This window comes from Notamacropus eugenii, chromosome 2 (assembly GCF_028372415.1).
Source record: "Notamacropus eugenii isolate mMacEug1 chromosome 2, mMacEug1.pri_v2, whole genome shotgun sequence".
NCBI lineage: Eukaryota > Metazoa > Chordata > Mammalia > Diprotodontia > Macropodidae > Notamacropus > Notamacropus eugenii.
The window spans coordinates 224,005,925-224,294,282 of record NC_092873.1 but is presented as its reverse complement, the minus strand read 5'-3'; the positions used below and the strand labels follow the sequence as shown (position 1 = coordinate 224,294,282).

The 288,358-nt window shown below is 38.4% G+C and overlaps 1 long non-coding RNA gene across 1 annotated transcript; it reads left to right on the top strand.

Annotated features, from left to right (window-relative positions):
• The first annotated feature begins 62,577 nt into the window (after positions 1-62,577).
• On the top strand, positions 62,578-188,639 carry LOC140526851 (uncharacterized). The gene is made up of 5 exons (XR_011974559.1): positions 62,578-62,692; positions 92,406-92,441; positions 94,804-94,834; positions 184,233-184,369; positions 185,002-188,639. It is a non-coding gene; the product is annotated as an uncharacterized lncRNA (long non-coding RNA).
• The last annotated feature ends 99,719 nt before the right edge of the window (positions 188,640-288,358 follow it).

The following is a 288,358-nucleotide window of genomic DNA, read 5'->3' as shown; positions in this document are numbered from 1 at the left end:
TTCTTATCATTTTGGTTGTACTGGTTTTGTCTGTACAAAAACTTTTAAATTTCACATAATCAAAATTGTCTATTTTATATTTGGTAAGGATATTTTTTATCTTCTTTGGTACTAAATTCTTCCCTTATCCATAAATCTGACAGAAAAACTATTCTATGCTCTCTTAATTTGCTTATGGTGTCATCCTTTATATGTAAATTATGTACCCATTTGGACTTTATCTTGGTTTATGGCATGAGATGTTGATCTATACCTAATTTCTGCCATACTGTTTTCCTGTTTTCCCAGTAATTTTTGTTAAATGATTTTTCGTTCCAAAAGTTTGGGTCTTTGGGTTTATCATATACTAGATTACTATGGTCATTTGCTATAATTTAATTTGTAGTTAATCTATTCCACCGATCTACTGCTCTATTTCTTAGTCAGTACTAGATTGTTTTGATAATTACCACTTTATAATACAGTTTGAGATCTGGTGGGGCTAGATCACCTTCTTTCACATTTTTTCAGTGATTTCATTGAGCTTTTGTTCTTCATGAATTTTATTATTTTTTCCTAGTTCAATAAAATAATTTTTTGATAGTTTGATTTGCAGTGCACTGAATAAATAAAGATAGGTAGAATTGTCATTTTTATTATATTGGCTCGGCATACGTGTGAGCAATTAATTTTTCCAATTGCTTTGATCGGACTTTATTTGTGTGAAAAGTGCTTTATAGTTGCATTCATACGGTTCTTGGGTTTTTCTTAGCAGGTAGACTCCCAAGTATTTTATATTGCCTACAGTCATTTTAAATAGAATTGCTCTTCCTAGCTCTTGCTGCTGGCTATTATTAGTAATATATAGAAATGCTGATGATTTGCATTTATTTTGTATCTTGTAACTTTGCTAAAGTTGTTAATAATTTCATGTAATTTTTTAATTGATTCTTTAGAATTTTCTCTGTATAATATCGTATTATATGCAAAGAATGATAGTTTTGTTTCTTCATTATCTTTTTTAATTCCTTTAATTTCTTTTTCTTCTCTTATTGCTATAGCTAACATTTCTAGTACAGTATTACATAATAAAGATGATAATGGGCATTCTTGCTTCACCCCTGATTGTATTGGGAAGGTTTCTAGCTTATTCCCATTACAGCTAATGCTTCCTGATGGTTTTAGATAAACATTACTTATTATTTTAAGGTAAGCTCCATTTACTCCTATACTCTCTAGTGTTTTTAATAGGAATGGGTTCTGTATTTTGTTAAAGGCCTTTTCTGCATCTATTAGGATAATCATATGATCTCTGTTAGATAGGATGATGGGACCTGGACCCCCATGCATGCCTGATTCTATAATTCTCTTATCAGAACAGAAAAAGAGGGGTCTGGCCCAAGGATTTTTGTCCCTGACTAGCCCAAAGACTCTTCTTCCTGCCAGATCCTAAGGTCAATGCCTCGGACAACTCCCTCAATGTCTGGTATACTACCTACATTTTCCCATCCATAGCTCCCAAAGACATCAGGACCCTTATATTACCTAATTAGTATCCCTGGCATTCCTTTCCCATGTCCCTTTTCTATATTAGATTCACCCCCATTGGAATGCAGGTTCCCCAAAGGGACTTTGCTCACTTCTATTGGCATTATAATAAACTGTCTCTTGACTGAAAGATGACTTGAGTGTGTGAATTCGTTCCAGGTGATTCTGCTTTGGCATTCTCAGGATCCCAGTACCCCTCAGCAACTCCAAACCTCTTTGTGTAGATTTTGTTATTGATATGTCCAAATATTCTGATAGTTTTCCTATTATTGTACCAGCCTTGCATTCCTTGTGTATGATCCTTGTGATATGTTGCTGTAATCTCTTTGCTAGGATTTTACTTAATTTTTTTTTGCACCAATATTCATTAGGAAAATCATTCTATAATTTTCTTTCTCTGTTTTGGCTCTTCCTGGTTTAAGTATCAGTACCATATTTGTCTCTTGAAAGGAATTTGGGGGCACTCCACCTATTTTTCCAAATAGTTTATATAGCATTGGGATGAATTGTTCTTTAATGTTTGGTCAAATTTGCTTGTGAATTCATCTGACCCTGGGGATTTTTTTCTTAGACATTCATTGATGAGTTGTTTAATTGCTTTTTCTAAGATTGGGTTCTTTAAGTATTCTATTTCTTCTTTTGTTAATCTGGGTAATTTATATTTTTGTAGATATTCATCCATTTCATTTAGATTGCTAAATTGATGGGCATATATTTGGGTAAAATAGCCTCTAACAATTGTCTTAATTTCATCTCTATTGGTGGGGAATTCATCCCTTTCATTTTTGATATTAGAAATTTCATTTTCTTTCCTTTTTTATATCAAATTAACTAATGGTTTGTCTATCTTACTGGTTTTTTTCATAAAACCACCTCTTGTATAATTTATTCATTCAATAGTCTTCTTATTTTCTCTTATTAATCTCTCCTTTGATTTTCAGGATTTCTAATTAGTTGTTTAATTGAGGATTTTTATTTGTTATTTTTCTAATTTTTTTTAGTTGCATGCCTAATTTATTGATTTGCCTTTTCTCCATTTTATTGATATAAATAATTAGAAATAAAATTTCCCCTAAGTACTACTTTGGCTGCATCTCATAAATTTTGGTAAGTTGTCTCATGATTGTCATATTCTTAATTATTGACTTTTTCTATGATTTGTTCTTTGACTTATTTATTTTTTAGGATTAGATTATTTAATTCCTGATTAATTTTTAATATCTCTATTCATTGTCTGTTATTGAATGTAATTTTTATTGCATTGTGATCTGAAAAAGATGCATTTACTATTTCTGCTTTTTTAATTTAGTTGTGAGAAATTTAATGGCCTAACACAATTTTTGTATAGGTGCCATGTACTCCTGTGAAAAAGGTATGTTCCTTTCTATTTCCATTATTTTTTCCAAAGAGCTATCATATCTAACTTTTCAAGAATTTTATTCACTTTCTTCTTTCTTATTTATTTTTTTATTAGACTTATCTAGTTCTGAGAGGAGAACTCTGAGGTCTCCCACTAGTATAGTTTTATTACCTGTTTTTTCCTGTAACTCATTCAATTTTTCCTTCAAAAATTTAGATGCTATGCCATATATAATATTTATTATTCTTATGACTTCCTTGTCTATGGCACCTTTCAGCAAGATATAGTTTCCTTCCTTATCTCTTTTAATTAGATCTATTTTTGCTTTTGCTTTGTCTGTGACCATGATTTCTGCCCCTGCCTTCTTTGTTTCAGCTGAAGCATAATTTACTTTACTCCAACTCTTTACCTTTACCTTGTGTCTCTCTGCTTCAAATATATTTCTTGTAAACCATATATTGTAGGATTCTGGATTTTTATCCATTCTGCTGTCCACGCCTGTTTTTTGGGTGAGTTCATCCCATTCACATTTATAGTTCCGATAACTAATTATGTACATCCCTCCATGTTATTTTCCCTTGTTTATTGCCCTCTCCCTCTTATTCCTACCTTTTCCCTCCTCACAAGTGTTTTACTTCTGATCACCACCTTCCCCAATGCACCCTCCTGCTTCTATTATCTCTGTTCCTTTTTACTTCTTTATAGGGTAAGATAGGTTTTTGTGTCCAGTTGAGTGTGGATATTATTCCCTCTTTGAGCCAATTATGATGAAAGTGAGGTTTAGGCTTTACTCACTGCCCCCTGATCTTCCCCTCCATTATATTAGCTCTTTCATGCCTCTTTTTATGTGGGATAATTTACCCCTTTTCTATCTCCCCCCTCCTTCTTCCAGAGCAATTTCCTTTCTGAACCCTTTTTTGTGTTTTGGGGTATCATCCTATCAAAGTCACTTTTTATCCCCACTCTGTCTATATATACTCCTTTAAACTGCTCTAATAGTAAAAAAGTTTGTCAGAGTTACAAATATTATCTTGCCGTATCTTATGGTTTCTCTTCCCTGTTTCTTTTTTATCTTTTTATATTTCCCTTGAGTTTTGGATTTGGAGTTCAAATTTCTTATTCATTTTGAGTCTTTTAATTAGCAATGATTGAAAGTGCTCTATTTTTTTAAATGTCCATTTTTCCCGCTGAAAAAGTTTGATTGCATGGAGGACAAAGTTAAGATTTGATTTGAGTGATCCAGTTAATGTTGAGAGAATTATTAGTTAATAAAATTGCGTAGAAGCTGAGAGAATGTTAAGTTTTTGTAAGCCAATGCCTAAGTTTGTGGGGTTGTTTAGATGCAAATCTCAGGGTAATTTGAAGAGCTGAATCTTTGGCAGATTGTGAGTGGCTTCTTTTTACAGCTTTCTTGGCTTCCTTCAAGTCTTAGCTTCTACAGGAAAATTTCTCCAGTTCATCTTAATTCTAGTCTCTCTATTGATCATTTTCTATTTATCCTGGATATAGCTGGTTTGTACAATGTTGCTTACATGTTATCTTCATTAATCTAGTAGTATGGATTATCTTTTGCCTCTTTTTGTATCTTTAGTGCTTAGCACAATGACTGGCCCATAGTAGATACTAGTTGAGTGATGGAGTTATTTTTTTGGTCATTTTCTTTTCCATGGGATCCTTTGTATTTCTGGTAAACAGATGAATATGTTCTTTGAGCCTCTGAGCATGAGATAGGATCAGGTGAGACAAGAAAGGAGGAGTTAGGCAGATATATGGAATGGGGCAATGTAAATTCTGTGGGCCATGTAATATCTTTGTGGTTAATGATTTTGGAATCTATTTGCAAGTCCATCTGCTCTTGACAGATATGCATACTGAAGATAAGACATTGTGACAAGTTCTTTAAACTTCATGATCTACCCTAGTAGAGAACAATATTTTGAGTAAAGAAGTTTGATAAGGTTTTTTTTTGCATTTTATTTTTTAAACTCAAAGCTAGTGTCTTAGTGCCTTAGCCAATACACAAACTATACCCACAGGCATTGAGTTATTCAGTGTAGGAATAGCAGTAATGTTCTACTTGGAACAAAGATCTTCAAAATATCTATCCCTACCTCATTGCACTGGGGGCACTGGATATCTCTGCCTCTCCCTTTCCCCGAAACCCTTACTGTGAGCCAGGCAGCTGACAGCCACCAAAGCTGCATTTGGGAGTGAAGAACTTGAATTCTCCTGATTTACTATATAAAGGGTCACTGGCAGCTGTTGCATCTCTCATAAGAAAGAAGGAATGTATATTTTCAAGTCTTCTGGGTCCAGGGTAGCCATATTGCCTGAGTGAGGAACTGGTGCTAGATTTCTTGAGGCATTAGTGGTTTCCCTGCTACACTGTCTTAAACTTCACACATGCAGGGCATCCCACCTTCTAGCCAGTCACCAACCAAGCAAGCAGGCAGGTAGGTAAGCAGGTAGACAAGTCTCTTGTCCCTTTCCACTTTGATTCGGACCTTTTACATGGATCTTTCTTCTCTGGTTTGGCTGCATTTCATTGCCAGCCTAAGGCAGACACAGTTCTGTTTATCATCCTGCCCCCTATCGCCAAAGTGACTTAATTCAACCTAGCTCCTCTACTTCATGCTTGGCCATTTTATTTGATTCCCTGCCCCCATTGGGACTTTTGCTGTTGTCATCTCCACTCTAATCCTACACTATGCTATACCATCTTCTTTAAGCTATATTAATTTGCAACTCTCTGATTACATAATAGAGTCTGAACACTTTTTCACATCCAAATCATTTACAATGTTTATTTCTTCTTTTGAAACTTATCCATGCAAATCCTTTGACCATTTATTCATTAGAATAGCTTACAGTTATATATTTGTATGAGTTCTTTAAATAGTTTGAATTTCAAATTTTTATGTTTTCCTTAAAGGTTTTTCCTAATAGCACCATGCTGGGCACATAAGAGACATGTAATAAAAACTTACCAAATGAAATCTTTATTTCTGTTTTATTTTGATTATGATTTTACCTATGCAAACTTTTAAAAAATTATGAATTTCATCAAGTTTATCTTCAATTATTTCTTCTGTTTGTTAAAGGGATAAATATTTTTCTTTTCTATAACAGATAAACATATTTTTCTTTAAGTTTAAACATTTTTCTGTTTAAATAATGATTCTAATTAGAACTTATTATAGCATGTGAAATTATATATGAATGTTTAATATAATTTGTTTCTCTTTCTGAATTCTCTATACTGTTGTACTGAACTATTTTATAAATTTTTATCTAGTACCAGATAGCTCTGACAATTATTGTTTGATAGTATATTTTGAAGAGTATGTTCTGGAGAAGGAAATGGCAAACCACTCCAGTATGTTTGCCAAGAAAACCCCACGGACAGTATGATCCACATGGTCATGAAGAGTCGGACACAACTGAATGACAGAATGCTAACAACAAAAATGTTTTGAAATCTGTCAACATAAGTTTCCCTTCTTTCCCCTCACCCTTATTTTCCTTGATATTCTTGCCTCCATTTTTTTCTTATGTATTTTCATTATTTATTTGTTTCTTCCCTTATCTAAGGTAAACAGAACTTCCTGAACAGCAGGCCATCTGTTTGACATTCTCTCCCCTCTCCCCTTCCCACCCCTCTTTCCCACAACACATAGGTCAGCTATCTTATGAACCTCCTTCGTAAGGACTAATTTAACTGTGAAAGCAAGAGGATGGTAATATACCATTATTCAAAATAATTTTAAAAAATATTTATTTGTATTTTTTCTCTTTTGTTAATGACATTTTGTTTCTAACTTTGTGACTTAGTGTTCCCACTAATTTGACTGCTAGTTTTGCCATGATATAATTTTCTACTATTTTTACAATGCAAATGTAGAGTATTAGAGCTACTCCTGAGTTTAATTACTTTTTGTGACCTAGGTAGGGTTTTTTTTAATGGGAGGATACGTTCTGATTTCCAAACAACAGATTACCAAACATGTTTTGTTCTCAAATCTCATTTGTAGATCTGGGAACTTCTTATATTACCAAAGAATATGTGAAATAAATGTTTTAATGGGGGGGAGATATTTTATAAATTAAAGATTGTAGTTCAATATAACTTTCCATTTCTAAAGCCAATTGCTTTAATACAGACCTCTGCCCTGACCCAAGTTGTTAGACTATGATATTTACTGAATATCTTTGCTTGATGTGAAATACAAGACTTTTAAAATACAATGGTAGTGTATAAAATATATTGGATTGCTTACCATCTCAGGGACAGTGAGAGAAGGAGGGAGGAAAAAGATTTGGAACTCAAAAGTTTCTAAAACATGCTTAAAAATTGTTTTAACATGTAATTGGGGAAAAATAAAATATTATATAAAAATACAAATCTAGTCATAGAATACATAAATAGTTTAATTTAAAGTTGTAAGCAATGCAACTATTTTTCCCTTTAAAATTTAACCTTGGCAAAAAACCTATCAGCAACACAATTAATTTATTATTCTCATATTGTCACAAATGTAATAACATGTATACATGCTTACATATGTATATTTATTATGATCAAAGTGAGAAATTAGTTGCCATAACCAATACTTGACATCTCTTTAATAAAAGTATTCTAATGGCGATACTATATGGCTTCAGATCATGGAACATTATGATTTGAGAGGAAAAAAAATTACACCCAATCCAATGAGGGGAAAAAAACTCTTGGTGAGTGTAAGTAGGTTGCAATATATTATCAATAATATGTGTTGAGAAATCAATCAAACAATCAATCAAAAAACATTAAGTGTTTATTATGTGCCAAGCACTGAATTTACCACCGGGGATACAAAGTCCCTGCCCTCAAAAAGGAAGATAACAAATATATACAAAGCAAGCTATATACCAATGCATAGAAAATAATTACCATATGAAGTCAATGGAGAAGGCTTCCTGTAGAAGGAAGGATTTTAGTTGAGACTTAAAGGAAGCCAGGGAGGTCAGTGGTTGGAGCTGGGAACAGAGAGCATTCCAGGCATGGGTAATGGCCAGAGAAAATACCCAGAGATGAGAGATAGAAAGAACCAGGAGGCCATTGTGACTGGATCAAAAAGAATATGTCAGAGAATAAGGCATAAGAAGATTGGGAAGGTAGGAGGGGGCCAGGTTATAAAGAGCTTTGAAAGCCAAACAGATCATTTTGTATTTGCTTCTGAAAGCAATAGGAAGCCACTGGATTTTATTGAGTAGGAATGTGATAAAAATCAGATCTATGTTTTAGGAAAATCATGAGTGGTGGAAATGAGGATGAACTGGAGTGGAGAGTTGAAGTAGACAGACCCACCAATCAGCTATTGCAATAGTCCAGGTATAAGGTGATTAAAGCCTTCACTAGGGTAGTGGGTGTGTCAGAGGAGAAAAGGGGGAATGTAAAAGATATGTTGCAAAGATGAATTCTACAAGCTTTGGAAACAGATTGGATATGGGGGACAGAGATACCAAAAAGTCCAGGATGACTGCTAAGTTGGAAGCCTGAGGGATTGGGAGGGTGGTGTTGCTTTCAAGATGTCCACATCTAATTTGAGACATCTGAAAGGTAGTTGGAGATGGCAGATCAACAAGAAAGATTGTGGCATAAAAGGTAGATTTGAGAATCGTCAGCTTAGAGATAGCAATTAAATCCACTGGAGCTGATGAGATCACCAAGTGAAATAGTGTAGAGGGAGAAGAGAAGAGGACCCAGGATAGAACCCTGAAGGATATCTACTGTTACAGGGAACGTTCTAGAGAGGGATTCAGTAAAGGAGAGTGATCAAATAGGTAGGAGGAGAACAAAGTGAGAGTGGTGTCCTGATAACCTAGAGAGAAAAGAGTATCAAGGAGGAGAGGGTGATCAACAGTGTTAAAAGTTCAGAGAGGTCAAGGAGAATGAGGAAGCACCATAAAAGGCATCATCATTGCTGTAGATGACTGGCAAAGAGGGTTGGCTGAATAAGAATTCAAGTAGAATAAAAGACCTTGATGGCAGGGACTGTTTCATTCTTTGAACTTGTACAACTTATATATTGGCACATATATAGTAAATGATTAATAAGTCAAACAGAAGGAGATGAATGATTTATTGGAAGTAGGAACATTGGAGGTGGTTTGTTTTAGACATACTTCCCATCTGTCATTTAAGAAAGGGAATCTGGGGACTGTTATTTGGTATATGGTCCCTGGCTTTGGCATGTAGATATTTTCAATTCCTCAAATAACTCTTCCTACTTTTACTAGAGAATATGAATATGTTAATGGTATTTCCCCTCACCAAGTTCTTAATAACTGTCTGTGAAGTGACCTCATATCATAGCTCAAACTTAGAGGAATGTAGAAGACTACTTAAGATTTCGAACACTATCACCACACAAAATAGCAAAAAATAATGGTAAGCAAAATGACTCTGTAGCATGCCTGGCATGAAACCCAATTCAGTCAGATCATCTCAAGAGCACTTATATAGATAAAACTTTAAAGACAATCAATAAGTGAAAAAAGGAACAAACGTTTCATCCACACTTACATAGCAATCTCTTCTTCAGTTCTGATGAAAGGCAGTGGAACACATTCGGATTCAACACTTCAGTATCCTCTCTGCTAGTTGACATGGAAGGAATCTGATGGAGGTCACATAATTTTGAAAGTATTGAGGGATTTATTTCCAAGTTATCTCAAGGAGAGGAAGACACCAAATGGCTAAGAAAAGATGATAGGCAGTATTCTTGTCAAAGAAGCTCATTGATAGGATACCTGGAACTACCAATCCAAATGCCTACTTTCTCATCTTAATAAAATACTTATGAGAATGATCTATCCAAATACTGAGGATATCTCTCATGAAAAGATAAAAAGGGAATGATCTTCTTATTGGTTGACTGATAAGTTTTATTTTGATGCGACTTATAGGCAACAACAAACATACAAGTAACCACTTCAGAAAATAAGCAAAAAAGATTGATCATGACTTGAGAGTATATGAGAACTTCTGCTTTATTAGTTTACCCTTTATTAAAATAATAATTATAGCTGACATGTACATATAGCTTACTCTGAGCCAGGTACTGTACTAAGTGCTTTTACAAATATTATTATAATTGATCCTTGCAGGTAGGTGCTATTATTATCTCCATTTTATAGGTAAGGCAACTGAGGCAAACAGTTTAAGTGACTTGTCCAGGATTACACACCTAGTATGTTTTTGAGGTCAGATTTTGGACTTAGGCTTCATCACTCCTGCACTCTATTTGCTGAAAGAATGAAAACGAGCATTTTAATTTTAACATATGGTGATACTTGAATCTTATTTGAATTAAATAGACTTTTACAGACAGACAGATACACACTGACACACAGAAACATCTATCAGTCACCCAGTAGAATATATACTGTCGTTGGAAGACAAGGCTAACATCTATGACCTGTTCTAAACATCTCCAAGTCTTTTACTCTAATTACTTATATTTCTGAGGACATGATTTAACCTGTGGTAAATTAGTATAAAATATAAACCATATATAAATATAAATTTTCATGTCATTATAAAATTTGTATGTCATGGCTAGGAGAAGAACTTTTATCCAAAGTGGGGTTAGAGGTGATCATAAAAGATAAAACAGACAATTTTGATCACATAAAATTGAAAAACTTTTCCAAGAATAAAATCTATGTAGAAGAGAGAACCAATTGACCTCAGAAAAGATGAGCAAATTTGCCTCTCTCCCCTTTTTCCATTGAAGAGGTGGAGGTCTGTGGGTATAGAATGTTATATATGTTCTTAGAACTGCTGTTATATCATTTGGTTTTCCTTAAATGTTTTTTTTCCTCTGTAATAATGGGAGGTTTATAGTTGGGACTGGGTAGGGAATTTTGTAAAATTTTGTAAAAACAAAAAGCATTGATGAAATTCAAAACATAAAACAAAGTATATGAAGATAGATTTCCACTGTTAATACATATGTATTTGAAAGATAATTAATCTCTAAAACCAGAAAAAAATGGGCATATTCATGAACTATTTATACATCAGCTCTCTAACTTAATTGATAAAATAACCTTTTTTCAGAATTGTTTATGAACATTAGAAAATGAAAGTATGCTTTCATTTTCAGAACTGTTATTTGAATTTCAATGTTTGTAACCTTTTCAATATTTTTAATTAATTTTTTTCACTTTCTCCCCTTCTCATTCTCCCCTCCCCATTAATGAAGTTCTTGTAACAAATATTGATAATCAAACAAAACAAATTCACGAATTGTCTATATTAAGAAACAAACAGGTTTTGTTCTACATCCTGGCTCCGTCATCTCTCCATGAGGAAGTGGATAGCAGACTGCATCATAGATCTCTTAGAATGGAGGTTGATCATTACATTGAGTAACATTCAAAGTTTTTTGTCAGAACATTTGTACTCTAATAGGGGAGATGTCATAAAACCCAAATCACTACAATTCACCATTGGTGTTGATAAGTATATGTGGATGACATAAACAAAACACCAGGAGAGTTTTTAAGAATGACAAGAGAAGAAAATCATTATCTGGGTTTACTGGGATTGAATTTGAGAGGAAAGGGTAATAGAGTGAAGGGAACTTCTGTGTGAGCAAGTTTTCTGAAGCAATAAGAGGCAAGGTGTTTTTGAGAGATGGTGAACAGATCAATTTGGCTAGAATCCAGGGCTCATATCAGGGAAAAATCGGACAAAAAGATGGGAGATGTAGATTTGGGCCAAATTGTAGAGGGTCTTAAATGATTGATCAAAGAATCTGGAATACATTTTCTTAAACTGTGGGTTGTGACCTCATATGAGGTCATGAAAAATTTGGCAACAGTAAAAGGTTTCTGAACAAGCAATGACAAAGAATTAATTAAAAATCAAATGTGTAATGATTCCAAGGTGTTTCTGGCAGTACTTGTTCGTTTTGTATTGTGCAACTTCACAGCAGCCTTAGATCTGAAAGCAATGCATGTGCATTTTTGAGTCTCAACTAATATGAGTCCACTGAAACAGAAAGGAAAAGGGACAAAGTGTATAAGGAGTAGGGGCAGGTGGGTAAGGTCAATGGTGATCCAGTCCATGGAGCATGTTTAGTATTTCCTGTCTTCTGCATATCTACATGGAGGCTGATAAGCCCACTTCTGGACCTGTACAATGGAGGGACTCTGCTTTCCACTTCCTAGAATATGAAGATATCTCTTTCTCTATCTCTTTCATCTTTTCCTTCTCTGTCTCTCTGTCTCTGTCTCTCTCTGTCTCTGTCTTGCTCTCTCTTTCTCCCCTCTTTCTCATCTAAATGAGGAGGAAGAACCTGAATTGATTCAATCTTGAAAAAGGTCTAGCATGTTACTCCTCAAGGTTGGTATCTCTCCAAGCCTAGTTGCTATAGCTATTGGTTGACTGCTGTGGCCTCCTGCCATTGGACTGCAGATGGCTTTTCCTAGTTTACAAGGTTATAGTTTGGTTTGTTCTGTCTCTGATATTTATTCAACTAAGGTCAGGAAAGAAACATGTTAGGGACAGAAAAAGCAATAGTGAAATGCATTCCCACGTGGTAGAGAAGAGGAGATTTGGCAGCTCATGGCAGCAGGCCCCTTCTGCCACTATTGCCTCTGTCCCCTTGGAGACTATCAACATTTCTTATTTCTCCTTACTTGGAAGTCACTGGGGGAGAAAGCTTTTGTCTTGTTCATACCTTGACTCACTTCTTAAAGAGTCTTATTCACTGAATGGGTGTTGTCTCACTCAAAATGAGAACCCGAAAAGGCCTTAGCCTAAAAGGGCCAGGGTCTCCCATTGCATCCCGGGCCATCTCTGGTTATCCTGATGAATATCTGGCCACTGGACCCAGATGGCTCTGGAGGAGAAAGTGAGGTTGATAACCTTGCACAATCCTCCCTCACTCAAATCAAAGTCAACTGCAAGTCATGTCATCATTTCCCTGACATCATGGTCCTCTTCGAGAAAAAAGAACAAATACAACCACCACCACAACAACCTTTTTCATGCGCACTCAGTTCTAGCTCAGCAGACAATTGAATGTCTTTTCACCATGATGCGGTGGGCTATCAGCCTACAGTTGTAGAATGAATATTTGCATATGCTTTAAAATGACAATGTACATGATGAGAAGCAGCCTCAGGCATTCTCATGTGACTACGTGGCAGGTAGAAAACACATTGAGTATGCTCTATGGATCTCCCCCCTTATAGACACAAAAGAAATTGCGAGAGAAGAATTCAGAAGACTTAGCAAGTACATGTAGAGGGGGAGAGAGAAGTTTGAATTTCTCCAAGGATTTCAAGCCTAGGTTATTGGCAGAGTGGTGCTGCTATTAATATAAACAGGGCAGAGATGGAAGACAAAGATTGTGAGCTCAGTTTGAACACTTGGAGTCTAAAGGTCCAGGACACTCCAGTGAAGACGTATAATGGGCAACTGAGGCCAGAAATGTGGAACTGAAGTATTAGGGCAAAATCACAGCCAGAGATTTGGGAATTATCTCCATAGAAATTACAGTTAATTAGATTTCTAAGGAAGAGAGTAGAAATAGATGAGACCTTTTGGGGGAAATGCCAACATCAGACAGAAGACCTTAATTAAGTACATATATATTTAACCTTTGGTACTGAGAGACAGTGCTACATAGTGAATAGAAAACAGGCTTCAGAGTGAGGAAGGCAGGTTCAAGTATTGCTTGCTACGTGACCTTGGATAAGTCACTTAAGGTCTCAGTGTACCAGGCAATTTACTAAGAGTGAGAATTAAAGAGCAGGCATTAATTTTCATTGGTCAGTGAAGTTACCAACAGGAATGAAATCAGTTATAATTTTCACCCCCTCCCCCCAAAGCTAGCCTTTATTATAAATATATAAATAGAAGCAAAATAAATGACTTTAATTATATTTTTCTTAAAAGTAGTTGTCTTCGGCCAAAACATAAATACACTTAGACCTAATCCATATGGAGTACTGCTACTACTAATCTAATACAATGTAGCCCAAATTGCTATAACATTCTGAAATGCCACAGTAATGCCATCAGGACCCCTGTAACATTATTTTACATAACTTTGTGTTTCTGTTTAATGATGCTAGGTAGGATTTTTCTGTACCCACACATATGAAGATATTTCTCAGTTTTTTCTTTCAAATGATATCTGTTCAGTGTCTATGGTATGTTTACTGCTAACCAAGGCACTGTGGGAAATAAAAAAAAAAAAACCTTATAGGAAACAGGTTCTCTACTTTCAGTTAGCAATTAATTATGTGCCTCCTTTTCTTAAAATTTGTAAATTTACCTAGGGAATATGAGTCTGGTCCATATAGGCAAATTGAATCTGATGTTTAGGCTATCATAGTATGAACTGAGACCGTAGAGTCAATCTGAATAAAATCCCTTGGATGTTAATTCAATTCTAATTTGGAGTTCCAGGAAGATATAGTTAAAACATTTTATAATAACAACCAATCAGTCAACAAGCATTTATTAAGTGCCTACTATTTGCCAGTTATGTGGTGCAGTAGATAGCGTGCTGGGCCTGGAGTCAGGAAGACTCATTTTCATGAGTTCAAATCCAGCTTCAGACGCTTCCTAGCTGTGTGACTCTGGGCAAGTCAATCCTGTTTGCCTCAGTTTCCTCATCTGTAAAATGAACTGGAGAAGACAATGACAAACCACTCCAGTATCTTGGCCAAAAAAACTCCAAATGGGGTCATGAAGAGTTGGACATGACTTAAGAATGGCTGAACAGCAACACATTTGCTGGGCCCTGGGGATACATACATTCTCTCTCTCTCTGTATATATATATATATGCATACATATATACATACACATATACAAATATATAATATAATATACACAAAAATACATATATGCAATGTACACATAGGTATATGTTATATATTACATATGTATGCATGAACATTTATTATATATAGTGCATATATATGTAACAGTAGTAATATCAGTGTGCATTTATACTTATAAAACACCTCCCTCTTATTTTTTGTTTTACTTTTAAAAATGAATTTGTTTTTATATCGCTTTCATTTTTAAACATATCCCTCCCCAGAGAGTCATCCCATTGTAACAGAATGAAAAAGGGAAAAAAACAAAGCAAGTGGCAAAAGCAAACCAACAAACACATCAACCAATTCTTATCAAGTACCCAGTGCTCCTCACCCATAATCTCCTACCCCTGCAAAGAAGGGAAGCAGGTGCATTGTCTCCTTTCTTCACCGAGTGTTTTCCTATTAGTATTTTAACTCAACTGATAATTGCTCAAGTCAAAATTCACTCTGACTTCATGAAATTCAGTGGACTGATTAGGCAATGATGACTTACATGTCTGACTCAAATGAGCTACTCAACTTCTCACTCCCTGCACTTTTAGCTGAGGAACCATTACTTTTGAGGCTGGAACCTCAATCCACAATCAGTTTTCCTTTATGAAAGTCAAGGGTTTACAGTGATCCTGAGAAGCAACATGGTGTAGTAAAACAGTACTACACTTAGAACTGAAAGCCTTGGTGTTGATTACCTGTCTTGTGCTTACTAGCAGCATGATGTTAGGCAAGACTCTTAATTCCCCTGAGTCTCAGTCTCCTCTTTGGTAAAATAGAAATCACAGGATTTGTACTGTCTCACAGGGTTATGAGCAACAAAAGAGATAATATATGTGAAAGCAGAGCAGACTGACTATATTTCCCCTTACCAAAGGTTCTAGGGATACCCTTGAGAGATTCAGGTGATTTTTCTCCAATGCTATTAGCTCAAGCTCCCATTCTGCTGTGTTTACTCAACTGGAAACTGCCAGTAGCTAGCACTCCAGTTCCATTTAATCTATTAACACCACTTATTATCACTATTAACAAAGGGATGTTCACTTGCAAATGAAATACAAATATGTCCCTCTAGCATCTCAGGGGTCACACTCTTTCCAATACCACCTCAATCTCTGGACAAATTGGTTTCAACTTAATGATATTTCTACATAGCATTGATCTCATCAAGGTTATATCCAAATGGGCATTGCTGCTGGACAAATCCTTGTAACATCTACTCCTGGGTTGAATCCTAAAAGCTGATTATCATTCCTTGGGACCTCATTGCTGGACTTGCTAACTGAGAAACCCACCATAGACTCAATTCCAGGACCTCTGTCTCCAATTTCTTTTACCAGAACTCTCAGGAAGATGATAAAAAGAAGGGACAGGTTCTGGTTCACTAGTCCTTTTTGAATGTATCTCAGTTCTGGCTACACAGCCGGTTAAAGAGGTTCCACACAGCATGCGGCTGGCAAACTAGAACCAGTTACAGAAAGTCTACTCACATTCAAAAGTCTACTCAGGGATTATATCAGTCAAGAACTCAGTGCAAGCACTTAAAGACTAGGATATTGCTTGTTCCTCACCACTTATACATAAATGTAATATATTATGTAGTGGCAGCTAGGTGGCACAGTGGATAGAGTGCCAGGTCTGAAATCAGGAAGATTTGTCTTCCTGAGTTCAAATCTGGCCTTGAACACTTACTAGCTGTGTGACCTTAAGCAAGTCCCTTAACCCCATTTGCCTCAGTTTCCTCAACTATGAAATGATCTGGAGAAGGAAATGGCAAACCACTCCAATATCTTTACCAAGAAAATCCAAAATGGGGTCACAAAGAATCAGACATGACTGGAAAATGACTAAACAAAATATATTGTTACATAGTATTGAGTCTATGGGGGGATATCAAAGGAACATAATGAACATAGATTTAGAGCTGGAAGCAACTTTAGAGGTGATTGAGTCCAATGTTCTCATTTTATAGATGGGCCTAAAGATAAGGTTGTAAGTAAATGAAAATACAACTTGAAACTGAAAGTAAAGAAATATGAAGACATAAAGGAAACTTCACAGATGCCTAATTTATACAGGACATAGTGGCGCATGTGGAGGTTCATTTATTTGTCCATTCATATTGCATACAATGCATAAATACCTTATAGGTGATTAGCAGATGCTTATTGCCCTTGATGACTAACCAATCAAACTGATCACCAAGTACTTATTAAGAATTAGTTATATGTCAGGAATCATGCAAAGTGCTGAGGATACAAATGCAAAAGTGAGAGAGCCCTTGATAGAAGACGGACTGGGAAACTATGGTGAGGGAAATTGCAAAGATGTTGAGTAGAGCCATAGAATAGTAGATTGTCATGATCTTTCTCATAGCAGTGAGAGTATTGGGTTTGGTCACTGTTCTCAGAACATGAACAACAGGTGGAAATCCCTGAGTAGTGTGTGTGTGTGTGCATGTGCGTGTGCGTGTGCGTGTGCGTGTGCGTGTGTGTGTGTGTGTGTGTGTGTGTGTGTGTGTAAGGCAAGGGGACTTTGGGAGTGGCATATACAGGCCCGAGTCTCAGGGTAGATGATAAGATACCCATAGAGGTAGATGATTAAATAGGATATGAAGTATGGTCTAGGGCTGGTTAGATCTAGCAAATTATGTACATTTTCACTCATCTACTCTTGTGTTGGTCCTTCGTTGCTGAAGAAGACCCTAGCTTCAGAGTGATTATCAGTGGTAACTATTGCTGTTTCCTATCCAGCCTGATGTCTTTCTTTTTCTTGGTCTCATTAAAGGGGCCATGCCCTGGCTACTTCTTAAACAGGCCTATTCGATGAAAGGGCGTTGCCTCACCCTAAGTGAGTACCTGCAAAGACCTTGGCCTAAAGGTCCCAAAGTCTCCCAGCGCATCCTGGGTCATCTCCAGTCATCCTGCGGAATATCAGGTCTCTGGATTCAGATGGCTCTGGAGGAGAAGTGAGGCTGGTGACCAACCTGCACAGCTCTCCCTCACTCAAAGCAAAGTCAAGTGCAAGTCATGTCATCTTTCTTTGATGGCATGGTCTTCTTCAGCAACGAAGGGATGAACACAATGCTGGAAGTAGATGCAGCTAGCTGAATGCTAGCTGAGTAACTCACCTCCTCCTCTCTTGTCTGCCTCCCCCTCATCTATCCTTAATCTTTATTCAAAGAGCCATTGTGTGAAAGGGAAAGAATACCAAGTTTGTAGTCAGAAGACTTTCATTTGAATTCTGCTTCTGTTACTTACTAACTGTGTGATGCTCAATATTTTCTCAACTCCCTCAGTTATCTCTCTCCTCTCATTGGAGGGCTGGAGGGTAGAGCAACAAATACCCAAAGGCTTCCTTTATAGAGGGCTCAGGATTTTCAAGGTAACTCTCCATTTCCCATTCACAGCTCTACTGGGTTTGAACTACATGGAACACCATCGTACTCAGGATAAGCTGATCACCTGAAATCTTATCACCATCCTGATTCACTCAGTTTTTGATACTCTACACCTTGCCAATTCCCTCAATCACTTCTCGCCTCTGACTGGAGGGCTGGAGCAACAAACTTCAAAAGCCTCTCTTAATAGAGGACTCAGAACATTTAGAACCTTCCAGGTAAACTCTTCAACAATTTATCAACAGCTCTACTTGGTTTCAACTCAATGGAGCATTGATCTCTGGTGTCTCTCTCCTCCCTTCCTTCACCCCCCTCCGCCTTTCAACTGCCTTTCCTTATCTTCCCCTATTGGATTGCAAGCTCCTTGAGAGCAGGATCTGTCTTTCTTATTTGTATCCTAGCATATAAGTACACTGACTGGTACATGGTAGGTGCTTAATAGGTGTTTATTGAATTGGACTGAATTGAAAATGGGATTAACCATTGGCAAGTCATTTCACCTTTGTAGGCCTCAATTGCCTCATCTCTATATGTGGCATTTTGATTAGTCTCTAAGTTCTTGTCCAACCTTAAATGTCTGTAGTGCATCCTTGTCTATAGAAGAAAGAAAAAAAAGAATCATTGTGTCTCATACACTATTTTGAGATTTAAGCCTTTAATTCAGTAGTGTCTGGGAAATGGTTGTTTCCTTTCTATACGATGTCAAAGGTGAGTACAAATAGCTTTACACAAATAGCTTAAAACTAGAGACTGTCTTCCTTTGCTTCATTGACATCTTCAATGATTAAAAAACAACAAAAAACAAAATCTCACCAATAACACACATATCTGTTAGTGGAACTTTAGCAAAATGAAGAAAACTTATTTATGTTTCAGACTGCCCATCATCCCCTTGTCTTTCCTAATACAGTTAAGTAATGATTTTCAAGAGAAGCTTTTCTGACCCAATTCATTGAAGTTTTTCTTGTATCTCATTTTCACTGTCAGAAAAATACAGAGGCCCTTTTAGGTAGAGTGGGTTATTTAGGAAAGGGGAGTTCCTTTTAACCTAGTAATGGTGTGTGGAATCCCCAGGGATGGCTAATGACAAAAGCGATTATAATACTAAAGTGACACCCTTGAAACCACAGCTAGTCTATCATCTGAGTCATAATCATCAACCCAGTCAGACTACAGTTTAGAACAAAAAGCAGAGGAAAAATTTTCACAAAAGTACTAGCTAAGTAATTTAGTTCCACTTCAGTATCTTGGGATTCAACCTGTCAGACTGCTCTGAAATACAAAAATCCCAAAGAGATCATCTGGCTGACATGCCTGTGGTATTCTGTCACTCACTGATTAATTTGGAAATGCTCATAATATACACACAACAATCGTTCTTTAAAGTGATTTACATTATAACTTTTTTTAGAGTGATTTTAGGGTATCTAACTTTAGGTTATGCTGCTTATTTAAGAATTTTCTATACTATATACCCAAAGTGGACAAGGGAGAAGATCCAGATAACTAGCTTCTCCTTGTGAATTTTATACATCTTATATAGTCTTTTATAAAGATTTTTCTTTATAAATCTTATATAGATAAGAAGATATCTTTTATGCAACCAGATCATTGCTGTTTATCTTAGTTATTGGAGTTTCCAGCATGTGACTGCCTTGTATTTTTATGACCCGAAAATTAAAACTGTCCAATCAAATGAAAGCATCCCTTCCTCCCTTTATGTTTATTCTAATAAAGTACTTATTAAGACAGTTGTATAATTTTGTCTTTTTACTCAAATGGACCCGCATTCTACTGCATCTTGCAAAATTGAGTGTATCTTAGCTGGTGTAGGCTGTTGGTACAAAGTTGTCTTTTCTCTCCTTTCACCCTACTCTGCCCTCCCCTGCCCTCTTATGTCTGCTCCGTTCTTTGTCATCTTTAACTTTCCTTTCAAGACCAATACTTGTCTTCCCACAATCTTGTAATCTCTGAGATGTAAGCAATTGCAAGAATTTGCAAGGTTTTCTCCATGGTGAAAACCAGGACCTTTTTCTCTTTTCCTTTCACTGTATATTGGTGCCCTTCTGCTAAATTCCTGTAGCATTTCATAGAATTACAGAATTGCAGAACTGGAAGGTACCTCAGAGGCCCTGCTACCCAAGCTATTATAATGATAAAACTCATCTTTCTGAAAAATTCTTACAAGTCATCCAGCTTTCACTTAAGTGCTGAGAGTTTCTGCTTCTTGAAGCAGCTAATCTGACTTTTGGGTAGCTCTGAGTGTTAGGAAATTTTCCCTGGTGCCAGGGCTACAATTACCACACTGCAACATCTACCTGTTATTCCTGGGGCAGCCGTAGAGGGTCAAGCAAAGAAGAATTTAATAGAACTATCACCTCATTTGTCCTTAACACTATAGTCCTAATATAGCCTTAGATTTCGTGAGATTTTTGGCTTCCTTGCTTCATTGTCAATTCATTTTGAGATTGTAGTTTGCTAAAAAACATGCAATATTTTTTTCCCCACTAGAATTTCTATCTATCCATATTTCTGTCTTGTACTAGGGAAGGGTGAGAGGGAGGTGGAATAGTTAACCTGCTATTTAATTGGTATCAAAATTACCATTTTGTACCATTTGGTACCATTTAATTGGTACCAAAACTGTTGATTTTGGGATTGCCAGTATAGCTTGGAAACTATTCTTCACCTTTGTCAAATTCTGAAGAGAAATGACCAAAGACCCACAGATGTTATTCTACCAACTGTTAACTCTGAAAAAACCAAAGAGGTCATGGAGGTTATCACAACTGTTAACTCTGACAAATAAAGCGAAAATAAAACAAAAGAACTAGCAGTGATTATAAGAAGGAAAAAAGAAACTTTCTTTATTCCATTGGAAGAGGGAAGCTAGACATGTCATGGTTTGCTTTGGTACCAAAGAGACCTATAGCACCAAAGCCAAGCCTTGGTATCCATATAGTAGTGGTTAAACAAAGAAACATGCAGTGAGTTGTAGTCATAGAAATTAGAGGGTAAGAGCAACAATGAGGCGATTTTGATTCATAGCAGGGTTTCTGCGCCAAAACATGGTTCTTGCAGGTGCTTGTCCAAGTTCAGGAACCACCTGAGCCTGGTGTGAAATAATTCTATGTTTTTACTGCAGCAGACTTCATCCAGGGGGTGAATGGAAAGAGTTGCTGTTATGCCAAGCTCAGGGCACAGCTTGCTTTCTGGGCCTTAGCTCTAGAAAACAGGGTATCTCCTAATAGTAAAAAGAGAGGAGTAAATAGAGTAAAAAGAGAGGAGTGGCCATGGCATGGGGAAACCTTATAAATTTATAGAGTTGCCTGCAGATGTTTCAAGGTAAAATTAATGTTCAAGGGCACACTACCAGTATGTATCAAAGGCAAGATTTTAGCCAGGGTCCTCCTGACTGAAAGGCTTTTAAATACTTTTCAAAGATCCAGGTAAATGTCCACAGCATTCCTTTGGTCTACTCATTTAATAACCCTGTTCAAAAATGAAATGAGGTTAGTCTGGCATGATCTGCTCTTGATGAAGCCACGGTGGCTCTTAATAAGTACTGCTTCCCTTTATAAATACTTACCACTTCTTCTTCTAAGAAAACATTCTAGAATTTTACCAGAAATCAAAGTCAAGATCACTGATCAATAGTTTACATGTTCCCTGTTTTTTTAATTAAGATAATTCTCTAATTCTTTTTGTATCTTCTCATTCTTTTTGTATCTTCATCTTTCAGAGATCATTGGCAGTGATTCAGCAATAGCACCCACCATCCATAAGATCATGGTTCTAGAACTGGAGAGGACCCAGAGGTCATCTGTTTATTTTCCTTTGTTTTTTAAGGTCTAGTTACCAAGGTTTTTCAATTTTTTTTTCTAGTAACAAGTTTTGTTTTTTTTTTTAAATTAATTTGTTCCAGAGGCTATCTGGTTTAAGTCTTTATTTTAAAAGTGAGGAAACAGAGTTCCAGGGAAGGTAAATGCTTTGGTCATCATCACACAGATAGTAAGCATCGGAAGTGGAATCTGAACCTAGATCACCCTACCCAAGAGCCAGTGGTCTTTCCATTATTCAGTCATGGGGTGGTTGGGAAATAATTGTTCTCTCTCTAAAGATGGTCAAAGGCAAAGTAGTGATTGCAGAAATAGTTGATAACATCTCATCCATCTCTGTCATTTGGCATATAGCATATCCAACTTTATTATTATTTATTCTTTTATGCCTATGTCTCCTAAATGATACTATATAATTTCCTAAAGGCAGAAATCATTAGCTTATACATTTTGTACATCCACAGCCATGCACAGCTTTTTATACAAAGTCATTACAATTAGTACGGATAGGCTTAATAAATATTCGTATTAATGATGAATTGGTAGGAAAAATGCACAAAAAAGGTAACATAAAACATTGTAAGATTTTTATTGCTGAGCCTAGGATTCCAGATTAGAGTTATAATAGTCTTACTATACTCAGCTTTGATCTGATCACATCCAGTGTATTACGTGTTCAGATTTGGGAACAGGAAAGACATTGATGAGATGTAGCATTTTCAAAGGAAGGCAGTCAAGATAGTGCAAGGCCACAGGATCATGTTTTAGGAAGTCTTCCCCACATCTTAGTGTCTTTGTCTGTAGAAATAAAGGGGTTAAACTAGGGGACCTCTGAAATAAATTAATTTTAAAAATGTTGTTGTAGGTTGTTTTTTTTTTTTTTTAGCTGTGTTCAGTTCTTTGTGAAATCAGTTGGAGTTTTTTTGGCAAAAATACTGGAGTGGTTTGCCATTTCCTTCTCCAGCTCACTTTACAGATGAGGAAACTGAGGCAAACAAGGTTATGTGACTTGCCCAGGGTCACACAGTTAGTGTCTAAGGTTAGATTTGAACTCATGAAGATGAACCTTTCTGATTCCAAGTCCAGTGCCACCTCACTGCCCTAAAGATTATTATTGTTCAGTTGCGTCCAACTCTTTGTAATCTTGTGGACCCATAGCATGCCAGTAATGTTTGTAGGATTTTCTTGGCAAAGTTACTGGAGTGGTTTGCCATTTCCTTCTCCAATGGATTAAGGTAAAAAGAGGTTAAATGACTTACCCAGAGTCACATACCTAGTAAGTAATTAAGGCTAGATTTGAACTCGTGTTCCTGATTACACACCCCAGCACTTTACTCACTGAACCACCTAGCTGCTCTAACACATACATACATATATATATATATATATATATGTATGTATATGTATATGTATATGTATATGTATATGTATATGTATATGTATATATTACTTAGAAAGGACTGGAAGAACTGAAGATCTTTAGCTTTGGAAAAAATAAAATGTATGTGTTTGGAAGGGAAGTTATGGTAGCTGTACTCATGTGTTTTAGGGGAAGACTGAAGAGGTTTTACACTTGTTCTCCTTGGTCCGCAGTGCAGAACTAGATTCAAGGGGAAAAGATACAAAGAAGCAGATGTAGGACTGATGTAAGGAAAAACAAAGGAACTTCCTACTATTTGATCCATCCCAAAATAGAAAAAAAATGCAGAATTTTATGTTATTGTATGTTTGTCTGTATCAATATGCTTTTCATGTCCATAAGCTCTGTAAACTTCGTGAAAATACAGACTACTTTTTATCCAAACTCTGTACCTCTCCTAGCTTCAAAAAAGGGTTCTTTACATAGTAGGCACTTAATAAATGTTGCTTTGAATTGAATTGAATAATTTCGTTCTGGAAATACTGGTTGTAAGCTGGTCAGGGAGGGGTTACCAGGAGGCTGGTTAACTTGACGATCCGTGTTGCCAGAACTTTGTACAGTCAGGTTACCAACCCTGAGTGTATGACTAATGAGGGTATCAGGTAGAGGATAGAGGAGGAATCCCCTTGCAAAAAAAACAACTGGGTAGTCCCCAGTTGAGTTTGCTCAGGTGGTAGTCATCAAAATTGATCCCTCTTCCTCGGAAAAATATGCCTCTATCTTCCCCACCACCAAGGTGGAGTAGAAGAATTCATTGCAGAAGCAACAGTGACCCTTGATAACACAACAGTGTTTGCATAAGGGATTGTACAGTCTTTGCATCACAATGGGGGAGTATGAATCTGTTGAAATATAATATAGTGCATACCTTTCAACTTAATCACCTTGGGAAATGAAGAGTTTCCTATAAAGTAATAATAAGTGATTAATATTGGCCAGGACTGAAACTTTGCGTATCTAGTTAAAATTCCCATTTTGTTAAACAATTCTAATTATTAAATTTTTGGAGAAGTTTTCCAAGAAATCAAGCTGCTGACCTTTCCTATGCCATTATCGGGCACTATGGGAGGAAGACAGGGAAGGTGTAAGACAAAAAGGAGGACCTCTTCAAGTATAGGATGGCATGATGGGTAGGTGATGGTAGGCATTGTTCCTGTTCCTCATTAGACAAGATGAATGTGGAGTTACTAAGCTACAGTAAGAGGTATTTAAGTTAGGTATGAGAAGGAACTTCTCAAACGTTGTTCTAGAATATATTACCAATGGAAGTTTTGGAATTTTATAGAATCTTAAAACTGGATAGGACCTCAGAGGTTTTCTAATTCAACCCCCTCTTTTTACAGCTGAGGAAACTGGGACTCAGGAAAGTTAAGTGACTTGCCCAAGATTACACACTGGAGCAATTTAAACTTGGCTCTCTGACTGTGGCCCTCAGCTCCTTTGTGGTTTAGCACTTTACCTTCTTAGAATGTCCTTTTACAAACAATCAAGTAGTTATTTCTCTGGGATGTCTTGAAAATTGTCTTATCCAAGGTGATGGCGTGAGTAGCTGACCTGTCCAAACACCCTCCACATACTTTAATTCTTATTTTCCCCCCAAATTTATTAATTTATTTGTTTTTCAGTTTTCTTTTTTTCTTTCCAAATTTATTCTTTGTTTTCAGTTTTCAACATTCACTTCCATAAGTTCTAAATTTTCTCTCCCTCCCTCTCCCCCTCCTTCCCCAAGACAACATGTAATCTGATATGGGCTCTACACATACATTCCTATTAAATACATTTTCACATTAGTCATGCTGCATAGAAGAATTCAAATGAATGGGAGAAACCATGAGAAAAACAAAGCATAACAAAACAAAAGAGAAAATAGTCTGCTTCATTCTGCCTTCTGACTCCTTAGTTCCTTCTCTGGACATGGCTGGCATTTTGCATCATGAGTCCTTTGGAAATGTTTTAGGTCCTTGCAATGCTGAGAAGGGCTAAGTCTATCAAAATCAGTCCTTGCACACTGTGGCTGTTCATATACTGTAATTCTAAAACAATGTTTTGCTTGGTATGTGTGTACCTACTGTGCAAACATTCAATACATCAGTTACTACAGAGTGGCATATTTATAGCTGTTGTTAAAAACAAGGTGGGAGTTTATCTTCATCTGCTTCATTATGCAATGACAGTAGAGCCTGGGCACACTCCTAGCTAAAGAGAATATCTGGTGCAAGTCTGAAAAATTCTTTGAGATCACAGAGCTCTGTGCGCTTGACTGACTTAGCTTTTTGTGAATTCTATTTGTGTTAGTCTGGCTTCAATATAGTCAAATTCAATAATTTGCTTGGTTAGATGGATTACCTTATTTTAGAAGCCTTAAAAATGAATTTTTATAAATGACCTATGTACTTATTTGAACTTAATTAAGGGATCATTTGAAAATGGCAAGAAGCAAGGGAATTGTGGGAAAACAGTTCTTCATATAGATATATATCAATTAGTCAACATTTCTGTCATTTTGCTGAGTGTACTTTAATAAGAACAGCTCACATTTTTATAGTGCATTAGATTTGCATGAGAGGTGTCATGAAGGTGTCATATAGAGCTGGATTTGGAGTCAGGAAGACCTGAGTTTAAATTCTGCCTCTAACTCTTAATGACTTTGTGACACTGGTCATATAATTTGACCTCTATGTGCCTCAGTTAATATTTTTTTCATTAAAAAAATTTTTTTCAGCATTCACTTTTATAAGATTTTGAGTTCCACTTTTTTCCTCCCCCTCTTCCTTCTCTCCCCCTTCCCCAAGACAGTAAGTAATCTGATATAGGCTATACATGTACAATCCTAGTAAACACATTTCCACATTAGCCATGCCTCAGTTACTTTGTTAGGACTTATTTACTAACCCATAGGCTTACTGAGAGGCAATATGAAATGGTGGATAATGAGTGTACTGCAAAGAAAGGTTTGGGTTCAAGTCCAGTCATTGGCATGTACTAGCTGTGTGTCCCTGGACAAGTCACTTAATCTTTCCATGCCTTATTCAACTCTTTTGTTCTGTGAGTGGCTGAGGTCCTAACCTACATTGGTGGAGGGGGCTTCCCTATACCAAAGAAATCAAAGATCCAAGTCTTACCACTATGGACTGGTTATGATCTTCTGGAGGACTAAATGCCAGATAGCTAAGTTTCTACTTTGGGAATGGTGGAAGGTTTAGTATTGTCAATATACATTTCTAGAAAGTAAAATTGGAAGGTAATGCTCAGAGAGAACTGCTGAAACCAGAAGTCAAGTCGGTCTGAACTCAAACTTAGGGAAAGGCGTTGGGCGTCTAATGATCCCTTATCTAGAAAAGTGGTTGTCTGTATAGGAAACAGCAAAGGACAACTGTGCAGGAAAAATTGTAGGTTTTACAGGGAAATGCCTGTAAATATCACATGATCTGTCTTTCATTCTGGAATTCATTGCAGTAGCCCTGGAGATAACATCCAGAATAACTTCTTAAACCTCCTATTCTTTGTGCTTCCTTATGATACAATGGGAAATCAAATAAATCATAATTAAACAAAACACTAGTTGTGGAGTTTGAATCTTGGATCTGCTCAAACCTTCATTCTTTCGCTAGGAGACTCACTTCACACAAAATTTTTGATCTCTCTAGATTGGTGGTGTCAAACTCCATTAGAGATGGATTCCTGAGGGCCTGACATTGACTTAGGAAACCATAAATTGATATCATTTATGTTGTTTTATATCTATATAAACACACACACACGCACATATATGTTTGGTTTTTTTAGGGTAGTTGGGTAGCAGTGGATAGAGTACAGCCAGGAAGACTCTTTTTGCTGAGTTCAAATCTGGCCTCTTACTACTTACTAGTAGTAAGACACTTACTAGCTGTGTGACCCTGGGCAAGTCATTTCACTCTGTTTCCCTCAGTTTCCTAATCTGTCAGATGAGCTGGAGAAAGAAATGGCAAACCAGATACTCCAGTCAGTATCTGTGCCAAGAAAACCACGAATGGGGTCACAAAGAATTGGACATGACTGAACACTGTATTTTTACTTATTTTGTGAAGAATTTTCCTATTATAATTTTAATCTGGTTCTGCAGCCCTCAGGAGTTTTGCAGGAAGATTTGCAGGAAGGTTCTGCTCTTGATCTCCCTTTCTTCCTCTGTAAAATGACAGTTGACCTAGATGTCCTCCAGGGTCCCTTTCTCCCTAGACCTATAATCCTGACCCATGATCTCCTCCACTATTCGCTGGATATGTAGTTGTCTTCATTTTCTATTTATTTCCCTTCTCTTTGTTTCTGTGTGTGTGTGTGTGAAAGTTTTTTTTTTTCATTTAATCCAGAGATTTTTTTCCTTTCACTGTCCCCACTCTGTCACCCTCACACGTTGAAAAAAGAAAATGGTTAAAGTTTAAAGTTCCCTATAAGGAGCCGTCTGATTCTTAGAGAAAATGCAATTCTGTGCACTGTGAACCACACTAGTACCAAAGCTGGGAGCAAACAGGGCTTTGGCATGAGACCTACTTCTTCCTCATGCTTCATTCCTGCTGCAGCTGCAGTCCCAGCCTCTCACTTCACAGCCCTCTGAAGGCTTGGGGAACAACTATCCCTCCTCTTTCCCCCAGGAAATGGTTCTCATGGGATTAAAGCATTAGAACTGGATTGAGTTCAATCTCATTTTCCAGATGGGGAAACTGAGACACAGAATGGTTAAGTGATTTGCTCCAAGTCCCATAGCTAGTAGGTATAGGAGGCAATACTTGAATTCCAGTCTTCTGGACTCTAAACTCAGCACTCTATCCACTGTGTCACCTAGCTACATGGGTCACTCCTACTGCTTTGGATACGGGGTCAATCCTTGGTACTGCTACCCTCGCCTTTGGGCACTGATTCAGCTAGGATTCAGCTAAATAAAAAAGAATTGCAGGTGGAAAGGATTTAATCTGGTCCCCCAGGTTGTTTCCCTAATTTGCTTCCTTCTTTAAGAGGATATCAGAATGTTTATATCTATTCTTTTCCTCCTCCCAGGAGATGAATCTTCTGTTCCAGATGCAGGGCATTTCAGCAGCCTTGCCCTCTTTCTGTATCCTTGTCTACAACCATAACAAACAGCTGTTGTTTAGGAGTTGCTGTTGACGTGTTACCCTTTATTCCTCCCTCTAGTCAGGGGATAGGCATCTTCCAGATGATGGATTATCATTATCTGGTTCACTGAGTGGTGCAGTTACCATAGAGGCCTGATTGGATCAGGTGTATTTCTTGATCTGCATCAGCTCCAGCAACAAAGTGCCTGCCTGAGGTCTCACAGGGGCTGTTCTGTGCGTCACGTTGTTCTGTGCTGTGGCATAAAGAAGCCACTCTTTTCCTGTGGGTAAAACCTAATCAGATGATTGGTCTTAGATCTTAACAACATGTGTGTTTGATACGTTAATAGTGACAAAATATACTTCCACAATTGTCAATAAATTGCTGTTTGACATTAAAGTTGTTTTGGGAGGAGGACAACTCATTCAAAAGAGGAGAAAGAAAAACAAGATGTTTTTGTATACAAAAAAAGAAGTTCATATCACTGCTTATTGATTCACACTGTTGTATTACTGGAGACCCTGTGTACCCCAGTGCTTTGATCTTAATATCATACCCGTCTCAGAAAATGTCTGCTGCCTAGTGAGGCGCACTCATGATTTCTTCTTGCTTCTAACCTAGTAGAAACCATCCATATATCTCACTGAAGATATGTTTAGCCAGAATAATAATATATTTTTCTTTGCTGTTGCTTGTTTTGCATTTTAAGAGAAGAGGTTTCTGGGACTCTATCTGTTACTTTACTTTGGCAAATGTTCTGAACTAATGCTACTCAGTTAACTAAGGAGAATGAAATAACCTCATTACAGACCGAGGCCTAAAAAAGCTAAACACAGAGACATAGAAAAAAATATTTAGACCTGGAATCACATGCCAACCTTGATGCTTACTTTCTGAGTGGCCTTGCATGAATCACTTAAAACTTTCTGGATCTCCCTTCCTTCACTGATAAAATGATGTCCTTGGGGTGGAGTAGCCCTTAGAATTCCAGATCTATGTAGATTTAGAGTTGCAAGTAACCTCAGAGACCATCTAATCTAACTTCCTCATTTTGTAGATGTAGAATCTGAGTTCCCAAGAGGCTAAACATTTGTCTAATGTCTTGTAGATGATAAATGGCAGAATCTAGATTTGAACTCAGGTCTTCTGACACCAAAGCTAGTATCTTTTCTTCTGCACCTCTAAATAGAATTTAGAGAAAATGGCAAGCAACCCCTTTTCCCAATGAATATTGTTTGCCCTTTCTTTGTACTTTCCTATGACTTGTCAGTTACCATGATCATCTGTTGGAGGTGGATGGATAGTACTCTGAATATATATATGAAATAGTGCTTGGTCGCCTAGACTGTTGGCATGGAAGCAGCATAAATTGTGGGTTAGTTTTTAATTGATGATTTTCTTCAATGGAAAAGCATATGAATTATTATTATTGAGTCATTTCAGTGGTGTCCAACTCTTCGTGGCTGCATTTGGGGTTTTCTTGGCAAAGATGACCAAAGATGAGTGTTAGCCATTTCTTTCTCCAGCTCATTTGACAGATGAGGCAGTCAGGGTTAAATGATATACCCAGGGTCACATGACTAGTATGTATCTGAGGCAGTCTTCCTGATTTCAGGCCCAGCAATCTATCCACTGCGCTACCTATCTGCCGATATGAACGGTGATGTCTAGCGTATTTAATACTTTATTCTTGTAGATTTGTGTAATAGAAAGAACACTGGATTGGAGACAAAGCCTTAAATTTGAATCTTACTTAGAACCTGTGTGCAGGATCTCAGTTTCTTCATAGGCAAAATGATGGGCTTGAACTAAATCAAGAGTTCATAACTTTTTTGTACATCATGGACCCCTTTGGCAGCATGATGAAGCCAATTGACCTTCTTTCAGAATAATATTTTTAAATACATAAATGAAAATATATAAGATTATGAAGGAAATCAATTATATGGAAATGTAATTCATAAATTTTTTTAATAGTTTACAGACCCCAGGTTAAGAATCTTGAGGCATTAAATGATCTTTAAATCTTTTCACATTCTACATATTAAAAGGATAGGAAATACAGATGGAACCTTGGTCAATATGGGTGGAGTCAATGCTAATTTTTCTGGTCTAACAATTTTTTTTAAGTATTCCAAAATTTGGTTTAATCTTTTTCAAATTAACCAAAATTTGCTTAATGCTTTTTCAACTCCAGCAAAAGTGGGCCTTCTTGAATAGGTCAATAACATTTTCATAATTCCAGGGCACAGGGTGAAGTAAAATCTTCCTAGCTACTTTTTCTTTTTTCCTCTCTCTTTCTATAATCCCAGGCTTCTCCTTTACCCATAGGTAGCTAATCTGTAACTATGGCAAAGCTGAAACAAAATTGGATATGGAGTTCATTGTCAAGAAATTGGAAAGATTGTAGAATCATAGATATAGAGTTGCAGGAGACCTTAGAGATCATTTAATCCAACTCCTTCCTTTTATAATTAAGGAAATGGAAGCCTAGTGAGTCAGAATCAGACTTAGAACTTAGTAGGCCATTTGACATTTGTATGAAAACCCACTGAGCTAATCAAATCCTGCTTAGTTCTGGCTAAATAGATCTTTTTTTGTGTGTTAATTGATAGCAAGACTACATCTTTGGTTTATCTGGTATCTTGGTTACAGCCATGTACCTTAGAAAGAGATGACCATTAGAAGCGGTAAGCACCAGGGTGATTTACCGAGACACCTGTGGTTATCTCTAATGTTCAAGAGATAAAGATTTCTATGGTGATGCTATCTCCTTTTACACAACATCTGGACTTGTACTAAGTGGGGAATGCCAGTCTTAACTAACAAAGGCAAAAGTTGACAAAATATTTCCTTTACAGGAAGTTACTAGCCACAGACTCAGAAAGGTGGGTGGGAGCAGACATCTCTATATTAAGTGCAAGTAGTGCTTATTTTAAGAAGCTTTGCTGCACATCACTGTAGCTTTTGGAAGCTGATCCCTGGGAAAGTTTAGAGTCATAGAAGTTAACCTTTTTAGCTTTCTGAAATTTTGCCATAACCTAAACTGTGTTACTTAAGACAAGATTTGAACCAAAAATAAGAGCATTGGCTGACTTCTCATGTTCATCAAGAGGTAGAAATAATTGAAGTAGAGCAACATTGCTAATCTAGGACAGCATATGAGTCCTATATGAGTTCTAAGGTCCCTATCAGCTCTAATTCTACTATCTTATGATCTCAAAATGGGGCTGCTGGAGGGTGCAATGGATAGAGTGTTGGGCTTAGAGTCAGGAAGACCTGAGTTCAGATACTTACTAGCTGTGTGACCCTGGGCAAGTCACTTAACCTTGTTTATCTCAGCTTTCTCATCTGTCAAATGAGTTAGAGAAGGAAATAGCAAAGCATTCAGTATCTTTGCCAAGAAAACCCCAAATGGGGTTACAAAGAGTCATACGTGACTGAAATGACAGAACAACAATCTTACTGATCTAGGACAGCAAAAGGGCCTCAGTTTCCTACATGACTTATAAGATCCCCTTCTAGGTCTAATTCTATGATCCTATGATCCCAAAATGCTACTGGCTTTGAATGAACAAGTTTAAATAGATTTTTAAGAATGCTTTTTTAGAGTTCTGGATAAAAATAAAAGCTGAGCTGAAATTTATCCAAAAATATAGTTCTCTTTCTACCCTCTCACATCTTAGAATAATTAATTGATCATCTATTGCATTTCCCATCCACTTTTTTGCACTTGAAAAAACAAAACATAGTATCTGGTGGGCCCAAGGGTCCTTAAAAAACAGTGTAGCTCAAGGCAGTTAGGTGGCACAGTGAACAGAGCACTGGCCCTGCAGTCAGGAGAACCTGAGTTCAAGTCTGACACTTACTACCTGTGTGACCTTAGGCAAGTCACTTAACCCCAGTTGCCTTGCCTTTCCCTACTTAAAAATATTTTTAAAAATAGTATATATCAAGAAAACTGTATTTGAGTAGGTTTATGTGACTGAAAAACTGGAGAACAGAATAGATTGAGGAGTATCTTTTTTTTCCTCTTTCTTTACCTCTTTCTTCCCACTATCCCACTTTAGGTGAATTCAAGAGACCCAGATGGTACAAGTGACTCACAAGGAGTCAGAAGAACAGCTTACTGAAAGGAAGGGAAAGGTGCTCTCCCAAACTCTGGATAACCTTTTGAGTACAGTATTTTTCCCATTTCTTTGATCAGTTCTTAGGATCCTGGATCTAGAACTAGAATGTAAGGTCCTTGAGGGCAGGCACTATCTTTTTACTTTGTATTCTCAAAATATTTTATCTCTCTGGGCCTCAGTTTCATCATCTGTAAAATGAGCACAGTGCCTGGCACGCAGTAAGTGCTTAATAAAAGCTTGTTGACTGCATTCTTAAGACGTCATATCATTTTGTAAGCTTTCTACGTCTTCAGAAATGGCCAGCAGCTTCGTCAGCCCCTGGAAAACGTGGACTCTTTCAACAGATGACTCAGTACCAGTTGTACCATGGGTAACCATTCTACAGTTTGGAAAGTATTGGAATCATGTATGCAGCTGGCCCTTCTAGAAGCCTCACCTTTGGCTGATTTCAGGATTCTTTGTGCACAATACAAAGCCGTGAAAAGCTATTAACGGATTGGGAAAATTGAAGCAAAACTCATCCAAGTGAATAGTTGTGCTAGAAATTGAAACTCAGTCCTATTCCTGCACTCTTTCCACCATTTCTCTATATGTACCATGCATATTTTCCCAGTACTTCCAAAGGAAAAAGAAATAAGCTTATAGCCATTAGAGCTGAAAGGAACTTGGGAGATCATGCAGGATGGTGAACTTATTATTGTCACCATTTTATAGAGGATGAAACTGAGGCCCTTGTCTGAAATCAAACAGCTAGTAAGTAGCAGAACCAGGAACTGAACCTGGACTCCTTTAACTTAAGTTACTAAGAACTAGCTTGGCGCAAACGCTGGCTTTAATTAAGGTTGGAGGACCTGGGCTGGAAGCAGGATGCAGGTACTTGTCTATTTGAGTTTAGGCAAGTCCCTTCTTCTGTCTGGGACTCAGTTTCCTTATCAGTAAAGTGAAGGCATGGGACTACATGACCTTTGGAGTCCCTTTCAGTTTTAAATCTATGATCCTGTGACCTCAAACCCGGGAGTCATTCCACCATAGCATGTGTTGTTCTTCAGTGTTTCAGTACTGACTCTTTCTGATCACCTTTGGGGTTTTCTTGGCAAAGATAGTGGAGTGGTTTGCCATTTCCTTCTCCAGTTCTTTGTAGATAAGGAAAGTGAAGTATTTGAACCCAGGTCTTCCTGACTTCAGGCCCAGTTCTCTATACACATTGTACAGCCTAATTTCCACTTTACTTATCTGCACAAATGAGCTTTATGTACTTTTTTTTTTCTTCTGGAGGACTGGTTGCTAAACATTTAACCAGCATGCTACTAGCCTCTGTCTCAAGTCTTCCCTTCTCCAGGCTTATTACTGAATTACAGGATTATTACTGAATCCCTCTTAAGACCCTCATATTATGTGCATACACATATATATATGTATATACATACATACATACATATATACACACACAAGTGTGTATACATATATATGTACACACATGCACACACATGTATGTTTGTATGTATGTACATTTATATATGCATGTATACAAGTATGTGCATATATTAATTGTGTATATGTGTGTATATATATATGTATAAGTATTCTCAACATATTCATCTTCTCTGAATACTTTTTGGTTTATTAATTCCCTTACTAAAATGTGATTCCTGCAGTTGACCACAAAACTCCAGAGTCAGTTGGATCAGGTCAGAATACAGTGGGACTATCACCTCCTTTATTCTGGACATGTCATAAATCCAGAGACAATAATAGTTTGGGAGGAGCCAATAGCAATAGCCAATAGCAATACCAGAATGGGAGAGGATGAGGTGGAAAGCACTACTTTTTTTTCAACCAACTGAAATTATCTTATCACTTTTTTATCAGGACCCAGTAGACTGGATAGCTTTTTCAGTATCCCCAGTCTATAACTGGGCCACTGATAGTTAGAATGTTTAACCACTTGAGAGGAGGGAAATTTTTTGAGAACATCTTCAGCAGTGGGGAATGATCAACATTTTTTTGGTAGTTATGGAGGTAAAGGATGGGACTGTGAAAACATGTGTTCGGCTTACAAATTGAGAGACTATTAGAATGAAATAAAATCATCTTATCACACACACACACACACACACACACACACACACACACACACACAATCCCATTTTTGGAATTTACCACTGGTAAAGAGTACTGACCTTAGACAGGGAGAGTAATCAGCTCTGGTTGGATTTCATTTTAGTCCATAAAATGTTGGAAATCAGCATTCAGTTTGTTCTGAATAATCAATAATGATAGATAAGTCACTTATACCAAAGCTAACCAAATATAGTTAGTATGCTTATTAGGTACTTTCTTTCTAGGCTGGTCTGTATAATGTGTACTTCAGGATGCTGAATTTCACATCATAAAATTTTAAGCTGATTTATCAATGTAGCAGCAAGTCCAAGAGGCATATTGCCTGTTAGCATCTGAAAATACCCTTGCTTTCTGTGAATGTCAGTAAAGGTTAGCTGAGGGCTCGGTATGACTTTGTCCAGGTAGGTCAGATGCCCTTAGCTATCAGGAAGAGAAGCGAAATAGACCCAAGAGGTGTGGCTGCCATGTGCAAAAGACAACATGGACGTTTACTCTAGAAAGTTTTCTAGAAGTTAGAAGTTAAACTCCCCTACTATAAGCACAGAACTCATTTCTGGGGATAGCCCTTGCCCAGCCCATAACCTTTTAGCCATAATCCCTGTGACTGTATTGGCAGTGTATTTCATAAGAGGAACATGGTTAGACCTGTTCAAGACTTGGCTGGGAAACCTTGGAGGAAAACCCAGGGTACTGTTGAGGTAGCGTGGGTGACTCAGGTAATGGAATGTTGCCCTCTGAGTCAAGACAGAACTTCAACCTGAGCCTGATTTGGAGGAGGGGGGCTTACCCAGGAGCTAGATATTTTGATTGATATTGAAAACACAGAGGTCTTGACTAAGTGCAGGTATGACATGTTTCCATGGGGATCTGAGGGCATGAGATGCTTTATCCATGTTTCAATTTGAGTAATCATGAGCTAACTCCTTGAAATTCCCCACAAAGTTTCAAATGGAGAAGGTATTATTCACTTCCCCTCTTGGTCATACCAGGGTTATCTAGTAGGTACTGTCATATTTGTCCCCCTTGAAAATGGATATAGATCAAAGGAAACTGATTTGTAGCAATCCTATACACCTTCTAGCAAATATTGCAGGCTCTTCTTGGATTAAGATCAATGCATAATGAAGAACTTGGGTCTCAGTTTCATCATATGTAAAATGAAAGATTCAGACTAGATCCAGCTATAGAAGTTTCACCTAGATCCTATGACCCTCCACTTAGGGATAAATCACTATTTCCTAAGGCAGCTGATTCTCTTTAGCCAATTCTTTCTAAATAATATGTAACAACTCCACCTTTAAGAATTACAGTATTTTCCTTTTTTTCTGTATTCCCACAGGAATCTACTGATACTACAGAAATATTAAATGACTTAAAGAAAGAAAATCTGATTAAGAAAGTATTTTTTCTTGGCTTCCTATCATAGTTCCCATTTAATATTTCTGGAGCTTCTGTAAATTACTGTTGGAATATAGAAAAAAAAAAGTTCTCATTCTGTTTGAATAAAACAGACAACTATAGACATATTGGGTAGACCAAACATTCTCAAACTAAATGTCATGGTATCCTGGGGTGCCAAATATATCTTTGAGGGAACCTATACAGTTCCGGCCTAGAAGTATCAGAGATCTCATTCATTAGGGTCACTACCCTTTACTCCTTGAGATTAAAAAGAGAGCAATTTAAAAGGTCTAAGGCCATCTCTATTCTCATGCCATAAGATGACTGGGAAATGGAATTCCACTGTCTTAAAATGACTGTGATTTTCCTGGAGGTATAAATATATAGAGAGAGCTATAAAAGACAATATATAGACCTGTACACCACAAAGCTGCTTATTTTATTTGAATCAGAGGATTGATTATATGAACACTTCTATTCTCACCTAATTGTTGCTTTAAGTGCTACTAGACTCAATAGTGCGTCCAAAGGATGTTAGTAGAATGTGGTAAAGTGTCTCCTTTTTATTTCCTACGGCTTATTAAAATTTCTAATCACTGGTTGTGAGAATGAGTCCTTAATAAAGATAATAACCCTGAGCCTGAAAAACAAAGCCTTAGTTAAATTAGGATTATTAGGTTGAGAAAAGAAGGGTCAACAGAGGCATAATCTATTAATTTGGTCTATTAATAATCTATTAATTTTGGATAAGTATTTACCTGACTTTATGTTATATCCATATATATTCACTATATATGTATGGTTATATACACAGATCTGACATATGTATAACATGTGGAAGAGCTGAGTTAGACTCTTTTGGCCATCACTCTTTGAGGTTGAAGATGATGTTCATGTTGAGCAAGTTAGAGATAGTCCTATGAGGTGGAGAAGGGCAGCAAGATACTGAAAAATATTCATGTTGTCTTTGTCAGTTCCTTCTCCATCAAAGCCCTTACCCAAGACTTTTGATGGGCATATGCAAATGAAACTATGTGATTAAAATAAGTTCAGGAAAACCAAGCTGTAGGATGCAAAACAAATGAAACATGAGAAAATGATGGTTCTAAAACTGGTAAGTTTCATGGGAACTTGGTCTTTATAACTTTGAAGCACTCTGCACTCCCACCCCAAGATACAGGCATTGCCATCATGTCTTCAGCTGGAGGAACAGAAAAGAAGCAGAAAGGGGTGTGCCACAGGCTGCCTCCATGGCCAAGGTCACACTGGATTATCAGGGACTGGACCATAGCTGTTGCTGCATTGATGCCACAGTCAGGATGCAAGGAACCCAGACTGCCTTTAGTCCATGTCTATTCTTGACATGTGGGCTGAAGCAGCACCTTTTTTAAGCATCATGGCCCCCTGTCCTAAAATTAGGATTCCCATGAGATCCCTAATAGGGATACTTCCCAGACAAGGTGCACCAATAGCATACCCCTTCTCCAATAAAAAATGATAGATCCCCCTCTCTCATGAATGTGCCTGTCCAGACCCTAGGATCCCATTGTTCTCCTCAGCTGCTACATCATTCCCTCACACCACTGGGGTTGTACATAATTTGTGTGCTTTTTGTGCATTATTTTTCATGTGTTTTTTTTGGTGTGTATAAGCTTTCTGCTTTGAAATTAGTCTATCATAAACTCTGAGAGAAACAATGTGACTTAGTGGATAAAGGGGAAGACCTTAGAGTCAGGAATATTTGGAATGAGTTCCTGTCTTTGACATGTATTAGCAGGGAGGCTGTAGCAAGTTAGTCTCTCAGTGCCTCAGACAACTCTTTTTACGTTTATATGGAACATCCATCCAGTCCAAACTGCCACATTATCTCTTAAAATGTCATCCAGGCTTTTCCAAGACAACCTCAGGCACCCATTCTGTCTTGAAATGTCCTTAGTAGGTTTGTCAGTGATCAGACGAAGGATAAAACTCCCAGAGTCCGTTCCCTGGCAGGGGAAAAGAGAAGGGGGGAAGTTATTCAAACTTTGTCTTCTTTTCTTACGGCTTGTTGTTGCCTCCTCCTTGGCCTCCTTGGAAACCTCCCAAACCTCCAAAGTTTCCTTGGCTTCTCTGCTCAGGCAGCTCTCTTAATAAGTGACAGATGAGCTGATCTGCATCAGGGGAAGGGAGTTTCCATACTGGGTCTTTCCCCACACTGATGAAATCACAGCTCTGGACTAAATATATGACATGGAAGGGGAAATCCTTTATTCATGTTGGATAGACATCCTTTATCCATTATTATTGACACAAATCTAAGCTGACCTCTTATGAGAGATCCCAGACTGAGGGACCTTAATCCTTTTAGCTATTAAAAAGTTGTATCAGCATACCAAAATCATAGAGCTGGAAGAGGCATCAGAGGTCATCCAATCCAACCCTCACTTCGACAATGAACACCGTCTGTACTTTCCTTGACCAGTGGTCCTTCAGCCTTTGCTTGGAGACTTCTCTGCTGAAGTAGAAGCTTCTACCTCCCCAGGCAGCTGCTTCTATGTTTGGATCGCTCTAATGGTCAGGAAGTTTTTATTGACCTTATTCCTGTTTGTCCCTCTGCATTTTCTTTCCCTTGCTCATTCTTCTGCCCTTCAGGATCAAGTCAAATATATCTAACAGCTCACATGACAGCCTTCAGATACTTGAAGAAGGTTATCATGTGCCCTAATTCTTCTCTTCTACAGGCTCAACATCCTCAGATCCTTGAACTGATTCCCATACAGCAATAAGTTTCTTTACTATGTATGTTATTCACCCTCCTCTGGATACTCTCTAGCTTAGTATTTTGCCTAAGATTTATCAACTGCCCTCTGCGTCTTAGATTCAGAAGGCTGTTGGAAGTAAATTGTATTTCATCAATACCAAACTATGGATTTCAGTGGAGATTTTTTTGATATAAGTGACATCTCCTATCCTGCTCCACCCCATACACCTCCTCCTCATTTCTTCTGCTTCCTCCAAATTCTTTTTTTTGGGTTGCTCGCTTCCTCTTTATTAGAATCACTACCTTTGCAACTAGAAACAGTTCTATTCTCCAGAAAAATTGCAGGTGATGACAGTGCAACATGATTTTATTTCTGCCCCAGATTCTGATTTATTTCTGTACTACTAAATGTGGATCCTTATATCTGCAAAAAGTTTTATTGTAATCTTCATTTGGCCTTTTTCTTATAAGAAGCAAATGAAATAACTTAGCTGCCTTGTCCCCATTTTATAGATGAGGAAGCTGAGTCACTAAGTGGTTAAAATATTTGCCCAGACTCTCATACAACCACTCAAGGAAGGAACTAGGACTGGCATCCCGAGCTGAATGGTTGTAACCTCCACAGCCAGATACCTCCTCATGATTTTTGTATTAATGGCTTTCCCTAACAGGGAGTCCTACAGTTTACCTGTCCAATCCTTCCTCGTTAACATCTAAGGTCCATCTTTGGGATTTAGAAATGATGGGGTTTCCCCCCCTTTTCTTGCATCACTACATCATGGCATTAATGCCATATTATCGTCATTATTTGTCTTAACAGAAAACAAGTCTTAGAATTTTCTTTCAAAGGAATGATCTCTCTCCAGGGAAATGGATTACCCAGATGAATGACTCATTAGGATTTTTTTTTCTTTCTGGAAATTGGTAAATTGATTTTCCTTTCTTTTAAGGAGTGATTGCATTGCTAGAGTCCGGAAAGCAAAACATTGCAATTCATTGAGAGTTATGAGTGAAAGACTGGGGAGTTGAGAAGGTATCAAGGAGACAGGCTTTCTCTCAAGCATTCAGACCTGAGATGGGTAAGCTTCCCTGTGATACTGATATTGCCTTGCTAAAGTGCAGTAAAAGTGACTCATGGTCAGCTGACTTTGCAGGAAGTAACCTAGAGCTGCACTGACAGCTGGGAAAGTACAGAGTGAATTGACCGTACTTTTTAGAAAAGAAAAGGAAAAAAAAATGTCTTGAAGCTGATGGGCAGTGTGTCACAAGGTCAGAAAGCCCATGTACACTCAATGCTTCAATGCCAACCTTTCTCATGGGAAAAAGAAGGCACAAAAATGAAATGGCTTTTAATATGAGAAGCTATGCTACTTTAATGATTAGAGTCTGCAGAGAAAAAAACGGCACCTTTGGCAAGAAGGAAGAAATTTCTTTTGTGAAAGAACTAGATTAAACACTTTTGTAATAAAATGCTAGGATCTTGGTAACATGAGCCCTAGGCAAAAATCCCAAAATTAATGGGAATTTGCCTTTAGAACTGGCCTCCTTCCCCAGGACTCCATCACCATACTCTGCCACTAACAAGCTCTGTGATCCTTAGGCAATTCACTTAACTTCTTGGAACCTCAGTTTCCCCATATGTAAAGTGAAATTGTAGCCCTCTTCCTTCCAGTTCTAACATTCTGGGAATTCCAGAAAATCACTCCCCTGGGGGCACTTGAGTGATGATGAATCATCGAAGAGTTCCTAGGGGAAATGGGTGGAGGCTGGTAATCTGAGGAGGGGCAGTCAGGGTGGTCCTTGATGATCCATAGATATCCGAGTACATCACTCATATATACGCTGTCAAGAATAGAGAGCTGGAGGCGTTTCTTCCAACAGGAAACAGGAGCTTTATGTGTGGGTTTCAAAGGTAACTCAGAGGTTGAAAGTGGAGAGTTAGCTTTACGGCAGCAATGGCTATTTAGTCTAAAACCCTCATTTTTCAGATTAAAAAAACAAACAAAATAAAACTCAGGCCTGTCAAGGTTAACTGACTTGCAAGTAAGAGACTGCACTAGGATTCAAATTCAAGTCCTTTGACTCCAAATTCAGCACTCTTTCCAATGCACTTGTGGACCCTAGTGAGTTACAATGAAGATTTGTAAAGGGCGGGGATTAGATTCTCAAACATCCTTTCAAGCTATGAAAATTCTACTATTTCAGGGCTAGCTGTAGAAAAGAACTCTACTTTTCCCCAAGGGTAGAACCCCAGCCTTAACTACTGGCTAGTGAACATGCCTCCAACAAAGGAAAAGGGAATAAACATTATTAGGCACCTGTTATGTGCCAGGTATTGTCCTAAACAGTGGAGCTCCAAAAAGAGAATCTCAGGTGATCCTCCCAATTCTGTGAGGTAGTTGCTATTCTGGTCTCTTCAACTGAGGCAGACAGAAGTGAAGTGACTCATGGTCATATAGCTAAGAAATGTTTGTCTGGATTGGAACTCAGATCTTCTGACTCCAGGCCCAGCAGTCTAGCACCACCTAGCTGCCTCTTAAACAAAGTTAATGCTGTGCTAATCATTTTACAAGTATTATCTTATTTGATCCTTGCAACAACCCTGGGAGGTTAGTGTTATTATTACCCCCATTTTATAGTTGAGAAAACTGTGACAAAACATAAGGGAAGTGACTTGCCCAAGGTCATACAGCAAGTAAATGTCTGAGGCTGGATTTCAACTCAGGTCTTCTTGAGTCCAAATCCAGCATTCCATCCACTACACCACCTACTTTCCAAAGGGATTGGCAGAATCTGGAATATGTACATGTAAAGGGTGAGATGTTGGGGTACATGCTAGGGCAGCTAAGTGGCACAGTGGCTAAAGCACTGAGCTCAGTTCTGAGTTCAAATCTGGACTCAGACACTAGCTGTATGATCCTGGGCAAGTCATCTAACTCTGTTTCTTCAGTTTTCTCATTTATAAAATGAGATGGAGAAGGAAATAGCAAACCAGTATTTTTGCCAAGAAAACCCCAAAGGGGTCACAAAGAGTTGGATTCTATTGAAAAGACTCAAAGAATGAGAACAGTTAGGGGAGGGGGACTTTCAAAGATGTTTCCAAATTAGCTAAACCAGGGAAGGGATTTGGGGGACCTACCTTTGAAAAAGGGCTTCCTTTGCTCTCCAGTGTATGAAGGATCAGGACAGTACCCATGGAGATCAAGAATTGCTATAGGTCAGAAGTGTAAGATAATCTAGAAGCAAAGAAAATGTGTTAAGGACTCAAACTGGTAGATAAAAATGGGAAGCAGGTGTTAGGATACGAGTGTGACCCCATTTGATTTTGGAGTATATATTAGTGTGTTTAGTGGCCAGACCAGTTAAGAAACATATGCTGTCAGACACAACCAGAAATTTTTTCACTCGGGCCAATAACAGTAGAGGTGGGGCTGGGCAGCAGGCTCAAATGGGGGTTTTTGTGTCAGGAGGGGAGCAGGCTTTCTGTGAGAACCCAACCTTCCCCAAAGCCAGGGATCCTGACACTATAGCAAGCAAGCCAGCAAAGGATTTTGAAGTGAGGTGTGAGGATGATGGTTGTGTTGGGGAAGCCCCAGGAGGAAGTATTTCTTCACTAATCAACCTCTCCCTGCCCTCCCCCCCCCCCCCATGTGGACCCCTGGAGGCAAAGCCCCATTTGTTCCAGCCAAGTTACAGCTCCGCCTGCGCTCCAAATAACTTCCATTTCATAAATCTACTTGTTTTCTTTGTCTTTGCCCCTTAGGAAATTGTCCCCTTAAGTCTTCTAACTGCTTGTGAATTTGTCAAAAGAAGATGAAGTGTTTCTAGATCTTGCTCAGTATTGATAAGTAATTGATATTACCTTTGTGGACAATTGCATTGTCCTTCAGGGCTAGTCTTAGACCTGGGTCTCCTCAGGCCTATCCCAGGGATCGAATTGGGACCTGGTGTCAGTGCTATAGTCTCTTCCCACCCAGACGGTGCATTCCAAGCAAACTAGTAGCAGCTCTGGTGTTGATTATAAACACTAAACATGGGATCACTTGGTAATAAAGATAAAAATATTTATGTTTCTGCCTGCAAAAAAAAAATCAAGTATTTACTATGTGACAATGAGACTTTACTGCTAGCAAAATGAAATGATGTTAAAGTTAAATGACTTTCCCTCAGTCATATAATCTCTCTTGGCCTTAGCTTCTTCAGTTGAAAACGGTATTAAAATGCTTATGCTACCTACTTCATTGAATTGACATGAGGAAAATGTGTCATTTGTAAAATGTAATAGAAAAGGGAATAATGAGTATCTTTCTCACTTTTTTATTTGTTATTGTTTTCTGCTTCATTTATTTTATTTTTATTTAGTATTTTAATTTTTTCCAGTTACCTGTAAAAATAGTTTTTAACTTTTTTTTCCATCTTTTTAGATAGAAATGGCTCTGGAATATGAGTTGCTATCCTATAATTATTCTTTTATGTTTAATGCTCTGCTGATTGGATAAAATATTGGTTTTTTGTAACTGAATAAAAGTATTGGAAGATATTGAAAGCATCCTGGTACAACTCCAGTAGCAGACAGATTACCGTGATGATGTATATGTCCCTAGTCTTGTTTCCCCATGATTTTTATTTCTTCTGCTAGATGTCAATAGTTTGAGAGCTTTTCATTCTGTGTAGTTTTGAGTTTATATTTATTATATCATTTTTCTTATCTTTTTTATGAAGTTCAGATAGAAACAGTCCTGGGACAATTTGCTATCTTGCTATTTAAAAAGAATATATTTAATGTTCTAAGGACTATTGTACAAGTGGGTAAAATAACTATTTCATGTAGTTGAGTAGAAGCATTATGGTGTAAGCTCATATTCTATAGGTTTACTGAAAATATCCTCGGAACCACTGCAATAGCAGATGAGACAACATGAATGATATGAACCTCACCCCGTTCCCAAATGGTTTTGATTTTCTCTGCTAAGTCTCTATAATTTGAATGTTTTTAATTTCCTATAACTTGGAGATTGAGTGCTTAGAAGAACAACATTTATTAAAAATGTTGCCTTTAAGTTTTAATGGATCAATATCATTCTTTCTGGGTGTTTGTGGAAAACAACTTGGCTTGTGATAAATATTGCAATTTCATTTCAACTCTGTTTACTGAATTCTCTGAGACACTTGGAACAAATGAAAAAGCACTTACTATTTATCAGGTCTAGCAAAGTCTGTATTTGTAGAAATTGCCATGTGCCAGTCTATACAAGGTAACAAGGGGAGAAAGAGAACAAGCATTTGTTAAATGCCTGCTCTGTGCCAGGAATTATGATAAGCATTTTATAAGTGTTATCTCACCTGATCCTTGCAACATCCCTGTGAAGTAGGTGCTGTTATTATCCCCATTTTACATTTGAGGAAACTGAGACAGACAGAGATTAAGTGACTTGCCTTCAGTATCTGAATTCAGTCTTCCTGACTCCAGACCCAATGCTTTATCTGCTGACCTATCTACCTGCTTCTCAAATAAGCTTCTGATAATGTAATTCTAGGGGGCAGCTAGGTGGCATTGTGGATGGATTGTCTAGCTTGGACTCAGAAATATTCATCTTCCTGACTTCATATCTGACCTCAGACACTTAGTAGCTATATGAGCATGGGTAAGTCATTTAACCATGCTTCCTCAATTTCCTCATCTGTAAAATGAGCTGGAGAAGGAAATGGCAAACCACTCCAATACCTTCGCAAAGAAAATTCCAAATCGGGTCATCAAGAGTCAAACACAGCTGCACAACAACAACAACATGTAATTCTAACAAGGTCACATCTTTCTAGGTATTCAGTAGGTAGAAATTTTTTCCAGCCTACAATGATGTGTTGCTCAGTCTTTGCCATTTTGTTGCATAATCTATGTTGTTCATTAATTCTAGGCTCTTTAAGGTAACCCTTTCTTTAAGGGTTATCTTGAAGATAATCTTTCTATACTTTCTTGTAACAATGACCTGCTCCTAGATAGCCATTATGAACATCTGTATTTCCATAAACAAATTCACATGGCTCAGCCATTTGTTCACTGACATATTATTGGCTAAGTTCATGAGGAAACCATCTACAGTCAGCCTTTGATTCTGTTTTACTTAGCATGTTCTGATTGGTTTATGCTGTCTCCTCCATTAGGATATTAGCTCTTTGTGGACAGAGACTTTTTTGTGTGTTTTCTTTGTGTTTTTAGCATTTAGCACAGTTCCTAACAGAGAGGAAGTTTAATAAATGTTTATAGATTGATTGATTGATTCCTGGATATTAGCTCTCCCCATAAAAGAATACAACATTTTGCAATTGAATAAGAGTATTGGGATGTAAGCTCATCTATAAATTCATTGAAATTATCTCTGCAACAATTTTAGCAGCAGAAACAGGATATAGAGATGATAGGGATTTTGTCCTGTTCCCACTTGGTTTAAACTTCTATTGTTACTTAAGCCTCGACTTTTACTTACCACTGCTAGGTCTAGTAGTACTACCACTACTACTTTACTACCACTATGGCCACTACTACTCCTACTCCTACTCTTATTACTACTACTACTACTACTACTACTACTATTATTACTACTACTACTACTACTACCACTACTACTACTATTACCACCATTACTACTCCTCAGCACCTTGCTAGATACTGGTCTAATCACTCAGAATAGCTCACAACCTTCTAAGAGAATAAATCAGACACACCACTTGTCTTTTATTTTGCTCCATGATGTACTTCCTTGGGAGGGTATAATTGTGCTAGATATATTTTTATGTATATTTATCTCTCCCATTAGAATGTAAGGTTCTCGCAAATGAGGATTGTTTCTCTCTTTGTACTTGAATCTTTAGTGTCTAGTACACAGTAGGCACATAGTAAATGCATGGTGATTGATTGGTTATGTAATCAATGAATTCTCACATACAATATATGTTGTATTCTCATACAAAAATAAATCCTTGTTGACTGACACAATAGCAATTGCTTTGCTAGCTACTTACGGGATTTAAAGGTAGTAGATACTTTAGAGGTCATCCAATCCAACCCTTTCATTCTGAAGATGAGAAAACTATGGTCCAAAAAGGTTGGGATCTTTACAAGGTGATATATTTTTTTAGTGATAGAACAGGAACCAATATGCAGCTCTCTAGACTCCCAGTCTAGTGAAGGGTACAGTAGAAAAAGCACTGAATTTGGAGTCAGAGGATCTGAGTTCAAATGTTACCACTTGCTGTCCATCTAATTTGGTTAGTTGCTAACATTGGGATTACTATTCCTTAGTTGGGATCCTAGGTCCTAAGTCCCAAAGCCCTTGGTATGGGATTCTTTCCTCATTAGTAGAGATCAATGCTAGTGCCTACATGAGGAGAAGGGTGAACTTAGTGAGAGTAGGAGAGGGGGAGCTCTGATCTGTTCAAGGACTTTGGTCTCTGCAGTCACTTTGGGTGCTTCTGGCTTCCTGCTTTGAGAGAGAAGATGGTTAATGCCAACCCCACTTCAGGTTCTGGGAAGAAGCTAAGTTGAGAAGAACAGTCTCTATTATGTCCCTGTCCCTAACTTGCTGTACTAGAGATTTGGGGGAATTTGCCTTTCGGGTGAGATCTTTGACTCTCTTACTTGAATTGTTACTTTGCTTCCAATGGAAGAACTACTTCATTGTCTTACCTGGTACATATTCTCATATATGTGGTTTTCTGATTTCTATTTTGCTATCAATTTGAATAAATGGGTTTCTTTGCTATTTGTTATGTGTATTTTCATTGTGAAAAATGGTTATTCAATAGTAAGGAAATCAAGCTTTGATTATAAAGCTTAGTGGATCTTCTTTTTTTTCCATTAATGGTCATCAGAAGTTTAAGTTGAATCTTAAAATCATACCTCTAAGACTGATTATATTTAAGGGAGCATAGATGAATATAATCTTAGTTCACTATTCCTCTTTCTGAGGACAGTACAGTGGTAGCATATGGTCCCAACTTCCTGTTTCACTTCCTGACAGGAATTAAAGTCCCACTTGAAGAAAGGTTGTAGGAGAAGAGGCTACAGATGTCCATTCTGCCTCCCTTTGGGCCATAAAATAATCTCCCCTTCCTCATGCTATATGCAGAGGGATAGCTTGATTACATATCAGAGAGCAGAGATATGGAAGAAAGAAAAGAATTGTTCTTAACTTCCCACTTGGCTGTTCACCTGGACTTCACCATGGTCTCCTGAAACTCATATGTCTGAAATATGTCAGCTCTGAAGCTCCTACCTCCTCATTACCCCTGCCCCTTGGCCTCTTCCTCCCTCTGATTGGAGAAGGTGGAGGGTGGACATCAGAGAGCTCCTCCTAGATACTTTACTTACGGGAGGAGGTGCCCCAGGGCACCTGATCATTTCCCACAGATTGAATGACTTCATTATGCCCCTACCCACTCTCTCTCTCTCTCTTTTCAGCTTTTTAAAAATTTGTTGTGTTCTCCCATTAGATTGTGAGCTCCTTGAGAGCAGGGATTGTCTTTTATCTTTTCTTAATAAATGCTTATTGAATGACTGGTTCTAATTCTGATCCAACCACTAATTTTGTAACTTCAGGCAAGTCACTGGTTGGGTCTCAGCTTGCTTATCTATAAAATTAGGAGGGTAGGCTAAATCCCTCAGGAGATCAAGAATGCCTCCATTGTCTATTTCTGTAAAGGAAAAGGAATCACTGGAGAATCTCTTTTTTAGTCATTTATGACAAGATTCTTGCCAGAGTTCTCCCTAATTGGCTGAACCTTCACCTGGAAGATGGTCATCAACTGAGAGCCATTGTCTTCAGAAGTGGAGATGAACAGTCAATATGGTGTTTGCTGCCTGATAATTCCAGGAGCAATATCAGGAGCAGAACAAAGGATTATATTCAACGTTCATCAACTTGACCAAAGCTGTTTGATACTACCAATCATGAGGGCTTGTGGAAGGTCATGATGAAATTAGGTTGTCTAGAGAAATTCATCAGTTTTGTATGCCAGTTTCATGATGGCATGCTTACATAGACTCTGAATGAAGGATGATGCTCTCATGCTTTCCCAGTTACCAATGGAGTGAAACAGGGTTGTGTGCTTTCTACCATGCTTTTTAGCATGATGTTTTCGGACATCTTCAACAAGAATGAAAACAGCATCAAGGCTATCACATTGATGGTACGTTATTTAACTTAAAAAGGCTATATAAGCCAAGACCAAAGCTGAGGGAGAGTTGATGTGTGATTTTTTGTTGACAGATGATTATACACTCTTGTTCTTGTATGCCCGGTATCACATATAAGGCACATTTTTGTTTGGGGGAAGAGGAAGACTAGGGTTGCATCCATGAGTTCATCAGGATGGGGGACTCCCAGTGAGGTAACACCCTACATGGACTTGCTCTGAAATTTCTGTTCTTAGAGATTGCCTGAAGCAGTGAGGCCATAAGTGACTTCTTCAGGGTTACATAGCCAATATATTCCAGAATTAGGACTTGAACCAAGAACTTTGAGGTCCACAAGCAAACCATTCCACCATGGCTGTCCTTAATACATACTTGTCAAATCTGACATGACAAAAATCTACTAATAGACCTAGAACTGGAAGAAACTAGATCATTTATCCTAACCCAGTCATTTTCCAGAGGAAGAAATTGAGATTCAGAGGGATTTTGTCTTGTATCAGATCACATAGATTTTAATTTTCAGAGCTGGGGTCCAAATTTAGGCCCCTTGACTCTGAATCCATTAATCTATAACTCTTTTTATTATACTACACTGTTTGGTGCTTGTTGTTCAGTTGTGTCTGACCCTTCATGATCCCATGGACAGTCCACGGAGTCTTCTAAGAAAAGAAACTGGAGTGGTTTGCCATTTTCTTGTCCAGTAGATTAAGATAAACAGAGGTTAAGTGACTTGCCCAGAGTCACCCAGCTAGTAAGTGTCTGAGGCCAGATTTGAACTTAGATCTTTCAGGCCAAGTATTCTACCTCCTGAGCCATCTAGTGGGCTCTTAATTGCTTGGTAGTTAATAGTATTTCACAGAATTCCAGATTTGGAAGGAAACTCAAACAGAGCTTAAACAGTCCAAACTCTATGCAAACTATGAATCTGTTTACAACATCAGCAAATAGTCATCCAGACCCTGTCTGAAATCTTCTAGTGACTCACTATCTCCTAATGTAACCTAATTTATTTTGAGACAGCTTATATTGTTAGGAATTTTTTATTTCTTCATTCAACTGTTTCTTTTCCTACTGAGCCTTATGATAAATCCTTTGTTTGGAAGCTTTTAATCCCCTCCCAAGGGGCAGCTAGGTGGTGCAATGGATAGAGCACCAGCCTGCAGTCAGGAAGACTCATCTTCTTGAGTTCAAATCGAGCCTCACTTACTAGCTGCATAACCCTAGGCAAATCAGTTTTTACCCCTCTCTTTGCTCCAGTTTCCTCATCTGGAAAATGAGCTGGAGAAGGAAATAGCAAATGACTCTAGTATCTGTGCCAAGAAAACTCCAAATGAGGTTATAAAGAATCAGATATGGCTAAGAACAACTGTACAACAACAGTCCCCTTACAACATACACTAGTGGCTTACTCGTTTCAGTTGTATCTACCTCTTTGTGACCCCATTTGGGATTTTTTAGTAAAGATGCTGGAGTAGTTTGCTATTTCTCTTCTCTGGCTTATTTGACATATGAGGAAACTGAGGCAAACAGGGTTTAAGTAACTTGCCCAGGGTCATACTGCTTGTAAGTGTCTGAGGCCAGAATTGAACTCAGGAAGAAGAGTCTTCCTGATTTCAGATCCAGTGCTCTATCCCTTATACTAAAAAGCTGTCCTCCCCCCCCCAAAAAAAAAACAAAACCAAAGCCCTATCTTATATTTGGGGGAGTATATTTAGTATGTACTTACGTATGTATATGTCTGTATTGATAGAATGCAAACTCCTTTTCTGTTTTCTGTTTTGTCTTTATATCTCCATTACTTGTCCCTATGCCTGGCACAAAATAGGTGCTTAATAAGTGGTTATTTATTGATTTGTGGCTGGAACAAAAACATTCTGATAGGGAAATATTTTCCATTATTTATGTAGTGTGAGCTCTGAGTTCCTTTTCCTGGTCTGTACTCAGACTAACTTAAGAATTATTGGATGGTTGAAAGCCACGATCAAAAAAAGAGCCTAGACATCATTTTCAAGAAAGTATTGAGGAAAGATACACTGATATCTTATAACAGAGGGTAAAGTAGAAATTGGAAGAATCCACCAATGACCTCCTGAAAGAGATCCCAAAATGAAAATTCCCAGGAATATTAATAGCCAAATTTCAGAGCTGGCAAGTCAAAGAGCCTTCAGGAAGGCAGAAAGAAACCATTTAAATATTATGGAAACATAGGATGACAAAGATTTAGCAGCTTCCACATTAAAGGGGTTGAGATATTTTCCAGAAGGCAAATGAGCTAGGATTACAATCAAGAAAAACCTATCCTGCAAAACTGAATGTAATCTTTCATAGGGGAAAAAAAATGGACATTTAATGAAAGGAAGGACTTTCAAGCATTCCTGATAAAAAAGACCAGAGCTGAAAAGAAATTTTGACTATTCAAATATAAGACTTAAGAGAACCATAAAAAGGTAAAGAGGAAAAATAAAACATAAAGGATTCAATAAAGTTAAGCTGTTTGCATTCCTTTATATAAAGATGATACATGTAACTTCTAAGAACTTCATTCAGTTAAAAGAATTTTACATGGAGAGTATGGGAGTGAGTCTATTATATTGGAATGATTTTTTTAATGAAATAGGAAGGGAAAGGGTTAAAAGAAAGGGGATAGTGGTAGTAGTGACAAAAGGGAGGGTAGATTAAAGAAGACAATGGTCAGAAGCAAAAAACAGACTTCTAAGAATAAACAGCGAAAAAGACAGAAAATGATAGACAGAAGAAAACAGGATGGAGGGAAATACAAAGTTAGCAATCATAATTGTGAATGTGAATGGGATGAATTCACCCATAAAATGGAAGCAGATAGCAGAATTCAATAATTCTTAAATATCCCCCTATGATCAGTTTTCCGTGTCAGTTGTTTTTCCAATGAAATATTTCATATTTTCTTCTATTTATTCTTTTGACTTTGTTTTATTGTTTCTTGGTATCTCATGGAGTCATTAGCTCCACTTACCCAGTCCTAATTTTTAAGGAGTTGCTTTCTTGAGTGACCTTTTATGCCTCTTTTTTTCATTTAGCCAATGCTTTTTAAGGAGTTCTTTTCTTCCTCTTTCCAATAGGTCAGTTCTGTTTTTTAAGGTGTTTTTTTCCTTTTGTATTCCTAGTGCCTCTTTTACCAAACCATTAATTCTCTTTTCATAATTCATAACTCCACCCACCTAGCACAGAGTGATTGCAATTACTAAATATTAATTGTTTCTCTTTTACCCAGGAACCCTGAGGGTCTTCCCCTCCCAGTTTGATTTTTTTCTTTTTTTTGATTAAAAGGGCCATCCCTTGAGTAACTACTCAAAGAAACCTATTCATTGAATGGGGTGTCTCTCACTCAAAGTGAGAATGTGATAAGACCTTAGCTTGAAAGGGCCAGGGTCTCCCATTGCATTCTGGACCATCTCCAGCCATCTTGATGAACATCAGACCACTGGACCCAGATCGTTCAGGAGAAGAAAGTGAGGTTGGTGACCTTGCACAGCCCTCCCTCACTCAAATCAAAGTCAACTGTAAGTCATGTCATCATCTGGATTTTGTGGTCCTCTTCAAGAACGAAGGACAAACACAACAACTCAGACTAACAAGCTGAATCCCCAGAGAGTGGCTAATATTTCTCCTTTCAGAGCTCCAAGGGTAATTGAGCATTTAGATTTTTTTCTATGCTATTGGACACAAACCTCAACCTCTCCAACCTCATTGATTGTCAGCTGATATCAATTAGCCAGCAATACTTAATTAGCTTTTTAAAATGGATATTTACAATAATGGTGTGACAATAACAGTTAGTACAGAATATCTTCCCAACCTGAGGCATGATCTCCCATAAGTCTATAGAGAGATCAGGGCAAAATTTAATCTCTAGAGCACATTAGACAAAGGGCAAGTCACAGCTCTTAGTTGCTATCACTTCTGTAGTATACTCATGAAATTCCCTCAGGTAGCTTAAACTTGCTGGGCTTCCTATAAGTATCCTGAAGCTGTCTTTCACTGATTGTTTTGTTTTCCTCAGCTCTGCAGATAGACATTGCTATTAGCTGCTGCTGTTCTGCAGACATTGGGAGGATGTTAATGGGAGGTCTGAAATCTTTGAACCTTTTGAAGTTGATAAGATCATCCTCTGATCCTGGGGTTCTCTTACTGAAATTTTCTCTCCTCTTTCTTAAGCAATTATCTCTCAGAAGCTGCTCCTAGCACTGAGATGGCCTCACACTGGATTTCTAGAATACAAGTAGGCTTGCTACTGTATTCACGGTCCACAGGCATGACTGAGCTTCTTCAGCCAATCTCAATACATTTGCTGTGTACCATTATTTCATTTCATCCAATGGCTTTCATTCCTTCCAAACTGATCAAGGACTTTTCAAACCTGGTTTAAAGCCTTGGTGTCTACCGATAAAGATATCAGGACCAGAGCATCTTTTTAATTACTTTAAGCAGGGTAGGATGATTGATTGAATTGACTCCCACTCTTATGTAATGCAAGCATAATATATCTATAATATACATTTTAATGGAAATAATAAATTATGATGAACAAAAGGCCTGTTAAGTCACCTCATCTTTTGGAAACTACCTGCTTGTTTTTGTCTGTGTTTCATAGAAGTCTTATTCTGTTCAGACACATGAGAAATTGATGCTTATTATGACCAAGGCTACAAATATATAATCACCATCTTCTAACAGTTGTTCCATAGCTAAGCTTCTGCTAGGGCAAAGATTAGGTCTTTAACTGGGTTGAACAATCAATAGACTTTTTAATAAATACCTGGTGACATAAGGAGTTTGCACAATACTAGGCAGTTATGGTGGCAATATCCCCAAATCTATACAGCTTACCTGTGTAATCAGTTCTGAGGATAACATTGCAATCCCTCCTAGCTTTATGCCAGCTACAAATTTGACAAGCATGGTGCTTCTGCCTTTATCCAAGCTACCACACCATAGTTAACTAATCAAAGTAGTTGAACAATTCTGGCAGTCGTTAAAATACAACTAGTTTCCAACTTATGTCGAATGCTCTCTCTCTCTCTCTCTCTCTCTCCATTTGTCTCTGTCTTTTCATCTCTGTCTGTCTCCATTTCTCCTTTACTTTCTTTCTGTCTCTCCCTCTCTCTTTCTCCGTTTTTCAATTAGGAAAGAATTAAGACCTTTCTTCTCTTTATTTCAACTCATCTGTTTGTTCCTAAACTTTACACTGGGAAATTTCCAGGGCAGACACATCTTCCTGTTGTGGTTTATAGACCTGGGAATTTTAACTGAAGCAACTGGCCTTTGGCCACACTCATTAACATTCTTTCAAACATCCTTTAGGGAACTTAACTGAACTTTCAATAAAGATTTCATTTATGATAGGGAATACAATAGTGTATATAACAGTCCAGATCCTTGGCTTTTTTCACTTGAGTCTTCTTTTCTCATAAATAATATACATGAGTTCTAACTTGCAAGGAGTGATATGAACCTCTCATTGACCATTGCCAGCCCTCTCCTGGCCCTCTTCACAATTAGTGATTTGGGGAGGAGCAGGATGTAACAGGTCACCATCTTGACCATTGGAACCAATCCATCCACAGTTGACACTATTAACCTCATCTCCTCTTCAGCACTCATAAGCTTTACCCTATCTTTACTCCCCTCAAAGCCCAGCCCTTCCCCCACTTCCTACCTTTTGTTTATAGGGCATATGACATTATTGAGAAATAAAGATGGGGGTAGGGGAGATTGTAGTATCAAACTGCTTCCATCTGCTGCTCCACTTCTAGAGGCCCTAAACCATTCCAGCTCCTTCAATGAATGACCTGTCAGAATTGCGAAAAGTCTGGTTCAGGGAGCAGCTAGGTGGTACAGTGGATAGAGCACTGGCCCTGGAGTCAGGAGAATCTGAGTTCAAATCCAGTCTCAATCACTTATTAGCTGTACACCTTGGCAAGTCACTTAACCCTAATTCCCCTCCCCCCCCAAAAAAATCTGGTTTATTCATCCACTCAAAAATCACTTATTAATAACTACTATGTGCAAAGCACTATGCAAGAAACTGGAGGAGACAGGGAGTAAAGATAATCAAGATGTGATTCCTGTCCTATTTGGAGAACAGGTCTTGCCAGACTCACATTGTGTTGACATTTTCTTTGGACAGGTTACTAAAATAACAGTGATAGTAATCAGACCCATGATTTCATTAGTATAGGGAACTCCCAAGTAAGGACACTTTCTTTAGCAATACAGGGCAGCACCGTCTCCACCTAGAGCACCAACAGGTTAAGTGGTTTTTTCGGAACTTGAACCCAGGATCTCTTGGCATTGAGACTGGCTCTCTGTCTGCCACACCCATTGAATTTCTGGCAGTCACAATAGATTTGGTTTGCGTAGATTTTGGCAAAGCATTTGACAAAGTCTCTCATTATTTTTATGGGGAAGATGGAGAAACATGGACTATACAGTTAGGAAGATTTGAAACAAATTGAGTGGTGGGACCTAAAGAGAAGTCATATTCATGGATTGATGTCAACTTAGAAAGATGTTTCTAATATAGTATTTAGGGATGTGATTGGTTTTCTGCTACTTGACATTATTGCTTAATTACTTGGATGAAGGCATAGATGTCATATTTTCAAGCCAACAGATGACACAAAACAAGGAGACATAGCTAATATGATGAATGACAAGCAGGTCTCAAACAAATCTTGATAGACTAAACATTGACCTGAGTGGGGGAGAAAGAGAAGGAACAAGAATTTATTAAGCACCTAGTGTATGCTAGGCACTGTGCTAAGCACTTTACAAATGTTACTTCATTTGTTCCTCACAACAGTTCTGGAAAATGTTATTACTATCCCCATTTTACAGTTGAAGGAACTGAGGCAGACAGAGGTTAAGTGACTTGCCCAGAATAACCCTGCTAGTAAAGTGTCTGAGGACAGATTTGAGCTTAGGTTTTCTTGTCTCTAGGCTCAGTGCTTGAGTCACCGTGCCACCTAGCTATCTAATTAAATGAAATTTAATTGGTAAAAACAGCTCACATGTGGGTTCATGAATCAACTTTGCAAATACAAATGAGGGAGTATGACTAGGCATCAAGTAACCTGCAAAAGATCTTGGGTATTTATTATTGGATTACAAACTTACGAAAAGTCAACAATGTGCTACAGGGATGAAAAAAACCAATCGTAACTTGAGGCTGCATTCAGGGAAGCAAACAGGAAAGGCTTAGTGAGATAACAGCTCTGATCAAGGTTCCCTTGGCATATTGTGTTCATTTCTAAGAGTCTCATTTTGGGAAGAACATGGGTAAGCTGGGCACTATCTAGAGAGCATGTAATGTAAAGACAAATTGAAGGAAGTGAGAAAATTTAACCTGGAGATGAAAAGATTTAGAGGGAAGAGGACAGGTGCGATCAATCGTAATCTCATAAGGGTCATATATAACTAGTTTCATCCTAGTCAACCTCAGTTAGACTGTTTAGGACATAGGCCTGGTGGCAGAAAAATTCTCAGTGTCTACATCTAGAGCCAACTAAATTTCTTAGTATAAAGATAGTTGAACTTGGATCCAGAAGTCCTTGATTCTAGGGCCAGTCAACTATGACACCAACTAGTTGTGTGACCTTGGTCTTGTCATTGAACTTCTCTGGGGCTCGGTTTCTTCAACTGTATAACTATTTGCTTAAGGTGGGGGTAGGTGGGGTGTCTAACTAGATGTTCTCCAAGGCCCTTTCTGCATAAAAAATCTATAATGATACCATGATGTTTATTGAAAGAACAGATTTATGAATGTCAAATAATGATAGCTGAGAGAATTAGAGTGAATTTTTCAATAGGTTTCATTTCAAGCTTATACAAAGGCCCAGATCAGAGAAGAGAACGGGTCATTTATTTCACTTTGATTTACCATCTTGGGTGTTCTAGCAGCTGTTGACAGGAATTAGTGTTAGGCACACCTCCAAACAGTCGGTGGTTTGGCTCAAAAGTGTCTTATTTCTAAAATACTTTCTTCTTAGAAGTTCAGAACACTTCAAACACATGTAATAGATCCTTGTCTCATACTTACAAGATAAAGAGAGGTCAGTAGGATTCCCTTTTTTGTTTTTTTGCTTTTTTCTTCGAGGGTATGGATCAGTTAATGATTTATTCTGGAATCTGAGAGAAATGAAACTAGAAAGAAGACACCGGAATAGGTCGCTAAGAAGAGAACTGACCACATGAGGAATAGTTAAACAGTTGAAATAACTAGGAGGAAAGGAAATAACAGAATTTCTACCGAAGCAATAACCTAATGGTCTTCCCTGCAAGCAATGAGATGAAGTAAAGGAGAATGGACCACATTTAAAGACCCAAAGACCAAACACTCCCAGTAGTAATTCTGTACCCCTCAAAATAAGTCAAGTTCTAATAGTACAACACTGTCAGACTTCCTGACGTTAGTTCTTTGATCTTAGTGTGAGTATTATTAGCCTGGAATCTCTGAACTTCAGTGTAAAAGAATCTTGATAACAGTATTGCAACATAATTGGTTTTCGCTGTAGTCCTATAAACTTTACTTTATGTATTTGAAAACGTTATTCGGAGAAAAAGGGGTCCATGGGTTTCTTCACAGTCCTAAAGGTGTGTATGACAGACAAAAATGGCTAAGAACCCCTGTCCTAGTATTTCTTCTTGGAGCCTCTTTCTCTGCTCTGTCATGAGTCAAATCCTACGATGCACATATCCTGAAAAATCTCCATCACAAAAAATTTCTCCCAAGCTTTACCTACTCAATGGTCCATTTATTTAAAATAATATTGGAAACAAGTAGGGCATGGAAGAGGCAAGGAGTTTGAAAAGTCCTTTAGAAGTGTCATGCTTAGTTTGAAGACATTTTAAAATTAGTTTTTACCCAGAAGTGGGTGGTTCATGTATAACGAAGGAATTCAAAATCCATTTACAAGGAATGATTAAAGGAATAAAGTCACTTATCCTAGAGAAGAGATGAGGAGATGAGAGGAAGGGAAACTTGATAGCCTTTTTTTTCTTTTTAGTCAATGGGAGTTAAGTGACTTACCTAGGGTCGTGCAACTCTTAAGTGTATGAGGCCAGATTTGGACTCAGGTCTTCTCAACTACCAGGTCCAGTGTTCCGTCCACTATACTACCTTGCTCTCCCTTGGAAGCTTTTTTCTAATAGCAAAAAGACCAGTGTATTGAAAAGGAATTGGATTTATCCTATAAAATTCCAGAGGGAAGAATTAGGACTATACTACAACTAGGGTTGAGGTTATAGGAAGGCATTTTCCATCTTGATATCATTTAGTGCTTTTTGAAAAATGAAATGTGCAGCTTCATATGGGAGGTAATTCTTTGTTGCTGGATGTCTTTGAATGGGAGTATATTCCATTCGTTGGTGTCTTTCCTGCCTTTCCCCCCCTCCATTTTTTGGAATCAATGTTTTATATATGTCATAGGTGTTACTACATATGTTATATATTTATATATGTGTATTTTAATATATATATATATATATATATATATATATATATATATATATACATACTCACATTCAGATTCAAGTAAGTGGTGGGGAGGGGGAAGAGTGGCAGAGAAGCATATATATTTATATATATCTATGTATGTACACACATACATGCATACACACATATATATGTGTGCATATGTGTATATATGTACATGCTGTCTCTTCCTATCCCTTTATTGAAGACTGTAAATTCTTGGGAAGCAGGAACTATTTCAGGTTTATGAAAATCCCAGTTCCTAGCATAATGCATGCATGGCACATAGTAGGTGCTTAGTAAATGCTTATTGACTAACTGATTGATGTTATAAGGGGATTCCTGAGTTGGGATGAATTAGATTACTCCTAAAGCCCCTTCTGATTCCTGGATTTTGTGATTCAAATGGGATCAGTTCTTGAGGCAGGAAGAAAGGAACAGGAATAGTTTCCCTTTCATCCTAAACCATGGACACTTTTTTTCCATTCATTTTCCCATCTGTTCTAACTGTATTTACCCCACCTGATTCAACTTCAGGCTTTGATAAGACAGCAGAGAGAGATAGAAAAGGGGAAAAGATGGAGTGATTGAGAAGGATGACTAGAAAGGTTTTCCATTTAGGTTTATTTGCAGCTTAGAAATGGATACTGAAATTAGCATTGCCAAAATTCCTGAGCACTGCCCCATAAATTGGTGAATTCTCCATCATTGAAGGTCTTCAAGTAGAGCCTGGATGACCACATGGCAGAGATATTGTAGAGGGGATTCCTGCTTGGATTTGAATTGAATGAGAGGATGGCTGAGGTCTCTTCTGACTATAAAGGTCAGTGATTCTGTCAACCAAGATCTGGACTGCTATAGACTTGTGCCTTTTTTTCTCTCCTTCCTTCCTCTCAGTGTCAAGTATCACTAAATGAAAATGCAAACAGAAAATGAAACCCAGTTTGCACTGTTGTGTTGTTCTTCAGTCATGTCCCATTCGTCATGATCCCATGGGCTCTAGCATGCTAGTACTGTCCATGGGTTTTTCTTGGCCAAGAGGCTGGAGTGATTTGCTGTTTCCTTCTCCAGCTCATTTTCCACATGAGAAAGCTGAGAGCAAAGAGGGTTAAGTGACTTGCCCAGTGAATAAGTGTCTAATGCTGGACTTGAACTCAGATCTTCCTGTGCTCTATTCACTGTGCCATGTGGCTGCCTCTGTTTGTATTGTTAACACTCCCGTGCAATTTCCCCAAATACAACAGTGGAGTAACAAAGCTCCCTACTCTGCCTGAAGCCTTCTCACCTCTTGTTATTTGAAAAACAACAGGGTTTTCATTTGCTGTCTTCTTTCCTTTGACGTCCTTTCTCTCCAGTCCTACACAGTCTCTGCCTCTGGCCCGCTGACTCATACCACATTTGTGCAGTGGAAAGATCTTTGGGTTTTGAGTGGACAGTTGGGTTCAAGTCATGGTTGAAGTACAGAGTTCTACCTTGAAAGGAAGGGAATTTATTTAATCTTCCTGAAGCTCAAATTCTTCATCTATAAAATGAGGATTTTCATATTTGTCCTATCTACCTTATGGATTTGCTGAAATGAAATTCTTCATAAATTGCAGGGTCCCATATTGAAATGGGAGCTATTACTGGACCACTGAGAGCTGGGAGTTCAACTTGGGAGTGAGAGGGCAAATTAGCAGCATTGATTTGTTCAGATAGCAAATGTACGCACCCTCTAGGGACAGAGGGCATGTCTTGATGGTTGCTATGAAGTTGTGAATTCTGTACCAAGGCTGAGTTAATAAAAATAAATAATAAAATCACCTCATATTTACATAGTGCAATAAGGGTGGTCAAGCATTGTTGGCCTTCCTTGTTTCTAACTGACTAATGTTTATATACTCAGTCATGACCTGTCCAGCCTACCTTTCCATTCTCATTACCATTGTTCCCCATCATCTACTGTAGGGTCAAGCTAAACTGGTGTTGGTCTTTTTTTTCTCCTACCTCCAAACTTTTGCAAAGGCTGTCCCTAATATCTAGAATGCACCTTCTCTTTGCCTCTCCCTATTTTACAGAGAGTGCTATGTACATCATTCCATTTCAGAGACCACAGGACCATAAATTTAGAGGTAGAAAAAGCATAGAGACTCATAAGTCCAACCCCCTCACTTTACCAATGAGGAAACTGAGGCACAGAGTTTAAATGACTTGCCCAAGACTACAGGGTCAATAAGTGACTGAGGCAGGATTTGAATTCAAATGTCCCTGATTCCAAGAACAGAACTCTATATACACTAGCACCTACCCTCAGGAAACTTGGGCTCAGAGAGAAGAAAACTGTCCAGGGTCACAGAGGTAATGGCAGAATCTTCTAATTCTTAAGCAAATTTGCTTTTTCATTTCTACTATAATCTTTTTCCAAGGCACTAGATGCCAGATAATAGCTGCTAGCATTTCTATAGCCCTTCAAGGTTTGCAAAGTGTTTTACATAAATTATCTCATTTGATCTTCATAACAACCCTGGGAGGTAGGTGTGATTATCCCCATTTTACAGATGTGGAAAAACTGAAGAGTCACATGATGAGTAAAGATCTGAGGCAGGACTCAGATCCAGGTCTTCTGACTTCTGTGTACTGACCCACCTTGCTGCTCAGATCTAATGAAGCCTCACTCTCTTTTCTTTCTGTCACACCAGCTTGTACCCTGAGAGTTCCAATACTTTTCTAAAGCTTTTTGCAGATTCTTGAAACCTGTTGGGGCAGAAAAACAGGTCTGTGGATTGCATGAGACCAGACTTCCTAGATCTATGTTTGTTGCTTCTTGCTGCCAGGCCAATGGGAAATACCCTGGGAATGCTGTTTTCCCACAATAGCTGGTACTTCTGTTTTTGGTCCAGATTGGACTCCTGAGAACCAATGTAGTGAAAACACAAAGTAGACACACACACATACACACACACACACATACACACACATAAACATACATACACACATACACACACACACAGACTTTTGCATCTTGAGTGGGGAAAAGTCAGTTTATGGGGCGTTTGTTTCAAGGACAAAATGTTCCCCCTCTCTTACTAGTTTTCTTATCTAGATTATAGAATTTGCTTTACTAGATCTAGAAACCCATGGGGTTTTCTTTTCAAAGCTGGTCATGTGGCTGCATGATAAAAAGGACTTTTGGTGGGGGCTGGGAGTAAACTGGGGAGGGTAAAGAGCACTGTGGTGTTGCTGGTAACTGACCTGGACATTCTCAATAGAGCCAGAGAAAAGCTGAGATGAGTTCCTATCCTGCAATCCTATGAAAGTGACTGACTGGGTCATTTGTGACCTGTTTCTCTTCCCTTCTGGACAGGTGCAAGTCCCATTCCCCCCCTGCAGGCAAAGCACCTGCGGAGCCATGCATAGAGAACTTGCTGTATGGCAAGGTGGAGGAGAGTTTCATTTCTGGAGAGCAAAGAGTGTCAATGGACCTTACTTCCCTCTGTACCAGAAGAAGGGTTGGACTCAGTGATCTCTAGGGTTCTTTCCAACTTTCACACTTTCTGCTTTGGTGATTCAAAGCCACAAGTGCTACTCTCCATATCCCTCAAACAGGATTTATTTCAGGATGTGATTCTGATATAGTGACTGTATTCCTGTCAAAATCTTCATTTAGAGAAAGAAAGTAAAAACTGAAAGTCAATTTGAATTTTACCAAGGTGACTCCAGATGTGACATCTGACCAATCTCCCCTGAGACTCTGGTAGACTTGTTTCCTTTTAATATACCAAGACTTAGGATCCCTTCTTTGTACTTCCAGTCATGAGAAGGAGTAATAAAGGTAGAAAAGTGCTTTATCTCTGAGGTCAAGGAACCTGGGCTCACATGCTAATTCTGCTGCTTGCTGTGTACCATGGGGAAGTCACTTAATTTCTCTGGGCCTCAGTCAAATTCCTCTTCTATAAAAATGAACGTGTTGGACTAGGTAGTCTCTGAGGCTCTTTTCAACTCTAGTTCTATCATCCTATGAATCCCCCTCCAAAAAAAAAAAAACCAACTCAGAAAAGAATAATAACAAAAAGGGAGATCTACTTGTTAATGTTTTCTTAGGCAATGGAGAACAATCATGAGCCCCCTCTCCCATTTTATAACCTGGAACATAAAATACTTAAATTCTTCCTCCTCCCCTTTCAACAGTAATAAACTAACACCAAGAAAATTAAAAGCAGTTCTTGAATCAGGAAAACACACACACACACACACACACACACACACAACTAGGAGATTCCTGTATTTAAAAGTAAGCACAGTAATAATAGCTCATTTCTAGAGTGCTTTAAGGTCTACTAAATGCTTTCTTCACAATAATCATGTGAGATAGGGTTAAGTGACATCAGCTAGCAAACATGGTATCCTAGAACTGATCCAAAGTCTTCTGTTTCCAAGCTGAATTTCTCTGGACACTCACTCTCACTACCAAGGTGTGTTCTCTTATTAGAAAAACCCTGGTTTCTGATGGAACAGATGAAGTGACAATAACTCCTCCCTGTCAGGAACACAGGTGCTGACATACCTAGTAGGTGTTATTTATTGTTGAATTAAGTCTGATACACTTCCTAGGTCAATGGTCAGTGCCTTGGGTTTCACAGAAAACCCCCTTGTAATGTACCTAATGTACTATGCTGAGGGGGGAGGGGGAATCCTTCCTGGCTTGTGAAACTGGAGAGTCAATTATCCTTATCTTATTTCACTGAATTATGAAGATTATTTCTGTAACATAGTCACAGCAAATGTCTGTCTGTCTGTCTGTCTGTCTCTCTCTCTGAGTGGTGGGGACTGCTGCTCTAAATTGAAATCCATTCTTTTGGCTGGTTCCAAATAGAAGGTTGTCTCCAGCGCCACAGAACTAGAATATATTTGGAGTGGGGGTGGGGAAAAGAGTAAGTGTTTGCAGAGTATGGTTGATTAGGATCACTCCATAGCTTGCCAGAAAGGCTTCCATACAACTTCCTGTCCAGAGTAACACAGGTGTAAATACTTAAAGTTATAATGAAAAAATGGCAACCTGAATGGAAATCGCTGTTAGAATGTGTGTTAATGACGACAACTGGTATGTATTTAACACTTTTTACTCTTAGTACAGAATCTCATTTTTTACATGAAAATATTTAGGCTTAACTATCCAAGATAGTCTCAGCAAAGGCGGAAATGCATTTTAAGAACATATACTTCTTTTAACTTGTGAATAGTTCTTTCTGGGAGATGACACAGTCAACTTTTGCCAAAAAACATTTGTACAGTTAGCTGACATCATGACTAAGCAGAAAGGTATAGGATGCTTTCAATTACAGTAAAGCTCTGGAATTCTGGTGGTGATTTTTGGTTTGGTTAAGAAAAACTTACTCCCACTTTGTCCTCCCCCTCTCTTCTTTTTAGGAATGGAGGTGTGAAGGGTTGGGCTGGGGACTTATGTGTCAGTTTGGGCAAACTGTTCTTTCCTCTTTGTCCTTGTTATTCACAGATACTTCTCTAAGATGGGTTAGGGAGGAAGGTATGTCTTTGGAAATGAAAGTGTTATAAAGAACAAAAGATAATGATAGAACAACAAAATTCATATCCTCAGGGTTAGCTTTTCTATGAGCAAAATGTCTGTCATAGTAGTAAAGAAAAGAAAAATATAGTTCTCGTGGTAAGCATCCTAGACCTGGGCACCTGCTCCGAGTATCCTTGTCACCCTTCCCATGGATAAGATCAACCCCTATCTGAGTCCAGCAGTCCTCATGGGAGAAGTGGGAGGTCACTGGAAATGATTAGAATGTCTTGGTAGGATTGGAGCTGGTCTAATGAGTCAGAAGAATCAAAAGAAAGTTCAGTTCAATATTCTCATTAAGAGTTTCAGACAGACTGCTAAGTAAAGTCCTTATCTCTATCCAGATGTGTTATGCTCTGTGTGTGGGATAACACAATGCTACTGAGTAACATGTTTGGTATTTACTTATCTATTTACACGTTGTTTTCCTCAAGTAAAATCTAACCTTCTTGAGGGCTGGGACTCTTGTTTTTGTCTTTATATGCCCAACATGTAGCACATTGTCTGGCACATAGTAGGCATTCAACTGAATGAGCATTGTTGAATGGGATAACACTAAATATAATCTTAAAAGGAAGGGTGTGTGTGTGTGTGTGTGTGTGTGTGTGTGTGTGAGTGTGTGTGCATACGTGCGTGTGAGTTTAAACTAATATATTTTATATTTATAAAATCAAGTCACCAGTGACTAGAAACTTGAGGGAAAAATCAGCTCATGTTATTAATCAGCCTCTGGTGGTTTTACTACGCTTTCTTATTTTTGCCAAATATATCCAACAAGACGTAGGATTGGCTGAGAACCTTTCTGAACATAGTGATTCATCTCTAGCCAAGTGGCAAGGCTCACGTATACATAAAAAGATGGACAGTACATCCTAGTTTAGTTCTCTGACCACTGAGCTTTGCAGTATTCAACAGCAAAAAAGCCATGAGGAACAGAAACTGGAGGCAGAAGGAGGTCCACAATATATTATGTAAGAGACCTAAGTAAGGGGCTGATTGGACAGGGAAACAAGCCAGCATTGGAGAATGTAGATGTTAAATAGAAAGGACATAGTTGGGGAGTGGGGGAGGTGGCGGTTCATACTACATAGAAAAACAACATTGCTGGTAACCTACACTTCCTCATAATAGTTCAAAGCATAGAGCAAATTATGTACAACAGTAGCTTGGGTATTACAGCACTATAGGATTTATTAAATACTTGCCCATAACAACCTGGCTGTGGTCCTGATAGCTCCATTTTATAAATAAGGAGAGTTGAAGTCCATAAAGGTTAAATGTCCAAGGTCTCCTGGGTAGTAAGGAGCACTGCTTTAGAACCTGAACCCACATTTTCTGGCCTTGTTTCCCATTCCTCTGTACTACCCTGACCCTCAGATTAAGAAATGGGGGTTTCATAGTGGGAGCTGGCTGTCAAAGGAGGAAAGGCATATTTTTAGTACGTTTTATGCTACATAGCACAGAGTCAAGGCTTCTTGGGAAAGTGGTGGCCAAAGGGGCAGCACTAGCCTGCCCCCTTCAGCTTTCCTCTTTATTTTCAATAAGGCCAGACGAAATGAAGAAGGAAGAACGGAGTTTGGTGAAGCTTTGCACCATATTTAGCTGGTGAACAGTCTGTTGGGTGACACTGACCTTGGGTGGCAGATGAATCTCCCCAATCTGTCAGACATGAGCTTGTCCACAGCACCACATCCTCTCCAGGTGCTGGTGGCTGAGGATACACCCTGTCAACAATAACTAGTTTAAACTAGGTCTGAATTCCCCCAGGAAGTACATGTCCCTCCTTCTTGGTCTACTTTGTGGGGTGGGAGGGAGGAGGGACAGGGAAGGGATGGCTAACCACCCCCAATCAGCATCCTGTAACGGCACTTTTCATTTAAAAGAACAATGCTACTTGAAAGAGAGGAAAGAGAAATCATTGATTTACTGAAGCCTAAACTATAAATTCCTTCCTATAGGGCACTGGCCTTGTAGCCCTTCCTTATCAGGGCTGACCACCCAAATGTCTTGCAAGTTCTTGGGGTATTGAGGATTTGGATGTGTAACTCTGGGAAAGTGAGGTGGCACAGTGGATAGAGTGCCAGGCCTGGAGTCAGAAAAGTTTATCTTCCTGAGTTCAAATCTGGCCGTAGACACTTACTAGCAGTGTGACCCTGGGCAAGTCACTTAACCCTGTTTGTCTCAGTTTCCTCTTCTGTAAAAAGTGAGCAGGAGAAGGAAATGGAAAACCATTCTACTATGTTTGCCAAGAAAATCCAAAATGGGGTCACAAAGTCACATGACTGAAAATGACTGAACAACAACAAATGTGCAATTACAATACTTCCCTCACCTAAGATTTAGAGCTGAAGGCAACCTCAAAAGCCTAGTCCCCACTCATCTCCATGGAAGAATGGAAGGAATCTCTATCCTTTTACAGATGAGGAAACAGAATTAGGAAAGAAAAGTGGTTTGTATGAAGTCACAGAGCTAATAAGTGACATAGATAAGATTTGAAACCAACCCCTTTGATTTCCAAAGCTCATGTCCTTTCTATTGTGCCAGGCTTTCTTAAGAACTTAGTTCTCACAGGAGTAATGAAAATAAAACTCATTGAGGGCAATGGATGTTGGTTTTCCTATGTATGGGGAAGAGAAGGAAAGTAAAACAATCCCTCTAAACCATCCACCTCCCTGTCTCAACTTTTAAATGTCTAAAGGTCATTCAGTCACATGGATCCCAGCTTGTGATCAAAAGATTTTGAGTCTGCTTTAAAGACCGTCATCTAGTCTGAACAGGAGTTCTTAACCTAGGGTCCATGAAAAAAGACATTTTCATATATTTGTATTTCAGAATAATTGGTTTACTTTCTAATACTATGCATTTTATTTTATACAGCTAAAAATATGATACTGAAAAACTAAGAACTCCTGAGTCTATGCAATCTTGTCATTTTACAAGTGAGGGCACTATGGCCAAGAGAAATGAAAATTTACTTCTCTAAACTCACCCAGCTAGTTAAGGTAAGAAGTAGTGTGACGCAGAAGATTGTTTATGTTGTTCAGTAGCTTCAGTCATGTCTGAGTCTTCATAGCCCCATCTGGAGTTTTCTTGGCAAAGATACTGGAGTGGTTTGCCATTTCCTTTCCCAGATCATTTGACAGCTGAGGAAACTGAGACAAATAGGGTTAAGTAACTTGCCTAGGGTCACACAGCTAGCAAGTGTTTGAGGCCAGATTTGAACTCAGGAAGAATGAGTTTTCCTGACTCCAGGCCTGGTACTCCATGCACTGTACCATGACCAATGGCATCATGGGGTGAAGTCATAAGAGTTGCACAAAGGCCTTACTCTCTCTTCCAGAGTCACCCAAGTTCAGTGGCAACCCAAAAGTCAAGACAATTGGCGGTGGCCCAGGATGCCCTGGATAACCTTGGTGTCTTTAATGCCTGACCAAGTTGTAAGCTTTCCACAGCACTTGCTGCAGCTACCTTTGTGGCCATTAGAACAAATTGTTCTCATTCACCCATTCCATTGGAGGAAGTCTTCACATGTTTGGAGTAGACATTTCCCTAACTTACCAATGGGTTTGAGGTCTATCAGTTACCCTCAACCTGGTTTAGCCCGTTGACCGAGAGTGTGTTCACTGCACTTGCCATAGCTTCTAAGATCCACAGGTGAGAGTTGGCTAAGAGGTGCACACCAATGGTGGATGAGCAGTTCTGAAAAGGGCTCAGCAAGCCCCTGGACCAGAGGTGCTAGTTCCCCCTGAGCACCTCACATTCCCTCAAGCTCCTGTTAAAATCTGTAGAAAGCAAGTTTGCTCTTTATGTACTACTTCTGAACACAAATAAGCATATTTATTAAGTCCCCTCATCCATTGACCCTAAAGCACATGGATGTCACTCTGCCTCTATCCTCAGAATATCCCATTCCCCTCTTTAGACCTAAGTTCTCATATACTTGGTAGAACAACACACCAGGGGCCTATAGCATCTTCTCCAGCAACTGGCCATTCTTCAGTGAGGATGAAATCAGAAATCTTTAAATTGCTTTTATAAGCCTTAATTACAAGGCCAAGTGCCCTTTCAGACTTTGGCCACATCTGCATATAAGGGTATGAAGGAGCTGGGAACATGACTGAGTTGGTAGCAGAGATCGTGATCTTGACCCTTGGATTAGACATTTATATTTCTGCCTGTGCTTGCCTTCCCAGCTGCTCATCTACAAGAATGGGCAGACCTCCATCAAGTATTTCCTTGTTTTGATTGATTCATGACATGGTTGCCAAGGTGATTTTCCTAGAGTGTAGCTCTGACTCTTTTATCAATAAATTCCAGGGGCTCCCTATTAACTCTTGGCATTTATACCATGACCACAACCTACCTTCAAGCTTTGGTACACATTACTCCACTTCAAACACTCTAAAGTCAAGCTAAATTGGTTCATATATGACAATCCATATTCTATCTTCATCCCTTTGCACCCACTGTGCCTCCTGCCTGGAATGGACTTCCTGATAACTTGTGCTTCTTAGAATCCCTAATTTCGTTCAAGACTATTGAAGTGCCTTTCACATAAAGCCTTTTTTGATTCCCATCCCAACTCCAGCTTCCCTCCCCCCACGCACTTAGCTTATATTTTATATATGTTTATGTATGCATAAGTTTTTTCTCTGAATAGAATTTTTCTTGAGGACAGGGGCTGTTTTACTTTTGTCTTTGTCTGCTCAATGTCCAGCCTGGCACACAGTAAGCACTTAATAAATGCTTACTGATGGCTTGATTCAAAGGAACCCAGAATTCCAAAGCTGTTGGGTACTAAGTAGGAAAATAATAGGTACCTTCAGAGATTGAAATTTGCTAAGTATATGGAGTCCTTACCATTAACCATGTTGAGGCCTCTAACTGAAAGGCTCACACTCAGAAATAGGAAGGGTACAAAGAAACTAATTAAACCCAAAGACATTTAGCTACTTGTCAGGGTCCATCTTTCAGGTACCAAAAAGCTCAGGCATTGGGCCTGAGAATCTCCTGCTAGGGAGAGGAGGCTCTGAAAGAAAAAAGACAAGGGAGATTTTTTGTTGATTATTCTTAGCAGGGAGTTTTCTGCCTTATTATTATTATTTCTAACAAGAAGTAAAAAAAAAAAAAAAAGCCAAAAAAACCCAAAGCCCATAGGCTTAAGCTAAAAGTGAGTAGTGCCAGTCATCACTCTCCTCTGAGGAAGGATGCCCAAGATTAGCAAGTGAACCAGAAGCTGGAGGCAGTAAAGCCCAGTGAGCAGAATATGGTAGCAAAGGTTATGAGGCCAAGGATGAAAGATTGCAGAGCAAAGCTCTAAAACAGGCCAGGAGAGTTTGCGGACATCTCCAGAAGACAGCAGCAGCTGCCCATGAATTGGCCCTCCATGTATATGTCTTGGTCAGGTAAGTCTACCTGGTTCTCAGTTTCTTCATATGTAGAATGGAAGGATACTTCTACTGCATGAAACATAGGGCTATTATGAGAACATGTTTTGTAACCTTCAAATATCATATAAATGTCTTATTATTATGGCACAAAGTTTTTATTTTCTGAAAAAATTTTGTATTTCCTGAGGTTAATTTAACCTCAGAAACACTGATCTAAATAAATGTATATGTGATCTACATGTAATTTTTTAGAAATTTTAGAGAATGGGAGGTATAGGAGACTGCAGATAAGTAAATGATCTTTTTCAAAAAGAGGAGGAAGGTAGATCTCTGGAATTCCTAGTAGGTCAGCCAGATGCTCATCTTCACCAAAACTCCAAAGCATGTTAATTAAACACATGATTTATGAACATTTTAGAAAAGAAGCAGATTACATTTAGGAGTCAACATAGGTTTGCTGAGACCAAACTGCACTAAACTAATCTCATATTTAGTCTAATCCTATACACCAATTAGGAGATTGGACTAGCCCAGTGATTCTCAAAGTGTGTTTTACAGATCCTTTGGGATTCCCAAGACTCTTTCAGGGGATCTGTAAGGTAAAAAAATTTTCATAGTAATACTAAATTATTATTTACCTATTAAAATAGTCCTCCCTTTTCCATCTACATATGTTTGAAGCCAGGTTTTCTTAAAAACTCTAACCAAACCAAAATATATGACAGATTGGATAAAGAAGCAGTAAGAAAATTCAAATGTTAAAGATACCTGCAAAACTGTGTAAAACAACACCACTTTTCTCACTAATTTTCTTTTGTTTTGGAAAAATGTTATTTTTTAACAAAATACATTATGTTAACAAGTAAAGGATTTATTACTGGTGTTTTAAAATGAATTAAATATATAAAACATTTTTAGTTTAAATGTTTAATATGGTACATATGGCCTATGTAAACAAGAACTCTTTGGAGAGTCCTCAGTAATTTTTAAGAGTGTAAAAGGGTCCCAAGACCAGAAAATTTCAGAAACATTACTCTAGATAACTATTTCAGTCCTAAGATTGTGTGATTCTAATTTCTCACAATGCTCAGTCTATGGGGAGAAAGCAGAAAAGTCTTGAAAAGGAAGCTTGAATTAATGGCAAGGAAGGCAAATCTAGCCAGCGGTCTCTTTTCTCCCTCATTAAGATTAATATTCTCAAGTGTCCTTGAATTTGAATGCAAGGAGTAGCATGGGGTAAGGGAGGGGGAGAAGAAAGGTGATCAAAGGAAGATCTTTTTCTGTCCATGATCTTTATTTTGTAAATAAAGATTTAAAAAGATCCTTTGCAAAACTTTTGCTTTGGAAGAACAGAATTTAAATTTATGCCACTATATAGAAGTCATGCTAGACTAGAGTTTGAGGATTAACAAATCCTTGTCTCTGTGCTGTTCTTCCAAATTAAAATTAAGACCTCCCTTGATCTTTAAGACATGGTGGGCGTAGTCAGATAGATACCTATAATGTCATGGTTGTACTTCTGTATTTCCCAGTGCTAGTTGTTCTTCATTTTTTCGCATTTGTGTGCATCTCACATGCATTCACATGCCTCCCCTAGATATAGCATTACTTCCTTGAGGGCAGGGATTATCTCTGGATTTACCCTGGTTTAGCAAAGAACCAGATAAACTGAATGCTAATAATGATGTTCACAAAAATGACAGAGAGGGGCTTTCCTTCATTTAATTGTTGCCATTTTTCAGCTTTATTCCAGTAATGGATGAAAAACAAATTATTGAAATTGAACTCTCTTCTCTTTTTGTGTAATAAGGGGGAAAAAAGAAAGCGAAAGATCTTCTGGACTTCATTTTTTAATTGTTTAAAAACTATGGCAATGCAATTGTAAACCACAAGTCCAAAACCTGCATCACTAACCATCTCCTGCCAGAGGGGTGATGGACTTTAAATCCAGAGGAGACATGCACTTTCATATAAATATACATATACATGTACATTTACATAAAGGTGTATATGTGTGTGTATACACGTATGTGTGTGTGTATATATATATATATATACATACATATAAACAATATGGGAATTGGATTTGCTGGGCTGTGTACATTCTTGTGAAGGTTTTGGAGTTTTTATTTGTTTTTATTGTTTATTTGGGCAGTAACTGGGAGGGAGAGATAAATTCTTGAAAAATAAATAAATGAAAATAATAAAAAAAGAATTGCAATGATGATAATGCTACATTTATGAAAGGACTACTTTAGATAATGGAAACAATTCATGTTGTGACGAAATGCTCACTTGAGAGATTATATTGTCAATTCTTGCTTATCATGATTTGTTTTTGGACACTTGTGTCTGAGTTTTGTTCTTAACATGTAAGATCAGTGCCCTAACGAGGGTAGAGCATTTAGGGTCTTTCTTCAAGCCACTGAAATTAGAGGTGTGCTGATAGCATTTGCAGTATTTCAGCTGCGTAGGAAAAACAGAACTTAGCACCAAGTAGTGTTTCCAGATTCCTGATGGATTTTAATCTTCAGAATTTGGGAACAATAAATCAGAATTCCTGGGGAATCACGGGAATTCCCAAAATCATCTTATTCTTTATTTTCATTTTTTTGGGTTGTTTTTTTTTTTTTTTGGTAAGTGACCTTCATAATAAACAGTGAATCATTTTTCTGTAGGAGAGTTATACTAAAAGTTTTAGAGGTCTTCTATTTAAAAAAGATGTTATTATTTATTAGTTATTATTAGTTCATAATTAGTTATTATTATGATGAACCAATATAATATGACAATGATTTGAAACATCTGGCAACAAGCTTACTGATTTCTTTTATTTTTCTTAAAATACTTTTAACATCCTCTTTACTGTCTTGTGGATATCAAAACATTTTAAAAAATGAATAAGGACATATTGAGTTTTGTAATATTTACAATGAACTGTGGCTTATATCAAATATTCATACTGGAAAAAGTCATTGTGTGTATGTTCATCCTTCGTTGCCGAAGAAGACCATGCTATCAGAGAAATGATGACATGACTTGCACTGGACTTTGTTTTGAGTGAGAGAGGGCTGTGCAGGTCACCAATCTCACTTCTCCTCCAAAGCCATCTGAATCCAGTGACCAGATATTCATCAGGGTGTCTGGAGATGACCCAGGATGAGGCAATTGGGGTTAAGTGACTTACCCAAGATCACACAACTAGTGAGTGTCCAGTGTCTGAGGTGAGATTTGAACTCAGGTCCTCCTGACTCCTACCCTGGTGCTCTATCCACTGCACCACTTAGCTGCCCCCATGGAAAAAGTCATTAGTTAGCTTTTGAATAACATAATATTCAGCTCTCCTAGCAAGATTAACAATACTACTTCAAAACAAATGACTAATTTAAGAACTTATTTTGCTTCTAAAACTTGCTATTTCTTGGAAAAGTACTCAGGATTTCCACAAAGTATACCACATGTATAAATTTATAACTGTTTATTTTATTTGTAAGAATGCCCCACCATTAGTAGCATACAGGGCCATGAATACATGGTAGCAGTTATAAGCAAGACTGATTACATCTTTCCAGTGGTCTTCTATCCTGATTCCTGGCATTGTCAACTTTTAGCCTTAGACTCTGTCAGCATCTCTTACTTGTGCATTTGACTTGACAGCATTGGGTTCCTCAAAACCAGTAATGTCTTTATGTTGATCTTAACCCTTAATTCTTGCAGGAGAATTATAATACTTTTTCCCAATTTGTTGACTGAATTTTCTTGGGATTCAGGATATGGAAAAATATATACATTTCCTGAGAAATGCCAGAAATGAATTCTTGTATGGAAGCACAAGCTTTAAGGTGTTCTAAATAATTTGTTAAGCTGGGAAGCTACCTGAGAGCCTGCAGGGCTGAACATTCCAGTGGGGAAAGATGATATATGTAAAGGAACTGGAAAAGGGGATGACCATATGGAGAAAGGGAGTACCCTTGTAGGGATCAAATTGAAAAGTCCAGAGAGTCAGGGGTAGAGCATGGAGAATAGCAAGCATGCCTGACCTGAGCTCTTTATGAAATAACAATCCTGCGTAGTAATTCATCGATCTAGGAAGGGCCCTAGGAGCAGAGGCATCTTCAGGGAAAAAAAGGCTATTGGCACAGGAGTAGAAGAGGCTGCAGTTGCAGAAGCAGAGTCAGGATAGAAGTGAACATGTATGGCTTGGGCTCTTCATGAAATAATGGTCCTGGGCCGGAAATCACTAATCAGACAAGGTACTGCAGAGAGAAATAGTTCTGGGATAAGTGGCTATTCTATGTTGAGTGTTTACTGACCAATAGGGCAGGTGGATAAAATGATTGACTTTACAATTGAATACAAATGCCAAAAGACAGGTCCATCTTTTGTAGCCTCATCAAAAAAATCCTTGGGGAAAGCCCAGTACTAGAACAGATAATGTGATACTACATACTTCTTCCTGGTCCTACATGATTTTGATTTCTGATAGCTTTCTTTCTGTGCTTATTTCTTGCTTCCTTCCTGCTCCCTACATACCTTCCTTCCTCCCTCCCTTCTTTCCTTCCTTTTCCCTCCCTCCCTTTCTTCTTTCCTTATTTCATTCTTTTCCTCGATCCTCTCTTCTCCTCTCCCCTCCTCTCCTCTCCTCTCCTCTCCTCTATCTTCTCCTCCCTTCTTCCCTCCTCTATCCTCTCTTATCCTCTCCTTTCCTTTCCTTCTACATGGTTTAGATGTTATGAACGTTTAGAACTATTTGAGCCAAGAATGCTTGGGGAACAAGTTGGGGGTGGGGGACATGCATTCCATAGTAAGTGACTGAGTCAGATTGAACTCAGGTCTTCTGCCTCCAACTTCAGTGCCCTTTCAATGTCTCTGACTTCTGTTATAACGGGTCTCAAACATCAATATGGTACTTTTTGGAGTCTAGTAAATCTCTGATAGCTCTCCATACCTTTTCAAAACTTCAGGTATACTTGAAACTCTCATAGCATTAGATCATAACACTGTGATCTACTGGAGAACAAAATCTTTTTATTTTCTTTGTATCCTTAGCACAGTCTGGCACATAGTAGGTGCTTTATTGACGGACTGATTCAAAGCTACTCTATCTTTTAGAGTGGTCTCATGGAACTCTTAGGTCACACCATCTTATTGTGGCTACAATTTTACATCTATAGAAGATATCTCTCTGATGAGGAAGAATATGCCTCATGAGATATCAAATGCTGAATTTAATGATACGTACTGAGTTCCACACCTACAATATCAAATATTAACTATAGCTTTATCTGCATTAACATGGACATCATTTCCTAACAGTGACACGTCTTTTTGAAAGAAACTTTTACTAACATCCATATGTTTACTCATTGTGGAAATAACTGCTTGGTCTTCCTTCTACTGGAATATGTGTGCTGGGAATACCATTTTCAAAGGAAGTGAGTAGATAATGGATCTTACTGGCAGTAGTAAAACTGAAAGAGCAAAGAACTGTGGGATTTGGGTGATAGAAGAAAACCTATATCCTCTGGTCCAGCCCCTTCATTTTGTAGATAATGAAACCCTGAGACTCAGAGATATCAAAAGACTTCTCTAAGACACCACAATTGGTAAGGATCGGAGGAACCTGGGATTCAAATTTAGGTTTTCTGTCTCCCTAGTGTATTTTCCACCTTATCCTACAGCCTCCCTTGGGTTTACCTTTCTTCATAAGCCCAGGTTTTGTTTCTCTGAGCTTTTCTAACTCAAGCCCACATCTGGGTTTTTATGGAAAAATACTGGATTCATAATTCAAAGACCTAGGTTCAATTTCTGTTTTTAACAAGCACTATGCGACTATGGGGAAATCATTTAATCTTTCTGAGTCTGTTTCTTTAACTTTAAAATGACAATAACAGTATTTGTATTTATGATTTTGGGGAAGACATAGCTCTGTAAACTTTGAAGGGGAGTGTAGATATGTGCTGTTGTGCTTATTTCTTTGAGGGGAGCTGTTTTGAAAGACAATGATTCTGAGGTCCTGTTTTATTCAAAACTTGAGATTTCTATCATTGTTATTCTGGAGGGGGATTGGTCAGCCCTGATCCATTAATTCCCTGCCCCAGTCCAGTTGATAAAACCACGGAAGGGTCAGATCACAGAGAAAACAAGATATTGATATATTAAATGAAGAATACTAGTCAACACTTTGCAAAGTGTGAAGAAGTTATCTTTGATGGAATTCAAGGACAGCTAATTACTGGTTAGCCAAGAATAGGACACATTTCTGGTGATCTTTAGAAAATAAGAATAGGGAGCAGCTAGGGGGCATTGGAGAGAGCACTAGGGTAGAACTACGATAGAGCACTAGCCCTGAAGTTAGGAGAATCAAGTTCAAATTTGGCCTCAGACACTTACTAGTTGTGTGACCCTGAACAAGTCACTTAACACTGATTTCCTAAAAAAAAAAAAGGAATTTCAAAAAGATATGCTCCTTAGAGAGACAGTGAAAGCAGGAAGCAAACTCAGGGATGTGACACTTACTTACCTATGGTAGAGCCTGCTGTAAAGGAAGACCCCAACTCTTGAAATGAAGTGTATTGACTTTTCCAGAAGATAGTGTGTGTGTGTTGGGGGGCAGGGGGAGTGGACTCTTCCTCTCCTTTCCCTACCCCATGGGAAATGACATCTGATATTCGAGCCTACCTACATGTACCCAGAGGGAAGCACCCAAAAAAAAAAAAAAAGAGAGAGAGAGAGATGATCAGTTGAGCCTTTCTTTTTTCAGAGGAAAGTGGTCCTTAACAGCAGAAAAAAAAAAGATAGTTTTAGGTGTAAAGGAGAATTAACACTGGCAGTCAGAAGATGAGCTACAGAGAAGAAAAGAGTGGATCCAGGTAGCAGAGCTGAGTGACCTGCCAAAAAGACATATTGTACTCAGGGGGAGCAGCATAAGGACAAAAATGAAAAACAAAAACTATTAATGTCCTGCAGTACTAGAAGTGTAAGCTACATTAGGCAATATGTTCCTTAGCATCACACCTCACTACCAGTAACTGCAATATACATATATATGCACATACATATAATCCCACTCCTCCCACTGACACTGTGTGCATTTGTGGAAAAGCATATCCTAGGTTTATGGGTTTATAGTTACTTTTCTTCATATGTCATTTTAGTAAATGCTTTTGCTTTGAGCTAGTTGTGCCTACTGGCTCACTGTTACAGGCAAGTGCACCAGTGGGGGCTCATGAATTGTAGTTTTCAAAGACTATGTTGAATAAGAAGTGACTATGCCTTGGGGGATCCAATTTATAAGTATGAATGGAAAGTGAGGCAACCCAGAGTAGGCTACATCATGGTCAAGAATAAGTATCAACCATGTATAACATGTATTACGTATGTATTAGTATTGTACAAAGTGTCAAGTGTTGGCCCTGTAAGGAGCACAAGAGAGCATAGTATTGTGTAAACATCCCTGTCCTGAGAGTCAGGAGAATGGGGTTCAAGTATTGACTACCAGTTACTATTCATGTGAATTTTGCCAAGTGATTTATTCTCTGAGCCTCAGTTTCCTCATCTATTAAATGAAGGGGCTGCACTAAATGATCTCTAAAGTTTTTTTGCTTGTTTGTTTTCTCCAGCTCTAATATTTAATGATGCTATAATACGAGGCTGCCTGAGTATCAATCAATCAATAAACATTTTGAACCTCAAAGGGTTCATCAACAATAAACAATAACATTAATAATAATAGCATCTAGAGTGCTTACTATGTCTGAGGCTCTGTGCTAAGCACTCTACAAGTATTATCTCATTTGTATTTACAAATTAATGTTAAGTTCTGACAAAAGCCAGTGATAAAATCCATCATACTCATAGGTGGAGCATGCAGGCAGCTCCATAGGGTATGACTCAGAAGAGCCTTCCTAAGGATCCAGGAATCTTTAGAAGGACCTCAAAAGGTGTTCTGCTACACCCTTTCCGTCTTTCACCCAACTAACTCCAGAACTATTTCCAGTTTTATTTCCTACAGCACCTCATCTTCCCTCCCCTTTTTCCTTTGTTCTCTTGGGGGTTTGGACGATGACTCATTCAGTGATGTTAGAGCCAAGTTTCTAATTCTCTATACCACTGCCCTGGAAAATCATCTCCAGTCACAGCTCTACCCTTTATGGGCTTCACCTAACCAGAGTTTTTCATCTTTGGGAACAGGGGTAGTATCAAATCATAGTTGGCTCTTATCCAAAATCAACAACTCCACTCATTTATACACGTATGCATACGCGATCAAATGAGATAATGCTGGTAAAGTGATTATCACAGTGCCTGGCACACAGTAGGTGCTACGTAAATGTTAGAATTGTTGTTGCTTGTTGTCACTGTTACCTTTTTAGTTCATTTACATAGTTATGTGCTCTTAACTTCAATTCAACAAGTATTTATCATCCTCTAGGTATAAGACTGTGCTAGCTGGTGGGAGAACACAATTATGATTAATAAGGAAAAGGGGATGGATTATGGTAATTCCTGTTCAATTGGACGAGTTGTCTGACTAATTTAATAAACTCATAGAATGGTAGGATGATGTGAATATTTTTATAAGATATTTCTTCCTATAAAATATGAATATTTTAAAGAGACAACTTTTGTCTCCTCAATGAATGAGGCTGCCTGAATATCATTCAATCAATAAACATTTATTAAGAGCTTATTATATGCCAGACATGGTGCTAAATGTGGGGATACCCTCTCCCCCAAAGGAAACAAGACCTACCCTCAAGGAGTATCATTTTCTCTATTGCATCAATAGAGAAACAGGAGGGTATATCAAATGATAGGAGTAGGATTTGAACTTGTGATTGTACTGGTATAAAGAACTCCCAAATGAGGGAATTCTCTCTACCAATAAAGATTAGTACTTTTTCTACAACTTCTTGACTTACAGAGCTTCATAGGGCACTGAGAGATTAAGTGATTTACCCAAGGTAACACAAGCAGAAGCTATCAGAGCACATGTCACCTGTAGTACATGGATAAGTATACATAAAATACATACAAATTAAGAAAAGTTCATTGTGGTGGTTAGACAGTCAACATACACTAAGTGCTTACTGTGTGTCAGGCATTGGACTAAAACAGTGGGAATACAAAGAAAGGCAAAAATAGTCCTTACTCTCAAGAAGATCACATCCTAAATGAGTAGATAGACATGAAACTAACTAGGCAGATGCAAGATATATATATACATATATATTGCATATATGTATGTGTGCATGTGTGTATATGTATACACATACATACATATACACATAGAGAGAATCTATCTATATATACGTACATGTATATATAGATTATATTCATAGATATCTACATGTAGGCATTTAGATTATATCTAATATATATATATACACCATACATAGTATATGTGTGTATACATATATACACACACATAAATACACATACATATGATACTCCACCTTCTGGAGAGACTTAAGGGGAAATAATTAGAAAGTTATTGCACTAATTTATACATTGTGAGGTGGGGCTAAACAAGGATGGTGACTGTAAGTGGAGAGAAAGGGATATATATAAGGCTCTTACAAAGGTAGAAATGCTAAGAGTTGGCAATGAATTGAGTGTATGAGTTGGGTGAGGGTGAAGAGTAAAGCATAGCCCATAGTTGCGAGAACGTGTGTCTGGGAGAAAGAACCCAGTTACCATGAGAGCCTGAGCCTAGCTGTGAAGGGCAAGCAGGAGGTATGTGTGTGTCTGAGGTCTCTTAGGAGCTGCTTGACTGTGCAGTGTATATTTCATATAGAATACAATGATCAACAACACATTGAACAGAATTGTTTGTACTTTGAAATCTCTGCTTCAAATGAAGTTTTTATCCATGAATCCAGTCTCACCAAGTTAATTTGTGTTTACTGACCTTTGAAATACATCAGGAAATTCCATGCTAGTCCTGAAATTCAGGTTGTCAGGGTTTGGACGAACGTGCAGCTGGTACGTGCATGCGTGCGTGCGTGTGTGCGTGCGTGTGTGTGGGTACCCATTGCATATGTGGAGAAGAGAGTGAAGTTTGGGGGTTAGGAAAAAAGCAGACAATTGTATCCTTGGGAATTGAGACTCAATAGGCTTTGTTCTGCCTGTCTAAGTCCTCCGTGGGTCCTGAGGACATGTCAGTTCAAAAGCACACACAGAAGAGTATTAGATTGAGCAAGTTACAACTGCTGACACTGGAGAAATAGGGCACCCTCCAATGGAATGGAATGGAATCTTTGATATATGTATGGTCCACTGTAAGAGAGAAGCTTCAAGCTGCCCCTAGTAAGAGGCTGGCTTTAGCATATGTCACACAGTCCTCTTCTGCCTCTCTAGTCCCAATCTGGGCCCTGGTCTTGCCAATGTCACTTTCTTTGAACTACCCATGCCATTGGTCTGAGGCTCTGCTCTTGCAGGGAGTCTCTGTCCAAGTTTCTGCTTCAAACTCTTTTGCTCCTCTCTTCCAGTATCTCCCAAATGCTCTGCTCCCAGCTGATGATTGCTTAGTTCTGACCTTGCCTGTCCAACAAAGCCTTAATCTGACCCCTCTGAGAAATACTCAGCCCTGCCCAGGTCATGTGCTAGATATGAACCCTGCTACTTCTATAACCAGGCAAGATAAAGGGGAGTTTTATTAAGTCTGCAATTTTGGAGGGAGAGTTGTTGAAGATTTTTCTTGGCATGGCCTTCTCTCTCCCTCTGTCTGGTCTCCTTTCGGGGCTTTCCACTCCTTCCTGATCTGGATGAAGAATATAAGGGATCTATTTCCCCTATGGTGTGTCTTAAGGCCAGTAAGTAAAACCACATCCTCCTTATCTTTGTTCTAAGAAGGTGGTCTGGCTATAGATTCTATGAGTAGGGAACAATTTGGTTCCTTTTCTGGCTCATGGTAACTGAGATTCTTGAATTGCTAAACCCCCACTGTGTTGAGAAGATTGTATCAAGTGTGACACAGGGTCCGGAGGGGCCGCTGCTTCCCTGCAACACTGAGAAATGGACTAAGCAACAGCTTTATAATAAAGAAAGGAAAAATGGGTTGGAAGATAGCTGAGGAGGTGACTAGGAAGCCTGACTCAGAGTTGTTCCTATTTGGAAAACCAGAGGAAAAAGGAGAGAGGAGAGCGAAGACTGGTGGAAGGGAGGGAACGTCATCCCAATAAGACAATTTTGCAATGTTCCATAGTCGCCCACGTCTACAAAGAAAAGAAGGGGTTCATTTTCACGTCTCTTTTTTTGGAATCGGGTGTGGTCATTATAATGATACTACATTTGGTTTCTCTCTCTTTTCTTGCACAAACATTACAGGAATAGGATAATTGATTTTAAATTGAAAGAGATCTTAGAGGTCATGAACTCCATGGTTTAGATCATTGTTTTTATTATATCCCAGTTTTGAGGGGTGAGTTTGGTTCAGGACAATCCCTTGTTACTTTAGGTTTCATATTGGAATGAAATAAGTTTTTCTCTTTTTAGAAAAAACTCAACTAACCTTGGTGGCCAGGAGAAGGAGGAACCCTCATAGACAGTGGTCTTTTCCTATTAGTTCCGTTTATTTCACTATATGTCAGTTCATATGTCTTCTCATGAATTGATGAATTCTTTGCATTCATGGCTTCTTTGGTGCAATAATACTTCTACCCCACACATTTTTTAGCCTTTTCTCCATTGAAGGTCATGACATCGACTTATACCTATCTCCCCATCTTGGTAGGTCCCTTCCTGGTCTTCAGGATATTTTCCCCCCTTCCTAAACAATTTCAGTATCTATTTTAGTCTTTCTCTTTCCCCATCTCCTATCATCAGAAATTTCAGTGGGTCTGCAGAAGATGGGTTTATATCCCAATAACTTTTATTCAATTATGTTAAAAAATAGTCATTTTATCCAACTCTCCTAGGAACATTAAATATAAAAGAATAACAGTGAGATAGTGAGATAACAGCTCTGGGCCTAGAGTTTTGACTGAGTTCAAATTTTGCTTCAGGCACTTACCAGCTGTGCAACCTTGGACAAGTCACTTAAACTCTGCCTCAGTTTCCTCAACTGCAAAATGGGGATCATAATATTTACCTCCCAGGGTTGGTGTGAAAGATCAAATAAATGAGATAATATTTGTAAAGTTCACCAGAGTGCCTGGTATATAATAGATACTTACTATATGTTTATTTCTGCCTTGCCTTGCCTTGCCTTCCCTTGCCTTGCTTTGCCTTCCCTTACCTTCTCTTCCCTTGCCTTTTGTTTCCTTTTGTTTCCTTTCCTTTCTTTTGTTGGAACCCTTCCTTCCTTCCTTCCTTCCTTCCTTCCTTCCTTCCTTCCTTCCTTCCTTCCTTCCTTCCTGCTTTCCTTCCTTGACATGCCTGGAGATCCTAAACTCTGAAATTTCCTTTACTGATCACAGCTATCTGTCTTTCTACCTTACCCTTGCCTCTCACTTTGACTCTGTCTTTCACTTTCATGGAGATCTCATGGAGTCCCTTACCCTTTCCCTATTCTCCCAGTCCATAAACTTGGTTATGTCTTTTCTCATCTCCCTGTTAAGCCTAAACTGTAATCATTTTAACATGATGTCTTGGAATCCCTTGTCCCCTTGACCTTTTAGCCATTTCCCTTAATAATAGTCAAATTTGGATAAGCTCTATTGTCCAGTTTCTTAACTCCATTTCCTAGACTGCTGTGAATTGTTAGAAAAAAAGTAAAAAATTAAGAAAAACAAAACCCAAACTCTGGTGGTTGGATCCACTAGAAATGACTGCCCTTCAAATTCAGCTGGACTTTTATTGGTGCCCCACAATGCTTTCAGTCACCTCCAGTTGATAGTCAGAGTCTCAGAGTTGATTGTCTTTGACATCTGCTCCAAACCTTTTCCATTCTTCTCTGATTACTATGTCTAGCCCCAAACCCAATTCAGAGATCAGTTAGTTCAGTCCCTTTAACTTACAGAAAAGTAAAGTAATGCTCACATGGTTAAGGGATATGTCTAAGACACATATGTCATATGTGGTAAATTCAGGACTAGAATCCAGGTCTTCAAACTCCCAGGTCAGTGCTCTTTTCTCCCTAGCATGGTTTTGGTGATACTACCCTTTCCTGATTCTCCTTCTACCTCTTTGACTATAGCTTCTAAGTTTCCTTGAACCAATCTTCTTCCTTCCTCTCCTTAAAGGAAGGATTTCCCTTAGGTTGTGACTTGGACACAGTTCTCTCTCTACACTCCACCTCTCTAATTGTCATGATGGAGTGAGAAAAGCACTAAATTTTCATCTTGGGCAACTGAACACTTACTTCAAATGTGACCTGATCAGGGCAGAGTGCAATGGTGTAATGCCTGTTCTCTTTATGTAGATCAAGATTGCGTTAGCTGCCTTATCTCACTGTTGACTAATGTTGAGATTGCCATCTATTAATTCCCCATATCTTTTCAGACAAACTGCTGACTAGAATCTACTCCCCTATCTTGTGAAGGTTTTTTTCTAAGTTTTTATCAATGGCATAATCACTTTACTAATCATCCAGGCTCAAAAACTCAGTCATGTTGGATGCTTACCTCTCCATAACCTCCCACATTGATTTGGTCACCAAATTTTGTTGATTCTGCCCCATGAATATCTCTTGCATACATCCACTCTTTTTCATACCAACTGCCTTATCAGTTCAGACCCTTAGAAGTCCTTCAGGCATCTCATGTGAACCATTACAAGACTGGTCTTCCTCTTCTCCATTTTACCCATCCTTCCCATGATGGCCAGGTCAATCTGGGGAAGATTAGGAAGTATCAATTCAGTACCATCACTCTCCAAACCAGGAAGTTTTAATGGTTCCCCATTGACTATAAAGTTAAGTCCAAATCCATCATGATGATATTTAAGAATATCCACAATATTATGTACTTTAGAGCAAAAAATTACTGCAAAAAGCAGACTTCAGAAAAATCTGGAACAACTTACATGAACTGATGCTGAGTGAAATGAGCGGAACCAGGAGAATATTATACACAGTGGGAGCAACATTGTGTGATGACCAACTTTGATAGACTTAACAGTTCTCAGCAATATGAGGATCTAAGACAATTCCAAAAGACTCATGATGGAAAATACTGTCCACATCCAGAGAAAGAACTATGCAGTCTGAATGTAGGTCAAAGCATTCTCTCTCTCTGTCTTTGTCTCTGTCTGTCTCTCTGTCTCTCCTCTCTGTCTCTCTGTCTCTCTGTCTCTGTCTGTTTCTTCTTTCTCATGGTTTTTCCCTCTGGTTCTAATTCTGCTTTACAACATGAAAAATGCAGAAATAGGTTGAATGTGATTTTACATGTATAGCCTACATCTGATCGCATACTCTTTTGGGGAGGGGAGAGCAGAGGGAGAGGGAGAAAATTTAGAACTTAATGTCTTATAGAAGTGAATGTAGAAATCTAAAAACAAATAAATAAAATTTAAAAGTTACTGCAAAAAATTGGACCGAGAGCTTTCTGTGTAAATTTGAGTAGTTTTTAAATGAGGAGACAGTCAATTTTTCAAGACCTTGACAATATTATCTAAATTAGGGACATTTATTGCAACAATTAGAATGAGAGTTCGCTGTAGGTTTGAGGAGTTTTAAAATGAGGAAATGATCAATTTTTCTCATCCATTTAAATTCTTATATTGTTGGCAGATGCCTTTCTAAATAAAAAATTATGTGGTAATCCAATGTTGGCACTGAAAAGGGATGAAGAAAGAAGCCCATCATAAGAGTTATTCACCCAAAAGAGATGTATTAAGGGATAGTTTTTATAGCTGGGTGGGGATGAGAGGAAGGTGATGCAGCTCTCCTCTAAATCTATATCCAGATAGGGATGATGTGATGGTACGGGAGTACTTCCAAGGTAGCTTCCCAATTTTCCCTTTCGTATGAGAAAAATCCCATCTCTGAAGTTTGCTGGAGATGTTCCCCACTTATAAATACTAAGTTCTTGTAAACACTAAGTGCTCTGCATCCAGAAGTTTGCTTTGAGAACTTTGAATGCAGTAATTGGTTGAGGGGGATGAAAGTATAGGACTAGATAGAATATTTCCCAAACAAATCAAAGTTGTCTGTCTATCACTTCAGGCACTTTGGGGTTGTTTGGGCCCAGATGGACTCTTACATATGAAGTTTTAATTGGGAATTCAGGGGGAGACTTTCTCAGCTTGTTTCAGGGGTTAAAACAAAAGAAAGACAGAAGCAAGCATTTAAAACTACATAAGTAGACAGAATAGTAGACAAGTAAGATGGGCATGGGAATTAATCATTTAAAGTTGTTTGGTCAGTGCCAGGAAGATGACCTTGGTTATTCTCTCAGAGTATCAATGGCTTTGAGAAGAAATGCTTATGCCTTTTTCCCCTTCATATTCTACAAATGAATACTAACTTGGAGTCTTGGGTGGGTGGGGGAGGGGAGAGGGAAGATAACTTTCAATAAGTTATTGTTCAGTAACAACAAAGATCCTAACAGGGGAGAAAGACCTTTAATTATTAACGTAGCTGTACATAAATATGTATATGCATGTATATGGAGGCAGTTAAGTGACACAGTGGGTAGAGTATCCTCCCTGAAGTTCAAATCTGACCTCAGATACTTTACTAGCTATATGATCCTGGACAAGTCACTTAACCCAGTTTACCTTAGTTTTCTCATCTATAAAAGATGAAAAGGAAATGGCATTCCACTCCAGGAACTTTGCCAAGAGAAACCCAAATGGGGTCACAAAGACTCAGACATGACTGAAAAATTACTAAATAAGACTATATATATGCACATATATATGTATACATACACACACACACACACACATATATATATATTTATATTATAGCAAGCTATACCAACTCATTTTCATCTCCCAGAGTGAAGAATGATAGAATTTGTAGGTACAGAATTATAATCAAACATATATCCTTATATACATCATAGAAAACATTATGGGATCCTCACATCAATTGCTGTAAAATAAATTGTAGTCCTGGCTGAAAGGGTCCTTGTATTTTTAATGTATTTTTGCATAATGGGCAGAGCTTTCTCATCCATTAACAGGCCCATATGACTTGCTTCAGTCACATAGAAGCCTGAGTCATATAAGTCTGTGGTGCAAGGAACTTGCCTAATGGAAGGGGCAGGAAGGGGTGGAGCAGAGCTGAGAGGAAGTTGGTCATAGCAGTTAGAACTGAGGGAGAGAGAGAGAGGAGGCAGGCAGTGAGCTGTAGTGTTTGTTTTTGGGAAGGCCCTAGCAGGGGGAAGGCTTGGGGATGGTGATGCCCCCTGCTTTATTACTGTGTGTAGATTTTTTTGTTGCTATGATGGATTTAGCTTTCTGATGTTGGGATTTGGCTTTCTGGTGTTTAAATAAATGTTTTGGGTCTGTCTTCTGTGTGGAGAGTCTATTATATTTTGCCATTCAGAATTACACCAGCATATTCATAGCCACAGTAGGTGCTATGAATATTGTGTTGGTGTTACAGTCCTACCACATGGTCACCATCTATGTTCAAAGTCTTAACCTCATAAAATTCCCCTACAATTATCCTAGATTCTAGGCAAATCAAATTATCTCTGAAATGTTTTCCCAGATGTGTCTTTTCTGTTGTGCTGTTCCCCTCTGCTGAAATGCCTTCTCTTTTCCCCTCTCTCTGTTGGTTGAATTCTGACATCTTTCCAAACATTTCAAATGTCAGTTTATAAGCAGAATTAGAGAATCTTCAAGTCAGAAGGGATTTCTAGTCTCATTATTACCAAACTGATTAGACATTTCATCTTTTTATGTATTCTGCCTACTTACTGTTGCCCTACATGACCTATCTCTCACCTCCTTGTCTTTACACAGATTATCTCCCACGTATGGAAGGTCCTCCTTCTTACCCCAGCTTTATTGAACCTTCAGCTCCCTTCAAGGCTCAGCTCACAAACTGCCTCCCTACAAGAAGCTTTTCCTAATGCGCCACCCCCATCTTATTTTTATTTTGTTTAAATCCTAGATGCATTCATCTGTTGAATCCATGCAATAGAACTCTTAAAGCAATAGTTATTTCACTGTTTGTAAACTTCTAGCATGTATCAATGTGCTTGATGCATAGTTGTTCAGTTATTTCAGTTGTGTCTGACTCTTTGTGACCTCATTTGGGATTTTCTTGGCAGTGATAAGGTTAAGTGACTTGCCCAAGGTCACACAGTTAGTAAGTATCTGAGTCTGGATTTGAACTCACAAAGATGAATCTTCCTGACATCAGCCCCCGTACTCTAACCACTGCCCTTGCTGCCCTTGATGCATAGTAGCTTCTTGATACATACTTTTTGACTGATTAGTAAGAAGTGCTTAAATGAAAACTTCTTTATCTTCATATCACCTTATAAAACCAAACTATAACAAAAGCTTCTTCCCTATAGAGTGGTATTTTCCTCACAGCAGCTTTGGAAGTAAGTACATAATAGAGCTAGAGCTTAAGCCCAAATATTGATACTCTAAATCTAGTATTTGGCATGGCATCATGTCTGCTGTCAATACCATGTGTATGGATTGTGGTGGATACAGAGAATAGCTATAGAGACTCCCAGTTAACAATTGTATATTAAGCATTTCATGTTTAGATTGCAGGGCTTTATTAGATGAAAAGATGTATGACAGATTTTCTATCTCTAAGTTTCTAATGTCTGGGTGAAAGAACTCTTCAGGGGATGATGAATAGAAAAATCTAAATGGACTGAAAGTTTGACTAAGGGAATTGTGGGAGATAAGGTTAGAAAGGAAATCTGAGAAAGATTGTGTGCTTTGTGCCAAGCTAAGGAGTTTGAACTGCAAAAATATTTGACAGGGGATATGAGGCTAGACAGTAGTTAATGTGAAAAAGACCTGGTGGTTATTAGTTGGCTGCAAGCACAATATGAGTCAATAGTATGACGTGGATATCAAAAAAGATAATGTGATCTTAGGGTGCATTCATAAAGGCATAGAGTCCAGAATTTCCATTGCCCAAAGGGTAATGGAAAGATATATGGTGGGTGTAGGTAGACTATCATATTAGCAACAATGATGTGTGTGTAAGAAATGATGTAAAAGTTATCATTAAGGACATTGATAATTCAAAAAAGTGGGTGAGCCAGTAATATCTCAAGAATGAGAGCTACCACAAAGCTAGACCAAGTATTGTTAGTATCTATGAAATATTAGAAGAACAGAAGGAAGACTTCCAGTCATTGGGTGAATTCCATATGAAGGTATTATGGAAGGATATGGACAAAGATTTTATAGGATGAGTAAGCAGAGATGGAGTGCCATGTATATTGGTGGAGAGATTGTCTGCATTGATGAGATTATGGATCTATCAGAGCACCAAAGTAAGGAGTGTTCATAATGGGGGGAGGGGTTAACTTTATTGACCAGTGCTTTGGTCAGACCCTACTGGGAGTATTTGGTCATTTCTGGGTACCACCTTTTATTGACTAACTATGAAGAGATAGTGGATAGAGAGCTGACCTTGGAATTAGGAAGACTTGGGTTCAAGTCCTGCTTCTAACATAGACTGACTTTGTGACCCTAGGCACAGCACATAACCTCTCAGTGCTCCTAGGCAGTTCTATAAGACTATAAAACACAGATTGCTTGAAGATTTATATTGGTGGAGAGGGTTTCCCACACCCGTGAACTCAGGTGGGGGGGGGGGTCCTCAACACTGAACTCTCAAGTACTCCCCATTTTGGAGCATGTTCAGAGGAGGGGACAGTGATAAGTTGGGGGTTATTGGAGAGACAATTTAAAAACACTTCCTAAGTGGAATATTTGAAGACATTGAGAATTTCAGTAGGGAGAAAAGAATTAGGAAAGATATGACAGCTGTCTCCAATTATTTATTTGAAGGACTATAATATGGAAGAGGGACTAGACTTTTTCTGCATGACTCCAGAGGGAGAATTTAACCAATAAGGGAAAGTTACAATTGAGTAGACTTCACCTCAACATAAGAATGACCTTTGTGATTGAAATTGTTAAAAAATGGAAGGTGCTTAGAATCAAATCTACCAAAGGATAGATTTTATATATGTGTGTGTATATATATACCTGTATGTACGTATGTATATATATATAATATATATGTGTGTGTGTGTGCATGTGTATGTGTGTGTATGTGTGTATGTGTGTGTATATATGCCTGAAATCTTTTACTTGAACTCAAGAGTCCGGAAGACCTGAATTCAAATCCACTCTCAGATACTTACTAGTCTTGTGACCCATGGCAAGTCCCTTAAACCTTGCTTGCCTTAGTTTTCTCACCTGTTAAATGATCTGGAGAAGGAAATGGCAAACCACTACAGTATCTTTGCCAAGAAAACCCCAAAAGGGAACACGAAGAGTTGGACAGGACTAAAAATGACTCAACATTTTAGACATTGACTAAAAGTGTTTTAAGCATAGACAAAGAAAACATATAAAAGTAAAAAGCTGTTGGAGTTATACAACGAATGGCTAGCAATGCAGAGTAACTGTACTACAGAGTATGTGAATGGGAGCAGTATGTCATGGAGAAAGGAGAGTGGGGAAAAGAAGGAAATAAGTATTTATTAAGCACAAACTATGTGCCAGGTACCGTGCTAGTGTGTTACAAATATCTCATTTGATAATGAGAGGCATGGTAGAATGGAAATAATGGACTTGGGATAAGGAAACTTATCTGTCTCTGCCACTCCAAAGTTCTGTGACTGTGAGGAAGTCATTTAATCTCTCAGTTTCCTCATTTGTTTATTAAGGATAATAACCCTTCTACAACCTTCCTCACAGGATTGTTGTGAAAAAATGCTTTGTAAATTATAAAACACTATATAAATATGAGCTATTATTATTACAAGATAAAGTTGAAAAAATAGGGTGTATTTAATCATTTAGACCCTTGAATCACAGACAAAAGGAGTATGTAGAGCACAATAAGTAGGAAAAAAATCCTTTGGAATTAAGGCCAATAGACTTGAGGTTCTAGTTGGTCTCTGCCATTAATTAATTTGCTATGTGATCTTGGTCAAATAGCTCAGTATTTTTTTTTTTGGAGGTGGAGGAGACGGAGTGCTCAGTTGCTCTATCAATGCAAAGAGGTGGTCGCCTTAAATAATTTCTTTTTATTTTCCTTTTTTGTTAAAGGAGTTTTCTATCAGAGACACACTGTGTGTGTCTCGGTATAATATATACAAAATAAATACATGGAGTTAAATACAAAAGAGTTAAGGAGGGAAGGCATCACTACCATTTGGTTAAAACTACTCTTTCTGAGATCAGACTTCTTTATGGGTAAATTTAATGGCTTTATTCAATCTTCATCCTCCTTGACCTCTCTTTTTTTTTAAATTTAATTTTAATTTATGGAACAAAACAAACATTTTCATAACATAATACAATAAAAAAGATGATTTCATATAAAACTATAAATCAACTATGCACAACTTGCTATTCTTTCAAATATACAGCAAAATTATCATGTAAATTTCGTTTTTTCTTCTCTCCATCCCTCACTCTAGAGATCACTACCATTAGGTGCAAATAGGTATATAGGTCACCAATATTATTCAGTATTATGTTGGAATTCTAGCAATTGCAATAAGAGAAGAAAAAGAAATAAAGGAGTCAGAATAGGGAAAGGAGATAATAAAACTATCTCTTCTTGCAGATGATATGACAATATACTTGGAAAAATTTCAAAGAGTCAACCAAAAATTAGTTGAAACAATAATTTTAGCATAGTAGCAGAATATAAAGTATGTAGATAACCAGCATTACTATATGTCACAAAACTCTGCAAGAAGAGAGAGTACAAGAAAAATATTCGATTTAAAATAACTCTAGTCTGTACAAAATACCTGGGAGTACACCTGACAAAACAAACCCAGAAACTGTATAAATAAAATATTAAAAAAACCCTTTTCATACATATAGAATCAGAATTAAATATTTAGAGAAATAGTAACTCTACATGGGTAGGCAGGGCCAATATAATAAAAATGACAATTTTACCTAAACCAGTTTATATATTCAATGCCATCCCAATTAAATTACTATTTTTTTTTACTAAATTAGAAAAAATAATAACAATTCATTTTGAAAAACAAAAAGTCAAAAAAAATCAAAGAAAATAATGAAAAAAATATAAAGGAAAGAGTTTAGCAGTACCAGATCTTAAATTATAAGGCAGTAATTATTAAAATATCTGGTACTGGCTGATTTAAATTATTTTTAATTCCCCTTCCAGTGCTAAGGTTAATTTAGTATCTTCAATGAAGGTGACTTTATTTGATAGGTAATAAGCTATTGATGTTTTTTGAGAAGTTAAGCTATGTGATCAAAGATGAACAGTGAAAAAATTCAACTCAAAAGCAATAGGGAACATCTGATTCTAAGATCATGTGTCTTGTTCGCAGAATTTGAAATTTCTCTCCTAGGAATGACTGTTAGGTTTCCAAAGGGAGAAGGTTGAGAATAAGTTGTGTATGCTTGTGTCCATGTATGTGTTATGGGAATCAATCAATGAATCAATTAATAAATATTCATTAAACTCCTACTATATGCTAGGCCTTGTGCTACGGAGGCAGAGAAGGGCATGGTAGATAACAGTGAGAAATGGGAGGAGGATTGAGTGGGGCTCAGCTTTACAAGAATTTACCACTTCCCCCCACCCAACAGACTAGAGAGGTTATAGGATAGGAAGGAAAATAGTAATCCTGACAAAAACCTCCACCCCTTTCCTGTTTGAAATTTATTTTTATTAAATGGAAAAGACATCCTTGGAGGCATGTGCAGAACATTATTATAGAATATCAGAAGAAACCTTGGAGATCATCTAATCCATGAACTGGCAAACTACTGCCCCTGGGCCAAATCTGTCCTCCGTCCTGCTCTTTGTACAGCTCATAAAACTTGATTTTAAAACATTAAAAAAGCCATTCTTAGTTGCTGGAATGTACAAAAACAGGTGATGACCAGATTTGGCTCTTGGGCTGTAGTTTGCCAATGCCCGATTTTGGTCCAATCACTCATCTGATAAATCAGAGAGACGGATTGACGTTCATTATCAGAGAGTTACCAAGAACCAGGTTTGAACTCTGATCTTTTGACCCCAAAATCAGGACATCAGCTGCCTCATGTGTACTTTTGTTTTACTTGAATACGTTGAAGATTTGTTAATTCATTGATGTAGGCGCTTGCTGTACCAATGCACATGCCAACCCTGTAGTCGGCAGACTTAGTGAGTTCCTGTCGTGAAAAGTTTCACTACTAGCAGCTTGCCTTCTGGTAACAGGACAGATGTACACATTACTGCTGAAGGATGCAGGATCGTAGGTGTCAAATTGGAAGGGGCATTAAAGTTTAATAGTCATTTTACAGATGAGAGAAAGCAGAGCTCAGAAGAAATGAAATGATTTCCCCAAAGTCCCACAACTAGTATGCGGCAGATCTTTGTGACTCCGAGTTCAGTGTTCTATGCACTACAGTGAGCTGCTTATCTATACCGGATACTTTTTAGCCTTCAATTAATCCATCAGTCAGTTAACAAACATTTATTAAGCCCCTGCTACGTGCCAGACACTGTGTTAGTAATACAGAAAGCAGTAAATGGTGGCCTCTGCCTTCAAGAAACTCACAATCTAATGGAGGTAAAAAACAAGCAATTAAATGTATACAAACAAGGAATATATACAGGATAATATATACAGATATTCCTTCTTTTTTTTTTTTGATGAGGCAACAGGGGTTAAGTTACTTGCCCAAGGTCACACAGCTAGCAAGTGTTTGAAGTCACATTTGAACTCAGGTCCTCCTGACTCTAGGGCCAGTGCTCTATCACTCTTCCACCTATTTGCCCCTTGTTCTTCATTCTTGAAGAGGACCTGTGACATTAGGAGGGTGATGTCCTGACTTTCAAATAAACTGGATTTAAGTGAGGCAGAGCAGTGCAAGTCACTCTCTCCTCCAGAATCATTGAAGTCCAGTGGCAAGACGTAGGTCAGGACAACTGGTGGCCCTGGACACAGAGAGAATCTTGGCCTCTCTAAACTAAGGTCTTTTCCAGTTCTCAGTTTGTCTGAGGCAACACCCATTCAGTATTTAAAGGCTAGGTAAGAACTGAAGCAAAAGATGGCCTAACTTGCTTTCACAAAAGGATCAGTCTGGAATGGGAAGACCTTCTGAGAAATAATAAAGAGAAAGTACTAGAATTAAGAGGGGTTGGGAAAGTCTTCCTGGAATAAAAGATGGAATTTTAGATGGGACTTGAAGGAAGTCAGGGAAGCCAGAAGAGGTAGATGAGGAGGGAGAGCATTCCAGGCATGGGAGGCAGATAGAATGAATATCTAGAGCAGAGCAATAGCGTATCTGAGCTTTTACTGTTTACAGGCACTATGCTAAATGCTAGGCATGTAAACAAAGATTAACAGAAAGAAGCCATCCCTGCCTTTAAATCCCTGCCTCCCTTACAGACTGTTAAGAACCCAAATTCATTTCTACTTCCTGAAGAGGGACTGCAGTAGATTTTTAACAGAGGGCTTCTGTTTTGTTAGCGCTCAACATTTTATTTAAAAATGCAATTGGCTGGTTAATCACCCTGAATATTATTCCCAGGTAGGTACTTTTAGCTCAAAATAAAGGAAAATCATTTTTTTTCAGATATTTACTCCTGGAAGGAAATTTCAAAAGGCTGGATAACTCTGTCATCAAGCTTTCCCCTTCTCCATCAATATTCTTCTTCCCTCCACTCACAATAATGATTACGTGTTTATTGGACCCAGGGGCTCAGTTCCTTAAATGTTAAGCGACATCTATTTTTGTCTCTACAGATTTGGAATCTTCCTGTGGCTCCCTCAAAGAATGAGGTAAGGGTAATCCTTGCTCTTTGCCTTTGCTGTTTGGTATTTAGTGCACACAACCATCACCTAAAGATTGCAAAATCCCAAAAAAATAAGTCCTTTCAGTCAAACTTGGATAAAAGTAAGCCGTAAGCTTTCATGAGTACCATTCAAATAGGAACTTGAAACTCTGTAAATTTCCCCCTCTATTCTAAGCTGTCAGATGTGTGTTTCCCCTTTCACTGAGAAGCTGGAAGACCTAATATTAGAACTGAAGAGTATATTAGGAAATAAGAGTTCTAATTAGATTTCCATTTCGAATTTTCTTTTAATTTACCGCTCTCCCCTCTCTATTTCCTTTAGACTTTATCTTTGGAGATCTTACAAGACTTTCACTGTGATAATGAATGTTTCCAGGGACAACAGAGGCCTGGTTATGGGTCTCTTACGAGCTCGTTCAGATCTCAAAAGCTTGGGTTAGGACTGGTTTGTACTTGAATGGAAGGTTTCCAAGGAAATTCTCAGGGTACCATAGTAAGTAGTGTTTCACTGACTCAAAAGTTATCATTTATAGTTATTTAATTGGTCCTGCTTTGGAGCAATATGTGTTTATTCAGTCATTCCAAATGAGTATTCTTCACCTCGGACATTTCAGGTCTATTTATGGGTCCGGGGTAAGTTATTTATCTTCAATTTCCTCATTCGTAAAAGGGTGACAGACACACCTAACAACTTCAGAGATGGAAGAGGGGAATGGGTTCATATTTATAGTGCCTGGAAGAACAGACACCCCATGTGTTCAGCCTATTTAGGAATATTGTGTGGTGCGTTGTGATGCCCCAGAGGTAACGAATGAATTACTTCTATTCCTGCATGGTATATAGTCATCATTCTAGGCAAAGCACTGGTTCCAGCCCTGTCTAATCTCTCTACCAAGCCCCACCTCTGCATAGGTAATGTGTTTGAAATTAAAATAAAGTAGACATTAGGATAATATTCAGTATTTGATAAGAATTTCTTAAATGCCTGCTGTATTCCAGGCACTGTACTAGGCCCTGGAGATACAAAGTCAGAAAGAAATTAGCCTCACCCTCAAGAAGCTTATATTCTATGATGGTGGTAGTGGGGGCAGTGTTGGAGAAGGGAGAAGAGAATATGCATTTATATAGCACCTACTCTGTCCCAGGGACTACATTAAGTGCTTTCTACAAATATTTTCTCATTTGATCCCGTGCCAGGTAGAACACCAGAAACAAATTCAAATTATGTATGAAGTAATTTCTTGTGGGGAATAACAGGGGTTTCAGAGAACACGATGGGATGGTAGGAAAGAGTGAGATAGAGACACCAGATGAATGGGGCTGATGTGGATGAATATAAGGAAATAAGGGCTGGTGGTCAGCATGGGGACTTTGGCGTATGTAGCCTACAACTCAGGATCCCAGGAATGGAGTGGGGACAAAGAACAATATGCAGATGTTCATTAGTGCTAATAGAAATGAAGATCCTGCTAAACTAAAAATTCAGATATAGCTGTAACTTCTTAAATGCCAAACTAAGGATCTCCTCTGTTGATGATCAACTTAGCTGCTCTCCTGGAGATCCCCAAATCATGCAATTTATGAAAATCACCCAATCAGTAAGGCAGGACTGATCTGCTCAGACACGCACAAGTGATGTCTGCAGTACTTAGTGAGGTAAGGCTGGAAACTCTTCCTAAGAGGAAAAGAAATATCAGTGACCAGGACATAATATGACTGATCTGGTATAGAAATGGAACTGAATTTGCCTGGAATATGGAAGACATACCTCAGAGCGCAAACTATTTCCCAAATAAACTCATTTATTGTCAATTAGATTGATATAATGGAAAGTGCATTTGCCGTCATAGAACCACAAACCTAAAGCTATATAAGACCTCAGAGGAAATTTAGTTTAACCTCTTTCATTTTAAAGATGAGGAAACTAAGGCCCAAAGAACTTAAGTGACTTGCCCAAGGTCACACAAGTAGCAAATACAAGAGGTAGGATTTGAACCCAGAATCCGGACTCCAGACCTCTTTTCAAGGTACCATACTGTCTCTTCTAGAATTGCATCCTGGGTACAATACTATCTGAGTGACCTTGTGCAAGTCACTTACTATCCAACTGATGCCTCTTTGGGACTCATTTTCCTCATCTATAAAATAAAGTTGTTAAATGAACGAGGTTTCAGAAGTCTCTCCCAGTTCTAATTTTGTTCTCTGTCCTCCTATTATAGAAGTGCATTTGAAAATGCACTTGGTGAAAAGGGAGTATTCAAGTTGTTAGTAGAATTAGCAAAGTAGGGAGAAAAACCCAAACAACTAACATATAGACAGTCATATGACATGTTTTTTTTTTTTTAAAGGAACCAAGAACCATGAGCACAAGACTTGAAAGTGAGTATGAGAAAAATAGCAGCTAATTGCTAAGCAATTTTTCTGAATTCTGGACAAACTGTCCCATAAAGCTGATGTCTGCACCATTACCCATGAAAGCAAATAATTCAGGAGCCCTAGCTGTCATGAATTGGCAGCTAGTTAGTTGTTCCGGCTTCTTCAATCCCTTAGAAAAAGAATTGACTCAGATACAAACAAACCTAAAGATTTATTGAGGAGGACATACAGGCAAAATATTGCTTTTTTTTTAACAGAGAAAGAAATTTTTTAAAAAATTGTTCAGGCAATCAATCAATTAACTACAGACATTGAGCTAGGTGATGGTAATGCAAGGATAAAAATTGAATAGTTCTTACCCTTCAGGGACTTACATTAAACATATCTGGTTTTAAAATTAAGGAGTGTAAAATTTAATTCAATAAATGTGTTAGTAATTTCTATGTGCAAGGTGCTGGGGATACAAAACTTAGTAAGATGCTTAACCTTGCCTTGTAGCTTATGATCCATTGAAGAAGATGACAGAGACACAGTTACTCTAATGGAAACTTGATTGTGATTAATGTATTAAAGAGACACAAAGAAAATGCTCTGAAATACTGGAGTGAAAGAAGGAGGGAAAGGGGTAGGAAAAGAGAGAAAGAAATAGAGAATGGCAGAAATAGAGACAGAGATGGAGAAAGACAGAGACAGAAGTAGGTACAGCTAAAGAGATAGAGAGAAAAAAAGAGAAATTCTGATGAGAGAGAGAGAGGGAGAGAGAGAGAAAGAGAGAGAAAGAAGATGGCACACTAGTGGGCCTTGAAGGATGGGAAAGAGGAATAGGATGAGTAAAAGTATGGAGTTGGGAAAGAAAAGAAGCAGTACTGTAGAGGACAGGGACTACACTAAGGGATATGCAAACAAATGGGACTTTTTAATAGGATATTTTCTTCAAGTACATCCTTCCCTGAAGTCCTCCAGTACCCCACTGTAAGGTGGAGATAACCAGAGCTCTCAAAGAATTAGACCAGCAGAACATCAACTCTTACCAGCCTCACTGAACTGGTGGTGGATGGTATTTTCTACGGTTTAAGCCCAACCTAACTAATCTCGGAGGAGCTCATCACTAGGTTGACTTCAGTGATTCTTCTTCTTCTTATTGGTCATGGCAACTCTTGAAAAAGACCATTGTGGGGGCTTGCTATATGTGTTACACCAAAGGAATTTCAGATCTTTGAAGTGTGTACATATATTTCATTCTAGAAAACTCAACTTGCCTGCAGCACATGGCTTTGTCCTATGTAATAACTCACATATCTTATCGCACTAAAAGCTCAAAACCTCCAGGGGACAGTAGGGTACAGGGGGGAGGAATTTCCAAAGCACATTATCCTTGTTTAAGGAAATAGCACCAGAACAGAGAATTATCTGGCTTTGTTGGGACTTAATGCTCATGAAAACTACAAGAGCAAGTTAAGATTGGAAAGGAAGGTTAGCATTGAATTGAGAAGGTCTTGAATGCCAGGCTAAGAAATTTGGGCTGTATTTGGTAGACAATGGGAACCATTGAAGGTTTAAGTACACATGATAGCAAGAACAAAGCAAAACAAAACACATATGCAATTTGTTGCTTTATTAGGACCCATTGTTTTGAGAAATAAAAGGAAAAAGGAAGTGTGTTGTGGTGGATAGAGAACCACTGTTTGAATAAGGAGGAACTAGGTTTAAGTCCTGTCTATGAAACTTGTGTGTGCCCATGGGCAAGTCATTTAGAGTCCAAAAGAACTATCTAAAACTGTAAATTATGGGTGAATTGCCAATGTGTATTGGTGATTGGAGACAGGTAGATGGCACAATGGATAGAGTACAGGGTCTACAGTCAGAAAGACTCATCTTCCTGGGTTCAGATATGACTTCAGACATGTACTAGCTGTGTGACCTTGGGTAAGTCCTTTAACTCTAGCCCTAACCCTAAATGTACCCATTCCTCATCTATAAAATGAGCTAGAGAAAGAAATGGCAAACCACTCCAGTATCTGTGTCAAGAAAACTCTAAATGGGGCCACCAGGAGTCAGACACAACTGAACAAAAATTGGTGAAAAGAACTTTCAAAGCAGAAGCTCCCTCTCCTGAAGAAGCCACAGATCCAAGAGAGATAAACAGAGACAGAGATAGAGATACCAAGGCAGAGAGAGAAAGAGAAGAGACATACAAAGAGAAGAAGGGAGGAGAGAGAAAGGGAAGGAGATAGAGAGGGAGTGAAAGGAAGGAGAAACAGACAGCCAGAAACAAAAAAGAGTTAGAAAGAAAAAGAGAGAGAAAAAGAGGGAGGGAGAAAATAGGCTGAAATAGAGACAAAAGAAAGAGAGAGACAGAGAAAGAAAGGAAAAGAGAAAAAGACAGAAAGAGAGAAATACAACGAGAGAAAATAAAAAAAGAAAAGAGGAGGAAGAAAGAAAAGAAAGGAAGACAGGAAAGAAGGAAGGAAAGAAGAAAGAAGGAAGGAAGGAAGGAAGGAAGGAAGGAAGGAAGGAAGGAAAGAAGGAAAGAGAAAGAAAAAGAAAGAGCAATGGTTCTGTAGTCAGAAGACCTAGATTTGAATCCTACCTCTGAAATTTACTTTGTGATCTTTGGCAAGTCACTTAACTATTTAAGTCTTAGTTTTCTCATCTGTCAAAAGCAAGGTTTGGATTAGATGGCCCCTTAAGTCCTTTCCATCTCTACATCTATGACCTTTTGATGCCTTCTACCTTAGGCAAGCCCTAGATCTGTCTCTAATCCTAAGGAAGAAAGAGAGGAAGAAAGGAAGAAAAAAGAGAAAGGAAAGCAACTGAGAGAAGAAAAGGGAAAAAATTCTCTCTGTAAAATGAGTATGAAGGACTAAATTATTCCTGATAACTAAATTACTTCTAATATTTCAATAACTCCCAACTGTAATCGCATCTCTCCTACTAGATATTTTTCTCTTGAATTCTCCCCATTTACCTCAGATCTGCATTGTCCCAATAACTCACAAGGCCCAGACCTTCTGGCTATCCAGACATGGCCTCTCCATCCCTGAGGGTCATCTTCTTCTACCAGGAGTATTATAGTGGTAAACAAAATTTCTTGTTGGGAAACTGTCACTGACTCAGGAACCTTGGAACTCTAGAACTCATGAGGAAGAGACCAAGTCTAAAAACATCCATCCTTTAGGATTAATATTCACTTCCCATGAGAGACAAAGCAGAAGAGATGAGGGACATGGGGGTATTGTGTTATGCTCACTAGGTGAAGACATGTGATTGTTCAAGCCACAGGTTACCATGACTTCTAGGAGAAGATAGGAGTATGAAATGCTTTTCTTTCTTTTATATATCCCTGTAAGTCCAAGGGAGAGACAGCACTGGATCTGTCCTTAATGAGAACTGTCCTAAAGAGAACAGTACAAGTTTTTAATCATTCTTCTTATAGCCTACTCATTATAGTGGAAAGGAGGCACTGTATTTGGAATTAGAGAACCTGGGTTCATATTCTAGTTCTATTACTTACTACTTGTGTGACTTTTAGTAAGTTACTCAATCTCTCTAGGCATATCTATAAAATAAGTTAATTAAACCAGTTGACCCCTAAGGTAATTTTCAGCTTTAAATCTGTGACCTATAGTCTATTCCCTATGACTGTGGCCAGTCCTGTCCTCTATGATGGAACTTCAACTTGTGGGGTTTATTGTGACATCTCCAAGAAATTTGTATCTTTCAGTAAGAGCACAATATGTAAATCCAACTCCATGGACAAGTGCATGCCACGCACCGTGAGATGGGTCCCAGTTCAGCGGATCAAGTGTTTCCCCCAATTACTCCTTATTCAATATACATGCATTCAACATACGTATATCTACTATTGTAGGTGTTACACCTACATTAGTTGGTTAGATTTTTCTGAAGATTCATCAGGTGACTGTCCAGTTCTTCACTAATGTAAGGAGATATAACTTATGATTTGCTGAGTCATAAAATTGTGTACTAGAGCGAACATTTTAGAGAAGGAGTTTGAAAGAGATTGATTAAGGAGGGCAAAATATGAATTTTTGAAGGGCTACAAGGAACCTTCAGAGCTGAAGACATGTAGAGGAAGTCCCCTACCCCTCACCCTCTGCTCCCCATCCCTTAATGCCCCTTGACTTCCACTGTCTGGGACACTAGAGAATGCTGAGAGTAGACTTACCTTTGGTGAACTCTTTCTCTCTTGGTTTGAACTCATATCTTATTTCAGTCAAAGATTCTATTTACTTTTCCATAGTCTTTGGCCTATTGTAATCTATACAATAGATTTCTGATTTCTGCTTATTGTTTGTTTGGATAAATGGTTTTGTTCATTATTTGATATTTGTGATTTTTTTTTGTTTAACCAGCATTTGAAGAAAGAGAGCTAAGCTGATGATAGTAAGCTAAGTATGATCCTCACCATGAGACTGATAGGGGAAATGGCATTGATCTTGACCCTCTCCCAAGTGTTATATTCCTAGCCTACCAATATTTGAAGTTTGGTAGATAGATAAAATTCTAATGCAATACCCCTCTTGGCAGATAGTTGAGGGAAAGGACAGGAGCCCAGCCATAGCCTTCCTTCTCTTCCTCAACAAAGGAGGAAATCAAAGTCTCCCTTGGAGAGGGATGGTCCAGATCTCAGATCAGGCATCTCTCTATGATACCAAATATCTTACATAGGTATTGGGATAAAACTGCCCCTGGACCCAATAAATTTTTTGAGAGTGCCCATATCACAAAAAAAAAAAAATTGCAGAATCACAAAATTTTGGAATTGAGAAGGGTTTCAGTGGCAAAATAGTCCAACCCATACTAAAAAAAATTACTGTAATGTTATTAAAATAAATATTGATATTTGTGTTTTTACATCCCACCTGTTTTTACTATCTCTCCCATCCTCAGAGAGTTATCTCATGTAACATAGAATATTTTTTTAGAGAAAAAAAGAGGAAGAGGAAAAAATTGCAAAATTGATCAATATATTGAAAAAGTCTGAAAATATATGTAATGTTCCACATCCATGTACTTCTCACTTCTGTGAAGGAGTGAGAAGGGGGTGTCTTCTCACTTCTCTTCTTTGGGGCCACACTTGTTCTTTGTAATTCTGCAACATTTATTTTAAATTATTTTGTGGTAACTTTTTTTCCCATTTACTATAGGTGTTTATTGTCTTTATGGTAAATTTCCTTTATATGAAAAAGACAATTTTTTTTGCCATATTATACCTTCTTTTGCAATTACAACCAAAACTGTAAAATTGCTGAAGTTTTTCCATTATATACATGTGGAGAATATCATAGACGAGAATAGACATGTCATAGTCTATGGGAGTTAGCAGTTTTCTCTTCTTCCATTAATTTCTTTATGAATTCTAAGCCAGTTTACCAAAATCATCCTTTGGGTAGATGATGAGCTTTTGTTCAATAACTAGGATGAAAAAATGTATTAAAGAGACCTAATGTAGGTGAAGGCAATCACTGGGGACATATGTAGGGAGCTCTTTTTCATCTTTGTTGGGGTGAAATCTTGAAATAAGTGGAAACACTTAGGTAGAATTAAGGGTACTGGAAGCTCAGTTATGTCACTCCTCTCTGATTCAGAAGTCTTCAGGGAGGAAGACAGAGAAGACTTGCCCTCCTCCCATCACCTCCTCTTCCCCTTCCTCCCTGGTCATGACAAAGATTTGAATCAGAATCTCAGTCTCCAAGCCCTCCCCACTGATGGTGTTGGGCTGTGAAAGAGGAGAGGAGAAAAGAAGGAAGAAGATATTGGGATTTCCTCTTTGAAGTTTTGGGGAAAACCATGCAAAAATTTACTCAGAGCTATCTACAACATTTCCTCCATTCCCCTGTCTGGGGGCCCCCCTTTTGCCTAAGTCTTTGCTCCAACCTTAACCAGATGTATTATTGGTTTCCATGGCACAGAGAGCAAATTCATTCTGTGTTCTCCATTTTTTTCATTCTCTCCATTGGTTTTGCTATCTCCTCTCTCCCAGGGATGTCCCTACTTTTACCCTAATTCAATTCTGAAGGGCTGACTCTTTTCAGGAAGCACTCTCCCCATAGTAGCCGAATCCATGACCCTAGTTGGTATCATCTTCTTGGAAGAGAGGTATTTAGAGAGGCTTGGGAATAGATGGGAACAAATGATGTCTGGTGAATTAAAAGGGGAGTGGCAGCAGTCAACTAGTACATCATTGTAACTTTATGCAAGTTATAGGAATATAAGATCATAAATTTAGATCAAGAGGTAGAAGGGTCCTTAGAGAACATCTCCTCCAACCTTTTCATTTCATAATTGAAGGCCAGAGTGGATAAGTAACTTGAAATCACATATGTAATTTTCTCCTTTGCAAAATGAGGAGTTAGCAACCTTCATTTTTACGATCCTTTTCAGCCCTCTCTTATAGGTTCTATAAAATAAGGAAATTGGGTTAGAGTGCTTCTAACACTAAATCCAGTAATCCTATGAAGAGACCTGGACCTCTTTGATGTATCCCTTAACAACTATTAACAGTGGTATCAAACTCAAATAGATATGGAGATCACTAATTCATACATAATTATTTCTATAGGCCAAATAGTAAACTTGGTTTTAAAATATAGTTATTATCTCTGTTTTATTGCATTTTTAATTATTTTTTTAAAATATGAAGCAATCACTTTTTAACTTGATTTGGCCACATTTGGGCGTGTTGTGTTCCTCATGTGACCTGTGTGCTACGTGTCTGATACCTTTAAACTGTTGTTGTCATTCAGTTGTTTCAGTTGTGTCTGACTCTTTGTGATTGCATTTAGAGTTTTTTGGGCAAAGATGCTAGAGCAGTTTGCCATTTCCTTCTCCAGTTCATTTGACAGATGAGGAAACTGAGGCAAACAAGGTTAAATGACTTGCCCGGAGTCACACAGCTAGTAAGTGCTTGAGGCTAGATTTAAATTCAGGAAGATGAATCTATCCACTGTACTACCTAGTTGTCCCCTTGGAGTTATAGAACAAAGTCAATATATGTTATTTCCTTTTTGAATAACTTCCATTTCATAGTATATTCTGAAAAGGTCATAGCTTCATTGTCTCATCCCCACCCCCCCACCCACATCTTTACAACTTGTCCCACAAATACCCTTTCCCCTCCACTTCCCCCACAACTGACCTGTCAAGGTCTCAAGATTTTAAAGTAAAATAAAATCTAGCTCCCTATCCAGAAACATTTGGGGCCCCCTCTGCTGGCACATGACAGCTATGAACTGAGCAATATGCCCTCCTCCATAGGTTACTTGTCTAGGACCTCAGAAAATCAATCCAAGTACACTTCTCCTTCTTGAAGGACAGTTTCAAACAGGCTTCAGCAGAAATATTGGAACTGTATTAATTTTATCTATATTAATCATCTGTAAAAAGTTTAGGACAAACAAAAATGAATTATTTTCCCCAAAGAATTTGGGTTTTACAAGTAACCAGATTATAAAAATTAGAATCATAAATCTAGAAGAGCCCTTTAAGTTCAGTTTCTTTATTCTACAGATGATGAAACCAAGTTTCAAAGATGTGAAGTGACTTGTTCAAGGTCATAAGCATCTGAGATGAGATTTGAACTCACTGATTCTAAAGTCAGGGAGCTTTTCCTTGTGCCATACTGCCTCCTGTTCTTTGCACTCTTAAACAAATTGTATGAAAATTCAAGTCTAATAATCTACTCTGCATAGCAGAAAAACTTGGGTCAAGAATTTCAGGTTCTACAAGACAGTGTCAATAGTAAGACTCTTTTGTGTATGGTTGGGAAAAAAAAAAGAAGAAAAAGAAGCTATTGTAGTAAGGGGGTAAATGAAAGCAAAGGATCAAATTAAGTTCTTTAAATTTTTTTTGAACTAATTGTAAGAGATCCTTTGATAAGCATAATTTTGGAAGCTCTACTGTTCCTACAGGATATCCTTTCAGGACGCTGTTACTATGACATGAAAAGAGTCAGAATTTATCACTGTGATATCATGATCAGTCATAAAAGCCCTCCTATCCCAGGCACTTCCTATAGCATAGAAATAAATGGAAAATGAAAATGGCTCACTAGGCTGATGTTTGAAATTAGATCATGACTCTTTTTATGGAATGAGTTTAACTTCAGTATGTGTGTGTTACAGGATGCGAACCTGTGTGTTTCAAGTTCATCCATTCACTGGTTGTCATAGCCAAGTTTTTAAGTTATAAATTGGCTTCAAATTGGGACAGAGTATGAGTATCAATGGTTCCATGCCATTTAAGTGTGAAGCCTGTGGGCTTGAAGTAAGTGCTGTTTCTTACGCTTTCCTTCCTAGCTGTCAAATTTTACATTTGCATGTTACATTTTTACATCTTACACTACATTTTACATTACATTTATACTTACATCACAAGTACACTAGAAGTAAAAACCAAACCAAATCAAAAAAACCCTTTAAACTGGCACAGAACCTATCTAAGTTTGCAATGTATTCCACAATTTTGTCTGATCTTCACAACGATCCCATGAGGTCACGGAGCTGGCATAATCCTCAACTTATGCAGAGGCCAAGCGTGGAGGGAAAAAGAGCTGGGTTCCTTTGACATTCGCCAGCTATGTGACCCAGGGCAAATCACCGAGCCCCTCTCTTCCTCAGCTTCGTTGTCTGTAAAATGAGGATAATAAACAGCACCTACCTCCCATTTATGGGTTGTTATGAAGATCAAATGAGACAATGTTTCTGAAATGCTTTGCAAACCTTAAAGCACCAAAGAAGGGAGAGTTAGGTGGCACAATGGACAGAGCACCAGCCCTGGAGTAAAGAAGACCAGAGTCCAGATTCAGCCTCAGACACTTACTTAATAGCCCTGTGACCCTGGGTAAGTCACTTAACCCCAATTGCCTCAAAAAAGATAAAAAGACCTATGGAAATGCTAGCTAGTAGAAAACTTCAGGATTTCGCGAGTAAGTCATGTGAAGGCAGTAATCTATTTTGGTAGAGGAAGTTCCCACATTGATGATACGAGAAATCCTTCCTGGCTGTTGTTTTCAATTGTGTCTGACTCTTCATGACCCCTTTAGGTGTTTTTTTTGACAAAGGTATTCAAGTGATTTGCCATTTCTTTCTCCAGCTCATTTGACAGATGAAGAAACTAAGGCAAATAGGGTTAAGTGATTTGCCCAAGCTCACACAGCTAGTAAGTCTCTGAGGCCTGATTTGAACTCAGGTCTTCCTAACTCCAGGCCAGACACTACATCCATTGTGCCACTTAGCTGTCAAATGTCTTCTGGAGAATCCTTCCTGGAGTTTTGTACAAATGACTTGTTCAAGGTCACAGAGCTTACTTAGTAAGTATCAGAGCTGAGATTTCTGATTTTTTATATTTAAAAATGTTATCAAAATTGTCTTCTTGTCCAAATGTTTCCTTCCCAAGAGAGATATCCCTTGTTACAAAGATTTTCAAAGAGCTAGGGACACACTTTAGTAAAACTTTTAGCAACACACCATCTAATCATGGCAGGCTATTATTTATCATTCTACACTAGCGGTCTCTCACCTCTACAGGAAGAGTCATGTTTTCCCCTCTGGGGCCAGGCTTGATCATTTTCAGGAGACAGCACTTATTTTAATTTTTGTTGTTCTTCTTTCCATTTGCATTATTATAATCATCATGTATATTGTTTTCCTGATTCTCCTTATCTCATTTTGCAGTAGTTTATATTAATTTCTCCATACTTCCCAATATCTTTCATATTTATTCTATCTTAAGGTACAGTAATATGACATTACATTCATGTACCACAATTCGTTTCTCTAGTCTCCAATCAATGGATACTAACTTTATTTCTAGTCATTTGCTAATATTAAAAAAAACCTTTGGTATATATGGAAACTTTCCTCCTATTTTTGCCCTTCTTGGAATTATATATGGATCTCTGGATAAATAGTCTCTTTCTTAGTATAATTCCAAATTGTATAGATTTTTTTTGTCATTTTCTTAGTATAAATATAAATTGTATAGACATACCAGTTATTTTCTTAATGTCATTACAAATTGCTTTCCAGAATGGTTGGACCAAATCACAGATCCACCAGCTGAGAAACAGTATGCTTGACTTCAGCTCCAACACTGATCATTTCCATCTTTTATAATCTTTGCCAACTTGCTGAGTGTGAGTTGAAAACTCAGAGTGTTTTTAAATTTTATATTTTCACTTCTCTTATTTATTAGTGGTTTGGGACAATATTTCACTAGATTGTTTACAGTTTTAATTCTTCTTTTGAGAACAGTTTGTCCAAATCCTTTGACCATTTTTTTTTTTAAATCGAGCACTGATTTTTTTATTACAGCCAGCTGCCTCTGAGAAAGGTCCTGGGTCTCAGTTTTTAGAATCACAAATCAGCTAGAAAAGTTGCTTCAACATTTAAGGAAGTGGTAGCTTTGGAACTCGATGCTTCATTTGACAAGGTACATAGGACAGTGACGCAGGATAATAATAGCAGTTGACATCTATATAGAGTGCGAAGGTTAACAAAAAAAACAAACTTCATATACATATTATCTTATTTGATTCTCACCAAAACCTTGAAAGGTCAGAACTGTTATTATTTTCATCTTATTAATGAAGAAGTTGAAACTTCAGTTGGAACAGCTTGCTCATAGTCACACAACTAATGTGTCAGAGACAAGATAAATTTTTAATTCAATTCATTACACATTTATTAAGAGCCTACTAAGCATCAGATGTGGCACTAAGATACAAATAAGTGAAAAAAAATGGTACCTGCCCTCAAGGAATTTGTAATCTAATGAGAGGAGGCCACACACAAAAGGAAGTTGACAAGGAGGGGCAGTGGTGGGTACCTAACTTAAGGACATGAAGGCTGTGGAGTTGAAATGGAGCAGAGCTGCTGCTGGCAAATGCAAAATTTACTACAAAGTTCCAAGTCTTTTAGAAAGGCAGGTTTTGGAGAGGAGTTTATTTCTCTGTCCCGCAGTCCTCCAATCAGAGAGAAGTAACTGAGGGAGTTGAGAAGGTATTGAATCAGTCAGCAAAGTGAGAAGATTTCAGTTGATGAGCTTGCTCTGGGATACTCAGTGGAGTAATAACCAAGCAGAGAATAGATGGAAAATGGAGATCTCCATTCTGGGTCCAGCTCTTTCACCATTACACTGTGCTGTCTCTCTAAGGACTCTCTCTAAGGACTACAGAAGTCTTCCAAGTCCACTATCAGAGCATGATGCTCCATGGTCTGAAATTTCATGCCCAAGTAATCTCATTTTTTATTTTTTGGGTCAAATCCAGCTATATGAGTTATTTGATTGTGTTGTAGAGATCCACTTTCCTTTGGAGTTCCACTTCATTGGAACTTGACTTAGTGGAGAGTTGAAGTCTTAGAGTCTTGAAGGTCTGGTCTTGAAGGTCCTTGACTTTGACACAGATTATCAGCTATGTGATAACCTGTATTATACTCTTCTATATTCCTTCTTATGCCTTCCCTCTGTATATCTTGTTTGTACATATCTGTTTGCATGTTGCCTCCCTCATAGTAACTCACTTAATCTCTTTGTGCCTCAAGCAACCATTTTATGTTCATCTATATCACAGATGAGATTAATAGATTTACAGTGGTGGAGGGAGTTCCCACACTAGGAATTACCCAAGACAGTGTCATCTTATGTCCAGAACAAGGAGGAAAAAAATCATCATTACACTAAGGAAGTGGTCTGTACTCCACACATGTCAACACTCAAAGATATTTGTTGAATTGAATTGAAAGATCTAATGACCTGCTGCTACTGCTCTAACAGAGAAGCATAGAAATATCCTCTCTGTTCTTGCACCATAGTTAGCATACTTCCATTTCTAATTGCAAGGTGGGGTGGGAAAATAATTATATTTAGCTTCAGAGAACTTGGGTTCTAGAGAAAAAAGAGGGCTAAGGAAAAAAAAAAACCTGATCTGAACTGTGCCCCGGGAACAGAGGGGCATGGATCATAACCTGACCTGTCCAAAAGGAGGTTTGTCCTTATGAATCTTTTATACTTCGTTGGCCCGCAAACTCTAAGACTATCAAGTCTTTGCCAGCCTCTTACTCTCTATTGCCAGGCACCTGGACCTATATATTGCCACTGGATTCTGATGATTCTGGAGGAAAGAATGAGGCTGGTGCCTTTGCACAGTTCTGCCTCACTTAAATCCAATTAACTTGCAAGTCAAAACACCACTTTCCTGATGTCACTGGTCCTCTTTTAGAATAGCAAACTCTCCATTATTCCTTCTCATGCCTCTTAATTCTAGTATCTTCCTTCTATTGATTATTTGTGACTTTTCATGTATACGTCCTGTTTGCAGACAGATGTTTTCACGTTGCCTCCTCCAGAGGATCATGAGCCTCTTAAAGACAGGGCCCATCTTTTACCTTACTTTTTAACCCCAGTGATTAACACAGTGCCTGGAACATAGTAAATGCTTAATAAATGAATATGGACTGACTGATCTGTTGTCTTTAATTTTTGCCACACACAAACCATATTGAAAGTTTAAGGAACATATGAAAATTTAATAGGAAAGAGAATGTTATGAAGTTAGGAAAGGCAGTAGAGTTGATAGTCCCACGTGGGACCTCTAGCAATGCCAAGTCAATGGAAGATGACTGGGACTAACCTTGGTGACTAAGCTGATCTATCACGTCTCCTCCTTGCAAATGTTGGAGGAGCAGCCAACCCTGGATTAGGGAGGAAACAGCATCAGTCACCTGACAGTCCCAAGCCCGAGGAGCAGTCATTAACCCAGGTTATTTAAGAAAAGACGTAAGCAGCAGCAAGCTACTGGTGTTCTTTCTAAGTGGCTAACATCATTCTGCGGCCCCAGAGGGAAATAGGATGGCATTGGAATAGGGCTGTTAGAGGAGATTTTCTTCACTAGGGAGCTGATAATGGGTCCTGCTTCTTTTTCTTTTATGGAATCTCTTTGTGCTTTGCAAAGGCACCTCTCATCTGGAGATGACCTCCAGGGATTGTATTTTGTTTTTCCATCCGTGGTCCTGGGAGTGTGATCAGGAAAGGATTACTTGTTTTGGTCATCTGGGGTGGTGGAAGAAAGAATAGGTATTCAAAATGAGCAGAAATCAAGGGAATTGGCCAGTGTTTGGATGGATTTCCACAGACCTAGCTGCCCACTACTTATGTGAAGCTTTCTGCTGGTGTCATCCCCTTTTTCTATGAAGTTACAGTGACAGGCCTGGAGTCAGGAAGATTCATCTTACCTGAATTCAAATCTGGTCTCAAATACTTACTAGCTGTCTGGTCCTGGGTAAATCATTTAACCCTGAATGTCTCAGTTTCCTCTTTTGTCAAATGAGCTGGGAAAAGAAATGACAAACCACTCTAGTATCTTTGCCAAGAAAACCCCAAATGGGTTTGCAGAAAGTCAGACTTGACTGAAAAATGACTGAACAACAACCACAACAACACATGGTTTGGAGGGTTTGCCCTCTAATACTCCTAAACCCTGGATTGGGAATGAGCCCCGCACTTATCTTTGGTAAGGAGAGAGGAGTCAACAGGGCTTCACTTTTCAGACCACCTACTAATCTGCTCAAGATTCCCTGTTCAGGCCTCAGTTCTACTTCTTACACAATCCATTGCCATCCTATTCCTTTGTCATTAGCTATGTGATCCTGTCCCTTTCTTACCATATAGGTAGGCCCTGGTACAGTAGAAAGATATTGGCTCTGGAGTCAGAGGACCTAAGTTCAAATTATTCCTTAGATGTTTATTACTTGAGACTTTGAGCACACTATTTAACCTCCTTAGGTCTTTGTTTCTTTATCTATATTCCTATCTTGGAGCAATTAATGGATTCGATGACCTCTAGTATGCCTTCTAATTCTCTGCCTAGGACCCATATCTCTACCTAGTATGCCTATGGTCCAACCTGCCCATGACTGTCTTTTGCACATGTCCCCAGAAAATAAAAATTATGCCTGCTTTTATCAATGGTGGAGGGGCAGTTATGGTATATGCCAACCTTGGAGTCAGGAAGGCCTGAATTCAAGCCCTGTCCCTGGCAGATAAAGAGGCATGTGATCTTGGGAAAGTCATTTGACATCTCAACGTCCCCAAGCAATTTATTAAGATGATGTCACATTTGATTTGCTGTTTGGTGTCAGTTGAGAGACTAGCAGTCATATATCACAGGTACAGGCTCACAGTAGAACAACAGCATCATGGATCTGCAGATTATGGGACCCCAACAGGCCATTTAGTCCATCTTCCTCAATACAGAGGAGGAAACAGGCCAAGGGAGATGCATTGACTTGCCTAAAGTCAAACACTCAGTACATATGAGAGACGGGATTTAAACTCAAATGCTTACTATCAATCTAAGGATCTTTACACCATGTTCCTATCCTTCTATACATTCCCCAGCCACCAAAGAAACAAACAAATAAAAAAACTTCATTCAATTTGTTGTTAATTTCATACCTCATTTACCAGGATATTGCCTTTCTTCACAAGCATGAGGGAAAGCACATATTACAATAAGAAAAGACACACAGATATTTGCAAAGAATTTGCTTTGGGCAGGCTCTCTCTTAGTCTCAAATTTTGGTCCTATGTTAAGTGGACAGTGAAGACCTGAGATCAAATCCTGTCTCAGATACTTGTTATAGGAACCTAGAAAAGTCGCTTGACTTCTGGGACCTCAGTTTTCTCACCTGTGAAAGGGTTGGTAACAAACATCTCTCTCACAGGGAAGCTATGAAAACCAAATGAGATGCAAAGTGCTTTGTAAACTTTAGAGCATTATATACATGGTAATAATAGTTATAACATGGTAATATATATATGCATATATATATAAATATATTATATATAAATATATAAAACATGTATAATAATTATATACATGGTAACAGTTACAACAGCAATAATAATAAATACAGGGAAAATTTAACCTATACTGTAATAGGCCGCAGAATTAATAATAATAGAAACAACAACATGAAATACATCCTATGCTCAGGATGGGTAGGAAAGAGGTCTTTAGCAACACATCAAAGCACTGCTTAAGATATGATTGGGCAAAAGGCTAGGGCCTGAAGGCTTGGAACAATGCAACTGGGATAACTAATCAGTCTGGGCACACTCCCAGTGGCTCCACTGTGCTAAGCACGAGAAGGAGACAAAAATAGCTACAGATCCTGGAAGTAGTGTCTAAGACTTTGAGTCAAGGGGTAAACTATGGGTACACCATGGAAGTCAAGAGGAAACAGACCTGATAGTAGGTCACGCATTCCTCCTTCCACTTGTCCACGTAGGAAGAACGTCACAAGGTCAACAGTATCATTGGGGGAGTCAAATCAACATGCTAGGAAGAGGGTCACAAAACCCAGCTTCTCATAGGAAGTTCTCCAAATGATGTCACGGAGCCATAAATCTGGATGGATCCAAATATCTCAAAGCATAGTTGCCCTGGTTACTTCCCCATTTACTTCCTGGGAACATGACGTGTTTTTTCTTCCCATGGGGATCCAGAGATCTGTTTAGGAGGAGAGAATTGATTCCTCCTCTGAATGAACCCTGGCATATAACAGAGCTCAATTAAAAAAAATTTTTTTGGACTAGAACAAGCTTGGGTTAAGACCAGAATTGAGGAGGGGTCTAGTGGAAAAATTTTCTCTTCTTAATAAAAGAAAAACATAGATTCCCTGGGGCAAAAGGCACATATTAATGTTTCCCTGAATTGCCTCAGATGCTGCACTGCCAGAAGGCTAATACATAGGTCTAATGAGCTCTTGAACTCCCTGACAGTTTTATACACAACAAAGCTGGCATTGAATTGCGAAATTAAAGAATGTAGACCTGGAAGGGATTTGACCCATCATCGAATTCCATCATAGATAAGGTTGTATCCACATTTTCAAGAGTTTTTTTTTAATGTACCAGGGTCATGTAAATTCCCAGCTTGAAATTAGGAGCACACTCATTGATATGAAATTTTCCAGTTGGTAAAAGGGATTCATTCTATTGGTGAAGGGTTGAAAAGAATGACTTTGGGTAGGGGTCCAATGACACAGCCAAAACATGTATGACACCATTATAAATGAGTTGAAGGGGAGTTACAGTTGATCAGGATTGTATCAGGACACTCATGATTAAATGATCTTGTCCCAGCTATCTGTCAATTGATAGAATTACAGAAGTTAAAGGACAAATAACAAGAAATGCAAAGAATTACCTACATGTAAGATAAATATGTGCTGTGAATGATGTAAGATGTCTATAGCCACATTGTTGTTCAGTCATTTTTCAGTCATGTCCAACTCTTGCTGGATTGGTTTGTCATTTTCTTGTCCATCTCATTTTACAGATGAGGAAACTGAGGCAAATGGGGCTAAGTGACTTGTCTAGGGTCACACAGTTTTTAAGTGTCTCAGACCAGATTGGAATTCAGGAAGATGAGTCTTCTTGATTCCGGGTCTGGTATCCACTGTGCCACCTAGCTCCCCCTTCTATATTCACATGAGATCTCTAAGTGTATAGATAGGAGTCCAGAGGGGAAACACTGGTGGATATCTCTGAAATCTAGCTTACCCTACTAAGAGTATAAGATTATGATTTCTGCCTTGAGGAGAATAGGATAGGAGGGCATGTGGCTGACTGCTCTATTTTCTACTAAGTAAAGGGTATCAAACTTGAATCCAACTACTTTTCTTGTCTCCTATTGTTGGTGTTAGAGGCATGATTTCTAGGTTTAAAAGACAAAAAGCCCCTAACTTCCCTTATTTCTGTCTCTTACAGGGAGAGGGTACCCTAGTTTACACACTCCTACTGGGCCTCTTTCCACCAAATGCTAGTTACGCAAAGAATACCACAAATTGTGAATAAGCAAACCTGTTTATTGAAGCAAATCACGAGTTGAAATAGAAGATTAGAATATACCAGAAAATACATAAGAATAACTGGCACGTAGTAGGTACTTAGTGAATACTAGCCTACTCAATGACTGAGTTCTTTATTGGGAGCAAGATAAGATCTTGCCTCAAGCAAGAGAGGCACCCTGATTTCATTCCAAGGGGAAATTCCCCAAAGTCCCTAGGGTTGCAAGCTGGAAATCAGAAACATGTTGAAATGCTGGCTTCTCCTACATGTCTGCTTTCCAAAGTCTGACTGTCTGTGTCTGCAGCCAGTACTCAAGAGAATCTGGAACCAGGTCTGTCCTCTCTCAAATAAGGAATAAAAAATGTCTCCCCTTTCCAAAGCTCTTATACCAACACTGCCCTTCACACAATCAATCACACACATTTCCCCCAATCTGGAATCACATTCTGCAGGGCTCCCCCACCCACCCCCAGTTTGGTTAGAAGTTGGATCATACACTTAACAAAGCCCTTTATAAGCTATGGCAAAATTTTGCAGTTTACCTCAACAGAATTGTAGGGAAACTAGCCACTGGCTAGCTGAAGGAACCACTATGCCAGTGGAGACCCTTTTAAAAGCAAGACATATTCTCTAGGGTGTAGTTGAGGCAGAAGATAGCTCTAAGGAGTATGAGCTCTGGGATAAAAGAAGGTTACCTAGCTCTGGTTGTCAGGAGTTGAGGTTCACAGAAGAAAAGACCCAGGGACTCTGGATGACCAAATTACCCCACAGAGGCTCTTTACACATCCATGTTCCCTTTCTTTCCACAGCCAATGAAAACTTGCATTTTCTCAGTGTCTTTCAAGGCAACTAAATGCTAGGAGAAAAGTGGCTAATTAAAATGGTTCCTGTTAATGTGCGAATGACTGGTACTTAATTTTCTTAAGAAGTATTTACATTTTTAAAAGGAGAAGTAGTCTCAATCCAAATAAATCTTTACTTGTAGAATTTAGGCAATATAGCCAAATTAAGCAAAAAAAAAAAATCTAAGGAAAGTGTTTTGGGGAATGTTATATCATGGAGACAGGCTTTTCCTGCTTGGAAGTTTGCTCTGAATATCAGCTCCCATAAGTTATTCTAGATTTGTATAATATGTACAACCCCTACCACACATAGATGTGTATATACACATATACACATACATACATTTAAGTTACAGAATACATTCCATTCTATATTTTTAGAGCGAATTTCTTATTCTAATGAAATAATATATATATAGTCTAAATATATGCGACTTTATGTGTGTGTATATAGATACATGTATTTCATACGGGTATATGCTTGCAAGTTTATATTTCTATAATCATTTTTTTTCCAAGAGCAGAGGTGTTTTTTTGATAGTGCTAGGTGGCATAGTGGATAGAATGATGGACTCCAGGTCAGGAAGACCTGAATTCAAATCCAGCCTTAAACACTAATTAACTATGTGACATGGAGCAAGTGATGTAACCTCTTTCCCCCTCTATTTTCTCATTTGGAAAAAAGATAATAATAGCACTCTCCACCAAAGATCGTTGAGAAAATCAAATGAGATAATATTTATAACCTTTGAAAATCTTAAAGTGTTATATAAATGCCAGCTCTTATTATGATGATGATCAGTTTATTTTAAGTCTGTATTGCTTCATCAACTTATATTTCTGCTTTCAAAGAAAGAACTATGATAATGTGAGTTGTTTGTTTTTTGTTGTCATTCAGTCATTTCAGTTGTATCTGACTTTTTGTGACCTCACTTTAGGTTTTCTTGGCAGAGATACTGTAGTGGTTTGCCATTTCCTTCTCCATTTCATTTTACAGATGAAGAAACTGAGATAAACAGGGTTAAGTGACTTGCCCAGGGTCACACAGCTAATAAGTCTCTGAGGCTAGATGTGAACTCAGGTCTTTCTGACTCCACGCCCAGTGCTATACCCATTTGGCCACTTAGCTGATCCAAGTTGCTTGGTACAATCTGACAAAACATACTATTGCCCAAGAATAGAGATTACAAGTTCATGACTTTCTTGGGATATGTATAAAAGAAGCACGTGCTCATGGTAGATATCTTGCTAAAATATTTAGCACTCAGGCAATTCCTGTTTCAGGTGACAAATGGGTAAATCTTATATCTATTTAGTAGGTATAAGAGGTGTGTTCCCACATAAGATGTGCATGATGACCACATGTGTTGTCTAAATACATACACATGGCTCGTGGAAGGTATATGCATGTATTTTTGGAATCCAACTCATTCCTCTCTGAAGAAGACTGATATTTCCTGCCTTGAGGAAAATGGAAGGTCTGTGATAGGTACTTATTTTTCCCTTGACTATCTCCAAAAGTGGCATTAGGTTAGATTTATATTTTTTTGCCCCTTCAAATATACTGGTCTATGAGTATTATTTTTAGGAGTTCAAAACAAAAGCTATTTCCCTGGTTAATATTTTTTAGCTTAGATGGGAAGCATGACCCCTTCATACCAATCAATATCTCTCCCCAAATCCATCACAAATAGTGAATAGTTACTGAATCCATTCATTCTAGCAAAAAGAAATAGGAGAAGGAGTACAGATTAGAACATAACAATGAAATACACAAGATTGAATAAACTCTTCTGATGGGAGTGAGATATCTCAGCTCAAGTCAAGAGAGAGAGAGATGCCCTGGTCTTAGCAAAGGTCAACTTCTCTTTCCAAAGTCTCTAAGGGAGCACCCTAGACCCCAGGGACATGCCAGGGAGCCAGTTTCCTCTACATATCTGCAGCATCCAAAGCATGTCTTTCTTTCCCTAAGAATGTCTAGAACCATGCATGTCTCTCCTAAGAGCTCTGGTACCAACTCTGCCCCTTTTGCAGGTCTAAAGTGTTGTCTAGGAATTCTCTTCACTAATTGAGTCACAGTTTTCACTGAAAAACAACAGTACATAAACTTTCCAGGCATGAGTGAAAGTACAATTACATTCACAAAGTCCCTGTTTTACTCAGCTTTGGATTTCTATGTGGTACCTGAGCAGCCTTTACTCATATATGGGTCTCTCCTTCCAGGTGCTGTAGGTTCAATATAATCTCTATGTCCCTTTCTGTCCCCACTGATGTGTTTACTTTTAATAGTAAGTCAGAGTATGCAACTAGATAAATTAAAGGCATTTAATGGAATAGTATAAAAAGAAAATTAGTCATAGGACATGTCTACCTTTGTGACAGTTCAATACCCATCTCTGAGTATGCTCAGTTCTCATGACACATGCAACATGCTCTCCTCTTAATTTCTCTTTTTCCAAATAATGACCAGTTGCTGTTTGACCCTAATTTTCTACACCAGTCATCTTCCTTATTCAAGTGTCTCATAATGCCTCTGAAGATAGCATTCCTTGACTATCCTCCTTAACTTCTCCCAAGAAGCCTTCCCTTTATGTTGAAAAATGATGACATCTATGTGCCTCTTCCCTTACTGGTCCGAAAATATCCTTGGCTCCCACAAATAATCCAGATCTGATCTTTACTCAGGAATTTCTTCCACCTTACTGGAGCCCTGAATTAAAAGATCATATCCGCGCCCCAATTCCACCACCAGATTTCTACCTTAATTTCACAGGCATAATCTCTAGGACCTCCCCTTATGGGGCAAGTAGAATTCTGGTCAATTTTTTCCTATTCCTTTTTTTTTTTTAAAGCCTCTTAACCTGTATTCCAGTAACTGGATTTACATTCTGTCTACAGTAGTGGAATCATAACGGGTTGATATATTGGAATTGTCCTTGTGAATCTGATCAGAGGAAAATGCAATCAAGCATAGCATTGCTTGGATCATCTGGTCAAAGTGACCAAGGCCTATGCAGTGGAAATGACAGTTTAACCATACTCCATGGGCCTGAGGTCTCTGCCTGACCTCTAGTGGACTATTTCCTGCTTCCTTTATCAAAGGCTCCATTCTTTTCTGATGACCAGGACCACAGACATTAATTACTGTCACATAATCCAGGACTCCACACGAAAAACTAGTCATGAACCAGTACCTCAAATCAACAAGTATTTATTATGTATCCATAATGCATAGAAACCATGCTGTCAATGCTCGAAAGCCAGGTGGTCCCCAATGGTATGAATCTGGGCCTTATATAAAAGAAATATTGTAGGAAACTTTCCATTGCTTTTGGTTCAGAGCTTGTTCCCTCTTCTAGTATTGAAATGAGTCATTTAACTGGAGGACATGAATTCTATTAGGTAATCTCACATGGGGTGGCCTGCTAAGTGGACTGAAAACCCTGTATTAAAGATCTTACTAAAATATTCACCAGAACTCTCCTTCCCATCCTTTATCATTCATTATCTATGAAACTCATTCATGAGTTCAGACAAAGGTCTTGTATCTTCTTTTATATTTAGCATTGAAGCTGCAGTAAATTGCGTTCCACATGGACCATCAAGCATTGATTAGAACTCTACCTCAAATCTCTGGTGGTTGCCCGGTGATGTGTGCCTCTATCATGGATGCTACTCCATCAAGTTCAGCCCTTCCTAGCTTATCAACCATGAAAGCTAATTAAAACTGATCACTGGAAAAATGTGCAGAACTTGACATCCTAGGATAGTCATATTTATGTTAAAGTTTCTTATCATTGCTTCTGGAGCATTGGTCAGGGATAGAATAACTTGCTTTTGCAGAGCAGCTGGTATGGGTTGGAGGGAGGGTTGCTAGGGAAACCTGTATCAGACACTCTTCCATGATTCTCACAGTCAGGGGCTATACTTTCTCTGTTTCCCAAGGCTTGGTAACATTATTAGCCCAACCAAAGTGAGGGGGAGGATAATCTATCTTCATGATTTTGTTGATGGAATTGTTAGGTTGCTATGTGATGTCACCAGGATGGGGACGCCTTCTCTATAAATGGAAAGAAAGAGGAAGCTCTTCTGAAATGATTCAAAAGAAGAGTACTGGACTGGGTGTGATTTGGCATCATCATTGTTTTCTTCCTTATGAACGAATGAAAAAAATCAAATACTATATGCCAAACACTGTTAAACAATGGAGATATAAATAGAAAAAGAAAACAGTCCCTGTTATCAAGAAATTTGTACCGTGTTTGGGGGAGAAAATATATATATATATGAAGATTCAGCTGAGAGATGGAGAGAACCATGCTGGGTTCTAAAGTTCACCAGCATGGCAGATGGAAATGCCCAGGAATCCTTAGGGTGCATCAATGTGTTTGCTTATAGAGAGTTTGAAAGGACTGACTCACCGCAATTGGGAAAGATAGGGAGAGGCACTATGATTTTAAGTGGATTAAGGAGTATACTGTGTACATATTATATTTTATTTATTCACATGAGTCAAGTCAACAAGCATTTATCAAATGCTTACTATGTTCCAGAAATTGTGCTAAATTTTGGGAATACAAAAAATAAGCAGTAAGAAATTCTCTGACTCCAGGAATTTACATTCTAATGGGGAGAGATGACGCTTAAAAGGAAGTTGAGAAGGGTGGGGCATTACCATGCAGAAGTCCTGGAGAGTCATACTATACCATGAAGAGGAATGAAGACTTTGCCTAGGCATCTTCCTTATATGAAGGTTCTGGGAGAATCCAATAATCAAAGCGAGAGAACAAAGGGGCAGAGGGTACTTTCATTGTGTGAAGTAGAGTGAACTTCTAAGGTAAAGAGGTTTCTGGGTCATTTTAAAGAAAGTCTGGATGAGTCAGAAATGCAACCAGGAAAGGAAAGAGACATGACCCAAACTGACTTTATAAACATCTCACATACTACAATCACCGGATAAGGGGAGAAAAATCAGGCCAAGCCCACTATTTTTCTCACTACTTTCCAATATTCACACGATTTTTAAAAATAAATTTTCACCAATAGTTACTTCTATTGCAAGTAACTAACATTCTATTCATGCGCTACTTACCCAATGAATGACCTTTCTCTGGTTTGACAAAACTGTAAATTAGTCCCCTTACTTCTCCCAGCTCTTAAACACATCAAAGGACTTCAATAATCATGCAGTATTATAATTCCTTTGCAGGTTCCCTCTCTGTAGGTAGGTAGTGCAGTATATAGAGTTCTAATCCTGGAGTCAAGAAAACATGAGTTCAAATCTGGCTTCAGACACTTACTAGTTGTATGACCCTGGACAACTCACTTAAACTATCTGAGCCTCAGTTTTTTTAACTATAAAAAAAAAAAATCTTCCTCACAGGGTTGTTGTTAGAATAAAACGAGATAATATTCACAAAGCATTTAGCACATAGTAGCTGCTTAATAGATACTTGTTCCTTTCCACCTTTCTTCCCTTTTGAGAATACATCTTCATTCCTCTTTGTCATCGCCTACTTCAAAACTTATCTCAGTCACCTTACAACTATTTTTTTCTGCCTCAGTCTGTAATAGTCACTTGATTTTATGGTTTATTTTTCTCAGTTACATTTGGAAGAGGCATATGAGACGAATGATTAGACTCCATATCCTCTTTTACTAATGAATTTCCATTTAACCTTAACAACTAGAATCTACAAAGCTCTAATTCACATATACAGATGGTGTCATGTACTAGAAAGAACCCTGGGTTGAAAATCTGAAGACCTAGATTGGAAGATGAAGATAAAAGATGTTAAGGATTACAGTTGAAGCAACCTCTGAGGTCATCTATTCCAACACATTCATGAACGAGAATCACCATCTTTAAGTGATCTCTTCTTGAAGACTTCTACTGACAGAGAATCTGCTTCCCAAAGAATCCCATTCAACTTTGGAACAGTCCTACTTGTAAGGCAATTCTTATATCAAGACTAAATCTGCCTCTCTTCAGCTTCCTACCATTGCTCCTAGTTATGTACTTTAGGACCAAGCAGAAATGAATTCCCCTTCCACATGACAATCCTCTGACTACCTGAAGATAGTTGTCATTTACCCTTTAAGGCTTCTATCCTTTAGCCTAAATTCCCCAAATTCTTTTAATTAATCCTTTCAAGGTATGTTCTTCAGTCATCTTACCCACACCTTCCCCCCTCCCCCCAGTAATTACCTGATCTGCTTATTCCTCCTAGTTATATCTTACCTTCTTTTTATGGCTAAAGTCCTTAAGAAGATAGTCAAAAATTAGTATTTCAACTCTTTTCTTAACTCTCTGAACTTTGACTTCTGACTTTATCATTCAACTGAATCTGCTCTCTCCAGAATTATCAGTGACCTCTCTTAATCCTCATCCCTCTTGACCTCTCTATAGTCTTTGACACTGTCAATCATCTTCTTTTTGATATTCTCTTTATATGGGTTTTCATGATACTGTTCTATCCTGGTTCTCCTCCTACAAATCTGACTGCTCCTTCTCAGTCTTCTTTGCTGGATCTTTACTCAGATCACATCTACTAACCATGAGTGTTCCCCAAGACTTTGTCCTGAATCTTCTTTTCCTCTCCCTCTATACTATCTCACTTGGTGATCTCATCAATTCCCAGGAATTCAGTTTTCATCTCTGTAGTGATGATTGTCAAATCTACTTATCCAGCCCTAACCTTTATGCTGATCTCTAGTCTCACATCTCCAAATGTCTATTAAACATCTTGAACTAGATGACCTAGACATCTTAAACACAACATGTCCAAAACTGAATTCAATTATCATTCCCCCAAACCCTTTCCTCTTCTGAATTTCCTTATTATGTCAAGGGCACCACCATCTTCTCAGTTAACTAGACTCACAATCTAGGTATTATCCTCAATTCCTCACTCTCTCCCACACTCCTCCATAACCAATCTGTTGCCAAGTTCTATTCATTTTACCTTCATAATATCTCTTGAATATATCCCCTTCTTTCCTCTGACATCATGATCACCAAGGCACAGAGCCTCATTGCTTCATGTCTGGACTATTGCAATAGCCTGCTGGTTGGCTTCCCTGACAAGTCTCTCCCCACTTCAATCCATCCATTCAGCTACTGAAGTGATCTTCCTCATGAGCAGGTCTGCCCATGTCACCCTTACTTTGTAAACTCTTCCATTCTCAAGATCTTCTGTTTATTTTTCAAAGCCCACTTTCATGATCTACTTCCTTTTTTTGTGTGTTCTTAAACCTTCCCCTTCCCCCACATACTCTGCAATCCAGTGACACTGGCTGTCTTGAAGTTCCTCATACAATACTCTCTATCTCCCCACTAGAAGCATTTTCGGTGAATTCCATGAATTCTCTCTCTATCTCTGTTCCTTGGCTTCCCTGATTTCCTTCTAATCCCAGCTAAAACCCCACAGTCTACAGGAAACCTTTCTAGGAAACTTAATTCTAGTGCTTTCCCTGTTGATTATTTCATTGTTATTTGCATATTGCCTCCCTTATTAGACTATTAACTCCATGAGAACAGGGACTGTCATTTGCCTTTCTTTGTATCCCCAGAGCACAGTGTTGGCACATAGTAAGTGCTTCCTACATACTTATTGGCTTTACTTGACTAGTTCACTTCTTTGGGACATTTCAGCTTTTTGATATGGTTTCCCGAACTTAACATAATAATTCAGATATGGTCTGACAAGGATATTTATGGTAGAATTATTATCTCCCTTACTTTGAACAATAATAAACTTCTCTCTTTGCAGTCTGCAATAGTATTAGAACTGCATTACCATGGCAGCTTCCTTGCCAGATTTACAACCTACTTGCCTAATCATCTAATTCCTCCTTTTGTCTGGGGGGCCTTTAACATACCTACACAACAATAGTGGGGTGTATGGAGTGTTCAGGGAGGACCAGTAACCCTGGTTTGAGGGCTGCTGAGCCCTTTACAGGACTGCTTTCTACCTTTGTTGTCCACCTCTCACCCAGCTTTCCCTTGTGGCTCCAAGAATCTGTAGCAGGCAAAGTGGCCACACCCCAGTAAAACCATCACAGCAGAGGGGCTAAACCAGTTTGAGGGTAACTGAGAGATCTCAAACCTATAAGTAAGTTAGGGGAATGTCTACCCCAAGCTTGCGAAGACTTGCCCTGGCAGAATGGGTAGATGAGAGCAATCTGTTCCAATGGGCACGCAGGCAGCTGTGGAACACTTAGAGCTTAGTCAAGCATTGAAGACACCAAGGTCATCCACTGTATCTTAGACCATTGCCAGTTGTCATTATTTTTGTTCTGCCACTGGACTTTGATGATTCAGGAAGAAAGAGTGAGGTTGACAACTTTGTGCAATTCTGCATCACTTAAAATCTAATTCACAAACAGGTCAAGACCTCACCCCATGATGTCATCAATCCTCTTTGAAAACGAAGGATGAACATCAACGATAACATTAATTGAATTAGTGCACTTCATTGGAAAGAGTACTGGACTTGATATCTGAAGACCTGGGTTGGAGTTTTGGAATCCTAGAAGTCCAGAATCTCAGAGTTTGAAAGGGGTCTCAGAGACCCTCCACTACATCCCAATCTGAACCATAACATCCCCAGAGTCACTCTTACTCGTCACTTCTTGCCTTACTATTTTCACTCACTTATTTTTACCTCACTCTTCATTCTCACACAGAGGCTCTCTACTGTCCCCCGCCCACATCCAAGCTTCATGATTTTTCTCATATGATGATATATTCTTAATTTAAAATACTACTCTATCTCCACATGCCTCAAATTTGATATAGTGTTTTTCCAAGTTCTAGTCAAGAGTCCAGTCCTACCAATTATTAGGCATATGTACCTGAGGTCAAATTTAACCTTCTTTCATGAAGATCACTCTGTTTAATATTCTTATTTTGTAAGACATTTCTTTGTAGACATCTAAGAGCATGAATTATATTGTTATTCTCTTGGACATTGTCTCACATGAATTACTTGCTGGTCTTCTGCTATTTCTTCTATTCTGCTAAGTCTTCCTGTCACTTTCTGTGGTTCTGGACTTGCCAGATCAATGTGGGTAGTTCTCTGTTTATACTGCCTTAATTGACTTAAGGTCTTATTGATTAGAATCACAAGATTCCAAGTAAAAAACTATACCAGCCATTGTTATATATCCTCCATCTTTCACCAAGGGCAAATCATACCTATATTTTTAAACCATGCTCCCCTTGTCAGCTTCCTCTTCTCCTCCCCTCTTCCTGTTCCTCTTCTTTCTCCTCCCCTCTCCTCCTTTACCTTTTCTTCTTCTTCCTTCTCTTTCTCTTGCTTCTCCTTTTACCTCCTTCTCCTCCTGCTAATCCTTTTCTTCATCACCATCATCCTTCCCCTTTTCCTTCCCTTTTTTTCTCTACCCCCTCCTCCTCTTTCTCCATTTCCTCTTTCTCCTTTTCTTCTTCTCCTTTTTTCTTCATCACCCCTCCTCTTTCTCTTCCTTCCTCCTCCTCCTCCTCTTCCTCTTTCTTTCTCTTCTTCCACTCATTCATGCTGCTGCTTCTCTTAATCCCTATTTTACCCACGTTAAAATTTTCTGATTTGAGAAAGGGACTTGACTTTTTCTATTTTCAACTGCACCTGGTTGTCCTTTAACTTAGGAGATCTTGTGATGCTCCAGCTTCCTGGGGATTCACCATTTTAATGCTGAACTTAGCTGAGCTTATAGTTTCTAAGCTCAAGCTATCAAGCAGCCATAGCCATAGCCTCCTCCATAGTAGGGATTACAAATATGAATCACTGTGCCTGGCTTATCTATTCACTTCCTAAATATGCCTTTCTCTTTTGAAACCCCTAGGCCTTATCCCTAATATTGGTAAAAATAATAATAATGGTGATGGTAACAATAGCTCACATTTACGTAGTATTTTAAGGTTTATAGGACACTTTGAATAAATGATCTTGATCTTATTTGATACAACAAGAATCAAAGTAAATTATCATCCCCCACATTACAGATGAGTAAAACACATGTCCTGCTTTCAAGGAAATTTCAATGTAAAAGAAAAAGAGAAAAAATTGGAAATAAAGAATATGAAACTGTAAAAAAAAAAAGTTCACCCAAGAGAGATATAAATAATGTACTATTAAAGCACAGAGATGATTTTTGGCTGAGAGAAATGGAGAAAATGTTACTGAAGAGGTTTTATTTAAGTTGAGATAAGTAGAAAGCAATAGGTGAATATATGGGAAAGGATATTTCACAGTGGGGAAGGGCATGTCCCAAACATTTAAAGCCCTGCTATTTGCATTATGACAAGGAGTGGTATGGAATATTAATTACATAAACTGATCCTTGCCAAAATATTGGCCGAAGAAGAAAATGGCAAACCACTCCAGTATCTTTGCCAAGAAAACCCCAGACGAGGTCATGAAGAGTCAGACACAGTAAAACGACCAAAGCACAAAACCAACATATTTGTTAGTTGTTCTATTAACTCTGCTAGATAATATAAGATTTTGAGCACCATTTCTTCCTTTCCCTCTAGACGTTGTACATAACATTGAAATGTGCTGTCCAAGCATTGTTTTGTCCTGGCCTGGCTACATTTAGCTTTCATGATAATAAGACTAAGAAAAGATAGGGAGGAATGTACAAGGAGTCATGGGAAGCCTCCAAAGCTTGGAGCTTATGGGAAGCATTGGGAGCTGAGATAAACTAATTCTTAGTCTGACTTCTTTTCTGGTACAGTGTGTTCTTCTCTAATTTCACCATAACCTAAACCCCATGAATTTATCATTCATATTCAAAGGTGGTCTTTAATCCAAGATCTTTAGATATGTGTCACTTGGATGAATGCCAAGAACTAAAATTCAGCCCTTTGAGGAAACTATATTGAAAATAGGCTTAGAAAACCTAAAATGCTATCCTTTCCATGAGTTTTCTAGTTTGGTCAATAATTATTTGTTTGTTTTTTTGTTTTGTTTTGTTTTGTTTTGTGTCTTAACTCCAGCACATTGGTTCTGATAGTAACCAGAAGAAGAAATAGGAAAAGAGTGAACCAAAACAAGAGTGACAGCTTTTACAGGATGTATGGCTTCCTCTGAAACCTGACTGGCTTAACAATTCAGCTCCTTTTTTTCCCATCCACTTTCCATTTCTTTGCTCTCATTTTTGGGCACCTCACAATCCATCCTCCTTACTTACCTCTGCATATAGGCATAAATATCACTGCCCACTCAATCTTTTCTTTTCTCCTACAGTCTTGGGGTTCATAAAATCTTAGCAAACCTGCATAGGTTCTCTTATTCACAGTTTCCTGGAAACAAGTTGGGGTGACAGGAGGTTTCCCTGTCATTTGCACCCCTGAATCACAGCCTATCTTAGAAAGCCCCTTGGATGGAATGAGTTTGGCCCTTAAAATCAAAGGCTTCTTGCTTTTGACTTGACACAGAACTTCCCATTTCAGAAATAAAGGAATTTAATTCAATTCCTTTTTTCAATGTTCCCAGGGAAACAATGGTGAGAAAATGTGCAAAAATGTGCAAAAGAGGCCTAAGAAAAAAGTAGTTAAGGAAATGCACTTTATTTCAGTAGCAGGATATTCTGAACAAATAGTAGTGAGATTTTCTGAGCAAACAGTGCAGATTAGGTCTACATAGCGGAAATTCTGAAAAGTTTTTCATAGGTCTCTTAGACCAGGCAGCAGTTAGGCCCAATAACTCACTTAATATTCCAGGAGTCACTAGTGAGGCCCAAAATGCAGCTTTTCATTAGTCAGTTGGAAAATCAGATGAGTCTGTGGGACCACAAAGGCAACTGGGAAAGTAGGAAAGTGGGAAGTTGGTGTTCAGTGCCAGTTCACTTGCTCTATTCCCGTAGTAATGTCCCTCAGGGACATTTTCTATGAGCTTTTTAGTGTGGGGTTGATAACCTTTTATAAAGTTTGGTAATGGATGACTTTAGTCATACTGATTCTGATTCACCCACCTTAAAAGCACAGACCTTACAAAGCCCTTAGGTAATTCCCCATTTCTGGAAAAAGAGGAATAAAATATTAAAAATGCCCTGATGAGCACTTTGGAATTTACAAAAGTGCTTTCCTTATATAGTCTTGTGAAGTAAGTGGCAGAAATTATACCCCTTTTAGAGATGAGAAAACTGAGGTTCAGAGAAATTAAATGATTTGCCCAACAAAGTTCTTCTGTATTCCTGTGACATTTTATAGGGTGCGAAGGAGACTGTTCAGGAAACTCTCAAAACCCAATGACCTCTACCCAATTCTGTTAATTCATATGAGGACAAATGGTACAAGCAGAAGGAAGTTAGAAAGTGTGGCTAAAGATAATAACAAAGAATTGGAGATTTTAGGTGTCACATGACACAGAAAAGAGTTTCACATCAATGGGCTTTGGAGTTTTTATTACATTGTCAGATGGCTCCAGGGGGTAAAGATAGGGCAGATAGGAAGATCTAGAGGACCTTTGGAGGCAGTGGCAAGTCAAAAGGTAAAGACTTGTGGTCTTCCCTCTTGTCAGAATGTAAAGCATTGACTCCCTTCCCATTCAAGCTGTGTGAACAGTCAAGAAGCCTCGAAGGGTTCTAGAATGGCCCAGGGGAAAGGGAAAGATGAAGGGGGGAAAGGCAGGGGGAAAAGAGGACTCCAGGGGTTAGCAGGTCTATTAACTTTTTTTTTTTTTTTTTGTATCATGGACTTCTTGGGAAGTCTGGTGAAGGCCATGAGCCCTTTCTTAGGATAATGTTTTTAAATATATAAGAATACAGATGAAATAAAAGGTTGGTGAAAATTAAGATCTATTTTTTTTCCTGTACAGGTTCATGAACCTTTTGAAGTGATTCCACAGATGTCCCTCACCTTGTGGATTCACTACTGTTATTATTCAGTCATACAGTCATATTCGTTCTTTGTGACTCCATGGACCATAGCATGGCAGATCTGTCCATCCTCCACTATCTCTTGAAATCTGTCCAAGTTTATGTTTGTTGTTTCTATGACATTATCTATCCATCTCATTTTCTACTATCTCCTTTTTCTTTCAATCTTTCCCCAAATCAGGGTCTTTTCCAATGAGTTCTGTCTTCTCATTATATTTAAGCCTCAGTTTTAGTATTTGATCTTCCAGTGAATGGTTTGCGTTAATTTCTTCAAGTATTGACTGATTTGATCTCCTTGCTGTCCAAGGGACTCTTAAAAATCTTCTCTGGAACCATAAATCAAAAGCATTGATTCTTCAGCACTCAACTTTCCTTATGATCCAACTCTCACAGTTGCTACTGGAAAAATCATAGCTTTGTCTTTGACTATATAAACCTTTGTCAGCAAGGTAATGTCTCTGCTTTTTAGTATGCTGTCCAGATTTGCCATAGCTTTTCTTCCAAGGAGCAGGTGTCTTCATTTCTTGACTGCAGTTGGCATTTGCCGTGCTTGTTGAGCTCAAGAATATTAAATCTGATACTGATTCCATTTCTTCTCTCTCTATTTTAAGAACCTTTGTCTTAGAGTATGGGGTACTGTGACTTGTATATGGACTATACATACCTAGAACCTTTAGCAGAACACAAGAATCAAGCACCTGGTACATACAAGGCATCTTTCTAGATACTGAAGGAAATAAAATAAATATTGTCCATGGCCTAAAGGAACTTTCAACCTAGTAGGAGAGTTATTCTGATTCTACTATTTACTACTGATGTGACCTTAGACAAGTCATTTAACCAGTCTGGGACACAGTTTCCTCATTTGAATGGTGATTGATATGGGGATGGGGATTGGACTATGTGACTTCTGAGATTCTTTCTAGCTCTCATGACTGTGATCCTATTTTTTTCTCCAAAATCTTTAAATTGTTCTATCAAAATCTAAAGTATGTCATTATGCCTAAGCTTGTTTTCTCTTCCAGTATGATTTCTAAGATGTACTGGTCATTTCAATCAATAGAATTTATTAATCATCTGCTTTGTGCCAGGCATTGTATTTGAAGCCAGGTATATAAAATATTAAAGTGTGTGCAAAAACAAATACATAGTCCTCATCCACAAGAAGCTCACATTCTACTGGAAACAGAAAAGGTTTTCTTTTCTCCAACATGCAATATGGAGTTATTGAAACTCCAGAGAGATTCCTCATTTTTACTCCAGTAGCTAGATTCTCTTTGTTGGACAAATTTACCTTCAGAATAGTGGGCTACAATGGAGAGTGTGCTGGATTTGGATCAGATCACCTGGGCAAAAATCCTTGTTATTTCTCTTACTTCCTGTGACCTTGAGCAAATGACTTAATTTCTTTGGTCTCTCTTTGCTTCTTTACCTGTAAAATGAAAGAGGTTAGACTATATGACCTCTAAGGTCTAAATATACATATATGTATATATATATTTATATATGTATGTATGTGTGTACACACACACACACACACACACACATACATATATATATATAGTTAGACCTTTCAAGCCTAAATATATAATCTTATGGATAGAAAAGTTCTGGGACAGCTACTGTAGAGAATGAGTTAGGCAGCCATCATAAATTACTTTTGTCATTTAATAATTTAAGTAATTACTGAGTAGTTTTGATGAATACAGAAAACCAATACAGACAATGTAGTTTAAAACAACCCTAAACATTTTTTCAAGGGAAGATTTTTGTTTTTTGTATTTTTTTTAAAGCAAGGTACTGAATTGTCAATGTAATTGCATTAACTAGTCACTTTTGGGGGTGCAGATATATATCATCAGTGTTATTCATTGAATAAAATGAAAGGGGAGGGATGAGAATATCTGACAAGGAAATTTAAAACTCTTTGAGAATCAGAGGTTGTTTCTTAAAGTTGCAGTAGGGTCAATTTAGAGTGTTTCTTTTTTCTCTCCGATTCTTGAGTAGTCTTTGTGACTTAATTCTACATGGAAGAGATAGTGGAACTGATTACAGCTGACAAATTAAATCATTTTTCTCCAACTCTCTTCAGATTTAAATGAGTGGTCTAGGAGATTAATGCAGGTCCCAGATACTAGATATTTTGCTCTCAGTCCCACTGTGATTACATTGCGTAACTAGGTGACATGGATGAATCATTAAGGGAAAGTCCCAAATTTCTTCCTGCTTGAGGTTTCTATCTAATATCTGAATCTAAAGGTAGCATAAAAACCCATTGGGAAAACAAAACCCTACCCAGAGAACAAATGACTTAAAATGACGGGTGACTCCCTTCAAGATTTCCTTAAAAGCATTTTCTGAGGCTCTTTCTCTGATTATTTTGGTACTCCTGTTAATGAGAGAACAAGTTGAATCTAACAGCATTTTACCTCTTTATTTTCAAGCATTTGTTCCTGAAAATTCAATGGTTTGGTCTCACTCCAAAGGTCATAATCATTTATTTATTTATTTGTTTATTTTTATGTTCTACAATCGCTACCATAGAATTTAGATTTTTACCCCCCCCACACCTAGCCCCCCCTCCCCAAGATGGCATACAATTCTATAGAGGATCTACATATACTTTCCTATTGAATACATTTTCACTATAGTCATGCTATGTAGACGAACTAAAACAAATGGAAGAAATCATATAACAAATCAAAACATAACACACACACACACACTCACACACACACATATACAAGCATGATCTGCTACATTCTGTGAATGAATTCCATAGTTCTTTCTCTGAGTCCGGAAGACATTTTGCCTTAGAAACCATTGGGAATTTTTTTTTTTTTAAGTTCTTGCGTTATTACCAAGTTCCAAGTCTACCAGAAAAAACTCTCGCACACTGTGGTCCTTGCTGTGCACAAAGTTCTCCTGGTTTTGCTCCTTTCACTCAGCATCAGATCATATAAGTCCTTCCAGGCCTCTCTGAAGTCTTCTTGTTCATCATTTCTTATGGCACAATGGTACTCCATTACATTCATATACCATAATTTATTCAGCCATTCCCCAATTGATGGGCATCCCCTTGATTTCCAGTTTCTGGCATATAATTATTTTCAATTGAGCAAACTCCACTCCACCATTTTAAAATGTGGAATTGATGAACTCAGGGAAGATAGAGGTAGAAAGGGGAAAAGGAAATAATAATATCTACACAATGCTTTAAGTTTGCCATATAAAAGTTCATTTGCCCCATAAGAATCAACTTGAGTGAAACAGGTACTACAAGTATTATCATTGCCACCATTTTAGAGACAATTAAACTTAGGCTTAGAGACGTTAAATGAATTGTTCATAGTCACCTAGCTACTAAGTGTCAGAGGTGGGGTTTGAACCTTGATTTTTTTCTCTTGATGCTAAATTAAGCCCTCTGAACCCACACGTCACTCTTGTCTCTCATGAAATATGCCTTTTTCCAGTCAGTAAATACTTTGTGATTTTTTTTGTTTGTTTCCTCCTTCCCTGAAAGAATATTGTCAGGCAGAAAGAAGAATACTGATTTTTCTTAAACATGAACAAGGAAAACTGGATAAAAAATAGAATTGTGATGAGGAGTCACTGATCTCAACAATCTGATTTTTTAAAATGCAGGACAAAGTGAAATAGAAATATATAAGTTCAGATCTTCCAGAAAAAAAATGAATAGCTTATGAGTATAATTAAAGTATATGCATTTCCCTTTGGCCTCTTGAAGCTGTTAAGCCTTATATTCTATACAGTGACTATTTTGAGTGAAGTCCTTTATTTTGTGGTAAAAGTGAATAAAGTGAAAGAGCCTTTAGAGACCATTTATTGTTAAATGACCCTTACAAGGCTGACTTACATGGACAGGACTAAGAAGTACTTAGGATTGTCATTATTACTTGATAGATGACTGACATTCTAGATATTCAATATGAGAACTTAACGTTATGGCCAACTCCATCTTCAGTTCTAGACAAAACAATAGGTTTCAGAGAAGGGGATAGTGGATGGACCATGCATCTGGACAGGGGAGGTGTATTTGGGGGTGTGTTAAATAGAACAAAAGTCTCTTTTGTTTCAAACTGACCCATCCATGTAAAAGAAACAACCTGTCATTACCTTCAAAACTGGCAAAGAACTTGAAATACAGAAGGTGCTATTTTCTACCCTTCTAGGGAACTAGGAACAAGTCCTCATGAGAAGAAAAGATTTTTGTTTTGCTTTCGGAAATTTTTTTACCTCAACTTAGCTTCATGCTTTTGTAAAAGAGTTTCCTTAGATGTATGATAACAGAAATTCCCTTCTTATCTATCATCACGAGTCCATATCCAGCCTAATCCTCAGAAGATTGACATCAAAAGATATTGGAATTACAACTTTGAATCCAAACTTTCTAGGTCATCTTCTCTCCAGTCTCCTCACTCTACAGATAAGGAAATGTAAACTCATAGAAATTAAATGGGCTTGTTCAAATCAAGTCATCAAGCATTTATTAAGAACATAGTATGTGCCAGGCATTGTACTAAACCAGGGATGGGGAACCTCTGGCCTCGAGACCACATATGGTTCTCTAGATTCTCAAGTGTGGCCCTTTGACTGAATTCAAAGTTCACTAACTCAGTCAAAAGGTCACACTTAAGGATCAAGAGGACCACATGTGACCTCGAGGACACAGGTTCCCCACCCTTGCCTAGGCTCTGGGGATACAAAGAAAGGTAAAAATAACCCTTGCCCTTGAGGAGTTTAAAGTCTAATGGGGGAGCCCCTGTATAAACAAACAAGTCATATACATAGATAAACTGGAGATAATCTCAGTGGTAAGGCACTAGTATTGAAAGGGATTGGGAAAGGTATTTGAAGAAGCTGGAATTTTTGCTGAGACTTGAAGGACATTGGTGAAGTCAAGAGGCAGGGAAAAACCAGATATGAGGGACAGCCTGTGAAAATGAACATAGAAAGGCAAAAAAAAATTCAGTCACCCAGAAAGTAAGTGGTAGATCGGTCATTTATATTCAGCAATGACCCTTTCTTACAGTGTCCCTTCTCTTGGAAGGTACATTAGACCTTTTTCTGGTATGTGACTCTTATAGAACTCATTCATTTGATGTGTAGCAAATAGGTATTACTAGTCACAATATTACCAGATTAAATTCATAAGCAGGCAGGCTTCTTACCAGAGACAGAAAGAAAGAGGCAGGATAAAAAAAGAGGCAAATTAAACAGCACTCTTCCCCTATCCCCCTTTAAACTCCTATGAATGAAATGAGTTCACTTATTTTTCAGTCTTGTCTAATTCTTCATGATCCCATTTAAGGTTTTCTTGACAAAGATACAGGAGTGATTTCCTTCTCCAGCTCATTTTGACAGATGAGGAAACTGAGGCAAACATGGTGAAGTGATTTTCCCAGGGTCACAAAGCTAGTAAGTACCTGAGGCTGCATTTGAAGTTGGGAAGATACGTATTTCTGATTCCAGGCCCGTTACTCTATCCAGTATACCACAGATCTCTCTCATTAACTAACATAGCAGTGGTATGAGAGTATTTAACCTTTTTGTAGAGAGAATTCTAATTTTGGAACCAGAGAAGTGAGTTCACATCCCAATCCTGTGCTTTATTGACTGTGTGATCTTGGACAAGTGATTAAGTCTCTCTGAGTCTGTTTTCTCATCAGAAAAAATGAGGGATATTGACTAGATGATTTCTAGAATCCCTCTCAGCTCCAAATCTATGATTCAATGATTTCAGCTTTCTAGAGAAACCAGCTGCCAAGGAGTGCCAAAACTATAGGTCCTCAAGATTTATCAGCCTGTGCATTACCTGAGCTAGAAGGAGCTTCAAGATTATCTAATCTAATCCCTCATTTTATTAATGAGGAAGTTGAGGTCCACAAAAGTGATTTGCCAAAGGATTTGCCAAAGGACTCACAGAAAGTTAGTAATCAGACTCTTAGAAATAAGTGTCTTCCTATTAAAGAACCATAAAATTGCTCCTCTTTCTAGCATTTATATTGTAGAAAGTTTTGTGGGGGAAGATATATTATATGTAAGGATCTGACATGACTTCATGTGCTAAATTAATAAGATAGAGGTATTATGAGATAGGGCATGAAATTGTTGTACACACTTAGTGAAGCTAATTATTAAATTGGGTGGGATGATAGTTTGTTCTGAAATACCTGAGATGACCTTGTGACTAATTAGAAATAATCAGCCCCATAAAACCATGCATACTATCTGACCTAATAATAAATACTACTACTAGGTACCAAAAGAGATAAAAAACAAAAAGGAAAAGGATCTGTATGTACAAATATATTTACAGCAGCTCATTTCTGGGGGTAAAGAATTAGAAATGGAAGGGATACCCATCAATTGTAGAATGGCTGAACAAGCTGGGATATGTGATTATGATGAAATACTAATTGTGCTTTAAGAAATGATGAGCAGGATGATCTCAGAAAAACTTGGAAAGACTTGCATGGATTGATGCAAAGTGAAATATACTATGTACAAAGTAATAATGATATTGTAAGATGATCAGTTGTGAATGACTTGGCTATTCTCAGCAATACAATAAGACAATTCTGAAGGACTTTGAAAAATGCAATCCATCCCCAGAGAAAGAACTGATGGTGTCTGAATACAGATTGAAGTATATGGTTTGGTTTTTTTACTTTATTTTTCTTGAGGTTTTTTCCTATGTTTTCTTTCGCAACATGACTATTATGGATATGTTTTGCATGACGACACATGTATAACCTATATCAAATTGCAATGTGGGGGCAATAGGGAAGAAGGGAGGGAGAGAATTTGGAACTCAAAGTTTTAAAAATAAACGTTAAAACTGTTTTTACACATAACTGGGGAAAGTAAAATAGTAAATAAATACAAAAAAAAAAAAAAAAAAGAAATAACCAGTCCCTTGGGAGTGTCCAGACACAGGAACCACATGATAATCAGTTACCTATGGATATTGGAGTCTGTCTTGGGATATACCCAATAGGAGTTTCCATGTCAGTACACCAACCCCTAAAATGAGTGATTAAGGACAATTAATAGGAACTGTAGAAAAGGACCTTATTATGGAAAGGAGATCCAATTATAGTCTTGGAGATTAACAGAATAGCATGCTGGGTCATATAGAGTTAATGGGATAACTAAATCCAATGGCTAGGCAGGAGTCAGAAGGAATATATGATCTAAGTTTGGAGAGGTCGTTATAGAAAAGGCCAGAGAAATACACTGTCGAAGAAGAGTAACAGGTGTTAGCAAAAATGACAGCATGTCTCATAATTTCATCACTAGAAGCAGCATTCTTTTCTGAGTGGCGTCAATGACAATTGCGTCCTTTTATTGATTCCCAAACCAGACTCCAACCTTTCTATCCCAGTCAGTCATCTTCTTGCCATTCTCCCTGCTACTTTACCCTTTTTCTAACTCTTTCTCTGAGAATTGTAATCAAACCAATACTGCTATTGCTTCTTGAAACAGTATGTCAATCAGCTCTACTATGACTCTGCTAATAATCCCTGTAACTTTCCAAACTAAAATATCCTTTCCTGACCATCATTCCTCTAACTGCATTGTCTACTCCTTTCTCCTTGGATGATCTCACATTAGTATTTGAATGAATGAAAGCACTTATGAAGCACTTTCTACAAAGAACCACAGCTAAGCACTAGACATGCACATAGAAAAGCAAGATGATCCCTGACCTCAAAGAGCTTACACTCAAACAAGAGAAAGAAAAACTGGAGATTTTGCAGGGATTTCAATCGAACTGGACTACCCTGTGGTCCCTGGGGCAGGCAGGTAATTCCATTATAAACCAGAACTAGATAAGCATCAGTGAAGTATACCACCTTCTCTAGAGATGTCATTGTACAATAATATAATATTATGGTCAAAATAAGGTAAACTAAGGCACAAGGTCTGAGTATGATTAATTTACTAGTAAAGCACAAATTTACCAATAATAGGATCTCAGCTTCCTCAGCAAAGCTAAAATCCTGAATGAGGGGGACGGCTCTCTTTTACTCTCTGGGGAATACAGAACAAAGAGCAAGACTTCGAAGGTAGGGAACTAGTTATGACTGGTTAAAAGAAATCAGTGTCATAAATGGCTGAATGAATATGATTGGCTACAGAGCTGAGGCATGGGGGACAATATGATTGGTTGGCAATTAGGAATGAGGGGCTAGCAACAGCTTCCTCCTACACTCCTATGACTAAGAAATACAGTCTGTGGACCAGACTTCTTTCGATAACAAACCAGACATCCTTGATGCAACCCTCAGGGATGATAGATTTCCTTGAAGCAAGAATAAAATAGTAATTAACAGGAAAACTGAATTTCTAAGTTTAATTCATTACAGAACAGCCAAATTTCTGAAGTAAGTTCAGAGACAAAGAACAGTGACTTAGGCAGCAACAGGACAAAATAAAATAACTATAAATTTATAACTTACAAACTTTAAAAAAGACACAGTGTTGATCTGATTGTTTCAGTAAACAATGTTATTGTCCAAGACAGCTGGTGATAGTGGTAGAGGTGAATCTCTTCTCTGCTGGCACTAGTTTTCTGGATGATGGCTATGGGGGGAGGTAGGCCAGTGGTCTAGGAATTGCTGATATTTCCAGGGCTCTTGGATTTATTTGCATCCCCAGCACTTAACATAATGCTTTGCATAAAATAAGTGCTTAATGCTTTTCATTCATATACTCATCCAACCTCACTGGGTTCACTATGGCCCTGATACCACAGGCTCTAGCCTAGCCTGTTCACATGTTTTCTTACCCCCTTAAAGCCACTGCAAAGTTCCATATTATCTGTCATCTGGGGGTGGCACCCCCATGGCACAACCATGGTATCAATGTCACAAGACCACTAGATTCTCAGCTGGTTCAGACCTTTTTCAACATATGGAAATAAGCTAGCACTTGAGGCTGCTTCAGCATGGAAACTTCTAGCAACTGATTTCATGATTCTGGCTTTGTGACTTTTTAAAACATTATTTACTAATCCCCAGAGTGAATTAACAGAGGTTTCCACTTTTGATTTGCAAATGCTACCACTTATTTTTGGTCTTGTCTCAATTATTGGACAGAACAAATATCTTGATTTGTTTCCTTATCCACTCAGCTTCCCTCTGCCAATAGAAGCAATTCAGCTGAGGAGATGTGTGGTAAGAGAAGAGCCAGTGGGAATGTGAGAGCAGATCCAGGAAGGAGACTATCATGAGTCAAACTTAAATGATTGCACAGACACTGAAGTGTGGTCCCATAATTAGTAATAGGTCAGTCATAAAAAGGTATAATGTGGAGATATCATTGTTCATTATGTATGTGTTTTATGACAATTCAGAAGCAGTTAGGAGGCTCAGTAGGTAGAATGCTAGAACTGGAGTCAGTGAGGCCTGATCTCAAACCTGGTCTTAGACACTTTCTAGCTACATGACCATGAGCTGGTCACTTACCCTCTGTGTGCCTTAGTTTTCCTCATTTGTTAAATAGGGACATTAATAGGAGCTACCTTCCAGGGTTGTTGTGAGGGTAAAATGAGATAATATTTGGAAGGCATTTTGCAACCTGAAAGCGCTATAAAAATACCAACTATTATTATTGTTAGTAATAATAATAATTCAATAAATCCATCAGGAATTATTTATTGAGTGCCACCAGTGTGATAGGCCTTGGGAATACAAGAACGAGATGATTTCTGCCTTCAGTAAGTTTACATTCTACTAATATCAAAAAGGATAGGGAGTGTACCCACAATGTGACTGGTGTATGGAATTTCCAATGAACAATTTTCTCTGTGAATACAACTTGGAGTCTTTAGAGATGCCTAGAGTTCTGGGGGGTTGTGACTTGACAGTATGTGTTCAAGTCAAAGGTAAGACTTTTCATTCATTTATTCATCCCACTTCATTGGATTCATAATAAACCTGGAACCCCCTTGTCTAGCCTCGCCTGTTCTTCCTGGCTCCAAAGGCATTTTTCTATTCATTATGTCTTGATATTTCTCTATCACACATCAGAAACCTTAGAAAATCTGTTTTATTTGTTGGATGATGTCTTGAGGGTCTATCATCTCAGATAAGTGTTTGCTTTTAGTCCCCATAACACACAAACATAGGCTTGACTGGGCAAGGGGAATCTGAAGTAAAGGGAAGAACATTAGACTCAACTTGAGTCTTGGCTCTGCCTCTAACTAATTGTGTGACATTAGGCAATCACTGAAACCCTCTGGGACTCCATTTTCTCCATAGTACTGTTTAGGGGATTGGACTGGGTGATTGCTACGATTCTTTTCAACTCTGAAATCCTTGTTCTACATCTTAAATCAAGTTCTTTTGACTTAAATTTTTGACTTTAATTTTTTCTTCAGTTTTTCCTTTGAGTACCTTGTTTAATACTTATCAAAGAATAGAGTACAAGGCCCTAGTTAGCTCAGAACACTGCATAGAATAGTGAGAGGGATGGGAGTGGGAAGCAGAGGGAAGTCTCATACATAGATGACAAGTAGTTAAGGCCTGCTGAATTAGATTATCCTCATGGAAAGATATTTCCTCTTCACAATGGTCTACTAAGGTCCTAGTCCTTATGGTGATGTCACTCAGTCAATAAATATTTTTTAAGAGTGTACTATGTGCCAAACACTCTGCTAAATGCTAAGGATACAAAGAAAAGCAAAAGACAATCCTTAGTCTCAAGAAGTTTACAGTCTAGTGGGGGAAGCGACATGCAAATAATGATGTAAAGTTGATCCTGGAATCTCAAAGGCCATATATGGAAGCACTGGGAAGTGGTTCTAGGTGCCTAGAAAGACTTTGCGTATGAGCCTAGTGATGGATACTATATCTGTTGTATGAATACCAAAGTTCAGGGAGTTCATCACCAGAGGCCCGCTGCCAAATGGGAATTTTTTTTTAAAGCCACAACAACTCATGAAGATACTCTACTGAGTTGCTTATAATACATGCTGATGGAGGAAGTACTCACCCCAATGTAACCACCAATCTTTGAAGCATGGAAGTATAAAGATATTCAAAGCATCATAGTTTTAGATCTGAAAAGTACTCGAACATCATCTAGTCCAACCTCATTTTATGGGTAAAGAAGTTGAAGTTTTAATAGGTGATGTAACTTGACCAAAGTCACATAGGTAGTAAGTGGCAGAGTCAGAATTTGAAACCAGGGCCAGAAATCTTTCCTGTGATTAGGATTTCCTTGCCGAGGTCATAAAACTTGTCTTCTTGTATCTATGCCCAAATTCAACCAGGATCCACAATTGACTTTAACATTAAGCTGCTGGATGAGGCAACTAGGCAGTTCAGTGGATAGAGCACTGGGTCTGGAGTCAGAAAAACTTGAGTTCGAATCTGGCTTCAGGGACTTACTAACTATGTGATTTTGGGCAAGTCATTTAACCTCTGTTTGCCTTAATCCATTGGAGAAGGAAATGACAAACCCCTCCAGTATCTTTGCCAAGAAACCTCTGTGGACAGCGTGGTTCATGGAGTCATGAAGAGTCAGACATGACTGAACAATAACAAAGCTGATGGTGTCTGAGTTTTGTTTCAGGTTCACCTTTAGCTGTTCATGAGAATTTATAGGTAAGATTTCCCTGAAATCGCAGAAAGTCCTAAATTCACTTCTTTGCCTGTTCTTGGGACATGGTTTATGGCCAAAATGATATTCAGTGGTGTGGTAATTTAAGGGCAAAGTGTGGGAAGTAGGGAAAGGATGTAAGAAAGAGACTACTCATTGAAAGGCAACCACATTATGAAACAGTAGTGGGACGAACAGTTGGGTTTGTGGTTCCAGTTACTTCTGCCTTGTTAAGGGATTTTATCTTTTCAGTAGAGGGTTGAGAGTTCTATATCATCAAATTGCTAAATTTCGGAATCACTGGAATTGTGATATCTTAATTTCAGCTAATATATGTGATAACTCTGGGAGGACACAGTTAAGTTACAAGTTAAGTATTTTTCCTGTGGAGAATTTGTTAATTGCACCAAAAGTATAAGTTTCCTAGTAGCAGATATAGATCAAAATTCCTTAAGATCATAGATTTAGAGTTGAACTGTCAAAATTCACTGTGTAAAGGTCATCATGAGACAGAATTGCCTATCAATTCTGCAGCCAATAACAATGGCTCACTCCTAACATGCCTGTAAAGCACTTTCCCCACAATTAGGTTCTGAGATAGGAAACACAAGCATGGAGGTGGTAGCCCAGTGAAAAGATCGGGGAATCAGAGTATGAGGACCTGGCTTCACATTCTGCCTCTGATAATAACTAGTAGTATGATGTCAGGTGAGTTATCTCTCCTCCTTGGACTTCAGGACTTCAGCTTTCTCATCTGTTGGATGACATGGCCTCTTCCTTTCCATTTCTGAAATTATGATACTATGATTCAAATGCTATAATCCCTATTTTATAGATGAGGAAATGGAAAGACCATTGTGCACTAGGTAGAGCAATGGAATTTGGGGTCAAAGGACATCAACCTGATAGGTATGACTACTTTCAAGGAGTCACAGATTCTCCGGGGCTCACTTTCCTTATCTGTAAAATGAGGGGATTGGCCTTTGATGACTTCTAAAGTCCCTTCTATGCTCTAGATCTATCTATGATCCAATGATGAGCAAGAGGTAAAGTCACAGACTTTAATAAGAATAAACAATTAACTAGGGTGGATTAGCAAATGTAGCTTTATTAAAACTCTGTCATATGCTGAGAGGCAAACTGGCATGATGGCAAGGGTGCTAAATTTGGAGGCAGGAAGACCTAAATTCAAACCTTATTTCTGACATGTACTACATATATGACTTTGGGTAAGTCACTTCATTTATCTGAGCCTGATTTCCCTCTCCTGTAATAATGATAATGATAATAATAATAAAAACTAAAATTTCTATAATGCTTTAAAGTTTGCAAAATGTATTCCAAACATTGGTTCAATTTATGTTCACAACAACCCTGAAAAATAGATGCTATTATTATCCTTGTTTTATAGATGAGGAAACTAAGACCGACAGAGGTTAAATGTCTTGCTAAGGGTCACACAACTGGTAAATATTTGAGGATGGATTTCAACTCAGTTCTTCCTGACTCCAGGTCTAGCACTCTACTCACTCATCCACCTACCTGCCCATGTGGTGGGGTTCAAATAAGACTATATGTGTGTTTTTGTTGTCTAGTCATTTCAGTCATGTCTGACTCTTCACGAACCCATTTGAAGTATTCTTGGCAAAGATACTGAAATAGTTTGCCATTTCCTTCTACAGCTCATTTTACAGATGAGAAAACTGAGGTGAACTGGGTTAAATGATTTTCCCAGGGTCAAACAGCTAGTAAGTGTCTGAGACTGGATTTGAATTCAAGACTTCCTGACTCAAGGCCCAGTATTCTATTCACTGTACCACCTAGCTACCCAATATATGTGTAACCCCCCCTTTGGAACTCCTCAAAGAGAGTTGAGATGCAAAGCAAGGAGGTTTGGGGGAGAACAGCCTTCAAACCCTTCCTCATATTCTTTAAGCTACAAGGGGATTCTAACCACCTAACGATAAACTACCCAGAGTGCATTTTTTGACACTGATCTTGAAAGGGCTTTATGGGTAGGCAAGCCAAGCAAGTGAAGAGATGTAGAAAATCAAGAATGGAGGATTAAAGATTATGAGCTAGGAGATGGGCACAGAACAGTAGACAGTGGAACCAGGGCAGTGTCCCATGCTGAGTTCTTCTTTTGTGAGCTGAGTATAGAGCGAGAATTGAGGAGTCAGATCCCAGAACTGGCTAATGACCATCTGAGATGCAAGAATGGTACTGTTGGTAAAAGCTGCCTGGGAGACTTTCCCCATCCCAGACGCCCCTGTGCAGGGGGTCTGTGGAGATGGGATGAGAACCTCATTTATTCCTTTGCTTTACATATTCCCTAATGAAAAACTGATAGAGGATCACTCAGCTTGCTACCTGCCCCACCCTGCCCCCCCATTCCCATCTGGAACACCAGTTAACTGCCAGTTTTAAAGCTCCAAATTTTTGTAAACTACATTATTTTGTATTTTCTCAGCATGTGTGTGATAATATATTAAAATACAGATAGCCAATTAATCTATGCTAATTCTGCTAGCAGTGAGACTGGGGAGAGAGTATGAACAAAATCCTGGGAAAGAATCAGATTTTCCAAAGTTGTATCTTGTCAGCACAAACCAGTTGGGGCCTCAAATTATATACTAATTGAGAGTATAGTACATTTGAAGAAGAAAGAGACTAATTCTTGTGACCAGATACTTCTCACCTATAAAAGTCTGATAGTCATGGGGGTAAGTAACCAACAAGCCCAATGCAATTTCTTCCTTTTGCCCTGAAATCCCACAAGTTACTTGAAAGTTACTTGAAACACTACAGCTTTGAAAAGGGAGTGACTACTAAGAAAGCCTTGAGTACCTCCCCCCCAAAAAAGAAAGGGGAAAGAATTATACCCATTGGGTCGCTAGTTGAACTAAAACCTCCCCCCGTCATACTTACTAGCCACAAAAATTTAATAAACCCAAAGGGAAAAACTTTGATATTTACTTTAAATTCTGTCACATGAGGGATCCCTTGAACTTCTTCTGAGACTAGCCAAGCCGCTGGGACTTTCCTGCCCCTGATTTCTTCCCTTCACTTTTAACTAAATATAGATAGATGTTTTCTTACTTTGCTTTGATAGTGCGGAATGAAAAAAAACTTGTTACCAAAGTTCGAACCATTAGCAACTGAGACTTCAGAGGACATGCTGAATTAGCCATGTTTCATGCACCAAACCCCAAAGGCATTGGTTCCCATAGTACAAGACTGAGCAGAGACAAGGAATTGTCCACTTAAGGGGATCTTTGTGAGGTCTGGCACTGTTTGCTATGATTCTATTATCCATTTTTTCAGGATCACGATAGAACCTGTCATAGCTTTATATATAGTTATATAGATACACATATATATTTATGTGTTTGTATAATCTTTCCACATCAAAGTTATCTTCCTTCTTTTCCACTGATCACAATAAGAATAATATGTCTATCTATCTATCTATATGTATGTATGTGTATATATATATGTATGCACATATATATATTTGATTTTTAAAGCTTACCAAGTGCATTATCACATTTGAGCCACATAAGAGCCCTGTGAGGTAGATAGTATAGGTATTTTCCCCATTTCATAGACATGGAAAATGAGGCTCAAAGATATTAAATAACTTGCTGATGGTCACAGAATTATCAGAAACAGGATTTGAAACAAGATCTTCCTGACCATGAGTCTAACACTTCATTCCTGAACCCTTGGTCCTCCACCAATAAGTCTGTCAATTCAGGTGGGGAAGTTTTTCTTTCTCACCCCTCTTTACTGTTGAAGCACCCACTGTTTTGAAAGAATTGACTACACAAGCATTGAGTAATGCTTTTGGAATCCCCTAGGGTGACAAAGCCCCCACAAAAGAAAAATGGATACCATATGGAGATGGGAAAACAAAACTTCATTTTCCTTCAGATTCAACCTACCCTTGATGCATGACAGCAGAATAAACTGGGTGCTAGTGAAAACCAGAAAGCAATCTATTTTGTATAGCTGGAACTTCCAGGCTTGCAAAATCTTGTAGTTAAAAGAAGAAACCATCATAGTACAACTGGTGATAGTCATTCAACCTGGTGCCATGTCATGTGACTGGAATGTCAATGGGTTCACGTTGGAAAGACTTTCTTCTTACACCTCATCCTGACTAGAAGATGTTCTAGCAGCAACACGGATGCCAGTGTCCTGGGCTTTGTATGGACTAGAACTTTGCCCATTCAGTCTGTCATCACCTCTGAGATAGGCAGACAATGTGCTCCTTCAGCAGTACTTTAAAGTCTTTAAGCAGATATCACAGTGAGTGACTCAATAAAATGCTTAAAGCCAGTGGGAACCAGGTTGCTCAATTTTTAGCTATCTCTTCCTCATAATGCATCTGGGAGAAAAAGGAGAGGAAATACTCTAGCTCTGAAAAATTATAATTAAGTCCCCTTCTCTGATCTATCATTTCTCATTCTCATATTTCAGAAAATGTAAAGTTCTATCAACATTTCTACTGGTAGTAGCATAACAATCCAAAAATTTTGATTCTTGATACATGGATAGTATTCCTTGAATTTCCCCAGACCAAATAATGCCTAATGGAGACAAATTCTACAATGTTAGGAAAAAGCAGGGTCCACTTTGCTCAGTTCCTGGAGAATGTTAGTAAAATGCAAAAGATATCAATAAAAATTATTTAAGAAAAAAAGAAAAAACATACTATCAGATACTTGACTAGGCCAGTCATTCTCTTTCTTTTAGTATGAGTGAGGGAGCCTACTAGATTATAAACTATATGAAGGCAGGGATTATATTTTATCTAAATGTATCTAATCCAGTGCCTGGTATAATGCTCTGTATACAGCTGGTACTTAATAGCTGCTTGTGGCAAAATTTAGTTCTTTCCTGATGTAGGGCTTTTATGCTTCAACACGCCCTTATTGATAGGTTCTTGGTACAAGGCCTTTCATAGAGGGCCCTGGAGATGATCTCTTATGATAGGTTTCAACTTACCTTATTTCACACCATGCATAGGGAAATAGAGCTAGAAGAGACTTAGAGACCATCTAAATCAACCCCCTCATTATACAGATGAGGAAACTGTGGTCCAGAGTTTAATCAACTGACCCCAAATCGCACAGGGGTAAGTAGCGGGGCCTAGATTCAAACCCAGGTCTTCCATATTTCAATGCCAGTGCCCTTTCTGTGGTTCCCCTAGTATCACTCATTTGCAACATATCTTTGACCACCATTAGGTTTTGATCAATTTGATAGTGATAGAGCTAATGTAGCCTATGAAGCCGTACAACAGGCCTCTCTGCTCTCTATTGAGAAAGACTATTTTTCTATGTATTTGCTGACTTCATCTCTAATTTTTGGCCTAGAGTCAAGGGGTAAATCTTTCCCTTTGACAGAAACTCAATTGTAGTCATGAGCTTTGACAATGTTGCCCTTCAGGTGTTTGCATTGTGTGGTAGTGCCCAGTCATCACCAGCTCACATCAAGATAAAAATCAAGCTGCTGCTTTTGATCTATGTGCGTCTAATAGATACACACTGTGTGTCTATAGATATACACACGTACGTTTGGGGGAAGGCGGATTTCATTAGATTAAAACATCCAGCGGTATGGCATGCTTTTTGGTTTTATTGAATTATTGTTGTTGGGTTTCTCAGTCTTGTCCAGCTCTTTGTGAACCCATGGACCATAGTATACCGTCGTCCAAGGGGTTTTCTTGGCAAAGATACTACAATGGTTTTCCATTTCCTTCTCCACTGGAATAAGGCCAGTGGAGCTTAAGTGACTTGCCCAAAGTCACACAGCTAGTAAGTCTCTGAGGTTGGATGTGAATTCAGGTCTTCATGACTTCAAGTCCGGTGGTCTATCCACTGAACTACCTAGCTGCCTTCTAAATAAATACAATTTACCCAACTGTTTTATTCAGCCATGTCTGACTCTTCATGACCACATTGGGATTTTCTTGGCAGAGATACTGGAGTAGTTTGCCATTTCCTTCTCCAGCTCATTTTACTGAAGAGGAAACTGAGGCAAACTGGGTGAAGTGGCTTGCCCAGGGTCACATAGCTAGTAAGTGTCTGAGGTTGGATTTGAACTCAAGTCTTCCTGATTCCAGGCCCAGCACTCTATCCATTGAGCCATCCATTAAGCATTGTTTTTTATTTATTTTAGTGTCTTCAGTTTGATCCTGTGCTTTCAACCACGTAGAGAACTCTCAATATTGAAACTCCTTCCAATAAGGCATAGGAACTATTCCTCTATTATAAATTATAATCTTAATTAATTACTTGGGACATTTCGGTGTTGTGCCTTGTTTATGGTCACATTATACTAACGTGTGTTAGTGACAGAACTCGAGCAAAGGTCTTTTGGACCCCAAGTCTACTTTATATACTTATACATACATGTATATTTATATATTATTTTCATATAATAGACATTTTTTCAACAAATACCAAACAATTTCCTCCATAAAGTATACCTTTCCCTATCCTCCAAAGGAATACCATATAATAGTATGATTGTGCCTAAAAGACAGTAAATATTACTTTTCACTGTTTAAAGTTTACTGATCATTAACTGAAAGAACACGTTTTAATATTGATAGTATGGTATCAACACTCTCTATTTAACTAGAGTTAAATAATCGGGCACATTTAGTGGGAATCCAAAGCTAAGGTTAATTGAATAGGGACCTCCCAGGTGAAAAGCTTCCTGTACCAAAGCAGATCAACAATGATTCAGCAACTTACACTCTAGAGCACTGCCTGGGGCACTGAAAGGTTAAGTAGTTTTTCTTTTCCAGGGGCACACAACCACTTTGTGTCTGAGTGGGGAATTTAAACTCAGGGCTTCCTGGCCCTCTATCCACTGAACCATACCACTTCTTGCCATAGTATCACCTTTATGTAAAGTGAGACATGGGTTCTATCTGACTAGAAAAAGATATATACATGAGGAGGAAACATTGATTCCTGAGTGGGTTAGGAATTACCTGATGTCCACAACTGACTTCAGGGACCTGACACTGGTGAACTAGCAGTGCTTCTTACTTCATTTTGTATCAGTTCATGTAAGTCTTGCAAGATTTTTTCTGAAATTGTCCTGCTCATCATTTCTTATAGCACAATATTATTTCATTACATTCATATGCCACAACTTGTTTAACCATTCCCCAGTTGATGGGCATCCCTTCGATTTCCACTTCTTTGTCACCACAAAAAGAGCTGTGTGAATATTTTTGCACATATGGATCCTTTTCCTATTTTATGATCTTTTGGGATACAGACCTAGTAGTTGGATTGCTAGATCAAAGGGGATGCACAGTTTTATAGCCCTTTGGGTATAATTCCAAATTGCTCTCCCAAATGGTTGGATCAGTTCACGATTCCACCAACAATATATTAGTGTTCCAATTTTCACACATCTTCCCCAACATTTATCATTTTTTTTTCTATCAGGGTTTCCTAATCAGTGTTTTACACAGTGCCTGGCACATATTAGCCTCTTAATACATGTTTATTGGTTGACTTTGGAAAGTGTGGGCTCTCAAATGCATTAGGTACATTGGCAGAGCAAGTAGTGTGAACTCATTATCCATATTTGGCCCTATAGAGAATTTTAGTATCTAGGCTATCAATCTAGCCCGTTTCGTCAGTCCTATTCACACTTTGATAAAGTATATCTATATTGACATTTCAGAAAGACACTAACATGGTTCACTACCTACAGCTCCCTCTCTCCCTCCTGAGAGTGCATGATCATATTCATGATTCTATGGCCAGATGTTCTAAAAAGGAAACCATAGAGTAGAACCTCCTTTGCGAGTGGAACAAAGTGACTATTAAGAGGTAAAAATGAAAGGGCAGTTTCTCCAAAAGCCCAGAGGAGATAGTTCCTTTTGCTCTACTTCTACCTTCCGCATTCCCAAAAGTTGCTGCTTAGTTTTCCATCAAAGCCACCATTTTATATTTGTAAGACCAGTACTATGAAAAATGTACCGGATATGGAGTCAGAGAAACTCAGTTCCCATCTTAGCTTTCACTTACAATAAGTTTAACGCTGGACAAGATTTTTAATCTCTCAGTCCCTCGAAATCCAAATGAGATAATATTTGTAAAGTACTTTTGCACACTTTAAAGCACTATCTTAAATGGTAGATATTGTTGTTGTTTGTTTTTATCTGTAAAATAATTGGGTTGTATTTGATGGTATCAAAGTTTCCTTCTATCTCTAAATCTGTAACCTAATAAAAAAAATAGTTTTATTTTTTTCCCCAATGACATGTTAAGAAAATTTTTAGGATTCATTTTTGTAAGATTTTAAATTCCAAATTTTTCTCCCTTTCTCCTTCCCCTACCCTCTTCTGAAAACAGTAGGCAGTCTGATATAGTTTATACATGTGCTATCATGTATAACATTTCCATATTAGTCACAGCTGTGAAAGAAACAGATCAAAAGAAAAAAAAAACATGAGAAATAATAAAGTGAAAAAAAATATGCTTCAATCTGCCCTCAGAATCCATCAGTTCTTTATCTTATTATGGATAATATTTCCTGTCATGAGTCCTTTGTATTTGTCTTGAATCATTATGTTCCTGAGAAGAGCTGACCATCACACAATGCTAATGATACTGTGTACAATGTTTTTTGGGGGTTTTGTTTTTTTTTTTTTTTGGTTCTGCTCATTTCACTTTACATCAGTTCATGCAAGTCCAGGTTTTTCTGAAATATGCCTGTTCATCAATTCTTATTGCATGTATTCCATTACCTTCATATATCACAGTTTGTTCAGCCATTCCCCTATTGATGGGCATCCTCTTAATTTCCAATATTTTGCCACCACAAAAAGGGCTGCTACAAATATTTTTACACATGTAGGTCCTTTCTCCTTTTTATGATCTTCTTGGGATACAGACCTAATAGTGGCATTGCTGGTTCAAAGGGTAAGCACAGTTTGGTTGCCCTCATATAATGTTTTTGAGACTACTATGGAGTTGAATATTACTTGAAATACTGGTCAGGGAACCAAGGGAATTCAATTTAATGCAAGCTCAGTCACTAACTACGGTTGTTTATTTTTTTCAGTCGTGTCTGACTTCTGGGCAAAGATATTGGAGTGGTTTGGCATTTCCTTCCCCAGTTCATTTGACAGATGAAGAAAGTGAGTCAAACAGAATTAACTGACTTGCCCAGAGTCACACAGCTAATAAGTGTCTGAGGTCAGATTTGAACTTAAGTCTTCAGTAATTTAGTTATTTGGCAAATTGCTGGGATGCCCATCAGTTGGGGAATGGCTGAACAAGTTGTGTTAATATATTTGTGATTGAATGCTGCTGTGCTGTAAGAAAAGATGAACTCAATGATCTTAGAAAAAACATGAATAGACTTGAATGAAATAATGAAGAGTGAAATGAGCAGAAGCAAGAGAATGTGAACAGCAATATTGTTTTAACAAGTTTTGGCTATGATAAATACACAAATTAACTGCAAAGGACCTAGGAGAGTAGATGCTATCTGCATCCAAAGAAAAAACTGATATATGGAAGTATGTATAGAATAGTTTTACATAATATACATATTTATGTCTAATGATAGCCATCTGTTAGGCAGGGAGAAGGAGGGGAAAAAAAGAATGTTACATGATAACTTTAATATATATTTAAAAGGTATAGCAAGTTGTACATAGTAGATTTGCAATTTCATGTGCAATAATATTTTTCATGTTCATGTTGTATTATGGAAATGCTTGTTTTATTTCTTAAGTTAAGAATAAAAGGTTAAGTTAAAAATAAAATTATTATAAATAAACTATGGGGCAACCATGACAAAAAAAAAAAACAAGAAATTCAGGTCAATTCAGGATGCAGACAGCATCACGCATGTTAAGTTCAATTAGTTTTTGCATTTCTTCAACTAGATGAACCGATGAGAAATTATTTGAAAACAACTGTTTTCAATAGTGATTATTTTTAGTACAAATCCATACTCTGTCCTCCATTTGATGTTTTGGTTACCAGACTGAGCACTGGGGCAACACAGGAAATGTTGGTGACTGTTCATACCTTTGATGTTAAGATTATTTTTCTAGTCTACAGGCATTCCAGCCCAAAGTATCTTACCAAGAAGTTAAAAGTGTCCCTTTGCCTACATTCTTTAGCAATTCATTTGGAATTCAAAACCATTGATAGTAGTGGAATTCAAAACCAATATTTCATAGCTTAATCACTTGCTTAAAACTTCCCAGGCCTGAATTTTATTTTCTTCCATGTGATTTATAGTTTGGACAGCTGAGAATTCATGTCAAGGATGACATGTCTCCAGCCATATTGTTTTATTCCCCCTGACACATGCAGCAATAGCAAAGGGTCAAGGTCACTTGAAATAAAGTGTTTTCAGACTGATCATACCATTTGTAACTAGCTTTCTTTCTTTCTTTCTTTCTCTCTTTTTTCTTCCTTCCTTCCTTCTCTTCTTCCTTCATTCCTTCTTTCCTTTCTTTCCTTCCTTCCTTTCTGTCTTCTCTCTCTTTCTTTTGCTTTACAAAAATAGGGTTGTGTACACCAGGAACAAAAGGGTGGACACAACCTGACAGATTAAATAATTGTAAGAAGTCACTATCCCTTTCCTTACATAAACATGGCCAAAAACTTATGTGCCAGTCTTCTGAGATCTTCTTTAGCTTGCCATCTTTCTCTCTGACATTCAAAGAGAACACATCTTTTACTCTCTCAGCTCTGGTCCTATACTCATTCCATTTCCTAAACCCCATCTCTGCCTAGTGAAATCTTATCCAACTCTCAAGGCCCAATTCAAATGCCATCTTCTCCCATAAATCTTTTCTGTTTTCCCTAGGAATAGTGATTATCTTTTTTCTCTCACTCAGTTCTCATAACACCTTGTTAAGATCTGGAAGGGACCTTTGAGTCATCTAGGTATAACCCCCTAATTTTACAGATGAGAAAATAAAAATCCATGAAGGTTAAATGGATTACTCAAGGTCACAATGGTGGTAACCTTCAAGAGATCTCATTTGAACTATAGTCCTTAAGCCAGTGCTCTTTCCACTGTACCATCCTTTTTTCTGATATTCTAATTATTGTTATAGTTGTCAGTAGAGCTGTCACTAGCAATTTTAACACTTAGGGAAATCTTCACAAAATTTTCCTTTAAATAAACTTTCAAAGACAAATTAAAGGTGGAGGTTAGAAGACCAAGACCCTAGGACATCATGAGGATGGTGATGGAGAGACTACTGCTTGGAGAAGGAGGATTTGGGAGAAGAGCAGGGCCAGGTTGGATAGTCATTCACCTGGGGTTTGGTCATAATGAGGGGGTAGTGATGGAGAAGGAAGCATACTATAAGTAGTTTCCTATTTTATTCTATTTTAAACATTGTTTTTCATTTCATTTCTTATTTGGCACAAGCCAATTTATCTTGTTACATTTTCTTAAATCATGCATTTGAATATTTGAAGTGATTTGACCAAAGAAAATGGTAACATAAGAATTTCACAAAGGGAAAGAGAATTTGGAACTCAAATTTTTTTTTTAAATTAAAAAAAATAATTAAAAAAAATTCCACTTCATCCTAATTTCATTTCTGATTGTCAGCACCACCAGACCAAGGAGGAAAGACTACCTCTCCCAATCAAGTAGAATTGAGGACAAGGAACAAATAATACTAGTAAACAGTCTTGAAAGCCATACCTACCTGGAAGCACAAATAAGACAAGAAGTTTCCATGCAACAAACAACTGATAGGACTTCAAACCAATAGGAAACCCATCCAACTTTAGAAGACCAAAGGGCAAAGGCTGTGGTCTTAGAAGCAGGGACAAAAAGACCAGAAATTTGTGGGGCTTTGCTCCAGTAGTAGCTATAGCAATACATATAGGATATGTTAGATAATGACCTTCACCTTGAAGGAAGCCATCCTTATCCATAAAAGCACAATAACAATGTTATCTGCTGCTGGTAACTTGGTCTTTAGTTGTTGTCATAGTTGAGTTGTTTTTTTGGTCATGTCTGACTCTCCATGGCCCCATTTGGGATTTCCTTGGCAAAGATACTGGAGTGGCTTGTCATTTCATTCTCTAGCTCATTTGACAGATGAGGAAACTGAGGAAAAATGGGTGAAGAGACTTGGCTAAGGTCATACAGCTAGTAAGTATCTGAGGTCAGATTTGAATGCAGATGTAAGTAAGTAAGTAGTGAGTAGTAAGCTCAGCTCTCTATCCACTGAACTGAGTTAGTCCTTTACCTTAGAATTTTGCTATGAATGAAATGAATGAAAGAAAAGACACTTATTAGGTGCATACTCTGTTATCCTAGGAAGAGACTTTAAAGATCATCTAATCTGATCCCTTTATTTTATAGATGAGGAAATAGAATCAGAGAGGCAAAATGTGTTGGCTAAGGTAACACAAGTATTAAGTACCAGAGTCAAAATTTGAATACAGCCTCTTTAATTTCAATTTTATCACTTTTTCTCCATTTTACCATGCTGCCTTATCCTAAGAAAGTTGTTTTAACTTGATAGCATAAACTCACCTAAGGTTGACATTTTTCCTGTCCCCAAAGATCTGCATCTGATCTAGGCTAGAAGTCCTGTTCATTCTTTACCTAGCGGGAGTTGGTGTTCTTTTCTGGAAGTCTGCCCATGAAGGCTTGACCCTGTGAAGGCTATCTTTTCTGGGTGTTTGTTGGGGAGCATTGGTGAGGCACTACATTAATCTTTACGTAGCTGTGAGCCCCGGACAAGGACTCAGATTGGGCCTGAGTCATAAAGGTTACTGAAGGGTCAGCTGAGAAAGAATTTAAGTTTGAGTTTGTCCCTGAGGCTCCCCCTGTCTCTTTGTCCAAAGAACTACATCTAGGAAAGACAGGTACACGTATATGCCTTAGTGTACATCTTATTACTGATGGACAACCAGTCCACTGAGACCCAAAGCTCCATTAGTATTCAATGTCCAGAGATCTAGAAGAATCCTCCCAACACCATGAAGGATTGGGAGGCATGGGCAAGAGTTCTGTAGGATAGGAAAACATGGATGGTCTGTACCATTGGAAGGAGTATCCACGTTAATGAGATACAGATCCATCAGAGGATCGTATCATCCAGAGTATCGTATAATCTCCTTGAGGGCAGAGACCACTGATTTGCCCTAGCACAGAGTCTTGCCCATAGCAAGTGGTAACAATGTTACTTTGATCATACAGAGGAGAAAAAAAATGAACAAAATCTCACACACCACTGGCATCAGAGAATTGGAAAAGTTCAGAGTCAGAGTTTTAGAGAGTGACTTGTCCAACTTTTTTATTTTATAGAGGAGAAGACTGAAAACCTGAGCACTTTGATACTTTGATGGACCTGTGATACCTTCAGTATGGGTCATGTCTACACCAATGGCAATTAAACCTCCCACTCTTATCATTGGGTACAATGTCCATATTGCCCATAAATCCTCTTTAAAGGATTAACAACATGAGTTGAATGCCTATCTCTGGTTCTTTCAATAATGTGGGCATGAGGGATATCAAAGTGCTTATGATTTATTACCTATCATTCTTGCAACATGATTAACCCACCTCCTTTTCTGAAGTATAACAGTTGTCATTAAGAATATCTTCCAAGTCACTTCTCACATACATCATGCATCTTGCCATCAAAGCTAACTGTGCATTTTCCTCCATCTTTTGAACTATATATAATTTTGATTTTTCTAAGTCTGTTAGCATGGAACCTCCTTGGAGATAACTAATTGTTTTTCCATATATCCCTAGTACCTACCGAAGTACCTGCTACATAGTGGACACTTAATGAATATTTGCTGATTTTTTTATTGATTATTGTGTTCCATGATTTATGCCAACACAGTATTAGGATGTTGGTGTTACAGTGAATAATTTGCTGCAGGGTGTAGTTTGGGACTATCAACACAACTTTCCAAATGTTATCCAGTTGGATTTCTTCCTTCTACTCAGTTATACAAGGTCTATTTCTTTTTAGCACCTATCCAAGATCCACACACACAAATGTCTGTGTGTGTACACATTTATGCATGTGTACATGTACACACGTGCATATACACACGTACATGCATGCATGTATATGCGTGTGTGCATATGTATGCATATGCATACATGCATATGTACATACATGCAAATTATCATACACACAATGGAGAAGGTAATGGTGAATTAGGGTCTAATAAATAAGCTACAACATATAACCAATGAGGAAGTTTTGAAGAAGAAAAGAAGTAAAATATGCTACCAAGTAAATATATGATAGGAAGTCCACCATAGGAAGTGGACAGGTTAGGTGGACTCCAGAGTACTCCAATGACACACCCTCATGATGTCAGGAGAAAGTGAGGAAAACTTCCAGCACATTATCCCCTGTAATGAACTTATGGAAGGACATGAATAAGAGTCACACAGGATGGGCAGACATGGATTGATATCTACACTGGGGGATAGAATTTCCAAGTTGATGAGATTACAGATCAATTTAAGTATTTGAGTGTACACATGGGCACCCATATGTATGTGCAAATATACTCAATAGATTGTCCCTCCATCTACATGTCACAGTATGGGCAATACGCAGTTTTAGTTCACTTTATCTTTCCACTGTGGATAGCTAGACTGATCTCTTTCAAATAGCTCTGTGTTTCACTGAGGAAGCTTTGCAGCATTTCAGGGCTTGACACTCTTTTATCTATGAATAGAAGCATGTGGAGAACACCATTATTAGTGGGAGTGCCATCATCACTCAGTGCAGGATATCTTCTAAGACACTGTTAAACATCTTCCTTGAGTGTATTACCAATTGGCTAACTGAAGTGGATACTAAGCCTTTTTAAGCATCCTCATTGTGGTGGCTAATTTGCACTGGACATCCATAAGAATTGATAATGAACAATCTCTTTACCTCCCCTGCCAATTGAGAGGATTCAACATTTTGTTGGAACAGATCTGCTTGCAGCTATTATAATCGGATGTAGTGTTTTCTCAACTTTCTACCTTCTTCTTGATCCTGAGTCATATGTTTGTTCCATCACAGTTTTCATTCACCTCCCATGTGCTCACTTTTATATGGAATTCACTAGGTATTCATGTATTTGTTAATGGAATTGGGAGGAGCTTGTTAAATATGCCCCAGAATTTCTCTGTTTCTTTATCCTCTGCAACAGATGTCCACAAATAAGCTTCAACTTATGCTGGCCAATTTGTGCTTACTGGAGGCAGTGAAAAATGACATGGTGGTTTCCATTAAATAATGCCTTTTGTTGCCTCTGGGTGCACACTGAAACTGATTCCACCTGATTTGCCTCTTGGAGGAGACCCTGCAGTTGTTCTTCCAAATAGCTACAACTTGTTGATGTTTTTCAATTTCATTTACGTGAAAATGTCAATATGAATGTAGTTTAATTTCTCCAGTACAGTGAATAAACTTAGTCACTGAATAAAGATCAAACTAACCATAATTAAATTAATGTCTGTAGACAGTCCAAACAGCTCTTGACTCTTGGCATACTCTTCCCCCTTTCCTGATACTCTACCATGGCATTGCATCTGCCTTGAAATACACAGCAGAAAGTCATTTTGTATTTTTATGGGCTTCATGGGTTGTCACAGCCCATCACAGAGCTGCCAACCATGAAGCAAAATGCTCCTACAAGCTTAGCTAGGCTGTTCCTCAGAGAACAGACATATAATCAGTCCATGTGGGACACACTAGAAGTCTTTTAATGTTAGCAGGACCCACAAAAGAATGCATTCCATCGGATTATCCAAGGAAAACCAAAAATCATGTTATTATTGTGATGAAATATTAGAGCAGAATTTTTGTGAATGACTCTTTTCACAGACACATAGACAGAAATTACAAGTTTTGTGAAGGTAGGGGCTATCAGTGTTTAATTTTTATATTGAGCATAGTGCCTTATATACAGTAGATATAACAGAGCAAGTTAAATTGATTGAGCACTTTAAGGTTGTTTTCCTCATAAGAACATCATGAAGCAGGTAGTGCAAGTTATTATTAGGCAAATTTTACAGATGAAGAAAGTGAGGCTCAGAAAAATTACGTAGTTTGCTTAAGATCACATACCTAAAATATAATAGAGTCAGAACTTGAACCCTCTGGTACAGAGAAATTTATCCCTTCAGTGATCCCCAAGCATGAATTTCCTGATTCATGAATTTCCTGAAATATCTGTATCTATCCTTTCCTTCATTGATTATTTCCAGTTTATCATAGATAAATAGAAAGATAAACCTATAGATCTTTTTTGTACATAATCATTTGCATATTTTCTACCCTAATTGACTATAAGCTCCCTGAGAGTAGGGAGTTCTCTTTTGCCTTTCTTTGTACTTTGGCTCCTATTATTTTGTAAGAAAACAGATAATTGGTGAAAGGGTTTGTGAGGGAAAACAGAAGTTCCACATGTAAGCTGTAGATTCCATAAAATAGATTATTTATCATGAAAGTCTGGCAACATTTAGGATTAGTACTGTGTCATGTTAAAATAATATTTCAGTTTGGTTTTTTTGGTTATTTTGTACCAAAGTGATACCTTACAGAAAACAATAAGCCTTTGTTAAATGCTTATTTTATTCCAAGAAAACTCTGTCTCTTCATTCAAAGTCTAGTTCCTTATTTCCAGTTGTTGACCATCATGCCTAGATGCTTTGTTGTTGCTTTAAAGAAACTTAGTTCAAATATAAGCTCATTATCTCAGAATCACAGAATGTGAGATTTGGAAGGGATCTCAGTCTAATGAACTAAGGCCACTAGTCCAATCCATTCACCCAAAAGAATTTCCATTACAACACATCCAACAAGTGGTTGTCAAGTTTTTGTTTAAAGAGCTTAGAGGAAGGGAAACACACTTCAATCTGAGAAAGCCCTTTTCACTTTTGGAAAGTTTGAATTATTAGAAAGTCTTCTGACATGAACATTACTCTTTCCTTTTTTTCAGCTTCTACCCATCATTCCTGATTTTTCCCTCTGGGAGCAAACAAAACAAATCTAATCTCTCCCCTACGTGAGAGCCCTCCATATTCATTATATTTTCCCCAAACCAGCTCCTCCTGACATTCTTTTTTCTTGTAATGGTGCCACCTTTCTCTCTGTCATTCACATGTTTGAAACCTCAGAGATACTATCCACATTCCTCTAACCTTTATTCCACAAATTTTATCAGTCACCACGTCTTAATTTCTTCCTGTATTACCTCTATCATGTCAGGTCCTTCCTTTCCATTTCTACTACAACCATCCTAGTATGGATATTCATTACCTTGTGACTGAATATGTTGTATATGGCAAAATTTTGTTATTGTTCAGTCTAATGCTTTGTGACCCCATTTGGAGTTTTCTTGGCAAAGATACTGGAATGGTTTGCCATTTTCTTCTCCAGTTCATTTTACAGATGAGGTAATTGAAGGAAATGAGGTTCAGTGACTTACCCAGGGTCACATAGCTAGTAAATGTCTGAGGCTGGATTTGAACTCAGGTCTCCCTGACTAAAAGCTTGGCATTCTATCCACTGTGCCACTTTGCTGCCCCTATGGCAATTTACGCACAACATTGTATATTACCATACACATGTTCCTGTGTTTGGCAACAGTTTCAGGATCATTCTCTTCCTTCTCATCCGTCTTCAACATAGCCACTTGATTAGTCTTCCTACCCTACCTCCATCAGGTCAGCCTCCTGCTCAGAAATGTCCCAAGATTCCTCTTTCCTTAGTACAAATTCAGCTCAGCATTTATAATAGCACCTAACTCCTAGGGTTTTTGTGAGGACCAAATCAGATAATAATTGTAAAATGCTTGGCAGTGCTTAGCACATAGTAAGTGTCATAGACGTGTTAGCTATTACTATCAGTAGAGGCCTCTAGGTGGCTCAATGGATAGAGCACTAGGTCTGGAGTTGGCAAGATCTGAGTTCAAATGTGACCTCAGACACTAGCCGTGTAACCCTAGGCAAATCACTTAACCTCTGTTTGCCTTTACCCAACGAAGAAGGAAATAGCAATAGCTTCCCCATATACAGACACCACATGGGGTCACAAGGAATCAGACACAACTCAACAAGAAATTATTACTAGTTATTATTGAGGACTTGCTGGCCACAGACTACCTTACTAACTTTATCTCTCTCTGCTTATTACATAAACTCTCTGGTCCAGATGAATTTATCTCCACAATGATACTCAAGCATGCCTTGAGCCTTTGGTACCTGAAGTTCCTAAAATAATAGGTCCTTCCCTTTCTTGATTATTTCCAAGGTATCATATCTATATTATGTCTATGTGTACATAGACAGGTATATATAACAGAGATATGAATATAGAGAGATTTCTCTGATGTCATGGTCTACTTCAACAATGGAGGAATACACAGATATCCTCAGGGCTTAGCACAGTGCCTAGCACATTGTAGATAATTAATGCTTGCTAACTGACTGGTCTTTATTTTATACATTTGAAATCATCCTGAGAAGAACTTCAAAGGCTTCACTAGACTGCCAGTGGGGTCCATGATGCATCAAAGAGTAAGAATCTCTTTGTCTTCTCACAATTTTCACATACTATAGACATTCGCTTTATGTCTATCCATATTTACCAAGCTCCAATTTCCTTCCTCATATCCCTTATGTGTAGTAAAGTTTTCTTATGAATAAATTGGAAAGCCCACCATTCAAAGTGGCCCCTTAAGCAAATTCTCAGGAAACCCAAACTACTGGGGAGCAATGTGAGATATAACCTATTCCTCTATTATGTGTGTCTGCCCTACTTAATTTAATCTTTTTTTCCCCCAGCACTGAGGCTTGTATAAGATGTGGTTTCCATGTGGTAAGAATATTTTCTTAAGTTCAGATTCAGTGGAAAAAGGTATTTGGCCTTTGGAACCACTGTTTTTCTATGCTGTAGGTCAGTAGGGGGTATTTTACATTCCTGAAGTAATTTTTCAAAAGGCCTAATGGATTTACCATTTTCTTCATTAACAAGAAAAAAATATATGCTCAAATTGGAAGGGATTTCTCTGACTTTCTTGGCCTGTTTCTAACCTAGTTCAGTATTCTCTATCACCCCTTTCAGAGAACAAAAGATTCTAGAAAGGATAAGTGAGCCAGAGGCTCCCTTATAATCTAATTGACCCACCTAGTTTTCTAAGTATGGAATTTAAAAGCAGGTCTAAGTAGCTCAAATGAAGTTTGGGGCAAGACTTCATTCAGTGGTTTGGGGGATCAGTTCTTTGTAAAGGAATCAGTAACTGGACTCCAGCCAGCATCATATTCTTTGTGCCTCTGGGGCTACGAAGTTCCCTATTTGGGGAATAGAAGACTTTGCCTAAGATGGGTCGTGACATTCTCTTTTGGGAGGGCGACTGAAATGTTCCATAGCTACAAGGAGAAGCTCTCTTCCATGAAGTCCTAAATCTACCTTTCCTTCTATGTGGGGTAGTTTTGTGAAGTCACATAAAACTTAAGGTAGGGGGAGGGGAAGGAGGTGAAATTATAGCTCTATGGGTGTAATTTGTTTTTCTTTTAAGGAACTAAATTCTCTTTTCTCTGCTATTGGTCTGATCCCTTGTGTTCTCCCCATTTTAGCAGAGAAAAAACACAGTGACTAGAACCACATTTAATCAATCAGATTAGCTTTTACAATGGGTTATTTCCTTAAAGGATATAATAAAAACATAGAAACATTTCCCCCTATACTTTGGGGGCATAATCCTCCTATATACATCACCTTGTTCTCTGGAAAGGGGGAAAGGATCAGGCTCATAGGTTAGCTCAGTTCCTACATGACATTAGTCCTACCAAATTCAAGTCCAAATAGGCTAGCAACCCTGGATCCTTGCTCCTCAGGGCTACTGAGCTCAGCTTGCAATATGTGGTCTGGATTCTTGGAGTCTTGGATACCCATGACTTGCATTCTCAGGTCAGATCAGAAACTCTACTCACTGAACACAACTTGCAAAGCTTTGGGTCTATTTCTCAGGACCACATGGCCCAAGGGAGAGAGGGATAAGGAAGCAACCCTCAGATCCACCCCTTACCTTATTGCATTGTACGAGTAGAGCGCTTTACCCTTAGATCAAAAAGCCATAAAATGACTCCTCTTTTACTGTTGCCTCTTTTTTTTTTAAGATGCAGACACATTCAAACTACACAATCAAAAAAGTTACTTCCAACCATATGATAAGCCAAGGAAGAAAAAATATCTATGCATGCTCCTGTTCTTCAGCCTCCCAGTAACAGGCCCTTTGGCATCTTCCACATGGATGATGCCATCTGAGGTGGTCTAAGCATATGCCAACACTTACATGACACTGCTATGATAAATCAAGGAAGTTAATATTTTCTCTTCATCCTACTTGCTGCGTGGTGTTTCCTCTATGAGCTAAGAACTGCCAGTTAGTATTGCATTAGAAAAAAACTCAGGGCTTATCATCAGGAAGTTCTTAGGTTTGAGTTCTGCCTTTGATGCTTCCTAATTATGTGGCCCTAGACAAGTCACTTAGGCTCTCTGAGGCTCAGTTTCCTTATCTGGAAAACAGATATAAATAACACTTATCCTACCCATTCCCCAGGGTTTGGTTTGGTCTTTAAGGAAAGTACCTTGTAAATATTAGTGAATAATGAAATATTAACTATTTTATCTTGCCTAAGAAAATCCATTTGCTAATGATTTAGTACAAAACAAGCTGACTCCTCAGATCTGGTTACAGAACCACCTGAGGGAGAAATTGAGATTAAAAGTGTTTTATGTTCAATCTTTGCTATTGAAGTGATTGGCATAGAATGTGGCAACCAATAGGAAGATTAGGGAATGAAAACAGGGATAGGGCAAAGAAAATGAAAACAAAGAAGGAAATGAAAATTGAATTTTGTAAATTTTGCCCTTCTGTGACAGTGGATGGAGGTATAGTGCTGAGTTGAAAGGAAATTGAACTTCTCATTTTCATAAAGTGAGGGATAGACTATTCATCATGTCTTAAACTGTTATAATGTTCCTGTAGCATCTTTTGGCTTTTTTTTGTGGGCAGTTGTTTAGTTGTGATTCTAAGTTATACAATACACAAACATTTGTGGAAAAATGGAATGAATAAATGTCCTATTATGCATACAATGAGTCCTCAAGATTTCCATTCCCCCAATGAAACCTACACAAACTCTCCTAGAATTACATCACTGGAGATTGTCTTTTCATTCAACATTTGTTAAGACCTGCAGGATTTTTTAAAAAATTGTTTCTACTGGAACAGACCTTTCATTTCATTGGTTTAAGATACTCTACCAAAAATGACTAATATTTGTTAATAATAAGTAATAATAATGTTATTATGATTATTAATAGCTAGGGTTTATGTAGCATTTTAACATTTGCAAAGCACTTCAAAAATATTATCTCATTTTATCCTTACAACAATCTTGGGAAGTAGATGTGATTATTAGTCTCATTCTACCTAGAAGAAACTGATGCAGACAGATATTAAGTGACTTCCCCAGGATCACAAAGCTATTAAGTATCTGAGGCTGGACTTGAACACAGGCATTCTTAGCTCTAGGCCTAGTGTTTTATCCCTTGTTCAGCCTAGATTAGCTACCTACAAGTTATAGAGTTAGCCTGGGACATTTAACCTAAATGTCAAACCTAAAAGGTTTGTCTAGACAAGCGCATGTATCAGAGAAGGGACTTGAAAGGAGGTCTTCCTGACTCAGAGGCCAGCCCTTTATCTCCTATGCCACAGTTTCCTTTTATGAGTTACAGGTCCTACAAAATGAAAGAATTGGTTCAGAGGCAGAATCCACTACAGTGGATTTAAGTCTTTTAACTCATATTACTGGTTGGGCATAAATCAAGCCTCAGTCTGATATCATATTTATAATATATTACTTCTTTCTCTTTTTCTGGGCTAAGTAAGGAGCTCCCTGGGTGGAAGCAACTTTTAGTAGGCCAGATCTTTGACTGGTCTTTATCTTATAGTGTTATAGAGTTGCATCAGGGCACTAGAAAGCTAAGTGACTTGTCCATGATCCCACAGGCAGTATGTGTGAAAGGCAGTCCTTTGAGCTCAATTTTCATTAACCCACTTTACCACACTGGTACTGACACTCACTATACTACTGACCTCCTAATCTGTATGCTAGCTTTCTTGGTATGATTTGATATTTCTTGACTAATAGTGCATATTTGACAGTATTTTGGGAAGGTAGCTAAATTAATGAACATCGTTTGCTTTTATCTTGCCACGTGAAGACTGCGCAGAATGTGAAGGTTACCTTAGTGCTACTCTAAATAAAAAAAAAAAGATTCTTTCCATTCAAGAGGGATAACAATTCCTTTGAAATAGAAACACTTTCCTGTCCCCACTGGCATGAAAACTTGGATAGACTTCATAGATGTAGAACTGGAAGGGAATCCCAGAAGCCATCTGGTCCAACCTTCTCCATCCTTTACCAATAAAGGAATAGAGGCCTTTGGGCTTTTTTTTGGTTATTGTTCATTCTCCATTCTCAAGTAGGACCAATGACATTATAAAGGCGATGTTTTGACTTATGCATGAATTGGATTTAAATGAGGCACAACTGAGCAAAGTCATCTTGCTCCCTCTCTCCTCCTGAGTCATCAGAGTCCAGTGACAAGACAAAGGACAAGATGACTGGCCAAAGTGATGATATGCCCAAAGTCCAGGTAATAAGCATCAAAAGAGGTATTTGAGTCCAGGTTCTCTGTTCCTTAACTAACATTCATCCCACCATCTAGTCCAACCCTCTCCATCCTTTACCAATAAAGAAACAAAGATCTATGGAGGTTGAATGAGTGGCCCAAAGTCACAGAGGTGTAAGCATCAAAAGTGGGATTTGAGCCCAGATTCTCTGACTTCAGAACTAACATTCTTTGCTTTGAAGCATACTCTCCCCAAGAAGTTCTTCTGTGTTTAGTTATAAACTGTTGTATATTAACAAACTGTGGAAATTGCCTTCTTCTTTTGTTTAAATCCTTTGACTTCCTTAAATCCTCCAGGAATCACCAGCTTGCATCAACATCCCTGACTTAAACAGATCAGTGTTTAGCTTGCTTCATTTTTTTCCACCTTTGGCTTAGTTTATACCTCCTGTTTGTCATATTCTCAATTTCCCCTAAAGAAAAGCACACTGTGAGATTTTTTCTTTTTTTAAATTTCTCTCATTGCTTTTTTCCAGGTCATAGAGCACTAGAGCTTGATGACTGTGGTTTGAGGTCACAGAAAAGCTTAATCTAAAAAACAAATAAACAACCAACCTCTAACTATGTTAGCAACAATAGAAACCCCCTAAAGTGTGCTTATACACCTATCTGATGACACCAGCAACCCTGAAAAAGGAGAACGAAGCACTGGGCAAAAGCTAAGAGTGGATTGGAGTGCCATCTTCTCCAGCTCCTGCTTGAACAAAGGGAAGATGAAGCTTGTGCTGCCATCTGTTGATCAAGGTCCGTCATATCAGTGTTCCTGGGCCAAGCTGATTAGTTTCGTAAAACTAAAACCAGAAGATACTAGTCCCTCCACTATCGCTCCTTTCAAAAAACAAAACACCTCCCCCCAAAAGCCCCAGACTAGTAGATGTTTAACTTTAAACATTTCCCAACATTTTATTCTTCAGACAGCTCCAGATGGGGGAGGAAGCAGCTGGAAATAGCCCATCACTTGTTTTAACGAAGCTTGGTATGTGAAGTAGACCAAAGTGAAGGGGGAATTCCCACACTGTCTGATTACTGTCCAAGGCCGACATACTTCCCCTTTTGAATGGTTTGAGGGAAGCAAGGTCTGTCTGCTGCTATCAGATGGATTTCAAAGAACAAACTGTTCTTGTCCCCTTAGGTCTTTCTGATTGCTTCTTTTGGAGCTCTGAAAATGCATTGGTCTGGGAATATGTGCGTGTATATATTATACATGTATTATGTATGTATATATACCTCTATATTATACACATGCATGCATATATATATATAAATTCACTTGTCCCACCTTCTTATTTTTAATATTTTTTTGATCTTTTGTGTCCCACACCATAATGTACAATCTGTGAAGTTAATTTATTAGTAGGGACAACTTGACATAATCATTTCTTTACACTTAGTATTTGTATTGAGCTTAGACCTTTGGTTAGTAGGTGCTTAATAAATGCTTGTTACCTTGTTGATTTGCCTTGTTAATATGCAAGATGTGGGTTATGTTCTCCTATCTTTGTTCTAGTGCACACTGAACAAAAGCAAGGCTGCTTGTTGGCATTGCTTTTGGGATGTTAAAAAGGAATTAAGAGCTAAGGAATTTGAATTTCTTAAAATGGCGATGAGAAAGATTAGCTTTTGTTCTTCAATTTCTCACCATGCCTCTATAGAAACCCTGGTATTAGGTGAATGGATATTGGCCTAGAGGTCCATTCAACCTACAAGAGACTAACCTGGCTTTAGTTGAATTCAGGATTGTGGGTCTGTATTCAGGGTTAAATGGAGCAGGAGAGAGTATGTGTCTGGGAAGGCCCAAGCCAGTCTTTAGTGACTCATGGATGGAAGACAAGGGAAAAAAGGTAGATCCTAACATCCCAAGTCTTAAAAAACCTGGGAAGCATTTCCAGTACTTTCTCAAGATATTCCAAAGACAAAAACCAATTACCAGATGACCTTGGGTATTATCTGATCTTTTGGTGAGTCTTAAAGATTGAGAAGTGATTAAAATTGGTGACCTTAATCAAAGGTGCCAAAATTAAGATTTGGTGACCTTCTTTCCATTCTGAAATCTGTTTCCCACCTCCATGTCTTTGTACAGGGATACTCTGTCCCAATACCTGAAAGTATTCCCTCCTTACCTCAGTGTCTTACAATTCCGTATTTTCTTTCAAAGCTCAGCTCAGGACAATATCTGATCTCCCTAACTACTGGACATCCCCCTCCCTCAAATCACTACGCATTTATTATGTATGTACTTATAAGTGAATATGATTGAACACAAATTCCTTAAAAATAGGAACTATTTAATTTCAGTCTTTGTGTCTCTAGTCCCTAGCACAGGTGTCCTGATAGAAAACATTTAATAAATGTTTATTTATCGACCTATTGAATCATCTCTTTTCTCCCTCAGGGACTATCCTGAGTGTACTTCACTAAGGATCTTGTTCTCAACTCTTGTGGAAAGTCCTATATTAAAATAAGCTGATAGAGACTTCTGTTGTTATTGATTCCAGGGGTATTTGATTTTGAATAGGGGACTCCTGAAGGGAAAGCAAAACAAAACAAGACCCTTCAAAAGCCCAAAGAACAAAGAGTTCTTTTGTCAGGCACTAGAACAGGCTAGTGGGGACAGGGAGTTCTTCTCAGTCCCCCACAAATCATCTCAAGTAGATGACTGCCTATTCATAACATTTGGCAGCCCCAGGATTGCTCATAACCATTTTTGATTGGGATACAAGGGTTCAGCTAGGGGGCAGCTAGGTGGTGCAGTGGATAGAACACCAGTGCAGGAGTCAGGAGGACCTGAATTCAAATCTCAACTCAGACACTTGACACTCACTAGCTGTGTGACCTTGGGCAAGTCACCTAACCCCCTTTGCCTCATCCTGGGTCATCTCCAGTCATCCTGATGAATATCTGGTCACTGGATGCAGATGGCTCTGGAGGAGAAGTGAGGCTGGTGACCTGCACAGCCCTCCCTCACTCAAAACAAAGCATCATCATTTCTCTGTTGGCATGGTCTTCTTTGGCAATGAAGGACAAACACACACAAGGGTGTAACATATATCTCCAGGACTTAGGTGGAGCTGTACTGGCCTCTGGGGTAATGGAGTGGAATGCCAGGTGAACAACCTTTTACCTTACTCCAGTCTATTCAAAGAAAAGAGGATAATGGGATGGGAAGAGGAAAATGAATTGGTTAAGAAAAAGGTAGTCTCAGATTTTAATATCAGCCATTTATTATCAGTTAGCACATGAACATTTATTAAATACCTCTTTGTATCAGGTCCTGTGCTAGGCTCTAGAGATATAAAGGGGAAACAATCATATAGGCCCTGCTTTCAAGTTTACATTCTATCAGGAAAGACAACATGCGCACATAGAATATATATATAGATAGATAGATAGATAGATATAGATATATATTATATATGTATATGTGTTCTAATATATGTATATATACAATTATATAGAGATATATGTGCATACATGTATATTATGTGTGTGAATATATATTTTTATTTATTTATTTATTTATTTATTAAATCAGATCTATGAAATTAGCTATATAGGGACCTATTGGTTAGAAAACTCCCTCCACTAATTTAGTTGCTCACCAAGTTATCAACTTAGAAAGTCATCTGGGCCATTAAGAAGTTCAACACGTTTCCCAGAGTCACGTGGCATCTGTCAGAATTAAACACAGTTCATTCTAATCCCCAGGCTAACTGTCCCCATCCACCAAAAAATAGCTGCTTCTCATACAAAATATATACAAAACAGATATAGGTTAATTTTATTTGAAATAGGGGTAGGAAGTAATAACAGCTAAAGGGATAAAGACTGGCTTCCTTTGGAAGGTAACTCATTTAAATTGAGCTTTGAAGGAAATGAGGGAGGTCTAAAAGGTGGAGGTGAAGAAGGCATGTACTCAGGTCTGGGTGGCATGCCACTACACAAAGACATGGAGATAGGACATGGAATGGTGTGTCTAAGGAACACCGAGAAGTCCAGCCTGAGTGGATTGTAGATTGCATGAAGGGAAAATCATAAAATAAGGCTAGAAAGCTAGATTGGCACCATGTTGTAAAACTCTTTAAGTGCCCTTTACAATGCCCAACAGAAGAGTTTGTTTTTGTGACCTAGTGACAATAGGGAGTCCTTGAAACTTACTTGAGCTTGGTAGTGGTATGGTCAGTTGTGTACTTTAGAAATCTCATTTTTGTAGTCCTAAGGAGCTTAGATGAGATATGAGACACTGGGGCCAAGGTGACCAATTAGGAGGCAACTATAATACTCCAGGCAAGCAGTGATGAGGCCCTGATATAGGGGATGGTATGGATGGAGGTAAAAGAAGAAATGGGAGAGATGTTGTAGATCGAGAACTGACATGACATGACAACTGCTTGAATCTGGAAGGTGAGGAAGAGTAAGGGTCAAGGGTTAACCTTCCAGACTGGTAGGTACAGGTACCTAGGACCTAGACCTAGGAGTCTATTACCCTAAAGAGTTATCATTTTGTCCTGGGGTTCCACTATGATACTAAGTGAAAAAGCAAAGTAGGCATGACCTAACCCATGGAGTATGGATGTTTCCTAACACTGCAAGGGGAAAGAAGATGATGAGACAAAGCAGCCACTCATGTTCCCCTCTTTTTCTAAAAAAGAAAAGCCTGTCAATGTTCTGGAATCAGAAGACCTTTTTTATCCAAAGCAGGGCGTTGGCAGGGAACTGTTCAGGTTCAGGAGGAAGTCGGCTCCTTTGGGTTTGCGTCCCCACAGAGTTTTCAGCTCAGCCCCAGCTGAGGCACTCACTTGGGCAAGATGGGGAAAAGTTGACACTTGTCCCCACAATTTCCTAGGTTGCCTTTGGTTAAACATAATGCTTTACATTTCTATATGGCAAAAGCATATTTACTTACAGAAACAGAGTAATAAATTTTTCCCAAGTAGTAGGTGCATGTGCTTTATATGACATTTTTGTTGGGCAGTGTGGTTGAGTCATAGCTGGAAGCTTGCTAGGCTTGAACTCCTGCTTTTGACTCTTACCAGGGATGTGATTCTAGGCAAGTCATTAACCTCCCTGAGGCTCAGGCCACTTCCTAGGACTTAACTAGAAAGTCAGAGACAGAACTCCCTTGGGGAGGGAGTTTTGTTCACTAATGAAAAGCTGAAAAAAATTAGTGATCCTTCAGTATTAGCTTATATTTTCTTTTTCTTTCAAAGAAATCTCATTTTAGGGGTACACCCTATATTCAAATTGCCACCATGATATGATGCATAATGCTCATTCTAGGTAACCTCTAAGGGGATGCAAAGAACAAGACCTTCTAAGAGGGAGACAAGCTGTTGTTGTTCAGTCATTTCAGTCCTGTCTGACTCTTTGTGATCCCATTTTGGGTTTTTTTTAGCAAAGATACTAGAGTAGGGGGCGGAGCCAAGATGGTGGAGTAGAAAGACACACATACATTAGCTCTTACCCCACAGCCCATAAAATACCTATAAAGAAGAACTCTCAACAAATTCTAGAGCAGCAGAAGTCATAGAACAACAGAGTGGAGAAGATTTCTACCCCAGAGTGACTGGGAAGACTGACGGAAAAGGTTTGTTGAGTACTGGGCATGGAGCAGAGCCCAGCGCTGCCTTGGCCACAAGGCACTGAAATGAGCAGATCCCAGCAGGCTTCAGGGACAGAATCTCTAGCAGCAGTGCAGATCCCTCAACTCACAGGTGCCAAAGGTCAGTGAGGGGGTCTTTTCTGCTGGCCAAGAAGGGAGCAGGGTGTCCCCATAACTTGGGCCTCCTCAGGTGGCAGCAGTAGAGGCAGCAGTGGATAAGGTTCCCAAAGCAGGCAGTAGTCCCCATCTCATCGTAAACCCCCTGAGGGAACTGAGCCCTGTGTGGCAGCTCTGCCCCCTCCTGAGCAACTGATCTTAATCTCACACTGAATAGCAGCCTTGCCCCCATCTAAAGCCCCTGAGGCTTTGGAGCAGCTCATCTGAATCTCAGCCCCCAGTGCTGGCTTGGCGGAACTGGAGGCAAGGTAGTTGTGGAGAGGAAACTCAGAAGTCAAGTAACTAGCTGGGAAAATGCTTAAAAAAGGGAAAAAAAATAAGACCATAGAAGGTTACTTTCTTGGGGAACAGGTGTCTCCCCCCATCCTTTCAGATGAGGAAGAACAAGGTATACTGTCAGAGAAAGTGTAGGTCTCTGCCTGCAGGGCCTCCAAAGGGAAATTAAACTGAACTCAGGCAATAGAACACCTTAAAAACAAGTTAGCAGCTTACTAAAGGAGAACCAAGAAAATGCTGAGGAAAGCAACAGCTTTAAAAAAAGGCTAACTCAACTGGAAAAAGAGGTCCAAAAAGCCAATGAGGAGAAGGACGTTTTAAAAAGCAGAATTAGCCAAATGGAAGAGAAGTTTCAAAAGCTCACTGAACAAAATAATTCGTTGAAAAAGAGAATTAAGTTCAGGGAAATGAATGACTGAGTAAAACCAAGGAGCCAGTAAACAAAACCAACAATTCGAAAAAATAGAAGATAATGTGAAACATCTCATTGGAAAAATAACTGACCTGGAAAGTAGATCCAGGAGAGACAATTTAAAAATTATGGGACTACCTGAAAGCCCTGATCAAAAAAAGAACCTAGACATTATCTTCCATGAAATTATCAAGGAAAACTGCCCTGATGTTATAGAATTAGAGGGCAAAATAAATATTGAAAGAATCCACCAATCACCTCCTGAAACAGACCGTAACAGAGAAACTCCTAGGAATATTGTGGCCAAATTTCAGAGTTCCCAGATCAAGGAGAAAATACTGCACACAGCTAGAAAGAAACAATTTGAGTATTGTGGAAATACAATCAAGATAACACAGGATCTGGTAGCTTCAACATTAAGGGATCAAAGGGCTTGGAATGGGATATTTCAGATGTCAAATGAACTGGAATTGAAACCAAGAATCATCTACCCAGCAAAGCTGAGTATAATACTTCAAAGGAATAAATGGTCGATGATATAGAGGACTTTCAATCATTCATATTGAGGAAAAGAGCAGATTCTTATAGAAAATTTGACTTCCCAAGACAAGAATCAAAAGAAGTGTGAAAAGGTAAACAGGAAAGAAAAATCATAAAAGACTCTCTAAAGCTGAACTGTTTACATTACTACATGGAAAGAAAATATTCATAACTCTTGAATCTTATCTCAGTATTTGGGTAGATGGAGAGATTGTACATACACACACACACATACACATATATAAATAGAGAGTGCAGGGTGTGTTGAATCAGAAGAGATGATATCCACACACAAAAAATAAAATAAAAATTAAGGGGTGAAGAAGAAAAATATCAGGAAGAGAAAGGGAGAAATGGAATGGGGCAGGCTATAACTCATAAAAGACATAAGAGAAATCTTGTTCAATGGAGGAGAAAAGGGAGAAGGGGAGAGGGGAAAAATGAAGCTACTCTCTCCACATGTGGCTGAAGGAGGGAATAACATGCTCACTAAATTTGATATGAAAAATCATATCACACCACAGGAAAATAGGAGAGGAGGCAACAAGTGGGGTGAGGGGAATGTTAGAAGGGAGGGCAAATGGGAGAAGGGAGTCACTTGAAATAAACACTTTTGAGAAGGGACAAGGTCAATTGTGGGGGGGGGGAAAGGGGAAGATAGAGTAGGACAGAGAGCAATATAATTAGTATTACACAACATGATTATTATGAAAGTCTTTTGCAAAACAACATATATTTAGTCTGTATTGAATTGCTTGTCCTCTCAGTGGGGCTGGGGAGGGGGGAAGGGAGAGAAGTTGGAATTCAAAGTATTAGCAATGAATGTTGAGAATTTTTATTGCATATAATCAGGAAATAAGAAATACAGGGAATGGGGTATAGAAATTTATCTTGTCCTACAAGAAAAGAGACAAGATGTACATAAGGGAAGAGTGGGGTGTGATAGAAGGGAGGGTACATTGAAGGAAGGAGTAATCAGAATGCAAGGTATTAGGAAGTGGGAGAAAAATTGGACATGTTACAAAGTGAGATAAAAGCAATCAGTATTAAAACAGTTGACTGAATTAATTACTGAGAATAAATCAATGACATCTTTAGTTTGGGGAAAAGAATTTTAGTCTAAATTTCCTAGAGGAAGGTAACCTCAGGTAAAATTTGGCATTGATGGAAAAGTTAAGGTTTTAATGGCAAATTTGATTTTATGATTGCTATTTAATCAGGAACTAGAACATGTATAGAAAGGCATGTAAGCCACCTAAGATTTGCCTCAAAAGATGTTCCTTAGCCAAAGTGAAATTATAATCATATTTGAAACCTGGTTATTGGAACTTGCCATTTTTAGATGCTATGGGTCTATGAAGTTACTGTTCTTCTGAGTCTAACTCCAGGTATGGATAGCAAGAAAGGCGATGTGAGCCTTCAATCTATGATTCCAGTAAGTCTGTGAGATGCTGGTATGAACTGCAAAAGGTGATCTCATGGGAAGGGTGGGAGAGCAGCTGTTCAGCCTGGGCTGAGGTAGGATTCTTCTGACTCAATTTCCCCACTGACACCTGGCAGACTTTAAGCCTGTCTTTAAGCCTAACTGAATGCAAGTGGACAATCTAATCCTGCCTGGAATTGGCATGAAGTTGGGGAGATTAGAGGTAGAAAAATCAAAGTGGAAAGAGTCACATTCAGCTGGGTGGTTGAGTACAGCTTCACAGAAGGAAATGGGACTTCAGCTTTGCCTTGGGGAGGATAAGAATAAGCTCTACAATTTCACTGGCATAGGCAGTCTGTCAACAAACATTTTTTAAGCCCCTACTATGTGTCAGGCACTATGCTAAGTGCTGGGGATACAAAAAGGAAAAAAAATCCCTGGCTCAGAAGAAGCTCATAGTGTAATGGCGGAGAGAATATGCAAACAAAAATTTACTGTATTAGATACATGCAGGATAAATGGGAGTTAATCAATGGAGGGAATCCAGCACCAGCATTAAGGGGAATCTGAAAAGACTGCTTATAGAAAGTGGGATTTTAGCTGGAATTTAAGGAAAGCCATGGAAGACAGAAGGCAGCAGAAGTGAGAGCGGGGAACATTCCAGATATAGGAGATAGCTAGTGAAAATGAAGAGATGGGGGATGAAATGTCTTGTTCAAGGAACAGCAAAAAGGTCAGTATCACTGGATCACGTAGTGTGTGGCTGAGAATAATACATAAGAAGATTGGAAAGTAGGAAAGGGGCAGTTTATAAAGGTCTTTAAATGACAGAGGAATTTATATTTGATCCTGGAGGTGGCAGGGAGCCATTGGATTGAACTGAATGAGGGTGTGGGGAGGGGAAGGGCTTTGATAAGGTCAGACATGCTTTAGAAGATCAATCTGACAGCTAAGTGAAGAATGAACTGGGGTAGAAAGAGACTTGAATGAGTTTTCAAAATAGTGCAGGAAGGAGATAATGAGGACTGTATCAGAGTCATGGCAATGTCTGTCAGAGGAGAAAAGGTGTGTTGCAAAGACAGAGTCAACAGGACTTGGCAACAGATTGGATATTGAGAATAAGACAATAAGAAGTGTGGGATGATGCCTCAGTGGCAAACCTGGATGACTAGGAGGATGCTGGCATCCTTAATGGTAATGGGAAAATGATGAAGAGGGGATAGTTTAGAAGGAAATGTGCTAAGCTCAGTTTTGATCTTGTTGAATTGAAAATGTCCATGGGACATATAGTTTGAAATGGTCAATAGGCAGCTGGAGATTTGAGAATAGAGCAGTTAGAGATGGATAGATCAATCTAGAAATCGTCAACATAGAAATGATGAGTGCCTCCATGGGAAATGATGAGGTCATCAAATGAAATACTATAAAGGGAGAAAAGAAGAGAAAAAAAGGAAAGAAAAGAAGACTTCAAAGGAAATGGCCTTGGGGGATGCTCACTGTAACCTAGCTGAGGATCAAGTAAAGGAGAATGAGAAGGAATGGTCAGACAGGTAGTAGAAGAACCATGATGGAATATCATCATAAAAACATAGAAGGAAGAGAGTATCAAGGAAAAGAGGGAGACTGGAAGTTTCAATGAGCTGCCGAGGCCAAGAAAGGTGAGGATTCAGAAAAGACCATTCCAATCTAATTGTTGACTTAGAAGACAGAAGTTTCAGTTGAAGGAGGAGTTTGGAAACCGTACTTCAGAGAATGGAGAAGGGAGTGAGGGGGAAGGAAGAGGAAGCACCAATTATAGTCAGGCTTCTCAAGAAGTGTAACCACAAAATTGAAGAAAGATACGGTATGCTAGCTAATGGGGATGGATGGAGCAAGTGAGGGATTTTCCATGATAGGGGTGGGTGTGTCTGTATAGAGTAGGGAAGTAACCAGTAGAGGCAGAGAAAAAAACTAAGTGAGGGTAGGGATGATAAAAGAGGCAATCTATTGGAGAAAATGGGACAGAACAGGATGCGATAGGAAACTCCGATGAGAAAATTCCCTCTATCAATTTGTGTTGGCACTTTCTCTGCAACTGACAAGATTGTCAAGAGGGGGTCATACTGCCTATCATCTTGGACAGATGGGAACTTCAATAGGTGGAGATGAGGGGAGAAGGATATAGGTAATCCAAGTGTAAAAATGGTGAGCAAAGGGAGGTTGGAGAATTCAGGACATAACATACAGTATTCAGTAAGCATCGAATATCTTAGTTCAAATGTAACATGAGATGCATGTTGGGGAGCAGTATGACAAACCTGGAAACATTTTGGGACCCTATTAGAGAAGACCTTGAATATTAGGTTAAGAAACCTGAATATCATTTGGCAGGAATTTTGGAGTCAATGAAGTTTTTTTGAGCAAATGAGTTACTAAAAAAAAAAGTCAGAAATTAGGAAGATTGATCTATTAGTGTGGCTTAAGATTGATTATACATCATAGAGAAACAAGAGAGAAGGAAGACCAGCTAAGAGGTTATTGCCAGAGTACAGGAATGAGGAACACTGAAAAAGGGAGAATATATGGGATTTAATGACTAAATTAGAGGCTGAAGAAGGGAAAGAATAAGGAAACAAAAAAATCAAATATGCCTCTGAAGTTTCTAGTGCTGAGTTCAGGACTGAGGTCATGACAATGGATTAAACAATTAGAAGAAGGAGGAAGTTTTTGGTGGGAAAGAATGAGTTTACTTTTGGACATGCTGACTTGAAGGAATCACTAGGAGATCCAGATGAAAATGTCCAGCAGGCAACTGAAAATGTAGATGTGGAGCTTGGGAGAGAGGTAAGGATTGGAAATGCAGATTCCAACAGTAATGGTATTAAAAACCATGGCAGTGAATGAGATCCTCAGTGAGAAAGTGAATGAATAAATGATAAAACATTTGTTCAGTGCTTACTATAATCTAGGCCAGGGGTGGAAAACTTGAGGCCTTAAGGCCTGGTCACATGTGTCCTTCTAAATCCTTAAGTGTGTTCAGGCCTTAAGGCCTCAGATTCCCCATTCCTGATCTAGGCACTGGTGATACAAAAACAAGCAAACAAGATAATTCTTACCCTCAAGGAATTTGTATTCTAATAAGGAAAAGGTAACATATTATATATGGGAACTAGAAAGGAGAACATGCCCATAGGTGCACCATGGTATGTTTTGGAAAGTAATATGGCTGGAAAGTAATATAGAGGCGTGGTTCCAGAAAAGACAAAGCAAAATCTCATTTATCAGAGTCCAGAATTCTGGGGACAGAGTCCAAGATGTGGTGGGAAGAGAGGAGGGAGAATATGTTAGATTGGGATAGCAACGTGTAGGTAGAGTGATTTGGAAATGACCAGGAAGTGATACGGAGTCTGGTTTCAGTCAAGATAAGGGGGAAAGAGGGAGGGAGAGGATGCAGGGACAAAAGCAGGCCTTTTTTAGCCCTGACATTCTGTGACTTTAGAGTTCCACAAAAAGATTAGAGAGGCTAAGGACACAACCTTGGGGAAAGCATTTTTCTAAAGCCCTGCCATTTGGCTGGAATGCCCTTTGTTCATTAGCCTTTTAATTTTTTTTCCTCATCTTTTAAGCAGGTTCCAAAGTCCTTGTTTCTATTTAAAGTTTGTTTGCTTGCTTGTTTTTTGCTTGAAAGGCAGTAACATTTAAATCACCAGCATTTATATGGCACTTTATGATTTGCAAAGTTCTTTCACATGTGTTAGCTCACTTAATTCTCACAAAAACCCAGTGAAGTAAGTACTGTTATCATTCCTATTTTACAAATGAGAAGACTGAAAACAGGTCATGTTAAACCTGGTTACTTTCCTTTATCAGACCAATGTCAACCGTAGAAATTCCATTTCTCTGTATCCAATGACATTTCTACTTTTGTCCTCACCTCAAATCCTTGACCAACACAATAAATCAAAGGAATTCCACTTTTCATTTCCCAGTAAGCCTAGGGCTTGGTTTACTGGTATCTGTGGCTAGTTCCCATTGCCACCCCCTTACCTGGATTCTTGTCACCCCTTCAGTAGAGGACACAAGCTATCTTTCTTTCTCCTTCAGCCAGCTTCCTGCTTCCTGCAGACAACACACAGTCTTTCATTTTATTTGCATTTAGAATTTTAACAATAGCATTATAAGGAAATTTACAGTAGGGTTTAGAGTTTAAAAAAAAAAAGAAGGGAAAGTTTACAAGATTACGAAAAGTACAGAAGTTAATCCAGGTTCTATTACTATACAGGGAACTAAGTCTCTGATCTTAGTCACTCCTCTCTTGCCTAACTCAATCCCTTCTTCCTCATCTTGTTCTTGGGGTTGACCAACCTATTGCAGTTGAAACTTGTTAGATCAAGTTAGATCGACTTCTAACTAATGGAGATTCAGTCTGACATGTGTCTTGGTCTTTCGCGTTACCTGTTCTAGTGCCCGTTAGCATCCTCCTCCATGGAAAGGAAGAAAGTGGAAGCAAGCTTAGCTGGCAGAATTCAGATAGGTTGTATGAGACAGAAAGTGACCACAATGTCCCTATTGCTTGCTTCCCAAATTCTGCTCTCCCCATTAAAATATAAGCTCCCTGAGAGCAGGGACTATTCTTACTTTTCCTTTGTATCCCCAGCACTTTCTGAAGTGCTTGACACCGTGTAAGCATTTAATAAATGTTTGTTCACTGATTGGTTGAAAAGTTGCGTGGGGAGATTGTTTATACTGGCCTTTCTAGCAAAAACCTGAGAGATTTGGAAAAGGAATAAGGGCAGAACCTAACAGCTTCAACTGTTACCTAACATTTATTAAGATGTATAAATGGGAAAAGTCTTGGTCAGGCAGCACTAACTCATTTTTAAGGATGTATAAGACTGGTGGATCTAACTATTTAGAATTTAGCTCAGAATTCTAATCCACCAGAAAAAATCCAGCCTCTTTCCTTTGGATTTAATAGTATTTTTTTCAAGTGTTAATTATGTATGTGTCCCAGGTATAACAGTTGATTTTCTGTGTTGGCTGACCCAAATGCCTGAAAGCTACATATAGTTAGTATATAAAATACAGCAAATAGTACTTAATAACAAAGTGACAATTCATAACAATCCAACACTGGCCAAGTAGTTGTAAGCTCTCTCCTCAACACAAGAAGCTCTCCCAGACATTAGATTGATCTAGACTTCCAGGGGTGGGGAACTTGCAGCCACATATGGCCCTCTAGGTCCTTAAGTCCTGTGAAGTTTGGATTAGTCAAAGGGCCACACTTGAGGACCTAGAGAGTCACATGTGGTCTCAAGACCACAAATTCCCCACTCCTGATCTAGACTCAGAAATTCCATAGCAAATATAGATTGAGATTCCTTAGTTCCCCAATCCCCCTGTTCCCCTCTACAAGTAGGTAAAGGAGAATGAAAAATACAGTATTCATAGAATGTTAGAATTGCATTCCAGTGGGAACAATCTTCAGAAACAGTGACAGAAACCTTGGAGAAATGTTGGATGTAGGGTCTTGTTCATCCTCCATTCTGAAAGAGACCAATGACATCAGGAAGGGGGATGTTGGATTCTCAGTGGGAAAATATAGTACTTGGGATCTACTGTAAAGAGAAACTTAGGACATTTGGTGCTCTCCGTCTTCAGCTTCTTCGTTGTTGTTTAAGACCTCTGACAACTTCTGGCAGGCAAGTGGTGCAGTGGGTAGAGCCCTGTGCTTAGAGTCAAGAAGACTTGAGTTTTATTGCTGCCTAACTAATTGTGTTACCCTGGCCAAATCTCAACCTCTCCCAGCCTCAGTTTACTTATCAGTAAAGACAATAATAGCAATTAATCCACAGGGTTGCTGTCAGAATCAAGTGAGATAATATAGGTTAGGTGCTTTGCAAACCCTAAGTGGATATGTAAATACTAGCTGTTTTTGTTATTATTCTGACCTTGGCAAGCTTATTGAAGAGCACGATGAGTATGCTTAGATGCCAGTTCCAGTGAGGAGGAGAGCCACCATCATCCTGACCTCCTTTTCTTCTGTTGGTGAGCTGGAGCATGGTACATCTACTCACTTCCTGTCAAAATCCCCTGCCAAATCCCTGCCATACAATTAAAGCAGGGTGGGGGGATATGCAGACAATGTGGGAGGGCATCTATATCTGTACAGAATTGATTTGAACAACATTACAAACATAGATCAAAGGGGTATTACAGTGGTAAGACATGGCTCTGTGCTTGTAGGGAATTTTGTGTGTTCACTCTATTACCCTTTTCAATCTAATCTAACAAGAATTTTTCAATTGCTACTATGTGTAAGACACTGTACTAAGTGCAGATATACAATGAAAAAAATGAACAGTCATCATCTTCTCTGGAAGCCATTTATACTCAGATCACATGACCTGTGCGGCCATGATCTCTTTCCCAACCTTCTAGAGCCTTGGAGGTTTCTTAACACAGACCCTTACCAGACTAAACTCTCTTTCCTCTTCCAGCCAAGTGCCTTCCCGTAGACCTTCCACCAGCTTTCTCTTTCTGGGACTCCCCTGTCCATGAGTTCATTGGCACTGCTGAGATAATACTTGGGGCTAATAAGCAATAGACAGCTTTCCCTAATCTAGCTACCTCTGCCATCCACTTCCATGTTTTTATCTTATTGAGTTATGATCCACATCTTCCCCTACCCTAGGGGAGTGGTTCACTAGAATCCAGGTTCACAAAAGAAAAATACCTTAATGTACAGTAAATAACATGCAAAAATTGTGCAACCCCTCTCATCCCTCACCAAAAAAAATAAAAGAACAGGATCATAACATCAACACTTATTTTTGACATTAATTCTTTTACTCTCCTTTTGGGTTAATATTTTTACTATATGGTCCCAGCCATAGATTGTAAAACTTTGCTCATTTAATCCATTTTCTTGTTATTGGTGACGGTGATGGTAGTGATGTTAGCATTAGAGCTATGACTAAATCATTCCTGAACTCAGACAAAACCAAACTTTGGTAACTCCTCAGCTAAAAGGGAGGATACTGGATTTGTACTGATCTGGGTAGATTTTCACTAACCCTTAAAAGAGATCTAGGTTTCAGAGAGAGAAAATTATACACAAGAATGTTATGACCCATGTTGCTAATACTGAGAGACAGTGCAACATGGTAGAAATGCACTGGATCTGGGAGTTAGAAGATAGAGGTTCAGGTTCAGAATCTGCCACTCACTTGCTTTGTGACTTTGGGTAAGTCACCTAGCCTCTCTGGGCTTTAGTTTACTTATGTTGGATAATGTTTAAGATCTTGTCCAATTCTGAATTTGTGAGGAAATGAATGATCTCCCATTAGTGGAGGTAATCATAGTTTGATTTCTAAGCTTATAAGCTCATCAGTGCCAGTGGCATTGTGATTTTTTTTCATTTCAGTAGGGTTTGGGATTGGACCAGAGATGTCATTGGTATAGGAAACTTTCAGGTGAGGTTATCGCTTCTATCAATACAGGTCATCACCTTCTTTGCAATTTGTAATCTGAGAAATTACCTAGAATACTGAAAAGTTAAGCAACTTGCCCAGGATTACTTGGTTAGTACAAATTAGGGGGGAGATTTGAATCCAAGTTTTTCTGGCTCCAAGGCCAGTTTTATATCCAGTAGGAAGTGGTGGCTCTCAGTCAATTCAATAAGAACCATAATTACTGCAATTTGTATTTTTTTATCCCTATTTCTATCCCCCCCCCCACACCATGAGCATCAGTGATCCTGTAAGGCAAAGAGTACCAGTTATTATTAATTTCCTTTTATAGATATAGCTAGGTGGTACAGTGGATAGAACACTGGGCCTGGAGCCAATAAAATTTGATTTTAAATCCAGCCTTAGATACTTTGTAGCTATGTGACCCTGAGTCAGTCACTTACTTTCTAACCCAACTGTAAAATGGAGATGTTAGTAACATGTGAGTCTCAGATGAGATAATGAGATAAATGAGCTTAGTACAGGGTCTGGTAAATGCTTGTTCCTCTCCCCTCATCTGCTTATAAATGTAGACCCTTAAACCCAGAAATGTTCAAGTATCTAGGTAAGGGGCAGATGTTTTGTTCCAATATTTACATTTTCTCTTTTACTGTGAATTTAACAATTGTCAGCAAACACAAATATTTCTCTTTTCCTTTTTTTCTGTGGACTTGACAAACATCAACAAATAGGAACATCTCCACCTACAAAAAATAGGAAAAAAAAAAGATTTCTATCTAAAATTAAATTTCTATTAACATATAGCTCATTTTCTTTATGTATATGTTAAATTTAATATGGTGGTACAAATGAATGAATTTATATATAAGTAAGTATTAAAATATGCTTACTACATGCAGAGCATTGTGCTAAAAGGTAAGGATATAAATGGAAAAAAGACCATTTGGCTCTCAAGAAGTTTAAATTCTAAGGCAGGGAAAACATATATGGCAGGTTTTAGTTGCATGTCAGATGGAAAAGTCCCATGGCCTTTGGCGTGTAGTGGCTAAGCTCTTCTTTGATGTCATTTCCACTGTAAAAATGATATGAGATTCTAATTTCACCCATAACACCCTGCTCATCTGCATCCTCTTCTGAACTTCTTTCTACTTCCATCTGAAACACAATCATTTCAAGATACAAAGAAAGGTGGAGAAGGCTGTAATAGAAACTGCTAAGTAGTGGAGATTTAAAACCAATTCTCCTAACTTCAAGTATAGAATTGCATTTACTACACTATATAACAAGCATGTATGGAGTCCTTACTCTTAGCAGAGAAGTGTGGTAGGGGCTCACAACACAATGATAGAGTTTATAGCAGGAGAGTCTGAAACATACATAAGCACACAAGCAATAACATATAGCACGCATAAATGCAAAAACTACGTACAAAATATACACAAAATACAGGATAGACATCCTTGACACCATGGACTTAAAATTGTGTCCATACTTAGGCTAAAGAATCCATTTTAGAGTGAAATGTGTTTTCAGACAAAGAACAAGGAAAAAAGGTATTTTTCCTAGAGAGAAGCAAGGTACTTCCTGGAGAGATCCAAGGCTGGCTATGTTAGAAGTTACAGAAAACTTTGGATGACTCATCCACGAATGATTGCTGGGCAATCAGAACTAATCCTAAGAGAACTGGACTTCTCTGGAATCCCCCTTTTTCCTTCCCCTTCCTGTTCCCACCTCTCAGTGAATCAGATCTTTTAGATTCAATAGTGTAACAAAGGACTTGGGGCCTAAATGGATTCTCAGGGTGGCTGTGGAGGTCTAGTCCAGTCTTAGTCTGAATCTTTTCTTCCCAAGTAGCTATGAGAACCCAGGGATGCTTTGTTGTCCATAAGTGTGGCTATACAACACAAAAGAATCTGGAAGTCAGATCCTAAAAGATCCTATTTTTGTGAGCTACCCTTGCCAGGAGTGGTAGACCAATCTCTTCTGAGCGGTCATGGATCTCTTTGATGAGACTGTGAAATAGCCTTGGGTTTCATGCAGTCAACACAATGTCATTGGCAAATAGGTGTCTAGATTTTACTTTCCTTTTCCATTTGGACTCTACTCAGGATACCTCCCCTCCTCCCCTGCCCATGACAGAAGAAAACACTTTAGCAAGAGTGTGTGTCCCTGATTTATGTTTTATTCTGACAATCAGAGTTTGATTGAAAAATGTTCTCTCCAAGGTTACTTCTATAAAATAACCTTATTGAATGAAGGAAGGAAGCAACAAATAAATTAATGAATGAAAAACATCAGTCATTAGTATGCCCCTCAATATGTGCTAAGTACTTTACTAAGCACTGGAGATACAAAAACAAAAGTGAGGACAGTCCCCACCCTCAAGAAACTTGTGTTCATCCTGCATTGTGAAGAAGACCATGCCATCCGAGAAATGATGATGACTTGCACTTGACTTGACTTGACTTTGTTTTGAGTGAGGGAGGGCTGTGCAGGTCACCAGCCTTACTTCTCCTCCAGAGCCATCTGAATCCAGTGACCAGATATTCATCAGGATGACTGGAGATGGCCTAGGATGCACTGGGAGACCTTGACCCCTTCAGGCCAAGGTCTGGCCGTTCAGTACATAGGCCTGTTTAAGAAGTAGTCAGGGGGTGGCCCCTTTAATGAGGCAAAGAAAAATAACAACACCAGGCTGGGAGGGAAACAGCTTAAGAGTACCCTCAAGAAGCTTATATTCTAGTCAGTAAGTCAACAAATACTACTAAGAACTCAAGTGTGGGACAGTGAGGGTGGGGAGGAGTGTGGTAATAAGACCTAGCAGTTAACCAAAGACTACCAGAAGCTGACTGGTGTATTGGTAAAGTTTGAATGGCTGGGATAACGACTCCTATCTATGCTTCTTTTAATTGTCTAATAAGTTCTAAGCCCTCTAATTTTCCAACGGACTATGAAACACGCTTGCTATCAGCCTCACCCTCTTTCCAATTTGAAGAGCACATCGTGGAATTGGTAGAGGTGTTCCATCCATGCCTTTCCACCATCTTGTATCTTTGATAATGGGAGGAGTTCAAAAGTACAGCATGAAGAACCGAAATATTAGAAATGTTTCACCTCCTTGTGTTAAAACTCTACTGGGCTGATGAATGCCAGAAGCAGTGTGGCAAAAATTGGTTACTTATCAAGAATGAGTTCAACTGTTGTTGTGTTTGTCCTTCATTCTTGAAAAGGACCATGACATCAAGATGATGACATGACTTGCAGTTGACTTTGATTTGAGTGAGGGTGGGCTGAGTTCAATTACAACTCAGAACTAAATCAAGACAAATGTGCGAAGAAGCACTCACTTTCTATGGGAGTCAAGGATTTTTTTAACTACCTCCATGAAAGGTGCCTTTAGAAATCTAACTGATAACAACTTCTTGAGGAACACTTTTTTTTAGGGGGGCTAGCCTACACTTGTCATTATGTCCATATGGATGAGGTATTGAAACCTTTTTGTTCAGTGCTTAGAACATTAGAAATATGAAAGAGCTATAGCTCAGGACATTATCTTAAGACCTAAGACATCAACCACTGAAGATTCCCTACTACTCTATGACTGACTACTCCATAGGCACTCTGACTATTAAGTAACTCCCTCCCTTGTGTGTTAACCAAATCACAAGATTAATTATAAAAACCTGCAGGGGTTCTTAACCTGGGGTCTGTGAAGTTTGGTTTTGTTTGGATAACTGTATTTCATTAGAATTGATTTCCTTTGTACTTCTGTGAATTTTTAATTTATACATTTATGAAATAGTTCAGGATAATCCATAGGCATCACTAGATGGCCAAAAAGATTTAAGAACCCTGCTAAGGTTTGTAAGAGAATTTATACCAGTTATTTGATATGTGGCATTCATCATTTCTGCAATATATACTTGTCATTATCTTTAATTATGTTTCTGAAACAAAGTGTTTTCAAGACGTGCTTAAATTTGTTCTTTTATTTGGTATTTGCACCAGTTTTTAGCCCAACTTCCTTCATTACCGCTTCCTGCCAGTTATTCAATTCAACGAACATTTGAAAAATGCCTACTTAATAAATACAGCAGAAGTATTGTTGGTATTATCATACCTTTTTATAGATAATAAAACTGAGAAATAAGAAGGTCAAGTGACATGTTCATGACCTCAGAGCTAGTAAATGTTAAGAATACAATCATCTGACTCTATTTCCAAGGTTTTCTGCTATATCCCTATCTATGTAGGCTCCCAGATCAATCCTTATCCTAAGGTAGGTGTGGAGAAAGTGATCAATCAATCACTTAATCAATCAACATTTAACATGCCAGGTACTGTGCTAACCATCGAATCAGCAGATCAACTGTATGAGGCAAAGTATTTTTCAAAAGCAGCATGAGGTATCTGTCCATAAAGAATGCCTTTTAATTGGGAAACCATTTGGTCATTTCCAAAAGGGAGCTATCATATTGTCTTGAACATACTATGTGCAGCACATCTGGAGATTGTTTTCATGAAAGTCATGGCCAGAAGCCAAATCTGGTGACCTGGAATTAACTTGGATATTTAAATGGTTGTTAAAAAAAAGAAAAAAATGTGACCTACCAAAGGCACTTACCTTTCCGTGAGGAGACTTCAACAAGAATTAATAGTGATTGTGCTGGAGAATCTCAGAGGGAAATGGGATTTCTCTGACAGTAAACTTCTTCTCATAATAGCTTGAAATGTTCTATGTTCCAATTTCAATCTTTCCTGAAACAATAACAATTTATATCAAATATCTGCACAAGTACATTGTCAGATACCATCACTCCCAAAAATGGGAATATATTTATCTCAGATGAATTTAAGGAATTTGTGGAGAGGAATACTATCCAAGATATTACCATAGTGCCACATTACCCTTAAGCCAAATAGGTGAGCTGAAAGATGGTGCCAGCTACTATGGATAGATTCCCTGAAGGGGCGATCTTTGGAAGAGACTGGTCAAAGGGACTTGTCAGGGTTTTTATTGCTCAGCATTTTGCTCAAAATGTTCAAAACTAAGGATTGTTTTTGCTGAATTATTAATTAGGGGGAGTGGATTTCAAGACTTGCATTGACTACCTCCATCCAAACTTAACTGAAACTTTCAACAAATATTCAAATCAATGTTAATTAAGTATATACCACACTCAAAACTGAACTCACAAGGCTAAGAAGAATACATTTTGAATAGTTCTATCTGTCCTTGTTCTTTATTCATTTATATTCCAAAAGTTAGTCAAAGCTAGGAACAGTAGAATAGGCCCAAAGTGGAACCCTGCCATGTTAATTAAAGTTGTGCAAACTTCATCATACAAGGTCTGAAGTACAAATGGACTATGTCAATCAACTGCAAAAGTGTCCCTATTAGAGTGATTAATATGGAGGAATTAGCTATATCTTCTCCACAGTCACTTTATGTTGAAGCCTAAGAGCTATGTGGAAGTAGAGAAGAGGATGAGGAGTTGTTGTCAGGTAGCCAGTTCCAACACTTTGCCTCTCCCCCAGTCTCCCCATTAAGGACAGGTTGTAAGTACAAGAAAGAGCCAATCACAAAGGTGAATTTTCATTTCTCAAAGTTTACTATGATGTATACATTATTACAACAAGCTCATTATTGTGACCAAATATGTGATTCTCATTATTTCTACAATATTGAGTTGTTGACATGTTTTTTGTGCATGTTTCTGAAACAAAGTATTTTGAAGAGGTGATGAAATTCACCCTTGTTATTTGGTACTAGTAGATGAAGTCTCTGATCCCAAGGAATTTATAATCTAATAATTGTCACAGAACCAGTCCTCCACCACCACCCCAAATAGATCCTAGGGTGACTGGCTTATCTTGATGTAACCTGGGACTGATTGTAAGTGGCTAAATATAAGCAAAGAGAACCATGAAAGGGAAAGTTGAATATGTTAACCAATGTTCTATAGTTTTCCCTCAAATTGTTCAGTGGAACATTTTAAAAAATTGCTTTATGAGTTTATACCAGAAATTTCCTCCTTTGTAATCCCCTACTTGATTGTACCTTTCTTTGTAAAAAAGATACATTTATAGCATAACCAACAGACACAGTGACCACATCTGACAGTGGCACATTCCACATCCTAGGATTTTTTACTCAGAGGAGGGAGGTATGTTTCAACATTAGTTCTTGGGACTTGGTGTAGTCACTGCAATTAATCAGGATAGCAATCAATCAATAAGCATTTGTTAAGCATCGCTTATGTAATCAGGCATTGTGCTAGGCTTCTGAGGATACAAAAAAAGACAAAAGACAATCCCTGCTCTCAAAGAGCTTACAGTCTATTGAGGGAGACAACATGAAAACATATATATTAAGTGAGCTATATACAGAATAAGTAAATGACCTTTTTGAGGAGTTTTGTTACAGAGGGCAGAAAATATATAGGATGATAGTTTATAGGGATAGAAGGATCCAGTGACAGGTTTTTCAGGATGGGAGAGACGTGAACATGTTTGAAGGCAGTAAAAAAAGAGCCAGGGACAGGTTGAAAATAAAACAGTGGGGATAACAAAGAGAGCAGTCTTTTGGAGCAGACAGGATGGAATGGGATCACTTGAACAAGTAGAGGGTTAATCTTGGTAAGGAGTAAGACTGCTTCATCATGTGAAATAGGAAAGAAGGAAGAGAAAGTAGCAGAAGGGAGAAGAGGCAACTTATGGTGAATGGACTTATTTTTTCCTATAAATAAGTGCAATTTTAATTTATCTCATTATAATCATTGTGCATATTGTTGTCCTAGTTCTGCTTACTTCATCCTGCATCAGTTTATACAAGTCTTCCTTTGTTTCTCTGAATTCCTCATGCTTCTCATTTGTTTTGACTGAAGTTTTATTTCATTATATTCATATACCACAATTTATTTAGCCCTTTCTCAGTTGGTAGGTCCCCACTTTATCTCTAGCTTTTTGCTACTACAAAAGTGCTACTATGAATATTTTAGTATACTTTGGACCTTTCTGCCTTCGGCCTTCTTGCAGCATACTCCCAGAAGAGGGATATATTGGAACTTAAAAAAAAATTTCCCATATTTTTCATTGCCAAGGGATTTTCCCCTAGAATCAGCCACTTGTTTGAAGCTGGAATGAAGCCAACAGAGGTGCCCTATGCCAAACAGCAGCACTGCTAAGCAAAAGGGGACCCAAAGAGGCTAAAGGGTAATGATTAGGCTCCAAGAGTCTGGAGTTAGTCACATAAATGGAAGAAAGGCATTTTGAGCTCCTCTGTCTTTATTCCAAGGTGATTTCTTTGTCTTCCTATTTCTGAAAGCAAGGCTCTCAAGCACACTTTCAACCATGGAGAGATGTAAAAGGTTCTTGACCTTTGAATTTGGACTGCTTCCAAATCTGCTTCTCTATTTCCATCAGAAAGGGAAACTTCACTTGTATTTCTCTCTCCATTCCCATCTGTGATGTTCACCACTTGGCATGCAGTGGTGGGGAGTTCCATGCCCGTTTCCTTGAAGCCATAAGTTGTGGTCTCTTCTCTGGGCTTCGTTTTACGTAGTTTGTGAATCAAGAAGGCATCCTGATCTGCCCTTTGATCTCTCTCTCTGTGATCCTCCTTTAATGTTTTAGAATAAATTGCCTCTATGTTTTGAAATCATTCAGACATCCTCAGATGAAAGCTGTGCCTCAGTGCTTGAACTGCCACTGAAAGTGGATATTGTGATAGAATGAGGCGCCATTGATAGATCAGTTAACTTAGGGAGTTTGGCAGCAATCTAGTCCTTGATGAAAGCAAAAGGAAATTGAGTTAGCAGAAGAGTCTTAACTTAAAACATTTTTTTAAACATCAAATCTGTGGCTTGAAAAATTGCATGATAAGCCTTGAAGACCTACTTAACCTTTTTGATAAACTACTATAGTAAATTAGAAACAGGATTAGTTAAATGCAACTCATAACAATGACCTAATGGAAAGGATATGTCAGGTAAGGAGTATATCTCAAACTATGGATTTAGGCAGAGTTTAATGAAAGGAATCCAGAGGAATAAATAGTTAGTTGGCCTGCCCATGAAGTCTGAATTGTTTTCTGGAGGATCTTAATTTCAGCAACTGTATCACTTCACTTCTCTAGGGATTATGGACTGAGTTTAGCTAATGAAGGTTATAGATACACTTCCTTGGATTGCTTGGAATTCTCTTTTGAGGAGCTCCCTTGGCTCTGAGGTACTATGTAAGCCAATCAAAGAGTAACACAGAAAAACAGGGGACATAGATGGGGCCCATGATCACCCTTCTTACATACCACCTGTAAGAAAGAGGGAAATGTGATATGGCACCATGAATAAACATATACACAATTCTTCTTAGTTTTATATAGCCATTAATTTCCAAACTTCTCCACACATACTACACAGTGACAAACAATACAGGTTGGCTCTTCTAATGCTTATATACTGTTTCTAGTTTGTAGTATTGACCTTAAATTAAATATTTTCTTCTTTTAATCCAAGTATTAACGACATCTGCTGGAGTTCATCTTCAGTGCTCAATTCCATCTGTTTCTCCACTCCCCATCCTTTCATCCACTGCTAAAATGTTGCTGGCTGAAACTGTGAAGAGGGAGGTAAGCCAGAGGACACATCTGAAGGTACGGCTTCCTTCTTTTATATTTCCAGATTTTCTTATCACATAGGCCATCCTTTATTTGTTACCCATCTCACTATTAGACCATAAGCTCCATGAGGGCAAGAATTGTCTTAATCTCCCTAGTGTCTAGCATAGAGGACGTTTGCTTTTGTTTTTGTTTAGTCATTCAGTCATGTCTGACTCTTTGTACCCTGTGGATTTGTCCATGGGGTTTCTTGGCAAATATACTTGAATGGTTTGCCATTTCCTTCTCCAATATAGAGCACATAGTATATGCTTAATATTATGTTTATTGAGTGAAAACCAGGTGATAGAATTTATTTTCCTACTTCTACATATGTGAGATTTCATCAGTGGGGGAAGGAGAACTCCTTCCAATGATACAGATCATAATCTATCCATGCTTTTTCAAACTATGCAACTCATAAATCATTCCATAAATATTCCATAGGCAGTTTACTCAATATGTTAGGGTCTTTCCTTTAGCTCTCTTAACATTGCTCAGTTACCATTGGACCACGTAGACTATTCAATTATTCTTCACTCTGGCTACATAACCAGCCTATCTCCTTTTATAGTTATTTTTCCCCTTATGCTATCCTTTATCTTGATTCTTTATTCCTTTCATTCCAGAAAGCAACACCTATGGAAATGTGACCTTGAAATTATATCTGTGGGTACTTACAGCTCATGACTCCTCATAAGCCACAACTACCGAAGAGCCAGAAAACAATGAAATCCTTGGCACTGTCAGATGGTTCCACATCAGAAACAGGGATTATTATATCAGGAGAAAAGATATTAAAGAATATATATTACCATCTGCTTTGCCACTGTACCCCCTAAGGACCACAGGATCTTTCCATCAGTTTTGCCACTGAAATTTTCCATATGTGTTGTCTCCACCATTAGAATATTAGCCCTTGAAAACAGGAACTGTCATGCTTTTGTATTTATAATGGCCAGAACTTAGTATAGTGCTTTTCACATAGTAGACTGTTGGTAAATTTTTTATTCATTTATTCTCCCATAAAAATCTTTATTGTTAATACTATTTAGTCTACCCAAATCTACCATGTATTTCTCATTTGTCTTGGGATGATTCAAAGATTTAATTAATTGGAAACTGACAACTCAGTCACATAGCATCATATAAAATCACCAGAATAATGCAGAAATTTTAAAAGTGGGCTTTTGTTTCAGGGGGAAATGAGGTTATTAAAAGCACTGAACAGTTTTTCAAGGGGCCATCTAGTCCTCTCTTTTTCTCCTGGTTGATTCCATAGGGGCCATCCATAGTGTCTGTCCAAGATATTTGTATTAATGGCTTAGCTCCATAGCTTATCTATCCAAATGCAAATAAGAAGCTGGAAAATTCTTTATTCTTTACAAAAACATGTGTTTTATTTTATACACTTCGTTATTTCCACCAATAACAACAGTGCCAACATTTATTAGACCGCAGTTTCTGATGTGTTTCATGAGGAGAGAGAAATGACATTAAAGAAAATGAAGATGTGAAGAACATCTAGACTAGTACAAGTGTATCAGAGGATTTTTACGTTAGAGATAACAATGGCAACAACAATAATAATAATAGCTAGCATCCTTATAGTGCTTTACGATTTGCAGAGTCTTAAAAATGTTATCTCATTTTGTCCTTACAACAGCCACTTACAACTGTATCACCTCTAGCACTTATTTCCTTTACATATTTTTTTGGCTACTCCAGCTACTTTATCCATTTTTGTTCTCTTTAGTGTCATTTCTATATCTTCTGTAAGTGCAACATGAACTCTTGTGTTAGGGTTAAAGTGTGGTGGCTCTATTGCCCTTGTGAGTAAAAAAAAAAAATTATAAAAAAATCTTTGCAGATCTTTTCCATTTTTCTTCTGTTTGTTATCCTTCTTCCATTCCCACCCTTTAGTCCTTGGACTGACTTTTTAATCTTTAAATTTTTGTAGATTCCCAAATCCTTTCCTTGCTGCCAAACAATTGTTCATTTGCAAAAAGAGAATTATGAGAGATGAGAGTGATTTGTAGGACAATTATAACACCAGCACTCTTGATCAATCTTTGTGGGTTAAATATACGGGCTGACTATAGGTCCTACTAAAATTGGAGCACTTGGGAACTTTTAAACACACAAGAGCTGTATAGAAAGCATGTTGGAAACATTCAAGTACTATACAAATATGAGCTAATGAATATTAGCTTTAACTTAATATAAACAGAATGCTTTCAATCATCAGATTTTTTTGAAAATAAAAGTATTGGTCTCAAAATTTAGTCACTTCTTCATCACTGCAAGTATTTAAACAAAGAGCAGATAATTGTCCATTGAAAATGTTGCACCTGAAATTCCTGTATTGGGTAAAAGGTTGAACTAAGTGGTCCCTAACATCCTTTCCAACTCTGGGATTCCATGGTTCCACATCTTTAGAATGACTGGACCATTAGTCTTGAAGAATTTCACAAATATGGAAAAGATTCTTGGTTGTTGTTGTTGTTTTTTAATTCTAGGGTGGACAATCATATTTGTCAGCCTAATTGAATGCTATGGTTTTTTTTTTTAAAGTAAACATAATATTTTCCTAATGTGAGTTATTTAACTTAATGGCTCTTCTGTTGAATAGCCTTTGGCTTCAGACATTTCTTTATTGCACTGGTAGTTAATGTGGTTGTTGAATTTTATGGTAAGTTCAATATTTACTGAGAAAGAAATGTGTGTAATTTTAAAGCTGGGAGTTACATGTATGTTTAGTAAATTCTTTGTCTTTCTGAACTAAACTTCCTTGAAACAACATTTTCAAATTGTACATCCTGAAATTGGCTAAGAGTGAGTCAGGAGAAACATCATATTTCTGTGGGAGAATGAAGGAAATGTGGTGACTTAAGTTTGTGTATATTGTCAGATCAGGGTCTTTCAGGGCAGAGTCCACTTTGTTAAACATCCTGGGAGTGATCGTTTGAACTTGACTATCTTTTCTGCATGAGGTCATTTCTAGGTCATTGCTGTTATAATCTTAAACCCAGTATGTAATGATAGGAATTAAAATTAATCTGAGTTTCTGTATTTCCCTTGTTGGCATAAATACAAGGTATGATTGTGATGGGGACTTCAATTATTCAGACATCTGCTTTCCCTCCTCCCTGTTAATACTGACGCACATGATAAATTCTTGGTTTGCCCAGTTGATAATTATATCTATCAGAGAGCAGAAGCTGTGGTTTCATGCCCTAAGCTGTATGCTCTGAAAATCTTCTTAAGAATGAGCTCTTTCTGTGGATTAACCTGGGAAATCCTATCCTGGTGGTTTGGAGTTTTCTTCCATTTTTAATCACTAGCTCTGGTATGATACTGCTGAGCCAATGAAAGCTCAGTATTCTGTCCTTTTATGATTGTAACCATAAGCCTCCTAAAAGTTCCCTCTGCTGATACATATATGAATATTCTGGCTCACACACTGATCCTCCCTTTACCTCTTTTGTCCCCTATCATTCACTTGAGACCATAAGGACCACAGGTTTACCTTTCCTAGGCTATTTATTTGTAAAGGAAAGAATCTTTACACAAAAAATAAAAGTGAGTTTCAAGGAATCAAAAAAACATCTAAAAAGATTTCACTCAAGGTGGAATTCAAGATTCCTAAAGCTAACATCTCCCTGAACCAATTCAGCATAAGAAACAACCCCCCCACACACCTCCCCGACCCTCAGAGAATCTTTCTCCCACTTGTGGTTTAGTCATTTTCAGTCATGTCCAACTTTGTGACCCCTTTTAGGGTTTTCTTGGCAAAGATATTAGAGCAGTTTGTCATTTCCTTCTCCAGATAATTTTACAGATGAGGAAAGTTGAGGCAAACGGGATGAAAGGACTTGCACAAGGTCACACAACTAGTAAGTATCTGAGACTAAATTTGAACTCAGGTCTTTCTGACTCTAGACTTTGTGATCTATCCACTGTGCCACCTAGCTGTCCTTTCTCCCACTTGATGTTGGGGTCAGCCTTTCCATGTAGGGGGCAAGCAAATATGATGCATCTATTGAACAGCAAACTGTATTCTACGTGCCTTATAGATATGTAATTCTCACAACAATCATGGGAGGTAGATATCATCACCATTCTTATTTTAGGGGGATTTTTTGGGAGCAATTGGGGTTAAGCGACTTGTCCAGGGTCACACAACTAAGTGTATGTCTGAAGCTGGATTTGAACTCAGATCTTCCTAACTCTAGGGCTAGTGCTCTATATACTCCACCCCCTAGCAGCTGGCTCTCTACTTGGTGGCTGAAGAGATTAAGAGACCTGTCGAGGGTCACACAGCTGGTAAATGTCTAAGGATGGATGTGAAACTCAGATCTTAGTGTTTTCAGGGTCCAGTGTTTTATCCACTGTACTACCTAGTTACCCAGAGAGCCTAGAGAGAACAGAGGTCAATAAAGTACTATTTGACTAAGTAAGATCATGTCCCTCTGGGAACTAAAACACTTATGTAAGTCAGGATACATGTGATAGGAACCATTGGCATATGACCTCATATACATAGATGTCTCCCCGCAAAACTGTAAAGACTTCCTCCCTATTTAATTACAAAATTGATGCACGTAGCTACAATTCTAGGCTCAATCTTAGCCTACAAGGAGGAACTAATGGGTAAAATGAAAATATGAGGATCCTTGCAAAGATGTGATCCTTTCTGAGAGTTAGTGATTGATAAAGAGGGAAACACTTAGCAGAGTCTGGCATATTCTCTAAACTTTAGAAGATCATATTGTATTTGAGTTTTCTCTGCTGAGAGAATGATCATAAGACTCATTATACAAAGATGGGTAACAGTTAAAATTGAAGTTTTCAGGAAGAATAGATAAGACTCCATGATGTGAGATTTTGAGGGAACTTGGCTCATCTTTCAAAAGGGATGGAGGGCTACTTAGAATGAAACTATGATGAGGAAGAAAAGAAGGAAGTATATAAAGAAATCATTGTGGCTATACAGGAAACTCATCAAAGAAACCAAATTTTTAAGAGACAGGTGTGCACTTAAAGGGGCAACCAAGTGGCGCAGTGAATAGAGTGCCTGGCCTGAAGTCAGGAAGGCTCATCTTTGTGAGTTCAAATCTGACCTTAGATGCTTACTAGTTGGGCAAGTCACTTTACCCTGCTTGCCTCAATTTCTTCATCTGTAAAATGAGCAAATCACTGCAGCATTTCTGCCAAGAAAACCCCAAAATGGAGTCACAGAGAGTCAGACATGACTGAACAACAAAAAGGCAGTTAAATCATTATCTGTCTCTGGCAAAAACCATAAACATATTTCATAAGAGCAGGCAACTGCTAATCCAACATCATTACATAGTCACCCTGGGAAACAAAGGAAAAAGCACAAGAATGATGCAAAGGTCCTCTTATTTTTAGCCTCAAAGCATCAGCAAAGAGATAATGAAATGACTTCATACTTCACCTAGAACAATTTGAGAGGCAGCGTTGCTTAATAGAAAGGCAAATGGCTTTAGAGTCACAAAGACCTTGGTTCAAACTTCATTTGTGACATTACTGGCTCTGTGACCCTGAGAGAGTTTTCCAAGCAACAGCTGAGACTGTATATTGCACAAGTACTGACCTGCATTGGGAGAGGGAGTTTCCTCACTTGGAATTCCTTACAACAATGAAATCACAGGTCTGATCCAAGAGAGGGAGGGAAAGACACAGAGAGACAGAGACAGAGAAGGAGAAGGGAGGAGGGAAGGAAAGGGCGGGGGGGAGTAGAGACTGAGAGAGACAGGAAGAGAGACAGAGGGGCACAGAGGGAGACAGAGGGGGAAGGGACAGGGAGACAAGAGAGACAGAGAGACACACAGAGAGAAACAGAGAGAGGAGGGGGAGAAGGAGGGAGGAAAGGAGGGAGGGAGGGAGACAGAGAGAAGCAGAGAGACAGAGAGGGAGAGGGAGAGGGGAAGGGGGGGAGAGAGAGACAGAGACAGAGAGACAGAGACAGAGAAAGAGAGAGAGAGAGACAGAGACAGAGACAGACAGAGACAGAGACAGAGACAGAGAGAGACAGAGAGGGAAGGGAAAAGAGGAGAAGCCTATATAATTCCAGAGATGCTGAAGATCTGGCTCTTAGGTTCATTGCCACGAGAGTTTCATAGAGAATCCATTTGTAAAGTTTCTACATTCAATTTACATAACAGCATCACGAAGGATGTGCAAAGCACGATGTCAGATGTCAAAAGGATGACATACAAAAGTAAATAAGCCACTCTATCCCTTTTGCTGTGGTGATCAAAAACCTTATAATCTGGTTGGGGGATACAAAGTTACAACAACGGACACACTCTACTTCTAAAAGTACCACACAGTAAATATTCTTAAATTTTATTTTGCTTATTTTAGGGGGATAACTTTCTAACAACTTTTGAAATTATTGGAGATATCCCAGACAACTATAGAATGAAAGAGGAAAAAAATAGAGCCATAGGATCATAAATCATAAATAAATTCTGGAAAGGAATCTAGAGGTCATCTTGTTCAACTGCTTTTTACAGAAAAGGAAACTGAGGCTTGAAGAGGTGAAATAACTCTCCTGTGATTACAGAGCTAATAAGCATCAGAAGCAGGATTTGAATGCAGTCACACTACTTGTGTGACCCTGGGCAAGTCATTCAACCTCTATGGGCCTCAGTTTCTTTATAGGTAAAATGAATGCATTGTACCAAGGTCTTTTCCATCGCTAGACCCTTGGTTATGAATTCAGCACTATGCCATGGATGCCTCTTCTTCTTAATAGTTTAGAAAGTGAGGATTTTACTGGAAGGCGTCTCTTAAAGGTGTTGGGCTTCATCTTCTTTAGTAGTTAAAGATGAGGTGGGGCTAAGGACTACACAGGTGCCTAGGCACAGACCCATGTCACTCTAGAACTGAAGCTGTTATTAAGAACTAGAACATTAGTCCTTTATTCAAGCCAAACCAAACCTAGAGGTAGTAACTTGAACACACACACAAATACACACATACATACATGTACACATATACATGTACTCATGTGCACAATACATGTGTGAGATCAGTGGCTCTCAAATATATCCTTAGAGGGTTCGGGTCAAGTCTCAGGAATTATTTTTCATCACAAATTTCTTTCTGGTGGATTGCTCTCCCTACTCTGAGGCAGGTAGAAAGTATAGCCATGTGATATATGTTGCCTGGGGGCAATAGGAAAAATATACCGAGGGAGACACACACCCACCAAAATCGTACCCCTTACCCCTTTGCCTCCCAACAAATCAATACAAGTCAAAAAGAGAAGGTCTGGTGATACAAGCTTGGCTGCAGGTAAGTTCTCCTCTCATAATCTTCTATCTGCTATAATACTGATTCTGCCGAAAGGGAACAAGATTTCAGCCAGTTCTATATCCCTTAGTTATCATAGGCTTTGAGCTAGAATGGAGCTTAGAGGTCATGTATTCTGCCTCCGGCTCCTTTTACAGGTGACAAAACAGAGGCCTAGAAAAATTAAGTGACTTACCCAAGATTTAAAGGCAAAGATGCGATTCCAATTCGGGCTCCAAATCAGTATTCTTTCCACTGTTCAACAATGACTCCTTGTAAGTATTAGCCCTAGTTACAGCTGGGTGGGGTTGTGGATAAATTGTAGGGCAGGGCCTGGAGTCAGGATGATCTGAGTTCAAAACTGCCCTTATATACCAGCTGTGACCTTGAGCACATCACTTAATCCTGTTTGCCTCGGTTTCCTCATCTGTAAAATGAGCTGGAGAAGGAAATAGCAAAGCTATTCTAGTATCTTTGCCAAGAAAACCCCAACTGGGGCCACAAAGAGTCAGACCCAGTTGAAATGACTGAATAACAACTATAGTTACCAGCTTTCTTTCTCTTTAAATACCACAGCTAAATACCACTTACACATACTAGAATGGTGGCATAATTAACTTTTCGTGCTTAAGCCTCTCCTCAGTTCCATTTCTTATAAGGCTAATGTCACAGGCAATGTGGAGGGGCAGCCTTGCCAGAACTGCCTTCCTGTTATTCCCAGAAAATTGACTTAGGGCTTAGGTTCAAGATTCTTGGCTCTGCCCTCACCCGCTGGAAATTCCTCCGTTTTAGATCCTGCCACTAAAACCCAAAAAACTTTGACCTCACATCCTAGTGAAAAACAAGATTCATTTATTTAAAATATTATAATAGGTGTGGCCATGCTGATATATTTGTGGAGCATAGTGATGTGGAAGAAGTGAGAATTTTTAGAGAAACAGGAAGACATCTCAAACCATGTTCATCTCCCCTTCACTATGGATATTAGATCTATGACTGATAAACAGGCATGCACTCCAGACTATCTATCAGCACTGATTTCATTGCTTAGGGGATGGGGTAGGTTGTGGAGGTGGGGATTAGAGACTTAAAAACCTAGCAAAGCTTTTCATCCTAAGTGAGCAGGATGGAGCCAGGATAAGGAGGAGCTGCAGGGTGGGAATCACAGTTCCTGGTCATAGGTCTTAGAATGATGACCAAAAGGTCTAGTATCCATCTGGTGGCATATTTGAGTCACTGGTATTTTCTCTACACATAACCTTTGACTGGGAACTACTAATCACTGAGCTTATATGTTAGCTTTCATCTCTGGACAGGAAGATATGGGCTTGGTATAGAAACTGAACAGAATGTACAGTCTATGTCAATGTTACATGTGAATAATTCTTGAATTTTCATTTTTATCACCTTTTATTTAATCTTATGAAATATTTTATATTAATAAAATATCAATTAAAATATCAATAAAAATCAATTATGATTTGGAGAGAGGTAAATCAATGAGGTATAACTTGATATTTAAAGAATTATAGAAGCCAGAAGGATGGGGACAAATTAGCTTCAAGATTTGACAGAAAGATGCAAAGGCAATCTCTGGACTAATATCAGAATACTGGTCCCATGAAGGACCCATGGAGTAAGTGACAGTCAGCTTCTCTAAGAGTCCCATTCAGACACAAGGATTTTGGTATGTATACAAGAATGCCCTTTCATCCTGGCTGGTACATGCCACAATAGCAAGTATTGTGGGAGAAAGAAAAATACATTATCAGAAAGCATTCTCAATACCTGAAGCTTTAAGCAAACCACTGTTTCTTTTTGGCGCCATAGGACTGGAAGGTTTTGAGTCTCACCTGGTTCTCGCAACAAGGTTTCCCTGGATCTCCAATCTAAGGAAGCCTGAAACATTTGGATAGCAACATGCTCACTGATCACCATAGGGACACTGTAACTTGAGGATCTGAAAGTCACTGTTGTGTCCCCTGTGAGATGCTGAATTCCATCTAAGGTCTAGAAGAGTGCCCAAGCCAGGAATTGGTAGAAATGATTTTTTAAAAAACCCAGCAACAATAAACTTTTAGCATACACCAATATGTTACTTCAGTACCCATTATCTGACTGGCAAAAGAGGAAGGAAAATCTTAACCCTTCCTTCCCCATTCTCCCAGCAGGATATGGTGTATACACCATTTTTTGTACTACTTCCCTGTTTTTTCTTCCCAGTATGCTTTTCAAAACTTTTGTGTCATCTTATCAAAGTCCAAGGTCTGAGTCATTAGTTGCTATGCCTCTTATCCAAATAATAAGATTCTTTGAGCACATATAAAAATTAATATAGAGTATAAAAAATTCCTACAGATGCAGAGAGGGGCTTTCGGTTTTGTTCAGTAATCAAGAAGTATCAATTGAGTGTTCATTACAGATTGGCCACTAATTGACACCCGTAATAATTAACATAACATTCTATAATTTAAGTCTAATTCTTTTCAGAACTTCTGCCCACTTGATTCAACTGAGTTTTTGACAGACTGTCTGGATCCTAGCTGGTCAAGGTAGCATATAGCAGGTGATAGCTCAGTGATTTATCTATGACTGATGGTCATGAAAGATTGTTTGTCTTAATCCCAACTGAAGTAACAATTGTGTGAATGCATTTTAAATGTTTATTAGCCTATAGGAAAGCTATCTGTGGAAATTAGCAGTTTATCAAGTGACCAGGACATAGGTAAAGGACATTCTAAGATAGCTCAAGACTAGTGAGGCCAAGAATGAACACCCAGGAGCAGCAAGGACCAAAAGGCTTAATCAATGAGGAAAAGGATATCACAGTTAAAGAGAATTCTAGAAACATTTGAGGACAAAGGGATTTCATGATAAGCATCAGAGCGACCCCAAATGACTTGAGCAGCACTTATTGGGATGTTGTCTATAAAAGATTCCAATGGAAAGGAGTCTCTTGGGAAGAGATGGAATACCATTGAGTATGTAATAAGTCACACCAACCATATATTTCTGTATGTGTATATATATACATATATATAAAACATACAGTAAATATAACATATTATATATATATGTATAATATATACAATGGTGGAGGAGGAGAAATTCCTGAAATGGTTGTCTAGATATTTCTTGAAAAGTCTCAAAGATAGAGCACTTTTTAACCTAAGTTCTCAAAGTTCATCTAATATATAATATAATACATATATTATAACTCTAAAATATGCATATCAGTTCGCTGAGGGCAACTGCAAGTACATGGAACATTATCAATGAATCAGGATCTTTATTGTATGAGTATATGGACATATATGTTGGCTCATATCTTTTGGTGCATGAGCACACTAAGTAAACTTGTGAGGCAGTAAACTCTGGTTCACAAACCTTTGAAATAAGCATGTCAAGTCTGTTGCTAATTTGTCCTAACTCTTTGCTTTGCCCATCTTGTATCGTTGGTGATTTAACAAGCTTGTTTGCATGTCTTCCTTCAATTGTCTAGTGATGTTCTGATGTACAAGTCTGGAACTAGACTGGCGTTTATTCATAGTGATTTGAAGTTTTTCACCATTCAGGACTTGAATGTATGAGATTTATATAACTATAAAGTGAGACAAAATAAATGACTTTCCCACTGTCTCACCTGGGACACAGTGACAAGTTAAATGATTTTCCAGAAAACCATGAGCAACAATTATTTTTTCATAGAAAAAATTGAACTTTGGAAATTTAGGTTAAAAAATGCTATAGGTTAGAGACTTTTCAAGAAATATCTAGGCAACCATTTCAGTGGAATTTCTCCACCCCTCCTTTGTCCTACTAATAATACCTCAAATTTGTGGAGGATAAAACACTTAATAATAACCTGTATTTCTATATTGCTTTAAAGTTTGCACATTATGTATATCTTATTTGTGTTTCACAACAGCCTTATAAAGTAGATTTGCTATTTTATCGATGAGAAGACAGGAATTTAGTGAGACTAGTAGACTTTCCTAGTAGTCATGTAGTATCAGACAGGATTGGACCCCAGGCCTTCCTAGAAGTTCATTTTCTCTCCCTCTCTCAGCAATTCGGGTTAAATGTCTGAGATTAAGTGTCCCAGGGTAAGTGTTTGAGATTTGACCTCAGGTTTTCCTGACTCGAGGGCTGACACTCTATCCATTGCACCGCCTAACTGCTCCTCATTTTCAATATCTAAATATACGTATTTCATCCCTAGAGAACTTGTTCCTTTGTAAAAACAAAATAAACGAACAAAAACTCTAAGCCTTCCCTTAATGGGCAAAGAATGGCATTTTGATGGCTCACTGGAAGTGATTTTCTTTCTTAGAAAGCCTCTTACAAAGGCTGGACTGTGTTAGAAATTTTGGTCTAGAAATTTTGGCTATTTCTCATTTTGACATCATTTGGGAAGTCCAGAGTGATCCAGGTTTTCCAGAGGCTAGGCTGCAGAAAGTTCCCCAGGGGATTTCAGCTCTATCTCATTCGGAAAATTTAGTGGAATTATGTAAAAATCACATCATAAAAGTCTATTTGATCCGAAAGATAATGAGTGACTTACAAATTCTCCTATCTTTTTTTTTAAAGAAAGGTGTGTGTATACAAACATTCCCCTGGAAACCGAGCTGGCTTTTAGACAGCACCTTTATTTCTGCTACACTTGGCAAATAACAAACCATAAACCATAAACCAAAGGGCACACTACTAAGTAAGCAGAAACTAAATGAGATATATTTAGAAGTTAGTGGCATTTGCAATGGGGTCAGTGGCCAGGAGAAATACGTAGTTGTCTACAAACTAATGAAACATTTGAATTTGCTATGCTCTATTGACAAGTCCGTTGCTTCTATTGGCAAAAGTCAATGACCTTGTCAGTAGGTACTGTAGAATTAACAAGAATTACTATCTAGCCATAATCTCCTCAAACTCAAATGTTCAAAATGGAATTTGTGAACTCATGAACACCCCTCCAAATCTACTCCTCCAAACTTTCCAATTTCCATTGCAGCTATATCATCCTTCCCCCCGCCCAACACCGCCCCCCCACAACATCTCAACTTCTGGGTCATCCTCAACTCCTGGAGTCTTCCCTCTCCCTCATCCTACCTCCCCCCTTCTCCATTGCCAAACAATTGTCAAGCACTGTTGAACCCTCCTCTACAACCTGTCTTATATTTATTCTCTCTCTATATATGACTACCACCCTAATTCAGGCTCTTACCACTATTCAGCTACACTATTTCAATAGTCTAATGGGTTTCCCTGAATCCAATCTCTCCCAGTCCCCAATTTATCTATCACATACTGCCAAAATAATCTTCCTAAATCACAGATATTACCATGTCAATCCTTTGCTCAAGAATCTTCAGTGCCTCCTTATTACCTCTAGGACAAAATACAGATTCTTCAGTTTGCCAGTTAAAACACTTCACAGTGTTTGACTCCTGCCTATCTTTTCAGACTTCATACTTTCCTTCATGCTTTCTACGTTCCAAACAATTTACCTTTTTTGTCTCCTTCCTATGTACAGTTATACCAGCTGCTCTGACTTCATGAAAGACAGTTGCCTCTCTTTACTTCTGCCCCATTAAGGCCCAGCTCAGGTGGGATGCCTTTCCTGATCTCTCTACTTCAGGGGTTCTTAACCCATGGTCTCCTTGAGAGATAGGAAAGATTTCAGAAGTTCATGAGTTTGGATGGGGAAAAAAAGTGACTTCTTTATTTTCACTAACCTCTAATTGAAATTGAACATTTCCTTCAACATTATTTTTGAAAGAGCTTCTTGGGCTTCATTAGAATGCCAAAGGAGGACACACAAAAAGATTAAGAGCCCTTGCCCTAGTACTCTTTCCCTCCTTAAATTATTTTGTATTTCCTTTTACTTTATTTTTTTAAATTTTATATGTATTCCTCATCTTCTCATCCCCAAATAGAATATAAACTCCTTGAGGGTAGCCACTGGTTTTTTTTACCTTTTTTTTAAGTTTTGAGTTTCAAATTCTATCCTTCCCTCGCCACACCTTCAGACAGTATCTGAGATAGACTATAAATGGTAGCAACTTTTTTTTAAAAAAAGAACATTTTTGGCCTGATATTAACAGAACCTAGAAAAATAATAAATAAACGCTTGTTGAAATGATTTGAATTAGTGGTTACTCCTTTTTTGCAAATATACATATATCTATATTATGTCCACACATTTTATATCCATATATGTTCCCATCTTCTTCCATGGCATGACTAAATTCTTGAGCTCCATGCCTTTGTCCCGCATAAGTTTAGTTGGCAAGAATGAATTCTGGTGCAAAGACAAATGTGTGCCTCATTTTACCAAAACTGGAAACAAATCAAATATTTGCAGTTATAATCTTTGTTAATGTCTTACGTAATTATCCCTTTGTGAGGGAAGTTTGTGGTGAAGCAAACCCTCTTTAATCATTTTAGTATATCTAAGTATATACAAATGTATACACACATGTATGTATATATGCACGGATACGTACAGATATGAATATATACATTTATATATTATGCACATTTGTTGTATGTATAGAGATAATGTATTTGTTATATTTGTAAATATACATATTTGTAAATATATATTTCTATATCTACATTTAGATATGCAGAAAGAATTAAGAAAATGTGATTCTTTGGTTTACAAAGGATCCACAACAGAATTTTCCCACAAAGGGATATCATCTAGCAAGGGTGGGGAACCTAAGGCCTGGAAGCCACATATGGCCATCTAGGTCCTCAAGTGTGGCTCTTTGACTGAATCCAAATGTGACCTCAAGGCTGCAGGTTCCCCACCCTTACTTAAGGCATTAACATGAACTAAAATTGTATTATATAAAATGAGGTACATCTGTAGTTCCACAGCAAGCATCAGATTCCATTGTTACCAACTAAATTTATGGGGAACAAAGACATGGAACTCAAGTATTTAGTACTGCAATAGAAAGGAATGAGGACAGCCACAATACACGTGCTCAGCATTCAACTAATTTGTTTCAGTTGCAAAAACAATTTCTGAAATTTCAGTTGTAGTCAGCAGAGGGCAGTACTAATCACAACTGCTTTTTAAATATGCGGTGTCAGTTTGACGCTGAACTACAAAAACCACTAAAGAGAGGAAATAAGGGAAAAAAGCTCAGTCATTTCCCCTCACACACCCACTCAGAACCTCCCACCCCCCAGACGAACACTATAAGATTGCTACACCACTTGCATAAACTCCTAAGGAGTGAGAAGAAAACAGTCCCAGAGTTTCCTGGATTTCCTTAGATTGTGGGATTGCAATTGATTCTAGGTAACTGATTGTTCATTTAGTCATCAGTTCTAGATGCATATTACATGTAAGTCACTGCAGGGGGTCCTAAGGGAGACGCAAAGATGAATAGATTAGTATTTAATAGATATTTAATAGATTAGTAGGATCATAGATTTAGAGCTGGGAGGGACCTAAAGGTCATGGAATCCAACTCCCTCATTTCATAGATGAGGAAACTGATGTGCAGAGAAGGGACTTGTCCAAGTGCTCACAGGTGGGAAGATCAGAGTAGGGATCTGGACACAGGTCCCTGCTCTCTGAAACCATCACCTTGTCCAACATGTCATGCTGCTTCGCAGCATTCTCTTCCTTCTGGTGCTTAAAATCTAGCAGTCTGAGAGGCAGTTTGGCAAGGCACGTAGAGATTTCACCTCGAGATCAGGGAGACTTAGGTTTGAATTTTGTCTCAGAAACTAGCTGTATTACCCTGATCAAGTCACTTAACCTCTTCTAAGTCTCGGTATCCTCATTTGTACAAGGCAGAAAATAATGGAATCTGTCTCACTGGCTAGATTAGGGGATCAAATGAGATGATATACGTAGAGTGCTTGAAGTACTACATAACAGTGCTCCTATTATTAGAAATTTTAATCTAGAAGGATCCAACAATCAAGGGAATTTGATGGAGTAGCCAGGGTCCCAGAGGTGAGGGAGCTGGATGAAAAGCACCTAGCTCTGAGCACTGGAAACAAGGATGTCCTGCCATGAGTCAAGTGTCAGAATAATAGGCAGATGGTAATCGATGAGTCAGAAGGGTGGATTAAAAGGAAAGTTTTAGAATTATTAGCCCCAAAACTGACCAGAACAGGTAGGCTTCTAATTGTGAATCTGAGAGTATCCTCAACTGGGAGTGAGGACTTCTTGAGTTCAGTTTCTAGCTCCAGCTCTAACCTTTCTGTGTCCTAGCCAGGTAGTACCATGGATAGATCTCTGGGCTGGGGTGGAGAAGACTTGTCTTTAAATACAGCCTTTAGGTGCTTAATAAATATGTGATTGTGGATAAGTCACTTACACTTTGCATGCCTCAGTTTCCTCAACTGTAAAATGGGAATAACAGCATCTACTTCCCAGGGTTGTTGTGAGGATCAAATGAGATAAAATCTGTTAAGTGCTTAACACAGGGCCTGCACGTAGTAGGTGCTTAGTAAATGCATGATGCTTCCAAGTTATTCCCTAGTTGTTTCCCTAGTTGTTAACTAGGGAACAGTTAACTTTCTTGCCCTGCTGTTCACCACCTCATCTATCCCTCCTTGGGCATGATCAGCATATAGGGATGAGAATCTGGAAAGCAACAAATGAGAACTGGGAGAGAGGACATCTCCCAATTGCCTTAGGAGGATTGGGTGAATGGAGAAAGGACTGAACTGAATTGTGTTAAGTGGTATGTTAATGAGAAGGTCAAGGGGGACTGGATAAATGATATAAAGGAGGACAATGGATAGAAGCTGCAGGGACAGATTTTGACTCAACAAAAATAAAACATGCACAAAAGTGGAGTGGGCTGCCTCAACAGATATTAGATTCCTCCTAATAATAATAATAATAATAGCTAATATTTACATAACACGTAAAAGCTTGCTTTACATATATAGGGTGTCCCAAAAGTTTTAGTGCACCACAAATAGGGAAGTGACGGTCAAGGAAGGGAGTTTTGGTCTGGGGAGTCACAGGAATGATGAGTAGAGTTATAAAGAAATTAACTGTCATGCCAATTTCCAGGAGTAATGGTAGTATTGATTTAATTAATGTTCCCAGAGAAGGTAAGGAGGGAGAAGTATTATTCATGGTAGCAGGGTACATGGCAAGATGACTGTGGATCATTGGATTGAATAGGAAGCATGGTCTGGGGCTGACTAGAGACAGGGTTAGGTGATTTTGTACTCACACATTTACCAGTCAGGATAATTCAATCTCAGGGTAGAGTTCTAGAGAAGACTAACTCCCTGGATTGGGGGAGATAGAATCTGGAGGTTCTTTCTCAGGAATAGGGGACAGTCTTAGGCACAGGGAAATATATCTTTCTAATCCCGAGATTCTGTCATTCTGTGATAATACAAAAACCTGTAATACAAATTAGAATAAGACAAGTGAAATAAAAAGTGGAGGAAGATCATTAACCAGCTAGAGAAAATATCATAAAGAAACATTTAAAGAGAAAGACTATCATGGAATAACGGAAAGAGCTCTGGATTTGAAGACTGAAGACCTCCCTTGTGTTTCTGCTTGGCCCTGCTTAGTCCCTGGGTGACTTGGGATAAGTCACTTAACCTCCTATGTTCTCAGTTTCCTCATCTGTAAGATGAAGCTGTTGGTCTAAAAAGACTCTAAGTTCCCTTCTAGGTTTAGCTCTTAGGCAGTTAGGTGATACAGTGCTTAGAGTACTGGGCCTGGATTCAGGAAGATTCATTTTCCTGAGTTCAAATCTGGCCTCAGACATTTACTAGCTGCGTGACCTTGGGCAAGTCATTTGGCTGTTTGTCTCACTTCCTGATCTGCAATATGAACTGGAGAAGGAAATGGCAAACCACTCCAGTATCTTTGCTAAGAAAACCCCAAATGGGTTCACAAAGAATTGCACAGGACTGAACAACAATAACAGCCATGTCTCTGGATCTTTGATCCCAAGTCGCATCATCTTTCTAGATTCAGTTCCTCACCTGTAAAATAACCCCCAAGGTCATCTACAACTCTAAATCCCATGTTTCCTATAATAAGGGGGGACCTGAAAAATGGAGAGTAAGTCCATTTGGGACACAATAATTTATTCAGTTTGGTTATAATGGGAAGCCTATGAAAATAGCCATTTAAAATAAGGTTATGAAAGGTCAGTTGGAACTGGGTTGTTGAGGAACCTTAAATGTTAGTCTAAGGAGAAAATTTACATTATCAGTAAACAATAGGTAAAAATTGATGGCTTTTGAGCAGGAGAGTAACATGATCAGAGTTATACATTAGGAATTTTATATCTTGCAGCAGTGTAAAGGATTGATTTGAAGGAGAAGGAGAGGGCAGGAAATAGTTATACCAAGCAAAAGGTAACAAAGGCCTAAACTAGTAACAATGGTAATTATAAAGAAGGAAAAGATATGAGAGCTATATACTGCAGTACTTGGTGACTGACTATGAGAAAATATATTTAAAATACTTTGTATGTCTTAAAATACTACATAAAGTTGACTATTATGATTGTCATTTTGAATGAGATGATATATGTAAGATACTTTATGTAAATATTCTATAATAGTGCTGCTATTATTAAGAATAATGAATTGGAAGGGTCCAAAGACAGTGAAAGTTGCTGATGGAGTAACCTGGGACCCAGAGGAGTGGGAGCTGGATGGCAAGTGCTTCGGAGTACTGGGAACAAAGACATCTTTTGCCATTGATGATACTATTTTATTTTATTTGTCATATTCTTAGTTGTATTATATGTTTTTACCCTGTTTATGCTGTCATGCATAATACTGTATCCCCTCTTCTCTCATCTCTCATTCTTGCTACTGTAGAGATAAGGAAACTGAAGCCCAGGGAGGCTAGATGACTTGCCCAAAGTTGCATATGTAAGAATCTTCAGAAGTGGATTACAAATCCAGATCCTTTGACCCTGGAGCCAGAACCCCTCAGTGTACCAATTCAATTATGTAATAGATATTTATTAAGTGTGTATTATGCTCATGTCACTGTGGCAGGAGCAAGGAGTATTAAAAGACAGAAAAGCAGAGATCTCTCTCCTCAAGGTGCCTACAGTGTAAAAGAGAGAAAAGTCTTGTACAGTTATCCTTCCACAGAGCAACATTCCCCGCTGTGATTTCAAAACATCGTGGGTTGGCATAAGAAATTAAATGAGAATTTGGGGGAGTTTTGTGGAAGCCTCAGATGACACAGAAAAAGCTGTATAGTATACTATAACATCAACATATTTTATGTGTTAATACTATAAATACTCCATAAATGAAAAAAAAGTTTAGGCTTCTTTTTTGGTATGAAGAAGGTCAACAAATTTTATGTGGATTTTCCAGGTCACACCTAACCCCCTTGTGATATGGAAGAGATAAGTGTACACAAATAACCTTGATAAAAGTAAGAATGAGCTCAGAACAGAGGCTAGGACCAACAAAAGAGGCAGGAGAGATTCTGGAATGAAAAATGAATCACTTCTAGCTGGAAGGATCAAGGGAAACCTCATAGATGAGAGACCAGTTGAGCTAGACACCAAGAGAAGGAGACATGAATGAGGATGGCAGAAAGCCATAATCTATGCCTTAGGCAGATGACATGCTTGCCTTAGCATAGGAATGAAAACAGGCATGAGCTAAAAGAAATGCTTTTTAAAAAATGTAGAAAAACAACTGTAAGATTAAGTCAACTGCAATCTAATGAGAAAACTAGGGAAATAACATCTATCTCCTGGAAAAATTCAGCCCCAGAGGTTAGAGCCAAATGGAGGAGTAGCAGAATGAATTACAGTGAGGATTCCTCCAACAGATCTAGAAAATGCACCAGACTCAATCGTGATCAAATAATAATAATGATAATAATATTGATATTTATGTATGCCTACTATGTGCCAATCACTGTACCAAGTGCTTTATAATCATCTAATTTGATTCACAATCCATGGTGAGGTAAGTCCTTTTATAATCAATACTTTACAGAAAAGGAAACAGGCCAATAGAGATTAAGTGACTTGCCCAGGGTCTGAGGCCAGATTTGAATTTATGAAAATCAAAGAAAAGTCACAGTGAGTCATTTGTTTTTCCAGCCTTGGTCCTTTGGGGAGAAAGAAATGTATGAGATTGTAAGCTCCTTGAAAGCAGGGACTGTCTTTTGCCTCTTTTTATAACCCTAGCACCTAGCATAGTGACTGGCACATATTAAGTGCTTAATAAATGTTTATTGATGAATAGTGTGTAGAAACTGGGTATGAGCTCAAGCCAGAAATGGTCACAGGGAGCATGATAATCTAGGAGAGGCTATATACTAGGGCAAGAAGGGAACCTAGATCTGAAACATTCTAAACTTGTGTTGGGTATAGGAATGGGTGCTAACTGGCAGCTCTGTTGCTCACTACCTGGTCTGGGTTACAGGTCCAGGGCTGACTGAAGAGGGTACCTGTGCCTAGGGGTTACATTCCAGAGTGGAATGGGGAAGAGAGTGGCCCTGGGCTGGGTACTGTGCAAGGAGCCAGTTCAGAAGCAAGCAACTATTTTGTGGCTTGTAGACCAGTAGTGACCCAGCTTCTGGCCCAATCTGAAAGCTGCCCTGGAATAGCCAGGTTAGGAATCCCAGACTGAAGGGAAATCTGTTGTTCTGTTGGTCTGAACCAGCAGAGTTTCCGACTGGCTGAGCGTGACTGAGGTGAGCAGCACTCTACTGTTGTTTAGACCCAAATTCAGGTCAGAAAACTGCAGAGCTTAGACCAGAAGGGTTGAAATCAAACTTTTTCTTGGATCAGATACTTCAGAAGCATTGAAAACTTGCATATTCCTAGTTTGAGCTGTTCCCGTTCAATACCACAAGAAGGTAGTGGCAGAACCAGCCCAGACATTCTCTCCAGAAGCACGCAGAGTCTGGTACTGACAGAAAATACAAATTCAGGAAGAAAACTGGAGGAATGAGCAATCAAACCAAAAAGAACCCTACCATAAAAAGTCATTATGCTAAGTTGTTGTTGATGTGTGTCTGACCTTATCTGGAGTTTTCTTGGCAATGGTATTGGAGTGGTTTTCCATGTCTTTCTCCAGCTCATTTTACAGATGAGGAAACTGAGGCCAAAGGGTTAAGTGAGTTGCCCAGGGTCACACAGCTAATAAGTATCTGAGGCTGAATTTGAATTCAGATCTTCCTGACTCCACGCCCAGAGCTCTATTCACTGTGCCACCTAGCTGCTCCATTATGCTAAGAGGGATGCTCAAGACACAAACCAAGAAGAAGAAAGTGATTCCAAAATGTCTACAAGCAAAGCCTCAAAGAAAAACCCAGGTTGGACACAAGTTCAGATAGAATTCACAGAAGAGACAAAGCCAGAGTTTTTTAAAAAGATTGTTTTTTTCAATAAATGAAATTAAAACACTACAGAAAAAAATGAAAAATTAATGAACTATGAAAGAAAAAAAATTAGAAGGTACAAAACCTTTTCTAGCAACAAGTTCCCTAAAAACTAGAATGAACCAAAGAGAAGACAATAAGATATCAAAAAATATTAAAACAAAGTCAAGGAACTAAATGGAGGAGGAAGAGGAGGAGAATCTAGTAGATCTGGAATCAACAGATCTGGAAAACAAGTCAAGAAGAGAAAAACTAAGAATCATTCAATGACATGAAAGTTAGGACCAAAGTAAGAGCCTAGACATCGTATTTCAAGAGATGATAAAAGAAAAATAGAACCAGTGGGAAAAGCACAAAAAGAAAGAGTCTACCTCTCACCTCCTGAAAGAAAACATAATTTAAGAAAAAGAAACTTCCCTGAGGAGCCACCAGCCCAGCAAATGGGTCTGTCCAATGAATGAATGACAGCTTACCACTAGAGCTGGAACAGGCAACAGATGAACTCATTTCTAGTTTACTACTGAAGACAAGGAGAATTTTGCAATGAGAAACATCAAGGGTTATATTTCTGCCAAGGCTAAAAGAGTTAACGTATATATCCCCAAAGTGACTTCCCTTTATTGATTATTTCACATTTATATTGTACACTGTTTGTATGTGTCCTCCCCTATTAATCTGTAATCTCTTTGGGAGCAGGAATTGTTTAAATTCCCTGCACTTGGCGTAGAGCCTGGCATACAGCAGGTGCTTAATAAATATTGATTGTTTGCCCAACTGAGTACTGAACTAGTAAACTGAACTTCATGATACATTTTGATTTATAGCAACAGGGTAAAAATGGACCAGAGAGACATAGTTTCAGTCTAATTTTTCTCCTGTGGGGATTTTTATGTTCATTGTTTGAAATGCATTTTTTTCCTTGAAGAAATCAGTGTCTGGATTGTGCCACAACCTGGGGTGTCTACGCAGACAAAAGTTGCTTAAAGAAAAAAATTCAATTGTGTAACATTGTCTGTTCTTATTATTTTTTGCCTGTAAAACTAACAGAGTAGTACTCCTTTATGCTAATTGTGTTTTGAATTCAGAAATGAAATCTAAATACCATGACCCATGGTATGTTAATTAGAAAAGGCCTGCATGCCTCTTTTCTGAGAGCCAGCTGTGCTATTCATAGGATCATAGACTGAGAGCTAGAAAAGATCTTAGAAGACTCTTGATCCAGTCTTACTACTTTATAGAAACTGAGATACAGGATCATAGAATTATCTTTAGAATCAGAAAGGATATGAGAAGTTTGAGAGTTTGACCCTCTTATTTTAGTGATGAGGAAACTGAGGTACAGAGAGCTTAAGTCACACAGCTATTAGATGTCTTAGTGGGGGTTGGAACTTAGCTTTTCTGACTCCAAACCCAATACCTTTTCCTCTGTTGAGGCTGCCTGGTTTAGAGCTGGTTTGACCACAGTCATAGAGGACTTGTGACCTGTGCAGGTAAAGGGAGTGCCTCTGTTTATCAAGTCAACGTTCCCTAAGGAATATTTTACTATGTGTAAAGTACTTTTAGTAGCATGTACTTCCCAAGGTCTTGAGATAAGCTGTTAAGGACAGAAAAGTGTAGGATCAAAGTCAAGTATGAGGGATGTGAACTATATTGTAGTAAAGTGAGTTTCTGTTGAACTAGTTCCTAAGGGTTCTTGGACAATGTTATTTACATGGATGCCAAGACTCACCCTTATATGAAGTTTAGATACGTAGGAACCTAACACAAGCAGTACCTACCCATTATTTACACTGTCAAGAACATGTATGACTGAAAAACAGAAAAGATGAGTTGATTGGGAAGCAAGAATTAGAAAGTATAGACAACCTGAGTGTTACCCTGGTACTTCTGAGATATCAAAAAGAATAAAGGCTTCTAGCTCATTGTGTAGATCCTTTGTGGAGAATTTGTGGAAAGATATTTAACAGAATTGCACAGGAAAAGGTGTTGGATGGATTGAATGAAAGCTCTCTCTTTCTCTGTCTGTCTCTCTGTCTCATGTGTGTGTGTCACAAAAACAGAGCAACTAATAATGTCTCGGTTTGTCTTGGTAATAATTTCATTCTTCAAAACGTAGAAGAACCAACAATGGGAAATTCTCTTCTAGATCTGATACTAACAGAGAGGAACCAGTTACTGCAATGAAAATGATGAGAACCCTGAGTGGAAGTGACTACTCCATACTAAAGTTGCTGACAGGAAAGGAAATCTGGGTATAGTATGACACATATCCTAGATTTTAGGAAAGTAGCTTCTTAAGGTTTCAGGGAAAGAGAGATGTCATCCCAAGGACTTAAATGTCTCTGGGGAAGTGAGCCTAGGAGAAATAGGAGATGATTAAGAATGAAATTCTGAAGACACAAAGGGAAACAATTCTAATGAGGAGGAAAAAATGAGATTTGGGTTGGACACCAAAATAGATGTACAAAAAACTCACCAATTAACCTATGTTTTTAAAAAGACATGCACGGAAGATGAAAACAAAGTCATATAATAGAACTAATATAAGGATGTGGTCCTCTAAAAATAGTGTCAGGAATACTAAAGCTCAGAATGAATTGAGACTGGCAAGTGAGAAGAGAACAATAACAAGTGTTCTCAGCTATATTGGGAGAACAAAGGAGAATCCAAAAAAAAGAACAGAATCTTTTCTGGGAGTGGGTGGGACAATGATAGTTGACAATAGACGTATGATGGAACTGTTTGATTCTGATCTTATTTCTATTTTCTCTGCCAAGAAGAATGGTCTTTGCATTGGAAATGACAGAACGAAAATGACTAACAGAGAGTTGATACCCAAGTTAAGAAAGGAGATTTACAAGACTACATCTACCTGGCTTTAATGAATTCAAGTCATCTGACCCAGATAAACTATATTCTCTGAATCTGAAAGAATTGACAAATGTGATTACTAAGCAATTATCAGTTATTTTTGAAAGATTATGAAAAACAGAAGAAGTACCACAAAATTAGAGGACTAATCCCCAATTTTCAAGAAAAGGAAGAGAACAGTCTAGAAACTATAGTCAAAAAGCTTGATTTTTAATTTCTGGGAAAAATTCTAGAATGGATCATTAGCAAGATGATTGGGAAACATCTAGAAATGGAAGCAGTAGTTATAAACAACCAGTATGGCTTCATCAAGAACAGGTCATGCCAAACTAATGTTTATTTCCATTTTCAACAGCGTTACTAAACTTGTAGAAGAAGGGAATGTTGTGGATGTAGTTTACCTAGTTTTGGCAAATCTTTTGATAAAGTCTTCTGCCATTCTTATGTAGAAAATGGAAAGATACAGATTAGGTGACTATATATTCCAATAGATTCATTACTAGTTAGATGGCTGGATATAACAGCAAGCACTCCAGCATATACAGGAGGGCCTGCTGCACAGGTTCTTAGATCTGACTTTCCAAAGAAAGCAACTTTAAAAGGGGTAAACAATTTTGTTCGGCCTAATTGCCATGGGCTACCCAAGTCTTCTTACCTTTCACAGGTCTTCAGTGATCAGCCAGATAAACGTATTGAGAGAAGAGACTTTCCAGAGTCAAACAAGGTGGTAGGCTTTATTCAGGGTCTTGGTTACATGTCCATATGCAGGTGAGTTCTTCCCCAGGAGAAAGGAACCCTCCTCCTCCCAAGGAGCAAGGATCACACAGCGAGAGGATGGGGGTGGGTGGGTGGAGGGGGTGGTGCAGAAGAGGGGAGGGACCCCGAAGCAAAAGAGGGCCGCTGCAGGCTTTCCTGTCCCTACTTAAGCTCTCTCAGCTGCATAGTTTGCACATAAATACCATGCCTGCTCTCAGCCCCTAGCCAATTAACAACAGGTGTGCTCAGACCACGGACCAATCTCAAGGGTGGGATGCTCTCCCCAGCAAGTTTTCCACTAAGAAGAGGTAGAAAGCTCGTGTTTCACTCCTCAATTCCCAGCTGTTCCCTGGGGGGCCTCGTGAGAGCTCTGAGGTTTAGAAGCCCTTTCTTTTACCTGCCCAAAACCGTTCACGTGAAAACTGAGCTTACACCCCAACACAATTTTACTTTAATCAAGCACATATATCATTCACTTAGTTCAGGGGAAAAAGTCAGCACCCTGAACTTCAGAGGAAATGCAGACAGAAATTACAAACAGAAAGACCAACAGACAGGGCTCCCAACTCTCTGACTATAGAGAATACATACATCATTACCAGAGAGAGAAGCACCATCGTCTAGTCCAGCCTAATCGTATGCTCTTCCAATGATTTGAGCACCAGAGTAAAACCTCACCTCAGAGTATATGTACACTTTTCAGAGCCGAGGGCACAACCCAGTACCTCATTAGCAATCAACAAAAGGTGTGGACCTTCCTACAAAACAAGCCTCCCCTAATCAAGCTTCCCTTGATAGCTCTACCTGAGGTCTATTAATGGGCAGGGAAGATTTTTAGCTCCCATGACACTGGACTCAAAGAATAGTTGTTAATGATTAAATGGTGTAATGGTAGGTGGTCTCTAGTGGAGTACTACAGGGATCTGCACTTGACCTTGTACTTTTTAACATCTTAATGAATTAAGTAAGAAGCATAGATATAAGTATGTGCATCAAATTTACAGTGGAATGAAGCTGACAGAGATAATAGAGGCACACTGGAAGACTGAGATTCAAAAAATGGTAATAGACTAGAAAATTAGGCTAAATCCAATAAAATGAAATTCAATCAGGATAACTTTAAAGTATTGTACTTGGCACAAAAGAAATCAACTTCATGAGCTACCTAATGATAGGGAGACATGGTTAGCATTTGTTCTGAAAAAAAGATTTGGAGATTTTACTGGATTATAAATGTAATATAAGTCATCAGCATGATAAAGTGACTTTAAAAGCCAGGACAGTCTTTGGCTTAATTAAGAGGGATATAGCTTCCAAAAATAAGGAAGTTCCACTGGTCTCTCCTCTCATCATACTTTATCTGGAGTGTTGTGTTCGGTTCTGGGCACCAAGGTTTAAGGACACTGACAAATTGGAAAATGTCCAGAGGAAGAATAGCTAGAATAGTAAAGGACCTTGAGTTAATATGATGTGATTGGTTGAAGGAACTGGGGTTCTTTAGCCTAGAGAAGTCTTGGGGGTGACATGATAATTGTCTCCAAATATTGCAAAGATTCTAATGAAAATGAGATGAACCTTATTTATCCCTAGGGGAAAAAAACAGAAGTAGTGAGTAGAAGTTTAGTCTTGATGTCAGGAAAAGACTTCCCAGTAGAACTCCCTAAAAAGGGAATGGGCAGGCTTGAGAAAGCGGTGGCTCTGTTCCTTGAAGGTCTTCAAGCAGACAGTGGACAAACAATTACTGGGTACAATATAGTAGGAATTGTTTTCATGCATGAAATTATATTACCAGATGGACACTGAAGTCCTTGCAACTTTCAGATTCTGTGCTTTATGGGATTACAATCTGAACCAATAGGGAAAGTACCTATAAGAGTGAAATCTCAACTCCTTCAAAGCATGGAGGAATTGTGAGCCAAAGCTGATCATAGGCAACCTGTGCTGAACCTTCACATGCTGGTTTTTTGTACTGGAAGAAAGATTTTGAATCATCAAAGGTATTTTATGTTCCCTACGCAGACAACAAGTACAGAATCTACCACTACACTAGACTCCAAAGTTTCAGCTTTAACTTATACCCACCTATCTATCTATTTAACCTAGTCACCAGTTCTTATTATATTTGGCATCAGTATGTCTCCACATTCCTTGCTCCCACTAAAATCACCGGGATCAATGAATAAAAAACTCTTAACATCTTAAAGAAAGGCTGATTGAAAATGCTCGATTTGGAACCAAGTCTGATGCCCTCAGCTTGAGTGTAGCTTGGCATCAGAGGTGTGTAAAATCCTATTTGCTTTGCTTTGCTTGAAGATGTCACAATGAGGGTAGACTTGCAAAAAAAAAGGTAATATAACAAAGCAAAACATTCTCAATATCTGTGTTAGCCATGTTCTTGAACGTCTTAATTAGCCCATACATTGCAAAGTGTGGTTGATGTTCTGCAGGCATTTCCAAAGGTTTATAGCTGAGGAAACTGAAGACCTGAGAGGTCAGATGATTTTAAGTCAAACAGATCTTAAGTGGCAGATCTCCCTTGCACTCCAGCCAACCAGTTCTGACTCAACACACACACACACACATACACACACACACACACACACACACACACACACACACACACACAATGTTTAAGAACTCTTTACAACAGAAGAGAAAAGATCAGACATGAGAGTAATTTCTTCTTGTTGAAATGCTCCTGATCAGCTCATTTTATTTACTTGTGGGACACCCTCCATGCCCAGCCTGGCATAATCCAGGACGAGTATTCAGTAAATATTTATTGAATGAATGAATGAATGAAAACTTAATGAGTGGATAAATAAGTGAAGTATCACTTTAATAGGGTGGGGATAGGGAATTGAGAAAGCTATAAGACTTCCATTCCTTAGTGCCTTGAACACAGTAGTTAGTTACTACACATTTGTGCAACTTCTTATCTTCACCCCCTGAAACTGTCTCAACTACCAGAATTTCCCTTAGTTTTCTCATGTCAAATAAGAAGGTTAGACTAGATGACCTCTACTTTCCTTTCAAGTCTGACATGTATGATCCTGGATCCAGGTCTTCAATGGCATAATGAAACAGATTTCCAGCAGTTACGTAATTTAAGTGAAAGTGGGTTATTGTTGGATTCAACTCATTATACATACTCTGCTTTTCCAGTGAAAATCTGGTCATGGAGCTGAGTCCAAACTGGTTATTAGTCATGTATAAGCAACTTGACAGAAGGTTCTGTTTCCTTTTTCTTTGTATCCCCAGTACTCAGCACATAGTGAACCCTTAATAAATCCTTGCAATTGATTGATAATTGGCTAAGGACAACAGGAAAACATTCAGCAATCAGAATTACTGGGCTGAAAAGATACACTTATTATTTATTTAGAATTTCAAGAACTTATTAATTCAGTCTTCTTCTCATGGGTAGGGTTACCACTGAACAGATATCCAGAAAGTAGTGCAGCTGTCTGCCCTGCTTGTTCACATACCAGAGTGTCCTCCATAGTGTTGCAGGCTACTGGGGAGGTTAGGTTATTTAACCCATCCCTGAAAAGGTATCCATCATCAACATCCCAGTAAGTGATTATCCAGCCTCCACTTGAAGACTTCTAGCTGTAGGGGAGCCCAGTACTTTCCAAGGCCATTCTTCTTGCTATCATTTAACTCACTTTTGAGCTGCCTCTGTAACTTCCTCTCCTTGTTCCAGATTCTGCCTTTTGGGTCCAAGCAGAATGAAAATAAGCATGTGAAGCCGTCCAACACCTGAGCACAGCTATCATATTCTCCTTAACCCATTTCTTCTCTAAATGAAATAACAACTCCCAGTTCTTTCAATCTGTTCCAGTTTCAGCAAGGTCTGATTTGTAATTCCTTCACCATCCTGCTCAGACTTCTTTGGATGGGTTTCCAACTTGTCGATGGCTTTCCTAAAATATGGAACCCAGAATTGAACACAATTTTCCAAGTATGATTTGACCTGAGTAGAAAACCAACTCCCCAAGCCAAGTTAACAAGCATTTAGGAAGTGCTTGCTTAGGGTCAAAAATTGTGCTAAGGGATATAAAGACAAGAAAAAAGATAGTCACCTTCATTCTAATGTGGAAAGACACCATGGGAAAAGAAGCTGAAAAGGGATGGGAGAAGGGAGGGTACTAGGTATTGTCCTTTGTTCTCAAAGAGGAGCATGACATCAGGAAAATGATGCCATTCGTTGCAAGTGAATTGGATTTAAGTGAGGCAGAGCTGTGCAAAGTCACCAGCCTTACTTTCTCCTCCAGAGCCATCTGGATCCAGGGACAAGATATAAATCAGGACAACTGGAGATGGCCCTGTGATACCAGGTATGGGAGCATGATGGAAGAAGTCTAAATTGCAAACTGGTGAGAAGTGAAGAGATGGGTGATCTGGGTACCCTCTTTAAAAGAAGATTTTGGGAGTAGCCAAACAATCTGAAGAAGAGGACAGAAGAGCCCCGAATTTCAGGGCTGAAGTGATTTTGCAAAATAAAAACTTCTCTGGGGCACAATGAAGAGTTCAGATAGTAGCATGTTCCTATAAATTTGGACTAAGATATAATTCTATTAATTCATTCATTCATTCATTCATTCATTCATTCATTCATTCTGATGGAAATGGAATCTGAACCCCCAAAAGGAAAAGACCATATCTTGGGATCTGAACCCCAAAAAGGAAAAGTCCCTGAGCTGAGATCCCTGGCAATTTGCCTAGAGCAATTGGCCCTTCCCAGTTACTGCCCTTTCATTATCTACACCTGGCTCCACCCTAGACTGCCACTCCCTTAATTCCATCTAGACCCCTTCTTTGTTCCCACAGTCTTCTGTATAAAAGATTCATCTTGCCTCTATTAAGAAACTCAGATTCCTTAAGAGTCTGGCCAATATGGCTGATCTTTAATAAACTTCGTTTTTCTTTGGCTGAAAGAAGGCTTGGGTGGAATTCATTCAAGCAGGACCCATGTCTCACTATTTCAGGGTCCCAGCACCCCTACACCTCAACAATTTATTCATTCATCTGTTTGTTTAACTGTCATATCACTTTGTTGACTCAGTTTGAGTTTGCAGACTATTGTGTAAGTAGTTTCTTGTGAAAATCTTGCCTAGATTTTCAAGTTTAATTCAAATCAAAGAGTTAATAATACACCCTCTTTTTAAAGTTCCCAATTCATTGTTAAACTGCTGTATGATATAAAGCAGCTAGGTAATGAGGTACATAGAGAGCTGCACTTCTTTAGAAAGAGCTGAGTTTGAATCATGCCTCAGACTTTCTAGCTCTTTGGACCTTGGCAAGTAACTTATCTTCTCTTTGCCTCGATTTCCTCATCTGTAAAATAGAGATAAAAATAGCACTTACCTCACAATGCTGAGGTAAGAATCAAATGAGATAACATAAATTGAGTGCTTTACTAGTTATTGGTGGTGGTGGTGGTGGTGTTAGTCCCATTCCTAACACACATTGGCTCTGTGGTCTTGGACAAGTCCCTTAACCTGTCAGTGCTCTAGGCAACTTTGTAAGACAAATAAAGTTCTGCATTGGTAAAAGGAGTTTCTTCCCCAAAAGTCTGTCAGTAAAATCACGGATCCTAAACAAATAAACAAATAAGATTTACACTTAACGCCTAATTGACATCTTGAATCAATACTTATTAAGAAACAGACTCCAAATGGCTCTATCACCCTCTCAAAGGGTTTTGTGTTTGATGCTGTAGCAATAAACAAAAGCCGAATGGAAAAAGTATGGCTGCTAACAGCATTCTATATACAGAGGAAGCAATAACAGAAGAATTCCTGTAGAATTCACTGAACAAAAAAAAAACCAAAGGAAGCTTGCCCTCTAGAGTATGATCAATTGTTTCGCCACTTATCAGCGTATCACTGGCTCCTGAAGATACGTAATATAGCCCCGTCACTTTCAAAGTGTAGTTTCGGTACAGACATCTGCCCAAGTCACTCAGAAATCATCCAGAAGAGGGCAGTGGAAGCTAGTGAAATGACAAATTTGTGTTCTGGAAACCAGATATGGGCTCGTCAAATCCTAGTTTGTTGTGAGTTGAAAAACATACTAGAAATCGTTTTTAGTGAATCAACATTACTTTATGTGGAACTCAGAGAGAAATAATGGCATATATTTACACAACACTTCAAGGTTTGCAAAGTGTTTTTCTTCCAACCAGTATGAGTTGATGTCTAAATTTTCGTTTTCAGGGTTTCCTTTCAGGAAGTGTGTGTGTGTGTGTGTGTGTGTGTGTGTGTGTTTACAAATGAATGAAGCCACAGCTATGAGAGGGGATGAAGATGGGATCATGCTTTGGTCCCAACTTTGCCTCTTTGTAACCAAGTGACTTTCAGAAGGTCATAACTTTTTTATTCTTTAGTTCTTCATCGAGAGAAAAATGAGTGGACCTGATTAGGTCTCTTCTACCTATAAAATGTTGTAAGAGGAAGGGAATAAGCCTATAGGACTTACTAAATAACAGGCTCTGTGCTAAGCAGTTTACAAATATTATCTCATTTGATCCTCACAACAACCTTAAGAAATAGGTGCTGTTATGATCTCCATTCTATAGTTGAGGAAACCAAGGCAAGGTTAAATGACTTCCTCAAGGTCACTTAGCTAGTGAGTGTCTGAGGGTAGATTTGAACTCAGCTCTTCTCAGACTCTAGGCACAGTGCTTTACTCACTATTCCACCCACCTGCCTCTATGAGTTTAGGAGAAGTGACTGTTATTTGTTGGACATCATAAAATATGAAAAAGAATACAAGTAAGAGAAAACAGGTTAAGAATTGTTCTGTAAAAATGACTACAAGTTTTGAGTCTGGAAGACTTAGGAGAATGATGATCATCAGAAAGAGGGAAGTCAGGAGGAAGAGCAGATTTGATAAAAAAAAAAACCTTAACTATTACAAAAGTGATAAGAAATGTAGCCTTTTCCCCCAGAGGAAGAACTGTTACTGTCAGAATGCAGACTGAAGCATTCTATTTTTCATTTTCTTTCTTTCTTTCTTTCTTTGTCTCATTCTTTATTTGTCTTCTTATATGAAATGTTTAATATGGAAATGTTTTACATAATTTCATGTGTATAAACTATATCAGATTGTTTACCATCTCAGAGAGGGGAGAGAGGAGGAAAAGATAGAATTTAGAATTCAAAACTTTTTTTAAAATGTTAAAAATTGTTTTCACATGTAATTGGGGTAAAAATAAAATATTATATTAAAAAAAGAAAAGAAATGCAGCCTTTTGCTCTTAGCAGTGAAAACTTGGAGTCTTCTTTGACTCATTTTCTCTGAGGTTTACAAAGTTATGGTGGGGATCGAACCCACTGTACTTGAGGAAAGAGTTTACCTTTGTAAAGCCTAGAATAGACCATTCAAATTTGTTTAAATTTCAGGAAGAAAATCCATCTCAGAATTTAAGATATCAGGATGGCTAATCACTTCTGCTTTTAAGATTGATTTCAAAATGAGCCCACTGGAGTTTCTTTCTCAGCGTCCATTACCATACTAATAACAGCTTCCATTTTGTAATAAGAAAAGACACAGAATTACTAGTGTGAGTTGACTAGGGCTTTGTCCCAAGGTACAGTCATGGGAGGGGGCAGTACTTCCACTCTATAGCAAACCTCACAGTCCTTAGTCAATCACTTGGCATGACTTCCTCCTGCTCTTTCACCTGGCGCCATGCTACCCCCACCTCAGGTTTCCATCATGACTCTCTCTTGGCCCTGCCCTCTAGCCTGTTGGACTAAGTGGTGATGACAGCATGAATTGACCAACCTCTCTACCAACAACCTGAGGCTGTCATGGGGTTTCTTTCTCCCAGTTTATTGAGGAGTTGTCAGTCATGTTCAACTCTTTGTGACCCCATCTGGAATTTTCTTGGCAAAGATACTGCATTGGTTTGCCATTTTCTTCTCCAGCTTGTTTTACAGATGAGGAAACATACAGTTAGTAAGTGTCTGAGGCTAGTTTTCCTGACTCCAGGTCCAGCACTCTATCCACTATGCCCCCCTGTACTCTCAGTCAAATGAATTAGCCACAGGTCCCAGAATTCATATTCTGTGAGGGCAGGGATGATTTCACTTTTGTCTTTATACCCCCATGAATAGTACAGTGCTTAGCACATAGTAGGCACTTAATAAATACTTGTTGACTGAGTGAATGGGAGAAACTAATGGGTAGGCTGTTCTAATAAGTGAGTGTTAATGTGGCTCCAATCTAAGCTGGGAGCAATGAAAGTGTCAAGGAAGGGAAGGATTAAACAGTCAAAGAATTCCCCTTTCCCTAAGGGACAAGAGTCTGAAGTCTCCTCCTTTCCTCTCTTGAGGCAAAGACAGGGAGGCTCACTGCAGATTGTCCCCAGCACTGTACATCATCAGCGCAATTCCTCCCAGCTGAGGCAGCTTTTTCCACACTGACACCCTGGAAACCCAGCTGGCTTTTTCCCACTTAATCATAAGGGTTGGGGGAGCCACCCAAATGTGGCTCAGCTGTATGCGTGTCCAATTAGGACTAGCCTTCAGGTCCGGTGGAAGACCTCTTAAAAAAGCATGACTCTCGCCCCTGCCTACCACACACAGCCTTTTCCATTTTGCTTTGGAGTGTGAAATAGCCAGCCTATTTAATCTGTTATCATTATTGTTATTTTTTAATCACAGACAAGTTAGTCTATCGCTTTTGGGCAAGTAAATGCTCCATAATCAATATACTACATATTTTTGGTTTACTCATAGCAACAGTAAAAAAAAAAATCTCTTTTTGGTTTGTTCCTGAAAATGTTTTCCATGTTGTATATTTTATTATCTCTGCTATTCCTTTTCCCTTGGCCAATTTCTGCCACTTTTTTGTTTATATGAAATCACATTTATAAACCTCTGAAATCCTCTCTGTCTTTATGGAGTGAGTTTATTAGAACCTCAGTTAGGGGAAAGTTACTACAAAATAGGTATTATCTCCATATTGGACTTCATTCTTTGAGCATGTCAGATATTCTTGAAACCTAGACCATATCTACCCATGTAAACTAAGATGCTTTGATTGTAATGGTTATAGTAAATTCTGATTATCATTGAAAATATCAAGAATATTTTTGAGTTTTCAAAGACTCAAAAAAAATTGGACCCTTGAGCCAATCTTACTTTAAATATGCTTCATAATTTTGGGCAAAGACAGAAATGTACAAATTTTAACTATAAATAGGGCAGGAGTTGCCTGAAATTGCCTTGCCTGTCAACAACTGATGTTTAATATGGAAGAAGGATACAGAAACATGTCCACTGTTAATGATATCATATGTTCCCTCTTTATAAAAAAGTTAGTTTCAAAGATAAATGAACTTTACATTGAGGTTGGACTCTTCTACCAACATTCAAAAAGTATTCCCGAATTGTGACAACTACTATTTAGTTTATACGTTTTGTTCCCTTTTTTCCAAGCAGCGTGCATGTTGGGGGTCACAGTTTCTGAACAGATGGAATATGTGGAGTGGGCTTACTAATTAACATCAGAGGCAGGAGACTCATTGTCTTCTTATATCTATCATCCATCTACCTTCATTTCTGTCACCTTAGTACTAGTTGCTCATATTACTGAATACTATGAATTAAGTGAAAACAAATTATTATAATACTCATATAGAGTTGTTTGGTAGTTATGTCATATATCTATGCTATGTATGTAAAAATAAAATACAGTATATGCTAACATAGTAAATATATGGCATGATACATAAGTATATAGTCTGTTATATGCTATCTCTAATATATGCATTTATTTTAATCTAGTAAAGTCTCCTCCGCTTCAGTATAAAGTGTTTTGTTTTGTTTTAAATGAGGTGACACTGGAGAGGTTTTTGTGTAAATTATATGGCTTTGCAGATCAGCAGAGTGAGAAATGGTAGTGTTTAACTGATCCATGGACCTTGTTATATTTTTCTATTTGCAGTAGCTAAACTTGAAATGCCTCTGAGGTTTGGGTCAAATGAGAATGCAAAGGGATGTGGCTATAAACTGTTGTCTTCTGTAGCTTACTGGTGATTCAGAAAAAATGATCATTCCTCCCAGGCAATTTACAAAGTCTCCTGCTTCCTAAAAGAACAGCCATTCTGCTAGCACCTTTGGAGGGAATGATAGAAATTTAAAAAAAAAAAACCAGGAAGTTTGGAGGGGTATGAAAATTTTCCCCAAAGGGTAGGCTTTCGTGTTTTCCTTGAGGTTTTGTTGAGACCTTTTGTTTGTGGGAAGTAACAATGATTTCAATGCTTTTGCATGCTATGTTTTCATGTTAATATCTCACCCTACACTCCTATTCCGCACTAGTCACATTTTGAAAATAATTGGTTCGTCCTTGCTCCGAACACATCTGGAGTTTTATGTTCACGTGTAGGTGACACATTTTAAGAAGGAAATTGGTAAGCTAGAGAACTCCAAGAAAGGCAACCAGAAAGACCTCCTCTTCAAGGAAAGACCTGGAGGCCAGTCATTCATTCAACAGGTATTTATTAATTTCCTGCCTTATGCAAGGTGCCATGGGTCTATTTAGAGAATGGGCTGGGTGTGCCATGCATGCCTATGCAAGCCACTGAGAATACAAAGATCAAAAGAAAACTCCAACTAGACCCTGACCAAGGATCTTGCATTCTTCTGGGGATGGGAGGTGGCACAAGTGATAAGGACAACACATTAATCAACATACAATATATTGCTATTGAGTCATTTTTCAATCTTCATGACTATATTTGGGGTTTTCTTGGCAAAGATACTGGAGTGGTTTTGCATTTCCTTCTGTAGCTCATTTTTCAAATGAGGAAACTGAGGCAAACAGGGGTAAGTGATTTGTCCAGAGTCACATAGCTAGTAAATGTCTGAGGTCCGATTTGAACTAAGGCCTTCCTGACTCCAGGTCCAAAGTGAATAAAAAAGTATTAAGCGTATGTGTGTGTGTGGAGGAGGGGAACACACAAGTGATGACAGCACACTGAGGATCAGTTAAAAGGACTGGTAATGTTTTGACCTGGGGAAGAGAAGAGCTGAGGGGCATGTGATGGCTGTCATCAAATATCTGAAAGGTTGAAAATGGGAAAAAAAGATTAAATTTGTTCTACTTGAACTCCTAAAGTCAGAACTAGACACAATGAATAAAATTTGCAGAGGCATTTACTTAGATTGTCTATAAGGAAAAGTTTTCTAACAATGAAGGTTGCCTGAACGTGGAAAGGCTTTCCTGGGAGTTCGGGGTTTCTTCTTCCTTGGAGGTCTTCAAGCAAAGGATAGATCATCACTTGTGGGGTGGGTTGTCTGGAGGCTCAAGTAAAGTTTAGACTGCATGTCTGTGGCATAGCAACTCCTTTTGAATCAACGAGAAAACTGAAGAAAGCTACTCTGCCATTCTACAGACAAAGATGGGCTAATTCTGAGTGCTCCTCTTATTCAACACTGAGGACTTGGAACTGGAAGAAAAAGGACACACAGAGATCCCAGGTCCTGGAGAATGGGAGAGATGGAGTCACGCAAAGGTCGGTCAAGTTGGGACTTCGAGATTGGGACTAAGGAGTGGCTCAGGTTAAAGACTAGAATTGACTCCAGAACACTGGCATATAAATCCTAATTTGGAGAAGAATCAGATTGTTTTCTATTTTCCAGATATTTGTAGCCAGGGTGTGCTGGAGTCAGCTTGAACCAGGTTGGGAGTCAATTGCTAAATTTTCATTGTGAGATTTATACTTCAGAAATTGCCAAATGCTACAAATCAGGGCTCGATTTATTTGTTGATTGTTTAGATTTAAGAAACTAATGGACAAGGGCAGCTAGGTGGCACAGTGGATAGAACACTGGTCCTGGAGTCAGGAGGATCTGAGTTCAAATCTGACTGCAGCTATTAGCTACCTATGTGACCTTGGGCACATCACTTAATCCCCACTGACAGAAAAAAGGAAAGGGGAACAAAAGAAAGTGATGTAAAAAATGTATATTAAACTTAAACATGTATTATGAGTACCTTTTTCCCTGGAGAGCTGGCTATTAAACATTTGCCAGCACATCCCTTCCCAAAGCTATCTCAGTTTGGAGTAACTAATTTTATTGTTAATAACACACCCTTCCAAGCTCACTGACTAAACATAGGCAAACAAAAGACAAGGTAAAGACACACTAGTGAGCAGTCTGTAGACTATTCATTACTACCAAAGGAGACATTCTTTCCTTACAGGGAAAACAAATGAATTTTCTTTACAACAAATTCTACTTAAATTTGCATCCTATATAAATGTTGGGAATATGAAAAATAACTCATTTCATGCTCTGATTTTTTCTTCTATTTTACTTTGAACTTAACATCAAAATTGGCATTTCTATAGAAATAGTAGAACAGAAATAGGATTGTACAGGAAATTATGATTCTCTATTATGTACAGACTGCTTCCATGCCCTTTTTTTCAAAGGTGGTCATAGATTTAGAGCTCAAAGAGATGTTAGAGCTCATCTTGTCAAATTCCTTCATTTTACAAATGAAGAACCCAAGGTCCAGGGAAGCTAGGTGACTTACCTAAAGTCACATTTGTAGTAGATGGCAGAGCTTGGTGGTGAACTATGATCATAGGACTCCATCTCCAATATTTTTTCCCTACCTCACCACATTACTTCTCAGTTAATATTGCTTAGATCCCTTATTTAGCAGTAGAAGAGCCCTCAGAGAGGCTTCTCATTTTACAGATAAGGAAACTGAGGCATAGAAAAGTGATGATTTCCATAAGGCAACCAGGTGAAGATTAAAGCTCAGGTACTCTGACTCTAGGAAAATTGGTCTTTTGATTGCATTGATATTGCTTCATTTGGGGACATGTCATGTTTTAATTTGAACCATATAGATAGAGGGATTAATCAATTAACAAATATCTACTGCAGGATTTTTTAATCCCTTTTTGTGTCATAGACCTTTTTGGCAGCTGGGTAAAACCTATGGATCTCTTCTCAGAATAGTGTTTCTCAAATGCATACGATAAAATACATAAAATTACAAAGGAAACTAATTCTGATGAGATACAAATATTTAAAAAAATTTTAAACTCAGATACAGAAACTTTGATCTGTTGGATGTTTACCATATGTCAGGTACTATTACCAAAATCATCTTTTAAAATTATCCTAATACTGTCTCCAAAACGACTTCACAAACAAACCAGTGCCAGGCAGCCTGATTAAGCTAGCCTCTTTTAGGCTTTGCAGAAAGTAGAGTATTAACATTGCCCCACATAACCTTTCATGTACCAACCGAGAGCATTATTGACCACCAAGGGCCGGGGATGCACTGCAGGAGCAAGTCAGATTGCTGCTGTGTGAAGGGTGTACTGACAGTCCAGAGCCCATAATGGGCCGCTTGTCCATCTGTCGTATAGTTAGCTTTCTATAAAATGAGGCAGCTTTGGAGACATTAGATCAGGTGCACATCCTCAGGGGCTATGGAAGGCCTCATTAACAAGAGACTCAGACATGGCCCTCACTTCAAGTACTCCATGAGAAATGGATGTGGGGTTATATGACCTTCAGAATGCTCTCTCGCTATCTGAGCCCATTGCTTTTCTAAAAAATCATGACAATCATATTTTACATAGGAAATTTCTCTAATGAACCACCAGTGTTGAAATCATTGAAGGATTCTGAGGAGGGGTGTCATATGCTCAGATCCATGCTTTTGGAAGGTTATTTTGGTGGTGGGGTGGCGTATGGGCCTCAAAGTGTTAGGGGTTGAGACAGATTTTCATAGGACTAGTAAATAGTGTTCTGTCTCAGATGTCCAGGCCTGAAAGCACTACCCCATAAATAATATTAATATGTAGCACTCCCCTTGGGCTACTCACTCCAACTTGCTCTCATAGTTTGGGCTCCCCAAGGTATTGATATCCCAAGTCCAAGATACTCGATGTGTCTCCACTCTCAAAATTATAGCTTATAAGCACTTAGCAATGTCTTTAATAGTTATCCAGCTTATACAAACAAAGGCATTTATTGAAATGGCATAGTAAGAAAGGTAGCTACAAAACATCTCCCCCACAAATCTGGGCTATAACCTCCCCAAAATTCACACAGCATGCTTGATTAGAGTGGACACACAAATAGAGTTTACAAGTGGAGACACACATACATGGCCAAGGTGACTCATACTTGCAGCACTACTGGAACCCTGAAGCCCTTTCCATTCCCATAGCGTCTTGGTTACAACTTCTATGTTCCATGGGCTGCCCCACTAGACTCCTTGGGTCAACTCCTCATTTGGCACAGGATATCTGCTCTGAGCCTGGACTCCCTGGAATTGCTCTCTACTACCTGCAAAGTCTTCAAATTTGCCCAGCTGCAAATTTCCATTGACAATGACCTCCAGAAGAGGTCTAAGAGAACAGGCAGAAAAGACTCCCCTTCCAGTGGCTGAGTTCTTTCTCTGCAGCAGGCTCAGTTCTTTGATAGACAGAGCTTCTCCTATCTTGACTGGCTTCAGAATTGGAAAATTTCTTTTTTTTTAAACCATCAGGGGTTTATTCTTCAACAAGTCAATAGCTACTAAAATGATTTTCCTAAAATCCAGTGACCATGTCACTCTCTAGCCACCTCTCAATACCAGTAGTTCTCTATTACCTCCAGAGTCAAACATAAAGCATTTAAAACTCTTCACAACCTGGTCTCATCTTAGCTTTCCAATCATCTTAATTCTACCCTCCACTACGCCCCTTATGGTCCAGCTGTGCTGGCCTGTTTGCTGTTGCTCACACACAGCAGTCCATCTCCCATCTCCATGTTTTGGCATGAGTTGATCCCAAGCCTACAATGTTCCCCCTCCTCACCTCCACTCATTAGTTTCATTGGTTTGCTTCAATCTGGGTCCAAATTGCTTCATCAGGAAGCCTTTCCCAGTCTTTCTAGATGTTAATGCCTTCTCCTCTGAGATGACCTCCCATTCACTTTGTATATATCTTGTATGGACCTAGTCATTTACATATGGTAATCACTATTAAAATCTGACCTCCCTGAGTGCGGGTACTGCTGCTTTGTTTTGTCTTCAAATATCCTTTTCTTTGTATTTGCAGAGTTTAGCACAGTATTTGGCATATAGTATACACTTGTTTCTTATTGATGGATTAATTGTTAGTTCTCGATTCTTTTTGACTCTAACTAAAATATCCCAAACTCATATTGTTTTCACTCTAATTCAGGTCCTCATCACTACTCACTACTATTACTACTATAGTAACCTCATAAGTGGTTTCTCTGTATCCAGTCTCCTCTCTCAAATTCATCCTCCTTTCCACCAAAATAATCTTCCCAAAGCATAGGTCTGAGCATGTTACGTCCCGACTCAGAATCCTTGAATGATTTCCTTTTGCTTCTGAGATAGAATAAAAACTCCTTATCCTGGTAAGAGAAGTCTTCCAAAGTCTACCTTTAACCTACCTTTCCAGCTTCATTTCATGTTACTTCTCTCCACATACTTTTATGTTCCAACCAATCTTGGCTGGTAGCTCTTTCCTTAGCACTCTATCTGCTGCCTCTGCTATTCTGTAAGCCATCTCTCAGTTGGTCCCTCATGTATGCCTTTCAGAATCTTAAGTTCCTTAAGGACTCCATCCTCTTGCTGCCCTTCTCCTTGAAGCTCTCTCTGATCCCCAGAGATGATAGTTTTCCCTTCTTCCAAAATATCATTAGAGAACTTTGCCTCTTGAATTGTATTGTATAATTATATAATTCAGTACCTTAAATTATATTAATCTCTTTACATATCATGTTTTCTGAGTAGAATATGAATTACTTCTGGGTAGAACATATTTTGGTTTTTGTTTTTTCCTTTGTATCTCTAAAAGCTAGCACAGTGACTTTGATGTAGTAAGTACTTAATAAGTATTTGTTGCATTAGATTGAATTAAGTGTGACCAGATAAGGATTCCTTTGAGAGCAGACAATAGATACGAGTCATAGGGTTAGGGATAGGAACTATAGCAATTAGTTCATTGAGATAGGGAACTTCTGGGTGAGGAAACTCCCTCCACAATGTGGGTTAGTGCCCTATTTGTAACTTAAGTCTTAGGGAATTGCCTAGGGCATTGAGAGTTTAGGTGACTTACCCAGGACCACACAGCCAACATGTATCAGAAATAGGACTTGAATCCCAGCCTTCCTGGTTTTAAGGCCAATAATCTATTGGTTTTTCACCTCTGAACTGATCAGTTTATTTCTAATATTTCCAAGAAAGTACATGAAAAAGTACAATTTGCTCACATTTCCCCAGTGTGTTTTAATATAATATAAATAATATAATGAACATAACACATATAATGATGTAATTAATATAATATAATCAATATAATATGATATGATATAATATAAATTTATGTGACAGTTTTATGAAGTCATATAGGGACCATAGATTTCTATGGCTTGGTAGTATTAGAGGTCATCTCATCTATAGCTTTCTGATGAATGATGACTGGATTTTTTAAAATGTAAATTTTTTATTCATTTTAAACTTAATTACAAAATGAGAAATGAATGAATTTTTAAAAATATTTTCAACCAGTTTAGGAGGGCAATGATTATGAGATCTTTTTTCTCAAGCTATACTTGGCAAATCAAACTTGGCAAGCAGGAACCCAATATGCCTCCATAACAAGTGACTGGAGAAAGGTAGCGCTTAACTTCCTTCTCCAGCATCATTTCACTAAATTTGTGCTTGATCCTGTATTTTGGTCATGCCTCTATAATATTAAGAAGATGCATTTGGATTCTTCTTGGTTCTATAATTCATTCAGTTTTGAATACATGGTCCAAATTTTATTCCTGATTCTGGTCTCTCAGCAATCATTAAACCTTAATTTCTAGGTCTTACCCATTCCCCTCCCCACCTCAAATTTTCAGAACCTACAACAAATTCCATTTTTGTTGGTTTATTCTGACAAAGAGGTGTCCCAGGGCTCTCAAAAACTATGCCAGAAGAGAATAAGTTCTGGAAGTTTGTCATCTAACTCTCACCTGTGACCCCAAGAGGCTGTTGCATGCACAGCAGCCACACCCCAGTAAACCATTTCAGCAGATAGGCTAAACCAGGTGGAGAGTAACCCATTAGTGAGTTAGGGGAACATCTGCCCCAGTCATGTGAAGACTTCCTCTGGTGGAAAGAGTGAATGAGAACAATTTGTTCCACTAACCATGAGGGCAGCTGAAGCAGGCACTGTGGAGCTCTCAGAGCTTAGTTAGACACTGAAGATGCCAAGGCCATCCCCTGCATCCTGAGCTACTCTACTTAACCTTTGTCTTGCCACTGGATTCCAATGACTCTGGAAGAAAGAGTACGACTGACATTGTGCAAGTCTGTGTCATTTAAATCCAATTTAGGCATGTCTCAAAAAGACATCAAAGTATAAATTTGGATATTAATGGAAGATTGAACCCTAGTGCTCATTGAAGCTTATTAAAAACTTTTTTGTATAATATTGTGTATCTTGCATCAGGTATCAAAATGTACTGAGCTAGTTGTAACTCTAGGAAGTACAATGAACTAAATGAATGTAATAGTCTAACTATTTTCAAGTCAAACAGTGCCATGAATAGCCAGGATAGCAGGATATCAATATTTCCCAAGTCTCAGATAGACCCAACGCTCCCTGGAACAGTTAAAGCATTAAGGTATTATCAATCTGTCTCTTCCTAATAAGCATCAAGCTAATATTTTTTTTAAAAAAAGGATGACTTTAGTAACTCAGTTGTGAACACAAGACATCCAACCTTCTAATAAAATGTAATACAGCAAGCTCAGCCACTCATAAAACATTTATAACACACAGCTAATAAAGTGCAAACAAGAGATTTAAATGTGGCTGCCGTTCCTACCTTGGGTGAAGGGAGAGATACAGACATCAATTCCACTCAAGAAATCCCAAACCTAGGGGAAAAAAGGAATTGTCTCTTCTAGTAATATTGTCTTTCTGCCACGGTTGCTTATGAATCCAAAGAGTCCACAAGAGTTTTTCTCAGAGGTTTCATTGGGGTATGGAAGTGTCCCTGGGTTCTCAAATGTTACTCTAACAAAGTGAAAGCCTCAGTAGGATCTCTCATGCTGAAAAGACCTAAAGTGTAGGGCTCAGATCAACATATGTGAAGGGAGGAGAGGCAGTATATTATAGTGGACAGTGTGATCAGTGTTGGAAGACCAGGGTTCATAACATGTCTTACTAGCTGTATGACCCTGGGGCTGGTTATCTCTTCTATCCAGACCTCTTAAACTGGTTGTCCCCTAAAGTCCTTTCTAGTTCTGAATCTGTTATTGTATGAAGTATGGAGAAGATGAAGAAGTAGAGCAATTCAATGAAGCATTTGATAAAATCAAAATTAACTTAATATATACCTTGATACTTGGCAATTTTGATGCAAAGGAGAACATAAGGAATACAGGGAAGAAATTCAGTTCAGGACCCAGACACCAAGGAATCAAAATCTTATGAGGCTAACCAGATATCTCACACCTATATACATCACAGATACTTCCTTTAAGAAAGACTTAGAAGCCGCTGGCCATGCTGAGCAACACATTCTCTCTCTCTCTCTCTCTCTCTCTCTCTCTCTCTCTCTCTCTCTCTCTCTCTCTCTCTCTCTCTCTCTCTCTCTCTCTCTGTCTATGTGTATGTATGTCTCTTTCTGTGTCTCTCTGTATCTCTGTCTCTATCTCTCTGTCTCTCACACACTCACACACACACACACTGTATTCTAACAGACATTAAATCACTGGCTATTGACAAGTTTTAATTCAGAATCATCTGTGCGATGTTGCATGGTGTGCAACAGATGAACAAATAAGAGCCAAAGTAAAAGTAAACAGCAAACTAGAAGAAATGATAAAAAGAAGACAGTGTTTGCAAATACGGCAGCTCAGTCCAACTTGTTTAAAGATGCTGTCCAACTTCCAAAATGGGAAATGGAGAAAAGAGAAGGCACTGTCCTCAGCTATTGCCATTTCCTGGAGAAGTTTACTCAATGCCAAACGGTTGCCCTGATGAGAAAGCCGAAAAAATCACAAGCTGCCTCAATCAATCAACACTTGATCTCCTTGCCAAGTGGGGAGATAGGGCAGCCATAGTTTACGGAAGTTAAGTGGTAAAAGTCACTTAGAAAACCACTAATAATATTAATATCTAGCATCTAGGTAGCACTTTAAAGTTTTCAAAATGCTTTACAAATGTTATCTCATATCATTACTTGGTTGATTTTCAAAGGTGATCAGGAAAAAAGGAAAAGAACTTACATGTTATAATATATTTATACTGTCTCTCTTTGTGGTGGCAAAGAACTGAAAATTGCAGGGATGCCGATCAATTGGGGAATGGCTGAACAAGTTGTGCTGTAATACTACTGTACTATAAGAAATGATGACCTCAATGATTTTAGAAAAACATGGAAAGACTTACACAAAATTACGAAGAACAGAACAGAGAGAGCATTGTATATATACAGTAATACTAATATTGTTTTGACTTTGAGCAAATAAGTTATTCTGTTTATTATAAATACCCAAATCAATTATAAAGGAGATATACAGAAAGGCATTATCTGTATCCAGAGAAAGAACTGATAAATAGAGGTAGTTATAGGATAATTACATATATGCACGTACACACACACACACACACACACACACACATATATATATATATATATATATATATATATATATATATATATATACATACACACACACATATACCTATTTGTATCTAATAGCAGCCATTTTGGGGGGAGTGAAGAAAAATATTTACATAATTTTGTTTTATATTTAAAAGCAATAGCAAGTTGTGCATGGTAGATTGCAGTTTCATATGCAATCATCTTTTTTTTTTAAATTAAAGTATGTTCTGGAAATGCTTGTTCCATAATCCAAAATGAAATAAATGAAAAGAAAAAAAATTGTTGTCTCATTTGATCCACAAAGCAACCTGGGAGGCAAGTGTTATTATTAACCTCTTTCTGCTGAGGAGGAAACGGAAGCAGACTGCACGTTACTTGCTCAGAGCTAGTAGGAGAGTGAGGCAGGATATGAACTAACTTTGAGCTTCCTTACTCCAGTTTCAGTGAATACACATTTATTAAGTACTTAATATCGTATGTGCCCCAGACACTGTTTTAGGCACAAGGACAAAAACAGTGAAACAGTCTCTGCTCCCATTCTTTTGGAGGAGATAACATGCCTATTCATGTGTATGTCCAGAATAGATACAAGCTATTTAAGTGTAAGATAGAAAAAGAAAGAACTTTGGAGGGGAGGATCAAGAAAGGTTTCATGCTGAAGCTGGTGCTTAAGCAGCAACTTGAAGGAAGTGAAGGATTCTGAGAGAGGGTGAAGAGGGAGTATATTGTAGGCATGAGTGATGGCCAGTGAAAAAGCATGAAGACAGGAGGTTGAGTGCCATGTGTGAGGGACAGAGACAAAGTTCAACTAGACTGCCGAGCATACAAAGGGGAGAAATATACCATGACGCTGGATAGGTTGGCTGGGGAGAGGCTATAGAAGGCTTTAAAAAACAAACAGGAATTTATATTTTATCCCAGAGGCAATAGGAATCCACAGGAGTCTTTTGAGCATATGAACTACATGGTCAGATGTGCACTTAAGGAACATCATTTTGGCAGCCATATTGATGATAGATTGGAGTGGAGAGAGACTTGGGACAGGGAGATCAATGAGGAAGCCATTGCAATAGCCCAGGTAAGAGGTGACAGGGGCCTGAACTAAGGTTAGTCAGGCAACAAGCATTTCTTAAGCACTTTCTGTGTGCCAGGCACTGTGCTTGTCACCAGGGATAGAAAGTTAAAAATTAAAGAGTCCTTTCCCCCAGGAGCTTATGTACTATCATAGGAGTTAATACACACATGTATACATATATGAATACATGCATATACACACAATTTTATATCTGTATATATGCATCTATACATATCTACAATATATGAATATATACATGCAAGTATATACACATGTGTAATTGTGTGTATACACCTGTATGTATATGCCTATATATACATGTATATGTATATGTGTGTATATATAGATATATAAAATAATTACAAGGTAAACACCACAGATGGTATTTTTATAGGCAAAGAGGTGGACAAGAAGACATTAGCAACTATTAATATATGCATGTATTGTCCCATCTCTATAAAGTCTTTATGAGAATGATCTATCTTTATGCATACATCCTGGATGACAACATGAGAAAGAGACAGGGAGATTTTTTGCAAACAGTTTTCTACACTAAAAAATCGCATCTCACTCACACAACTAGCTGAGAGGTGTAGAAAATGCAAGGCTTCCTATTTCCATAGTTTGATGATTTTTTTAAATTGACTTAGTAGAACAAAATGAAGACCCCAAAAATCTCTTCTTCAACAAGGAGTCTCACGTAAGTAAAATCATAAAAGTTGCGACAGAGACAGCTATAGAAATTACTTTCTTTGAGAATCTGCTGAGTATCAATATCAAGGGATCTAGGTTTTATTTATATAGGAAACCATACAAATGCAAACTTTCTCCTTCTCTACAACTTGTAGTTGTAGAGAATTTCCAAAACTACTGAAAGGTTAAGTGACTTGCCCAGGGTCACACAGCCCAGAGCCAAGACTTAAATCTAAGTCCCTCTCATTTGGTGGTGGTGGTTGGTGGGGGAGGAAGTGTATTCCTTATATACTGTGCAATTTTGCCTTTTAATACCAAGTAAGATACAATGAGTAGATATATGAAGGATATGGATCACCTTCAGCTAACTTAATTTATGCTTAATGAATGCCTCACATTCTAAGGTCTGTGGTTGTTCAGTTGTTTCAGTCATGTCTGACTCTTTGTGATCCCATTTAGGGTTTTCTTCCAAAGAGGCTGGAGTGATTTGTCATTTCCTTTTCCATCTGAGGCAAACAGGGTGAAGTGACCTACCTAGGATCACATAGCTAGGAAGTGTCTGAGACCAGATTCAAACTCAGGAGTAGGAGTCTTCCTGACTCTAGGCCAGCACTGTATCCACTTGGCCACCTAACTGCTCATTCTAAGGTTATCTTTCGTGTGTTATCTAGGTATCTTGTACAGAAGTCTGTATGAAACATTCAATCTGACCAAAGCCTTTAATACAGATATGAGGGCTTGTGGAAAATTATGACAAAATTTGGTTACTTGGAGAGGTTCATCAATATTGTACATCAGTTCATGACAGCATGCCTGCACAAGTTGTGGATGTTGGATGATGTTCTCATACTTTTCCAATCACTAATGCAGTAAAGCAGGGTTGTGTGCTGGCTCCCATGCCTTTTATTTTATCATGATGCTTTCAGCAATGTTGTTGGAAGCCTTCAAGAAAGGTGAAAATGGCATTAAGGTCAGCTACCGCACAGATGGTAAATCATTTAACTTGAAAAGGCTACAAGCCAAGACTAAAGTGGGAGGAGAACTGCTATGTGACTTTTTGTTTGCAGATGATTGTCAGTGCATCCTCTGAGGCTGAGATGTAATAAAGTGTGGATCTATTCTCTGCTGCTTATGCTAAGTTTGGCCTAATTAACACCAAGAAAACAGGTTCTCCACCAGCCAACACTACACTATCCATACATGAAATGCTGTGGATAATTTCACTTACCTTGGCAGTATATTTTCCAAGGATATACACAAAGATGATGAGGTTGATAAATGCATGATAAATGCAGAACCAGTTTAGTATTTGAGAGGCTCCAAAGGAAAGTGTGCAAGAAAAGAGGTATTAGATTGCCCACTAAACTAAAGATCTACAAAGCCATTGTTCTGTGAGTTCTACAGACTTTGTTATTGTATACCTGTAAAACCTGGACACCATACCAGCACCATGCCAGAGAACTGAATCACTTCCATCAGAATTGTTTTAGGAAGGCTCTGAAGATCACCTGGCAAGCTAAGGTACCAGACATTGGGGTCCATTCTCAAGCTAAATTGCCAGTCATTCAAACTCTACTGCAGACAGTACAACTCAGATGGGCTGGTCACAGTGTTTGAATGCCAAATATACATTTGCCTAAAAGACTATTTTATAGGGCAGGTACTCAAATAGTGGTCAGAAGAAGTGATACAAGGGCACTCTCAAGGTTTCTCTGAAGGACTTGGGATTTGATCATGAGACATGAGAGACACTGGCACAGGATTGCCCAGCATAGGGTGTCCACATCAAAGAAGGTGCTATGCTCTATGAGGGAAGCAGAATTGCAGTAACTCAAAAGAAACGTGACATCTGCAAATTTAGAGACATCTCCACTCCAAATGTTCATAAAGACTATTTGTGCCAGACCTGTGGTAGAGCCTTCTCAGTTCACATTGGTCATATCAGCCACAGTCAGACATACTACCTTGTCCCCTACATAATGTTGATTTTGGTCCTCTTCAAGAACAAAGGACAACAATCAACCAGGTAGCTTGTATATATGTTTATATACATATTGTCTAGCCCATAAGAATATAAGCTCCTTGAAGGAAGGAACTATCTAGTTTGCTTTCATTCATATTCCCAGTGCTTAGCACAGTTCCTAGCACATAGTAAGTGCTTAATAAATGCTTATCAACTGAAAGATTGATTCCCAGTGTCATGGAAGTAGCTCTACCAAGAGCTAATGCAGTACAGTACTCCCTATTGATGGCAAAGATGTTCCTATTTGCAAGTAATATGCTACCAATGTGTCTCCCATGCATACATGAAGATGAAGCAACATGCCTTGAAATACATAAAAACCAGAACTTTACTTGACATATTTCTAATTATTATTATTAGGTGGGGGCAGGATGCCATATTGGAAAAGAATTCACCGTAGTTGGTCAAGTTCTTTTGATGATCATGCATGCTTGTGAATGACATTGGGCTGGCTGTATTAATCTCTGCAGAGTCTTTTACTCCAAATCTATCTAATCGCTTCCTATTCGACTCTACTACCTCCCCTTTAAATCACACTTGCCAGAGAAAAGAATACAATGATTAGTATATGGATTTGGGAATGGGATGAACATTCATGGCAGGGATTCTTCCCTCTCTTCACTGTGTATACAGCCTCAGTTGAGTGAGCATGCTCCATCCCCAGTTATGGATTCAGTTTTATAGGGTGTGCATTACTTGCACCTCCCCAACTCCTCAACAACAGCCCATATAATACTACTTTGCTAATTGAAATTCTACATCAGTCTACTTAACCAAGTTGATTGAATAATTAATCATAATAACAGCTAGTATTTCTATAGCATGTTAAAGGTTACAAAATGTTTTAACTTACATCATTCTTTAAGATTTGTAAAGAGTTTTACAAATATTACCCCTTTTTATCCCCACAATAAACCTGGGAGGTAGGTGCTGTTATAATACTCATTTTACAGATAAGGAAATTGAAGCAGACAGGTAAAAAGACTTTTCCAGGATCACATAGCTAAGTGTGAGACTGGATTTATACTCAGATCTTCCTGACTCCATTTACAGGACTTTATCTACTGTGTCACCTAGCTGCTGTGTTCCATTGCCATATACTCTGCACAGTCAGCCAGACATATTTCGATCCACATAGCTAGTGATCTAGGTGGTTAGGACTAGGGGATCAGGGTGAGTAGGAATGGAGGTTAATCCTGATTTCCAGTTAAATATTGAATGTGTTTTACTTATGATATTGATGAAGCTGCTAAAGAAACTGGTTTTTATCAATATGCAAATTATTAACACTTTTAATAGGGACAACTACAGATATCTCCAGTTACACACACACATATATACACATATATACATACATACAAATATAATTTTTGCAGTTTTTAAAAAGCACTTTCCTCAAACCCTCCCCGTGAATTAAGTGTTATGAATGTCACTATTGTCCCCATTTTACAGATGAGGAAATGGAGGCCCAGTGAAATTAAGGTACTCTCCAAGGATCAGAAAACTCTACTCTGAGAGCAGTTTCAAAGGACAGACATACGTGTGGCAGGAGGAGTGTAATTTTTTCTTTTCTTTCTCTTCATTTTCTCTGTTATTCTTTGCAGACTTCCCCTCTCAGTTGGTTGCAGCTTTTAAAAAAAACACCTTTGTTTGGTCAAGCCCCTTCCATAAAACACAAATGGCCATGGTTGGCTGAAAAGAATGCTTTTTACTGCCTATGGCACTTTACCCAGAAAACTACTGCGGGGCCCCAAGGCTAACCTTTTCAGCCCAGGGTCACACAGAGTATCAACAGCAAAAGTGACAATAAAATCTAGGTTACCTGGTTCCCAATTCCAGGTGGTTTCAGTACTGCCTCCCAAGTCAGAGGTGGGCTTGCTGTGGTAGCACAGAGCAGCCATGGTCTTCCATAAGTAAGCTCAAATCAAGTTCAGAAAGGGAGAAAGGAAATGGGGAACTCCCACAGCAGAAAAAAATAGATGATTAGAGAAAGATTGGGGGAAAACAACTAAGCTGTAGAAAGAAAGGAGGAAGAGCTGGGGCTCTACAACCTATTATGCCTACCATCTGGCCATAAATATGGGAAGAGTAAAAATGCCAAATGTGGATAAACAAAAAATGCAAAAAAATAATCATGGGGAGAAAAAGGCACACGCAAGGTATAAACCATCTGGTCCAAAGGAGTTCTGGAAAGGTTGTGGAATTAAATTAAGAAGGTAAGTATCTTGTAAGAGAGAGAATGATGAGCACAAGAGATCAAACAGGAAGAAAATGTTCAAGCCAACATAGGGCAAAAGGTCAGTGAAGAAAGATGGCGAGCCTAGGGATTTGTTAATGTACATAGAGGTAAATAATGTTGGAATGTGGGGATGGGGGTTAGGAATGATGCGAAGTGAAACATTTTTTTCTGCATTCAGTAGCACTAGCAGTAGCAGCAGTAGTAGTAGTAGCAGTAGTAGTAGTAGTAGTAGTAGTAGCAGTAGTAGTAGTAGTAATGGGTATCTAGAGCAGCTAGCTGCCACAGTGGATAGAGTGCTGGACCTGGAGCCAGGAGGATTCATCTTTCTGAGTTCAGATCTGATCTCAGATACTTACTGGCTATGTGACCCTGGGCAAGTTACTTAACCCTGTTGACCTTAGTTTCCTCATCTATAAAATGAGCTGAAAAAAAAAAAGGTGAACCACTCCAGTGTCTTTGTCAAGAAAACCCCAAATGGGGCCACAAAAAGTTAGACACAACTGAAGAATGACTTGACAACAACAGAAACAGTAACTAACATTTGTACAGCAATTACTGTGCACCAGACACTCTACTAAGTGACTCACAAATGTTATTTCATTTTATCTTCATGACAACCCTGGGAGGCAGCTACTATAGAAGAAATAAACAAAACCGATTTTTTTTGTAAAAACTCCAAAAATGCAATATACATTTGTTTTATAAATATAGATACCTGTGAGTTATTTCTATAAAGAGTATTAATTATCTGCATTTTGATCAGAAAGAAGGGGGAAATAAAAATATGACTGAAGGCAAGTGAAAAGAGTGCTCTGATGATAATAAGGGAGGGAAAGCACCAGATTTTTATTCCTCCCTTTTTTTGCCCCATGTCAGTAAAGAATTAAATTAATCATATGCTTATTAAGAGTTTTAAGGCTAACTGACCATCTAACCGTTTGTGTGACCCTGGGACAGTCACTTAACTTCTCAGGACTCAAAGCAACTCTCTATGTAAGTTGTGGAATGATAATTACCTTTTAGAAGGAGTTTCCTCACAGAGGAGTTCCTTGTTTTGAAATGGGTTTGACAGATATTGAGGATGAATACAAGGTAACATTAGCCCAAAGCAATGTGAACAAGCAACATTTATTGGAGGAGAGGGTATGGTGGATACTCACAACTGCTCAAGTTCATGGGGCTCCTCCTCCTCTTCCTTCTTTTTGCCATAACTGTCACTCCAGGTTTTCATTACTTGTTCAGTCAGCAACTTCAGTGTATTTGTCAAGGAACATTACTGCTTTAGCTATTGCATTTAACATGGAACTTAATCTTGTTTTTAAAGAAATCTTTTTGTAAACAAGATTTATTGTTGTTGAATTATTTCAGTTGTGTCCAACTCTTCAAGACCCCATTTAACATGGAACTTTATCTTGTTTATAAAGAAATCTTTTTGTAAACAAAAGTAAAATTAGTTGGAAAAGAAAATGGCAAACCGCTCCAGTATCTTTGTCAAGAAAACCTCAGATAGGGTCATGAAGAGTGCCCAGAACTGAAGACAGCACTCCAGATGTGTTGAGCACAGCCAGACTATCATCTCTCTCTAGCTCTAGACCAGGGATCTCATCCTGGTTATATACATTGTATGTATGCACAGAATTGGTTTTTCTGCAAGAAGCCGAAGTGAAGAAGGACACCAGAAGCCATACTGCTTCAGATTATTTATTTCTTGGAGAAGGAAAAAACACCCAATGGCAAGAGACAACCATGTATCTCAGGAATCTTAGGAGTAAGGAAGAATTCACTCCAAGCAACAGAATTAAGATTATGTAATATCCCTAACAAGAGGGTACACATCTTTCTGACTGGTGTGGATGGAATGCAATGAATTGATTTCCAAGGGTTCTTCTTATCCAATGATCATACCACTTATTTCAACATACTTACTGATTTAAATTTGACTGAAGCAAACATGAACCATATAGAACTAAGCAGGAATTTTAGTAAAGTTGCATCTGGGAAGAGACAACCTGTGCTCAATTATGCTTCCTTACTACCACTGGAAATGTACTCATCACTTGCCCAAACCTTGTTCCCAAATGGATTAATCCATGACCTTTGTTAAATATAGAAATGAGCATGATAGAGTTCATTTTTTTATATCAGGGACATTACAGTTCCCATGGAGATGGAACCTCTGATATGGTCAGAAGGCATCTTCCAAGATGTGCTGATACAGGAATCTATCATTCTTCCATCTTTTTTCCCCTAGATTAATTCATGTATTACTCAGTGAGCAATACCTTCTTAGTACCTTGGAAGGTGACCAAACTGTTAAATTTAAGTCAATTATACTTGGAATATCTTCTCCTTACACCAAACTCCATTCTGTCCTTTAAGCCCAGCTCTTCTCATAATACTTTTGACTGATGATCCCAGTCTAGAATAATCCCTCCCTGTCCTGAACTCCTATAGAACTTATGCACTGTTACACTGTTCATTCACAATCAGGTATCATATTTTTTTTATGTGTATTCATAAAAGTCAGAGGATATGGATTACCAAACATTTTAAGCCTTGTCTGTAACATGTAACTTAGCCCAGAAAGAATTCCCCTATATGTGTTATGGGGAAGGAAATTCTCTTTCTCTGTCTCTGTCTCTCTCTGTCTCTCTTTGTGTGTCTGTCTGTCTGTCTGTCTGTCTGTCTGTCTCTCTCTCTCTCTCTCTCTCTCACACACACACACACACACACACACACACACACACACACACACACACATCCCTTACATCAATCCCCCTCTTTCAGTACATTCATTAAGTTCTTATGTCAGACATTGTTCTAAGCACTAGGGCACAAAGAAAGGTAAAAATACTCCTTACTCTTGAGGTGCATCCATTCTAATGAAAGATATAATATATAACATAACTAAGTACATACATGATACAGCCTTACTGTTAAAGCTTAAAACTCAAGTAGATCAAAGGTAATTCAAATGGGGAAGGAATCACCTGTTGGGGGAAATTTTCTCCATTCAAACAGCCCCAAACTAAGGTCAGACCAGAACAGGTCTCCCTGAATGTACCTTCTCTCCTCTCCAATACATCTTCTATACAACTGACCAAGGATTGTTCCAAAACACATTGTGAGGATGTGTCACTCTCCTCTTCAAAAGGTTCCAGGGACTTACCATTTACCATAGTATAAAATACAAACTCCTCTTTGGGGCCTTTACGGATCTTTACAGTCAGGCCTTTCCAGTCTAGCCTGCCTTTCCAGATATATTACATAAGATTTTCTATTCACATAATTGGTGCTCTAGCCAAACTGACCTAGTTGTTGTCCCTCACATACACTCATTTCCTATCTCTATAACCTTATACATGTCCCCCCCATGCCTCCTCACTTCCGCAGCTTAGAACCTCTAACTTCCCTACAAGTTCAGCTCAATCACCATCTACATGAGGCCCTTCTAGATCTCCCTAGTTATTAGTGCTTTCCCCAGCCTGAAACTACCTCATTTATTTCATATAAATTGTATATTTACTTATCTGCATATGTGTGATTTCTCTTAATTGTAGCTCCTTGAGGGTAAAGCACTATTTTATTTTTTTCCCCTGTAATCCTAGTGCTTAGCACAGTGCTTCACACAGACTGTAGAAAGGGCTTGATAAATCTTATTGATTGATTCCCCTTTATGTAAAAATATTAGGAAGTTTCTGTGTTGATTTCTTCTGTCTTTCCCCATATTTCATCCTAAGTGTCAATTGTCTCTGTTTATCTTTACTCCTGATTTCAGTCATGCTGTAAGTAGAAAATGCACTGGACTGGGAAGCAAGAGAGATCCAAGCTCCAAATATAGGACCCTGGACAAGTCATTCAACTTAATTGGGTCCTAGTTTCTTCATCTATAAAAACAGGGAGTTTGGCTAGATGGTATCTAATATCGTCAATTGATTCTGTAATGCTAAAATGGGATGGTACTATTGTAACCACCAGAGTGAAAATTAAAATAAAAATTTACAAAGAGATCCTTTCCCTAAGAATTAAGAACTAGAGCTTATATCTGATCTAGAAATTGCAAATGACTGGGTCTTCTGGTTTTATTGTAGTATAAATGGATAGTTTTTAAGCAATGCACAAAGTAGATGATACTTTTTATGCCATGCCAGGTCCCCTGTTGCATTAAGCAGACAGCACCCTATACTAGTAGAGGGGTCCTGTAATTACGCGTATTGAATTGCAGTTCACATGTAGTCATTTCATCATTGAGTAGGCAGTTCGCAGTTGTTCCCATGCTTTAAAACGCCCTCTTTTGAACTGATCATGATGTATGCTACCCATATTCTGACAGAGAAAGAGGATGGATCCAAGATGTAGAAGGAGGCATATATTTTCAGATACATTCAATGGGAGAATTTGTTTTGCTTGACTGAATATTTGTTACAAAGGTGATTTTGTTGTTGTTGTTCCTCTATCATAGTGGAATAGAATGGCAGAAAGAGGGGGAGAAGAGGATCATTGAAGGGTTTTTTTTTTAAGATTCAGAAGTGAACAAAAGGAAAGCCAGAAAAAGTCACAGACAAGCATTGCAGCTTTGAAAGATGTGTCAAATTTAGTATTTAAAGAGAAAAGCAAATGTAAATCACAGTTTCATTTGCAGTCCTCTTTCTGGTCAATTATGCATATGGAAATATCAATCCTATTTGATGCTTAAGTTCAGAATAAAAAGAAATAATTTTTTAAAATGCTCTCTGTTATCTTCTTTCTCGTTTTCATTAATGTCACAGGTGAAACCCTAATGGTCACACACTGAGGGATTCAGTGAATTGGCAGGCACCCATTTCTCACCACCAGTCTTTCCAAGACTGGGAGGAGCATGTCATTTAATGGAATGGGATGTGAGTAAGAATCCTCTGGGAAGGTGGAATGAAGAATGATGCTAGTCAAATCCCAGATGGGGAGATATTTGGAAGTTAGGATTTTATCCCATTTTATACAATATGTTAATGAATTGTAAGGAAGGATGGTGCCATAAAGTAGTGATATGCACTGGAGCTATAAAACTGGGGTGGGACTAATCATTACAATGAGGGGGCAATAAAATTTATACCTCATATGGGTGGCCTGTGTAATTCTGTGAAGCAGAAACAAGGGTGGGGGAGGGATGGCTGCAGGATACACTAGGATTTTCTTAAAGAGACAGAAGATGAAACAAAGATCTTACTGCAATGCACAGCAATACACTAACAGAGTTGATCTATCTCCTCTAAGAACACCATGTCATTAGGCAGAGTCATTCTGGATTGTGTTATAAAATTTGACTTCAGCATCCTTCACCTCTACTTTTTTGATGCATTTCTGCTCCCTTCAATACCCATTGCTCAAGTGCATGATGCTCAAGCCTTCCTGAAGCCCAGGGTCCCTCTTTTTCCATAATAGCCACTAATTCAGGAGAACTTAACCTTCCCCATGACTTTTTCTTCTCAAGAGATCTGGGATTTTATTCCCACTTTATCAATTGATAGCTGTGTAACCTTGGGAAAGTCAATTAATCTCTCTGAGCCTTAGTTTTGCCATGTATAAAATGAGTTGGTTGAATCTAACAATCTAAGATGGGTTCTTAAATTTTTCATGCCATTGATCTCTTCTCAGGATGATGTTTGTTGATTTCATAAAGTAAATGCAAAGTCTCAGAGGTTAGTGAAAATAAAGATGTGATTTTTTCCTTTCTTATTCAGGCATTTCAATTGTGTCTCACTCATTGTGGCTCCATTTGGGGTTTTCTTGGCAAAGATACTGGAGTGGTTTGCCATTTTCTTCTTCAGCTCATTTTACAGAGGGGGAAAATGAGGCAAACAGGGTTAAGGGACTTGCTCACTTAAGTGTCCGAGACTGGATTTGAACTCAGGTCCCCCTGATGCCATACTTGGTTCTCTATCCACTGTGTCACTTACCTTTCTTCCCTCTAAGTTCAGACCAGCTGAAATCTATCCAAAGACCCCAAGTTAAGAATCCCTGATCTAGGAGGTAACTGTCAGCTTCAAAATGTTGAAATTGTGAGTCATCTATTTCTCCCTGATATCTTCTCCACCCTATACACCCCCTCCCCATAAAAGTTTATTAGTCTGCTATGTGTAGCATACTGTAGTCCTACTCTGGGGCAGCTGCTAACTGAGACTTGGAGCTACCCACAGAATGGACTACAACATTGTAGGACAACTTAGTTTTGGCAAATCCTTATGGAATAGTTCCAGCAGCAAGGGACCAGAAATAAGTGGTGAACATTGACAATGATGGGGACAATCATCTCAGTGTAATAAGCTAGCAAGAGTGAGGGTTGGGAGATGGATCCAAAATCTAGGTATATTGGTCAGCAAAGTCAGTATCAATTGCTAAAGGGCAAAACAAGAAAACATTCTCTTAGGTCATGCAAGTACCCCACAAATTATGTGTCCTAATAGGTTTTAATTCATTAAAGTTGTCTTTTTGAGCCCTACTCTTTAAGCTATTTTCAGTTGTTTCTATTTCCCAACTCCTCTTCCCACCCCACTCTGCCACCTCCACCTTGAGAATGAGCTTCAGCTTTGGACAGCTCCCTGCTTTTAAAAGTTTCTGTCTCTTATTGGGAACATTTGGTATTCCCTATTTTCTTTGGAACTATAGATGATTGAAGAATAATGATATTATAAATTTGCCTTAAACACTTGAATTCCAAATTGACCTTGCACCACGGTTTTCATGTAAATTAGTAGGGTACCTTCTCTTATAATTCCTTATTTGTAAGAAACGAGAATTTAACTCTAGACTTCCTCATATCTGACATTGAATAGTGGCATGTTTTACTGATATTAAGAAGGCTGAAATTATATTTATTCTGTTAAGTGATAAACTTGATGACCTTTGAGTATTTCACAGATATTAAATATGATTATGAATGCAACATGTGTAAGTAGGTGAGCTAAAAATGTCAATTTAGACATTTATTCTCTTGTTTGGACATTGGTGTTGGTCTGTTTTTGGAAGCTGCCCTTGATAGCTCCATTAATAACTGCACTGGGATTAAAATAGAGGTAGCTGATAGTATGGTATATTACAAATACAATCCTGTAGACTTCTACTGTCAACTTTCTGAACTCCAGAGGTACAATGCCTGTTTCCATGCTACTTTCTATAATATAACCAGAGGGCTGCCTTATCTTTTGATTCTTTTGGAACCACCAATCCAGAGCTGATGGCTTCTTGAGACCTCTGGTTGTAAAAACCTTTACAAAATACACTATTCCTGGATATACCAAAGGATTTTGCAGATGCTTATTCTCATAATTTTACTAACATACCTATGTTTTCAGGACTCTCTAGTTCTCTCTCCAATTATATTATACATCCAACTTCCTTTGAAGAAAAAGAAATGAAGCATAATCTAATATAATTATTAATACTTTAACTATTAGAGAGAAACAGAATGGCATAGTGAGCAGAGGACTGACCTTGAAATCAAGAAGACAAATGTAAATCCTACTTCTAGTGACACAACCTAGTTATGTGACCACGAACAAGTCAGTGAACCTCTCAGTGACTCAGGCGATTCTGTAAAATAGGAATTCTTAATCTAGGGACTTGAGAGGGTGTGTTAACTTGAATGGGAGAAAAGCACATCTCTATTTCCACATAATTGGTCTATTATTTTATGCATTTAAAAGCATTATCCTGAGAAGGGTTCCATAGGCTTCACCAGACTGCCAAAGGGATCCACAGCACACACATGCACACACACACACACCCACATACACACACACACACAAACACACAGAGCCTAAGACCTCCTGTTCTAAGACTATAAGTTACAGATAAGCTGCTGATCTGCATTGGTGAAGGGAGTTACCTTACTGGTGGTACTCTATACTAATGAAATCAGAGGTCTAGACCCCAAAAATTTTTAAAAAGAAAAAGTTACAAGGGTTAGTTAGCTTTAGCTACAGGCTAAGAGGTGCTATTGTAGAACACAATCTTCCTTGGGGTTTTGTTCCTTTTGCGTTATCAAAGTTGCTTCCTGGGGCATCATAGTACAGCAATGGCTCTGGAGTCTGTTCTAGATTCTGTCTCTGGAACTTTCTATCTGTGTGAACTTGGGCAAATCTTTAAACTCACTGAGCCTCTGGTCTGTTACCTGTGAGGGGGTGGACTAGATGGCCTTACAGCTCTAGAGCTATATTCTCATATCCATATTTTAGAATATTTTGGCAGTAATCAAGCTGAGTCCTTTTAAAGAATTTCTCATTCTTTGCCTGTTCCTAAAACCTGACACAATGGCCTTATTTTGAGTACTAGCAAATTGGCAAGGGGACAAGTACGCCTAGACTGCCATATTCAATGGGCAAGGTATAAATAAGGATGGTGGTGAATACTTCCTGCTTTGCCACTGGCTACAGCTGTGGGGTCTTGAGAAAATCACTAAGTGACTCAGAGCCTCAGCAGCAGCATCTCTGAAATAGGGACAAAACTTGTGGGCTATTTTGCAGATTATTCCTGAGGAACAATTAATAAAAGCCATGGTTTAAAAAAAAAACCTTCCAAAATGTAGATAACCCTATATAGTCTTACTACATATTCATAGGAGATAAGCTGTGGTTTAAATAAGAAAAAAGACCCAGTAGAAAACATAGTAAAGCTGCCTCAGTTTTATCATACCAATGGGGCAAGTAGTAAAAAAAAAAAAAAAGTGTTCAGAAGGAAGCAGGGAGGATAGCTGTAGCATAGGAGGAGTTTGTATTCACTGTTTTGATAGAGAAAACTACCTGTAATTATTTCCTTAGTGGGACTGCATAAAACTTGTATTGCATTTAATCCCACACAAAACAATTTCTATATTTCATGTCGTGAGTTAGAATGAGAATGGAGATAGTTCATCAACACTGATACGGGATATAAAAAGAGCTGTGAAGCCAAGGGTATGAGAGTGCATAAAAATGTTTTGTGTTCTGACCAGTACATTGCTTTAAAAAAATTTTACAATCAGGCCCAATTGTTCATTCTCACCATGCAGAAGATACTCACATATTCATTTTTAAAAGGGCAAATCAACCATAATTCAGTTTATAAACTGTGAAGCTGGTTGCGAATGTCTGGATGAATATTCATTAGAATCTCTTAATCTGCCATCGACTGTGATTCATTAGGCATATGTAAATATCACTCACTTTAATTGCCCCTAAACTGACTTAACATAATATTGTCATTAGCAAATTATTAGTTATTTGTGTAACTAATGGTACATTATGGTGGGCACGTTAAACAGCCAAATATATGATTACAATTATGGTGATATTTTATGCTGGGTGCTTTCTAAACTATTTGATGAAATATAATGGAGTCGAATCAAATCTGGTATGTTAAAAGGACAGTTGTTGAACTTTTTTTTTTTCTTACACCTTGGTAGCTGCTCTAAGGCATGGGTTGTTCACTCTTCTAACACTTGGTCATGCTAGGGATTCTCTTTGGACTTTTTTCCCCCTCAAATCAAAGGTTATGGACTCTCTGGCTACTGCTCTCCAATGTTTTACTCAATATCTCTTTTCATTTATTGGTGAGTGAGACCTGATTTTCAGGGAAATTGCCTATGCAATCAAGCAGCTCAAGTTGAGGGTGATGAACAAGGTGGGATGTGGAGAAAATGCAACTAAATGGGTGAAACAAGAAATTCCAAGGGGAATCTTTGACAATATTAGAGTCAAGGGAAAGGACTATCAGTCAGTTACAGGATCATTGTGTTGTGCTAGGTTCTTACCCAGTATGATTGTATTTTAAAGGACATGTTTTGACTCATAGGAACCCATATAACCATGAACTTTGCTATGGAAGAAAACCCAATACCTCCTCAGTAATGGTATCTGTTGCAGATTTTAATATAACACAAAAATCTTCTTTTGTCTTTCCTCCCATTGGGCACTTGCTTTTCTTTATTTTTTCATTCCTTTCAATAATAATGACAAAAATGCTACAATGCTAGAGAGAGCTTCCTCCTATCACTGTCCCCATATTCACTGGGGAGGAGGGAAGGGGAGAGTTACTTTCAAAGCAAATAATTTACTCCTCATCACTCCTAATGGTTGAAAATTCACTGAGTGAACTCAGAGGAATACATGGCAAACTGATGAACTAGAGGAAAAGCCTGCAATTAGCTTTTTTTTCCCCTAGCCCTTTTTAATTGCTGAACTGACAACAGGAATATACTAGTCCCAAATGAGCTAGGTGCCCACAAATCCTTTTTATCATGTACTGGTCCTAAAAACTAGGACATTAGGGGGTCATTGATGTTTATAAATAGAAATAAAGAAAATGCACAAATCATCATCCACAGCTCTGATAATGTCTTAGATTAATTGTTATTTCATCTGTATTTAATAAGAAATTATCTTACACAAATGCCTACATGTATAAGGTAATTATTGAGAATAATGACATAATGAATATGTAGATTGTGGTACAAACCTCTTGTTATAGTACTGAGATTCTAGAAACATGTTTTATAACCTCAAAAGGTATTTTATTTAAAGTCCAGCAATTATCCTTTTTTAAAAATCTAACATGGCCAGATTTACTTCATTAAGATTATGTACATCCAAGTATTTTTTCCTCTTGATTTTTAGTCAGCACTACCCAAATGTTTCCTAACAGGAAGGGGTAGCTTGAACCATTGAGCTGATGGGGGAAACTGAGGCCAAGACAGTAAATATTTTTATCATGGGATCATAGAGTTAAAGCTGATGAGACTTTGGAGGTCAAAGAGGATAGTTTCCTCACTTTGTAGATGAGGAAACTGAGGTCCAGAGAAGTAAGGGACTTGCTCAAGGTAATATAGTGACAAAACCAAGATCTGAACTAAGTTTCTCTTGCTCATGGTCAAGTAATGATAGCCTGTACATGGCAATTGAATCTACCATCCCACAGCCAGTTAATTCTTCTCAACTGTCTGAATTACTGATTTCTAAAGAACCAAGTATTAGGCACGTAGTTAATCTAGTTTAATCACCAAAATAGACAAAATATTGATCCTCATCATTCTGTATCATAGAGCTCCATGGCAAAGCTCTGACTTGAACTAAAATATCTCTGGCCCCTGGTCATTGTTTTATCAGCTTCATAATTCTAGTGCCTTCGCTTTTTTATTGTTTGTTATTTGTCCTGCACGTAGCTTGCTTATACAGATTTGCTTGCTTGCAGTCTCTTCCATTAGATTGTGTGTTCCTTGAGAGCAGGGAGTGTCTTTTGCTTCTTTTTATATACCCAGTGCTAAGCATAGTGCATGGTACATAGGAGGTACTTAATAAATGTTGAGCAACTGACTACTAATGATCAAAGGCTTGAAATAGACCAAGAGCCCTTGAGACAGTCCCAAAGCTTTGTTCATGGTAGTGATGATCAGAAACCCAAGGACCAGAAACCAATCAGGTTGTTGTTGAGGGCTTTTTGTCAGTTATTTTCAGATTCTTAAGGGTTGCCATTAGCAGTGAAGAAATGCTTCTCTCTCCAGATTATATTATATGTTGAGCTGTTGCCCCAGCTTCCTGACAAATGAAAAAGTTAAGGGCACAGATGAAAAGGTTATGGAAAAATCTTTGTTATCAACTTTCTCAGAAAATGTTTTGGTATCCAAGATATATAAATAAGTGAACCTTAGAAATTCTTATTTCATAGGAAAGCTGATGACCAGCAATAGGAACATGGAGCTGTTAAGGGAAACTGGGAATCAGAAAGAGGGGCAAACAAAGGCTTCATTGGGTTGTGGTAAAAAAGAAAAGGTATATTAGTTAAAATGGAACTTGTGATTACCAAAAAGTATACCCAAGGCAGAGAGAAAAGCCCTAGGCAAGGAACTTTTTTTAAAAGACTACAGGGTAAAATCTAAAGTAAAACAAGAGAAATTCATGAAATTATAATTTTAACATAACTTTACTGTATGAAACTTGTTTTAACCGCCTAAGCTGAGCTTAGTAAGAAAGAAAAGGAAAGTAAGGAAAAGAAACATTTACCCTCTCCCATCAGGTTTAATAGTAAACTGACCAAACTGGGCATGAAATGGAGGACAGCTGCTGTCAAAATTGGTCTTTTTTGTTAAACTGAGTCAAGGTAGAGTCAGGGTGCCTGCACAGTCACCTACCCGTATATGGTTTGTGCCCTGAACTTTCTTTCCTCATACTGTGGATAACTAGCTTCACACTTGGAATGGGAGATTGAGTATGTGTTTTGTAGTCACTTGTTACAGAGGAAGGACATCTAAGAAAAGAAGAGCCTGGGTCCTGACACTGTCATCCTTGAAATAAAAATCCATCTTCTTGACCCCAGGCAAATTGAACTGTGTGCTTCCCATGTCTCCAATATTTTTTAATAAATAAAAGTGATAAAGGATAGGGGTTTGACCTTTGATTTCCCAGGTAAAGAAATTCCATCTACAAATGCAAGTTAGGACTTTCTCTGAAACCTGTAGTCTTTTAAATATGTTTTATTTTATTTTGAACTTAACAAACATCAAATGAAATGACTACTTCTGTGCGTATGGTAAATAGAAAAAGTGGATTGTACAGGAAACTATGAATGTCTATTAAATACAGCTTGTTTTTCTTTCTTTTCTTTTTTAATTGTCTACAGTGATTTTATTTTTCCTCAAATTTATTAATTTATTTGTTTTCAGTTTTCAACATTCACTTCAAAAATTTTACAGTTTGTTTCTCTTAAAAGCATATAATAAATTCAACATGTAACTTTCAAAACTTTCCAATTTGTCTGATTCCTTCTGTTGTCTTCTGTGTATAAAAAACCTAATATATTCTACTATGTTAATAAGTAATGTCCATTTAATATGTCTTCAGTATTAAAAATAATACCATAAAAAATGAGCAGAGAAGTAGATTATATGCCTCTTGCAGCTATGGGAAGGAGATATATCCCTAACCAAACAAGGGATGGAAGAAATTGCAAAAGATAAAATGAATAATTATGATTACATGAAACTGAATGATTTCTGACCATATGAAAGAATGAGACCTAGGATAAAAGGGAAATCATCAAATGGGGGAGAAAAATCTTTGCATCAAATTTCTCAGAAAACATTTTGGTATCTAAGATATATAAGCAATGCATGAACGTAATACAATGCATTAAATATACATATATGTACACATACATATTATATAACCGAAGGCCATTCTTCAGTAGTAAGTCAAAGGATATGAACACAGAGTTCTGAAAGAAGAATTGCGAAGTATTAATAACCATTTGAAAGAATGAGGTTGCACATCCAGCAAACTGGCAAAATTGACAAAAGGTAGAAATAGTCAATGTTGTGAGAAGACAGGCACACTAGCCCATAGCTGGTGGAGATGCAATCAATGAACTGTTTTGGAAAGCAATTTGGAATTATGAAAATAAAATTACTAAAGTGTCCGTACCTTTTGCCCCAGAGATTCCACTACTATACATATCCCCAAGCAGGTGACTAATAAGAAAATACTTTTATATACCAGAATGTTTACAGGAATATTTTTTATGGTAACAAAGAATTAGAAACAAAATAGATGCCCATCGATCAGGGCACTTTTTTCCCTTTGTAAAAGCATCTTCCATAGGAATGTTTTACCATTGAGATACCAAGGTGAATCTAAAATAAGAATTAATTTCCATGCAATTTTTCAAGAGCCACTTGCAAAAGAGTGAATCATATCTGCATTTCTGTTTGTCCCTACTAAATTCTAAACTTCTCTGTTGTAAATGCCTTGTCTTCTTCCCTTTCAAGCTCTCACATAGCACTTTCTACAGGGCTTTGCATACTGTTGGTGCTCAGCCCTGAAAACACCTGGAAGGATCCCATTAGTGAGACATATACAGGATGCCATGTGTGTGACAATCTTCACTGAAGATTATAGCATTAACTCATTCTCTTTGTTAGGATCTGGAGATGCTTTAGTGGAAAAGGCACTGAAGCAAATAATTTAATAAGTGATGCTCTAGTGGCCTAAAGTTTAGCTGGTGCATTTTCACAAAGTGCCTAACTAGGTTTATATGCTAGGACAATCTGGCTCTACATACAACTTCAGAAGTACCAATGAAATGGAATACTATTAGTATACATCAAACACTATCAGTGGATGGCAAGGCCTCAATTAACCAAAATTCCAGTTAACCATTCTAAATTGGCCTACCATATGGTTGGGAGCAGCCATTTTCTATTGGCTACATGGCTGGAACTGTCAGTCTTTGAAGTGCCTGACAGCAATGGCCATGACTTTTGTGGCATTTTGTGTCTAACGGAAGAGTTGACTTATTCACTCCTGCTGTGGCAAAGGAGGGGAGAGGAAGGTCTCCTTTTCCTCATCAGGCCATATGGCCTCCAGAAACGGGCCTGAATCTTGGGGTTTTTTGTCCTTTTTCTTTCCAATTCTAGATACAGGGAATGGAGTCTCCTGTTTGGCCCAGGAACTAAAGCACTGGGGATCTGGGAGTCCAGGAATCCAGGCCAGGGGTTGCAGCCAGCTAGAGGAACAAGGGTCTAGCACATGATGCTGGCTTTGAACTTAAGCTTGATGTGATCAATGTGAGCTAAATTGTGAGCCTAACCCTCTCCCCTAGGTGGTGCAGGAAAGATTATTCCCCTGAGGCATAGAGGGGGAAATGTTTGTGTGTTTGTTTTTGTTATTTTTTTAATAATATTATATCATACTATTACATATATCATATAATTATATAATATTAATAATAATATTTTTTATAAAAACTAATTCAATGATAAATTATTAAATGGAACTGAGCTAATGGTCACTGAGCCCCTAAAGAAAAAAAAATGAACTCCCGTCAGTGGAGGTTCAAGCTAATGGGAGGGAAGAAAAACAATTCCAACCCCTCCTCCCCACCTTACAAAGTATTGGAAAACCCTGAGCAAGAAGGAGTAGAATGTAACAGGCCTGACCTTCCAGAGTGAGGCCAGAGTCAATCATGTTCCCCCAGAACATGGCCCACTAAGCATGGCCCACCATGCTTAGTGTTTAGTGTTTTCTTTTACTGGTTTGAATACTAACATGATCACTGTCCCCAAATTCCCTTCAGTTCTACTTTACTGGCTAGTTCTTTCTCACTGGTCAGGATTAAATTCCAAGATCCAGATCAGAAGATCATAGATCTAGACCTAGGAGGGACCTTACAGATTATCTACTCCAATTCCCTCATTTTGTAGGTGAGGCATCTAAGGACCAGATTGCTTAAGTGAATAGACATGAGAAGTGACAGAGCTAGAAACTGAATCCAGGTCCACTAACTCCACACCCAGCCTCTTTCTAATATGCCCCACTGCCCTGTCTACACCATGCTTCCTCTGATTCTAAGGCCATTACTGTGGCCATGTAATCTTACTTTCTGATGATTTATTTTTATTGTTCAGTCATTTCAGTCATGCCCAACTCTTTGTGACCCCATTTGGAGTTTTCTTGACAAAGATACTGGAGTGGTTTGCCATTTCTTTCTCTAGTTCACTCGACAGATGAGGAAACTGAGGCAAACAGGGTGAAGTGACTTGCTCAGGGTCACAAAGCTAGTAAGTGTCTACGGCCAGATTTGAACTCAGGAAGATGAGTCTTCCTGACTCCAGGCCCTATCTACTGTGCCACCTAACTTCCCACATTCTCATAATATACCCTTACAATGGGGTTGGGGAGTAAAGAAAAGACTAAAGACTATTCAAATGACACACTTTCATGAAAGTTCAGGAAATACGTATGATTTGGGGGCACTTCTTTGGCATTTTTATATTTGAAAGGTAGGCAAGCCTAACATTGGATGCATGATTTAACTAGAGTTATTTTTTGAAAGCACTAATTTAAGAAGGAGAGGAGACAAGTCTGAGCAGATGAGTTAGGAAAGCAAGGTTATTTTCAGAAGCTACAGCTGCCTTGGGGAGAAGAGAGCCATTGTTACTACCCTCATCATATACTTTGTCATATAACCTGACATCATTTCTCTTATCCTGGCATATGATTTTTTTTCCTTTGGAACTTCTTCACTTTTATCCTGGGGATTAATTCTCAGGATAAAAACAATTCAAAATTCTGCTCAGGATTAGAAGTCTTCTCACACACAAGGAGGTAGTGGCCATACTCTGTCCATGGAAAGAACACTAGTTCTAGAGTTTGAGCATGCCTGCCTTTCCAGTCTTCTTACACCTTATTGCTTGCTCCCTAATATGTACTGTCCCATCTGGTGACCCTGGCCTCCTGGCTCTTCCACAATCAAGACACTTCACCTCTGGGCTCCAGTCATTTTCTCTGGTTTTCTCCAATGCCTGGAATGTTCTCCCTCCTTTGCTCTAGCTACTGACCTCCCTGGCTTCCTTTAAGTTGTAACTAAAATCCTACCATTTTACAAGAAACCTTTTCCAATCTCTCTTAATTCTAGTGTCTTTCCTCTGTTAATTATTTCCTATTTATCCTGTGTATAGCCTGTTTTGTCTATATTGTTTGCATATACCCCCACCCGCCATTACATTCTAAACCTCTTGAGGACAGGAACTATCTTTTGCCTTTTTTTATACCCCCAGCACTTAGTACAGTGCCTGATTGACTGATAACATAACATAGGTAACTAAAAGGGATTCCAAATCATTAATTCTGATGGTTATCTAGGGATGTGCTGCAGACAGCTCAAATGGACCATCAAGAACGAATTAACCTCAGAAATAGGCAAACTGCTACAAATCAGGACTTGATCTATTGTTTTGTTGATTGTGTGGACTTTAAAAAAGATGGAGAAAATATTAATAATGCGGATTAAACTTAAAAGCATTAGTGTGTACTTTATTTTTTTTTTTTAAAGAGCTAGCTGTTAAACATTTTACCCACGAATCACTGGTTATATCTTAAGGACTTCGCTTCGCCTGTTATTTGTTGCTTGGGCCAGTGAGCTCACCTGGAATTGATCTTCTACCTGTATTGCATCTAACCTTATGGATTTACTCCTTTTTTCGCTTTGTCTTCTTCCCCAGAGTTGAAGTCTTTCTGTCTACCCTTAGTATCAGGGGGCTCTTGCCTTCTCTTATTTCCTCCCAGACTGGTCACAGTAACTTTCTCTTTGAATTGTTCATCCATCCCCTCTTTCCTATCCCCACCAGCCACCACACACACCTTAAACTATGTTCCAGGTTTCAGGCACTGTCATTCAGGGACATTCAGATCCCCTCACTTCTCATCACAAAGCAACCTCCTTCCACAGCCAGGAAACCCCTATGTCTGACTTGTCTTCAGCCAGTCTTGGAGTCAAAGAGATCTGGGTTTTTAATCCTGTCTCTGACACATACTAGCTGAGTGCTCCTGGATGAGATTTAACCTGTTTGAGGCTCAGTTTCCCCATCTGTGAAAATGAAAATAATAATAGAATGTCCTTCATTGGAGTTGCTGTGAAGATAAAATAAAATATGCATAGCTTTTTTTACAAATCCTAACATACTCTATAAATGTAATCTATTATCACCATTCTGTAGGACTACATCCAATGATACAAAAAAAAAAAAAAAGATACTTGTCTTTTCTGTTCCCCCAAGTTCTTCTGCAAATAGTTTCCATAAATTCTTTAGGTGGTTTGCTTCTATATTTCATTTTCGTCACAGTGAATAGAATGGAATCTCTCTTTATACCTATCTTTAACCTTGACTCTAATTTAATTTTATTTCCTATCTAGAATGGGCTAAGATTGACTGGGATTGATGGAGCATGTCCAGGGAAACTCTGAGAGTGTTGAGGAAGGCTGGGAATTAATAGGTGCAAGGAATGGACATGTAGATAGATGCTTCCCATGTGTGTTAAACCAGACTATCCAGGTAAGGTCTGTGCAAATGTTTGATCTGGTAAACTAGGACTGATACTTGGAAATCCCAATGGAGATCTAAGCAAGGCTAGGATGGGGGATAGGTACCCTGGGAATGAAGACAGAGTCTCCATGCTAGAACAGTCAACCTAGGAAGCGTAGGGCAGAGGGGTATTGTAGGAAGGGATTAACCCTGGCAAGTACTGAAACAAATGTGTATTAAGAGACAAGTTAAGACACCGAGCTATGAGAATATCTGAAACCTAGAACTGGAAATGACCTCAGATGTCATCTAGTTCAAATCTCTACATTTTACAGATGAGGAAGGTTAGACCTGGGGAAGTTAAGTGATTTGGATTCAAACATAGATGCTCTGACTCCAGAGGCAATGAACTTTCCACTTGACTAGTAAGTCAAGCAAGGCAGAAGTCAAGATAAGAGCTCAATTGTGCTTTTTTGGATAATTCATCCTTTGAGTGTGGCAGTCTTTTCCAGCTTCAAAAGGATCTGATTGTGGAACAGCTATCTATTGACATAAGGGAGAAGAGGTGAGAGGTGTTGGTGGTCAAGTGTCTGGCTCTACCAGGAGAGTAGCTTCATGGTCTTCATCATGAATCTGATATGAGTGACAGATATTTTTGGGGTAGAGAGGAACCTCCATTAGGATTTGGGTGAATCAACTCTCCAAGTTCTCAGCATTGTCATGGTCAAACTCTTCCCCCAAGATCAATGGCGGAATTCTGGGATAAGGTGTTTGCCTAAGGTCCTAACATGTCCTTTCATTGTTTCCTATGTAGACACATAAAATTAACTAATATTTTCATGGCATGGTGGATAAAGTGTTAGACTTGGACTTAGGAAGACTTGGGTCCAAACCCTGCCTCTGACACTGATATGCTAATGGCCATGGACAAGTCACTCATCTTTTGTAAATCTTGGTATCCTTATCTGTAAAAGAGTGAGTTTGAAAATATTTCTAGTACTTCTCAACAGGTTCTGGTAAGGCTCAGGAAAGATAACACAGATAATGCACTTTATAAAACCAGGTAGCAGCTAGTGGATAGGTGGTACAATGGATAAAGTGCAAGGTCTGGAATCAGACTCCTCTTTGTAAGTCCAAATTTCCCTTCAGACACTGACTAGTAGTGTGACCCTGGGCGTGTCACTTAACCCTGTTTGCCTTAGTTTTCTCATTTGTAAAATGAGCTGGGGGAGGAAATGGCAAATCACTCTAGTATCTTTGCTAAGAAAATTCCAAAAGGGGTCACAGAGAGTCAGACACAACTAAAGATGACTGAAAAATGTCCTCATAATCCTCAAATAGGTATATGACCTACAGCATCTGCCAGACCTGGGTAATTGTGAGGCTCAAGTGAAATGTGTCCAAAGTACTTATACCTCAATGTAAAATATTATGGATATCATCTATATCTCACCCTCCCCTAAGACTTTTCAATGAGCAATACAAAGAGGATAGAAAGATGCATTATTTGTATGTGATGAAGACTTCCTAAAAAATAAATAAGCCATCAAGAGATAGGCAAATGGGCAAGAGATGGATAGAGGGTCAGCCTTAAAGTTAAGAAAAGCAGGGTGCAAGTCTCTGACACATACTGGCTTTGTGAACTTGGTGTTGCCGCAAGCACCCTGACACATATCCAGGATGGCCTGCTAGCACAGGTTCTTAGACCTGGTTTTCTAAGGAAAGCAACTTAAAACAGGGTCAACAATCTACTTTAATTACATTCACCAAAAGAAAAACTGCAAGCAGAAAAATAAAGACCAACAGACAGGGCTTCAGTCTGACCATAAGCAATATATACATCACAGATCAACAGACAAATCCAACTGTCTGATCATTACATGCATACATAGTTACCAGAGAGAGAAACACCAACATCTGGGTTTTCAAAATGGTTTTCCTTTACAGCTACCCAGAGTCTCATCTGGCACATGAACCTTCTTCCAAAGAGTAAGCCCTCAAAGCAAAACCTCACCTCAGAGGATACATATACTTTTCAGAGCCAGAGAGAATCATGACCCTCTGTGACCCAGTGCTTCATTAACAATTAACCAAAGGTGTAGGCCGTCCTACAAAACAAGCCTTCCCTAAACAAGTGTCCCTTAATGGGCTCACCTGAGACCTATTAATGCGGGAGAGGGGGAATATTTGTAACTCTCATTAACATTACACTTGGGCAAATTACTTAACCTCTCTGGGCATCCCTTAAAGATTGTTGGTTAGATAAGTTGCCAATCTAAAATGCTGAAGGCAAATAGTTTCCCACAGTGATGAATCATGGTGGGAAGGTGGGGGGGAGAGAGAATAGAATAGGTGTGAAAAGTAGTGTTAGCTTAGAAACCACACATCTCTCTGAGTCAATGCTGAAGCAACACTCAACTGAAATGTGAGCGACCCAAGGCTTGGTGAAGTTTACTTCCTTTAAGTAAGTAGGGCCAGTCAGTACAAAGCAAAGTTTAGACCCCAAAGCCCCAGCTCACATAGTTGGATCAACTCTCTTGGTTGAGAGCCCTTCAAACCTGAGCCAGACAGGTGACCTAACTCATTCATCTGACAGTGCTACCACATGCTGAATTTAAGACTTTGGGATCTGCAGGGAATGCTGAATTTTCTGGAGTGTTCCTGGAGAAATCTAAGGTCAGATCATAACATTCTCATGCCCTTCATTTCCTCAGCTGCAGATTCAGTTGGATTCTTGTCCTGAATTGCTGTAAGGGGTTACATGTGTTGACTGACTGCTTTATGTGAAGGGATCCCATAGAATCCTTTGTGCTAATGTTTTAACAGAATCAAATGCTCCAGATTTAGTTCTGTTACTCCTTATTCTCAAAGAGGACCAAAATGACATCACTACGCAAGAGGGAAATTTCATTGTATACCATTGTAGCTCATCAGACCAGTATGAGCTCCAAATGTTCTACCACAGGTCGGGCACAAATAGTCCATGTGAACATTTGGGGTGGATTCTCTAAATCTGAACATCTTGCATTTCTGCTTTGCTCATAGAGCACACCACCTTCTCTGATGAGGTCATGCCATGCTGAGCAGTCCTGGGCCATGTCCTGCAATCATTTCCAAAGTTCTGGAGAGACACCTTGAGAGAGTCCCTGTAATCACTTCTTCTGACCACCATGTGAATACTTGCTTTGTGTCAGTTCTCCATAAAACAGTCTTTTTAGCAAGTGTATATTTTGCATTCGAACAGCATGGCTAGTCCATCAGAGTTACATTCTCTGTAGTAGTTTCAATGCTTGGCAATTTAGCTGGAGAAAGGACCTCAGTGTCTGGTACCTTATCCTGCCAGGTGATCTTCAGAATCTTCCTAGGACAGTTCAAATGGAAGCGATTCAGTTTCCTGGCAAGGTGCTGGTACACTATTCAAGTTTCATAGGCATACAACCATGAGGTCACACAACCATGTAACTATTTCCGACACCCTGTTCCTCAGTGCAGCTAACCAGGCTATACTACTGTCAGAAACCTCCAAAAGAAGGTTTTGTACTTTGGTTTGGGTTTTTTAACGTCCAGGACCTCTACCACTGATAATATGTATTCAATTAGAAACTTCAGACATTTTTCTATACATATATTGAAAGTCCAGATTAGCCTTCAGAGACTCCTCACTTAAAATACTTTGAAGTATTCTCATCCTTTTTCTCCAGAGGATGGAGGACAATGGATGTCAAGTTGCAACACGATGAACAAGCTAGGGATGTAGCATTTAACATAAATGAACCCCAAGAGGGTTGGTTACAGGGGAACCCTCTAGGCTGGAGAAATGTATGGCTTATCAAGAACCCTGGCACAGAATGAGAGGGGACAGCTTACAAGGCCTAAAAGCTACAGAGAGGAAGCTGGCAGGAGGGTATCACTTACACAGTCTGATCATGCAGGCCAGGGGTCAGTCTGCCCTATGCTTATAACGGCTGGGGAAATCAAAGTACACTGAGTCCCATAGTATTTAAGCCCGTAACTGCTGCTGATTAGAATTCAGCAGCGAACTTTGCATAATGCCAATAGGTGACCTTTCTTCAGGAGAGCATCGGCAGGATTGTTGGGACCTTGGAACAAATGCCTTAGTGCCATTTAATGATGGAATGACATATCTCTGATATGCAAATTTTTACAGCACAGCAATTAAGCAGTTTAGAATTTTACGGCAGTGTTTGGGCTTTATACCACCAAAAAAAGGGAGGGGGGCAATAAAGGCTTCTGATGGATGGGCTAATCCCCACTGGAAAAACACCATGTAATCTTGTGGAGACAATGCATTATGGATAGCATTGTGATTATCGGTTGTTAATCTCCCTTTCTTCCCCTTCCCCCTTTTCAGCCCCCTCCTCCTCCCTTGCGTGCACCGATGAAAACTGCATGGCTGCCACATTGTTGGGGCACGAGCCTGGGATACAGATGGGAAAGTTGGGGCATTACAATCTGCTGTGTGCAAGGAAGACAGAAAAGGGGGCTTGCAACTAGGCAGCTTGTCAGCAGGGGACAGGACTGGGGGCCATATGCCTCTCTTCTTTTCCCTTCTGTCACCAAGTCTGCTGCCTCCTCCTTCTGTCAGGGGACACTTTAATGATGAACATGTTTTAAACAGTTTTGTTTACCTAGCAACAGCTTTTCTGTGAGGGGGTCTTAATTAGTCACCTTAAACAATTTTTGGTTTAGATTTTTTTTTGCATTCATTCATTTGTTCCTTCATGTGGTTGAATCTCTCTCTCCCTCTCATCTTTCCCTTCCCCCACCCAGCAATTGCAGGCTTGTTAGTGTTTGTTAGTGTTTCTGTGAAAAGTGTCTCCACAGCATAAAACTAGTAGTAATAGCTGTGTTCCATTTTTTTCTTTCGATGCATTCTTTCATGCCACAGTTAGTTGTCTTGTAAAGTCTCTGTTTTTCTCCACTTGTCACTTATGGATATCCTTTGTGAAACTCTCCAAATAGAGCTTATACTTCAAAATAAAAACTCTGAGTGATGATCAGGACTTGGGGAGGGAAAGAGGAATTCTGTCCTAGTTACAATCACATGCCTTTTAAAAATGCAGTCCTGAGTTATAACCAGGGATTTCAATGATTAAGCCAAGAGAATTTGAGAAATCTTTGAATTTCAACAGTGATACTGCGGTTACTGCGATTTAGCTCCTAAAGTACATTGCCCTCCTACCACTTCTCATATGCTATCCTGCCTTGAGAGTTTTCCATTCCTGCAAAGGAATGTTTTTCAATACAAATGTATATGTATTCACTAATATAATATCATGTTACATGTTTGAATATCACATATATAATGCATCTCTTTGTATATGTATGTGTGTATAGACAGATATATATACAACATATATATATATATGTATGTATGTATACACTATTGTGTTTGTCCTTCTTTGCCGAAGAAGACCATGCCATCAGAGAAATGGTGACATGACTTGCACTTGACTTTGTTTTGAGTGAGGGAGGGCTGTGCAGGTCACCAGCCTCACTTCTCCTCCAGAGTCATCTGAATCCAGTGACCAGATATTTCTCATTATGACTCGAGATGACCCAGGATGCACTGGGAGATCTTGGCCTCACCCTAACTGAGTACCTGGTTAGAGACTTTAAATGACAATTCAAGGAGTTTGTACTAGAATCAGTAGAGAACAACAATGAATTTTTTTTAGCAGAAGAGTGATGCGGTCAGTCCTGTACTTTAGGGAGACTATACTGGCAGCCTTGTGGAAGTCATATATACACTACACATACACACACACATGCGCACGCACACATGCACACACACACATACACAGAAAGAGAAACAGAAACAGGGACAAGATAGAGATAGGGACACTGGTTTTTCCCCATCTTGTCCAGCCTGGTAGTGCAGCAGCCACTCAGAACTGACCCCATTGCTGCTGACTGACAGAGTTTCCATCCTGGACCACCTTGCCCCTCTGTAGGCACTTGGTGGCCATCAACTCCCAAGGCTTGCTGTACTGGGGCTGACAATGCTCAGATGACCTTAGCTCTAATGCAGCTCAGAATTCCCAAACTCAAATGATCTATCAGCCTCAGTCTCTCCCAGTAGCTAAGGTTATATTTGGGTTGAGTTGGAACCTTTCCTCCAAGACTTTCTAGCCGTGTGACTATGACCAAGTCATCTTAACTTCTTCATCTGTAAAATGGTGATGATAGAACTTATTTCACAGAATTGTTATATGGATCAAATGAGATAACATTTAAAGTACTTTGTAAACCTTAAAGAGTTACATAGTTAATTGTTCCTTGTTAATTGTTGCTACTTGTTCTTTTATGTACTGAAGATTCTCCTAAGAGAATCTTAGTTACGCTAACTGTTGTTAAGAGAAACAAAACCAAGTAACTAACATTTTTAGGACATTAGAAGCCTTAATCAAAACCAAATACTAGCTTAAGCTACATAAGAAAATGGTATTGATAAGCTTAATATTTATTTGAAGAAAAGGTATATACACACATATTAAGAAATGCATACATTTTGTGGAATTAGAAAGGACCATGTTCTTTTGGATGGTGGGATGTTACGGAAAAAGAGCTGGACGTGGACCCAGGAGACTAAGGCTTATATCCCATCTCTGGAAATTCTTACAAGTATCACCATGGGGATTGAATTGAATAATAAATGCTTGTTAACTGATTGACCAGATAGTAAAAGGAAGTTATAACTAAGTGGAGGCATGGCTCAAAGTTTCTCCTTGGAAAGGAAAACAAGGGAGAAGGTGTTATTGTTCACCCAAGTGTCACAAGAAATATCATTTCATCAAATGTTTAGTCACCTCCTAGTGTGGCTCTCCCACCATTCTCTCTTTTTGTATACGTGTTGCCATCAGCATGACGCCAGGCTCCAGCCACATTGGGTGGCACAAACACACTGGCCATTGCTTTCCCTGCCCTCAGCCCCCAATAACCTCCTTCCCTCATTGATTAGAGTTCTTTCTAGTACCACACTTTTGAGGAAAGAGACCAACCTGCCATGCTTCTCTTTCTGGACCTCCCTGTGGCTCTTTTATAGATGAATGGATGGATGGATGGATGGATGGATGGATGGATGGATGGATGGATGGATGGAGGGAGAGAGCTACATATTTAGATGTAAAGACAGATGTAGATGGATAGATAGATAATAGGTATATAGATATCATATATAAATGTAGAGACAGATTTAGGCAATAGATAAGCAGTAGATATATCTATATATAGATTTAGATAGATATCTATATAAAGATATAGATGAATGTAGATTGATAGATAATAGATATGTAGATAGATATAGATATCTATGTAGATTATACAGAGACGTGTAGAGACAGATATCTATAGAGAGAGATATAGAGGCAGATAGATATCTACATATAGAGAAATGTAGATACAAATCAAAAGATAATATAGATATAGATATACATGTAGAGACAGACATAAATATATAAATATCTACTTATAGAAATCTATCTATATAGATGTATGTAGATAGATACAGATAGATACCTATATATTGTGTAGATAAATAGATTTTAGAGAAGTAGATCTATAGATTCTGAATTAGAGTAAACTATTTTAAGCATCCATGATCATCTGAGATCATGCTTTGTATTTATGTTTTTGTAACTTTGGGAATTGTGTTAGTACAGCAAATATGAGTTGCTACTATTTTAAGTTATAATCACCATAAATATTTTTGCTTCCTAGAAATTCCATGTCCTTGTTGCATTCTTTAAGTCTGATTCACTTTTATATCTTAATCCATTTGGGCCTAAAAGAATTCACCTTTCCAGGCTTTAAAGCAAGGTCTCAAAAAAGATAGGCTTTTACTATTTTAAGCAGCTCACAGCTGCTAAACTCAACTACAAAGCTTGCAACCTTTCCTTGTTGCCAGAAAAATGTTCATTTGGAGCACAAGAAAAAATCATCATTTTCTGTATTTGGGAAAATGTGTTCACATTTATTAACATATGTTTAGACACAGCAAGTCACACTTAACTAAATATAATAAAACTGTCTTCAAACCATTAAAATATAGATAGATATCTATATGGAGATGTAGATAAAAATATGTATATATAGATGTAGAGACAGATGAATATATAGCTGAAGATACATATATAGAGAGATATCTATGTAAAGTGATATGGAAATGTAAAGAAAGCTATAGATTTATAGAAAGATATCTATGTATAGATTGATTGTATGTACATATAGATTTATATCTAGCTATATCTGTATATATCTATCTATATCAAGATATCTAGATACAGAGGAGGCGGAACCAAGAGGGCAGAGTAGAAAGACGCACATACACATAGCTCCGAACCCACAGCCCATAGAACGGCTACAGGGAAGTAACTCACGGCGAATTCTGCACCCAGAGGCCATGGAACATTGGAGCGAGGGAGATTTCTGTTTCGGAGAGACCTGCAAACCTCTCGCGGGGGGTCCTTTGCGCTGCAGACTGGGCGCCGGGACTTGGAGCTGAGTGCAGCACTGCCGCGGTCGCGGCACCGAGAGGAAAAGATCGAGCGGGCTTCAGGGACGGGATCTCCAGCAGCCACGCGGGTCCCTCCACCCACAGAGGGACCTGCAAACCTCTCGCAAAAGGTCTGTCGCGCTGCAGACACGGAGCCCAGCCCACACCTGCCGCGGCCGTGGCACAGAGAGGTACAGATCCGAGCAGGTTTCAGGGACGGGATCTCCAGCGGCTGCACAAGTCCCTCCACCCACAGGTGATGGGGGTCAGTGAGAGAGGCTCTTTGGCAGGTCAAGAGGGGAGTGGGGTGCCCCCATAACTCAGGCCCCCCCAGGAGGTAGAAGGTGAGAGGCAGCTGCAGACCAGGGCTCCCCAAGGGGGCAGGAGCCTGGATCCATTGTGGAAGGTCTGTGCATAAACCCCCTGAGGGAACTGAGCGTGAGAGGCGGCCCTGCCCTGACCTGACCACCTGAACTTAATTCTCACACTGAATGGCAGCCCTGCCCCCGCCAAAAGCCCTAAGGCTGGAAGCAGCATCTAAATCTCAGACCCCAAACGCTGGCTGGGAGGATCAGGAGGCGAGGTGGATGTGAGGAGAACATTCAGAGGTCAAGTCACTGGCTGGGAAAATGCCCAGAAAAGGGAAAAGAAATAAGACTGTAGAAGGTTACTTTCTTGGTGAACAGGCATTTCCTCCCTTCCTTTCTGATGAGGAAGAACAATGCTTACCATCAGGCAAAGACACAGAAATCAAGGATTCTGTGTCCCAGCCTACCCAATGGGCTCAGGCCATGGAAGAGCTCGAAAAGAATTTTGAAAATCAAGTTAGAGAGGGAGAGGAAAAGCTGGGAAGAGAAATGAGAGACATGAAGTCAAAGCATGAACAGCAGATCAGCTCCCTGCTAAAGGATACCCAAAAAAATGTTGAAGAAAATAACACCTTGAAAACTAGCCTAACTCAATTGGCAAAAGAGGTTCAAAAAGCTAATCAGGAGAAGAATGCTTTCAAAAGCAGAATTAGCCAAATGGAAAAGGAGATTCAAAAGCTCACTGAAGAAAATAGCTCCTTCAAAACTAGAATGGCACAGATGGAGGCTAATGACTTTATGAGAAAGCAAGAAATCACAGAACAAAGTGAGAAGAATGGAAAAATGGAAGATAATGTGAAATATCTCATTGGAAAAACAACTGACCTGGAAAATAGATCCAGGAGAGACAATTTAAAAATTATGGGACTACCTGAAAGCCATGATCAAAAGAAGAGCCTAGACATCATCTTTCATGAAATTATAAAGGAAAACTGCCCTGAGATTCTAGAACCAGACGGCAAAATAAATATTCAAGGAATCCACAGAACACCGCCTGAAAGAGATCCAAAAAGAGAAACTCCTAGGAACATTGTGGCCAAATTCCAGAGTTCCCAGGTCAAGGAGAAAATATTGCAAGCAGCTAGAAAGAAACAATTTAAGTATTGTGGAAATACAATCAGCATAACACAAGATCTAGCAGCCTCTACATTAAGGGATCGAAGGGCATGGAATAGGATATTCCAGAAGTCAAAGGAACTAGGACTAAAACCAAGAATCACCTACCCAGCAAAACTGAGTATAACACTTCAGGGGAAAAATTGGTCTTTCAATGAAATAGAGGACTTTCAAGCATTCTTAATGAAAACATCAGAGCTGAAATTTGACTTTCAAACACAAGAATGAAGAGAAGCATGAAAAAGTGAACAGCAAAGAGAAGTCATAAGGGACTCACTAAAGTTGAACTGTGTACATTCCTACATGGAAAGACAATATTTGTAACTCTTGAAACATTTCAGTATCTGGGTACTGGGTGGGATTACACACACACACATGCACACACGCACACATACATAGAGACAGAGTGCACAGAGTGAATTGAAGAGGATGGGATCATATCTTAAAAAAAAATGAAATCAAGCAGTGAGAGAGAAATATATTGGGAGGAGAAAGGGAGAAATGGAATGGGGCAAATTATCTCTCATAAAAGAGGCAAGCAAAAGACTCATTAGTGGAGGGATAAAGAGGGGAGGTGAGAGAAAAACATGAAGTTTACTCTCATCACATTCCACTAAAGGAATGAATAAAATGCACACTCATTATGGTATGAAAACTTATCTTACAATACAGGAAAGTAGGGGATAAGGGGATAAGCAGGGTGGGGGGGATGATAGAAGGGAGGGCATGGGGAGGAGAGTGCAATTTGAGGTCGACACTCATGGGGAGGGATAGGATCAAAAGAGAATAGAAGTAATGGGGGACAGGATAGGATGGAGGGAAATATAGTTAGTCTTATACAACACAACATTATGGAAGTCATTTGCAAAACTACACAGATTTGGCCTATATTGAATTGCTTGCCTTCCAAAGGGAAGGGGTTGAGAGGGAGGGAGGTAAAGAAGTTGGAACTCAAAGTGTTAGGATCAACTGTTGAGTAAAGTTCTTGCCACTAGGAAATAAGAAATACGGGTAAAGGGGTATAGAAAGCTATCTGGCCCTACAGGACAAAAGAGAAGACGGAGACAAGGGCAGAGAGGGATGATAGAAGAGAGAGCAGATTGGTCATAGGGGCAATTAGAATGCTTGGTGTTTGGGGGGGGAGAGGATAAAAGGGGAGAAAATTTGTAACCCAAAATTTTGTGAAAATGAATGTTAAAAGTTAAATAAATAAATTTAATTAAAAAAAAAGATATCTAGATGCAGATAGATTAGACATAGATACAGAATGTAAGCTCCTTGCAGGCCGAGACTGCCTGCCACTTTTCTTGTATCTGCATCCCCAACCCTTAGCATCATGCTTGGCACATAGTAACTGCTTAAGAAATGTTTAGTGACCTGACTCATGACAAATATTTTCAAAAAGACCACCACGGAAATAATTGCAACTTATACACTAATATCTTTTACAGAAGATGAAGAGATAGAAAAATCCTATTTAAGAAAACTCTGTAAGACTCTCTAACTTACATCAACATATATTTTGATACTTGACTTCAATGCGTGAGGACCCTGGGGGAAAATATGTTGAATAGGCAGGGTTGTGCTGGTAAATGTTTAACAATCATCTCAAGAAAAGTGTATTCATGACGCATTTTAAAGTTAAATCCACATTATTAACACTTTCTTAAGACTAGGCAATTGACAAAACAATAAATCAAGTCCTGATTGGTAGCATTTGCCCACACTAAAATTTTAGCCATTTAGATGACACTCCTGAAAACAGGGTTGACAAATAAGGAATAGGAGAGATCAAAACTTTGAAGCCTACACAAATGCCTCATGCCTGTAGATCTTTAATATTTTCTGAAAAGAATCAGAAGGTGCTAAATGCAACAAACACTAAATTACATTCACCAAAAGGAAACTGGTTATATTTTAACAGACAGGAGATTAGTCTTTATGAATGTGGGTGTTACTCCTGAGTCAGCTGTCTGTGTGTTAGATCACTGAATTGGTAAATTAAAGATCAAAATTAATACAAGACTAGAAGAAAGAAGAAAAAGAGAAAAGGTATGTTGTGGGATGAAAATAACTAAACTGATCTGTTTAAACAAATTACTGACATGGAAAAATGAGAAAAAGATGGAGGGAAAGGGTATTGACATCAATGATAAGAATTCCATACAGTTCACTTGCCATAAAAGGAGAAAGAGCCTAAAAAACACCTTAGCAAACATTTTACCTATTTGCCAAGCAGATTGATCTGGCAGCCAAGAAAAATATAGGTTTGGAATAAGAAAAACTTGTTTGTAAAATCTTAGGGAGAAGTATGGTGGAAAATTAAGTGCAGTATGGCCCCAGATTTTTTTTTTCAATTTTATTTCCAAGATTATATTCATTTATAATCTTATTAACACGAGTAGTCCAAAAAACCAAATTGACATATTGACCATGCCTGAAAATGTACATATCTAAATTTTAAGTGCACCACCTCTCCTGCAAGAAGTGAGTAGCATATTTCATCTTCTGTCTTCTGGATTTACAATTTATCATTGTATTAATTACAGTGTTGCTGTTCAGTTGTTTCAGTCAAGTCTGACTCTGTGACACAATTTGGGTTAGACTTTTTGTTGCTATTATTTTTGGGCAAAGATACTGGAGTGGTTTGCCATTTCCTTTTCCAGATCCTTTGACAGATGAGGAAACTGAAGTAAACAGGGTGAAATGACCTGCCTACCATCACACAAATAGTAAGATTTAAACTGAGGAAGAAAAGTCTTCCTGGCTTCAGGTCCAGTACTTGATCCACCTTACCACCTAGCTGCCCAATTCATATTAGCTTTTATATTTTTAATTTATTTTTAGATTTTGAAATTCATTTCCACAAAAGTTTGAGTTCCAATTTTTTCCCCCTTCTCTCCCCCCGCTCCATAACACCTTGCATTCTGATAACCCCTTCCCTTAATGTGCCCTCCCTTCTATCATGCCTCTCCCTTCCCTTATCCCCATCTTCTCTCTTTTCTTGTAAGGCAAGGTAGATTTCTATACCCCATTACCTGTATTTCTTATTTCCCAGTTATATACAATAACAGTTCTCAACATTCGTTTCTACTTTGAATTCCAACTTCTCTTCCTTCCTCCCTCCCCACCCATGCCCAATGAGAAGGCAAACAATTCTATACAGACTATATATGTGTCATTTTGCAAAAGACTTCCATAATAGTCATGCTGTATAAGACTAGCTTTATTTCCCTCCATCCCACCCTGTCTCCCCTTTATTCTATTCTCTCATTTGTCCCTTCCCAAAAGTGTTTACTTCTAGTTACTCCCTTCTCCCATTTGTTCTCCCTTCTATCATCCCCCTCACCCCACTTGTTCCCTTCTCCCCTATTTTCCTGTAGTGTAAGATAGATTTTCATACCAAATTTAGTGAGCATGTTATTCCCTCCTTAAGCCATATGTGAAGAGAGTAAGCTTCACTTTTCCCCTCTCACCTCCTCCCTTTTCTCCTTCATTGAAAAAGATTTTTCTTAACTCTTTTACTAAAGATAATTTGCCCCATTCCATTTCTCCCTTTCTCCTCCCAATATATTCCTCTCTCACCCCTTAATTTTATTTTTTTATACATATCATCCCTTCTGATTCAACTCAACCTATGCTCTGTGTGTGTGTGTGTGTGTGTGCGTGTATGTGTATAATCCCTCCACCTACCCAAATACTGAGAAAAGTCTCAAGAGTTACAAATATTATCTTTCCATGTAGGAATGTAAATAGTTCAGTTTTAGAAAGTCTTTTATAATTTCTCTTTCCTGTTTACCTTTCAATGCTTCTCTTGATTCTTGTGTTAGAAAGTCAAATTTTCTCTTCATTTCTGGTCTTTCATCAAGGATGCTTGAAAGTCCTCTATATCATTGAATGACCACTTTTTCCCTTGAAGTATTATACTCAGTGTTGCTGGGTAGGTGATTCTTGGTTTTAATTCCAGTTCCGTTGCCTTCTAGAACATCCTATTCCAAGCCCTTCAATCCCTTAATGTAGAAGCTGCCAGATCCTGTGTTATCCTGATTGTGTTTCAAAATATGAGAATTGTTTCTTTCTAGCTGCTTGCAATATTTTCTCCTTGACCTGGGAACTCTGAAATTTGGCCACAATATTCCTAGGAGTTTCTCTTTTTAGGTCTCTTTCAGGAGGTGACTGACAAATTCTTTCTATATTTATTTTGCCCTCTGGTTCTAGAATATCAGGGCAGTTTTCCTTGATAATTTCATGAAAGATGATGTCTAGGCTCTTTTTTTGATCATGGCTTTCAGGTAGGCCCATAATTTTTAAATGTCTCTCCTGGATCTATTTTCCAGGTCAGTTGTTTTTCCAATGAGATATTTCACATTATCTTCCATTTTTTCATTTTTTTGGTTTTGTTTTGTAATTTCTTGGTTTGTCATATAGCCATTAGCTTCCCTCAGCTCCACTCTCATTTTTAAAGAACTATTTTGTTCAGTGAATTTTTGAACCTCCTTTTCCATTTGGCTAATTCTGTTTTTTAAAGCCTTCTTCTCTTGGCTTTTTGGACCTCTTTTTTCAATTGAGTTAGTCTATTTTTAAAAGTGTTATTTTCTTTAGCATTTTTTGGGGGTCTTCTTTAGCAAACTGTTTACTCACTTTTCAAGCTCTTCCATGGCCTTGTGCTCATTGCATATTCATTTTGGAGGTACTGGATGCAGAAGCCTTGACTTCCTCTGACAGTATGCATTGTTCTTCCTCATCTGAAAGGATGGAAGGAAATACCTGTTCACCAAGAAATTAACCTTCTATGGTATTATTTTTTTCCTTTTTTGGGCATTTTCTCAGCCATTTACTTGATTTCTGAATCCTTTGTCAAGAGGAGGTTCCTAGTGCTCCTCCTCACCCCAGGACCTTGCTCAGGGATGAGATTCAGATCAGCTACTCAATTTCCCCAGGGGCTTTAGGCAGAGTGCTTCACAGATGGACACCACAAATACCACTACCACAGCTATCACCTGGGGCCCATGCTGGGGGGCGCCCATGCGGGGGGAGACCCTGCTCCCATCTTGCCCAGCTGGGAAAGCCCTGTCACTGACCTTTGAAGCTTTCTTTGGCACTTTTGAGTTGAGAGATATGAGACCTTCCCTGCTGGGGATTCTGCCCCAGAGGCCTGTTCCAGTCCTATTCCTCCTGGCGCCACATCACCAGGGCTGGGCTCCACTCTGCTCAACATCCCGTGGGTTAGACCTTTCTTGTCAACCTTCCAGGTTACCGTTGTCTGGAAATCTCTTTCACTTTGTTGTTCTGTGGCTTCTGCTGCTGTAGAATTTGTTGAGAGTCATTTTTTACAGGTTATGGGCTGTGGGGGAAGAGCTAAAGTATGTGTGTGTTTCTACTCCACCATCTTGGCTCTGCCCTCCCCATTAGCTTTTAAAAACAAAAGCAATCTCAGGTGATTATTGGTGTTTAAAATAGTTTACACTAATTCAGAATCTATAAGTTTAAAGAATGCTTGGCAAGAGTCTAAATAAACAAAATTATCTTGAGAGCATATAAAGATAAAGTCAGAAAAAACAACAAACAGATGTGGGATAGAAAAGATCTTTCCTTTCTCCAACCTCCTCTCTTCTCTCTAAATCTCTCCCTGCTCCCAGTATCCTTCAGTAAAACTTTGCCCTGACTTAACTTCACCCTTTTCCCTCCCTAGTAGAACACACAGGGTCACAAGGTACTAGGTTTTCTGGTACCCCTCTCCCCAACGTAGAACATTGCCCCAAGATTTCTTCTCCCATCCAGACTTCTATACTGAGGTTCAGGCCTCTCACCCTAGGTCTTTCTCATCTCTCTCAACTGATTTTGTCTTATCTTTTGCCTTAAGGATATTTGGTGGGGCTTATCCCTGGTGTAAGAATCGCTAATTCTAGTTCTGCATGTAAGAATTAGTAAAATTCCTTTGGAGTTTATTCTGAACACTTTTTGCTTCATCAGAGCATTTGACTGTTTCTATCAATGTGACTCTCCTCCTCTCTCTTGGGAAAGGGGCCTGTTCTCACTAGGCAGCTTCTTCCTACATAATGTGAGCTTTCATTTTTGACTCTCTGTTCTAGCACTTATTACCTGAGGGAAGCAGCATGTGGTAGTAGCTGAAGAACTGAATTTTCAGTGGGGAAGACTTGAGTTCAAATCTTACCTCTGATCCTTATCATAAGTAAGTCAGTCAACACTGCAATATCTCAGTTTTCTTACCTATGAAATAACAGTGATAATACCTATAGCACCTACCTCACAGGGCTGTTGTGAGACTCAAATGATAGTGTTAACTAAAACACTGAAAACCTCAAATCTTTCTATAAATATCAATTATTACTTTTACTTGGGTGACCTTGGGCAAGTCATTTAATTTCTCTGGGCATATTTCCTTATCTGTAAATATGAGAGGGTTGGAGTAAATCATCTCAAAAGTCTTCTTTTCAGCACTGAATTCTAGGATTTTATTTTAGAATCCCAGAAAGGGCACTGAACTAAGATTAAAAGACCTGGATTCTAGTGTGAGCTTTGCCACTAAGTGGTTCATTGACCTTGGATTTTTTTTTTTAAACAATTAACCATTTGGTATCTCATCTTCTTCATTTGTATGAAAATAGAGTTGTATTCAGGGTGGAGAACCTGTAGCCTCAAAGCCATGAGTGGCCCTCTAGGTCCTCAAATGCTTCACTTTGACTGAATCCAAACTAAAAGGTTTTATTCTGTAGGTGATCTTGAAAGTCCTCTCCAACTCTACTTTTACAACTTTGTGAGTCTAATTGACATGTTTTCTATAATAAATCTGATCAAGAGGCACTATTGGCTATTTGCATGGCTTTGTTCACAATATGAATCAGGTACTATTTATATATTCCCACCATACCCAGATAATTATGAGCTACATGTAACACTAGAAGGTACTTATGGAAATGCCAATTTCTCTGTGGTTGGCCAACCTATATTGTCTAGCTCTATCTCTTTTATGGATGGAAGTGGTCATTTCCTTAGTCTAGAGATGCGATCTATGTGGGTTTTATCCAATTAAACTCTCAGTTAAGGCTCCACCCATTAGGAAAATACCATCTTCTTCCTTCCGTAAAAAAAAAAAAAGTAAGATGGAGTCAAACACACAAACATGGCCCAATTCTACTGAAAAAGCAAGAGAAAAAGAACAAATCAACATATATTAGAAGAATCACTTTGCAGGTTACATGCCATTGGCTCCTTCTAGAACTAGGCAGCCCTTAGCCAGTCTATAGGCATGTCCCGAACCCAGGAATTCAGTTTTCCCATTGGATACTTGGCCTTCCCATTGGATACTCCCACTGTGATCAAGCAAACATTCACTGAAGCTGTGCTAATCACAACATCTAGGAGGTTCAACTTCGAGTGGAGGGAACCAGTAATTGGGGTGAATTAGTTGGTCTCCAGTTCCTTCTTAAGCACAGCCGCCAGCAGTCTGTACTCAGAGCATTCTTTCTTGCACCACATTTCCTCCCTGTTCACTGTTCTTCTCTGGTCCTACTGATGGGGTACTTGGGTGCCTGTTCTTGGACCCCAATTCTAAAATCACATTTCTCTTTAAAAATCACATTTCTCCCTAGTCTTAAAACACTCTCCCAGGCAGTTTGTCCCCAGCCCAAGAACAGCCTGCCCCAGCAACTTCTCTTTTCTGAATACAATAGCCAGCTGCATCCATAGAATTTATTAATTTGAACCAGCTGTGTACTGGCTGAACCGGCTAACAACATTTACTACTCACTGACCAATCGTATGTATCCTAGATTTAGATATACTCCCTTACATTTATCTTGTCTAACAAGACACTGATGAGAGCAGTGTGGTATTCCTTAGTCAGTCCTGACCATTAGTTGACTTAGTGACATTTCAAACCTAAACCACACCTCCATGTAGCCCCACCTTGGGCTATTTCCTGATGAACTCTGCAGTAGATACTAAAAGTGCATGTTCCTTTAAGAAGTAACCTCTCCTTAACCACTCCTGTCCTGAATCACCTAGTCATCACACTTGGCACATGTTTTACTACAGAATATCCTATATAAACTTTAACTGTACTCCTCTAAGGCTGCAGGTGCCCTAAGAACTTCTGCCCACTAAAAAGCATAATAATTCTTTACCACCTTGACCCCAAGAATGCTTGAGTTCATGAAATTCTTTTCCAGACAGCCCACACAGGGAACTCCAGTCTTGGGGTTCTTCTATTGTCCCCCTATCTTTCCTGAGCCCTCATCACTACCACTAAGTTCCCCTACTTCACTGCCCACTTTATTAGCCTGTTGTTGCCAAGAATTATAATTTCCCTATTATGGTTCCATCATGAAAAAATGACTAAGGTCAGAAGTAGAGTCTCTCCTTGCTTATGAAATCATATCTTACCTTTGTTTCTCCTCTGTAAAGGTCATATACTGGCTACCCATCTGTCTGTTCTGCCCTGATGGGCCCATCCCAGCTTTCCTCACTCTTTGATTCTTTTGTTGTCTCAGTAACCAAAGTTCTCTGAGTGGAGCCTGCCTTTCAAAGCTTTGTGGGTAGGGTCAACCTAAAAGATGGAACCCATTGCTTATTCATTTCCCTTTCATTGCTCCCAATGGATCAGAATGGAGAGGGGTGGTTGGAGAATTATAGATGTTAGCATTTACTGGAAATTTAAGTTTTTTTCTGAATGAGTAGAACTCTCCTTTCTTTTTTTTATTCCCCCACTAAATTCTTGTCTGGATAAATGGTCAGATCCATAGGATTGGATTTTAAAGATCTTAATTGTTTGTCATTGACAGAATGGAAAAGTGACTAATTATCCAGACAAGTAGCCAACTATGTATGAAATGATTTGTAACTCTACTGTCAGATGTGGAAATAATAAGTTCCTCAACATACTAAAATTCCACTTTCTACAGGAAGCTTTCCATGGCCCCTCTTAATTCCAGTGCTTTTCTGCTACTGTTTCCTGTGTATCCTGTATAAAGCTTGCCTTGTCTGTATTTGTTTGCATATTGTCTCTCCCATTATATCATAAGCTCCTTAAGGAGTAGGGTAGGAACTGTCTTTTATCTCTTATTGTATCCCCAGTGTTTAGCACAGTGTTTGACACAGAGTGGACACTTGATAAATGTCTACTGATTGATTGAATGATACCTAACAGGAATTTTAAAATATTCTGACTTAAGTGGGGGTGATGCAACAATACTGACAAGCCCTAATATAACCTTAAGTCACATTAATAATGACAATAAAAATTCTGTTATTATTTTATGCAACCTCAAAACTAATGAAATCTGAAGTTGCTTTAAAAGAAGTATAATAATTCTGAATGAAGGAGATGGTGGTTCTACTGTACTCTGCCTTGAGAGGCCATATCTGGAATATTTTTGTGTTTGGTTTGTGGTATCACATTTTAGGAGATAAGTTGGTGAATTGGAATATGTCTAGAGGGAACCAAAATCAAAAGGGGACTAGAATCAATATTATAGAGGGAAAAGTTCAAGGAAACTTGTAGTTTGTTTCTTCTGAAGAAGAGATAATTTTATTGGAATTTATTCAAGTCTTTGAAGGTTTGACAAATAGGAGGTTGATAAAAAAAGACATTTTATGTTTAGACCCAGAGGGCCACTGATGGATGGAGTTATAGGGAGGCCGGTGTCTGCTTATTATAAGAAAGAAATACCTTTCCAGTTGTTCAAAACTCGATGATTTTATTCACTTATTAATTCAGAAAATACACATGAAGTATTTTTTTTATGCAAGGTTTTGTGCCTGGTGTAGACAATACAAACTCAAAAACCAAACAGTTCCTGACCTCAAAGAGCCTGCATTCTTTTTAAGGGAAACAACATGTACAAAGAAAATGCAACATAAAATATATACAAAATAATTTCCTGCAAGAGGGTAACAGCTGCTGGAGGGATTAAGGATCAAAGATTTAGGGTTGGGAGGGACCCTAAAGATCATTTAGCCCAATCCCCTAATCTCATAGAGGGCTAGAAAGAAGGTTGTGACTTGGCTAAGATCAGCATTTAAACCAGGGTCCTCTGACTGCAATTCTAGTTCTCCTTTCCCCATGTCTCATCCCTCGTACTTGAGCTGAGCTTTGACAGAAGTTAGAAATTCTGCAGATAGAAATAAAAGAGGGAGTGTCTTCCAGGAATGGGAAACAGCCTGTGCAAAAGTAGAGAGAGATGGAATTCTAAACAGAGAAGAGCAATAAGGCCAATTTGACTAAAATGTAAAGTGTATTAAGGGGGAAAATATGTAATTAACCTGGAAAGGGAGGCTGGAGTCAGATAGCAGAGGGTTTTCAAAACCAAAGAAGGAGATTGTATTATATCCTAGAGGCAAGAGGGTGCCACTGGAACTCTTTGAACAGGGATTGGCATGGTCAGACCTGTGATTTAGGAATATTAATTTGGCATCTGTATGGAAAATAGATTTGAGAAGGATGAAACTTGGAGCACAGAGACTAATTAGGAGGCTATTACAATAGTCAAGGAGAAAGGTGATGAGGGCTGTGTTAGTTGAGAGAAAGGGACAGATGTAGGAGAGGCTATGGATGTACAATTAGCAAGACTTGGAAAATGGTTCAATGGGCAAAAGCCCATGGCCCAGGGATCTGGGATACCCTCTCCCACTAAGGGGCCCTAGTTCTGGACTCACAGACTTTATTTATGCCCTAGAGAAGATGACCCCCAAAACAGGAGTCAGAGTTACATGTTCTAGGTCCCTGGTGCCTCGGGGAAAATTTCTTCAAGCTTAGGTTTGGCTCATATCTAATGTCTCCCCAAAATGAATTCATTGTAAAAAGAGATTCAACATATGAAGTAGATGGAGTATAGGACAGGCATTTATTTCTTCCATCACAAAAGAAATCTTTAAAATACAAAAGACATATAGGCATACATTGAAAAATGCCTAACGCATTATATGTAACTTGTCCCTTCTCTTATGTCCTCCTTTGATACTTAAAACATCAAAACATGAAATACTTTATGGAATTTCGGAATGGTCATTTCACTATGACCAAATTGAACAATCACCAAGCTGTCTAACCAACTCATCAAGGTCTATATTTCTTCCAAGAAAAGTTTTTCAGAGACTTCTTCCTGTTGATTACCCCAAAATTAGATCTTGATCTCTCAAGCTCATGAGATTGCCACCAATTTTACACCCGGAAAAATCTTATACCAGGTTCACTGTTTGCTTACTTGTGCTTAAAGAATGAAACACCAATCAAAAGAAGCAGCCAGAGAATTGGCATCCATTCTCAGGATCACTTTGACAGCAGAAGCTGGCCTGACGCATGTGAACAGCCAGCATAATTTCTGGGAGGAAAAGGAGAGGGATGGGCAGACAGTACAATGACAAACCAATGTCAATGAAAATTTTGTTATTATTTTATGCAACCTTGAAACTAATAAAATCCCAAGTTTCATTAAAAGAAATATAATAATCCTAGATGAGGGAGATGATAGTTCTACCATATTCCGCCTTGGGAAGACACATCTGGAATATTTTTGTGTTTGGTTTGTGGCATCACATTTTGGGAGATAAGCTGGTGAATTGTAGTGTGTCTAGAGGGAACCAAAATCAAAAAGGGACTGGAAACATTGTCTGAAAAGTCTGAAAGAGAGCTTATAGAGTTCTAAAATATTTGACAAATCGGGAGAGAACACAAGGTAGTGGAAGTTTATCTCTCCTTCCAAAGTCTGTTGAATGGGGAGCTTTTCATACTCACTGGCCAACCCTTTTTGATATACCCCACCTCCTGCCATCATGAGTGCTGACCTCAATAACCTCTAAGGTTCCTTTCAGCTCTAAATCTATGATCTTACGATTGCCAATTGCCAGTTTGAATTGGACATTTCAAACTGCATGTCTAGTAGTGGACAAAACAGAAATCATGAGCTTTTCCCTAAAACCCACTCCTCTTCTGAAATTCTCTATTTCTGTTGAAGGAATCACCCTGTCATATAACACTTTGACCTTCTTTTGGTACATACTCCATGATGACTCACTGGGCCAAAAAGTATGAGTAATTTAGTGATTTTTCTCTTACTACTACAAACTGTTTTTCAGAAGAGTTGGACCAATCCACAATTTTACCAACAAGGTATTAGTGGGCCTATCTGCCCCTCTGCCCCTAATATTTCCATTTGGGGGATCATTTTTACCAATGTTCTGGTAAAAATTGCAAGAAACATTCATTATATTTCTCTTATGACTAATGACTTGGACAATGCTTCCATATGTTAAGTGGCCATTTACAATGTTTCTTTTAGAAACTATCTATAACCTTTGGCCACTCAAATATTTGGAAATGATTTTTGGCTTTATATTTTTGTGGATGTTCTTTACATCTTGCAAATCAGACTTTTATCACTGATAATTGAAATAAATAAATTTCCCATTTAACTATTTCTCTTTTTCTATGTGCATTGATTTTGTCAGTACAAAAGCATTCCTTAATTTTACATAATCAGAATTACCTATTTTATCTTTTATGATTTCCTCCATCTCTGGTCTGGAACTCTCCCTCTAGTCATCATTATGAAAGGTAATTATATCTGTTCTCTATTTTCTTATGATATTACCTTTTATGCTCAGGTCATTTAACCATTTGGAGCTTATTCCTATTTGTGGTATGTTAAACTGGTCAAAGTCTATCTTCTGTCAAACTTCCTTCTAGAGTTCTTATCAATTTATGTTCTTCTAAACTAATCTTTGTTCTTATGTTAAACACTGGACTACCATTCTCTGTTGCTTTTGGTTCTTGTTTATCCAGTCTACTTCACTGATACGCTTTCCTATGTTTAACTTAATACCAAATAGTTCTGATGATTATTATTTTGTGGTATAGTCTGAGATCTGATAATGCCATGCCCCCATCATTGTTAATATTTTCTTTATTATTATCCTTAAAATCCTAGCCCTTTTCTTCCTCCAAATTTGCTTTGTTATTAGTTTGTCTAATTCTAGAAAGCATTTCCTTGTTAGATTAACTAATATAACATTAAATCTATAAATTAATTTGGGTAATATTGCCCTGGTCCAATTATGAGAAATGAATATCTCCACTATTATTTATTTTTCAGTATTTTCACAAAAAAATCCTTTTTGTGCTTGTGTTGCTATAAATCCTTTGTAGTTTTTGGAAGGGTTAAGTCTCATATATTTTATAAATTTTTGACCCTATATGAATGGAGTTTCCTTTATTATTGTGTCCTACTGCTTTCTTTTAAAAATACTGTATAGAAATTCTGATGATTTTTTGTTGTTTTTATCCAACTACTTTACTAAAACTATTAATAATCTTAATGTTTTATTGATTCTCTAATGTTTTCTAAGTTGTCTGAAATATCATCATGTTGTCTGAAAATGGAGGTAATTTCATTTCTGCCAAGCCTAGAGGCCTGTATTGGGCTACCCGAGTCTTTCTTACCTGTCCAGGTCTTCGGCTGGCCACGCCGGATGCACGTATGAGAGAAAGGACGTTCCAGAGTCAAACAGGGGTTGAGCTTTATTACAGGGTTTCGGTTACAAGTGCAGGGGGTCTTCTTTCTTAGGACGAAGAGGGGGAGATTTCCTAAGAAGGCTAAGCTTAAGGGAATGGAAGTAGAAGTACAAGCGGGGAGAGAGGGGGAGGGGAGAGAGGAAAGAAAAGAAGCGGAGCCCTACTTTTCTCTTTGGCTCCACACGTGCTAAGAGAGCTTTTAGGCTTCCTCAATCCTACTTAATCTTCAGCCACACAGTTTGCATCTCAATACCGTGCTGTTAGGTAACTAGGTGTGCTCCAATCCGGGACGACCTCGAGGGCAGGGAGACTCCACCCATCAGGTATCTCCGGGGGAGAGGCGGAAATACCCGAGCTAGCCGAGCTAGCTCGGTCTGACCTTCTCGAACCCCCGCTGTTCATGGAGGGCCTCGTAAGACTCTAAGATTTAGAAGTCCCACTTTTACCTGCCCGAGACTGTCCACACGGAATTGAGCTTCCAGTCCCAACACATTTCTTCCTTGGTAATTTTTATAGCTTTAATTTTATCCCATCATCTCATTGCTATAGAAAACATTTCTAGAACTGTGGGAAGAGGAATTGTCCTTGTTTTATATCTTGCTTGTATTGGGAAAGTTTCTCCAATACAAATAACAATATAAATGACTTTTCATTTTTAGTGATGTGTTTTTGATCATAGCAAATTATATTTGGAGTGTATCATTTTAATTTTCTTGCTTGGATAATCATTAGTGAAAATGATCCCATTTTCTGTTCTTCTTGGATTGTGTATAAGGACCTTATTTGTGTCATAAAAGAAATTTGGTGGAGTGCCTTCTCTTTCTCTCTGTCTCTGTCTCTCTGATTTTCTGCTTTTTTTTAAATTTAGCAAATACCAAATAAAATGAGCATTTCTATGTACAAAACAAAATAAAAAAGATTGTACACGAAACCATTAATCTCTATTATGTACAGCTTACTTTTTCTTTTAAATACATAATAAATTAAACATGTCACTTTCAAAGTTGTCCTGCTTGTCCATGTTTCCTTCAGGTCTTTCTTTTGCTCTCTTTTGTACAATTAAAAAAATGCTTCAATGACTATCTTTTCTTTTTGGCAGGTCTATTGCTAACTCTCTTCTCACTTCCACCCCACTTCTAAATTAAAAAAAAAAATGCAACATATATGGATAGTCAAGGAAAACAAATTCTCACATTACCCATATTCAAAAATCTATGTAGCAGTTCATCAACTCTCTGTCAAGAGGTGTTTAGAATGGTTCATCACTGATCCTGTGGAATTGTGGTTGATAATTGCATTTATCAGAGTTTTTAAATCTTTCAAAACTATTTTTTTTACAATACTGTTGTTATTGTATTCAGTATTCTCTGGTTCTGCTCACTTCATTCTGTATTAGTTTATATAAATCCTGTCCTTATTATATGTTGATTGTGTGACCTTGGGCAGGTCACTTAACCTCTCGTTGATGAATAGATTGTACCTGCTCTCTTCTCTGGTCCCTACCTCCTCCTTTTTAAATAATGCTGCTCTTTTATATTATTCCAGAGCTGAAATACTCTAGGTAACTCTCTAAAATCATAAGCTGAAGAAAAAGTGTTAACTTGCTTTGGTAGAGTAAGTTTCCTCACTTAGGACTTTCCCAAAACAATGAAATCACAAGTCTAATTTTTTAAAAAGGTTCCTTTATATCTCTGAATCTAATATCTTGAGAATTACTCACCTGTTCAATTTTTACTTTGTTAATATGGATACCCTACAACCCCATGATTAGGCAGGGATATCGGACTGGAGGAGGCATGGAGAGAACTGGCCAGGTTTATGTAAGGTAACCACACTAGCCAAGAATGGGGTATTTGTGGACCTTCATAAGCAAAGATTTAAGTGTTAGGGAAATAGCTTGAACCAGAATGCCTTGCACTTTCCATTTTTTTAAAACTCTAATCTATGGCAAATTGCCTTGGTTATGAATTTTTTTAATGAGTAACCAGTTCAGTGATTTATCTCAACCCGTTGGATGCTGGTACCCTGTAGGGACTATGGGAATTCATTTGACCCGACTTTAGGATTATGCCTACCCTCTTCTCTGGTTCCTACCTCCTCATTTTCACAAAAGGGTTGCTCTTCTATGTCATCCGTGGGCTGGGAGGAATGGAGTTGACCCAACACATGGTCTTTCCCCAAAATAGGACCTGAAAGAAAACACATTATGGGTTCTCTAATGGAAAATGCAGCCCTAAGTATTAGCTCTTGGTCTAGGTAATAGTTCTCTGACTGACAGTTTATAATACCTTGACTAAAAATGGAGAAAGGCAACAATTCCAAGTATCTTGTTCAGACGTCACTTAATAGATGGCCATTGAGGTCCCTTCCAACTCTGAGAATCTTGGATTCTAAGCATCTTTCTTATTTATAAGGACAAGTTAAGACAACAAGTTGGTTTCTGCATTTTCAAAACCTCATCAGAAGTAGAATAAATGCACACTCCATTACTGAGCAACACTAAAGATCCTAAAGTATAGGAAGAAATTGGGATTCTAACACCACATTTTCCCTTTCCTCAATATGCTGGATCCTTCATTTAAAAGTTTACATCTTTTAGTGGAAAAATTAATTTCTCTTTCACAAGTTCCACTCACATTTTGTTGCTAATAAAACCAAGGATGTAAATACTATTAAGTACAAAACAGCCTGCTGCATAATTGTTTCAAAGCAATTACAGATTATATCGAGCCATTCGTTGAGCAGAAACAGTTTTTTCCAAGACACCAGCTCCCTGTACCTTGAAATTTTATTAGTCTAAGAATTTCATGCACCATATGTTGGAATATGAGACTAGCTGCAATTGAACAAACAACTTTCTGATATATAAGTGAATGATAACCTGATTTTAAATGTGTTTATCTAATGAGATAGTAACTGTAATTTACAACACATATAAAAACCCCCACTGTTACTCCTGGTGCACCTTTTGGCTAAAAAGGGTGATGCAGGGAGATATGCTAATGACTATCATCTTGGTTTTTACCAAGTCAGTAATAAAATTTGCATTTGATATTGTGCACAGTAAACTGGGTTATTAGCCTTGAAAATGAGTCTCATAAAATTTAAATATAGGCTTAAATCATATTAACTGTCCTGTAGGTTTTCTGAGAGGCTTTAAAGCATTGTGTGTTGGTTCTATAGTGTATGGAATGCAGATGTTAGTTTGCCTTCAGGGGGTGCCCCCAAAAGGATGCATATTGGAGCTGGGAAGATACACAGAAAAAAAAACATCCACTCTTTGTTTCTCATCAAGCCTGGGAAGATGGTCCAGAGATGAAGGGTCTGGGGGAGGGGGGCATGAAGGGAGGAGGATGGGCATGTGGGAGAAAACCTAAGGTGTTCCTAGGCAAACATTTAGCCATGTTACCACTCTAGTCACTTGTATCTTACCCCCTTTCCCCCAGTTGACTTCTAGGAACACTGACAAGACCTTTGAGATCCAATCAAGCCTAGGGGTTGATCATCTGCAGGAAAGTGGATACCTGTGAGATGTTATCAGTTTTTTTGCTCTAAAGACAGAAGATGAAGAGACAGATTAGAGGTGGCATCAACTTTTTCAGTCATTTTTTGCATCAATGGGTTACTCTTCTGGCCACATATGACTGTATTTATTCATCTCTCCCTACACAACTATATTAGCAGGCTACATAACATTTGATCTGTAGAGCAGCTATTCTCCATGATACACTTTTGCCTGAAAGCAGACCACTTCTTTAGCCTGTCAGTACAGCATTTGTCCAAGCAGTCCAAGACATGTTGGCCCAGTGGCTAAGTGAAACATGTAATAGTCATGATCATTGAACAGGGCCAGATTCCTCTAGGGATGAGTTAGCTCATCCTAAGCACTATACCTGTAATGTGGTAGCAGCCACCCATATTCTTAAGATATGTGTTGATATATTCAGAAAGATGTGTTATACAATTTGTGAAGAGGGAAAGCAGCTCTAGCTGCTTCTAGTAGCCCTATCAAAGACACCAGCTTCTCCCATTCTAAGACTTCCAGTAGCAATTAGATAGAAGAAAGGAAAGTCAAGCTTTACGTTTGGTGTACTGTGGAAGAAAGGAAGTAAAATAGCCCAGCGAGACCTTTTGGTGACAGAGCAGCTCTGGGGAGAATGGTTACCTGAGTGATATTTCTCTTGATGCTTTGTTTGTAGGCACTCTTTCTTTAATCCCCATTGCATGTTGAGTGTGTCCCTGTTTGTGCATTAGTCTGTGCTGCAAGCTTCCTGAGGTTACAGCACAAAATCTACTTAAGAATTGGGCAGTTATGACTGTACTAAAAGATTAATGAGTTGACAATGCCTTCCAGTTCTTTCTTATTCTCACTAGTTTGCCTGTCAGAGGTTATAGGACTCTGAAAAACAGTGACTGTGAGCAGCCTCATGACATGGGTGATATTTAAAATAAAAACATGGATCAGTCCCCAATTATAGATTTTTCTATAAAACATAATGACATGAATATTTAACAAATATTACTTGTACTTCTCAATTAATATTACATTAAAATACCATTTGAGGAAAGATTTAAATGAATTGCAAAACAAAGCAAAACTAAGAATGCCTTCTCTCATTATAATCAATATTTATTCGTCACCCTTTACCTTCCAGATCATTCACCCTTTTCACTTAAAGGAGAATACTCAACTTATGATCAATCCAGACCTGTTCACAAATGCTGAGCTTGATGTTTTGCTAGATTTTATTCAATGATGCAAGCTTGCCATTTTAGTAATTTGATTGATAGAATCATAGAATTTAGGTTTGAAAAGAAGGAAAAGGAATAAACATTTTTATAGTGTCTGTTACATGCCAGGCACTTATGCTAAATACTTTTCAAATATTACCTCATTTGATCCTCACAATGACCCTGTGATATATATTTAGTTATTATCCCCATTTTACAGTTGAAAGAAACTGAAACTAATAGAGGCTAAGTGACTTACCCAGGGTCAAACAGCCAGTTAAGTGTCTGAGACCAGAATTGAGCTTAGGTCTTCCTTACTTCAGTCCCAGCACTCTATTCATCGCATGACCTGCCTCTATAGAGATCACCTAGTCATAGTATTATAGGAAACTAGCTTTAGAGCTCTGGGGAGCCTTAAAGGTCATCTAGTACAATTCTCTCATTTTGAAGATGAGGAACTAGAGCCAAATTGCCAAATGTCATACAGATAGCAAGTGGTAGTTGGAATTTGAACCTAGGTCCTCTGAATTCTCTTTGCATTATCAAAGACAAGACCCTACACCCCTTTTGCTCTAATAATTTGACCAGAAAATCTGATCTTGGAGTTCCTATTCTGGTCTAAACCTACTAACTGTCCTTTCACTTGTGACCTTTTATTCATGGGCCAAGAAAAAAAAATGGAAGAAAAGAATTTCATCAAGATCTTTTTTCTCAGCAATTCTATTTCTAGCCTTTTGATTTTTTTCATTCAACTAGCTTTTTACTTTTCTTCAAATTTTCAATTTGCATTTTATCATTTCTGTCTTGAATACCAGGTGGACTGGTTCTTTTTGTGCCTCCCTGCCTCTTCTCCATCTGAATTACAGAAGAAACCTTGTAAACAAACAAAAATAGCTTTTAGACTCAGTTACTGACTACAGTTTCTTCACAAGGTCAAAGAGACTAACCTAGAACTCACAGTATGAACCTGGCATGGTAGTTCTGAAGTCTCTCATTTATCTCAAAGTTCTATTCAACCAACAATGGTTATTTGTGGTGTTTTCAGAGTCTATTTTCTGTTATACAGAATTCATGTTAGCTAAATCTTCTAAATCTGTAGGCAGTATATCCATTTGCCCAAAACCAGTGACTCAGCATGTTGTGGATTAGCTTCTCACATGACATTGCTCAACATAGACACTTGGATGTATTTTTCCATGTAGGAAATACTATTTGAATTGTCCTCTCATTTCAGTAAAAATGGAGGGGGGCAGAGAACCTGTTTCGCAATTAGCAAAGCATAAATGAAGAAAGATTCTTATAAAATATATATATTTTTTCTATTTGTATCTCCAGAGCATAGCTCAATGCTTGGCAGACAGAATGTGCTTAATAAATGCTTTTTGTTTCATTGATTGATCAACTACATAGTCTCAATTATTGTTCCAAGGATGGAACTGAAGTTTCCCTGATCCTTTTACACTATCTTATCCAGCCTTTCTGGGGACCAGTGGTCTTCATTTGAATAACGGCTTATTGGGACAAGGAGTGTTGTTGTGTGCCAGAGACAAGGGCAGTGTCTACAAAAAGAGACTTTATGACTTTGTGAATGTAGCAGATTGGCCTCTTCCAATGAGAGCCCAAGGTTGTAACTGACCAGAAGTATTATTTTACTTTCCCAGTCCAACTGCTAAGAATTTGAGTACCAGATCCACCATCTTTTCCAAAAGTCTTTTCTGTGGGATACTATCAACATAGCGATGAAGGTTGATATCAAAGGGACAGTTTAATGGTCCAGGTCACCTGTCAAGAGGCATAGTAGAAGCATGGAAATACGACAAAGCCATGGGACGGGATTACCAAAATGCTTTGCTGTCCCTGACAGGTGAAAGTGAATTGATTCTAATGTATTTCAGTGTCAGGAATAAAGAAGGTGTCTGCTAGGTGCTGGAGGCATTATCTACCTGCTCTGCTAAGGAGATATGTCCAGGATGATAGGGGTAGAAGGCAATCAGAACTGATCTTTTGGTGGTCTGGTCATTTTCTTTACTGTACAAACTTCAGAGTTGTAGGCTTATTCCTTTTCCTCCCTTCCAAACCTAAATTCTATGATTCTATCAATCAAATTACTAAAATGACAAGTTTGTATCATTGAAGAAAATCAAGTAAAGCATCAAGTTCAGCATTTGTGAACGGGTCAGGATTGATCATAAGTTAAGAATATTCTCCTTTAATGTGGTGGGTATAATGTCTCCTAATTCCCCAAGCTCATTGGTATTTTGAGACATGGCTTTGACCCCAACTGGCATGTGGAACTACAGCTGTCTGATCAACTGTTATGGCCAGTAAAGCCCAAGGATTCCCATTATATGGGCTCCACAATGATGGAGGATGTTAAAAATGAAAACAAACAAACAAACAAAAACCCAACATCACTTCCCTCCACCATCCTTACCAGTGCCTTAGGATATTCATCTCAGTGAAATATGTAGGATCCAAAGGGATAACAGTTTAGGGAAAAAAGACAAGAAGACAGAATTATCAGATGACAATTCTGAATCTGAATCTTTTCTTAAGGACTGCCTATCTTCTGTGTATTTAAAAAGCATACAATCGAACCCTTGAATTTGGAGGGATTCCCAATGATCAGAGTGATTTCAGCATCAGAGTCTAAAAGGTTTACCTTGCTCCAGTGATCTGGGAAAAAAGTCTTGCTTGGGTCTCAGCTAGAAAGGGCAAGGGCATCGCCTTTCCTGGGGTTTAGATGCTTCATAATGGGCTTAGAATTGGCATTATTGACTAAAACAAGTAGGAAAATTTTCAGGGGTCCATGCTAGGGCAGGAGAAACAAATCAAGTTAAAGAGGAGTGTCTTGGGGTCTAGATCCAGGTCTCTGGGTTTTCAAGGCTTGATTTGTAGCATTTGTCAATTTCCAAGGGAAATACCCAGAAAATATAACAATCAGCTCTCCTGAACCAGATTGAGCTGGCTGCAGCACACCCCTGAGGTACCTTCTGCCCTTTTGTTTGGTACCTTAAGAGGTACTTCCAAGTGGCAGGAAGGGGTGAGTCCCTGCCAACTATCAAATTCTTTAAGTCTGTGATTGCTAAGCTTAGAGACAGTAGCACCTGGGTTTGAATTCTACCTCTGATGCTTTCTAGCTATGTCACCTTAGGTAAGTCACTTAATGTGTATTTCTCCTAGGCAATTCCCTAGGCCTTACCTTTTAAGTTATAGATAAGTTGCAATCTGACTTGGTGGAAGGAATGCCCATACTGTGAGCTCTCTACACTAATAAAATATCTAATGCTTAACATATTTATGAAGGGATGTTTTCTGGTTGTGAAGTCTGAAATATCACAGTGTCAGAAAAACCAAAGTTTCTGGTTCATCCAAAGTACAATGGAGAGATACAGAGTAAGAGAGGCATGAGTAGGTTGCAACATTTTGTAAATAAATGACATGGAAGGAGCAGAAAATGTATTACTAGAGAACCAAATGATGTTTTTTTAAAAATGGGTCTTTGACAAAGTCCAGAAATATGACATACAATCACAACTTTCATACTATATTTCCTTAAATGATCTACAGGTATAGAGAGCAGTGAGGTGGCACAGTGTGTAGAGCACTGGACCTGGTCAAAGACCTGTGTTCAAATCTAGTCTCAGACACATAACAGCTATGTGACCTTGGGCAGATCACTTCCCCTCTAAGTGCTGCAGGTAAATCTCTAAGACTGAAAATTGCAGAGAAGTGGCTGATCAGCATTGGGAAGGGAATTTCCTCATTGGGAGTTCTCTATAACAATAACTGATAGGTCTGATTTAAAGAAATCAATCATAGCTATGACTCAAAGTTCTGGCAGTGTCTTTAAGAAGCATCCCCCAGGAAATCTAAATATTTGAGGTATAATGATCAGTATTTTCTACTCTATATAGCATTCTACCAAAGGGTATTAGAAATAGATTAATATCTATTAAAAGAAACCAAATCTTTCATATTAACTTGATAGGTGATAGTCATCCTCTGCAACCCAGGTTATCAGATGTATTTATTTACTCTAGATCTGATGGGATAGTCATAGTCTAGAATCTAGACTTTTATTAAAGGGATTTGTTCTATGAAGTTTGTATTCAGTCAAAGGACCACACTTGAGGACCTAGAGCGCCACACGTATCCTCGAGACCTCAGGTTCCCCACCCTTAATCTAGACAGAAGAACCCCAAGAGATCTAATTTGGTTATTCTGCTTGCCCACTCTGAACAGAAAAGGCAACAAGTACCACAAATGTGGAACAGGATAGATCTGCAATTGCTATCTTGGCAGATAAATAGGGAAGCCGTCACTACTTGTACTGACGTTGTCAGAAAAATGCTTCCCTATGCTGTGTGATAGGGCATAACTTCAGTGAAATGTGTTTTTCTGAATACACCCCATTGTTTACATAGAAAATGGCTCCTTTTGGGCATTCATCCCAGCTTCATTAAGCATGTGTTATGATAAGAACCTGATGTGTTCATAGATTGAGAAATTTTGCTGATCAGTCAAAAAATCCAAACTGCAAGCTTTGATTTGCTTTATCTTTGTCTCTCTCTGTGTGTCTCTGTGTGTGTGTCTCCATCTTGCTCTCTGAAAATATTATATTGCTGCTTCTCTTTATTTTAAACATTACCATCACTTCTCAAAGACTTCCTGCCACCACCTTCCCCCTCTCCCTCAACCCTAATAGAATCTTCCCTGGATAGAGAATAAAAAACAGATAGATAACAAAAAACTACAGTTCAGTAAATAAATGAACACATTGCCTGTGGCCAGGAATAATGTGCCACATTCAGCATCCATAGTCCATTGCCTCTCTGCTGGAAGGCTAAAATCAGGCTAAACATTCCATTCTCAGAATTGACAGTTGGGGAACCAAGATGGTGGAGTACAGGCTAAGATCTAGCTGAACTCTCCCAGCATTCTCCACAACTTTAAAATAATTTCTTAAATCAAATTTGGGAGTGGCAGAGCCAACAAAGGTCAGAGGAAGACAACTTAGGAGGTCCAGAGGAGAGGTCTGTAACACCAGGGTGAAGGACCAGAGTACAGCAGGTACACCAGTGCTAGGCCTTGGAGGTAGCCATGATAACAGCAGCAGTAGCAGCTTCTGGAGTTCTCAGCCCAGAGATGGTAAGGGGATCAGACAGCTGTTCAGAGTTATATTACAGGGGACATTTTGTGGCACTGTATGCAGCTGGTGCTGATTGACAAATCTATTACCCATAAGTAATTCTAGGTTGTAGTTCCAAAATTAAGAGGAGAGCTGGTGGTCAGTCAAAAGGGAACAGGGGCCCTGGCCAAAGTTCCAGGGTCAAGAGGAATGCCAAGGAGTGGGGACCCTGCCTGGGAAAAGACCAGAGCACAGACTAAGAGAGCAGTGACCATATCTTTGCCAAAGTAACAGTAGCTTAGAAGCTCTGAAAATCTACTGTCCCCCAGAACCAGCTCTGAAAACAGCAGCATGAAAAAGCCTGAAGCTTGACACAGTGTCTCACCACCCCTATGTAAGCAGAATTCAACTTTAAAATAAAGTTCAAAGTCAAGAATTAGGCTGAAAAAATGAACAAACAACAACAAAAATAGAACTTGACAATAAAAATCTACTACAGTAGGAGGGAAGACCAAAGCATAAACTCAGAAAATACAACAGTGTGAAAATAGTTATAAACAAAACCTGAAAGAAATATAGTAATTGGAACCAAATCCAGCAAGAATTTCTGGAAGAGTTAAAGAAAGAGGTAAGTGACAGAGGAAAAGTTAAGAAAAGAAATGAAAGTAATGCAAAAAAAAATATGAAAAAAGAATTAACAGCTTGATAAAGAGGCACATAAATTCACTCAAGAAAGTAACTCCTTAAAAAGCAGAATTGGCCAGATGGGAAAGGGGGTACAAAAGTTCACTGAAGAAAATAATTCTTTAAAAAATAGAATTGGGCAAATGGAAGCTAATGACTCATGAGGCATTAAGAAACAATAAAATAAAGTCAAAAGAATGAAAAAATAGAAGAAAATGTAAAATATGTTATTGAAAAAAAAGTGACCTGGAAAATAAATTTAGGAGAGATAATTTAAGTATTATTGGACTACCTGAAAGCCATTATCAAAAAAGAGCAGAGACATCATATTTTGAGTAATTATAAAGGAAAAGTACTCTATTATCTTAGAAAAAGAGTGTAAAATAGAAATTGAAAATCTTATCAACCACCTTGTAAAAGAGATCCCCAAATGAAAACTCTCAGGAATATTAGAGTCAAATTTCAGAGCTCTCAGGTCAAGAAGGAAATGTCACAAGCAGCCAGAAAGAAACAACTCAGATATCATGGAGACACAGTCAGGATCACACAAGATTTAGTAGTTTTCAGCTTAAAGGAGTGGAGACCTCAGGATAAAATATTCTGGAGGGGAACGGAGCTAGGATTATAACCAAGAATAACCTACACAACAATACTGAGTATAATCTTTCAGGGGAAATGAATATTTAATGAAATAGAGGGATTTCAAGCATTCCTGAAGAAAAAACCAGAGCTGAATAGGAAATTTAATATTCAAACACAATGTCCAAGAGAAATATAAAAAAGTAAAAATGAAAAAATACTCAATAAAAGTTCAACTATTTATATTTCTATATGGGAAGATGATACTTGTAGCTTCTAAGAACTTTATGATTATTCAGTCAGTTAGAAGGAGTCTACATAGAAGGCATGAATGTAAGTTAGTTATGTTGGGATGATTTCCAAAAAAAGTATAAATGAAGGGATGAGAAAGAGGGATGTCCTGGGAGAAGGAGGAAGGAAGAAGTAGAATGGGGGAAATTTTTTCACATAAAAGAGGTTTGCAAGGAAGAGCTTTTATACTGGAGGGGAAATAAGGAGGGGGCATTGAATCCCCTAGAATTACTCTTCCCTGTTAATCTTTTTGTTTCTCTTGAGTCATCTGTTTGAATGTGAAATTTTCTATTCAGCTCTGGGTTTTTAATCAGGAATGCTTGGAAGTCCTCTATGTCATTAAAAAAGAGAGAGAGAAGGATAAACAGAAGAAAATAGGATGGAGGGAATATACAGTTAGTAATCTTCACTATGAATGTCATGGATGTAGGATGAGCTCACTTTTAAATGGAATTGAATAGCAGAATGAATTAGAAACTGAAATCCAACAATATTTCATTTGCAAGAGACACATTTGAAACAGCAAGACACTAAATGACTGAACCAGAATCTATTAGGCTTCGGCTAAAGAAAAAAAAATGCAGGGGTTAGCAGTCATAATATCAGACCAAAAACAAGCAGAATAGACCTAAATGAAAGAGATAATCAGGAAAACTACATTTTACTAAAAAGCACTGTCATTTTTACTGTTGTGGTCCATCCTTTGTTCTTGAAGAGTACAACTGACATCATGAATGTGATGTCCTGACTTATGCATGAATTGGATTTGAGTAAGGCAGAGTTGTGCAAAATCCAAAAAGGTGCCACAGACAATGGAGTAATATCAAAAATTGTGCAGTAAATATCTCTAATAAAGATCTTGTTTCTTAAATAGATAGGAAGCTGAGTCAAATTTATTTAAAAAAAAATAACCATTGCTCAACTGAAAAACAGTCAAAGGATACGAAGAGGCAGTTTTCAGAAAAAAAATCAAAAGTATCAATAGCTATATGAAAAATACTCTAAACCACTATTGATTAGAGAAAGGCAAAGTAAAACAAGTCTGAGATACTATCTCACAACCAGCAGAAATGACAAATGTTGGAGGGGATGAAGGAAAATAGGTACTATCTAATAAACTTGCCCAACCATTTTGGAAAACAGTCTGGAACTGCCTAAAGTTCTATAAAACTGTATGTACTCTTTGATACAGCA